The sequence below is a fragment of the Elgaria multicarinata genome, chromosome 8 (genome assembly GCF_023053635.1).
Source record: "Elgaria multicarinata webbii isolate HBS135686 ecotype San Diego chromosome 8, rElgMul1.1.pri, whole genome shotgun sequence".
NCBI lineage: Eukaryota > Metazoa > Chordata > Lepidosauria > Squamata > Anguidae > Elgaria > Elgaria multicarinata.
In genome coordinates this window covers 101,968,107-102,199,158 of record NC_086178.1, presented here as the reverse complement: position 1 = coordinate 102,199,158, position 231,052 = coordinate 101,968,107, and the positions used below count along the sequence as shown (strand labels likewise).

The window sequence follows — 231,052 nt, the reverse complement described above, 5'->3', positions numbered from 1 at the left end:
TTCTACCTCAGTGCCCCAAAAGTTGTCCAGCTTTAGGTATTATTCTCCTAGATTTGGAGGTGGGCATTTGCTGCTCCGCCTCAGGCTGGGAAATACTTTGAGGTAGGGTGACCCTGTGAAAAGGAAGACAGGGCTCCTGTATCTTTAACAGTTGCATGGAAAAGGGAATTTCAGCAGATGTCATTTGTATATATGGAGAACCTGGTGAAATTCCATCTTCATCACAACAGTTAAAGGTGCAGGAGCTATACTAGAGTGACCAGATTTAAAAGAGGGCAGGGCACCTGCAGCTTTAACTGTTGTGATGAAGAGGGAATTTCACCAGGTTCCCCATATATACAAATAACACCCATGAAATTCCCTTTTCAATACAACTGTTAAAGATACAGGAGCCCCGTCCTCCTTTTCATATGGTCACCCTATTTGAGGAGGCCCCAAGGCTGATGAAAACTATAAAAGCTGGCAAAGCAAGGCGAAGTAGGGTGACCAGCTGCAAAGGAGGATGGTATTCCTGTACCTTGCCTAGGCATGTAGAAGAGAGAGTTTCGGCTGGGCAACTTGTCATGCAAAGGGGTGAGAGAAAAGCTGCCCTGGGTGAAATTCCCTCTCATCTACAAGTCTGAAAGTTACAAAAGCCTTTTCCTCTTGTGTAGATGGTCAGCTTGAGAGGAAAGAGGGAGGATAAAAAAAAAAAGTTATAGTAGAGCAGAACTGAATTTAAGGTGGTGGTTTAGTTTAATTTAAACTAAATTAAATTTGTATTATTAATTTGAACTCTTTTCATCCTTTCCCAATTATGGTGCTGTTGGACTGAGCTGTTTGTTATTCTGAATTTCATCCCACAACAGAGGGGTTCTGTTACTTAATTACAAATATAACCCAAACTTTCCAAAATGTCACCTGAACCTGTGTGGCAGGAGTTATTTGAGGGTTAAACAAACTTTGCATAACTCTTCTTCTTTTTCTTTTTTTACTTATAGAGGGAATGTCTTTAAAATATTCCCATATAAAGACTTTCTTATGACCAGCACCTGTGACAGTTCAAAGTTAACAGCACAATCATAAACATGTCTACTTAGAAATAAGTTCCATTGAGTTCAATGGGGCTTACACCCAGGAAAGTGAGTATAGGATTGCAGCCTTAGTATGGGAATACAGGAAGATGCATGTTAGATAATTTCCTTTTCTTTTTTCTTTCCAGTGTTGCTCCTTTCTGCTTCACTCTGCCTCTTTGCTCAGCCTTGACCTCCTAAAGAACAAAGCAAACAAAAATGAAATAACCATGACTTGTAGGTCAAAGCAAGGTTTAATAGTTACTGGGTGGGTGGGGGAAAACAATTTAAATGTTTTAAAATAAGGTTTTTTTAAAAAAATAAAGAAAAGTATGAATTTTTATCCATCCTACTATATTATCTTTCTGTTTTAATTATGCCTTGCTTGGTGGAACATCATCACCACATAAGCATAGAACAACAATCCTTTCTAGCCTGTTTCTTTGCAGATGTGGTAGTCAGAGAAACTGACAGTCCAGAACTTTCAAGAAGGAAGAGCTGGTAGTTAGACTGGACAGAGTCACTTTCATGAGATGAAAAACTGAAATGAATGCCTACATTTGTCTTGTAGGCAGCTTCATTTTTATGACACTGTAAGTTTAGGTCTAGCATGTTTATGATGAGATTTAATTATAGCTATGTTATTTCTAACGTGAGAGAAATTAAGTATTTTTAAAAAATAAAATTGATTTAAATTTTTAAAATGTTTTTTAAATAATAAAAAATATCTGGCTGCTTTAAACACAGATTGTCTGTTTTAAACACAAAAAGTCAGTGTGTTTTAAACCCAAATTGATTTTCATCCACCCTGGTTAATATTGCAGTTGTGCGTGAAAACTTCTCAGCAACAAGCACACCAGGGCTGCCTGTACATGGGAAAAGCCCCGTGGTGGCTGCAAATCTGCGCTGCATCAGTTATATGATGCAGACGCAGCTTCACAGCCACAATGGGGCTTTCCTGCAAAGCTGCACATTGAAAAAGCTGGGGACTTATTCTGACCTGTTCATTGGGAGTGAGGTCACTACGGTTCTTCCACCGTCAGACATCGCTCCGGGGCCAATCCAGGGAGCAGTCCTGTTGGAAGGCAACCAGCGATTGGTCACCTTCCACCAGGAAGAGGGCAGGGAGCAACTCTGGTCCCTGGATGGCCTCCAGAAACCCCACACTCCCTCCTTGGCATCAGGATTACCTGCCACCGCTGTGGGTGAGTAAAACCGTGGTGCTTTGGAGGGAGGCAGTGCCAACTCAGCACCATGAAGACAGGGCCCAGAAGACCAGATAACAGCACTGGGCTACACTGCAGAGTTGTCAGATACTAACCGCTCATCCGGCAACAAGTAAAATGGGAATAACAATTCTGACACAATTCTGACAAAATTACACATTTTTTTAAAAAAGAAATAATATATAGGCATAGGTCCCCATGGCAATGTGTATGATTAACCTAATTTTAAAATAAGTTTTATCATATGTGTTGTTTCATTTGTATTTTATTATTAATGTTACAGACCCCTGAAGGCCTCAGAATAATAAACAGATGAATGAATGATTTTGCATCCTGAGAATGTGTTTTTCTGCTTTGTGAATGGGCATCGTAGTACATGAGCACTTTGCCTCAAATCTCCGGTTCTAGAAGTGCTAGAGGCTTGCTTTAACAAACAAACAAACAAAACATTAATGAAAGTTTGGTGATTATGGCTCATTCAGGGGGATGCATCTGCTCCCCCTTGACCTTTTCCTGCAGATGCCCTCATATATATCATTAAATCAACAACACCAATAAAGAAAATCTGAGTGGTCTTTTATAGTTCAAGGTTAGCCAACTCGATTGCATTTAGAACTGGGCTCCATTTTTCTATAAAGTCATAATTAAATTTGGGATTTGCTTTAGCCTTAAGGCAGCCTTCCCCAACCTGGTGCTGGACTAAAACTCTCAGAATTCCCTAGCTAGCAACAAATCTAGAGGGCACCAGGTTAGGGAAGGCTGCTTTAAGGTCTATCCAAGCATTGGCCTACACCTCATGTAGACCTAAGGTGCAGATGGGATACTCTGGGTTGTCGTTATTTATTTATTATATTTATTATGTTACATGGGAATCAGGTCACACTCCAATAAGCAAAAAGCTTACTCTTCAGTTACTCTTGGGAAGGTTACAGTGGTCACGGCCCTGGTTGGCTGTTGGCTCACCATGACTCTAGGCTGTGGTATCTGAAGAGCATTGGAAAGTTTCTTCTACCATTCATAGTAGAGCCCAAAGCCATTTAAGCTGTTAAATTGAACCTGCATTACTTAATGTTAGCCTGAAGGCAGCCTTATTCATGTGTTCTTAAAAAAAAATTAAAAATCTGATGAATGATGTGAAAATAATGCAGGCTTCCAGAAAAGAGATGCTATTTTGAGGTCAAAATTGCTTATTTGCTTGAATTCTGTATGTCACAATCAATTTGGATCAAGTTGAGGAGGCCCATATTGAAAGAGGAGGGCATTTTAATTGTATTATTGAAGTGTATGTTGTTGTTGTTGTTGTTGTTGTTGTTGTTGTTGTGTCTCTTGCCCAATTTGGAACATCTTGATAAAACTTAAAGCTGTTTCAAGACAAATGTGTCTTGAAACTGGCAGAAGAACTCTCAGAACCACTGTCTATTATCTTTGTGAAATCTTGGAGGATGGGTGAAGTGCCGGATAACTGGAGGAGGGCTAATGTTGTCCCTATCTTCAAAAAGGAGGAACCTGGGAACTACAGACTAGTCAGTCTAATACCAACCCCTGGGAATTTTTTGGAGCAGATTATAAAGAAGTCAACCTGTAAGCACCTTGAAAACAATGTAGTGATTACTAGAAGCCAACATGGATTTGTCAGGAACAAATCCTGTCAGACTAATTTGATCTCATTTTTTGATAGGATAACCTCCCTTGTGGACTGTGGGAATGCTGTGGACATAATATATCTTAAGTGGATCCACAGTTGGCTACAGAATTGGACTTGGAGTGCTTATCAATGGTACCTTCTCAAACTGAGGGGAGGTAACGAGTGGGATAGTGCAGGGCCCAGTGTTCTTCAACATTTTTATTAATGACTTGGACAAAGAGGTGCAGGGAATGTTTATCAAATGCTCATCAGAAAAAATGTCCTGACTTTTAGAGCAGTACAGCAATGGAACCAATTACACCTTGGGAGCTCATGGGCTCTCCCACACTAGAGGCATTCAAGAGGCAGCTGGACAACCATCTGTCAGGTATGTTTTAATGTGGATTCCTGCATTGAGCAGGGGGTTGGACTCAATAGCCTTATAGGCCCCTTCCAGTTCTACTATTCTATGATTCTAGCATCAACCACTTTGAATCACAACACCTGATCTCCACAAACTATGCTGATTCTCAGGCTGAACTTTTCAGTGCAAGTCGAACTGGCAGTCTAGGCCTTAAGTACAAATAGCATTGTACAAGACAACTGCATACAAATTCTGCCTGAAACATAAGACTGGTACCTTGAAATCCAGTGCTATTGTCTTTTGCAGCACTTATCTGGGTATTCACCCATATATTTTTGAATAGAATCTTCTATAAATATTTTGTAAGATGTCCAATTTGGGGGGGGGGTTTAGCTGTGGAGTTATCCATTATTAATATCTATTAACTGTAGAACATAACAATATATATATATATATAATTCCACACTCATATGTTGGAAAATTTCACAAGAAATAATTAGAAGACAAGGCAGCTGTGGCTCCTTCTGTGTGCCCCCTCATTTTATCTGCCCCCCCTTTCCTACCTATGTAATGTGCAGGATTGCAGGTATGCCTCAGTGCTTGCAGGGGAACAGTGGACAAACTAAGGGTGTGGGGAGAGAGCGAACTGTAGCTGCCCCATCCGATGGTTCAGTGTTCAATTGAAAGTCATAGAGGGAATGTTTGGGTTGCAGTCTGGCAACTCTAATTCCACATGACACATCCAACAGTAGCATTGCACCAAAAAAACCAGGCTTAGAATAAGCTGCCATCTAAACACACCTGAATGCAGGAAGTGAACACACTATTACAAAGCTGTACATGTCTAATACAAAAGGGTGACACACTGCAGTTATTCCAATATAGTTCCTTCAGTGTCTATTTCCCCTGAGTAAAATGTAAATACTGATTCACTTCTTCCCAGGAACATTGCAAAGATAGATGAAAACAGGAAGCGTGTTATATTGTAAAGGCTGCAATCCTATGCGTGTTTAGACAGAAAAAAGTACTGTAACTGACAACATTGGGAGGGTTCCCCACCCCACCCCGTCTAAACATGCACCCTAGAACTATTTAACAAACATCTTCCTAGACCACGAGAACAACATCTCCACCTAGTGGACATACAGGGCACTAGCCAGCAAATCTAGCCATAAATAAGACCTGCTAAACAGCAATGGGATTTCATTGTGATTAAGGGCCAAACTGCACATTACATTAAATGTGCAACTGCATTTGCTTAGCTGGTTTTTTAAAATAAATAAATAAATAAATAGGGGTGTGTGTGTGTGTGTGTGTGTGTGTGTGTGTGTGTGTGTGTGTGTTTAACCTCCCCCCTGCACTAGTCCCCATTAGGTGTTATTTTTCCCAGGGGGCAAAATTTTATTGGGACCACAGCATGGATGGAAGAGGGTTGATTCCATCTCTACTTCTGCTGGGGTCCTTAGATCTCCCTCCTGCTCTTTCTTCTTACCATAGTATGTAGTTTAGGTCTGGCTGGAAGGGATGGGCCATGGGCAGTATCCTACGATGACCCAGAAACCAGGAGCTATGGGACAAAGCCAGTACTGAGTAGGGGTGTGAACGGACCCCTCGCTCCGCTTCTCTTCCAGATCCGCGATTTGCAGATCGGGCCACTTCGCTCCACCCCCGCTCCGCCTATGTCCGCTCTGCTCCGCTGCGGAGCTCCGGATCCGGATTGGAGTTCCGTTCCCCCCCCCCATAGGCTTGCATTAAGCTAAAAATGTATACAACTTTTTTCTGTTAAAGTTAGAAACCTCAAGTTTGGCACCATGACACCTCATGGAGGTATACACACGCACGCCAAGATTCAAGGCAATCCCATCATCCCCTGATTTTTGGGGAATTTATGAAAATCGGGCACCCCATTCACACCCCTTTCGATAGCTCCGTCAATTTGCACGTTAGAAACATCAAACTCACCACCATGACAGCTTATCCAGGGATACACATGCACGCCAAGACTCAAGGCAGTCCCATCATCCCCTGATTTTTGGGGAATTTATGAAATCGGGCACCCCATTCACACCCCTTTTGATAGCTCCATCAATTTGCACATTAGAAACCTCAAACTCACCACCATGACAGCTTATCCAGGGATACACATGCACACCAAGACTCAAGGCAGTCCCATCATCCTCTGATTTTGGGGGAATTTATGAAAATCGGGCACCCCATTCACACCCCTTTCGATAGCTCCGTTATTGTGCATGTTAGAAACCTCAAACTCACCACCATGACAGCTTATCCAGGGATACACATGCATGCCAAGACTCAAGGCAGTCCCACCATCCCCTGATTTTGGGGGAATTTATGAAATCGGGCACCCCATTCACACCCCTTTCGATAGCTCCATCAATTTGCACGTTAGAAACCTCAAACTCACCACCATGACAGCTTATCCAGGGATACACATGCATGCCCAGACTCAAGGCAGTCCCATCATCCCCTGATTTTGGGGGAATTTATGAAATCGGGCACCCCATTTGCAGACGTGGACTGTTCTCTGACATTTGGACAGATAAAAAAAGGGAAGTGGGCATACTCACAGATGACATCTAGACCCACAATCATGCCAAGGTACAAGGCAATCCCATCATCCCCTGATTTTTGGGGAATTTATGAAAATCGGGCACCCCATTCACACCCCTTTCGATAGCTCCGTCAATTTGCACGTTAGAAACATCAAACTCACCACCATGACAGCTTATCCAGGGATACACATGCACGCCAAGACTCAAGGCAGTCCCATCATCCCCTGATTTTTGGGGAATTTATGAAATCGGGCACCCCATTCACACCCCTTTTGATAGCTCCATCAATTTGCACATTAGAAACCTCAAACTCACCACCATGACAGCTTATCCAGGGATACACATGCACACCAAGACTCAAGGCAGTCCCATCATCCTCTGATTTTGGGGGAATTTATGAAAATCGGGCACCCCATTCACACCCCTTTCGATAGCTCCGTTATTGTGCATGTTAGAAACCTCAAACTCACCACCATGACAGCTTATCCAGGGATACACATGCATGCCAAGACTCAAGGCAGTCCCACCATCCCCTGATTTTGGGGGAATTTATGAAATCGGGCACCCCATTCACACCCCTTTCGATAGCTCCATCAATTTGCACGTTAGAAACCTCAAACTCACCACCATGACAGCTTATCCAGGGATACACATGCATGCCCAGACTCAAGGCAGTCCCATCATCCCCTGATTTTTGGGGAATTTATGAAAATCAGGCACCCCATTCACACCCCTTTCGATAGCTCTGTCAATGTGCACGTTGGAAACCTCAAACTCTCCACCATGATAGCTTATCCAGGGATACACATGCACACCCAGACTCAAGGCAGTCCCATCATCCCCTGATTTTTGGGGAATTTATGAAATCGGGCACCCCATTTGCAGACGTGGACTGTTCTCTGACATTTGGACAGATAAAAAAAGGGAAGTGGGCATACTCACAGATGACATCTAGACCCACAATCATGCCAAGGTACAAGGCAATCCCATAATCCCCTGATTTTTGGCGGGGCTTAAACCTGCAGACAGCTCAATGGGGCCATTTCAAAGGAAATCCCAAGATGCCATGAATTGGGGAGTAGAGATAAACCTATGAATCTTCTTCCACACTTGAAAAATGGATTTGGAACTTCCAAAAGTCTAATTGAGCGCAGGAAGGACTTCTCCCCTGAATCAAAGCCAGACACACACAACATCCCTGCGAGGCGGGCAGGGGAGGAGGGAGGGAAGGCAGGTAGGCAGCAGACATTTCTGGGGGCATAAGGAAGTGAGCCAAGAATAAGCCAGTAATGCATATAAAATGGAATAAATAAATAAATAAATAAATAAATAAAGGAGGGGTGGAATTAAAAGCAGCAGTGTTGCTGAATAAACAACAAGAAGAACTTTTTTAAAAAGGCTATATCTGTCTTTTACCAGTAATAAGGGGGTGGTGGTGGACGTGCCCAGATGGGGAATCATCAGCCAATTTAACTGGTCCTGTCTAGGAACCAGTCTTTTAAGAAGCAAAGCTCTCACTTCAACTCATGATAGGCGTTGCTCCACCAGGTTACTCTCTTTGGAGGGCTCTGATGGCCCTCCAAGTACAGAAGAGAGTGAGGGCACGTCCACATGCCCTATTGGAGCTCATCCCCTTGCACCACATCTTTTCAGTTGTTCCCCAAAGTTAGGGTGGGTAGCAGTGCTGTGTTTCTATCTCTTATTATTGGCTTAGTATATGATTTCACAGGTTGTGTTTGTGCATTTGGTGGGGCTACTGTTTTAAAAAACACTGGGAAAAGTCCGTTCAGACTAAGAAAGAGAAGTTCCCAGAATCCCAAGTTACCCGTTTTGCCTATCCCCTCCTCCAACTTTGGGATCATGTGATCATGACCGGGAGTTGACTCTACCCCTCAGCAATCGAAAAGGTAATCTTTTTCCCGCCTTTACCCTACTTTTTTAAAAATTCTAGCACGCGAACCGCACCACGCAGAGAGCTGAGAGTAGGCTCAAAATGACCCCCAGCCATGACTCTCTAAGCACAAGAAGTTTCAGAAAGATAGCTTCAAAAACAACACAGTTATCCCCTTTTCTTTTCTGCAATGCAATCCTATGGGTGAAATGTTTCAAAATGGCGATCAGATCAGTCCGCGGAAAGAGAAGCGCTCCGAAAATGGCCGCTTCTCTTCTCCTTGCTTCTAGGGGTCCCCGGTCCGCTTCTACTCCACCTCTGGGCAAGGTGGAGCAGGCCAATTCGCTTCTGCTTCTCCGCTTCTAATCGGAGCGGAGCACATCCCTAGGACTGAGGACTAAAAGACAAACTAGGAGGCAAGATCAAGCAAGCCAGAACCAAAGGATACTGGAACACAGTAAAACATGTAGGAAGGCCTTGATGGTTGAATAAGGCTTAACTGGAACAGGATACACCAATTGTTAATTTTTAAAAGAAAATTTGACATACACATGTTAACAGGTGTTCACTCAAGCATAAATCCAATGCTTGCAGGGTACAGTGGGATCACACTTTCTATTCCCCAACATTGCAAACCTGCCCCACTGTCCCCACCCCCGTAGATTGAGCACAGCATTTGAAAAGGGAAGTGTATGCTCATAAAGCCCTCCAATACACACACACACACACACACACACACACACACACACACACACACACACACACCGTGCCAAGCAAGACTCCCAGGCGCAGGGCAGGGCACAACATATATTTCACCAAGGGAATACAGGGGATGCAGGTAAGCAAACTACATTAAGGTACCATATTAAGTACGATATTATCACACACAAACTGAAGCACTGGAATGGCAATCGTCAACGCGCAGAATACATTTGTTTTTAACAACCTAAGTCTGGAATGCCCATCTCTATTTTGCAGAGAATCCAAATAATCCATTGTCAGCCTGTGGCACTCCAGTTTTTTCCTGTGTTGTCTTCTCTCTTTATTCAGACTTGACTTGTGGCCACTTAAAAAAGCAAATGAAACAGAATTGTAGTTTCAGTCGGTCCAGTATAGATTAGCAAAAGAGCTACTGAGACTTTTCAGGGCTACTGTGGCTTAAATAGGCAGCTTTTTTTAATTGCAGCTTCCAATATCACCATCACCACCATCATCACCATCATCATCAACAACAACAACTATACAGAAACCCTTCAGCCCCTGGGCCTATCAAAATACATCCACACCAACATCCAGAAAGCAGTCATATTTAAAACATGTTCAATAATCAGGGAATTTCTGAATCACTAAAAGACAGCATGACTTCTCCAAGCCAATTGTGTCTATCTAGAAGAAACTCCATGAGTGAGAAAAGAGAGATAATAATAATTTCTATACTGCACCATAGCTAAAGTTCTCTAGGCGGTTTACAACAATTTATAAAAATACAACATAGTAATAGTCCTATCAGTTGTTGCTTTCTGTTCAGTATAGCAGCAGAATTACTGATTAATAAACACTCAATTGCTCCTTAATTAGTCAGTCCTTGTGACTCTCCCCGCCTTTCCCAAAGTAATTAGAAGATAAGGCAGCTGTGGCTTCTTGTGTGGGAAGGATGGGGCTACTGTTAATGAGTGGACATCACATCTGACCTATGATCGAAAGGAGAAGCAAGACATATGGACTACTTATCAAGGCTGGCCCAAGACATTTTGCTGTCTTAGGTGAAGGGCAAGATGGCTCATCTCCTCATTCCATGTGCAGAAGCCAATCAGATTAGCAGCTGAATCATACTCAGACACTGGAGGCATTCTCCACTATATCTGAAGGAAGCAGGCTAACTTCGTAGGAGCAGGGTGCAGGATAGGCCACATGGCAGACACAGCTCTGTGTTCCAACACCACCCCATGCCTCTCAGCATCTGAAGTGGCTGCTTCACTCTGCTAATGGCAGGGCTGGTCCAGAGGCAACTTAGTGGCTGGGTTCAGTTGACACGATAAGCAACGGTTGCTTAATTAGGCAACCGTCCATTGCATTGCTTATTGCGTCATCTGGGGGTGGGTGGGGGACACATCTCACGGTTGTCTATTTTAACAAAATAAGCAATGGAGAAAAACAATGGGCTGCTCCATTGCTTATCTGTAGAACCGCTGCTTTCTGTGTCATCTGGCAAGCTCCGTTGCTTAACTTCACACGTCAAGTGTGCTATTTCAGTAGCCCATAGAATCCTCCAGCAAGAGTGGCTGAAAGCGCCCTGGCCACTCCTCTACAGCTAGCCAAACTTGTAATTGGCTGCTGGGATAACATTGGGTGGAGGGAGGATGGAGCAATGGGTGACCAGAACGTCACTCAAACACCGCATTGACTATTAACTTACTTGACAGGACTTTCAGCTGTTCGATGGGGGCGGGGCAACATGTTGCCTGGGGAGTACCGGCAAAATAATGCACTGTGAGTTGCCTATTCCACCCTCCATTGACTAAAGTGTTGTCTGAACGCTCCCAGTAGCTCATTGGCAGCGGGGTAGCCCTGACAATCCATGGAGCACAGCTGGAAGGTCTTCAAGCTGACTGGGGGTTGGACTCGATGGCCTTGTAGGCCCCTTCCAACTCTGCTATTCTATGATCTGTGTCATAAAAAAGGTGCACGCTTAGGGTTGTTGCTGTTCTTTTTAACCCTGTTTTTGGAGGGATGGTGCAATCTTTCAGTCTGACAGGAGATGGTGCTCTTGGTACATCTCTTTTGTCTCTGAAGTGGAAACTGGATCTGTGTGTGTGTGAAGGAGGGAGGGACGGAGGGAAGACTCTCAGAGGATCAAATGTGGCCCATGGCCCACCAGTTGCTGATCCATAGACTAGGGCAATGCAGCAGAACCTCAAGTGAAATTTAGCCCACTTGGGGTCTTGGGGGTTCCCCAGGTGGTGATGCCCGCTCCACTGGGCCCACCTGCTTTCCCCCAACCACCGATCTTTGGGTGTTTTCCAAGCTTTTGCGTAGCCCTCCCCCCTCCCCCATTCTAGAGGTTGAAGTTCTTAAAGCTTAGATCCTGGCAGTTAAGAGTTTTCAGCTAGAATAGGCTGGAACTTTTGGCACTGCCTTTTTTTTTTTTTTAACCTTTGGTCCTGCCCACCACAGGAATGCAGCCTCCCAGAGCTTCTCCAAAATGGAATTTGGCCCTCCGACTGGGAGAAAGTTCTGCATGCCTGGTCTAGGGTCATTAGGCAGCTCACACATTTGACCCTGTGTAAACTGAAAAGGCATCCTAGCAGGGCTGGCTCCAGCAGCTGGTGTCCTTGGGCAGGTGCCAGGGCTTTTGTAGGGCCTACCTCTGATATTTGTCCTGCCCCCCTCCCTTCCCCCACCCCTGGCAGGTGGCTAGATTTAGCCACCTTACCTAGTATTGCTCAGGGGGTGGGCAGAGGGTGGAATTGTGGGAAATGAAAATGATTGCTAGAGCCAGCACTCCTTAGAACATTGCCTCCCTGGCCAGGAAAGCCCACTGGGGCCCATGGACAAAAAAAGGGGCCTGCCAGAGGACACTCTGCCTGGAAGGTGGGGCGGTGGGCTCAAATCTGGAGCCAGCCCTGCATTCTAGAACATACCAAACCCTCTCCAGAGGCTGCACAATGCAGGAGGTGATTGATAATAGAGGGCAATCTGTCTTTCAGGGAAGCTTGTTTACCAGTATTGATCTCCTCATGGTGGAACCACAGAGAAACTTCTAAGGAACCACTCACCACCAGCATGCAGTGGTAGCATCAGGGTAGGACTTTGGGGGCAGAGGTCCAGGGTCCCATTTCATCAGAATGAGCAGGAGAACTTCCAAACACAACAGAACTAGCTTTCCACATGTGGTAGTGAAGTAACTTTCAGGTAGTATGCTTAGGATTGCATTCTTCTTTTATTTTTCAGTTTGTGATCCAGTTATAATTTGTTTGTGCAAAGTGCTTTCCTTTCAGTAATGACCAGGGTCCAGAAATGGTGGCCGGGGTGAACTCGGGTGGGGGTTGCCCCCACCTCCCCTCTGCTGCTACCTAGGAGAAAAGGGCATGGGAAAAGGCTCTGCTTCCACTCACAAGCATCAGTTTGCACAACACGCCAAACTCATTAGGGTGTGTGTGTTTAACCCCAAATGAACTGCGGTGTGTGCTGGGTGCCATTTTGAATAGGGATGTGCTCCGCTCCGATTAGGAGCGTAGAAGCAGTAGCGGATTGGCTGCTCCGCCTTACCCAGAGGCGGAGTAGGAGCGGACCGTGGACCCCCTAGAAGCAAGGCGAAGAGAAGCGACCATTTTTCGGAGCTCCGAGTTCAGGCGGAGCGCTCCGGTCGCCATCTTGAAAACATTTCGCCATAGGATTGCATTGCGGCAAATAATCGCGCATAACTACGTTGTTTTTGAAGCTATCGCTCTGGAAATTCTTGTGCTCAGAGAGTCGTGGATGGGGGTCATTTTGAGACCACTCTCACCTCTCTGCGTTGTCCATGTCGCGTGCTATATTTTTTTGAAAATCGGGTCAACCGCGCGGCTCAAACTGCGTTTCGGCTTTTCGCCCATAGGATTGCATTGAGGGAAAGAATCGGGGATAACTGGGGGGGGGGTTTAAGCTATCATTCTGAAAATTCTTGTGCACAGAGAGTCATGGATGGGGGTCATTTTGAGACTACTCTCAACTTTCTGCGTGCTGTGGTTCACGTGCAATATTTTGTTAAAAATCGGGGTTTGGGTTTTTTTTATTTATTTTTTTATTTTTTTGGAAGCGATGACAGGCACATTCAACTCCCAATCCTGATGAGAATTGATCTCCTCAGAAAGCATCCTCCTCCAATCCCAGCGTTGGAGGGGGGACTAAGGCAGACCCACCCTGAGAACTTTCTGTTTTGTGTCTCTTTGTGGGTTGGCGTTCGTGGAGGGAACACTTAGTTAGTTAGTGCTCCTGCTTTGGACTTTGGAGATAGATTAGGATAGGTTTAGTTTGGCGCGTGTGTGTGTTTGTTTGCTTCTTTCTGACTTGTAGCTTAGTTTGCCCTTTGTTTTCCCCTTACTTTGATTTAATATAAACTTTATTTTTGAATTTTGGAGTGTGTGGTTGGGTTGGTTGCCCCCCCCTTCCCTGTATTAAAGCCTGACTGTTCTGCTTTTGTGAAAGCTTTCTTTTGAAAGCATACACACACTTTTTGTCCCATTTCCCTACATTTATATTCTTAAACATATTTTATTATATTCTTTCACATAGTCTATTAGTATATATTCTCATACATATTATATTAGTAGTATTCATATTTTGTTCTTCTTATAGTAGTGGTTGGTTCTTTCCCCCCCTCCCCTCTCTTAAATCCTGATTGTGTTTCCTTCTATCTTCTATATACCAAATATACCAAAAAAATTTGATTCTCTTTTTCTTCTCTGTGTAACTTGGACGGAGTGGGCTGCTTTTGTCAAGTTCAACAGGCAGCCACAGATTGAGCATTTTGGGGAAAGCATATGCACACCATTTCCCTATTCTTAAACATATTATATTATATTCTTTTACATAGTCTTAGTAGTCTATTAGTATACATTCTCATACATATTAGTAGTATTCATATTTTGTTCTTCTTATAGTAGTGGTTGGTTCTTTTCCCCCCTCCCCTCTCTTAAATCCTGATTGTGTTTCCTTCTATCTTCTATATACCAAAATATACCAAAAAAAATTGATTCTCTTTTTCTTCTCTGTGTAACTTGGACAGAGTGGGCTGCTTTTGTGCAGCCACAGATTGAGCATTTTGGGGAAAGCATACGCACACCATTTCCCTATTCTTAAACATATTATTATTATATTCTTTTACATAGTCTTAGTAGTCTATTAGTATACATTCTCATACATATTAGTAGTAGTATTCATATTTTGTTCTTCTTATAGTAGTGGTTGTCCCATTTCTTGCCCCATTTCCCTACATTTATTAGTAATATTCTTAAACATATTATTATATTCTTGTAGATATTCTTAGTAGTATATATATATTAGTATATTCTCATACATATTAGTAGTAGTATATTTTATTGTTCTTGTCCCATTTCCCTACATTTAAACATATTATATTCTTCTTATACATATTCTTAGTAGTACCTTATACATAGTATTAGTAGTATTAATATTTTGTTAGTCATCATGAAAAGAGGAAGCAGGCGTGCTGAAAGCAGCAAGGCTCAGGCTGCCAGCAGTAAGCAGGCTTCCTCTCCTCCTGTGAAACTCAAACGGGCAACTCCTTGGCTGACTGCTCCAAAACAGAAGCAGGACAAGCAGCAGGCAGAGCCACTCTCTTCTGCAACTTGTGCCCGGCGTTCTCTTTTTGAGGGTGGGAATGGGAAAAGTGCCCGTTTGCAAGAGGCACGTGGCAGCAGTGCCATTAGAGGAGGAGGAGTATCCCCAACTCCTTCATTCTCCTTTCAGCCCACGAGCCCGCTGATGGACCTAGACGAGGTCCTCAGCACAGTGGAGGGGGGGGAGGAGGAGGAGGCGGTGGGCCTCCAGGATGTGGGGGCTGAGGAGGAGCAGCAGCAGGCCGAGGCTCTCTCCCCAGTCTCATCCCACACCCCTGTTTCTGTGGCAACACCAGAGAGCTCAGGCGGGCAATTGGTGGTGTCACCACGGAAACGAAAGACAAGCATCGTGTGGGACCACTTTGAGTTGGGAGCGGATCCCCGCTTTGCTGTCTGTCGCCACTGCAAACTCAGCCTAAGCAGGGGTTCATCGACAGGGCATTATGGAACCAGCAGCATGAAGATGCATCTTAAGAGGCAGCACCAGTCGGTCTTGCTGGGGAAAGAGGCGGGCAAGGCGACTGGTTCCAGGGGAAAGCCGAAGGCGGCTGCTGCTGCTGCTGCTGCTGCTGCTGCTGGCACTTCCAGTCTCAGCTCTCCATCTCCCATCCCCACAAGGGTTAGGCAGGCAACCCTGCCGGAAATGGGGTGGGGGAAGTATGGAACCACAAGATGGCGTTTTCCAATGCCCTCCCAGATCACCACGTCAATCGGTGAGATGGTGGCGTTGGACGACCAGCCATTCAGCCTCGTCGACAACGCAGGCTTCAAGAGGCTGATGGCGCTTGTGGTGCCATACTATAAGCTGCCGTGTCGCACCACCCTGAGCAGGCGGGTGGTGCCTTCCCTGTACCGTTCCTGCAGGGAGTTAGTGCTGGGTCGTCTGTGCCAGGCAGAGGCACGGATGGTGCACTTCACCTCGGACATTTGGTCCAGCGAGGGCGGAGTGCACGCTTACCTGTCCCTGACGGCACACTGGTGGGCAGCCGTGGGGCAGGAAGGATCCAGCACTACAGGGACTGGCAAGGAGGGCTACTGCTGGGCCCTCCTCCACACGCAAGTGATGGACCAGTCCCACACGGCAGCAGAGATTACGGAGGCCATGAACCGCATGGTGGATGGGTGGCTAGCTGGGCAGAAGGTCACCCGCGGTTACATGGTCATGGACGGGGGAGCCAACATGGTGAAGGCGGTGCGCGACGGCGGATTCGAGGGCGTCCGCTGCATCGCGCACGTCTTGAACCTGGTGGTGAGGGATGGCCTTGGGATGGGCAGCAGCAAGCCCAACCTCGGTCCCCTGTCCGGGATCCGTAACCTCCTGGAGAGCTGCAGAAAGGTGGCAGGCCATTTCCACCACAGCGTCAAGGGCAGTCGCTTGCTGCGGGAGAAGCAGGAGGAGTTGAATCTCCCGCAGCACAGGCTAGTGCAGGATGTGGTGACACGCTGGAACTCCACCTACCTGATGCTGGAGCGGATGGTGGAGCAACAGCGTGCCATCCACGACTTGTTCAGGGTCAGGGACATGGGCGTCCACCACATGGGCAAGCAGCAGTGGGACGCCATGTCCCAGCTGGTGGCGGTCCTCAAGCCGTTCCTGAACGCCACCGAGACCCTGAGCAAAAGCTCTGCCCTCCTCAGCCAGGTGATCCCTGTATGCAGGCATCTCCAGAAACAGATGGGCGACTTTCTGGAGTACAGGGATCCCGTCACCGGCAGGCGCTTCGAGCCCGAGGTCCGCGAAGCGGTGACTAGGCTGAGGGACGGCGTGACGCGGAGGCTGGAGCCCATCCAAACCGACAGGGTCCACATGTTGGCAGCCATGTGCGACCCTCGTGTGAAGGATGGGCTTTGTGGGCCAAATAGCAGGCAGCACTGGGTGGAAACGCTGGTGGGCGAAGTGCGGGCGGCATGGGCCAAGAGGGTGGGGCAGAGTGAGGCAGAGGAGCAGGCCACCCCTCCCCGCAGCAGCACCAGCAGCACCAGCAGCAGCCTCACGTGCATCCCTCCCAGCAGCAGCACAGGCGAGGGGTATTGGGAAGAGGCTCTGCACACCGTGTTTGGGCAGAGACCCTCCCCAGCCACCAGCCAGGATGACGCTGCAACCACCGTGCAGCGTTACCTGTCAGAGCCCATCGAGGACTCCTCCATGGACCCCCTGGCCTACTGGTCATCCCATTTTCAGATTTGGCCGGACCTGGCGCGGGTGGCCATGGATCGACTCAGCTGCCCACCCACCAGTGTTCCAAGCGAGAGGGTGTTCTCTATGGCGGGCGACATAGTGACCCCTCACCGCTCTCGCTTGGAGCCGGACTTGGTGGAGCAGCTGGTCTTTCTGAAGGGCAATCTCCCCCTGCTGGGATACCCCACCCTCAAGCCCTCGTGGGAGTGACAGGCAGGCTCCCTTTAATTCCACCCCTCCTTGGGTTGGCAGGCACACTACAGTTCAGGCAGGCTGGTTTTTTCTTTTTATTATTATTTTTATTATATTTTTCTTATTCTTATTCTTATTCTTATTCTTATTATTTAGTGGCTGTGTTACAGTTCACAACATCAACTCTGAATCATTACATTCGTCTCTGTAGGCACTAGGCAGAGTTTGTCACCGTGCGTGTGTGTGACTGACTGTGAGGGCAAAGCACCGCACTTGAGTTCATTTCATTTCTGTGGCGTCCGGTACAGCTTAGTCAACTCATCCGGATAGTTTTCCACCCAGTTCCAAAAGACTCCATGATTGACTGCACGTGTTTAGGTGAGGTGCAAGCAGGGGGCAAGGCAATGCCTGGCACCACCACCACTAGCCAGGCTGCCTCTCTCCAGCAGTCCACGGGTCGCCCTTTGGAGTGCCCTGGGAGTGGAAGACGTACTCCCTGATCCAGAAGTATGGTTTTTTGAGAAGCAAGCTGTCACTTGAACTCATGAGCCTCTGTGCAAAAACTGTCCTTGTGTGTGTGGTTGTGAGTGTTACTGCAGCTGCCTGTCTCGCTGCGAAAATGAAACAGGCGAGTCCTCGCCTTTGAGAAGCAACCTTTCACTTGAACTCATGGAAGTCATTGACTTCAGCACAGCCACTACATAGAGGCTGTGGTCCTCCAGGATCTGAGTGACTCCATCAGTGTGCTGATTTTGAGAAGCAACCTTTCACTGAAACTCATTCACTTCCCCTATGTGCGGGAGGTACTCCAGCAGTCCACCGATCGCCCGTAGCACAGCCACTAGCAAAGCCACTACAGTGGATGCTCTCTTCTCTCTCTCTCCTCAGTCTCATCCTCTTCCTCTTCCCCTTCTGCTGTAACCCGTCTTTGAGAAGCAAGCTGTCACTTCAACTGACTGCATAGGGACAGTTTAAGTTTCCTCCTGAGAAGTGAGCACTCACTTCAACTCATGGACTTCCCCAATTGCGGCTGGTACTCCAACAGTCCACCGAATGCCCATAGCACAGCCACTTAGTGCATAGGGACAGTTTAAGTTTAATGAGAAGTGAGCACTCACTTCAACTCATGGACTTCCCCAATTGCGGCTGGTACTCCAACAGTCCACCGAACGCCCATAGCACAGCCACTTAGTGCATAGGGACAGTTTAAGTTTAATGAGAAGTGAGCACTCACTTCAACTCATGGACTTCCCCAATTGCGGCTGGTACTCCAACAGTCCACCGAACGCCCATAGCACAGCCACTTAGTGCATAGGGACAGTTTAAGTTTCCTCCTGAGAAGTGAGCTTTCACTTCGACTCATGACAGCCGTTGACTTTACCAGCCACTTTGTGTGGGATGCTGTGGTCCTCCAGGATGTGGGGATAAGTAGCAGTCGCTGGTCGAGCTTCTCTCCCCAGTCTCATATGGAGCAATTTTGAGCTCTCACTTCAACTTCAAGTTCAGACACTTGAGCACAGCCCCTACGGTGGAGGCACAGCTGGCCGTGCCTCTCTCCCCAACCACAGACTGCATAGGGACAGTTTAAGTTTCCTCCTGAGAAGTGAGCACTCACTTCGACTCATGACAGCCATTGACTTCACCACAGCCACTTCTTGGTGGATGCTTTGTTCCACCAGGATGTGGGTGAGGAGGATTAGTTGCAGCAGCTGGTCGAGCGTCTCTCCCCAGTCTCGCAATTCAAGTTATCTGAGAAGTGAGCTTTCACTTCGACTCATGACAGCCATTGACTTCACCACAGCCACTTGTCATTTTGTAGTGCGCCGAGTTGAGCACAGCCACTCCGGTGGATGCTCTGGTCCTCCAGGATGTGGGTGAGGAGGATTAGTTGCAGCAGCTGGTCGAGCGTCTCTCCCCAGTCTCGCAATTCAAGTTATCTGAGAAGTGAGCTCTCGCTTCGACTCCAAGTTCAGACACTTGAGCACAGCCCCTACGGTCGAGGCGCAGCTGGCCGTGCCTCTCTCCCCAACCACTGTCTGCATAGGGACAGTTTACGTTTCCTCCTGAGAAGTGAGCACTCACTTCAACTCATGACAGCCATTGACTTCACCACAGCCACTACTGTGGATGCTGTGGTCCTCCAGGATGTGGGTGAGGATTAGTAGCAGAAGCTGGTCCAGCTTCTCTCCCCGGTCTCGTCCCACCCCTCTTCCGCTGTAACCCTGTCTTTGAGAAGCAAGCTGTCACTTCAACTCATGGACTTCCCCTATGTGCGGGTGGTACTCCAGCAGTCGACCGATCGCCCATACCACAGCCACTTAGTGTGTACGGACAGTTTAATTTTCCTGAGAAGTGAGCACTCACTTCAACTCATGACAGCCATTGACTTCACCACAGCCACTTTGTGTGGGATGCTGTGGTCCTCCAGGATGTGGGGATTAGTAGCAGTCACTGGTCGAGCTTCTCTCCCCGGTCTCGTCCCACCCCTCTTCCGCTGTAACCCTGTCTTTGAGAAGCAAGCTGTCACTTCAACTCATGGACTTCCCCTCAGAGAAAAAGCTAAGCTCCAGCAGTCCACCGATCTCCCGTAGCACAGCCACTACGTTTCCTGAGAAGTGAGCTCTCACTTCAACTCGTCTTGTAGTGCGCCCGCTGAGTTGAGCACAGCCACTACAGTGGAGGCGCCTGCCCGCCTGCCTGGGAGCCGTCCTTGTGAGGTAGCTGGATCTGCTGGGACTGACTCCCCCGCAGATCTATGGCTTACTTGTGCAAGGTACCAGCTTTTCTGGGCCCGCCAACCCATGCCTGCCTGCCTGTCTGCCCGCCTCCCCCGGGGTGCTGCTGTGGTGGGGCATCTGCCAGGACTGACTCCTCGCCTGCTCTGCCCGCCTGGTGCCTGGGAGATGGGCTTTGCGGTTCGTGCCCAGCACCCTCCGGCACGCTTGCTCCCAGTCGTCCTCCTCTGTGCCCCTCAAGGCGTAACTGCTGGCTTAGAAAGAAACAACCAGCCATCTTTGCCTCACTTTGCGCCCACTTATGGGTTGGTTTGCTATGCGTTAGTGCTCAAGCCATCCTTGCGGCACTACAATGCATGCTGCCTGCCTGCTTTCCCTCCCTTCTCCCCTTCCCGCCTTGCAGCGATGGTGTATGTGTCTTGCTTTGACTCAGGGGAGAAGTCCTTCCTGCGCTCACTTAGACTTTATCAAGTTCAATAATCCCTTTTTCAAATGTGCCAGAAGATTTAGGGTTATCTCGTGGCATGTTGGGATTGCCTTGGAACTGGCCCCATTGAGCTGTCTGCAATTGCAACTTTAAATCCCTGACATACTGGAGTGTTCAAATTTCAAAAGTTCCCCTAACATCAGGGGATGATGGGATTGCCTTGAAACTTGGTGTCCATGGGGACACATGGGTAAGCTGTCATGGGACCAAAGGATAGGTTTCTAACGTGCAAATTGACGTAGTTGTAGAATGGGACTTGATTTGGGGTGAGTTAAAAAGTTTAAGCCGCGCCAAAAATCAGGGGATGATGGGATTTGCTTGCAACTTGGCGTGCATGTGGACACATGGATAAGCTCTCATGGTGCCGAGTTTGAGGGTTCTAACATGCAAATTGACGGAGCTATCCCAAGGGGTGTGAATGGGGTGCCCGATTTTCATAAATTCCCCAAAAATCAGGGGATGATGGGATTGCCTTGAAACTTGGCGTCCATGTGGACACGTGGATAAGCTATCATGGTGCCGACTTTGGGGTTTCAAACATGCAAATTGACGTAGTTGTAGAATGGGACAATTTGGGGTGAGTTAAGCCATGCCAAAAATCAGAGGATGATGGGATTTGCTTGCAACTTGGCATGCATGTGGACACATGGATAAGCTCTCATGGTGCCGAGTTTGAGGTTTCTAACATGCAAATTGACGGAGCTATCCCAAGGGGTGTGAATGGGGTGCCCGATTTTCAAAAATTCGCCAAAAATCAGGGGATGATGGGATTGCCTTGAAACTTGGCGTGCATGTGGACACATGGATAAGCTATCATGGTGCCGAGTTTGAGGTTTCTAACATGCAAATTGACGGAGCTATCCCAAGGGGTGTGAATGGGGTGCCCGATTTTCAAAAATTCGCCAAAAATCAGGGGATGATGGGATTGCCTTGAAACTTGGCGTGCATGTGGACACGTGGATAAGCTATCATGGTGCTGAGTTTGCAAATTAACGTGCAAATTGACGGAGCTATCTAAAGGGGTGTGAATTAGGGTTATGGGTGGTGCGTTAGAGGGTAGAGCCGCGCCAAAAATCAGGGGATGATGGGATTTGCTTGCAACTTGGCGTGCATGTGGACACATGGATAAGCTGCCCTGGTGCCGAGTTTGAGGTTTCTAACATGCAAATTGACGGAGCTATCCCAAGGGGTGTGAATGGGGTGCCCGATTTTCAAAAATTCGCCAAAAATCAGGGGATGATGGGATTGCCTTGAAACTTGGCGTGTGTGTGTATACGCCCATGAGGTGTCATGGTGCCAAACGTGAGGTTTCTAACTTCAACGGAAAAAAAGTTGTTTACTTTTTTAGCTTTCAATGCAACCCTATGGGGGGCAAAAACGGAGCTCCGGATCCGGATCCGGAGCTCCGAGCGGAGCGGAGCGGAAGTGGGCGGAGCGGGGGCAGAGCGGAGCGACCCGCTCCGGAAAATGGCGGATCTGCAAGTGAAGCGGAGCGGGGGGTCCGTGCACACCCCTAATTTTGAATATGCAACCCCCAATTGGGGATGTGGTATCCTGCAAACTGTCAGCTTGCCTTTGCAGAGCTGCTTTGCCACTAAACTCTGTGGTTTCGCTACTGCTGCGGGTGGGAGCAGATAATCCCCATTGCAGGAGGCAGCATAGGCTTTCCGGCGGCCATCCGGGTACTTGAGAACCACCCCATGCCCACCCCAATCAGTGGTTGCCATCCACCCCAGCAGAAGGGCCATAGTGACAGCCCTTCAAAGGAAAAAGTCAGGGTAAGTCCCCGACTTTTCAAAGGCACAACTTCGGGAGAAAGCCCCACGGTGGGTGCGAGTGGGCAGTTGTGTCATATAACTGACGCAGCACCACTGCACAGCCACCACGGGCAAAGAAGATACATAGGCAGCCCCTTGGGCACCGAAGGTTGTTTGAGGGTTAAGCAACCCTCTCATACCCCTACACCAAACCGAGGATTATGCAAAGGTTGCTTATTTAAGAAAAAGCAACAACTGTTGAGGCTTGATTCCGAAATACAAGGCAAGTACATTCCTGGTGCTTTGCCGCTCAGTGGCCAATATCCTAGCCTTGTGGCCAATGTCCTACCCACCCCCATCCCTCTGCTTTGTTTGTGTCAGAAGGATGCTCCGAGGCCTGCAAAGTCAGCCCTGCGCTTTTCAGGAAGGAAGGGGTGGCTAGCTGGCTACAGGCAGGGCCCACTTCCCCTGTTCCTTCCCTAGATTGCAGGAGCTGGCAGGTTCTCAGCAGGGCAGCCCTTGGAAGTCGTAAGGAGCTTGCCTGCAGCCAGGAGGAGGAGCTGCATGTTCAACATCCAGAAGGAGGCAAGGGGGAGAAGGCAGGCAGGCAGGAGCCATGCAGCTGCAGTCCTTGTTGCCTCCCTTGCTCTAATCTCAGGTGGACTCAGATCTACGTGGGAGAAAAGTTATCAGCCGGCACCTGAGGTTGACAGGGAAGGAGAAACGTTGGCTGCTGGTAGCTCAGATGCAAGAGCTCCAGAGAAGAGCGAGGAAATAACAGCTGCTTGGAGGGGGGGGCGAGGAGAGGCTGAGAGTTGAATCCTTCTTGGGTAGCGGGGCAGCAGGATGGGCTGAGGCTCTGAACTGCACAGCTGGAACGTCAGTGGCAACAGTGTTTCTGTAACCTCTAGGACCCATGTCTGGTAAGTGGAGATTCTTGGGATGGTTGCCCAGAGTTGGAGCTATTCTCCATTTGGAGACAGTGTTGGAGGTGTGAAGGAAGAGGCAAGTGCAGCTTTATCTTCCTTGGTTTGGACAACCGTTTCCCCGGTTTTGGACAATGATGTTCAGAGAGGAGGGAACAGGTGAAGTCTGTACTTGGTGAGGTCTGTACTCTCGTTTTCTGCCAGTTTAACGTCTTTGCTAGTGGAGAAGATGTTGGGGTTCACATTTTGCTGCCCTCCCCTTATACCTGGAAAGTCGCATGCCAGACAGCCAGCTTGGATCATCTTGTGTAATGATTAAGTCACTGATTAGCTCTTGTGGTTTATCACATTGCGATTTGAAATAAATAACTAAAACGTCTGGTTGTAAGATGGTTTGAGATCCCTTGCAGCAGAGAAATGACATTTAAATCCAAGCAATCTCTGTGTTGCAGTCTGAGCAAATGCAAGGAAATGCAAGAGTACAGTATCAATACAGGGACGGGGAAAATGTGATCCTCCAGATGTGGCTGGGTTCAAATTGTTACCATCTCTGGCCTTTGGCCATGAAGCCTGGGGAGGCTGGGAATTAGAATGCAACAGGACCTGGAGGGCCACAGATTCCCCACCTCTGCATTAACAGGTGTGCAGGTCAGGGATTTTGGGCACTGTAATCCAAAACATCTGGAGGGTACCTTGTTGCCGACCCATCATCCCAGGTAGATCTGCAGGATCGCGGAGAGGCTAGACAGATAGATTTCCACCTTGGCTTTTGTCGTCAAATCACTTTCCATGTCTGCCAAGGAAAACTTAGGTTAGAAGGAGGGAATGTCAGAAACACAGGTCCGGATTGCCTTTTTTTAGTCTGTCCGTTGCATTTAGGTTGTAGTTGCTTCTGATGTGAACTGCTCTAGGAACATAACTGGAGCAAGGTATAAAAGCTACCTGTAACAAAATAAAGCATACAAACACACCCGTGCAGCTTCTTCAGTTTACTGTACTGTTTGTCCTTCTCCTCTGCTTTGTGGTTTGCTCCTGCTTGATGCGAGCATCCACTCACACATTAGCTCATTCTTAATTTTTCAAAATTCCTGAGCTGCTATTGTGATCTTTACTGAGCAAATAAGGGTGGGATTTGGTATGACCCAAGGCAAAGGAGGACAGGGATAGAGAACTGTAAATACTTGAGTAAAAGGAGGAATTTTAGCAGGGGCAACTCCTCTCTTCCACTCTTCTCCACACGACAAGCAACACCTGACTATATTCCCTCACCTATATAACTCTTGAAGATATTGAAGCCATTTCCTTCTCTGCATCTGATCACCCTAGGAAGGTTTGTGCCCATTTCTTTGCAGATTGCTTGAAATTGACACACTTGGTCTAAGCTACCTAAAACTGATTGTTTGGGGATGTGGTCCAATGGAAGGGGTTTCAGAGTGGAACCTGGGAAAGCAGAGTTCAACTCGTCTAGTTTTGGCCAGCTAAATTCAGATCCAGTTTCCCCATCTTTAAAATGGGAGTATTGGTGGTTTAGCTCAAAGGGATGTGAAGCTTCGATAATAGAAATGCTTTACAATGGAAGAAAACGGCTGCAATCCTAAACAGACCTATTAGGAAGTAAGTCCTATTGAACTCAGTAGGGCTTACTTCTGAGTAAATATGCCTAGGAGCAGACTGCAGACTTTTAGGAGCTTTTGGAAACACACCTCAAATTCTTTCTACTTCTGGACTATCTGTGAAACTAATTGAGAATTCAGACATTCCAATAAGACTGGTTGCTACGAATGAGTTAATATTTTATCCTTTCGAGTACTTATCTTATTCTAGGAGGAGGCCCTTGCTTGTGTGTGTAGCCAGTGTTATTTGACTTGGATTGCCTTCATAATGCAAGATATATATCTTTAGAGCCATGTGTTAAATTATAAAATGAATCTAATTTGCAATGTTTGACTTAAGGACTGCAGAATATTTAAAATATACGAGCCTCTTCTTTACCATTAATGGGATTGGGAGGATGCAAACGAATGTCTATAAAGAGGTGCCTCTGGCATTTGGAGTAGACACACCTGCACTTATTTTGATTCACAGGTGTTTCACACTCAAACGTTTGGCCCTGTTTTCTCTCAATCATGTGAACAACAGATAGGTTTTCAAGGTTACTTACACTAGGGTGACCATATGAAAAGGAGGACAGGCTCCTGTATCTTTAACAGTTGCATAGAAAAGGGAATTTCAGCAGGTGTCATTTGTATACATGTGGCACCTGGTGAAATTCCCTGTTCATCACCACAGTTAAAGCTGCAGGAGCTATACTAGAGTGACCAGATTTAAAAGAGGGCAGCTTTAACTGTTGTGATGAAGAGGGAATTCCACCAGGTTCTCCATATATACAAATGGCACCTGCTGAAATTCCCTTTTCAATACAACTGTTAAAGATACAGGAGCCCTGTCCTCCTTTTCATAGGGTCACCCTACTTACACTGCAAGCTTAAATTGATCAGAGAGTTCAAAGTAGTCTGAGAGAGGCTTTACTTTCCAGGGCATGCACAAACACATTTCCTCTGTCCCATTGTTGCCTCTGATTAAGCAAGAGTTTGAAACACTACAAAACCTGCAAACCCTTTTTACTAGTGCAGAGGAAAAAGTGAGATGACTCCCTTCTTCAGGGAGGCCTGTGAATAGCAGATCTGGGAAGGGGGTTCAGGGTCTTTGGGGAAGCAATTTTGGCACCTATCTTTTACCCTTTAATATCTCACAGATTAAGAGAGGGACACACCTGTCTCACACCAATGATTATACCAAGAGTTTTATACCATCATTTGCTCTGCAATGGCCCATCTGTCACTGATGTAAAAGGTGATCCCTCCCATTTAGGTTAAATATTTGCTTTAAAATGCAATTGTTCTGTAATCTGTTATCAACAGCGTTAAAAACAACAACTAATAGCTGTAGAAATGGTAAGGACTTCTTAATGTCAAGGGCACTGCTAGGTACTTAAAAGATATGGGGCATAGGTCCATGGAAGGAAGACTGCATTCAGAGTGCATATGCTGATTTATATAGCTAGATGCAAATTTAGAAATTATTACTAGAGTTTAAATGTTACATGTCAACTAATTTCCCACCCAAATCATGCCAGCTTCCAGCACCCTCTACAACACACATACTGTCAAGCAGAGCACACACACACACACACACACCTCTACAATAAAAAGCTATTTGCATCTCTCCCTCTCTCCTGGCTACTGTCACCTTCCTCAATTTATCAACATCAGGTGTTGAAGCAATGCTCTGCAACATTTCGTAGCTCTCTGTCCAGTTGCCCCGCCCTCAATATGTCCATGAGAATCCTCATCATAGCTTTTTCAGTGGTGGAGAGGGTTTGCAGAAAATTGACACAGGTAGTCCCACAAATTTGGAGAAAGAAGATCATTTTAAGCTCCATCACACCGGGGGTTAACACACTCCCTACCTTCGATTGAGTCCGCTGCTCTAATGGCGCACAGCAGGAGAGAGCAGCGATTCCGAGTTTAAAAAAAATCAGACTTAACGGGGTTGGGTTTTTTTGTTGCGCAAGGAAGGCCAGAAGGGGCAGAAGGCACGCGGGAGGCAGATGACATCATGGGAGGGACCTAAGCAAACTCTGTGAATGCCCAGTAACGAACATGCAATAAAACACTCGTCAGATGGAGCTCTTTATAAGATTTTAAAAAGCCAACCAACAGTATCCACCAGCAGTGCAGTTGGAGTTGATTATTGTGACTTGCATGAGAAAAGAAACTTACTGCCCAGACTTTCAGCTGTAGCACTATTAACCAATTATCCTAGGCAGGGAAGAGATACATTCTTCCTCCTCTACCACCACAAGCTAAGGATTGAACTGGACAAATATCATCATTTGCAGTGGATTATGGGGCATTCACAGTATGTCATCATATGCCATGATTCCCAGGGGCAATCCAGCCCCATTTTGAAACATCTGGACACACAACCAAGTTTCAGTTTGGCTTTTTAGAGCATAAAAATGATGAAACAAATATAAGTCTTTGGTCACCTAGGGCACTGAGCAGTAGAACTGGGGCACAGGCCCACTCAGCCCTTGACAGTGACACCCTTGCATAATGCTTTAGCATCACTCCACATGTGTTTTACATGTATCTGCACCCCATCCAGAGATTTAAATATTACAAAATTGGAAGAGGGGGTTAGATCCTGAGGAATGATGATGATGATGATGATATAACTAGCAGCTCATGCTATTTTTTTTTAACAAGGGATTTTAGCAAAATGCAAAAATGGGGACAATGATTTACCAAGGATAGGAGACAGGGGACGGTCCTTGTAAACAGGAATATCTGGAGCTTATGCAAACTTCAGTTCCCAGGTTTCTCTGGGGGGAGCCACAGCAGATAAACTCATCTAAAATATATATTAAGTGTAGATAACACCAACATATATTTAAGAGTTATTACTACAGAATAAGCGAGTATATGGACAAAATGGACCATTAAACCCACACACACAGGGCTAGAGTGGAGCAGAAATGTCAGGGGAGAAATGCATCAGTGGAAAAACAACCATCACCGCCACAAATCAGCTATTAAGGCCCTTACAATAACAATCACTCAGAACCATGAAGCAAAATATTGTTAATGGCTGTGAAATGATAATTTATTTAAGTCGCTTGCTTGCTATTTCTTCCTGTTATCCAAACGGGTGTGTGTACATGGAAATGTTTTTTTTTTAAGAGCCCAAGGCTGAAAAGTCAGGAAATGTATGCCAGTCAGTTAAGTTTGAAACTAGAGGAATTGAGTTGTTTCCCTGGGGCTGTTGCGCTCCCTGGTTCTTGACGTGGCCAACCAGCCATCAGCCAGGGATGAACAAGCAGGATATGGTGCAACAGCACCTTCCCACCCATGTTCCCCAGCAACTGGTACACACAGGCTTACTGCCTCGAATGCTGGAGATAGCACTCAACTATCAGGGCTAGTAGCCATCGATAGCCTTCGCCTCCAACCCCCCGTTAAAGCCAAATTCCCGGAGAAGAAGGCTATCAATGGCAAGTTTGCCCCTTTCCTCGCTATGACATCTAATTCCACTTAACCATTCCATGATGCATTTAACTCCCCTGCTGCGAATACTTGGCTGCTGCAGAGAGAGCGCAGAAACACATTGTAATGGTGACAGGGCATGGGGTAAGTTGACCTAGACAATTATAAAGGCAGGGGTACAGCGAGCTGACCAGGGCTGCTGCCAGTGTGAATTTCCCAATAGTGATAATAGTATGATAAACTATTGCTGGCTCCTTACCCATGTTCACATGCCCTGCTTTTGCCATATTCTTTGAACAACGCAGATGTACCACATGTGGGAAGTGAAAGGGTCCTGCTGCTGCTGCTGCTGCTGCACATGCACTCAAGCTGGGATTGGGACCCTGCACATGAGAGGGTGGCCTGATTTAAACGTGACTTTTGTGGCACGGGCACTGCAGCAGCACTGTTGTAGAGCCATAGATATTTTTAGACCAGGAAACATATGTATCCTAAAGTTTGGAGCATATTCTGCTTGTTTGGTTTGGGGTATGTGTATTTCCCAGTTAGACTCCTTGTCTCAAACAGAGGAGGAAAGGAAATGAATCACAGTGATGGCATGGCTTGCTGCCCAATATCTGAGTTCCTGTGCACTGCCTCTTCCTCCCCTCCCACTGTCTGTGTGCACTAGTGGAGGCTAGTGGCTCCTATTTCACTGGGGCAGAGAATCCGCCCTGGGCTTCAGACAGAACCAGACAAAACTCTATAGGGGCTATCCAAAGTGGTGAACCCATTTTGGGAATAGGGTTCAGCACTTTGGATAGCTCTGGTGTGCACTTTGAGAGAAATATAAAGGCAGGGAACACATTTAATACTCCTACCCACGGTGTCCCCAAGTGTACTTCTTTACTCAGTGCAGTTAGGAGATTTAAGACTCTGCACTTAAAATGATCTTATGGCTGTGGGGAAATCTTTAGGTGGCCATGTGTGCTACTTTATTTACCTCAGCATTTTTAAGTGGCCATGTGTGCTACTTTATTTACCTCAGCATCTTTAGGTGGCCATGTGTGCTACTTTATTTACCTCAGCATCTTTAGGTGGCCATGTGTGCTACTTTATTTACCTCCTTAGGTGGCAATGTGTGCTACTTTATTTACCTCAGCATCTTTAGGTGGCCATGTGTGCTACTTTATTTACCTCAGCATCTTTAAGTGGCCATGTGTGCTACTTTATTTACATCCTTAGGTGGCAATGTGTGCTACTTTATTTACCTCAGCATCTTTAGGTGGCCATGTGTGCTTCTTCACTTACCTCAATATCTGATAAGAAGATAAGACGAGCCCTGCTGGATCAGACCAAGAGTCCATGTAAGTCCAGCGCTCTGTTCACATACTGGACAACCAACTGTTGATCAGGGACCCATAAGTAGAACATGGTGCAACAGCACCCTCCCACCCATGTTCCCCAGCCACTGATGTATTTAAGCTTACTGTGAGTTAGAGACCCCTTTTAAAGCTGTCCGAATTGGTTGCCATTACTACATCTTGTGGTAGAGAATTCCATAGCTTAACTGTGCACTGTGTGAAGAAGAACTTCATTTTATCTGTTCTGAATCTCCCACCAATCATCTTCATGGTATGACCCTGGGTTCTAGTATTATGGGAGAAGGAGAAAAATGTCTCCCTATCCACATTCTCCACACCATACATAATTTTGTACACCTCTATCAAGTCTCCCCTTAGCCTCCTTTTTCCTAAGCTATTGTAACCTTCCCTTCTGCATTTGGGGCCCCTCCTGCTCATTCTGTTGATAGGAGCTCTGGACTTCTGTCCAAAGTTATATCCTGATGGCACTACTGTCTTTACTTCTATATTCAGTGAGTGGCTGCTATTCACTCCTGTGATGGAAAGCCAAATGCTACGCTTGGGGACTCTGTTGTCATGAGGGAAAACCTGACCCTTCCTCCCTGGCAGGCGTTATCTTGACCTTTTGTAGACAGTTCCTCACTGTGTACCTTTTGGTGCAATAGAGTAGGTGTGCACATCCTGGGTTCCATGCAATATATAAGCACTGAGTGCCATTTCTTTGGTGGAAAGGCAGGGTACAAATCAAATAACTGAATAAGTCACACCACAACATCTATCTGTCATGACCCTAATTGTTTTACTAGTCCTACACAATGAAAGTGGTGTAGAATGTCTTGTCTCAGAGTCACTCTGAAGTACATTTCCCTAGAAGAGCACAGACACACTTGAAGATTCTGCATGACCAGGGGAACAGAGCAGTCACAGCAACCTCCCACAAATGGTGCCTGGGTTTGTCTGTCCCCAGGAGTAGAGAGGCAATCTCAGGGAGTCAGTCCCTGCAGCCACCACTTGATTGAGGGATGGGGAAGTAGGGAGGATGGCCTGACCCCACACCTGCCCCCAGCACTTCATGCAAGTGGTGATAATGGCTTCCGTCAGCAGGTCTCACTTGGGGGAGCTTGTTCCTAGGGCCACGACTGCTCTCCGAGAGAGCCACCAACTCCTAGCCATCCAGCAAGGCTGGCCCAAAACATTTTGCTGGCTGAGACAAAGAACAATATGGCGCACCCTCCTATTTCATGTAGAAAAGCCAACTGGACTGGGAGTTGAAATTTTCCTCAATACTGACAATGGTCAGGGCCAGCCCTACCATTAGGTTGAGTCTGGCAGCTGCTTCAGGCAACAGATGTTGGGAGGTGGCAGCACTTTGTTGGAGGAGAGAGTTGTGATGTGTCCCGCCCTGTCCTGCCCTGGTTTGCATGATCATGGAGGGGAACTAAACCACAGTGGCTTATTTCCCCTCCTTGGGTGGGCTGGCCGTGTGCGGTGCAGTCATGTTGTGCAAATCCAGCCAGGCTGGCTTGTTGCCATGGCCTGTTTTAGGGTTCTGGATAGCTTATTATCCACAGTAACAAGCTACCCTGGACAGATTCACGTGATACAACAAGCTGACTGGCATGCGTAGGGAGGGGAAATAATTGGCATCATGGTTTATTTTCCCTCCATGAGAGTGACAACCTAGCCCCTGTGTCCCCTATGCTAGCCTGCTACGTTCAGGTGTGGTGGATGCTGTTGCCCCATTGCCACTGTTAGAGATTCATCTACCTATCCAGTCAGCTTTTGTACATGGGATGGGAGAGGGTGCCTCTTGTCCTTCACCTCAGGCAGCAAAATGTCTTGGGCCAGCCCTGAAAATAGGGCAGCATTCTCCACCATGCCTGAAGGCAGCAGGCTAGCTTAGGGATCAGAGGACAGGCTGTGTAACTTGCAGCTCTTTCTGCCAGGACCTTGCTGCTACCCCCAACATCTGCCGCCTGAGGCGACCACCTTACTCTGCCTAATGGTAGGGCTGGCCCTGCCCTCCAGATAGAAAACAGCTAGAGGGCTGTTCATCCAGGCCCATTGCTAACAGGGAGGGAGGCCCCAGCCATTTGGTCCGAGGGCATGAGTTGCATGGTGCAGAGGAGGATTTAGGGCAGGAAGGGCAACAGAGGGAAGTAATTGGGTATTGGGGAAGAGGGGTAGAAATGAAGCTGCAGGTGTCTCTTCCCCCCAAATGTTGTAGGCATTAAATAAGGATCTACTTGACCAAACCAGAGGGCAAAGCTGCTTATGATCAGAAGGCCCTTAGGAGTATCCCCATGTTTTACATGTTAACAATTTCCTTATGTAAAATGAGCTTCTTTATCATTTGTTCGCTGATAGTTGGGGCATGCATGTGCTTTTGTGTAATCAGAACAGGCAGCTGCGGTAGCTGGAGGTGTGGTAGGAGGAATCCTTCTGCTAGTCCTGATTGGGATAGCAGTCTACCTCTTTTGGAAGAAAGTATACCTCAAGGCTTCTTATGAAGAACTTACTGATTCTGCGTCTGCAGTTCTGAAGGAACCAGATGCCATGCAGTCATCTTCTTTAGTTCATTCTCAAAATGCAAGGTGAGCAACTTTCTCTATGCCTGTTTGCTGCCTGTTAGTCATCTAAATCATGGGACAGAAAGTGAGACAGAGACCCAGAGGCATAACGGTCAATCACAGTGCGCCTGCATGCGTTGCAGATCTATGGTAACCAACCAAACATTTTTTATCAACCCATTCCAATAGCCCAATGTTTCCAAATGCCATTGCATGTCATAAACCAGTGATCTGGCCCCAAATCCCTGCCCTCAAAATATCCCCATGAATAATAATAAATAAACATTTATATAGCATGTTCCAGTGTTCAGAGTGTGTCATCCACTCTTACAAATCCTTAGAACAATGCTGAATCATTATCCTCACGTTGCAGATGGGGAAGCAAGGGCTGAAACTGAAAGGTGGTAGTTTGCTGAGTGGCTGAGGAGAGGCTGAACCAAGGATTACATGTTGAGTAACTTACTCCTAGCTGGATAGTAGCCATATATCCACTAGACGATGTGTTTTGCATAGTATGCTGTTGCAAATGCAACACGGCTGACCTAAGTTTTATATTTTGTTCCAGTTCTTAATGGGAATCAATATTTGTCTGGAAACTTATAAATGTCCTGGTTTTTTCTCCTCCTCCTTAAAAGAAATTCTCATTTTGGGGAAGGTGTAGAAGGGATGCATTATGTTTCCTTCTTACTGTTTTTAAACGTTGTTTCTTACTTTTCTTCATTTATCATGTGCTCTGCATTTTCACTGGTGTGGGGTGGTGGTAGTGGATGATCATATAGCCTTAGACCATTTCTAGAAAAGCATGGGCATGATCCGTCCAAAGTTAAGCACTTTTAAGTTCCATTGATTTCAGTGGGAGGGACTTAAGGACATGTTTTTAATCTCACTCATTTCGACCAGTAGGATTTAAAAGCGCTTAGCTTTGGATGGATTATTCCCAAAGCATTACTGTGGTTGATTGACACCTCTTTGTTTCCTTAATCCAACCGAATATGGTGGTTGTCTTTGGGCAGAACAAGAAGCGTCCCTTTTATTGTTCCACCGAAATTTCATAGACAAGCGTGGGCTGATATGATAAACGGAGAACAAATTCAGGAAGAGAGTGACCTCTATGTTACTCCTGACTCTGGGCCTCGATCCTCTTTCCATTCACTAGGTAGGTTGATGCTACTCAGGTGAGTAAAACCTGGGGAATTAGAGAATGCCATATATTGACAATGGGTTGGGTCCAGACTTACGCCAGATGTACACCAAGCAGGATGTAACACTTTGAAAGCAGTTTGAAAATAATGTATGGAATGTGTCATGAGCCTCAACAGTTGTCAATACTGTTATAAACCATTATAAAGCAGTAGTGTAGATCCTGCCTTAGTCATGCTTAGAATAGAGAAATTGAAATATATTATTATTATTTATTACATTTATATACTGCTCCATAGCCAAAGCTCTCGGGGCGGTTTACAAAGATTTAAAAGATTGGATTAAAAAGACTGAACATTAAAAATCAATATACAAAATTTTAAAACATAAAAACAAAAAACAGTTAACATTTAAAATGGTGCTTAAGTTAGTCCATTGATTTCACTAGGTTTACTATAAGCATGTCTAAGCCTGAATCCAACTCTACATAATATTTAATTCTGGGAGAATCTTAACTATATCATTGTAGATACAAAAGGAGACCATAGCTCTGAGGCAGGCAACCTGGTGCCCGCCAGATATTTTGGACTACAGAACCCATTGGTCCTTAACATTGGCCATGATGGCTGAGACTGATGGGAGTTTTAGTCAAAACATTTGCCCCTGCCAATTGTTAGAGCACATCCTTTGCATTCCCTGGAGTTTCCCAGGAAGAATTTCCTAGGAAGCAAGAAAGGCCTTTACCAGATAACTTGGAGAGCTTCTACCAATTCTGAGCTAGATGGACAAATAGTATGACTGGTAGAAGGCAATCTCCTATATTTCCCATCTAAAAGAATTATTATTTATTATTTATTATTATTTATTAATTACATTTCTATACCGCCCAATAGCTGGAGCTCTCTGGGTGGTTCACAAAAATTAAAAACATTAAAAATTAAAAATTAAATTAAAGAAGAGACCTGTGACACTTCCTCCTCTTGACCATGCCTAGCATCCAGAGTGCACATGCCCTGATGGGAAGATCTCCAAGTAGAAATAACAATCGTAATGGTGTGTCTGCATCAGGGGTGCATAACCCCTGGCCCATATCCCTAATCCAGCCCACTGGGTTTCCCAATCTGGCCCGCAGAGCCTCCTTGGGTTCCTCTAGCCCTTGGGGATTCCTCCTGGAGGAATCCTCACTGTGAACTCTGATCTGTGTTAAGGTCTGGAAAGGAAGGGCATATGGTCTGCAGTGCACTAGGGCGAAGGTCAGCTGTGGAAATCAGACCACTCCAGGCTGGATTTATACCATTGGCACAAGAATCGTGCTGGGGAGGGGGGACGGTACCAGCTTTCCCCAGAGAAATGCAGTATGCTGTTCCAGCCTGAATTTAAAGTGCTGTGCCAAAAGTGCGGCATGTTGCCTTGCCAATGGATCCTAAATTCAAGGTAGTTTCATGGCTTGCAGGGGTCAAGTTCATGCATCCATTACCTGATTACTACTTTCCAGCTCTGTGTATGAACAAACTCCATTGAACAGTATTTTGTTTGTGACCTGAAAGTTCTGTCTCAGGTCTTTGATCCATCACGGCTCATTCACACATGCTACTTGATTCTGCATTCACCGAGTGACCAACATGCATTTGTAAATCCGCTCAGAGTTCTTCCTGTAAAAGCAGCACCCTCGTGTTAAATACATCTTGTAGATTTGTTCTGCTTAATTCACTGGAATTGGGTGATTTCTTCCCCTTCTGTGAAGCTGGAGCATACCTTGTAGGAGCCATCAATCCAGAGCTGTACAGGTTCCCCGAAGACAAGAGCGAGACGGACTTCCCTGAGGGCAACATTGGTCGGCTTTGGTTCTCGGTGGAATACGAGCAGGAGTCGGAAAGGCTCCTTGTCTCCTTGATCAAAGCCCGAAAGCTGCAGCCTCCCTCTAGCTCCTGCAACCCCTTGGTGAAAATCTACCTGCTGCCTGATGAGAGGCGCTATTTGCAGTCCAAGACCAAGCGCAAAAACCTCAATCCTCAGTTTGATGAGAATTTTGTTTTCCAGGTAAGCTTTGCTGTCCATGGAATATCAAGAAGAGCCATGCTGGATCAGGCAAGGGTCCATCTAGTCCAGCATTCTGAACACACATTGGCCAACCAGCTTCCCAGGGGAAATCCACAAGCAGGACATGAGTACAGTAGCACCCTCCCACCTATGTTCCCCAGCAACTGGGGTACACAGGCATGGTAGGGAGTAGTGGTGAGGTACTGGAGGACAAAGCAGGGTGTGCTACATGGCCAGCATTATGCCTACTAAGCTAGCTTGCTGCCCTCAGGTGCAGTGGAGGATCCTGTCCTGTCACCAGTGCTGAAGTAAGATTCAACTGCCAGTGAGGGCTGGCTCTATCATAACGCAGAGTGAGCTGGTTGCCTCAGGCAGCAGATAATGGAGGGAGCAGCAATGGCAACCTCCTTGGTTGGAGGACAGAACTCCACGTGGTTTGGCTGCACCTCCTAAGCTGAACTGCTGCCCTCAGCAGAGGTGGAGGACACTGTCCCATCACCAGTATTGAAGTGAGATTCAACTGCTAGTCCCGGTTGGTCTCTGTAAGTGGAACAGAGGGTGGGGTTGGGGTGTTTCCATCTTTGCCTCAAAATATCTTGGGCAAGTCTTGTTGCCAGTTGACTTCTATACATGGAATAGCAAGGGTGACTTGGCCTTTACCTCAGTTAGCAAAAGGTCTGGAGCTGGCTATAAATCAGTGTCTCCCAGTGGAGGCTGGTGGGACTGTAAATCCCATCTGGGTTTCTGCCACAACCAGACAGAACTCTAAAGGAGCTATCCAAGGTGCTGAACTCTATCCACAAACTCGATTCAGCATCCTGGAAAGCTTCTTCAGAGTTCTGGCTGGAACCCAGAATGTATTCACAGCCCCACTGAAATCGGAGCCACTGGCCTCCGCTGGTGGGTTAAAAGTATCTGACAACTGAACTATCATGTGTCACATAAAATAGGCCTAATTGTATCCTGGTGGTTCTTCATTTTGAATGGAAGTCTTTTTGGGAGGGGGCAATTAGGAACAGCTAAGCAGAAGGCGAGAGATTGCTTTATCCTCCTCTGCAATGATCTGCTTGCTGCCCTCCAGATTTCCAGTAATTCCTTATGCCAAAGGACGCTGAAGTTCTGCATCTACCATGTTGACAAACAGAAGAAGCACATTCTCCTAGGCCAAGTAACATTCCCTTTGAAAAACGAAACCTTCACTGGTGATGGCAAAGTCATCGTTTGGAGAGATTTGGAAGCACATTCCTTAGAGGTAGGTGCTGAATTAGCTCATTAGATAAATGTCACGGTGATTATTATTTTTTAATTCAGAGCTATTCTATTGTGACAGTAGGGAGGTGAATTCTGGAGAACACTTTCTACATAGACAAGTGGAATGAGCTAAGGCGAAGCACATTCAAGCACTCTGTAGTTTGTTCTGTATAGTACTGAACATGTACCAATTAAGAGGTATCTGGAAAGGGTGACTGGGATAATTAATGCTCTTACAGAATCTTTGTGACTCCTTTATTTAAATAGAAATGGTAACATGAGCAGAAGCTTTTTTTTAAAAAAGCTACTTGAACCCAGTGGAAGCTGGTGATCTCAATGTTAGTGGGCTGGTGAATCTGCTCAAAGCAGAGAGCTAGGTACAATAAATGTTCTTGTGCTTTTGAGATGAGTGGAGAGAGATTGCTCTTTAATAATGTTGAATCACTGGGATGTTAGTTGAGAGGCTGGGTGAAGAGGCTGGAGTTAATGCACAATGTATGATTTTTGGGTGGGGCCCCCCAAAAACGAACAAACAAAAACACAACCCTCTCCCTCCCAGCATAAATCAAATTTACACACACAAGCTTCTGCATAGAAATTCCCTTGCTGGATTGGGAACCATGTGCACAGATTGAATGTAGACCTGAAATCAGATGCACATCCAGAGCTCATTCAGATCTGATATGTCACCATTCACACTGAAAGATGATGTAGGAGACTTACGAGGGGTGTTCTCAAAGGTGGCTAGAAGGGCTAGGGCCCTGTCCCCACTTTCAACGTTTCGGATCTGCTAGCAACCTCAGTTCCCCCTCCCTCCTGGGCATCCCTTGGATTTAGACTTTCTCCAAGTGCTTGAACTGCACATGTCCTTTGACATGAGAAGTGAGATGAGGCAATGAGTCAAAGTCTGGGTGATAGCTGGCCAGGGTTGCTGCATGTGCCCTTCCCCATCTGAAGTTGTGTGCTCTGATGGTGGAGTTCTCCTTCTCTTCCTAAGTCATCCTTAACCACTGTCTTCTGGGGTTGTTGCACATCATTATATCTGATATGGAGAAGAGGAGATTCGGGGAGAGAGAAGGTGTGGTTAATTGCTGCTTTGGAACTTCATTAGCTGTGCCTGACACAACCGTACGCTTAAATTAATGGGAGGGCAGAAAATGTGTGGTTTTAATGCTAAGTATTTGATGAAATAATGTTTTCACAATGTACCCAACTAATATTCTCCTTCTCCTTAAAGCCACCTTCTGAACATGGTGATCTCCAATTTTCTCTCAGCTATAATGACTATCTGGGACGTCTCACAGTTGTGGTGCTAAGAGCAAAGGGCTTGAAGTTCCAGAATGAAAGATGTGCTGTTGGTTAGTATTGTAAGAAATAGGAGGAGGAGGAGGAGGAGGAGGAGGAGGAGGAGGAGGAGGAGGAGGAGGAGGCGGATTAGCAACAGCATGGATAGGGTATTGAGAAATGAACCCTATTAACAATAAGTTAAAATTATCTAAAACTAATCTAAACTGGATAGTTTTGCAGGAACAAATACACCTTCTCTGTGCATCTATTTATTACAATACCACCAATAAAATATATTTGTTGATATTTGTTTGAGCTTAGGCCATAATTGTCAGCATCCAACTGGCAGGTTAGAACTGACAAGTTGGCTGTGCTGCGAGCAGCACATTTTTCTTTTATTTTCGGCTGTACGTTTTCGAAAAGATGAGATGGAGGAAAACAGAGAGAGAGAATGGGCAGTATCCAATACTGCTGCTGTGCCTCTATTCATTCCATTGCACCCAAGGGACCCACCAGCAGTGCAAAAGGAACTAGCGCTTCCTAAAGCAGCCCCTGAAATGAGTGGAAAAGCTTGTTTCTGGAATAGGTCAGGTCAGCAGAGAGCTCTGCTGACTTTCCCCATTCTAGGAGCTAGCGTTTCCACTCTTTCTGGCTGCTTCAGGAACTTCTAGTTCCCTGTTGTGCTAGTGGAGAGACCTAGTAGTCCATGGGTAGCTCTGGATACTGCCCTACATTTTTAAAATGCAGTTTCAGTTTGGCAGGATGGGAGTAATTATAGATTTCAGGTCTAAAAAGACAGGAAACTCTTATTTTAGTCACCACTATTCAAAATTCCTCTATCTAAAAATCTTTTGAAAAGCTGTCTTTAGTGCTATTTTTATCGTTAGAAAGCTGGAGTACAAATCAAATCAAACAACAAAACAATCCTATGTCCCCTAGACAGCATCTGGGATGACATAGAATTGTTCAAGTTTCCTGGCTCTGAGCTTGTTGACACTACTCTGAGCTGGGAGCCAGGAAAACCTGCTCCCCTTCCCCTCATAGCCGGTGCGGAGAGAACTGCATCTGCTACTTTTCCACAAAATTGAAAATGGAACATGGAGATGGGGGAAAGGAGGTGTTCCCAGGTATGGAGATGGGAGGAGACTGTGAACAAGGGGCTACAAAATATCTCCAGCCTCCTTCCCTCCTGCTCCCTGAAGCCTCTGCTAGATGGGCAAAATTGCCTGTCTAGCTAAAATGCAGAGCAGGAGGCATGAAATGCCTCCTGTTCTGCATTGAATACATGTAAGCCTCCAAGTTCAGAGGCTTATGAGTACCCAGAGCACATCCCATAGGATTGTATCTTAAATAAATAATTAAAAAATCTATCTATGCTTTCTGTTTTGAGAGCGGAAACAAAATTGGCTCCCCAAAATTCTCCTCCCAGTTCTCCTCTGTAACTACCTTGATATTTTTTGTATGTGACATTCTATTTATTTACTTTTATTTCTACAATTTATTACCTGCTTTTCATTATAAAATAACCCCCAAAACAGGATAATGAAATGTAATCCAAGGACATTACATTTCCGTATCTGACATTTGACACTTGCCAGTTGGCATGTAATGTTATTGACGATACTTGACACTTGACATAGAGTGACATAGAGTGATATCGAGGGCAATGTCAATAGCTCCCACATGTGGAGGCTTTCCTAGCAGACTCGCGAGAGTCCCATTTCTCCCCTCCCCCCATGACGCACATGTAACTGGATGGGAGGTCTGTGCACACTTCCTATATACCAGAAGTGGTGAACCTCTTTCTGCCCAAGAACTGAATTCAATTTTGAGGAAACTTTCAGGGACTGCATTCTAGTAATGGCTGGGGCTGAATGGCCAGTGGCCTTGAGGTTCAACAGTCCTGCCATATCCCTATCCAGTTCTTCCTCTCTGCACAATTCTAGTTACTCATGCTCTGGAGTGCTGACCCCCCCCTTTCCCTATCATAGCCAGGAAGGCTGCCAGTGTCCACTGAAGGGAAGGAGGCCTCTATCAAGTCCTATGGGATTTGTCTATATGTGGACATTGTTCCTGAGGCGAGACTGGATTATGCCCAGTGGCTTTATTTAAGACCAAAAGCTTTGGATGGATGACATTCAATGACAGTTATCAAACAGGATTTAATAGCTCACAGCTTATGAGATTTCATACTCGACATTTGGCAAAAGAGTCAAGAGATGACGAGAAGTCTTAAGCAGTTAATTTTGAGGTCAACTTACATTAGCAATTACTGCTGGTGCAGGTGCCCCCTTCACTCCATCCCGTTTAGCTGTCCTGTTTAATCAGAATGTCCAATTAAAAATTTGAGGAGCAAAATTGGGCAAATATTGAATATTTGCACATATTTGCTTCAAGGCATAACTGTCATCTGTACCAGCGTCAGAATGGCCAAGAGGACTCCCACTTATCCAGACTACTGGTTGGCTGAATATTTGGGATGTTGTCATAGTTCAATGAAATAACCGTGGTTGTACTATGAATTGTAGCTCCCCAAAATGTAAGCTTTGGAGATGGGATTGATGGAGAAAGGGATAGGACTCCCCCCCACCTTCAGAATGGTTCCAATCTCATCCTCTCCTTCCAGGTGTGTTCGTCAAAGTGTCACTAATGAACCATAATCAATTCATCAAGAGCAAAAGGACCACGGCTGTCGTAGGATCCTCTGCGCCGTCGTACAACGAGACTTTCAGCTTCAAGGTTGACCAGTTGGACCTGGATACAGCAAGCCTGAGCCTGTCTGTGCACCAGGATGCTGAGGGAGAGAGTAAGGAGCTGCTTATCATTTATGATGATTTCAAGTGTCCTGATCATGCATGTTAAGCCCTTTATCTTTCAGGATGACTTAGATTTTCAGGATGGCCACTACTGGAAAGTGGAGCCATGGAACCTTGTTATTTACTCCACAACATAATCTTGAATGTATCCAGGAGGTGATCTTTTGCACCTTGTTAATATCTGCCCTTCCACTGAAATGGTGCCCAAGGATCCTGGGAAATGGCGATATGGTCACATTTGGGGAACTTTTTGTATGAGGCAGCTCTGCCCCCAGCCACAGGTGTTTGCAGTAATTTTAAACATGCCAGTGCAACTGCTGCATCCTTGGGAAAAAATTGTTTGCTGTAGTCGTGTGGGGAGTTTCTAGAATTGCCACCCACCCACGCCTCTACTCCCACTGGCTGCATGTGTGCCTTTAACACAGCCTTCCTCAACCTGGGGCGCTCCAGATGTGTTGGACTACAACTCCCAGAATGCCCCAGCCAGGCTGGGGCATTCTGGGAGATGCAGTCCAACCCATCTGGAGCACCCCAGGTTGAGGAAGGCTGCTTTAACAGCATCCTGACACAGAGAGATTCACCAGGTGAAGCTTCGCCTGGCACAAAGACATATTTTGTGAAAAGCATCCCCTGATCTGTGTCAGGATACTGTGTGTTGAGTTCTGATGTAGCATCATGTGTGTTCTGAAATATAAAGGCCCAGCCCTTGCTAGGCAGGAGGAGTGATCAGCCCTCAGGCATCTGATTTGGGTGTCATGAAAGGGCAGCAAATGGTTATTTAATGTATTGTTGCATTTCTACTGTGAAGTGGGGAGAGAGGCACTTTTGAGATTTTCTACATCAGGTGCCAAAATTACCTGGCTGACCTTCAGTACAATGCAGTCTTGTGCTGGCCCTGGTAAGAGGTTGTGGGGCTTTCGATCCCCTGGCCTCCCTAATATAGTGCTATTTCTGGCAGCTACCATTCCTCAAATGGAGTATATATGAAACTTATTTACTCAGAATTATCCCATTTTAGGTAGACATGCACTGGTTTGGACAACACAATAGCTACCCATGGTGGGTTGTCGTATTGTGTGAACTCAGTCAGTGTCGACAATACTGGGCTAGATGGACCAAAGGCCTATTAAGCATGCAGCAAAAAGAGCAGCCTGATCATTTCCATATTGTCTCAGGAATTCCACAATGTTCAATGGATTCTCCCCACGACCAAGTAAAGTCCGAATTGGATTGCAGTCTTATGTCTCACTCATTCTAAAGAAACTACAGAACTAATATTGCCATTAACGTAAAAGCATTAATGGATGGTACATTTTCAACAACCATTTGCAATCTTGCTCATGTGTTTGCTTTTGGCATGTGTTTACCTTCTTATATCTGATTTTCACATGATATGATGAAGTTACACCCTAGTTATCTTTTACTTAATTTCCCCCCTCCCCCATCACATGATGAGATCTCACTTTAGTACATTGTGGCAAAGTTTAATTTTCTGTTATTCACCAGGAAAAGGTAAGTTGGAGACTGAGTGAATCAGGAGACCATTCCTAATAATCCTTGTGTACCATGATTGTCATGCTACATCAATCATGTTGGAAACAGGGACATCATGTGGGGCAGGACAGTAACCATGTCATCTGCCTGTCCCATGTGGCTCCCTATTTCAGATGTTAACCTGTGGAAATTGGGACTTTCTGAAGTGGGAACTATGGCAGGATCTACACTACAGCTTTATAGCACTATCAAAGTGCACTGACAACTGTTGGGGTCCACGACACATTCTACATACCACTTCCATATCATTATATACTGCTTGGTGTAGATCTGGTCTATATCTCAATGGTAATGTAAGTATTGGCCCTGTACAAAAGAAAGTTGAGAGCATCATGCTCTATGGGCTAAAGGAGGCAGCTGCACACTAGGGCAAGAATATGAGAGGTAGGGAGAGACTGTTAGAAGGGAGAAAAACTGTAATTTGGGGGCTGTTGACTTCACAGGGTTATAAATTTTGCCCATCCACTTTAAATGAAATCCTTCTATGTGCAACCTGGCAGCTACATAGATGCTGACTTCTTTTTTAATCACTCTATTTTTCTACTCCTATTTAGAAACCTACTCACTGGGCCGTGTAGTTGTTGGGCCCTTCATGTACACCAGGGGCAAGGAGCTAGAACACTGGAATGAAATGATCAGTAAGCCCAAGGAGCTGGTGAAGAGGTGGCACGTGCTTTCTCTTAGCAGCTGAAGGATGGAGAGCGCTCTTGCAAGAGTTCCTTTCTGCTTGTATCTATATACAGGAGTGAACAAATTTTAACTGTATCATGGCCCTTGATGTGTATCCTCTGGTTATGTCCATCACAGAAATTCTGTGGCTTGGTGATCAAAGACAGTTGGTAAGGTCTCTGAAAGCACTGGATCTGAAATCAAGGCAGGGGAACCTTGGGTCCACTTAGCTGCAGAGTGGAATATGATCCTTAAGATGAGGTTAGTGTCTAAATCAGTGAGAGGGGATGTGGGCCACGTTAGCACTTCTATCATAGATGGTTGAAATTTGATGTGTCCCCCCCCCCCCAACTCAGTAGGCCACATGAACTGGCAGACTAATGCACACTTAGTTATAATCAAATGCTGAATTCAGTGGGCTTAAGTGCACTTGTGGTTCGATTGTGACCGGTTTGTATGTTTAAAGCCACCCAATTTATCCTCTACTAAGCTAGAATCCTATGCCTTCAAAAGTATGTTCTCCCCTTTTAAGTAACTCTGCATTATTCCTGCTGAAAGTACAGACTACTGAACAAAACGGAATGAACACATGTGCATTAAATGTAGCAAACATGTTCAGTTCCGGATCACTAGTAGAATGCAATCCTCAAAATACTTTTGAGGAACGCTGCTGTTTAGGAAATCATCTCCAAAGTAATCCAGTCTTTTCGTTATGATGAGCTCAGATAAACTCTAGCTGTGACCCTTTACAAAGAATGTGCAAACTCTTTTTTAAAAAATCAGGAAAGGTAACTCAAGAGTTTAAAAAAAACCAAACCATGATCTTTTGTAATGGTTAAATTATACATTAGACAAACAGCCACTGAGTGAAGAAAGAAAATCAGGAAATTGTTTTAGTTGAAATAAGAAAGGCTTCCCTCTGAAACAGGATACAGTGTTAATTAACACACTGCTGCTTCCTTACAGAAGCAGACTTTTACTCTTGGATTTCTTCTTTAAAATACATTGCCAGTATCAAAAGGGTTTTGGAAAAAGCACCATGTATTTATTAGGTAGGTCAGTTTCACAGCTGGTAATGCTGACTCCTTATAATTCATGGTTCATAAATCAGGAGTCTCCCCTCTTCTCTCTGGTATTAAGCCCAGCTTTACATTACAGACAACCTATGGTTTGACAGGAGTTTGTAAACAATTATTACGAGGACATTTTGTTTGTATCAACGCACATGTACCACAAAACCATGGCTAATGGCAGGACAGGGAAAGTCAAGTGGAGGTGGATGGAGAGGGAATGCACATTTCTGTAAGATGCATAGCAACCTTCCCTAAGCTGGTACCCTTTACATGTTTTTTGACTACAACTCCCAGCATTCCTGTCTATAGTCTATGCTTGCTGGGGAATTAAAGTCTTCGATTGAGGATGGCTGATGGACAAGATCGCCACACAGTGTGACTCATACAGCTGATACAAAACTATCAATACTTAATATGGTTGTTACAAATTACAATAAATCTTCTTTTTCTTGCGGACGTATCCCACGAACAGAAATTGGGTGCAGAGGGAGCTTCCCATTAACTTCCATGGCTCAAGCTATTTTTATAAGCTTTTGCTGCATGGATATATTGTATAAAGTTACTGGCCTGCCCACTCATAGCTATTCAGGGCTTGAGCAGTGAGTAAGGCAGGCTCTATGCTACAAAAAACATTAGAATAGGTCCTGGAAAAGTGACTGGGGTCCTGCCTTGATGGTTCTGGGTTGTTGCTGTGTTTAAATGCCCCAACCTCCTGCGCATTTTCTGCTGCAGCCTGGTGGCTAATCCCGATGCACAGGGAGGGCGTGGGCTTTCCGGCAGCCATTCAGCTCACTGGGACTGCCCTCTGCCTGGGCAGATGGTGACCAATTAGGGGTCGCCATCTGCTGGGAATGCTTCTTATGCCGGAGTGAGGTAAGACGGCGGAAACGCCATATTTGCCTCACTCCAGTGAAAAAGTCAAGGAAGATCCCCAACTTTAACTCGCAGCTTCTCCGGAAAGCCCCATGAAGGCTGCGAGGTGGCTGCTGCATTGTATAAACGATGCCACCACACACCTTGGGGCTTTTGGAGCATCTAGGTAGCAGTCTCATGTTGCATAATCCATTTGAGGTAAAAAAAACCAGGTTGGCTGCAGTTCCATATACACTTTCCTTGAACTCATTGGGGCTTATGCCTGAGTAGACATGCATCGGATTGCATTACCAGTCTGTCTATGTGCTGTTCCCATTGACAAAGTAAAAGATCACGTACTTAGTTGTCACTTGAAAAGGAGCACCTGCCGTGTCTTTTGAGTCAGTTATGTTTTGTCTATAGTTTGTAATGTATTGTGTGTTATAATACATAATGTGAAGTCTGAAAAACAATTCATTTCCCTCATCCCTTTCTAGTTGACAGTATGTTTCTCTTACTTTGCACAAAAGTACATTTTGTGTCATTAAGCAAAATTAAACCACTTGCATTATTCTCTGACAATTGTGGTATGTTGTACATTAGACGGTGGTCAGTGAATTGGTACCAGTTCTTGGCCTGCTTTTGGCAAGCTCTTCCTCAAAATATTGAGTTTGGTTGAAAGTGTTGGCATGTTTCAAATGCAGCACAATAATAACTTTGAGAACCTCACCCAGCCCTTATAGGGTTTCAAAACGCTCAGTCGAGATGGGTATGAGGAACCAAATCACAAAAAAACCCTCCTTGCATACGCAGGAAGCCAGTCAGGTGGCAAAAATTGCAGGTGAAATACTTAAAGCAGCCAAGCCGTTACTTCTCTTCTGATTGCGGTGATAAGGCCTCTCAGACTCTTGCTTCACTTTTTTTTCTGTAGTTGCAACATACCACCCAGGGAAGTTCAGATACAGACCATTTCAAAAAGGCCCATTGTAAGCTATTACTTACGTCTAGCCACTTCAATCATCGGCACTATTACTGAATAAAAATTTGCATGGACCACTACAAGCCATCCCGATGTGGGACAGTTGTGGCATAGCACAGATGAATTCAGCAGGTAGCTGGCTAATTTTAGGCTCTGGACTTAACTGCCTTACTGAGGGAGGAGGCACTTTAGATGATAAGGTCTAAGAAACTTTACATGTGAGGCACACAATTAACATTCCACCACCACAATTAAGCAACTCTATTAACATACTTAGAAAATAAAATGTAAAATGAGCATCGTTAACCATGCATCTAGTTTCCTCATGGATTAGGCCTGGGGTTGGGAACACACAGACCATGGGGTGCATGCAACCCCTGCCTGCCCCCACATTTTTTTCTAAGCTGAAGGGGGAAATGGTGTACGGATTATGAAAAAGTTCAAATCTAGCTTATTTGCAAGCCAAATTTGACCCTTTTAGGGCTCAGCACCTGCTAAAGAGCCCTAGAAAGGTCAAATCTAGCTTGCAAACAAGCTAGATTTGATCTTTGGGAACACTGGGTGCCTTTTTTCCCTCCCCCTAAAGAAAATTCTTTAAAACATTCATTTTTGGATCACCTAAAAGACTGTGGCCCTAACTAGCAGCACCTCTGGAAGATACACATGGCAGCCTCTGCATGCACAAAATAATCTCTGGAACCTAGCATGGGCTAAATTTTCCTGGAGCTACTACACAATGGATTACTCACAAGGACCAAAAATGCAGAGCATCCCTTCTTAGCTATTCATGGAGGGCTGATCTACTTGACAGCTATTAGCCATTATAATTTAATAGAATTTCCTTGTGCAGAAGTAGTATGTATATGTTACTTGATACAAAACAGAGGACGTGTCCAGAGCATCTGGCTGACCACTGGTGGGAACAGCTTGATCCAGTAAGGCAATATTATTTAAAAGTATTTTATATACTACTTTTCATATTCCAGGGAGCACGTGATGCGAGAGACATCTGCTTAAGACCCTGGAGAGCTGCTGCCAATCAGGGTAGACCATACTGAGCTAGCTGGGCAACCGGTCTGAACTGGTATAAAGCACCTTCCTATGGCCCTTAAATCAAAAGATTACTTATTCCAAGTCTTGTTCTCTCTCAAGTATTATTTAGTTTTATACCACCTTGCAGCAGACATCCCCAAGGCGGTGTACAACAAATCAAAACAAGATAATACTATACAAACATAATAAATAAAACTATATTAAAATGTTAGTGATGCACCCTCAATAAGCATAAGCTCCTGAATTTGGAAGCTTATGAGCATCTAATGCAGGGTGAGAGAAGTGGCAGAGGCAATCTTCACCTCCCATCCTTCTGACCTCCATTTTGTGCTAGACAGGCTTTTTTGCCCATCTAACGGGCGCTTCAGAGGGGGAGGGAAAGAAGCTGGAGAGACCTCTGGATAACTCATATCCTGGCCACTCCAGTCTCCCCCTTTCCCCACCCACCAACATGCCCCCTTTTTCCCTTTCTCCGAAGTTGAGTTCCCAACCTCTAGGAGCAGCTAATGGGGTTCTTTCTGCACTGGCTGCGAGAAGTTAGATCTCAGAGTGCTGTCTCCGACCTCAGATTGAGGAATCCAAAATATCCCATGGCCCCTGAGATGCTGTTATGTATGCATAAGTACATACATAAGTTAGTCCCATTGGCTTGCATGTGATTAATTGTAAGCAACTTGTTCCAAACTTGCACTGTGCAGCTTTAGTAAGCTGCATCAGATGTTATTGACTATTCATTCAGGTTTTATCTACAAATGTACCTGTTTAAATATCATGGCTCCCCCCCACCGCAAATACCCGAGCAATGGTGCTGAAAATTCTGCTAGAGGTCTACAGAATTCCAGTTCCACAGGTTTTCTCAGGAGAGGAAAAGTTAAACTAATTTAAGGCTGTAGTTTAGATATACCCAAACAATTTCAACCCCCACATCCCAGAGACTATGGTCCTCTTGAAGTGTGTGCTTGTCCAAGTCCAGAATAAGCTCTAGCTGAATGCACTTTGGGGCTGACAAGGGAAGTGATGGGGCAAGGGGTGTGTGAGAGAAAGCTGGGGGTGGGGTGGGGTAATAATAAAACCTTCCTCTGTAGCCTCCTCACTTCTCCAAGTAACTCAGCAATGGGGCATCCTGGAGTAAGTATCCTGGCTTATGGGCTCCATTCTAAAAACATTTTTAATTCCGTGCCCTGTGTAAATTATGCACAAGTTCTTACTCTAAAGGACAAGGCTAATAAACAGATTTGCTGCTTTTTTGCATCGATCAGATTTCTGATTCTATTAAAGAAACCATTTAAACTGTTCTCTTCCTTTGTTTGAATGTTACTATAGTAACAAATGTTTGCTTTGGAACATGCCTGCAGTTCTGTAGTGACACTTAACTCTCATCCAGGAAATAAAAGGAGATTTCTAGTATGAATGCAAAAGCATTAGTCAATAGTCTTATTTGATTTGTTAATAACAAGGCCGAAGCCGGAGTCTGCAAGCTCAAGATGAAAAGCTTTTCGGGGAAAAGTGATCGGAATTGGAGTACTTGCATTTCACACGGCATTGAGGGCTTTGAAAAGTGGATTTTATTATAAATATCACATTATATCAAGACAAAAATTGGGGTCAACATAGAAGGGTGGGGCAAAGAAAAGTATTTCCTTAGACAAGACATTAAAAATGTTGGCAGTGTGTTTTCAGAATTCTTCAGCACTGATCCACTCTCAGGAAATTCCTGATCTTTAGAGGATGAAAGATAGACAAGAAAAACATTAGTTAGAAACTCAGTTTATTTATAGTTACTGGGAAGAACTATATAAATAATTAGCATTCATAATTCATAAATAATACAATGGGCATTTATAAAAATAAAACAAAATCTGAAAATTTTTATACATCTAATTAATTTAAAAAAAATAAATCACATTTTTTTCCAGTCACAGGGAGCACCAGGGGTGTGGAGGGTAGAACTGGCTAAGTAGAAGCTCCTGCTTCAGAGATCAAGATGAAAACCCAGCAGACGGAAATCCTTCTCCAAAGGATAGCTGTTTTCATCCAATACAAAATGGCTCCTAATTGTCAAAAGGTAGGATGCTTTTGTGTCTGTGAGCAGTGAATGGCACAGATCCGCTACAATCATGCCATATGTTGTGTCTAAGGACGGCTCTGTAAGAGACAAGAAACAGCACAGTTATAATAATAATACCTTTCCACCATGAACCCAGGCACACAAAAGCTGACTAAGCCCCCTAAACAACTCAGGATTGATGAATTACTTGTACCAAAGAAACTGAAAGTTAATTTAAACATCACTCCTAATATTCCCACCAAAAACAGATTTTCAGCACTGGACTCAGAGAAATCCCTTATATCAGAGATTTTATCTCCTTCTTTGGCCAAATTGGACTCTGGTCAAAGTGATTTATCCCTGGGAGAGAATGCGATCTTGCTGAAGAATTCTCCAATTCTGACAAGGAAAGAGCCCCTCCAAAATGGCAAGATTGCTCCCCAGACTTTGTTGCAAACCAGTGATAATTTTTGAATCATGAAACAAATACACCTGTTTAAACTTTCCTTTGAGGTATTTACTAGGAAATAATTCAGTGAAGACGAAGGTGACGGTTCAGATAAATCAACCTACTACTGTACACTCAAAATAAAGCAATTCTACCTGGACATAGGTTTTGACAGAGGTGCAGAGGTGCTTGAAGTTCCCAGAAGGTAAGGCTTCCTTGAAGAAACTCCTGTATAAGCCTCTCTCATTTTAAATTTGACAAGTTTAAACAAACGATTGAAGTATAGAAGAACACCCACTTCATTGAAATGGAAGCTGAGGTGCTCTGATCATTATGTTTTGTTGGCCTTATTGATTCAGTTACCCACATAATTCATAGTACATTACCTATGGCCTTATTTAGCCACGCTGCCGGAATATTGAGGAACATCTTCTCCATCAGTTCTGACACCACTTGAACAGAGATTTCATATCCTCCATCCTCTACAGTCATCAGTGCAGGTCTAGATGAGGAAACAGAAAGAATAATCTCAGCACTAGAGTTTAATGGCTTAATTTGTTTAGATTATTGCTAGACGTGTGTGTTTACATATTGCCTTGATTTAATGACTATGTGAGGTGCTTTGATCTGAACAAGCGGTCGAAATTTCTTCTGAACGATGGAATAAAGCGTATTATTTCCAATAGTTTTGCTTCAGTTTAAATGGGGAAAAGGGAATACCATACCTTACAAAAGATTTTTTTAAATCGAATAATCAATGCCACACTGACTACAATACTTGATTTTCATTGAAATGTATTGCTGCTTTTTTACAACCTACTTAATAGAGAGGATCTGTAATATTTACCCACGCCACTTTAACATTGCCTCTTCCCAGACTGCCAGGGATGCTCTATTGAGAGGGGAGTCCCTTCCCTTGTTTTTTCTTCATCAGTTCATCTCTCTGGTTATTATGAGTTCTAAAAGCTAACCACAACAAAATCCACTCCTTGTATTCTATTTAAATCCTGGATATATTCAAGACCAGGCCTTTGAAAGTGGTAGTTAATCTTATCATCCATTCTACAAATGAAACCTGAAATGACAATCCTGGAGACCACCCAGTATCAAGGAGGGGCATACCCAAAGGCAGTATTTTGTACTTTCCCACAGAAGTAAATAGCAGCCACTCATTTATTTATGTATACAGATATTTAGTTGAATACAGCAGGAAGTAAAGATATATACTGAAGAACTCGGTGTTCCATTTGTTGTTCACATGCTAGAGTGTCACACAGGTGGAACTGAGAAACGAGTGTTATATATTTAATTGTTGGCAACATGAGTAGGTAATTTATGTTCCAGTGCTAAGGCTTAGCACTGAAAATATTGTTTAACGTTTTAAAATGCATGTGTGTGCAGCTGGACCTTCAAGCCTATCATTTGATTCACAATAAATTCAAGGAAGAACAAAAAAATATCAATGTATACTCAAACATATCTAACCTTTGGCACTTCTCAAATCAAGGACATTCTCAGCTTTGAAGTTCAGAACTCTGGAATAATCGTGGAGCGTAATCAGATCACTCTCTGTATGCAAGCAATTAATGTGAGCAGAATCTGTTGGTAACCTAGCAGCCATTACAGTCCCCCCACTAATGATTTTAATCAACTACAGATAAATGGCAATTTCAAAGCGAAGTAGACTGATATGCTTAATTTCAGAACATACTAAATAATTAACACCCAACATTAGCTTCTAATTATACCCTTGTCAGTGACTGATAAGGTCACCAGGAAAGATTTCATCAAACGTCATGCTACTGTAAACTACCATATGGTAAACTACCATATGGTAAACTACCACACATGCAATGTACCCATTATTTGTTTTTTTACAATGGTTAAGTATTGTAACCCATGATTTAACATTCCACAATTCAATGACAACCCATATTAACCAATACTCAACTTGTATCCTGAGTTTCTGTTGTTATTATTATTATTATTATTTATTTATATATCACCATCCATGTACATGGTGCTGTACAGAGTAAAACAGTAAATAGCAAGACCCTGCCACATAGGCTTACATTCTAATAAAACCATAATAAAACAATAAGGAGGGAAAGAGAATGCAAACAGGCACAGGGTAGGGTAAACAGGCACTGGGTAGGGGCGAACCAGATCTCTGGGTTGTTCATGATTAACAAACCACAGGTTAATAGTGTGGCTGGTTTGACGCAACACAAGAACCCAGAATTCAACAACCCATATCATGGGTTGGTGTTATATACACACTCAGCCTAACCTCTAGGAGACATGCTGCAATGCTTAGGATCAAACAATGCAGTATGTGCAATTGTGATTCTACCTTCATACGTTTTTTTTAGAGCCCAAGGCAACTTGGTTGGACTGAAAGTCTGTGTGGAGGAAGTACACAGAGAGGCTGCTTAACCCTTCAAATCATTTTCTAGCTCAAAATCAACCCTCACAACCAGCTTTTTCCACCTGTTGGGATAAAGATATGGACTCCCAGTATCTACCTTGTGCCTTTCCTCTTTCACCAGAAGGAAATGACCTTTTTTTTTTTAAAAAAAAAAATGCAGATAAAGGTTTATGCAGCCTTTGTCCACATGCCCTTCGTCCACTCAGACTTGCAGCCTGCCCTGGTTTCTTGGGTTTAAAAAAAGGTGGTGGAAAGAGTAATGGAACTACCAAAGCCTAAGTTGTCTTTGATAACAGCTCCTTGATTACCTCCTAAAACTCTATAGCTAAGAAGTGACAAATACTTCACTTTAGATCTTATAAGGCAACAGGCTTTCTTGCACAGCTTGTTCTTTGAGCTATATAACAACATTCAAAGAATGTTCTCTGAGACCTTTCAAGTTATGTGGGTTAACAGATTTCAGTTCTTTCTTTCTTCAGATACCCTGAAGAAAGGAACACCTACAAGATATTTCAAAAGAGGGCTTTCAGAAGATAAAGAAGGCACGCAGAAAATGCAGGATTGGAAGCTATTTTACCATGTTGTTTTAGCTTTGAGATGTTAAAGGACTTCAGTATTAATTGTTCAAGTAGAAGGTCTTCAGGTCTATACATTGCCTTTACTCATGGTGGGATGCCTTTGCATGGGTACAGCTCCCTCCCTAGCAGTGGCTGGAATGTCTACTCTGGCGTGCCTTGTGGATCCTTCTGCCTCATATAAAGAGTTTTTATCCATCCCAGGTTCAGGTAGGATGGAACCTCCTCACACCATCTGAGAAACTATGTGACAAACTGCAGTAGGAGTTGGAGCTAGGGAAAACACCACTATTCATTAAAAATATGTATTAATTGTACTTCAGCCCTCAAGGTGTTGTACAATTTTAAAAATAATACATATCAAAACAATTAATAAAAACTGACACAGAACAACTTAAAAAAATCTAACCAGAAAGAGCAGCATTTAAAAACCAGAAGGAATATAATCTTTTTTTTTTACAGTCCTCTAGAACTAACCCACCTAGGGAGGTAGTTCCCCAATGGGAGTTCTGCTACAGAAAAATCACTGTCCCACCAAGTTAGGGCATGTCTACACCATAGGTTGTACGGGGGGGGGGGGGGAAGGATAGCGGACTTACCAGCTTCCGCAATCCTCCCCAAGGGACTTGACAGCTGAACAATGTCCAAGGACTACCCCGGGATATAGGCTGGTTTAGACATGCCCTTAGTCACTCTTGGTGTGAGACATATAGCATTGCCTCTGATAAAGATTGTAAATTTCATGTAGGTTCATATGGGAGGAGATCCTTCATATATCTTGGCAAAACCAAAGAGGTTCCTTACAGTTCAGGAGCTTGTAGCTCCGTTTGTTACCCAAAAAAAGTAAATTTCAATTTGTAATAATTGTTTGAATGTTCCTAAAGTAACAAAGTGACTTTCAATCTGTAAAAAGTGCTAATATTGCATTTTTTCAATCCCCACCCACCCCTCCAAAAAAAAAAAAAATTCAGAGAAAAAAACGGAAACCCCACCTCAGGTTTTTTCATGGCTTCATAATTTCCGGAAATTTTACACCTCTATCCTGGCCCTAAATTGTTCTAACATCTAATACAAGCAATGTATGGCCTGACACCATTGTGCTGTGCATCCCCCTGCACCACACTGTTGGCCGGAAGTAGTGATGGTGGTGATGTCATAATACACATTTGTTCGTAGGACATATAACAATAAAAAGAGAGGAAAAACATGAAAGACTGTAGCAGCTCCGTGCCTCTTGCACAAATCTAGTTTGGATCCCATTTTCTGCTTTCTGAGAACTGGTATCTATTTACACGAAAATATTCTCTGAAAAAATGCCCATTCTTCTTAATTTCTACTTAACTGACAATATACTTCTGGTCTGCAAAGCCATGAAAGAATGAATTCTTCTCATATAACATCCCTGAATCTTTATGTTAAAAAAAGCCATGGAAGATTTTCTTTAAAACCTTTTGATTGCCAAGAAGCAGAGAAATTATCTTTCAAATATTTATGGCGTATGCTAACACAGAAATGGAAATTCGACTTTAAACACACACACACACAATTTCACTTTCTGAATCAGCAATCCAGCTATTATTTTCAGTTGTTACAGACATTTGAAATAAGCTGCAGAAAGTCAAGTGACAATTAAATGAACGCAGAAAAGGAAATGTAATTTTAACTTAATTGTTGCATGCTGTTTCCTAAATGAGACAATAACCATTTTAAATGAAGGTCAAATCCAGTATTTTCCTTTCCACAAATCCAGGTAAGAGGCTTGTTGCCTCTTTATGTGATACATGCATTTAAATAAACTAACTTTTTAAAAATAGGATGTTACATGAGTATATTGAAGAGATTCAGGTTTCTATCTTTATCTTATAGATTACAAAACTATGTTGTACAGAAATTTGACATATTAGTCCAGTAATTAGTTTGACAGCCTGTGATTTGCCTATAGGAGTATCAAATCACAGGACATCCAGAGGAAACAGTAATTTTACCCAGGTGAATGCGAACTGCAGAACTGTTACAGAGCCTTTGACATCTTGCAGAGATGACCTACCACCAAAACCTTCTGAAATATAGCCAGTGTACAGATGGTATAAACCATACAGTCTGCCTCACAAGAAGGGAACTCTCCCGCTCTGGAAATTTACCAAAGGCCAAGAGCATTTTTCAGAAGCGCTGCTAGGCAATTTGGTTTGAAATGGTCAAGGCTAAACTGGAAGGTGAGATGTTTACCAGTTTTATATTATTTTTCTTTGAATTACTGAAACTTGCCCTGAGCCCTACGGCAGATCCTGCTCATTATGTACTTACTTCAGGTTTCTGCCCAGTTCTTGCCAAAGGTTATGATCCAGAAAGCAATACTTACGGAGTTCAGACTCTGTAACAGCTGCTGCTCTGAGATGCCAGAGCACTAATTCTCTCTGAGGAGGAGCTCCCCCACTTTTTTCTTTTCTTTTTTAAAAATCTAGTTTCTATCTATATACGCTGTAATCTATTTGCTCAGAAGACAGCATATTTTGCTTAATGTAAATTTTGGTGTGGGATCCAAAGAGCTGTTATGTGGTCTTTCATGAGCACACTGGGGTTTTTGAGGGTTCCGTTTACTCAGAGTCCCTCCTATGTCCTGAAAAGCCACTCCAGAGGACCCTGACGCGGGGCTGCAGCCAAGTGGGAAATTGGCATAGCCCCAAGTGTATAGGGGAGTTCTTTAGGAGCATGTACAGGGGCCTCTTTATAGCCCAGTTTTGTAAATAAGGCAAAGGCCAAAAGATAAGCAAAGCCTCAAATTGGCAAGTCCTTTCAAATATCAATTATTGCCATATATAATGTCAGATGCATTTGAGGAAAATGTGTTGTTGTTTTTTAAATAATGTGGATATGTGCACAACCCATCCCCTACTGCCACCTAGTGTTTGCTAACAGTCTTCTTTTCTAGCAGAAGTTGCTGAAATAATTTAGTGGGATATTGGTTTCTTAAAACGGGGTGCAATATGTAGCTTTTAACTAATTTCCAACTATTTTCTGGGGGTATCTATATTAGGTTAGTATCCAGAACTCTCTTGGAATTTAGTCTCTTTCTACTGACATGCACTCATATTGACACAGTTTCATTATACAGCAAATCACCAAAACACATTTGTAAAAATAGATTATGCCTTGTTTTTAAAATGTCTAGAACTCATCTTCATCCCCCCCCCAAAAAAAGGATACCAAGAAGGAATACATAAAACTCCCAAATCTCAATACAATAGTAAAATAATCATAATCATAATAAATAAACGTAATAAAATGGACAGTAAATAAAATCTATTCAGCCAATACAAGCATTTGCACTTCCAATTCTATAACACACTGTCCATCTAAAGTTCAATCAAACACATTTTCTATAAGACTGGGGCGCTCTTATCCAGGTATTACTAAAAAAAATTGGTTATGGGTTTTATAAAATAATAAATTGGGGAGAAATCTTCCAATACGACAAAAATATGGAGGGACATAACAATAAAACAAATAGATTGACATGACAATGGGGCAAACAAAGCTTATATGAATAGCTTATATTTAAAATAACAGCAATATAAATAAACATACGTTGAGGCTGCAGTCAGTTGTTTAGTCGGTTGTTTAAACTATTTAGACCTGGATCTAAAGACCTTCCTTGGGCATGTGATACCTAAACTACTTTTGAAAGCCCCCGGTTTCAAAATCAGGTGGGTGGGCAGGAGGGAGAGATGCTGTTAGAGAAACATGAGCCCCAAACTTCCTTGGGGCAAACAGAAATGTGTTGTTCTGTGAAATGACTAAGAACAAGATCCAAATGATAAATCATAACATGGCACAAGAACATAAAACTGGATATGGCTGCCCATCAATACATGAAAAAATCTATTAACAGAGAAAGCCCAGGCTAAGAGTGCCAATCAGTCTGAAAATATCAAGTCTGTGCATTGATAGGGATAATTGTGCACAGCAGTGGATTGCATGGAGTAAATCTTCGTGCACCTTCCTGCGATCAGGCGGAACAGCAGTAATGAATCAGTTACTTTGACAGTGCCGACTGCCTGTTCTAGGGCAGGGAAGGAAAAATCCTATAGCTCTTCCTCGGGATTAGAGATGGGCAAGCCCTAGAAGGCTGTCACTGAATTGGCTCAGGAATTTTTCAGAAAAAAAATTGGGTAAACATAGGAAAAACTCGAGGGCTCAAAAAGGAAACAGAGGTCTAAGGGACCTGTAGTTCTTTCATAGGCTCCTAAATCTGAGCCAGAAACAAATGGGGAGGGGTGTGTGTGAGCGGTTGAAAAGTTCACTTTCCTTTTTTTTTTAATGTGGGCTTTAATGACCCTGTCATTAATGACCCTGTCATTTAATGACCCTGACATCACTGGCATTCCTAGCGGCGTTTCTCAATCTGCATCCAGGCAATTTCTCAAAGTTCAGGAACCTACACAAGCACTTCATAGCGCCTCCGATGCACATTGAGCAATTACCAGAAAGGCCTGAGAGACAGTCCTTCCATAGGATCCCATTTGCTATGTGCAGCAATAGGGTCAGAGTGCTAAGGCACATTTATTTATTTATTTATTAAGACATTTGTATCTTGCCCTATATCACAAAGATCTCAGGGTGGCATGCAGATAAAATAATTTGTCCTTCCAGCTCACACATAGTCAGCTGGAACATGCCCAAAGACCTTCTCACCTATAAAAAGAACCCACTTATCCCTTAAGTCTCTGTGAAAAACTCACAACAGCCCAAAGTGTTCTTAATTTTCTATTGACCATTTATACAAGAGCAGAAAGAACAGGGTGACAGAAAACCCCCATCCTGACTGTAAATTACTTTAGTAAATTACTAAACATAATTTACGTAATCTGATTCTCAAAGTAGGAGTATTTCACTAGACAAGATTCCCTTTAAAAAATAACACCTGATTTAAATTAATTTAATCCACAAGAAGAATTTAGAAGCATGAATAAAAAGCATTCCTTTCCACAATAATGGATGCATTATTTTAAAGGGACTGCTATTAACTGATTTCTTTCTTTCTCTCTCTCTCTCTCACACGCACGCTCACACGCACACATTTTTTACCTGTAGAATAACTTCAATTTGTTAAAGGGTAAGCAGCTAATGCACTGTTTATAGATCTTGTTATTATCTGTCTGTAGTTCAACTCCACATTTTTCACAGCCTCCATACGTGATCAGACTGAGAGAAGCAAATATCTGTTGCAGTGTAGTACTAGCATCAAAAATAAGTCCATATGGAGAGGAAGGAACAGTAAATTTCAACTCCAAGATGCAGGCCTTCACTTGGATTATTCCTATGAAAACAGAAAGGAGTTGATCAAAATATTTTTCTAGTCTGCACCAAGTTAGAACAATAATGCCAGCCACACACTGTTGTTGTAGTGTTCCCTTCCCTTAATGTTCTGTATACTTTCTGAAAGAACTTTTAACATGTTTCCCTTTGGGCTGGCATTCAACCACCAGAATTATTTAAGTGTGGGGTGACTTTAATTTAATTAGATATTTGGTTTGCATTCTGTGTGCCTTGTTTTTTTTAACTGCTGTGATCTGCCCAAGTTCTTTGGAAGGGAAAACCATAGCAACTGAAATAAATAGGGACCCTTCCCCCAAATATAATGAGTAAGAATCTCACCAGAACACTTCTCCTCCAGGTGTGCAGCAAGAACGGTCACACTCAACAATGATTTGACACCCTTTTCAAACTTTTCCTTAAACTCAACAGCTCTTCTGTCATCATCAAAGAGACACTCCAGGTCTGACCATGGTGTTGTGTGCAATTCAAGTTCACCAGAAACAGGACTGTGTTTTGAAAATAGATATTTAAATTCCCATATATGATCTAATAAAAAAGAAGAAATAATACCACTTAGGATTTAACATTCCAATTCACAGTTAATATTTGCAGAAATTTTTTTCAGAGATGAAGAATCTTATAATAAAAAGGGGATGGGGAAGGATGCCTGGTGAGATTTGGGCTTTAAAAAAATCTTATATGTCTTAAAATGTGTAAAAATGAATACCTATGTAACATTTTGTATGTTCACGAACATTTTACATACACTGGCCTGGTTTGGACAAAGATCTTACTTGGGAAATACCATGAGAGGTGGAAGAAGTAAGATTATTGACACTTATCTTACCCACAAAACGTATCTGTCCCACCAGATTCCATGGTTTGCACAGGGTCTATGCACATTGAAGCCAATGCACATAGGCGCAAATCATATGGTCAATACTTACATAGGACATATATTACATGACGGGTCCTTTTGCTATTGGATTTTATATTAATAGTTGAGGCTGAGAAAGGAAGCCACTAAAGGCCACTTAGTAAATTTGCTGAGATTTGAATTCTCTAGATTATAGTTCGCAACCATAGCCACTACTGAAGGAATTTGCATAACACCCCCTAAAAGAAGGTGGTATATTAAGGATAGTGGTTTCTCTGTTTTTTATTTCTCCTGCACTAAAATATTCTAAATTTCAGTAAATAAGAAATAATTCTAGAAGTAAATTACTTTATATTCAGAAGGAATGCTACTATATCTTCTGAGGACACCCCCCCCACACACACACACTATGACACACTCACGTGTTAAAGAATGTCTTGTAAACACTTTGATTTCCAGCACAAATGACCATCACATGCTGAGCTATTTTTCTATGCTCAGTAACACGAATGGCCATCACATGCTGCTCCAGTGTGAGTCAGTCATAATGCTCAGTTGTCACGACCTACAGCCCTGGCTGGCACAAAGTGAACTCCTGATCCTGGTTGTCCTGATAGTATCAAATATTTAGACTTGCCTAACAGAGAGGGATATTTGGACAGTTGAGAACAAGTCTTATCTTAAATACTGGATATAGTCTTTTAATGATTAAACATGAATTGTTAAAAATTTCAAATTACTCACAAAGCACTAACCACAGAATACGTTGCAAATTTCTTGAGGGGAAGAAAGGGACAACAAATGTAAACTAGATTTTTGTTGTTCTTGTTTAAAACCCAACAACAAAGATTGAAATAAATGCTATAAAAGAGCCTTTTGATTGGATTACCTTTAGTTGTTTCAACAATAAGTAGAAATTTCAGTACTTTTCCACCTGCCTTTCTTAATAAATACTTGGTACTATATCCTCCACTGTTTCATAAAAGTTTATACCTCCTTCTTTAATATCTAAATGTACTTCATGGTTTGCCATTAATAATTCCTTTTTATTTACTCATCTAGAACTACTTAATATTGTATAACCTTGGGAAAGGGTTAGGATCATGAATTCAGAAAATAAAAAGACAAGAAGAGCCATGCTAGATCAGATCAAGGGTCCATCTACTCCAGCATTCTGTTCACACAGTGGCCAATCTGTTGTCAACCAGGACACAAGTACAACAGCACCCTCCACCATGTTATCCAGCAACTGGTTTACATTGGCATATTGCCTCTGATACTGGAGGAAGCACATAGCTATCACAACTAATGGCCATTGATACTCCTCCTCCAGCAATTTGTCTCACCCCTTAATTATACACTAATCAAAATGTGGTCGCACCATAGATTTGTATATAAAGGCAGTTTTATTCTCACTTCCCTTCCTAATTATGTTTTTTTTTTTTTACAGCAGCCTCACCTAGGTTGACATTTTCATTGAGCTGTCTACAACCCCAAGATCTCTTTCTTGGTCAGTCACCGCTAGCTCAGATCCCATCATGCTATATTTGAAGTTGGGGTGGTTTTTTTTGCCCCACTGTGCATCACTTTACACAATAGCTATTCAAGTGAAGTGGGAGGAGGGTAAAGAGTCAAATTATAGGCGTCCCATATTGTTTGCTCCCTTTTCTGCTGCAGAACTAATAATAATAGTTTAACAAATATTAAGTTAGCTGATTAGTTTTTACCTCTTTTCCTTTGAAGTTGAGGACAGTGGGACGTTATAGCTCCCCATAACACCAAGGCAAAATGCCGATCTTTGACTTGTTCCACTGTTAAAATAATTTTTCTTTGCGTTTCTCCTTTGAAACTATACGTAGATTCTAAAGTTGAAAAATTACAAACATAAGTATAATTTATATTAGAGTGCATTGAGGTTAACCTAAAGTAGCATTCTGAAATGTAACTGATATAGAAGAGTGAAAAACTAACATTTCTGCCTAATAAGTATCCAATGTAGCCAAGATTATTTGTGTTAACTGCTCCATGTTAAATGACAATTTTTCAAAAACTATTAAGAACCAGTTGGGACAGATAGAGAGCAAAAATGGATACTGAGAGCCCTTACAGAGACTTATACATCAAGTTTGGAAGGACAAACATCACTACTTATCATTCACTAGACTGATATCTTACTACTCTTGCTGAATTTGAACTTTTCTCCTATAGCCACCAATTTCATATAGATGCTTATTCAGATATATGGTCTGCTGTTAATGGAACTGTTAAGTTCTCCACAATTTTTTCTCCTCCACCACTTTTTACTTTTTGTTGCTGTTATTTTTATGTTTTTAAACAAAAAGTGGTTTTTTAAAACAAAACAAAACACAAAAACGTATCATAATCAGGAAACAGTACAAGCTAATGGATGAGTAGCATCTCCTAAAAATTTCTTCCCAAACAAGCTTGTTCAGACAACGCAACAGTACATCATGGGTTAATTAATGGACAAAAAGCTGTGGCACATGCCAGCCACCATTATGAATATGCAACCCACAACTGGGGGTTGTGTTGTGCACACCTGGCTGGTAGAGGTTATTTGAGGGCTAAACAAACCATGAGTTAAGCAAGGGCTGTTTAGCCATCAAATAGCCTCCACTGACAACGTCTCTTTATGCATGGTGCTAGATTAAATGCTTTCAGAATGTCCACATTTTAAAATTGGTATTAAAGAATATTTCTCATGAAGCCTTAATCTGTTTAAAATATAACCAATAACATTTCTTCCAGAATAGCAAAAATAACAACATATCCTGAGGATCACACCTTTGGACTGAGTTAAAAAGTTTAAAAAAGAAACTGCTACATGAGTAGAAAGAGATGTACAGGCAAAGGGAACGTGCTAGTTCTTTTGCTCTTTGAAAAAGCAGCCAGTAACTCTGGTCAGTAATTTCAGGAAATCAAAACCTCTCCCCATTTTTATCTATGAAGTTAATGATTAATGCTGAAGATTGCTTTTGAGCACATGCTCCATCATTAACCATGTGAGCCACTTCATCTATATCACTGAAAATACCTTGTAAAGTATTTTGTTGAATCAGATGGGCACTCAACACACAGGAGAATCAAAACATTTTTGTTGTTGCAAGGGAGAAACATCAGATGGCCTCATAAATCAACTCATGGCCTTTTTTCTTATCTACTAGAAGATTTCAGGTACCATGCCCTGAATCAACTACTCCCTTTTCCTCAACATAGATCTGGAGAGGATGTTCATGTGTTTAGTGGGCAGATAGCTTAGCTAGTGTTTCTGTCAGATAGGTGAAGCAGAAGGAAATACCTTAGGTGTTAAAAATCCATAGCTAGACATGCTTTGTTCATTCCTTTCAATCTAAACATATATTTGGGAACACAGTGAAGTACAGAATTAGAAAGTCAATTGACCTGTTAGCACAGTGATGTTGACAATTTTCACTATTGAATGCACCAACATATCCGGTTTGAGTTTATCTAGTAGAACATGTTGTATGTTGTTCAGAGTCTGTGTCTTCCTTTGAGGGATTGCTTGAAGATACGGATGCTTTGAAGATACATACACAAGCAAATCTTGGAGAATATTGACATCCACTATATGGGAACCTTGAAAACAATAGATAAATATCAAAATAATTGATTTAAACATTTAAATTCTACATTTTGATTATTTTTTCTTTCTTTTATCATTCGTGTCCCAGGAATCTTGTTAGATACAGAGCGGTAAGTTAAATCTTGTAAATAAATTAATAAAACTATCTTTTATTTTAAGCCAAAAGGGATGCATGTTTGTTCTATGGCAATTCTAGACCAAAATATCACTTGTAAGTATAACTTCAGAAGTCACACATTCAAGCAAAAATTCTAGGAAGGGAAGATCATCTTTGCTTCAACTGGATGTCAATGCTTCCTTATAGCTCACTATTCTTTTCTAGACTTGAAGAATGGGTCTTCCTCCTCTGCCTCTTCCCTCCATCCCCCTCCCCTTTTGTGTCTTGCCTTTTTCTACGCCTGATGGAGTGTCCTATGACCACATTTTTATCCATGTGAGCTGCTTTAGGAAACAATTGTCTGAAGAGAATAAAAATACAGTAAATAGGTCAAGACAGTGCTCCATAATTTAAAAGAAATAATTTATCTTAGGAGTATAGGATGTATCTAGTGAAGAAAATATTGTTTTATCACATTGGCTCCATTCAAGACCTTTTCTATCAGGTATGAGTGTGTCCTTGGCTCTTCCTACCAGTAGAAAGCTATTTACAGCTAATTACAGTACTCACTTTATCTGTACATTTGATTTCCTTGAGCCTAATTTCCATAACCTGGATTGAAAGAGTAGTATAGATACCAACTTCAGGAAGTTTTGGGGATATACCCGGGGGGAATCTGCACGTCGTTCCGAGATCGCTTCTAAGCGACCCCAGAGCGGCGTAAAAGTGATCGTGTACCTGGCCTTTGGAAGAGCCGACGAAGAGACGTCCTTCCCGCTGCCACCCGCAGACCTCCTCGCCGGCTGGGACGGAGAGCTCGGGGGAAGAAGGCGGGGTGGAGAGCTTCTTCCGCTCTCCACCCCGCCTTCTTCAGCCGAGCTCTCCTCACCGGTCGGGTGAGGAGGTCTGCGGGTGGTGGTGGCGGCGGGAAGAACGTCTCTTCATCGGCTCTTCCAAAGGCCAGGTACACGATCGCTTTCACGCCGCACTGGGGTCGCTTAGAAGCGATCTCGGAACGACGTGCGGATTCCCCCCTGGATAGAGTATTGTACTGGGACTTACATACTGTTTAGAGCAGGATAGGAAGATGGAGGTAAGTGAGACATATCATACAGAAATATGTTACTGAGTCATAGACATGTCTCACAGCTTACAAGAATTAGGTTAACAAGCTCATAACTTGTTCTACATTCAGGCAGTATTTCCACGTTAAAAGATTTTCATTCATTTGTTTGGAAGAATACGAACATTAGTGAGAGATGTGATATACAACTATTTTGATAAAGTTTGGAAAACGCTGAATTCAAATTTATTTAAATATTTATATACAGTCCTGATATTGTTTGTTTAAAAGTGGTTAATAAATATTCTAATAAATAAAATACTAAAGTGAACGTTAATTGGGACAAGTGTTCTCTCAATGCAACTGATTCTCACATTCATTCAGATTAATAGTTGAGCAGCTTCCAAGATTCATTAACTGACTAGTAAACGTTGATTGCAGCATCATTTCTCCAATCCAATGGTTTTCATATATAGTGACATCTGCAACAAAAAGAAACTTCATTCAAAGGAAAAATAGACATATTCTACTTCAGGTCTTCAAACTGGATTGATCTCAGTTCAAAAACTGAAAACCACCAACATGTTGGCCGAACTGTAGACAATTTGAGTTTTTAGGTTAGAAGTGAGCAAGTATGGGTGGTACGGGGGCCACAGGCTGCACTCCTGACACCCACCCTCACCACTGGGGTGGGGAGACAGCAAACAAAGAGGAGCAAGTCCCAGTCTGGCATCAAAATTCTGTGGAAAACTGTCTGTTTTAAGCCTCTGTAGTGGGACAGTTGGGGGAGGGGTTCCCACCAAAAATCTTCATCTCAGCATGTAATGTTCCTGAAACCAAAGCTCTGCGCAGCTGCAGACCTCCCATATGTGTGATACACAGACACCATGAAGAAGAAAGAGAACCAGCAGCTCCTGCTGCTGCTGTGGGGACCTATGTGTGCTGTATGGGGAAAAAGTAATTTCTCAAACAGGAATCTTAAAAGCAGAGATAGGCTCATGGGCAGCTTCACTTTCAGCATGTAGTTAATGTTAACTGTAGTTTGCCATCACATTTGTATTGGCAAATTTTGATTAGCACTTGCACTTAAAACTTAGTTCAAAGCATGGCTTCCAATTCTGGTCGGAGGGCAGACCCTAATCAGTGTTCACCAATTTGGAAGTCAAGACAAAATATAGTTAGCATTAAGCTGCAAACTTAAAGTGAAGCTAAGGGGAGGATGGGATGCGAGACCCCACAGGTTGTTTCCAATCCTCTAATTTATGGATTGCAGGACTCTCTGAACTGAGCAGATGGTTATTAAGAAACAGAAAGATCCCTGGATTAGTTGTGCTTCATGTCACTGCCCTGAATTAAGGCAGCATTAAAAACAAACTGAGAAAGGGTGTGAAGGGAAACAGAGTATGCAGTATGCTATAGCTCAGGGCTGCAGAACCTCAGGCCTGGAAGCCGAATCTGGCTCTCCAGGGATCTGAATTTGGTCCTCCAGTGTTCCCAGAAGGACACATGCACTTCTGCTGACCCCATCCCTTTCTCCCTCATCACCAATCATTCAATGGTTTCCCAGCTTTTGTGCAATTTTTCCTTATTCTATAGGTTGAAATGTCTGCCTTAAGAGCTTTAAGCTAAAACAAGCTGGTATTTGGAGTATTTTGGATCTCTCCACTTTCCTTTGGACCTGCCCACTGCTGCAATGTTGCCTCTGAGAACTTCTCCTGAATTGAATCTGGCCCTCAGGTTGAAAGAGGTTCTGCATTCCACTATAGTTTCTACAAAGAAAAAAATTAGAAACTATATCCTGATACTAAAGAACTTTGTATATATAGTTTGATAGATGGTTTCTCAATATTCTACATGGCTATAAAACTTTAAAATACACAGTGGGACAGGAGAATTGACTCTCCACCCCAATTAGATACAGTCCTCAGCATATTGTTATACTTGTGCTTACAAGAGAGGATACATCAAAAATCTGTTACACTAGATGGCACCTAACACTGTACCTGAGTGTCAACAGAAAGGTTTATACTACGGACCAGGACATATGGTCTAAATTCTCCATGCAGAGTAGTCCCATGGAAGATGCCATACATGAACTGGTTGATAGGCACAATTATGTCCACATGGATATCTCTGGCTCATATTCACACTTACATTCAGTTTTCTTGAAGATTGTGACCTGGTTTTATTAAATCAACATAACTGTGAAAACGAACCATATATGCAGTTCTTGTAGAGAAAATTTAACTGTTTTACTAATATATTTTGAAAGTAATATTTCACTCCTCACCTGTGAATAGTAAGATATCTCCAGGAAACACTGTAAGTGACCAGAATGCTGCTTCTCTCCATAACACAATCTTCCGTTGTATTTCCGATTGATCAAAAACTACAGTTGTGGCTAAGGGGACTTTTGAGGACAATTTAGTCCCTGACTTAGTTTGTATTTCTTTGATATGACATGGATGCCGTACTGTGACTAAGATAGTGTACTTCTGGCCTTTGAAGAGACAGTCTTTAAGCAACGATGGATGGTTCTGAACTTTCTTAAATCCTGAAATTCTCAATTCCTCAATTTGTGGAACTGGACAAACTGGAGAACAAACCAACTTGACTCTTTTTGATTGCTGCTGGTCTTCAACTATAATGTTAGCTACAGGTATGGTATTTTTAGATGTTTGGAATCTTTTGGCAGAGTGGTCTCCTTGAGAACACAGTATTCCTTTCTCCCATGGTTCAGTAAAACATAGCTCATTATTAGGTTTAGCATCAGGTGCATGAAAAATGCCTGTAGATACATTAGTATTTTCCTGAAAGCTTGCTCCTCTCAAAGATGAGTTATCTTTTACAGTACTATCAGAATCAAAAAGATCAAGAGAGCTGTCATAGTATTGTCTACAATTTATCTCCACACACATGCCACCATTTTCATTTAATTGAGTAAGCGGATTTGCAGCTGCTTCATTTTCCCTACAAGGCTCATTCAATTCCATGCTCTTCAACTTTGTAGGTTTCCCTTGTATTTCATTCTGTCCTACAGCATGCATTCCTGAAAGCAGAGCAACTTGGCTTGACATCAGAATACTAAGGAATTCAGTATCTGTTGATACTACAAGGCTTGAACACACATCTAGTGGTTTTTCGGCTTTTGAGTCTTCAATTTTTACTGGACAACGTATCTCCAGATATTGATTCAGTAGCTGGTAATGATCACATTGAATGTCTGATGGCTTATCATTCGGTTGGATAGACATCATTCCTCTGCTGATCTTTTTGGTATTAGAAACCAAGGGAGAAATATCGAGCTGATTATGGACCATGAAACTAGCACCTCCTTCAGCACCTTCAGATTGTTTGCTTTGTTGTTTATGCATTTTTGCATCATTGGGAAACTGCTGATATATAAAATGATTCATGTAGTTCTCTGTGCTGCCATCTCCATAGACATAAAAACCGTTGCCAGTCGAGTCACCTGAAGTTTTATTGTTGAAGGATTTTACACTTTCTGCATCAGCTGCACAATCTGTCAAAATAGCATCAGTCAACCCACATTTTTCTCCAAAGTTTGCTATGAAGTGATCTTTGGATTGGGTAGCCAATACTATGTTGTTAGGTGTCTGATGTTCTTCATGGTCAGGGCGCTTGCATTTTCTAGTACAAAGGTTAGAAGTGTCTTTGGAAAATGAAAGGGAGAGTTTTCTCCATGTTTCAGCAGTAGCTATTGCAAATGGCTCATCTTTAGATTCCTTTAATGAAGTTGGAAGGATGGGTGCACCAAAGAAAATATGGATCTGAGGTGCTTTAGACATGTTTTTCTTGCAGGTGTTTGATTATGGAAAAATATAGATTCATATAATAAATACAATAGTTCATTTTACACATGCCTAAAGTGCTATTTTTAATAATCCATTACTTTTTGAATAAGTAATTCAAGGCAAAGAGTCTTTCATAAAGTAGTGAAAGAAACAAATTCAGTCCCAGTGATCTTTGGGAAAAACACAGTATTAAAAAATCATAATAAAAACTCTTGATAGGTATTATAGTTCATAAGAAACCTCATCACAAATTGTGAGTTATACTTCTTGTGAATGAATATTTGAAATTTCATTTACTCAATAGCTAAGAGTTAATTTTATACTGTAATTTATGTTTTAAAGAACTTATCATACTATGGAGTTCCGGCAGCCATTTCTTTTATGTGAATGCAATAATGGAAACATGACTATTACAGGAAATTCTTCATTACATTTTTTGTATTCCATAAATAGTCAGCATCAGACTTCATCACATTAGCCTTTTAAAAGTATACAGTACACTTGTCTCCAAAATGTAGCTGTGTCTGTTCATAAAATATCAATTTTCATTAAATAGTATCAACACAATGAAAACAGTCATTGATGAATTTTTCAAATGGTATTTCTGTGTTGACAATAATTTATTTTTCACATCTTGATGCTTAATATCCAAAAGTGCCAAGTACCATCTGCTCCCATCAGGAGGTGTTTTTTTTGGTGTGTTTTTTATGTGGTGGCATAACATCTATTGGTGGAACTGTAAAGTCATTAATTTCAAATCAGAAGTCCAAGGTTTCCAATAAGAATTTCAGATGTTTGGTCTTCTGCAAAAGAAGTTTCAAAACAGGAACTCAAAGTAGGCTACAACAGGAAACACAGTTTTCTCCCATTTTATTAGACAATACTGCAGATTCTCAGCTGCCCATTAGAGGTCACCATATCCTCAAAAACGACCTGAAGAGTAACAATATGGGGCATATGTTTTAGAATTAATCCAGTTATGGGAACCACCAAATTAGGGCATGATCCATCCAATTAAGAATTTGGTCTATTGATCTCCGTGTGTGTGTGTGTGTGTGTGTGTGTGTGTGTGTGTGTTAACAGTCTATCTGAGAACCCTATTCTATATTGAGTTCTATATTGGAACATAAATGAAACAAACAAAGCTTAGCTTTCACACTTGTATCAACAGGATGACATGTACTTAACTTTCGCTGAATCATGCCCTCAGGTTCCCCCTTAAAGCAGTATTTCCCACTTCTGATAGCTGAAACACAGTTTTCTTTCTTTCTAACTGCTTTTATATAGCACACAAAGTGTAAAAAACATAGTAAAAACAAGGAATATAGAAATAAGTACTATATATTATGTATGTCAATAAGCAAGCAGTTAAACATGTGTTACCTAGAAAGCACTATAATATTTGGGACCAGGCTATCAAAGGCCAACATCAAAGGCACATTTTTTTTGGGGGGGGCATGTGTGAGAGGGCCTTCTCTATGGCTGTTCCAAGGCTCTGGAAATCCCTGCTGAGGGAGTCTAGGTCAGTCCCCATTCCAAAACAAAATCAACAGAGAGAAAGAGAATAAATGATTCAAAAAAAGAAATAAATCAATAAAAAGAAATACACTTAATTTAAATTGAATTATTGACAGGGTAGCACTCTTAAGTGCTATTCAGACTTCTTCACTATTACTTTACAGTCCAAGACATATATGGAATCCATGGGCTGCTTAGAAAAAAAAAATATTTTGTATGTCAAGTTTATGTTTAATCTCTTTTCCATAATCTGAGAAAAGTTTTTGATAAATACTGCAGTGTATATCCATTATCTGTGCCCCACCCTCTCTATTGTACTTCTGTTGGCAGGCAAAGACTTTTTATTCAGATAGGCCTTTGACATGTAAAATAATCTGTTGCTGGAGGAGTTTTTAATTGGTTGGGTATGGTTTGCTTCCTTTATTGTTGTGCTGTTAAACTTTTGTTTTTAAATGGATACTGTTGTTTTTATGTTTTTGATGGTTTTAAATTTTGTATACTTTTTTAATGTTTACTGTTTTTAACTTTTGTAAACCACCCAGAGAGCTTTGGCTACGGGGAGGTATATAAATGCAATAAATAAATAAATAAATAAATAAATTGTTTTTATGTTATATTTTAATCTGTATTTTATTGTTAACAATCATGAGCACCATAATTTGGGCATGAAATAAATAAATAAATAAATAAAATGTGTTTATATTCATTGTTATGGTAAGAAATAAAAGGATCCCAAGGATAATTTTTCATTTGGAAAATAATTACTATTTCTGAATTAGCATTAGCTGGACACTTCACTCTTGCATCCCTAGAGGTTAACATTTGAGGGTGTATAAGAATTACCCATTCTCAGAGACCATTCCCTGAAGTTCTGAATGAGTTTCTCAGTATATTTGCATTCTAAATAATCATCTTGAATCAGGGAAATGTGCATGCGTCCAGATTAGGTGAAAAGTACACAGCAGCGAATAATGCAGAGATGCGTTGGCCAATCTCCTCTGAAGGACAGTAATTCTGTGCCTATGCCTCGGATGTGACTGAATGATTCAAATCCGAAGACACTGCAGAATTACCTGCCCCTAGAGAGTGTGACTGGAATGCGAGAGCACTGACTCAAACAGAGTTACAATGGACAGTATCAACCGTCTCCTTAACCAGTGATACATTGATGACATCTTTATCATCTGGACTCATGAACAAGAGACACTTGAGAAGTTCCACCAGGACTTCAATAACTCTTATCTTGCCATCAACCTGAGCCTAGATCAGCCCATTCAATAGATTAACTTTCTGGATACTGCGATGGACGTATAAACAAGACCTTTTTCAGAAACCCTCTTACACATACTTACATCTTTCCAGTTTTTTTTTTAGAACACACCACTACATCTTGCCTACAGCCAAGCTCTATGATACAACCATATCTGTTCAGACACCTTGAACAGAGATTCACAATTTACAAATTGATATCAGGCATCACTCAAACTACAACATTCACCCAATGATGGGGAAAAAACAGATCAACAAAGACTGAAATAATGTACTACAGGAAAAACCTAGAAGAGAAAACAGAACACCACTTATTGTCACGTACAGGTCTCAACTAAAACCACTCAAACATATCGTCATCAATTATTCTGTCCATAAGCAATTATGGGTGGTAGGCCTGTAATTGCTTATGGACAGCATCCCTAGCCTAAAACGACTACTTGCTGATAACAGGACACGTAACAAAACTACACAGGAACCAGACCCTGCAGCAAACCAACTCTGTACCTATATTTACTCTGGCAATAGTATTACAGGACCTAATAATGTCATCCACATGGACTGTATTCCACGCAAGCTATGTCATAAGAAATGTTTTAGTCTTAAAGATGCCACAAGACTCTGTTTTGGCTACAACAGACTAACATGGCTACCCCTCAGGAAAATTTGTAGCACAGTAGTGGGCTTCATGGATGGTATGGATGAGTAACTGTCTACATTTCAGTTTAAGACAGTCTCAGTTCTATAGCATAAAGCATATGACCATGACCAGTTGAAACAAAAGAACAAACCAGTACTTAAAGTAATTTATAGCTACCATATACTGAGTTAGACCTTTGGTCCATTTAGGCCAGTATAATCAATACTGACTGGCAGCAGCTTTCCCAGGTTTCAGGCAAGAATCTTTCCTAGGCTTTCCTGGAGATGCCAGGGATTAAACCTGTAATCTTTTACATGCAAACCACATGTTCTACCAGCTCTATAGAGAATAAAACCAGCAGTAAAATTAATATATGGGGTGATAGGGACCAAGAAAAGGAAAAATTGCCCAACTATTCCGAAGTTAAGGCATTGAAATAAAATATGAGTGCATCTGTTGAAAGAGAAAGATCAGTCAAGGGCACATTGAATCACACACTTTGGGAAAGATGAAATACTATTTGAAACAACAGTTCCAGAACAGAGATTAAAGGTTATGCAGTATTTGACAAAAGACATGATGAAATTTTAGGCACTGACCTACTATCAAGGGGATGGAATTTGCTGCCTCTGAGTTGCAGAGTTCAGGAGTGACAGAGGACTGACAAGAGTAAATAATTTGCTTATGTTCAGCACACAGAATGTAAGAATTTCCCCTATCCCTATTTGTTCATGCGTGTACTTCATTTAATACTGACAAAGGGACTCATTTATTTATTAACAGTATAAGTGCATTAATTGAGAGATTCAACGAATAGAAAACAGGCTTCAGTTCAGTTCTTAAGGAACTCATAAAGGGTGAAACTAAAAAGTGGCCAAAAAACAACTGTGTCATCAGGCTGTGGTCCTGTAGTACTAAAAAGCTCTGTTTTAGCAGAGTAAGTTCTCTACTCTCTAGGAGCTCTCCGTGGTCCTGCAGACCCTGCCTCTAACTAACCCTGCCTAATGGATCAGCTAAAATTAATTGTTCAGATGCTAGTAACAACTTAAACTGGTTTCATTATTCTGCCTATATTTGTTTTTTTAAAATTGTAGACATACATAAGCATCTGGGATAACAAGTTGAAAATTAAGAAAAATAATGTTATAATTAAGACTTTAGGCCTTTAGTAGATTCCCATCGATCTGGTGAATTTTAAATTAAATTTTGACCCTATATATATATTTTTTTTTAAAAAAAAAAAGAATTAACATTACTAAAGATAAAACCTGCAACTGAGATATTCTGGCTGGAACTCAAAAGGTACATTTCCATTACCTTTGTTAATTATTACACCATTTCTCAATATGTTCTAATGTGAGTGGCCAATAGAAAATTAGCTTTTTATCTCCAAAGCGGTCAGAGTCTTACAGATGAGTCAATGATCTATTAAAATGCAACTATGTGCATCAGCAGGTTTTGAGCTTTGCTACAGGCTGCAACTGATTGTTGTAATGGCTCTTACCACACCATTAGAACACATGAAAGAAAGAAAAAAGGCTTGCACAAGCAAGACAAGAAGATAAGTATTTTTACACACAGCAATTGAGCATCTACTACACTAATTCTTTTTCATTCTAAGTCATCTAAGCTACAATCATCATTTGAGCCTTATTGCTGATATTTCATACAACCCAACTGTTAATACATACATTGTTTCTACAGCTTTTACCCTTGGCTGTTGCCATATGGCCCAATGTTATATAGAGGAAGAATTCAGTTATGTTTGGAGTATTTTCACCTATGTCTAGCAAGTTACCTCTAGCTATTGCTTAAGGACAAACTTGCAGCTCCCTAGAAATTAATATATTAATTACTTCTCAGCAGAGCAACTAGCAGCACTGTTAGCCAGAAGACATAAGGAATTATTTTTAAACAAGCAATGTGCGGAAGTGGAAGAAGACAATAGAATAGGAAGGACAAGAGACCTCTTCCAGAAAATTAGAAACATCGGAGGTAAATTCCAGGCAAAAATGGGTATGATCAAAAACAGAGATGGCAAGGACCTAACAGAAACAGAAGAGATCAAGAAAAGGTGGCAAGAATATACAGAAGATCTGTATAGAAAGGATAATAAAATCGGGGATAGCTCAGACAGTGTGGTCAGTGAGTTAGAGCCAGACATCCTGAAGAGTCAGGTTGAATGGGCCTTAAGAAGCATTGCTAATAACAAGGCAGCAGGAGACGACGGTATCCCAGCTGAACTGTTTAAAATATTGCAAGATGATGCTGTCAAGGTGATGCATGCAATATGCCAGCAAATTTGGAAAACACAAGAATGGCCATCAGACTGGAAAAAATCAACTTATATCCCCATACCAAAAAAGGGAAATACTAAAAAATGTTCAAACTATCGGACAGTGGCACTTATTTCACATGCCAGCAAGGTAATGCTCAAGATCCTGCAAGGTAGACTCCAGCAATTCATGGAGCGAGAATTGCCAGATGTACAAGCTGGGTTTAGAAAAGGCAGAGGAACTAGAGACCAAATTGCCAATATCCACTGGATAATGGAGAAAGCCAGGGAGTTCCAGAAAAACATCTATTTCTGTTTTATTGACTATTCTAAAGCCTTTGACTGTGTGGATCATAACAAACTGTGGCAAGTTCTTGGTGGTATGGGGATACCAAGTCATCTTGTCTGCCTCCTGAGGAATCTGTATAACGAACAAGTAGCAACGGTAAGAACAGACCACGGAACAACGGACTGGTTTAAGATTGGGAAAGGAGTACGGCAGGGTTGTATACTCTCACCTTATCTATTCAACTTGTATGCAGAACACATCATGCGACGTGCTGGGCTTGACGAATCCAAGGCTGGAGTTAAAATCTTAGGAAGAAACATTAACAATCTCAGATATGCAGATGACATCACTTTGATGGCTGAAAGCGAGGAGGAGCTGAGGAGCCTTATGACAAAGGTGAAAGAAGAAAGTGCAAAAGCTGGGCTGCAGTTAAACCTCAAAAAAACCAAGATTATGGCAACCAGCTTGATTGATAACTGGCAAATAGAGGGAGAAAACGTGGAGGCAGTGACAGACTTTGTATTTCTGGGCGCAAAGATTACTGCAGACGCTGACTGCAGCCAGGAAATCAGAAGACGTTGACTTCTTGGGAGGAGAGCAATGACAAATCTTGATAAAATAGTTAAGAGCAGAGACACCACACTGACAACAAAGGTCCGCATAGTTAAAGCAATGGTATTCCCCGTAGTAACCTATGGCTGCGAGAGCTGGACCATAAGGAAAGCTGAGCGAAGGAAGATAGATGCTTTTGAACTGTGGTGTTGGAGGAAAATTCTGAGAGTGCCTTGGACTGCAAGATCAAACCAGTCCATACTCCAGGAAATAAAGCCAGACTGCTCACTTGAGGGAATGGTATTAAAGGCAAAACTGAAGTACTTTGGCCACATAATGAGAAGACAGGATACCCTGGAGAAGAGGCTGATGCTCGGGAAAGTAGAAGGTAAAAGGAAGAGGGGCCGACCAAGGGCAAGATGGATGGATGATATTCTGGAGGTGACAGACTTGACCTTGGGGGAGCTGGGGGTGGCGTCAGCCGACAGAAAGCTCTGGCGTGGGCTGGTCCATGAAGTCACAAAGAGTCGGAAACGACTGAACGAATAAACAACAACAAATACCTAAGCCAGGTTCAATAGAGTTAAGCATCCTTAACTGCACATAATGGGGCTGTTGGGGAGCAAACAATAATGTTTATTTTTATATAGCTCCTGCAATTATGCACAGTATACTAATGATGAGCTGTAATGAAAATGTAGTATGTGCTCAAGACACAAGTTTTTAATCACATTTTGAGGACAATCTCAATACTTAGGAATTCAAGCTAAAATCTACTCATGCTGCAATTTAAATTTGTATTTCACAAAAAGAGCTGGTGGAGTGGAAAGGGTGCACTTGATCCAGCCACCAAAATGAACCAGTTTCTCCCAACCTCCTATTTGTATTCCCAACCCCCAGTAACACACATCTGAGACAAAAAGAAATTTCCCTCTTCTTTGTCCAGGATGCTTGGAGAGGGAAAGAATTGCAGATCACTAAAAAGCATAATCGTGGTATGCCTTCCCTTGTTCAGATTATATGGGGTTTGCTTTCTGTCTAAAATTCCTCCTCTTCCAAAGGAGCCTTCTCCTTACTAGCTATGTGAATAGGGAACACAATAGTATTAGGAGACCCAATGCATCAGTTATCAGACTGTTGTTCTGAAGTACAATGCTTGAATGCCCTATAAGCAACAGGCCACCCTGAATGACAAATATGCAGACGGGACTGGAATGCCCAAGCGAACTTCAGTCTGTACCTGCACATTTGACATTCAAGGGAAATGGTGGCAAGGTGCCCTATTCTTAAGTGATATTTTAACAGATAAGACAGGCAATTTTGTATTATTTTGTACACTTTTTCTTTTACAAACATTGGGCAGCACACCTTGACCTAGATGACATGTAATGACAACCTATTGCTTTAGCACTCAACCTATGATCAGGCTGTGTAGCGGGACATGCAATCCAAAACTGCTAGGATGTTTAGGGGCTAAACAACCCAACGATTATGTGCTATTATTTAACCAATGGGTTGTCCTTACATTTGAATAGCCCCATTGCCTAAAATTAACAGGCAAAAACATGGAGTGATTATTATAACTTGAATGTTTCTTCAACTTAACTTTCAGCTTGAAGTTGCACTCAAACTAATCAAAGCACTGTAAAATTAATCTAATACAACTATGGCTGCAATCCCATATCCACTTATCTGTGAGTAAGCCCCATTGAAGCAAATGGGACTTAATTCTGACTGGGATTGCGCTGCAATTAAATTTTGGCTATTATCATCCACTGACAGGGGAGGAGATCCGTCCGTCGGGGAAGGACACAGCAACGCGTAGCAATCTCATCTCCTGTCAGGGGATGAGATTACTCTGCACCACACCCTCCTTCACCAGTGGGCCATAGAAACAAGGAAGAGGGCAGCTCTTCCTTGTTTCTATGGCCCCACTGGCAAAGGAGGCAGTGGCACAGAGCGATCTTAACTCCTGACAGGTGATGATATTGCTCCACCCCACTGCCTCCTTCCCCATTTGTTGCGTGGCTCAGGGCAGAGAGAGAGGCTGACAGCTCTCTCCCTCCTGGCCTCGCAACAGGAGGCGTTGCAGGGGGATACCATCCTGGACAGGCGATGGTATCCCTCTGCAATGTCTGCTTCCCTATTTGTTGCTCTGCTGAAGGCGGAGAAAAACTATGTCAGGAGAGTCTCTCCTGATATTGTGCCTTGCTGCCCTTGACAGAGTAACAAATTGCCTTTGCGGCAAAGTGGTGGTGGCTGGTGATGGGGGCAGCAGCGGCAGGAGTTCCTAGCACCCCCCATCCCCAGCACTTTCCCTCTGTGGCAGGGGTGGGGGGAAAGGGACATGCACATCCCTAGGACCACATGGGGTGTTGTGATTGGTTGCGCCCCACCCAGGGACGGCATGTGCCTGTCCTGGGAAGTGCATGGAGAGCTGCGCTCCCCAAACACTTCCTGGGACAGGATTATTTCCCCAATCTGTAGAGCCCCACCGGGCAAGAGCAGCAGGGGGTTCTGGCGCTCTTGCCTCACAACTCTGCAGGCAGGGGAAATAATCAACGGAGCCCAATACATAACACAATAATCAACAGTTGTGCAGATAATCAACTCTGCACAGGGTTATTTGTGTTGGTTATTTCTGTGAAATAACCAACCATGGAGTGTCCCCCCCCCCCCCACAGATGACACAATAGTCAACTGTGGACTATTTAGTCACTTTCTCCACACAGTGGATAATTTTATACATTTCTATCAGTTCTCCCCTTATTCACCATTTTTCTAAGCTATCCCTTTGTTTCTTTACTATTTCTTTTGACAACCTCGTCATATAACACAGGTCTGCTGCCTGTTTAACTAGTTTCCTGATTCTAATATATTAAATATTTATTGTTAGTTTTTATTTTGTTAGGAATTCTTGTTATTTATCTATGCTAGCACAATTTTGGACTTTTTGGTGCCTTTTTAAATCTGTAGGATATATTTTGTTTGAGCCTCCAGGTTTTGTGAAAGACTTGATCCTTCTAAGTATTTTTCAGTTCCCCTTTATTTAATCCTTTCATTTTTAAGAAACTTCCACTGCTGAAATTATAAATCACTATAGTGGGTTTTCTAGACACTTTCCCATTTCCATTAAGAATTTGATTGTGGTAGGACCACGGACTCCATATGGTCTAACAAATCTTACATATTATACCAAAGCATTAGTACTATTTAGGATTAAATGAGAAGTTGCCTCTCCTCTTGCTAAGACCTAACAATGTACCATATCTAAAATTGCATTCGTTGTCAGATGATTACCAGATGAAGACACTCAACATTACTACATTTTCTTTTTTTCACTTTCTATAAAGCTGTATTAGTGACTCACAGACAACTGGTCAGGAAGAAGCAATTTTGTGTTTCCTATACAAGCACAGTGTGGAACACTTGGTCCAAAATGTAAATAGACATCTTTGGTACAATGATGAAGGTGTACAGTAATAGTGTTGAGTGTTCCCCATTAAAGTGTAACTAATCTTAAAATTGAATGCACAGGTAGCAAAAAAACACCCCACGCATTAAGCAATGAATCAGTTCTACATTCACAACAGTTTTAGGACTGAATTGGGCCCAAATATAATATTATTTTAGAAGCAATCCCATGAATGGGGCTTACAGTATTTTTCAATGTCAAATTGATCACTCTATATTTGGGCTCATGAAAGATTTTTTTTTCTTAAGATCCCCTGTTTTACCATTAGACAGAGTGATCTGGCTTATCTCAGGTAGGTGGTTTTGGAATACTAGTAAAAGGAGAGGAGACTGCAATTTGCTTGGCCTTATTTTACCACCCAAGGTGGTGGCCACCACTTGGTTTTCCAACACATAAAAGTGTCTTGTACTATTTCTGTATTTTATGTTAGATGTGCTAATGGTCATCTAGGTTGTAAGATGTGTATCTGCCTTTAGACACTATCTACTTGGGCCCTTAGAAGCTATCTGCAGGAATTTCCTGTTTGCTCTTTTGTGCATGGTACATTTTAGACCGGGTTAACATGAGTGGATGGCAAAGGCTTGGTTGGTCCTGCTTTGGGGCACCAAGGTTGTCTTCACTATCTTTTGGTTTATTTCAGCTCAAAATATATCATCAATCAAGCGTTAGGCATCACATAAAGCGTTAGGCATCACATAAAGTAACAGTGCTGGTCTCCACAAACAAGATTGGATTTTTAATGTAATGTAACACTAAAAGCATTCAAGAGGCAGCTGGACAACCATCTGTCAGGAATGCTTTAATGTGGATTTCTAGGGGGTTGGACTCGATGGCCTTGTTGGACTCTACTATTCTATGTATATATTTCGTTGGTTGAAAAAGCTGCAATATTTTATATACTCATTAATTCTATTGAAAATATGTGATTTAAAACTCAATAAAAATATTTAAAAAAAAAACTACCATCACAACTAATCACAGATCCTAGTAGCTTCAGGTATAGTTGGATTGCATCTGACACTTGGATTATAGACTGTCTTCAAAACCTTAAATTATTTATTTAATTATCTATGGCAGTATATACCACTAAATATAATAAAATCTCCCAGTGGTTCACAATGTTACATGAGTCAATGGATCAATTCACACATAATTCTTTTAATGAGAGAACATGTGGAATCAAACCTCCCTCTGCCTTTACTGGCCTGCCAGTGGAAGGGAACCTGCTCCTTTCTTTTAGAAGCCAGTACAAGTGGGTTTGGGCTTGCTTTCATTTGTTACTTCATTGACAATGTGTGAATCAGCCACACTTCACCCCCCACCTTACTTTATTTGAGTGATACATATGAGATGTTGCCTTCCTCTGCAATGTGCAACTTTGTTAGATTGCAAGATTCATTTTCAAGATTTGCAAGCGTATATCTGGACTGGATTGCAAGGCAGGATCTCTCTATAAAGTCTGAATAAACAGGGGTTCCATTTAGAGATTTGCAATTAGAGAGGGTTTGATAGGAGCAGACTGTAATACAAAGACAGATAATAAAGAATTCTGAATAATTTCTGTTCAAACAGAAGTTCCACAATATATCTGCATTGTTCCACATGTTCCTTGCCACTTTTAAAATGAGATTCTATCTGAAGTTCTCTGGATACCTACTGGTTGAATAATAATAATAATAATAATAATAATAATAATAATAATAATAATAATTTTATTTCTTACCCGCCTCTCCCTTTGGATTGAGGCGGGGAACAACATTAGTACAGGAATCAACACACCTTAAAAATTCTTGATTTTACATTGATCTGGGTAGGCCTGCTGGAAAAGGCTAGTTTTCAAAGCTGCCTTAAAATCACAGAGAGAGTTAATGTTACGAATCTCCTCCGGCAGTCCGTTCCACAATCCGGGGGCGACAGAAGAAAAGGTTCTCCAGGAAACTGATGTCAGCCTAGTCTTGGCTGACTGAAGTAAGTTCTCCCCAGAGGACCTGAGTGTGCGGGGTGGACTGTACGGGAGAAGGCAATCCCGTAGGTAACCTGGACCCAAACCATTTAGGGCTTTAAAGATAATGACCAACCCTTTGTACTTTGTCCGGAAACTAATTGGCAGCCAGTGGAATGATTTTAATATTGGGGTAATATGCTCACCCCTAGATGTACTGGTGACCAACCTGGCTGCCATATTTTGAACTAGTTGAAGTTTCCAAACTAAGTACAATGGTAGCCCTATGTACAGCGCATAGATATGGACGACTGGCGGCCCATGACCAGATCCAGCACCTGAGGTGATTTTCTCTAGCTCTTGGCCACCCTACTCATTTTTAAATCAAGAAATGGCAAAAACATTTGCCCACAGTTTCACTCACAAGGAAAAGAAAAATGTTTAAGTTCTAATAAAGATGTTATATCTTTCTAAATTTCCCATGCAGTATGTATACAATGGCTAATATCAGTACATACTGCTATGCCTGTGTGCATGTGCTCCTGAAACAGACAAGCATTTACTGTTTACTAGCACCAGCTTTATTACAGAGACTGATACATATGAGGATATCATTTTTGTGCCACAAAATATACCGGAACCAAGACCACTATCTGGAGAACAGCGTGGGCCCCGAGAATACATAACTGGGCTAAACGTTCTCTGAGGCAAGAACTTCCCTAACAGATTTTGCAACATTGTAACCTACCTTTATTTGTTTAGACTCTCCAGCTGAATTCCAACTATGGGTAGAAGGCCTCACTATCTTTGACCTCTGCTATATTTCATTACCTCATTTTTTCAGGGATCATGTATGCCATGTATATAAATTTTGTTCACATGATCAAACAAGGGATAATGAATGAAGGGGAATGAAGGTTCATAGTTTCAGGCCATGGCCCAACCTCTACACCAAGGGTGGGCAACCTGGTGACTTCTAGATATTTTAGACTACAATCCCAATAATCTGACCATTGGCCAAGCTGGCTGGGGTTTATGGGAGTTGTAGTCCAAAATATCTGGAGCATACCAGATTGCCTACCCTTGCTCTATGGTCACTGGTTCTTGTGTGCAGAGCATACAATTGGACTGCAGGAGCATCTACTCAGCATTATACTATGCCTGGTCACACTATGATTATCTCTACAATAGGGATGGGCAGAAATAGATCTCCAGGTGTTTTGGGCTTCAACTCCCAGCATACCTGACCATCAGCCATGTGGACCGGTCTTCTGGGAATTGAAGTCCAAAACATCCGGAGATCTACCTTTTACCCATTCCTGCTCTTCAAAAAAGGCTTAAAGCAGGAGAGTAATCCAAAAACCCAATTTAAAGGCTTCTTGAAAATAGTCAGATTAAAATAGTCAAAAAGATTTAAAAGGCTTGTTGAAACAGTCAAAGTTCAAAGAGAAGCTAATTGGAGAGAATTCAAAAGGACTGTTGACCAAAGTACCTAATGTGTTAGCCAAGAGCTTTTCTGAAAATGCATGTTCATGTTATTTCAATCTATTTGCTACAATTGATTAATGACAGAAGAAAATCCATGAAAAAAATCCATGCAGAATATAACTGCGTTTTCCCTATAATGTTAGTTTAAAATACTCAGCCACACTTAAATTCGAAGCAAATACATGGAACAAAAGTAATTAAGTTAATGTCATCTCCATTAATAATTACAAACAATCCCAAAACACTGCTCGCTTGATAAGAAGGCTAACCTTCCACAACTACAGCTGCAATCTTACGAAAACTTAACTGGCAATGAGCCCCACCGAACACGGTGAAACTTCTTCCCAAGTACTGAATGTATTTATAATTGGATAGTATAATTTACTCTATTTATAGCCTGACTTTCACTGCAAGGTGGAACTAAGATAGGTTACAACTTCACATTAAAAAATAAATAAAAAGCATCCTAAACTGATTTTTTTTTTTTAAAACACACACACATCCTTTTATACTGTTGCAAAGGCTTTTTTGAGCATTTGGGAACCAACCTGATCTTTCAGGAAGAGTAATACAGTTATGTCAATGCAGCTGAAGTCAATCTACAAAACCAGACTGTTAAAATGTTTACAAAAATATATTTTAACTATAAACAAAAAATAAAGAACATGACTACCTGCTTGATTAACATCAGAACGTTATTGTTAGCAGTTTAAACAAAACATTCTCAGTTTATATAAACAGTTCTACTGATTGTTCATTTAAACAAGAAGGAAACCAGTCTGCTGCTTTTGGTGAGAAAAAGTGTGCTTGTTTTTTGTTTTTTTAAGAAACAGAATAAGTTTTGTGACATAACCCCACCACCCCAGTGTCTGTCTCATTAAAAACTACACATTTTTCTCCTGATTATGTTTTATCAGACTGGGCTGTAGCTGCAGTTATATGTGGTAGGTTTTGTTGTTATGCTTGTGTTTGTTGTGAGACTTGAGATCTATTGGAGAAGCAGCCATCTTCTGCATCCAACCAACATGAGACATACACGATGGTGGGACATGGGAGAGGGCTTTCTCTGTCATGGCACCCCCTTGGAGGCCCGACTGCTGCCAGTGCTGGCCTCATTTCAGCGCCAAGTTAAAATATGGCTTTTCCACAAAGCCTTTGATGGTTAAGTCAGCAAGGTTGCATATAATTTTAATTGTTTTTAAATTTTACACTGGTTTTAGCTTTATCAATGGTTTAATTTGTTTTTAGCTATGTATACTTATTGTTTTATACTGTTATAGGTATATAGGGTGGGATATAAATGTTTTAATAAATAAATTAATAAAATAAATATTTGCACTTAAGTTGCCCATGCTATTTTCTCACACTGCAGAAAAAACAGCATTCAAAGCAGCTGACACTTTATGGGGAGGAAGTAGCAGATTTGTGCTGTTTGAAGGCCATAGCAATCAGTAGCACATTTTCCAAATCCCAATATGGATAATTTAAACAAACTGAAAAATAAAAGTTCATTTTTTTCGTTCAGGGACACCATATTTCTAGAATATAGTTTTAATATTTTAACAGGACAATTCTATACAAGTCTGCTCAGAAATAAGACCCATTCAGTTCCCTGGTGGTAAGTGCATATAGTAGGGGTGGGGAACTTGTGGGCCCTCCAGTTATTGTTGGGCTCCATCTCATGTCACCCCCAGCCAGCATGGCCAATGGTCAGGAATGAAGTCCAATAACATACGGAGGGCCAGAAGTTCCCCATCCCTGATGTATAGGATTGCAGCCTAAATCTTACATATTCAGGTTCAGAAAACAAATAATGTTTTAAACCCAAATACAACTTCCTTCAGTTTCTGTTGAGAATGGTATTTTGTGCAAATACAAAACATAGCAACACTGCAAAACCCTATGATATGAAGCATGGTACTGAACCAAAGAATATGCCTAAACACTACAAAACGGCGCTGAACAAAACATCACAAGATTAAATTTGTCAGCTAATCCAGCAATAAATGATGATGCATTTCTCTCCCATACAGAAGTTTAATTGGCAACATATATTATATCCCATATATTATGTGTCCCATCACTAAATATCTAAAAGAACCTGCAAATAGAGTCAGACAGAAAATTGGGGAGGGGGGAGCGCAGGGGAAAACCTCAAAAGCCATCAGCATACTTAGTGATGAAAACACTAAGCGGTCTGATCTAAAATATAGACAGCATTACAGATGATAGGAAATGAATTCTAGAGGCTTATGGAGCTTAGCAGCTACTCATACAACCAGCTGTACCAATAAGCAAGTAAACAACTTGCTTTTTTAAATCTTGGTTTATAGATAACTCCACCTTGGCAGCAGTTCAAAAGTTGAAGAACTGATGCTAGCAAGTGGTGCCCCAATATTCTGATATTCCATTAAATTGCAAATATTTATCTAGAATTCCTAAGTCTGCATTTGTTTCTGCACAGAATACCCTATTTCTTCGATTGTAAGATGCACTTTTCCCCCCATATAAACATCTCTAAAAATGGGGTGTGTTTTAGAATCACGGGTGTGTCTTAGGGTTTTTTTTTCTGTTGGTGGTACTGAAAATAAGGTGTGTCTTACAATCGATGGTGTCTTACAATCGAAGAAATACGGTAGCTGCTGGTTTAACTGGAATTCATTCAACATGCATCTCAAATAACAGTGCTTAATAGTGATACAAGCTTGAAGATACTACATGCACTTTGAACAAGTACAGTTTACGGTGAATTTGCAAAGTATTGTCATGGCAACTGAAGGCTAAACCATGGTTAAAACAAGCCATAGAAGAAAGTGGATAATTCATACTTGCAAACCATGGTTGGGACAAGTTGTTCCAATACACTTGCACTCATCCCTAGATTTGGGAGAAGAGACAATTTAGCCAGGCAAACATTGCTACAGCAGCTAATTCCTTTAATCTCAATTTCCAGTGGAAATCCGTGTTTTAGAAAAGTATTCCTTGCTCAGGTTTTGTGAGATAATCAATGTCCTGAGGCATACAAGTCCTAGAGAGTTGATGACTCAAATGCTTCAGTCAAACTGGCCAATGGTACATTATGAATTTGGTACCAGTGCTACCCAGCCCAGCTCAAGCCTGCCTGAAAAGCATTACGTTGGAAGGTCTACTCTCCCCATACCCCACATAGTCTGTGAGGAAAAAGAAATAAGTGCTAAACTTTTCAAACAGTTCAAGTCTGTGGCTCCTCATGATAAACCTTGCAGGGGACTACAAGTCTCTGCTAAAGATACAAGGGTCACACAAAGTAAACTTACTCTTGAGTATCGGACACTTGGTTTTAAAGAACAGTAGAGGCTTACAGTAGAGAAAAAAAGAAGGCTTCCTTCTTCCTTCTATCATATACAAAGGCTTGATGTGAACCAGCTTCCTCAGAAGAAGTATCCCTATGTCTTTTAGACTTCACCTCTGATCATGGAAAACTCAGGACCGTAAAAATGTACAATACACATGAAGACAATATACATAATAATAATAATAATAAATTTATTTCTTACCCGCCTCTCCCTTTAGATCGAGGCGGGGAACAACATTAGAACAGGAATCAATACATCTTAAAAAATCATGATTCAACATTGATCTGGATAGGCCTGCCGGAAAAGGCTAGTCTTTAAAGCTGCCTTAAAATCACACATAGTGTTAATTTTACGAATCTCCTCCGGTAGGCCATTCCACAATCTGGGGGCGACAGAAGAAAAGGTCCTTTGGGAAACTGATGTCAGCCTAGTTTTAGCTGACTGAAGTAAGTTCACCCCAGAGGACCTGAGTGTGCGGGGCGGACTATATGGGAGAAGGCGATCCCGCAGGTAACCTGGACCCAAACCATTTAGGGCTTTAAAGGTGATGACCAACACTTTGTACTTTGCCCGGAAACTAATTGGCAGCCAGTGGAGTGATTTTAATGTTGGTGTAATGTGGTCACCCCTAGGTGTACCGGTGTACATCTAAAAACTTTGAACAGTCAGCTGTTTTGTGTAATGCTGACCTTATTCTGATGTTTCTGTAATTTATATCTTGCATAGAAATACAAAATAACCCACACTGAAAGCCACAGTCTGAAGTAGGGATTATTTAACCTACTGTCATGTTGTCCGTTGGGCACCATAGGTTAATTTGCTTACCTATAGTTGTGCTGCCAGAAGGGGTCATATACCTGCTGCCACTCTATAAACCCTTGAAGGTTTGCATATCGGGACCACACTTCATAGGCACCCTCCCCTGGTCAGGAAGCATCTGATCCACCTTCAAAATCCTGTGTAATTTCACCTAGGGGAAGGAAAATCCCAGACTTACCAAAATTTGTGTGTGTGTGTTAGAAATAAACCTGGGAAATAAACAAAAATAGCCAAAAAATGGCTTATTGCCCACATAGCCTAAAGTGCACAATTGCACAGGTGTGAATCCATGCAAATGCTCTGTGTGAAGTGTTGCCACCTCCCTCTTTTGGGTGCACTCAGGATTTTTGCTCCTCTGGGGAAATTGCACAGGGTTTTCTTGTCCGACCATGTGCCTCCTGATTAGGAGAGGCTGTGTGTGCCCTGACCCTGCAAAGCCCCAAGATTTTATAGTGATCACCCCCTTTTTGGGCACTTGGGAATTTTGCTCTTTAGTGAGTAGTTGTGCAGGGGGTTGTTGCTGGATTGGGTGCCTCCTGATTCCAAAAGGTTAATGTGTGAAGTTTTGTCCTGATCCTGCAAAGCCGCAAGGTTCTATAGCCATCACACCCTTTTTTGGAGCTCTCAGGATTTTCTCTCCTCGGTGAGTAGTCACATGGGTTTTGATGTTGGGTCAGGTACTTCCCAACTGCAAACTTACAACCCTTTAGAGGTGAAATATTGCCACTGATCGGGCAGGACTGCAAAAGGAACAGGGGTTGAGCCAAATTACACATGGTAGCTTAATAAGTTGCCCACAGTAGTATAGCTAATTAGCCCATTTGTGTGGCCAATCATCATGGACTATTTAAAAAATTGCTTATTAACCTATCATGGGCTATCGTGAGGTCCGAACATAGCCAATATAAGAGAAGGTTAATAACACATACCACAACACTAATATCCTGGACCAAGGTGTTAAATTACCCAGGAATAATAATAATAATATTTATTTCTTACCCGCCTCTCCCTTTGGATATACCAAATATGTATTAGTAGTTCTTAGTTCTGTCACAACCTTAGACATATTTGCATGGAAACACACTTCCAAGCAAATGTGGTTGGAGTCATGGTGCTCAAAGAGAACTTAATAAACTTAAGTGAAATTAAATATGGGATATTCCTAAACTAAAGAATTTCTACTTAACTGTTGTAGTGCTGTGGCTCAGTGGGAATTGCGAGTGTGGACATCCCCAGTTCAAATCCTACCTCACCTACTCAAACCCTACTCCCCCAGCACACACCCACAATAGAGAAAGCCTCACCTAAGCTGAGGAAGAGGAATACAGGTGTGGTGTAATGGCTAAGATGTCGGAGTGAGAGTCGGGAAATCCGGGTTCTAGTCTCCACTCGGCCATGGAAACCCACTGGGTGACTTTGGGCCAGTCACAGACTCTCAGCCCAACCTACCTCACAGGGTTGTTGTGAGGATAAAATGGAGAGGAGGATTATTATGTACGCCGCCTTGGGTTCCTTGGAGGAAAAAAGGCGGGATATAAATGCAATAACATAAACCAATAATACAGGAGCCCCTGCACTGTGTACCAGAGATTTTCAGTAGGGAAACGTGGGCGGAGGCGCAGAAGGCCTTATAGTTTAGGCTCAGGCCCTCAACGGGCTCCCCAAGAAGCAGCCAACCTCCCGTTCCCTGCAACTTACCCACAACTGGCACGGCGGGGGGCGGGCGGGCAACGGTCACTGCGCGCGTTCTGGCACAGACAGAAAGGCGGGCCTTACTCACGGGAACTACCCAATTAGAAAGCGCGCTGTCTCCTCTTTCTTTCCCCACCCCCCCGCTCGCCTTCCCTTTTTGGTGCGCATGCGTACTTCCAAAGGTGTCCCCGCGAAGAAAACACGGCCGTGAGATTCATCGCGCTCCTCACATAAGCAGGGTGGGCGGGGACGGCGCCTGCGCAAGGAGAGGGGGCGTTACGGCCAGCTCCTGGCTTGGCCTCGCCCGATGCTTCCTTCCCTGCCTCCCTCCCCGAGGGGCCCATTTAAAGGCAGCGGCGGGGGGCAGGCTGCCCCCGTTACTGTGCCATTGGGCCGCCCGGGCATCGGCCTCCCTCCTCTTCTCCCTCCTTCTCCTCCTCCTCCCGCCTCGGCTTTTTTCTTCCCCGCCCTGCCGCGTCGACGCCCTTCAGCTTTCCCTCAGAGCGGCGCGCGCCCAGCCCAGCTTCGCTCTGTCCCGTTACAGCTGAGGTAACCGCCGCCGCCGCCGCCGCCATGTACCGTTGCTTGGGGGAGCTCCTGTCGCCCGCCCGCGCCGCTGGCGCCGCCGCCGCCGCCGCCTCGTCGGTGCTGTCCGGCGCGGAGCCTTGCGCGGCGGCCCTGCTGGCGGGGAGCGGCCCGGGCCGGAGGAGCGGCAGCGCCAGCAGCCGGCGCCGCTACAGCCAAGCCGTGGAGCAGGAGGATGACCCCAACTTCTTCAAGATGGTGGAAGGCTTCTTCGACCGCGGCGCTGGCATCGTGGAGGACAAGCTGGTGGAAGGGCTGCGCACCCGCGAGAGCCCCGAGCAGAAGCGGCACCGCGTCCGCGGCATCCTGCGCATCATCAAGCCCTGCAACCACGTGCTCAGCGTCTCCTTCCCCATCAAGCGCGACAACGGCGAGTGGGAAGTGATCGAGGGCTACCGGGCGCAGCACAGCCAGCACCGCACCCCTTGCAAGGGAGGTGAGAAGCGGCAGGCAGGCAGGCGCGGCGGCGGCCAGGGATTGCCCCACCCCACCCGCCTCTCCCCCCCCCCCAAAAAAAACCCCTCTCGCCACAACCTCTCCCTTGCGCTGCGTGAGATTGCTTGGCTAAGCGGCTTTCCTTCCTCCCCCTTCTCCAAAGTCAAGTCAGGGTGTGCTGCTTTGCCCCGCTCACCTCTCAAGCAGCTCCTGCGAAATTAGCGATGTGTCACGAGGCACCTAAACAGCTAAGGCACATGGGGGTTGTATGCAGTGTTAGCCTTAAGTTAGACTAGCATTGCTATTCACACAAACTTAGGACCCTGCGAATGAGCCACAGTGCAATCCTATCTCTGTTTATTCCATTTACACTACTGTCTCTAGGAAAGTGTGCCTACAGTTAGTCTTGAACATATCCCAGGATTATTTTTCTTGGTTCTGTTGCAATGGCCTGCCACAGCTATCTGGAATGTTCCCACCAGTAACTTCAGCAGTAAATGTCTGTGCTGTCTACTGCTTGCACCACCGAACACAGGGAAGTAAATCACTTCTGTTTGCTTTGGTGAAAGACAAAGTATGTGCTTCGTTACTGCTGAAGTAAACTACTCAGTGTGTGGGGTGACTCCCTTGGGAAATATTGTGGCTAAAGGGATGTAATATTGTTCGTTATATTTGTCCTACCTCTCATTGTGTGTTTGCATGTTAGTTGAGGGTTCCCCGTATTTTTAGCCTTGCAACAATAAGGTGAGGTTGGTTCCGCTGTGAGAGAATGACTGGCCTGAGATCACTCTGGAGTTTCATGTTTCCTGGTTTGGTCCGACACTCTGTTACCTACTTCAGTAAAGTTCTGTCATTCTTGATATGCAATGTTTCGCATCTCAGGACAAATAATGACTTGCATTAACTGTTGAAACATGCATGTGTGAACTATCCATTAACTGCTGGAGCTATCAGAAAGATAAGATATGAAAGGCTTCACCTACTAAATTTCTACCTGCCAGGCAGCTCTTAAAAACACAAGCAAACAGCTCTGTTCCCGAATTGTGCACCAAGCCATTATCCTGCCATGTGAAATGGGTACATTTTCCACCCTGCACTCTACAAGACACTCTGGGGTGAAACTCAGTTGCTATTTCTCTAAGGCAAGTTTACCTCTCCTTTTCACAGTGTCTGCAGTGGGCATGTGCTGTAGCCATTTGACTCATCTTACACAGGATATGCACAAACAACTTTTATACTGTGAAGTTAATGTGTGTTGTTTCACTGATCATTTGCTCCCTACATAAAGGATAGAATTTAATGATGTTCTTTTCTGATGTCCTTTTCCATAATTCTTTTCAAGCCATTTACATAATGGAAATAACTGCTAGACATAATTGTGGTCACCTTTTTTCTACACAAGGTTTCTCTGGAGGTTATCTAGTAGTATGCCCCCTTAAAATATGCATACCCACCACCCTCCTCTCTCAGTCTATGAGATGAGAATAGAAGTTAATGTGCCTTCAGAATGTATGAAATGGAAGTAATTGTTTGTCATAGGAGGCAAGGCTTCCATTCCTTTGTGAAAGGAGAAGGAAATATAAGGATTACGGGATTAGCTGCCTTATTGTTCTATAGCTCACAATGGCCACATGCACTCATCAGTAGATACAGAGGTAGGGCTTTGATATTTATCATTAAATTAAACTGTGTCTCTGACTTGCTATGTGAACAAAGCTGAATTGCAGTATAATCATGTATATTTACTCAGAAGTAAGTCTTGCTGACTTTAATAGGACCAATTCCCAACTAACCTCAGACTGTAGCCAGAGGTTAATAGTTGTACTACACTTCCAGTCATTTTCCCACATGAGTTATGAGAACTATACCTATACACATCTCATAGAAGGAAGAAAAATCATTCAAAAGAGATCTGGAAGACTGCATATCCTTTTCTTGCATTTCTAGAGATACTTTTTAAAAAAATAGATGCAAAGGAGTGTAGTGTGTATTTTTATGGTGTCATGGACTGTGATTTATGCAATGCATCTGGCAGTCAACAGTTGCTTAAGGGCAAAACTTGCAAGAACAGTAGGAACTGTAAAAACATCCCTTCCAAGGTATTGCCTGTCTTAGTGATAAGATTACACAGCTACAAAGAATGGTAAGGTGCATCTCTGCAATCACGTAGTACAAACATTCGTACTATATGATCGCTCCCACCTTTCTCTCATCTTCGTGCCAGCTTTGACAAACAAGCTTTTCTGCATGCTTTTGCAGCAACTCATTGCAACCTCCACAGAGTTTTGACCTGTCTTGGTTGTACTATAAAAAAATGGTCCCTTGAGTTTGGAGAAACTTGGTGTACAAAATGTTTCAAAACTTTTGAAGGAAACAAGAATGACGAAAGCCAGTTAATTGCTGGGAAGTAAAATAACTATTTAGTATTCCAAGGCTTTGTTCTATGTATGCTTATCTGTGGATGTGCTATCTGCAGGATATTGTTCTTTGGACAGTGGCATTAACCAAAGAAATAGAGCCTAGAGAAGTGGTAGCTTAAACTCAATAACACGGAAAGAAAATTCTGCAGAATGTGTGTAGCTTGCTGGATGCTTAGGATGTAATAGGTCTGCCACAGAAATTTGAGTACCTAGTTTGTTGGCAGATACAGAGATTAAGAAGGGCAGTTGCTGTCTATTCATCCTGTCTCCACACCATCATTGGTTTAACTGCTTTTAAAGATCAGTTAAAGGCCAGTGATTATCTATAGAATATTGAGAAAAATAACAATGCTCTTATGGAATGGGGGCTGACTTGTTCTTTAGCAACCAACATATTATGAACTTCCTTGGAGATGAACAAGACAAATGCTTTCTGCTTGTAGTTTCTGCTGTGTAGGTTGACTTCTTCCTGCGTCTTTCTAACACAGTAACCTTTTTCCAGTGTTTTAATATGTAGCATCTATTCAGTTATCAATAGAACACTTTGTTCTAATGCCAGTTGGCTGAAGAAAACCCATGGCTTATTCCCAACCTAGAAGTGGAGAATTTTAATACATTTAATATGAATCCATGAGCAATCATAGAAAGAGAAAGTGGTCTTGCTTAATGAGCTCAGTTAAGTTGGATTAACTTCTGTGTGTCCTCCGATTCTAGGAAATGTCACCAGGTGCTGAGATCCCCATTCACTTACTATACTTTTAGTTTAGTGACCTGCTGCATCCCCAGATAACAATAATAATAAATATTTATTTCTTACCTGCCTCTCCCTCTGGATCGAGGCGGGGAACAACACAGAATACAAAAATATTATAAAATACTGAAAACTGATTAAAACACATAAAACCAATACATCGTTAAAATAACAGCCAAACTTCTTAAAATTAGACTGGATTTTGTTTCCTTCCCCAGAGTTACCAGAGCATCTTCAGACCACAGCAATCTTTTGGCTTTGAGTTACTTGTTGGTAAACAGTGATTGTGGTAAAGGATTAGCTATAAAAAGAGTGTACCTTGTATAGATTTTTCTTTGCAGTGATTGCTAGAGATGTTAATCATATTTGTATTATGCCTCAAAGAACTTGAAATAGCACAGATAGAAGTCTTATTCTCATCCTTGTTTGACTGAGAATTATGGTCAACTGGAGATTTGAATCCAGGGTTTCCTCTTCCAAGTCCAATATTATCCATTACACCACACTAACTTATATGTAATATTGGATTTGCTATGCACCAAGTAGATAAAGGATATTTAGAAGAGCTAACAAATCCAGTTAAAAATGGGTTCCTTTGCTCCCCCTGGATTGATAACACTTCCCCCTTATTCTCTCATCTTTCTTCTAGCTCTTTGCCTCTCCTTTTTGCCATTTATCTATATTATTTGTAATTGTTCAAAATCTAAGTTTAAATTTTTTAAAAAACTGTAGATGGAAGGAGTAGGATATCCTTGCATAGTCTTCCCTTCCCCTCCCTATATACATAATTTCCTGTGCTCTTGCTTTAACATGACCTTGTGAACTTAACTTTATTGCCACCTTTTATTTCATGGGTGAGTGCCTGAAAAAGCAGAGCCAGTAAGGATTTATGGCATTTCTGCAGTGCAGTAGGAGGATCCATAGGTTCAACAATTGCATAGTGAGAGAGCTAAGCACCTATCCGCCTCTTGATCTGTGTGGAGCATACCCAACTCAGTAGACTACAGGCCAAACTCAAGGCATTGTGTACCTCTAATGTACAATAGAGTGGGAATAACTCATACTTTGGACTTTTGGCATGATTGCCAAAAGGGTTGATTGCTGTTGGGAATTACCTGCATCCCAGAACTTATTTTTTATAGTAAAGGTTAAAGCTGGGATCCAGGGAGGTTTGTGACATAAGGGACATCCCATTGGATTTTGGACAAACAGTTGGGCACTATGCCATAGAGCTGGCTAATTTTGAAGTACAAAGTGTGGTGGTCTGTTGGTAGAGAAAAGGTGTCCAAAGCCTCCCTGGCTGTGCTGACCTATAAATGCTGCTCAGATTCTGGCTGATGTACTCACTTTAGGAGGGCTGTCTTCTCAATTACACCCAGAAACAGGAATCTCTTATTCTTGGCAGTTCGGATAACACGTTAGTCAACGCAATGTGGAAAGTCCACTCAGTGGTTGAGTTTTTAGTGGGTACTTGCCACACATCATGTTCTAACTCCGCCATTGTGTGAATGCATGCTACCGTGAAGTTGAGTAAAATTCAACACGGCGCTTGATTGACAGTTCCTCTGCCCTCTCTCCTCCCCTGGTCCTCCTGATGGTATCCCATCAGCCCGTGCTGCAAAAAACAATCCCGGCGGCTCTCCTAGTGTGGCACTCACTCTTTTCACCACTCTTGCCAGGGAACTCTATACCCAGTGGGAAAAGTCAACTCGATTGGAAAACTCCGCGGAGCTCACCACGCAACACAACAGTTGTGCAGGAACTATCCTCTGCACAATGTGGATATTCTGTGTGGTATGTTTTCCAAAAAAACTCCACCGTTGCATGGAGTTTTCCCGCCAGACAACACGTTCCTTAATGGTGGTGTAAAATCTCCATGGTGGAGTTCTAAAAGCACCATTGAGAAACGTGTTGTTTGAACTGAGCCTCTGGCTTTCCCAAGCACTAGCATAATTCATTTTTTTATGGCTTCACTGTTGTGTCCAGATAGATGAAGATGTGCAAATTCTGAATTGTTACTAACTAGTACTGATACTTGATAAATTATTGGGAATGTAAGGAAAATTTATAACACCCATATTGGAGCTTACTTATGCAATTGGTTTTTAAAACATGCCACCAGCCTTTGGGTAAGATAAGGTAAACATATGAGCTGCAAGTCAATGCATAGATAGTAAAAAAAAAAAGTTTTTCCTTGTTTGCATTCAGCATAGATGGAAGAAATGATTAATCTAGGACGGAACAACTACTAAGCTGAAAGATAAGACCTGCTGTTTACCCGGATCAGTGTTAAATTCTCTGAAGATTAAAGTCAAAAGGTCGAAGTAGTGGATTTTTTTAAAGGCTCACATGGATTAAAATGTTCATCAGTTCAAAGTTTTTTAATTCTTATTTCTTTCATCAACATGTATGACCTGTCAGAATTTCTGCATAATATTGGGTGCTTTGTACCCAATATTTTTCCAAGAAGGCAGAGAGGTCTTTCTCAGCCCTGCTGCCTAAGGACCTTTAATTAGATGCTGTGGGACTGAATCTGAGACCTTTTTCATGAAAAGTTTGTGATCTATCATAAATCAGTGCCCTTCCCCCCAGTATTGAGCATCTATGTAGAATTTTTGGGGTGCTCAAAACACTTTAAACACTATCTTAAACCTTGCAATCCTGTAAAGTAGATAGTATGCCCATATTGTAGATGACGAGGCTGAGAGATAGTTAATTGTAAGGCAGCCTTTCCCAACCTGGTGTCATCCAGTTGTGTTCAACTGCAACTCCTATCATTGCCTTTCTGGCTGGGAACAATGGAGTTACAGACCAGCATGCAGAAACCACAAGGTTGATAAAGGCTGGTCTAAAGTCTTGCTTCAATTGTGGACTTCCTGTCTTGCAGTTCACACACAATGTTCCAGGTATATGCATTGGGAAGCTAGTAGACAATCCTTGAGTTAAGCAAAAGTCTGCTTTTTTTAAAAAAAATCTGTTATAAGGGATGTGTATTTTCTGATATGGAGATTAATCTCTGTTGGAAGAAACAATTTGTGAGGCCATCCTTGCACTGTTCCAAAGTGTGAGAAGCGTAGTTAACCAATAACTGCATTGGCTGAGAATGGTATGTTTAAAAGTAGAAATCTATTTTCTCAGGCGTAATCCCTGAGGTCTTGCATGAATACCCTTACATTAGTAGATCACTTTTACAAACTGCTAAATGTGCAAGTTAGATCCATAACATAGCTTGGTTTTAATTTAGACTTTATTAGAAATCAGTTTGTGTTACTATAAAACTCAAAGCTACATTAAACTATATAAGAAATGTTTTCAGCACTATAACTGAAGCATTTAATTAGATGGATATAGCAACACTAGATTAGAAAGTGGAGCTATTTTTCATTAACCAAACGAAAGCAGTCAAAAGAAGGAATTGCATTACTGTAAAGGAAAAAAAACAAGTTGCATCACAGAGTAGTAGCTTAGGAGGGACAAGTTGTGCATCTACTAGGGAGCGCAAAAAGATGGATCAAAGGCATTCAGCAGCAGATCTCTAGTCATGGTGGAAGGGTTCTGCCTCCTTTGCTGAATTTTCAGTGTTCTTTTTTATTATTATTTTAAAGCAAGCCTCTAGCTTTTGGGGAGAGGGAAAGCTTGTGGGAAGTAGTTGACACAATTACTCAATAAAAAGTAAGATTGCTCCCATCTTCCAATGTTCTGGGTATCACCGGCAGGCAGTATGCACTAATTTAATTTTAAAGAGTTAAAGTATTTGTTCTGGCTTCTCTGCATAGATTTCGTTTTGACTGCTGGTGTACTCTCAAGGCCTACACATCACAATTTTTGGCTACCGTCCTGCCCAGTATTGGTAGCAGCAAGAGAGAATGCTCCTTATGCCAAGAGAGATGTTGTAATCTTGATTAGGTTTCAAAGTTGTCTGATAATTTCCAGTGTTGATGAATAGAGCTAAATGACAGAAATGGAGTAGAGGTGCAAATCTGGGTCCTGAGTATACCTCTCACACATCTCTGTTCCTGAAAAGCATCCCTTTTTGGCAAGATACCACCTACTCTCCTAGAGCTGAAGGACTTTATTAATGTGGAAAAGCAAGGCAGTTTTTAAAAACGAAAGCAAATGTCAAATGCCTTGTGCTCTTGTCAGCTATTGGAAAAAGGGTAGTATTGGATTACAAACCCAAAATAATCTAAAGAGGCAATAAAGGGAATTTGGAATAGCAAAACCTTGTGTCTCTTTTAAATATGGCCTCTGTCTCTTAACGATGCACCATTTGTTTGTTAATGACAAACAAGTGATATGGCTATCATAAATTAACCTTTCAGAAGTTTTTGTATGTGAAGACCTGCAAAACCTACAGACGTTAATCAGGAAATTAGAATTCCTTGTGACTGCAAGTTCAGTATTAAATTTGTTTGATAGCATGCTGCTTTTCTTGGTGAGTTTCATCAAGCAGAAGAACAGTGTGTCTGCTTCTTAATGCCTACTTCTGGAAATAACTAGGTTTGGGGAAGAAAAGTACTCAGTTTCTGATTTTCTTTAAAGACAATAGTTCTTGGACACAAAGTACCCATTACCCTAAAAATAATGTGGTAGCTGTTTTAGTCTGTTAACTTAAATTGATCAGCAGGATTTAAGGTGTCTGGTGCAATGCGTTTTGCTAAATCGAGAACCACAGTTTTGCTAATCACATAGCCTGAAGTGTAAGCCTAAACCTATATGTCCTGTTTAGTTCAATGAGATTTACTCCCCAATAAGTGTTTTTTCTGATCCCAGTCTAAATCACTGGCTTTGCAGTTTATAGGAATTAGCCTCTTTTTAAAATACACGACTATGAAGTAGGATGAAGGAATTGCAAATTGTCTATAGGGCAACAAATAAAATAAAGAATCCAATTTGATGTTATTCTTGGCTCTTAAGTCTTCATTTGCATATGAAAAGCCATCGTTTATATAATTATTGGAAATGATTTTCTAAGATCCCACTTTGCCTGTTTGATTGCGTGCTTAGAGATGGCACTTAACAGGAAACCACAGCTGCTCTTGTTCATCATATGGACAGCTGCCTAGAGAACTAAATGTATCCAAATAGGGTACAGGAAATAGGGGTTAGCACTGTGCAACAAACTTTGATGGAAGTTGTCTGTATTTCTCTTAGCAAAAATCTGATAGAAGTACAGGACCTAACAGTAAACAGTAGATCCTATAATAATGAACAAATCTGAGCTGATTACTTTGTCATTGAGAGTAGATGATTGTTTTGAAAACTTTGTTCAAACAGGGAATCTTAAAGCTATTTACAATCTGTGTTTTTTGCCATCTTAATCGTGCATATTGCAAGCATGTTTAACATATTTTAAGATCACAGCTGTTTTAAAAGATTTAGCTTTTATCTTTTAAAATTTTTGAATTACATATCATAAAATACAAAAATAGCTTGATAAATTTTGTAAATCCAGTAACTATTAAGAATGGTGAATATTTCAGTATAAACAATTGATAAATTGACTAGTATTTCTACATAATGCTTTAAAAACCCAACCTATTCATGCTCTATAATTACTGTCAATACATAATGTTAATCATACTGTAACAATGCATCTAATTTTAAAGTATCTCCATTACTTAATTTGTCTTGTATTTACCAATATCTGTTTTGAGAAGCCTTCCTCAACTGACTAGACACTGTTTTTCTGGTTCCTTTGTTTTTAAATTGAACAATTTTAATTTGCTTTTTTAATCTTTTACTGTTTATACCTGTGTTCACCACTCTGGAATTTGTGTTAGATAATTTAGCAATATATAAAGATTGTAAATAATTAATAATAATATCCAACTTAATATATGTTGCACCATGTCCTGCTTTGTTGGTCCCTGGTTGGCCACTGTGTGAACAGAGTGCTGGACTAGATGGACCCTTGGTCTGATCCAGCATGGCACTTCTTATTTATTTATTTATTTATTACATTTATAACCCACCTTTTTTCCTTTAAGGAACCCAAATCTGTGCACATAGTCCTCATCTCATTTTATCCTCACAATAACAATCCTGTGAGGTAGGTTGGGCTGAGAGTCTGTGACTGGCCCAAAGTCACCCAGTGAGTTTCCATGGCCAAGTGGGAACTAGAACCTGGATCCCCCAACTCCCAGTCCAACACTCTAGCAACTACACCACACTGGAGAAAGGATAGTTTCTGTCTCAAAACTGTTTTAGTTTTAATTATTGAAAAAAATACTTTCTCCTTCTCATATTTGTACACATGCTGTTAATTTTACCATTTTGATATTTCCCATACTTTCAATATCCAGCTTTTAACAGAGGGTACTTCATTATTTCTCAGTTTGGGTACCAAAATAGATTTTAAGTTAACGTCTGGTGTCTACTTAACACTGTCTCTTTCACATGTTGTAATACTAATAATTGGGTCTGTGACTCCAGGCAGCAGAGTTTGTTTGAGGGTTAGACAACCCTTAAATAACCCTAAAACAAGCCATGGGTTATTTGAGGATTGTTGAACACCCAAACAACCCCTGCCGCTGGGTATGTACAACATGGCAAGCTGGGTGCCATGCAAAAATGTCAACAAACATGACAGTCCCAGCTGGTAAATTAACCCAAGGTATGAACCAGGGCACTGTTTTCAGACAGCTGGGGTAGAACTACCAGTGTGGTTTCACAATTTTTTATTTTTTTTAAGAACGGCTTAAGTGTTTAGATATTGCAGCACTGAGGCTGCAGTTCAAAGGGGAAGACTGGAGCCTCTTTAACTCTTCCCCCACCATGGCTGACTTTCTGCTGCAAATTGCACTCTCAATCTGATTTAATTCACAAGGGAACAGAAGAATAGCTCAAGGGGTTAAGAAGCCCCTTTCCTCTTGTGCCAGTCTCCTTCAGATTACAGTCTAAGTGGCTGCATTTTGTAAAAAAGAAAAGAAAAAGACTTATCCCAAAAATAACAACTATACACAATTTACAGTTCTGCCCTTAGCAAGCCCATGGAGCCTTCAGGGGAAACCATTTTCCTTCTTCAAAAAGAAGAATTCTTATTCTAGGGGTTTGGATTTTAACAAGCAGGGAGCTGCATAGTACATGATTCCTAAGTTCAAGCAGATAATTTAAGAAAAAAACACACTGGTGACTTTTTTTAAAAAAAAATGGTTGTAAATCCTGGAGTATTCCTTCAATGTGTTTCACCCTCCTCCCCCTTTATTTGGGGCAATCTTTTGGCTCAATCTTAAATACTGGTAGTAAGTCCTTTAATAATTTTATGTTTTTAACTTGATCTCTAGTAGTGTCTAGAATTGTGTAAACCTTTTTATATGAATCATGAACTTGAACTGACAAATTATGGGGTTGGCTGACCCCTGGAGACTTCAATATTTTTTCTAAAAACGGTGAATAAAATAAAGCTGCAGTCAATCATCCAAGCTAAACTAATGCTAAATTCCAAAATTCAGTTGGGGGTGAGGTAGAGAGTGTTCTAACTGGTTAAGCAGCTGGAGAAAATGGCCAAAACCTTGCCTAAGTGCTTATATTTAGGGAAGAAGCTAATTACTTGGTATTCACATTCAAACTTACTGCTGTCTTCCTGGATTATTGGTTTGTTAGTATCAGTAGAAAGTATGTTTGCTTTGTGGTGTTGCTGTGGTAACAAGCAAACTTGTTTGTTTCATCCCATATATAAACTGAATTTTGAGAGTAGTTATATAAACTGAATTTTGAGAGTAGTTAATCTCTTATTGGCTTCATTCAGACAACACACTAAACCATGCTGCTTAACCACAAAATGGTTAATGGACTGCATTAAGGTTAACCATTTTGTGATTAAGCAGCATGGTTTAGCATGTTGTCTAAATGGGGCCACTGCGTTGATATGGAGACAAGCAGCTATAAGAAAAATGTGCCAATCTAGTTTTAACCTTAGTCTTCCTCTCAAAGGGAAGTTATAGGCTTCCTCCCATAAGTTTGCTGAAGATTATAAAATTTTCACTATTTATTTATTTATTGCATTTTATACCGCCCAATAGCCAAAGCTCTCTGGGCGGTTCACAAAAATTAAAGCCAATCAAAGTGTAAAACAACAGTATAAAAACATGATATAAAATACAATATAAAAGCACAAGCAGGATAAAATCAGCAGCAGTGCAGAAATACAAACTTAAAATACAAATTTAAAACAGCAAAGTTAAAATTAATTTATAGACTGATAAAATACTGAGAGAATAAAAAGGTCTTCACCTGGCATCTGAAAGACTATAGTGTAGGTGCCAGGTGAACCTCCTTAGGGAGCTCATTCCACAACCGGGGTGCCACAGCAGAGAAGGCCCTCCTCATGGTAGCCACCTGCCTCACTTCCTTTGGCAGGGGCTCACGGAGAAGGACCCCTTTGGCAGGTACTTATGGGAGGAGGCGTTCCTTCAGATAGCCCGGCCCCAAGCCATTTAGGGCTTTAAATGTTAATACCAGCACTTTGAATTGGGCCCAGACCTGGACTGGCAGCCAATGAAGCTGGAAGAGGACTGGCGTGATGTGGTCTCATTGGCCAGTCCTGTTAGTAAACGTGCTGTCCTGTTTTGTACCAGTTGAAATTTCCGGACCATTTTCAAAGGCAGCCCCACTCTCCCAGTGGTTTCATGTAGATGTTAAACAGCATAGGGGATAAAACAGAGCCTTGGCCTAAATGCCATGGCACAGAGCAATAATCCCCCAGCACCACCTTCTGGAATCGGCCATCCAAGTAGGAGCAGAACCACTGCAACACAGTGCCTCCAACTCCCAGCCCAGACAACATATTCAAAAGGATACCATGGTTGATGGTATCAAAAGCCGCTGAGAGGTCCAAGATTATCAACAGGGTCGCACTCCCCCTGTCCCTCTCCCAGCAAAGGTCATCCCACAGGGCAACCACGGCAGTTTCCGTTCCAAAACCAGGCCTGAAGCCCGATTGAAATGGATCTAGATAACCGTTTCATTCCAGAGTGCCTGGAGTTGTCCGGCAACCACCCGCTTAAACACCTTGCCCAGGAAGGGCCTGTAATTGTTAAGATATTCTCCGGGTCCAGGTTAGGCTTTTTCAGGAGTGGTCTCCTTACTGCCGGCACCACTCCCTCTCTCAGGGAGGCATTTACAACCTCCTGGACCCAGCTGGCAATCCCCTCCTTATTTGATGTAATGAGCCATGAGGGGCAAGGGGCAAGCACACAGGTGACTACTGTTCCATTGCAAAGGAGGTGAATCAATTGTTAATAAACCATGATGTCCTACTAAATTAACGTACTTCTTGGGTGTGCCGGTGAAGAAAAAATCCTCAACTTAACAAACAAGATTCTCTGCTGGTTCCAGTGGAAAGTATTTTGCATGGTTATGAGTCATGTTGTAATTTCACCCTTTTGTAATAGAAAAGCGTTTGTCTCCTAGTCTAAGGGTTTTAGAGAGAGAATCATAGCTGCTCTGTACACAACTGAAAAGGAAATGTTAACCTTACTGTGTAACTTTCATGTAACTTTTTCAGTGCTTTTTTAATGGAACTGTTTGTTTCAGCTTCATAAAATGGTGGGTAGTTTCCATAGTGTGTTTGATTGAAAACATAAAATAGCAGTGAACAGAACTAGGATCTTCCTGCCATATAGCACTTGGAAGTCTGCTCTGTTTGTAAATGGCATACGATTTGTCAAATGATCTGCCAAGTATATTAATTTTGCATATATGCCAAAGTGAGAGATTGGGCACTTCTGAAGGTGTGCCCCACATTGATAAACCTAGATGTATTGTTAAACATATAGTGTTGGATCTAGACTTAAGTCATACTCTGGGTGCATTCTCATGACACGCTAGCCCATGATGGGTGACTAGCTATGCATTTTGGGTTATTTTGCTAACACCCCACAGTGTGTAGCTTTTTTGCCCCCTTGTCCTCCCTCTCTCCCCCTCAGTTCTCCATCTGGCATCCCAGGGATCTTGGTGACAGATCTGTTGTGTCTGTTGCCAAACCCCCTTTCTGGCTCTGATTGCGATCTTCATTGTGAATGTTGCCCTTTCCCTACCCACTCCAGTCCTGTTTATTTACAAAAACAGGACCGGGGTGGGTGGGGATTTTTGCACTTCCCTCCCTGTGCTTTGGGAATGTGTGTATGTGTGTGCTTTAATTTAAAAATTGTGTACATTCTCCAGTCATGGGGAAATGCAAAAAAAAAAAAAAAAACTGGTAGAGAGGAGAGAAATAGTGAGGCTAGAGGATGGGAGGGAGGGGGAAATAGCAAGGTAAAGAAGTAGAAGGGAGAGAAAGGGCAAGGCTAGAGGCTAGAAAGGGAGAAAAAGAAGACCCCTGCAGTATCTGGTTAAAGAACAGGAAGCAGCATAGCAATGGAGGAACAGATGTAAAAAATGGGGTCACCCAGGGTTCTCCATTCGAACTAGTGCTTTTAAACTTCTTTGTAAATTCTCTAATGTAGGGGTAAGCATGAGGTGACCAATTTTGTGGATGACACCACATTATTCAGATAGTTAAAGCAAAAAGGTATAGCAAAGAGCTCCAAAAAGAGCTCTTCAAATTTGGCATTAAAATGGAAAATGCATTTCAGTGTAAATAAGTGTGAGGTCATTCACATTGTGGCAAAAATAAATCTAATTTCACATATATGTTGATGAGGGGGGGCGTCTGTGCTGGGAGTGACTGACTACCGGAGTTGTGATGGATAGTTAAAATGTTGACTCAGTGCGCACCAGCTGTGATAAGACACCCACTGACAGCTGACATAGTGTACCTGTGCATAAGTGCTTGAACTTGAGTAAGCAAACTGTTTGGCCTGAAGCATTAGAAAACAAATGCCAGAATTACAGACATGTTAACCAAGGTATTGTGGGTAACACAATCAGTTGGGGTTGATTGTGTTAGTAAGCTTCTTGCCATACTTATTAATTGCTACTAATCAAGGAGAGGAATTCAGTTCTTGTACTTGAGTAACTATTATGCATACAAATTTGGGGTCTCTTTTGTCTGTCTCCAGAGAACTGTACAAAATTGGTTGCATGGAGCTTTTCCCAGAGACTGTTTTGTGGTGCCTCCTGCACAAATAACAAACTTGTTCTAAGTCTTTGTGGCATATCTCTATTTGACATATGAAAAGCCTAAGTTATAGTGGCTTACTATGTAACAGTGGCTAATGTTGTTCATTGTTTTCTGAACAGGTATTCGTTACAGCACAGAAGTGAGTGTTGATGAAGTGAAAGCATTAGCTTCTCTAATGACATACAAATGTGCGGTGGTTGGTAAGTAATACTTACAAAGGAACATACTTCTTTTGTCATTGTTGATAATAAACTTAAGATCTCAGATGATAGCATTAAAATACAAGTGGTTTATGAGGGTCCAGAGATGCACTTATATACAACTTACTTAAATTCTCTCAGTTCTCTTGCTTCATTTGCTCTTTTCAGTGAAGCAGTGTTCTGCTTACGATAAAAATAATTTCAGGTTTAGCACTGAGTTAGTGGTCTAGCAAGATTTGTAAGAGACAGATTTAAATAGATCTTGGATTTGATGAATGAGCAAATATTTTCTAAACTGAGACTTAGGGTTTTTCAGTTTGTAAAAGAAATAGAACATAAATTCCTGAAACTCCTCTGTTAAGGCTTAGACGTAACAACGTTCGGCTTGAATACAAAGGGTTTTTTGGGAGGTGAGGGGGTGAGTCAGCTTATTCAAATGAAATTCCATCTCTCTCATTATCACTTGAGGAAATTTGGTGCTTCAGGGACTAACACATGTTTTTGGACCGTAACAAATCAATCTACAACTTTAGGATAACAAAGTTGGATCTAAGTCCAAAGTATTTTAATCCCATTCATTTTTTCAGGCCTACTTCAACAGTTAACGTGCGCTAACATGATAAAATATAAAAATCAAACCTCTAGATTGTGTTTAAACCTTCTTGACCTATATAAGTGTATTCTTCTTAGAGATTAGGAGTGGGCTTCATACTCCTTCAGTGTTTCTGCTGCTCTCTCCACCATTGGAGGGAAATGAATTATCAAACTGAAAAGTAGGTTTGAGCTATGTGGAGACTGGCTTTGGCTTAGCAGAATTCCATATTTCACTTTCATTTCCATATCTTTCTGATTAATGCCAATGAAAAAAACACCAAATATCAATTTTTATAGAGACTAGTTATGTGTATTTCTATTTGCCATCAGTTATTCTTATTCTGTATTCTTGTCAATAGTTTTTTAACATGAACTTCTGTCTTCAGATGTGCCGTTTGGTGGGGCAAAGGCTGGTGTTAAGATCAATCCTAGGAATTATACAGTAAGTCCAATCTCTAGAAATATGTTTTTAACAAGCATGTTTAGATTAGCAAATTTGAAAAGTTACTCTGCTGTAGGAGGACAGTAGTGATTGTTGGGCAGAATTCTTTACTCTACTTTCTTGAAATGAAGAGGGGAAAAAAGAGCACGGAATGCAAAACCTAAGGTTTGGCACAAGTTAGGTGGCTCAGTCTCCTTTTTGAAAGTTTCTGTTTCTCAATATTATTTATTTATTTCCAGTGATCCACAAATTTTGGGTGGCTTAAATTTCTCTGACCTTCCTCTGTTCCTCAAACTCATTGCAAGGTTAGGGGCAATCCCATCTTCCCCTCCCTGCTCCAAGCTTGAAGCTGGGGAGAGGGGTGGGAGATCATTCCTGCAATTGAACTGGATAGGCAAATGGGATAGAAACGCACAAGTATTGCGAAATCATAATACTTTTCTTGGTAAAATAATAATAAATAATATTTTGTTATAGTTGATGGCTAGTGACCTGGACCTTAACTGTTTTTTGCTTTTTGTTTTTGTTTTTATGTTATAGGATAATGAATTGGAAAAAATCACGAGGCGTTTTACCATGGAACTAGCAAAGAAGGGCTTTATTGGTATGTAATGTGGAACTGTACTACCAATTGCTGTGGGAAAGATGGTCCGACTAAATCTTCTGCTTTTTGACCTGCCAAACAGATTGTGGCAGTTAATTTGGCATTCCCTTTTTATTCTCTCAGTATTTTAACACTTAATTTTAAGTTAAATTTAAATTTTACTGTTCTAATTCTGTATTTTAATCTTATATCAATTTCTGCTACGTGGTTTTATCCTGGTTGTGCTTTTTATACTGTATTTTGTATTTGTGTTTTTAGATTGTTGGTTGTTTTATTATGGTTTAAATTTTTGTGAACCGCCCAGACAGCTTTGGCTATTGGGCAGTATAAAAATGTAATAAATAAATAATAAATAAATACATAAATTTAGGGGCATAGTCGAACCACTGCATTTATCATCTCTAGGTACGTGCAGTCATGCCAGAGTGCTTTATTTTCTTTATTCCAAGAAATTGTTAAAATTAGAAGTCTGTGTCTAGGTTGTGTAAATTTTAGTAGTATCGCTTTTCTAAAACTGGTCAGTTTGATATTCAGAGCAGTTTTACTACACTGTTAGCTTTTCATCCTAGTCAAAGTTGTGGCGATATCAAAGGAAATTGAGGAAGGAAATGGAAGCTCCACCTCATAGCAACCCAAAACCAAAGTTTTATAATAGTGCTCAAAAATAAACGTTGGATGCTAGGGACAACTATCTTATACTGTGTTTTCCAGCCTTGGTAATGCCCCTTAGAACATGCAGTAATGCTTGAATTACTTTGTTTCCCTTTCGTGATACATCTCCTAGAACATTTAGAGCAGTTTCTCATAAGCAGAAAGCACGCTGTGGAAAGAAATTCCCCTTATCTCCCTATATAGAGAACTGAACTGCTTCTGATGTCTAAAAAGGAAATACTTTGGCTGTTTAAAGAGTGTTTTTTCAAGAACAGTCTATATAGTGATTTTTAAACCATAAAACTTGAGTGCACTTTCATGCAGCAACCATGATTGAAGTTAGAGGAAAGTGCTTAAGGCCTTTTCCCAGAGCAAAACTTGGTCCTGAGTATTTGTGAAACATAGTATGCACAAACCTAGGAATGCTTCCACTTTCCCTTCACTTACTCCGCTATTGTTGCTTCATGATACAGTCCAGGAGGTGTTCTAATTCAGAAGCCTTTCAAATAACCTCCAAAATGTGGCTGCATTGTAAGAAATTTTGATGGTGCAAAAAGAACAAACCAGCATAGTAGTTTGCAGAACAGTTTAAGAGGCATCATGTTATTTGATCACTAAGTTCTCCTGATCTCACTTAAGCAGCTATAAATGGAAATAATCATTACTGGCATTCAGATTGTTTTATTGGTCTTAATCTTGCCAACAGGGCCTGGTGTTGATGTGCCAGCTCCCGACATGAGTACAGGTGAGAGGGAGATGTCCTGGATTGCAGACACCTATGCCAATACCATAGGACACTATGTAAGTTCTGAGTGAAGGTGCATGCTTGGCAATGGCGAAATTAGCCAACAGAATCTACAAGTTGTGCAAAATCTACTATTTCCATAAAGTGTTAGCACCATTGTAATAATTACTCTGACATGGGGCACAATACAAAGACTTGCCTTGCATTATGAAAAGTATACAGCCCAATCCTGGCTATGTCTGCTTGTAAGTAAGTTGCACTGTTCAGTAAATCTTATTCCCAAGTAAGTATGGATAGGATTGCAACTTTAATTTGGAATGGGCAAAACAGGCAAAATCTGCTATAGTGGCTGCTCTATATATTGCATCATAAAACAGTTATAATCCCCCCCCCCACTTCAGTAAATCGTTGGGCTGTTCCTTAATTCTAAGGTCGTGAGGTTTTTAAAAATAAGGGTTGCTTCACACATTTCATAAGTTAGCAGATATACTTTCTATAAACACAATGTTTCTAGAATATGCAAGCCATACTTCAGTTTGACTGCATGTACACACAAGGACTGGGGCCAGTTGCAGCTCCCAACAGCATGTACACGTGGTGGAACACACACACCCCAACATGACTGTTGCATTGCAAAATACACTGGGGGTACATGGAGCATACAATCGTATACCTGCTATTCCTTTAATGTAGGGGTAAGTTAACGTGATGCCCATGGGCACCAATGTGGAACTAGACACCTTTCTTGGTGCCTACCAAGGTCCCCTACCCTTCCCACTTTTTTAAAATTAAGATTTTCTTATGGGCAGCTGGGATTGCTGTGAAATACGTTTCTTTTGGTGCTGAAAACTGTGGATTCAGAGGAGTTTAGTATATTGGGGCTCAGACCCCACCTCTGACTTGTAGAAACAGTGTTTTGGGGGGCAATTTACTTGTCCTTTGCCTCACCTCACCTCCCATTGCAGCCATTTTATCTAATTGCAAAGTTTATCAAATTGCAAAGTGTGCCCATGGACCAAAAGGCTTGCCCACCTCTGCTGTAATGTATCTGCTAAAAGTAGCATGTTAAGGAGGAAGCTACGTGAAACTCTGTTACGTACATAGCACAATTGGTGTTAGACTTAATATCTTTGAATAGGAAAAAATATTTATGTTTATGAGATGCCATGCAGGACTGCTGTCCTTGCCAATTTCGTTTTAACGATTGCTCATCTCTAAATAACAAGACATGCGAGAAAGCAAGACTATGCATCTTGGCAAAGGACGTTCAAGCTCCCTTTCAGGATTTACCACAACTGTGAGCAGTGTTTTCTTCAAGATACATCATGCTAGCCTTTGAGAGCTCTCTATTATTCATGAATGGGGAAGCTGTTGAATAATTCCACAGCTCCTTTGGCTAGATTGCTCTGAGTTAGTGTTTTGCTTGTTCAGGGTCACTATGGAAACCATTTCCTAAATATCTTCTTCACTGAGGCTACACACTTCTCTCTTATATTAAATTCATTTTTGGGGGGTCAGAGTTATCTTGGGTGGCAAAGCGATGAAGATTCAGCTAAGTTCATATCTAAAGTACAAAGCAATTTAATGTGTCAAACTTTCAATCTTTCTTGGCCCACAAGCATGTTCCAATGAAGAGTAAATTCTAGTGCAGCGAACTATTTAGTATTCGTGTCAGTAAGCCAATGCTTCTGTACAGCTTTTCTTTCTCTCTTTGTTTGCAACTCAAAACACTGCCTTTTAAGAGTTGTGTTTTTCCAGGATGTGTTTGCAGTTATCAGATAAATCTCAATTTTGTTCAGAATTCAAGCTCTCAGATTTTAAACTGTCAGCTGAAAATTCTTTAGCTCGGTTGTTATTGTTTGGTGCTGTATATTATCCTGAAAGAATTAATCTGCGTGGTGTGCTGGTGCAGCCTTAATTGAATTGTAAATCCAGATAATTATTTGCTCAAGCGTTGCTTAAGTTTATGGAGCAACTGTGTGATAATGAACTTTGTGTAATTAAGGTGAGAAATCTTAGCTTTGTAGCTTTGCATGAACTTTATTGCACTTTGTTTGCATGGCTATGTCCTTGTGGAAGTTTTTTGTGGTGTGCAAACTTGCAACAAATAAGACTTGGTGCAACTGATGATTACATATTCAAGCAGAATTTTGTGACATTCTGGTAGGAAGTAAGTTATATCAAGATTTGTTTAACAGTTTGCTGTTTAATTTCCCTTTCCCCCCAAATATGAGATCTTAGTTGCAAGATACTGGATTTGTAATCCCAGATACAGTTTCTATGAGAGAGGGAGATGAAAGGAAAAACTCAAAAATGCTGATTTCTCATTCTACCAAAAAAGGAGTATGAGTCATCAGCAAAAGAAAATAGTTTAAAGCTGTGAATCAGATGTCCCAAGGATAAGGCATAGCAGGAGGAAGGATGCATTAAAATTTCTTAAGAGTTTTCTTTAAAAAGTAAATAAAGGTGAAGCAAAATGAAAAGAAAGTCAAGTTTATTGATGGGGAAGTTCTGAATTCTCCAGAGTCTTCGTAAGAATGGGAATAGACTACCCTTCTGGCATTATCATACCATGCTTCCCCATCAGAGACAGCCATTTATTGTAATGCTGTCTGGTCACAAAACAATTTGAACTAGAGGTGGACAGGGAACTTGACACCACACTGCCATTTTTTTACTATAGTTTCATTTTTCTGATAATGTGTAATTAATTCACCCTTTGTTTAAAGGATACAGATGTGTGCAAAACTAGAAACTAGCCAGCCCACTTCTCTGTTTTGCTTTTAATGAGGGAGCAGTGAAACATGGTTCAACTGTTTCAAAGGAATGAGGGAAGCAGAAGCTGGGTGGGTGGGAGAAATGAAACAAGAAGTGAAAAGTGTATAACTAATGTATAAAAAGTGTATAACTTGCTATTTATAGGCTTGGCGATCTACCCATCCTTTTAACAAGTTGAAGGACTCTACTGATTGTTTCCAAATAATTGTATTAGTTTCACATTTGTTTCCAGAGTATTTTAAAAGTGATTAAACAATTTTAGCTGTGAACTGCTTATAGGGGCTTCAAATCCTCTTATGTGCTAGTGCAAAGCATTCAAAGTCTATCCAGAGTGGATAATATTTTAAGCAGAGTTAATTGAGATTTCTTAAATTCTCATATAAAATGGTTTTAAACTAAACTGAGAGCAGTTAGTTAATCTAGGGTTGACACGGTATTTAAAATACTTGAATCAATAAGTGAACTGTTGCCAAGCTGTTTCATTGTGACTGTGAACTACACAAGGCACATTCTATGCAGTTCCCATAAATTTAAGGAGTGGGAAGCCGGGTGATATGCCACAGCTGCTTCCAGGATGGAGTGGTGCAGTATCCCATTTATATAGTCCTCTTTATTGGCCTCTGTATTTCAAATGCTACTGGAACGATATAGGATTATAAATATACAACATTCAGCCGAGGTAACTTAAGAACTTGCTCTAAAATATAAGAACATGAGAATTGCCTTACTGAATCAGATCAAGATCTATACACTCCAGTGTTTGTTTTCTGATGTCCATCAGCCAAAACAGGGTCCGAAGGATGTGACTATTCTCTGTGGAGTATCAGATGCTAGTATTCAGAGGTATGCTACCTCTGTACATGGGTTTTTTTCTTGAGCAAATAACCATAAATAAGCTTATCCTTTGTAACTGCTTTTCAAAGCCATCTAGACCAGAAGTTATCATCACCTCTTATATCCTAAGGCATGCTAATTAGTTCCATGAACAAAAATATTTCTGACTTGAGGCTGTGATGTAAATATGGCAGTTGATGGCATAATATGGCAATTTATGAACCATTCAACACTTTCGGTGTACCTAATCCTGGAAATCATTGGTGGAAGTCATTCCTTGTCAGGGAAATCATGTTGTGAACTTGTATACACTTTGGCATAAAATGTATTTAAAATCTGTTTTAAAATAAGTCAAGGTGAATTTAAGATTAAAGTCATTCCATAACTCTCCTGACTGGTAGTATTTCTATTAATCATACCACATGCCTTCTGGCTTGACAGCAGGTCCTTGTGACATTCTGTGTTATGCAAATGCCTAGAATTTAGTGGATGCACTTTGGCAAATTGAGCTACCGTATTTCTTCGATTGTAAGACGCCATCGATTGTAAGACGCACACTAATTTCAGTACCACCAACAGAAAAAAAACACTAAGACAAACCCGCAATTCTAGGACGCACCCCATTTTTAGAGATGTTTATATGGGGAAAAAAGTGTGTCTTAGAATCGAAGAAATAGGATAGTTTGGATGTTTTAACTCCAGTAGCTCGATGTCTTAATTCCAGTGAAGCTATAACTCATTCGAAGGAGTCATTAACTCATTATAATTCAGATGTTTTGTTAGGCACTTTCCATAGAAAAACCTAACTAAACTTTCTTAATTATCTTACAGGACATTAATGCTCATGCCTGTGTCACGGGAAAGCCAATCAGCCAAGGTGGTATTCATGGTCGTATATCTGCCACAGGCCGTGGTGTCTTCCATGGAATTGAGAACTTCATTAATGAAGCATCATATATGAGCCTCTTGGGAATGACTCCAGGATTTGGGGATAAGACGTTTGCTATCCAGGTACTTTGTTTAGAACAGTAATCAAGTTGGGGCAGAAGGTTGGAAATTTAGTTCTCTTCTAAACTTTTATCAGTTAAAGGTAACAAGGACTCTTCATTCTTTAATAACTCTTCCAGCAAGAAACGTCTCTTATACTTTAGTCAACTTAAGTCTGTGCTTTATGTTGTGATTTGGTCTTCCGTTTTTAGACATACGTGCCAACCGGGCAGTTTTAGGGACTTCCACAAAGCTTTACGCACATTTCCTAGTGCATTAATAGGATTTCACCAAAACAGGAATGGCTAGAGTTGGTTAAAGCTCTATAGTCTACAGAAATTCTAGGTGCTTTATAAAGAAAAAAATAATAGGCCAAATCCGCACAATCCCTACATCCCAATTTTAAGGCATCTTAACTCTGCAAGTTGGTACCATGTGGATTGGCCTCTCTATATAAATAGGCCTCGACATGGGGTTGTTACTTTAGGTTTGGTGAGCAAGCAGTAAGGCTGGCAGGCCCAATTTTCTCACTCCGTTGATACTACTGTTGTCTGCACAGGCTGAAAGTAGACAACCATAACAAATGTACTTCTGATTAGGGATGCCAGAGAAATTTGCATTGGGTTTCTTTGAACCCAACCTGCAGATTTCACAGCAGACTGACTTTTTTTTTTTAATCAGGCCGATTATATGGACTTTCAGATTGGATTTCATTTTGGGGTAGTATTTGTGCTAATTTGCATTAGCGCTGTGGCATATTAGCACAATTAGAATGAAATTCTGGTAAATAACTCCATCAATGAGTGGATGACAGAACAAAAAACGCCTGTTAACATGGTTGTTGGTCTGAAGAGGTTTTAATCTTCTCCATATACTTAGACTAGAGGTCTTAACCCAGAATTTGGATTGTTTGTTGGAATGCTATCTTTTGAACAGTATAGTGTCAAAATTTATAGTGTTATTAATATTGACAGTTGCTGCTGCTAAAATTGTACTAATGAGGGGCTGCCTGTTAATCCGGGAGCTGAGAGAGGAATGCTAATTTGAGTGAAAACAAAAGGGTGCTCACACTGCCATTCTCTGGACTGCTTGTGTTGGCAGTGCTGAAATAGGGTGGGCTTGTGCCCAACCAAACTTGACACAGCAAATTCAAACCTTGGCAAAAAACAAAACAAAAATAATAAAGGGAAAATAGAGATCTAAGGTACCTCTGTCCTCAAGAGGTTTTGTTGTTCTTTCAGTTTCCTCAGAAGTAACTGACTTGAAGATTTGTTGAAACAGCACCTAGTTCTTTAGAACAGGAAGTACTGACCGCTGTACTAATGCAATTTTACTTGAAGCACAAATAGATATTTTGATACAAACAGCTAGGGTAGTATCCAATGTTAGACCTACATAGAGTAGACCCAGCGAAAGGAATGAGACGTAAGTTAGTTGTGACTAACTTAAGTCTCATTCACTTCAGTGGGTCTACTCTGTGTAGGACTAACATTGGATACTACCCCTAGAATTGGGCTTCAAAACTATATAAACGTTCCACGGGGAGAATTCAGCCCCACTTTCCTCTTGCTTAAGGAATTGAGTGTCAATGTCCCAAACCATTGGGTAGATGGGTAGACATAAATTCTTTATATTTAATAACTTTTATGAAAACCAAATGTTAAAATATGAGAGTGTGATAGTGCAATCTTGCATCGTTCCCTTTAAGTAATGAACTTTGAGCCAATTGAGATTCTTATGCCACTACTACTGCAGGTCCTGCCATATGCGTCGTGTGCAGGTTGCCAGCTAACCAGCAAGGGTATTGATCTCTCCAGTTTGTGGACTGGTTTTGAGCTGAGCTAAATCTAATTTCCTTGTTCTTTTTAACAGGGATTTGGCAATGTAGGTTTACACTCTATGAGGTACCTTCATCGTTACGGTGCAAAATGTGTTGCCATTGGAGAAAAGGATGGTGCTATCTGGAACCCTGATGGGCTTGACCCAAAGGAGCTGGAAGATTACAAATTGGTATGAAAAATTTAATATGGAAGATAGTATATTGGACATTTGCCAGCTATTTTAATATTGTATTGGTTTTATATGCTCTTTTAACTAATTTTACGTATTATATTTTATTTAGTGTTGTTCCCCGCCTCGATCCAGAGGGAGAGGCGGGTAATAAATATTATTATTATTATTATTATTATTATTATTATTATTATTATTATTATTATTATTATTATTGTGACCAGTTGAAACAGCACTAGGCTAGGTTTCCTGATTTGTAGAGCCATTAAATGGTTCTATGCATAAGTTAGGAATACTTTGCACATACAGACATTCTGTTTTAAGAGGTTTGCTTGTATTTCACAACTGTTCAGGCAAGAAATAAGCATTAGCTTGCCTGTTAGAATTTTGTCTTCATAGTAGAGTACAGTCTTAGAGTTGGAAAATGACATTCAGTAGCAAAAGTTACCCATATATTGAATGGCAGTGTAAGAACACTTCCTGCTTAAAAAAATGTCCAGTTAACACTTCAGCCTGTGCAATGCTGCTAGAAAATGCTAGGAGGAAACATAAAGAAACTGAGGCTACTTGGGATTCATAGCATGCTTGTCAATTTATAATCCAGTGGGCTGCATTCAGATTTAGACATGTACAATTTGGGTGGCAGGGGTAGATTTCCTGTCCCCTCCTCCGACTTCAGCACCCTGAAAATAATACACAGGGGGGCCTGCTGAATGGGGTGAGCTGTGGTGCAGTGGGAAGGGGGATCCCTGAAAATTGGACAGTGGTACTTTCTGGGAGCCTTCTGCCCACTAAAGGCAGATCCTAGACCCAAACCCATGTTTTTCATCCTATATAGTGTTCCATTCTCTGAGTGTGGATCCCTGTCTAGCTAAATCAGGACCATCCACACATAAGAGGGTGATATCAGCAGACTTGATGGATTGCCAAGGTTTGCATAAGTACAAAAAACTTGAAGAAAAAAGTGAAGAATCCCAAAACAGAATAGTGAGATTGAGTGTACTCTGTGTGCTTGGAATGCTGAGTGTTGGGAGTGGAAAGTAGAGTGGAGTAGAATGGAGTATCCTGAAAGAGGGTATAGCTGGCTGACTAAGAATATTTTTGTTGCATATATACTAATAGGAAACACAAGATGCTAAACTGTGACTGCTGTGTAGCCAAAATAGGGCTACTGAGAAACTAGTAGGAGTTAGCATGGTTTTCCAAGGTTTTCAAAAGTTGAAAAATTCCTCAGAAAAAGCCTGGGTGGGGGGTGAACCAATCCAATGAAGGCCTGAATGTACCCAGTGACAACAGAATGTCTAAAATAGAAGACTGGAGTCAGGGGGCAAGAAGAAGGGGAACTGAATGGAGTATCCTGGGAGAGGGCATCGCTAGCTAGAACCGGAGCACTTAATTCTGAACATTTTGTTGTGGGTTCTGCTTCTAGGCTTGCATTTGGAAAACTACTGTAGTAATTATAGCTCTGTGGATAATATTCAAAGAATACAAAATCTTTTTATAGGATTTGTTCTTTAAATTGAAGCTTTTATACATTGTGACAAGGCATTAACTTCCCTATGTGTCTAACCAGCAACATGGATCAATTCTCACCTACCCGAAGGCACAGCCCCTGGACTGCCACATCCTTGAAGCTGACTGTGATATCCTCATTCCAGCTGCCAGTGAAAAACAGCTAACAAAGGCCAATGCCTCAAAAGTCAAAGCAAAAGTAAGAGGAACACATGAACTCAACGCTTGATCCAGAAGTCGTGTATTCTCTCCTGTCTAGCGGCTAATTGTGCCATTTTAATGTAAGCTTTTCTATGCTAACATGATATTTTGATTTTGATTTCCAGATTATTGCTGAAGGTGCAAACGGACCCACAACTCCTGAAGCCGATAAAATTTTCTTGGAACGGAATATCATGGTTATTCCTGTAAGGTTCTTTTACATTCACTACAAGAGCTTGCAAAAGCATTTGCTTCCTTCACGTGTTCGTATCATGCCAATATTTTCAGTAAACACATATGTTCAAAACAACACTTGTTTTTTAGGCCAAACATGCTTCTGGAAACATGAAAATCAACAGCAAAAACACTAGTAGCCATTCTGAGCGATTGAACTTGATGGCAAATCTGATTGATTTAATGGAGCTGGATTGTACCTACTGAATTTTCATTTTTATTCCGTGGCAGTAGTAGAAAGGAATGTTCATTTGTTTTAGGGATGCATGCACAACTGCCATAGCTGTAAATAGATTGCAAATCTTTCGGAATATATAATAATTCAGAACTTTATATTAAAAACGAATTAAATAATATTTATATCTCATAAAAATAACTTACATATGTACAGATCAGATTTACTCCTGATTTAACTTTCCTTTCCCTTCAGGAGCAAACTTGGTCAGCATACATGTGTACAGGTGTTAAACTCTAGACCAGTAGCAGCAAATGAGCTACGGAAGATGGTTGCGGATGGCTGAGAAGGGCAGGGAATGTAGGGGATGCGTCCCTTAGCACAATACCCCACTTCACTCACAGTTGCATGCCTTTGAGACTAAGGAAGCCCTTCACCTCGGTTTAGAGAACATGGCTGCCTTCCTGTCCTCCTCACTATGGCTTCTCTTGGGGAGCAGTGAGAGGGAGTCCTTGGCCACTGCCAGCTCACTCTAAATCACCACACATAAGCATAGTAGCTCTCTCGCTCCTCCCTCAACCTTGTGAGACATTCAAGTCCTGACAGCCTAGTTGCCTTGGTCAGAGGTGAGCAGAAGGGAGGTCTCCAGATGTTTTGGACCATAGTCAAGGGTCAGGAATGCTGGGAGGTGGTCTAACTTCTGCCCACCTTGGCCTAGGTAACACAGTCATGCCTCTATGTTAACTCCTCTTCAACTATTTATTTATTTATTGTGTTTCTATACCGCCCAATAGCCAGAGTTATCCCAGTTGTTAGTGCAACCCAATAGCTTGGCTTGCATCCTCATGGCTCCACCACTGTTTTTAGCAGCTGTCAGGGATCTTTTCAGCCTGTTTTGGAACACACATTGCACAGCTTGTGAGGGGATACCCAGACAATGGTATAGGGACATTGCTCTTGTTTTTTCAGCGGTGAGAGGGTGAGTGGAATGCCCACAAAGGAGCGACAAAGGTGGAAATTTGATTAGAAGTGAATTTAGAAGTAGTTCACACCTTATGTGGTTTAACACAGTTGCATTTACTACTTGATAATATGAATTGTTGAAATGACTATAAGAGGGCTGCAAAATTCCCCCAAAGCCACTGATAGCTAAAATTTAGCCTGGTGACTGGTTCCTGGGTTGCTGAATAGAACATGGAGGTGGTTTCTTCTCCTGCTATGTCTGCTACTGTTTGTAGGACCTGGCGGCTGCCTCCTTAACTCCCACTTCATTCCTTCTCTGCTCAGTCAGCTCCCTCAGCCTCATTCCCACTCCACTCTAAGTGCAGTTTGGCTTACAAGCTGTCAAATGAGGTGGAGATAGCCATGAAGATCCTTACCTGTCGTTACCCAGCAACTGGATCCAAACTGAAGTGTGATATACCTATCAAGTGTTGGTTGACATTTATTAGTTGTAATAGCTGTCACTGAAATTGCATTTTTCAACAGCTTAATCTTTCATTTTAGAAACACTATCCACTTCAAGAGTTAGTGATTTCTCTTTTGTCAGTTAAACATACTTTTCCAAATTACTGGTTTTGCAATTTTGAAGTGAGATTAATTTGTCTGTTATGTCCTTTTCAGTTCCTAACAAACTCTCAATTTTGTCCTGTGCAGGATCTTTATTTAAATGCTGGTGGTGTAACCGTGTCTTATTTTGAGTGGTTGAAGAACCTGAACCATGTCAGCTATGGTCGCTTGACTTTTAAATATGAAAGGGACTCGAACTACCACTTGCTAAGTAAGTTTAACAAGTCCTATACATTTTGCAAAGAGTTAGCTAGGAATCAAATTCAACTAAATTAGATTTTTTTACATTACACAGGCCAAGGTAAAGCAAAGAGATCTTGTGGGTATGCACATTCAGAACCTTGAAAAATGAAACTTTCTACTCTGTAATGGAAAGTTTATAGGTCTGATCCTGGCAATACTAAAAAAGCAAATTTCAGCCTAAAAGTAGAAGTAGATGATTTTGTGTTAGGGCTTGGCAGTGACTTGAACAAAACATAGCTGTCAACCCTTCAGTCACTTCAGAATTTAGTTATAGCTTGAGTATTATAGCAATAATGCCAGCTAAGGTGGTAATTCGAGCATAGTATAGAAACTTATTTATCATTAGATGTAGGAAAGTAGGTGCTTCTGAGAGAGAGAGAGTGCTGAAATCTGCTTTAAGGCTTCAGTCCTATGCATACTTACCAAAGAATAGTAATTCCCATTGAGCACAGTGGGATTTGCTTCTGAATAAACATGCATAAAAGGATTGGGCTATAAATGTCAAAACGGAAACTTTGTCTTCAAGGATCCAGACTTGGTCATACTCAATGTAGTTCCATTTAAATCATTGATACTTAAGTTAATCATACTCTATGACTTGAGTTTGCATCCAACCCAATATTTTGCACAGGAAAGGTGCTTAAGTGGCTATTTCTTCCCTCCCAGTGTCTGTCCAGGAGAGCTTGGAAAGAAAGTTTGGGAAACATGGTGGAAGTATTCCAGTTGTGCCCACTGCAGAATTCCAGGATAGGATATCTGTAAGTTCCTGCTGAAAGATTTTCTCTGCCAGTGTCCACTATAAAAAAAATTCAATTCTGCTCAAGACTTTTCTCTTCTCCCAGGCATTTTAAGGAGCATTTAACAACGTTAAGTTTGTTTTTAATGGACCCCAGAATTGTTGTTTTTCAATGGATCCTGTTGTTGTTTTTATACTGTTTTTATGTGTTTTAAAATTTTTGTGTACTTTTAATGTTTACTATTTTTAATTGTTGTAAACCGCCCAGAGAGCTTCGGCTGGGGGGCGGTATATAAATGTAATAAAATAAATAAATAAATAAATAAATAAATAATAAATATTTACAACAGACAAAAGAAACTAGTTTTGGGGAGCAAGTTGTCACTATCAGGCTGAACTAAATGTACCTCTGTACTTATAGTAACAAGGACATAATGACAGGTGTTTAGCTTCTTTCAGTATATTACAGTTAGAGCTGATATTTTAAAACCATGTCATAAAATTAGATGCATTTTTTGTTGATGTGGATCTAATTTTCATATTAATTCCAGTAACATTTTCTAGTCTGCTATATGAAAAAAGAATTTCATTCCCTTAGAGAATTACATTAAAATACAAACTTTAACCAATGGCTCACTTCAGATTGACCACTAATGGCAATTCCTTTCGATACAGGGTGCATCTGAAAAAGACATTGTCCATTCTGGCTTGGCTTACACCATGGAGCGTTCTGCTAGGGTATGTATTGCATAAACATGAAGTAGTAAGATGGTATGAACACTTATCCCAGAGGCAAACCACAGAAGCACATGATGTCGTATGTCATTCCTCCACTCCTCCTACTATTCCCTGTTTATGAGTTATTTTGGCATCAGTGCCTTATCACAGAAAGATAGGCTGAGCAGATTGTGGGAATGAGCATTGATTTTCTAACTTACCCTTCAGCAGAAGAGTAAATTATTCTTTCTATAAATTCAACTAGTAGTGAGAGGGTGTTCTGTCATGCACCCACCGTGGAGAAAGCCCTATTAAACACAGTGGAAGTTAGTGTAAATATGCATATGATTGCACTGTCAAAGTGCAGTTTAACCAGGCTGGATAAATCGAGGCCTCTTGTGGCTGCTGCCATCTTGACAGGATAGCTTTGTGGAATGGCAGCTGACTGAAGATGGTCTGCTCTGTCATCAGTTGTGTGGTGTGAATTTCTCAGCTTCTTCAAGAATTTGAATAGCTAAATTTGAGGTCTCAAAAGTAAAGATGTTTGGTTCAAGGAAGAATAGCCCCCTGAGCTTAACAGGGTAGAACTATTTATTTACAACTTTGTTATCTACCTCAAGCAATCTGGAAAATGAATATGATGCCCAAGGTTATTCCAATTTTTCAGTAGTTTTTCCAACTCTACTTCATTGCAGTATGTTGTGTATATATTTAATAGGAGCTTCGTAAATATGCTTTACACTCACATTAACATTTTTGTGTTCTCTAGCAAATTATGCGTACTGCCATGAAGTACAACCTAGGTCTGGATCTGAGAACAGCTGCCTATGTCAATGCAATTGAGAAGGTCTTCAAGGTATACAACGAAGCTGGTCTGACCTTCACATAAACTGATAGTCCATCTCAGCCTGGCATCCTGTTATGAACCCTCTTCAGAAAGCTTATTACAAGTTTACATATATGATATAACCACAGAAATCCCTCTTTTCTCACTTAACTATAGTGGATATGATTCTCAATTACCTTCCATTCAAACTAGTCCTCTTTTATAATAAAAGACAAAAATTCCATGGATTTAGGGCTTCATGCCAAGAGATAACATCTGCACTTGTGGGGGTGTTCTCAGCGTTTTTCACCTTGAAATTTAAAAAGGTACCTTTTATTGTATGAACCTGTGGCCTGGCCACAATAAGCAATCTAGCAAAGCTTCAGATCACACATACTGTGTTTTATTGGAGCAATTGGCTAACTGTCCATGCACTTTGGTTTCAAACAATGTAACTTTCTTAGCTTTGGCACTTTGAGTAAAAAGGCCTTGGATGATCAATGCAGTGGCATTATCAGAGATAGAATGGGCCTTTTGCAGGGAATAACTTTGATAGGATTCTCATTTTTACACTTAGCAGAGCCATAGGCCTGGTTCTCTTTAGGCAATGTGTGTTTCTTTTTATAATCTGTGCTCCTGTTACAAGGCTGCCTTTAAATCATGTACTCATCTTCAACTTGACTAAAGCACTACAACGTGCACCTAGAAAGATGAGTTCCAGGAGTTAGTATTTTTATAAGCTGAAGCAGAATCATCGTTGTACAGACATCCAATGGAATAAACTTGTGTGTTTAATCTCATCACTGCATATCCATTTTGCTTGTTTTTTTAAAGAACAGATACGTACTTGAGCATAATCTTAGATAGTCCAAAGAACTTGTGTAGCTTCTTACTCTCCTCGGTCGTGTTTTATTTTCTGAGGTGCTTTTAGCATTAGCTTATTGCCTCAATGAGCAATTAACACAGAAATAATTGGCAACAAGGAGGCAAGCTGCTGCTATGAACCTTATGTAGGATCTTAACACACTTTCTGTTCCTTTCATTTTGGGTATTTTGCATATTCTCACCATAAAGAATTGAATAAAGAGGGCCTCAAAGCAGGATTGGATCATACAGTTGTTTGAGGATTTTTTACAAGGTCCTTTGTCCAGAGGAGTCCTATAAAGTGCCAGATGTATTTATGTAACGAAATATGAATGTTTTTTAAAACAAACCTAAGCCCTCCCAGGAACTCATGCTTTTTTTCTAGCTACTTTGTTACTCATGACATAACTTGGCAACAAAAGCAATTATTAAAAGTTGATCTTTCCAAACATATGCTGGTTTGTATTTTTTTATAGTTTTCCCCACAACGTAGGAGAGAGCTGAAAAAATAAGTTTAAATAAAATGAATTTGGATATGGAATTAAGCTGAGAAACTCCAAACCCAATTCCATGATACTTAGGCTGAGAACATTTTAGCCAGCGATCACAGTAATATTGGGCTTGGAATAAAGGAAGAACAGAAGTTTTAAAGCTTAAACACTTCCTAGCATTGGTTCACAAATGGAGGATATCTCATTCTCTTAAAGGGGTGTGTACACAAACATCCCAATTCCTGTAATGGTGGCAACTCAACTGCTGCTATCATGAGAATTGCATTCTTTGATGCAGGTGAACTAGGAATACTTGGGGTGGTATTCAGAACGTAAGGATTGCTCTGCTGTCTAGGTCCTTCTAGTGCAGGAATGGGCAGCACATCACCCAGTGGACACATGTGGCCCCTGATTTTGTTTCAAAAGAATTGGGGTGTGGGATGCCATCTATAGCAGCTACATCTCACAAAATGGTCAAAAGTAGCTTGGAAGCAAACACATTTTGATTCTGGGCATTCCAGAGCTGCTACAGATGCATTTTCCCATTAGTGTCTTGTGGGGTGGGGTAGGGAGAGCATTGGCCCCCAAGGGGAGGGTCTGGTAGATAAAAATGCCCCCTGGCCTTTCTGCAGTGGACCACCCTGATCTAGCAGCTAGGAAAAGCGAGGGAGGATCAAAATTGAGCCAGTTTATCCCCTTTACTGCTCTTCAGTTGCTCTCCTTGCCCCCCTCTCCCTTCTGTGGGGCAGATTTTCTGGGAGTGTCCCTCTCCTGATCTAACTAGACATTAGCCAGCCAGGTGCCCTGGAGAGGAATACAAGCAGGGAGTCCAAGAGTTAGTGCCTGTTGTCCCAGTACAAATCTGCTTATATTTAAAAACAACAATCTGTTAGCAACAAATTCTATACATTGTGCATTTGGTAAAGTGTGGGACGATACAAAGGAGCTGATTATGATATTTAATCCATGATGTCCATTCAACACATGTGGGTTACTGCTTGATGTTATAGTTATTAAGTGGGGCATATAGATGTGTGAATACTGTTCAATCTTCTAAACTCTCCCTTTTCTTAAATCCTGGGTTTCTTCAATTCTAGTTCCCTTTCCACTTCAGACTGACACCTATTCTGTCAATGACTCTCAGTTCTCTAGTTCGTCTGTAAGGTGTTGAAACGCAACTAAGCGAGTGATAATGTAAAGCTTTCCTCAAAGCTTGGCAGTGCTTCTAACTGGTTTTTGTGAAATGGAGTTTCTAATGAGCTTTTCACACACGCTCGCCACAGTGGGGTAGTTGAATGTTGCATGTTACCTGAGGCATATGCTCATATATGCTTTTATAGTTGCAGGTGGGGCATAGATCAAGTCACGCATGACATTTTAGATGTGGTAGGGTGTGTGCACATTCATACTCAGATGTGTACCTGAGAGGAACACACATGTATCTGCACTCATGCACAACTGTGTACATTAGGGGCCTCTGTGAAACAAGCCCCATGCATGTTTATTGAAGTGATGTGTATGTTCTAAGCAGTAATGTAGTAGTTATCCTGAAACTGAGTTTTGAGGTTTTAAGATATTGCAACAAAATAAACTTAGGATTTATAGCTTCACATTTAATGAAAGTGTACAGAATATATAACATGTCAAATATTTGAGAAGAATTTAAGTAAAATCTTGAGCATGGTTCTGCCCTTCTAATGCATGCATGGGAAATAGAAGGGAGCATGAGAGCAGTTAGGTAGAAACATTCTTCTTTTCTTCACTCTGGCCGAAGCTTTTACCCCAGGCATTTACCTGGGTTGTTAGACCTTGCGTAGCCTTTTCACCTGTATCTTGTGCAGTTTTGCAGACGTCATCTACCACTTAAAAACAAAATGAGAAATCATTTGGGAGTTGAGATGGTTGCCTGCTTCCATGTGTGGTTTCTGGGGGCCTATAAAATATGGAACAGTACTGGAAGTGCAGCTGTGCATACAGAAAAACAATCTTTTGTGAACAAAGAATAAGGAACATGGGAAGCCGCCTTATACCAGGTCAGACTATTTATTCATACAGCTCAGTATCGTCTATTCTGGCTGGCATCGTTTCTACAATATCTCCGCTAGAGGTCTTTTCCATTGCTTTGCCAGCTGATCCTTCTTGTAACTGGAGTTTGTCGGGGATTGAGCCTGGTGCATGTGGTCTTCTGACAACTGATCTCCCCCAGCGTAGGAGCTAGAGAATACAGTGGCTTGTCTATCCGCCCTGTATACCTCAGTGTGGCTGTGCAGTGGCACTGTGTTGTTTCTATGATGTAGCTGCCAACTCACAGCCACCTCGGGCTCCCCCCCCCCCAAAAAACCTGCTTTTTCATGGTGTCATTTTACTGCTACCTTTTCGGTTGTTTCGAGATCACCATGTTGTTTCCTCATTTGTCAATGGTGGCTTCAGATTGGGTTAAGCAAGTGGGTGTTGCTAAGGGTGGATCCAAGTGCAGGGAACCCAGGGCTGGGGGTGGTCTTGACCGACCGAATGGCTGCTGGTGCTGTGGTTTTTAGCCTTGCAAGAGTGATCCTGTGGAGTTTTAAGGGAATCAGCTATCAAAGTGGTGGTGTATAGATGCCCACCCCAACCAGTTCACGACATATGCAGTGCATACTGAAGGTTGCCAATTTTTTATTTCAAAAACACTGCTGCCTCTCGGCAGGCTCGGGATGAGATTTGGCAGTTCAATAACAGAGCCAAAGTGGATTATGGAGTTTTCTGTCCCCTGATACTTTTTTTATCTGAACACAGGTTTACTACTTGGAGCAGTCAAACTGGTTTCCCCAGTTACAAGTCTGTATTGGAGGAGAAACTATCTTGGGTTTGCAAGGAATGCACTGTCACTTCTACATGCATAACTGTCTAGATTCCACATATTTTGGCAATTGCCCAGGTTATTAGAAGGATGTCTCACCTTTCTGACCAGCTTCTGTCACCTCCTCCACCACTTGCTGTACAGCCTGACCTGCCGAGTTAACTGCAATTGCAAATAAAATAAAATAAATTGCACACACAAAAATAGTAGTTCTCTGATCCAAAATCCTGAGTAACTGATTATAGGGACATTAAAAAAGAAAAGAAGAAAGCCGGGCATAAAGAGTAACTTTTTGGAGTGCAGGAGACCATTTAAAATGAAACTTAGTGCTCTGTGTTTTGTATTGTCTGATTTCATTAAAATTCTGGAAGTAAGCAATCAAAATTCTGTGCAAAGGATACCAATTCTGCAGCCATTATCAATATTGCAGATATATCAATTGCTAAACATTTTATATAATTCTGCATTTTTACTATCATTTCTCCTGGTTTTACCATTCACTGAGGGAGGCTATTTAAAAACCACTTCTATCCTACTTTATATGCCTGGAAGGCTTTCTAAAGTGGCTTTAAAAAGATTCCTCAAAATCACACTCTGGGCATGTCTAGACAGGGCGATATCCCGGGGATTGTCCCTGTGCATCCACATGATGCACAGGGAATCCCGGGAGTAGGGAGGGATGATTCCTCCCTTTGCCCGGGATATAGCCCTACACTTTAATCCCAGTTTTTCCTGCAGCCTTGGGATGATCCCAAGACTGCGGGAGGTGTGGGCTGCCTTCCTGGTTTGTCCCGGCTCCTCACGAGTAAACAAGGAGGGCGGAGCGGGTTTTTTTAAAAAACACCTTACCTTTTGCATTCTAGCGCTCATGCACTCTTTTTCGATTAAAAAAACACCCAACAAAATAGCGGGCTTGACGTCCTCTTCCTCCCGGGACGTTGCGCTCTGTGTGTAGACACAGGGTGATGATCCCGGAAGAAGGTAAGTCTGGAATCACCTCCTCTCCAGCCCTCTACACCCATATGTGTAGACATGCCCTCAAATTGAGTACAGGAACAAAAATTACATGTTTTCCACACGGAACCAAAGCATTTCCTAGCTTTGTCCTTCCCTGCTCTCATCCCAGGCAATAGCTCCCACCAAAATCCTCTGAGGCAAAGGAGTGGGACTGAACAACTGGATCTCGCTCAACACATTTGTTGGAGAAGACGATCCCACATTCTGCTCTATGCTGCATATTTGTAGAGGAAGAAAATTATCCCAAACACACTATGAAGAATACTATCTTAGCAAGAGAAGCAGCATTCTCCAACCTGGTGCCCTCCAGAAGTTTTTTACTTCAACTTTCATCAGCCCCAGCCCACATGGCTATCGGTCAGGAATACTGGGAGTTATAGCCCAAAATATCTGGAGGTCACAAGGTTGGAGAAAGCAAGAAAGTGAAGACCACTCTGCATTCTTGGCCCACATCAAGCCACAGAGTAGCCACTTTAGTGCATCATAGCTGACTGAGGATGGTTCATTTGTAGTTCTGAACAACGGTTTCGTGTCTACCTGGCAAACTAAGCAAGTCAGAGGCTTGGTTGCTCAAGGGTGATCGTTCTGCCCTTAGCAGCGTCTGGCCAAGCAACAAAATAGCTGGCAAATGTACATTGCTCCTTTCATCCCCTAGGAAAGAGAGAGGCTTCCTGACCAAGTTGCTGGAGATGGAGACTGTCCCTCTTTGCTCACCTTATGACTATTCTTTGTCACAGCTACCTTTTCTCCACTGGGGATGGGGACTGTGTGTGTATGTGTATTGAAAGTGTGTTATGTTGATGAGTGTGAATTGGGGTGTACTGATGTATGGATGTGTGTGAATGAAGGAGGTTGTGGGTGGATGTGAATGAATGTGCCTTTGGCCCTGGCCACATTTGGCATGCTGGCCAAGAACGTTATCCACAAGGGAATATGGCACTCAGAATGAAAGTGGTTCCCCATCCTTGCAATGGAGTGAAGATATCCTGCTGAAGTAGCTGGCCCTCAACCACCAGAGCTGTTGCTACCATCCTCTTTGGGCTCAATGAGAACTGGATACAGCTTAGTGGATACGGACTGCTGACTGCCAAGAGAGAAGAGGTAGGGTGGGGAGAGAGAAAATGGAATCAAGTATCCTGAAAAAGGGCATGGCTCCCAGATGGCCTCATGCCACTGGTTTTGCTAAATTCTCTTTTCTGATTGGGCTCCTCTGCCCTTTATTGCTACGTGACTGCTAGGTGAGCAAAAAGAAATCCTTCAGGTGAAGCTCTGCCATTGTTTCTACATGTTGGGGAAATCCTCCTTTACTGAATTTCTCTTGGGAGAACAGATCTTTAAAGCCCAGAAGCCCAGTTCAAAAAGAATAGAAAAGGGAAGTCCTTTCAATAGTAGCTTGATTTCTGAACAATAACTGGTGATGATGTTTCTTTGCATATTATGAAAGATGTCACGTGCCAATCTCTACAGGCCAGGGTGTTTTCTGGCCATTTGGCAACCATATTATCTATAACAGATTTGATATACTGAGTATTATTTTGGAGCTCTAATGTAGCATTTTGCATCTTGATTGGAAGGCCAGTATAAGCACTTCAGTGAAAAACACCTAAAAACTACAAAACAGAGCTTTTTCTTTAGCTTTCGGCCAACGTCCTTCCATAACTTTTCCTTAAAGGTCAAAATAATTATGGTGCGTGGTGCATTTCTTCTGACAGGAAGAAAATAGCATGATTTTCCATTTCCATAAACGATTCCATTTAAGGTGATTCTTGTTTCAAAGACCAGAGGTTTCTATTAAGTTCACATTTTTCTGCACTGTTTTTATTTTAATGGTAAAATAAATATGGGGAACACATGACAGAATTATGTTTTTTAAACAACATCAGGAAAGGAAACAACAACCGTATAATAAAGTACTGTGTGAAGAATACCAGCATTCCTATTTTTTGTGCCACATGTGTTTTCAGAAAGTCCAGCTCTAAAGTACCCGTCCCTTGATACCAATTCTTATTTAGGCGTATTTTCCACCTCTCCCCATTCCAAAGGGCCGTAATAAGGGGAAAAACAGACATAGATAGTGAAAAATCTTAAAATAGATCCCAAGGATGTTTGCTAGTTTATCAGGAGAAGAAAAAAGACGATCTGCTCTGTTAACATCAGCGTGGTCTGTAGAAATAAGGTTAGACACATAGGAAGCTGCCTTCTATAAGGTCAGACTATTTGTCCATCAAACCCAGCCATTGTCTACTCCATCCTTACCCAATTTTCTGCTCTCTGGATGTTTCTGGCTACAACTGCCAGCATTCCTGATCACTGGCCAGGCTGGCTAGGTCAAATGGGAACATCTGGAGGCCACCAAATTGGGTGAGGCTGGATTACTCTGGTACTGATTCCCAGGATTCCCAGGTAGATACGATTCCCTATCACTTCTCAGTTCCTTCAAAGTGGAGAATCCAGGGACTGATCCTAGGATTTTCTGCATGCAAAGCAGGTGCTGTTTCACTGGGCAATATATCCTTCCCCAGAATATAGATAAACTCTTTTCTCCTGCAAATCCTATACATACATCAAGCTGTTATTAAGGGGCAGCTATGGAGGCTGGTTAAAAGAAGTTTGCAATCTCAAGTCCCATGTCAGGGTGGATCCTGTGTCTGCAAAGTCTGGATTTATAGACAAAAAAATGAGAAGAAGAACATAGAGCCCAAATGTCCCTTACCTTTATCCTGGGCAGTGGATCCTGCCAGTTTTGTGGCTTCCTCGGCAAGATTCAGTTTAAACATGTTTGTTGATGAGCTTCTGATCTCCCCAACTCAGCAGATGGATGGTTGTCAGTTCCTTAAATGGATCTCAGCCCTGTTTCACTCTATGTGGGCTTTTATAGATTGGAAAACCCCTCCCAGCTGGGACCCAGAGAAGCCAGCAGGGCTGTGCTTGGTGACTAACTCCTGACTTCAAAGGCAGCAGAGGGATGTTTGGAATGATCGTTTTCTCCTCCCGAAGGGGAGGGTGTGGTTTGGCGTTATTTATTTTTTTGTAAGATCCAACGTAATTTTCCATAGCTGCAAAATGAGAGCCCTTGTTTTGGGTGGAGTGGCTGGTGAACAGGCTGACGTTTCCACTGCTGTTATGGAACTTTTCCATCAGGAAGGCTGTTGGAAGAGCCGGAGGCTATGAGGGCACAATAGAATAACAGTACTACATTTCAGCGTATGAGGCAGCAGGTGGTGGTGGTGGGAATGGATGGCTGCATGGTTACTAATTTAGGGTGACCATATGGAAAGGAGGACAGGGCTCCTGTGCTATTAACAGTTGTCTAGAAAGGGGAATTTAAGCAGGTGTCTGGTCATGCTAGACAAGGCTCCTGCAGCTTTAGCTGTTGTGATGAAGAGGGAATTTCACCAGGTGCTGCATGCATACAAATGACACCTGCTGAAATGCCCTTTTCTAGACAACTGTTAAAGGTACAGGAGCCCTGCCCTCCTTTCCATACGGTCACTTTATAAATTGCTCAGCTTGGCACTTGCTTCAACTTTAAATCAGGCTTGCAAGACTCGTGACCCAACTGAATGCAGCCTATGTGGGGCGCTTGGTAAATATTGTGTTTGGGCTGGCTGGCTGAGATTGCAAAAAAGAGGATGGGGTGATTTGCAGGGCTGGTGTCATAGGTAGGCATGGTTGGGCACCTACTCAGGACCCATATCTCAGCAGGGGCCCACTGAATTGCTCCTCCTCTTCACCATTGCAACCTGCTTGTTCACCTGACCCTGGCCCAGATAACGGTGGTGAGGAGGAGATGCCACTGCCTGCTTGCTCACTGGTCCTTTCCCTGTTGAGCAAGCAAATGATAGCAATGATGAGAAAGAGGAGGAGTGATAGCAGTTAGTGACAATGGTTGTGAAAAGGTAGCATTATTGTGCTGGAGGAAGTCTACTGAGGATGCTTTGCCCAAGGGGATGGCTGCACTGGTGTTCCCAACACATTTCAACATGGGTCTTTATCAATGGGAAAGCTCCTAAAGACTTTAGATAAAGAAAGGGAGAGAGACTCCTCCTGCAAAGCCTTTAAGAGTTTCAACCTTGGTAAAGACCTGTGTCAAAATGCATGGGGCACACAACCATTGGACTCGATGGCCTTTTAGGCCCCTTCCAACTCTACTATTCTATGATTCTATGGGGGAGTCTACACCAGCTGTTTATTGCAGGGTTGTATAATTGTCATCGTCACTAACAGCCACATGACGTTCACCTACTCCTGCGGTGATCTTGGCTCCACCTCTCAGTTTCACCAGAATATGCCTGACAGCTTTTGTCACATTTTTTCCGGCTTTCTGGCGTCCATTGCAAGGAACGTGTGCGGTGTGGCTTCCCCTTTGGGAGGTCATTGCTGTTCGCCATGAATTCCAGGCTCAGCAAACAGCCAATTAGCTTTGAGGGGCATGTGCATGGGTATCGCCGTGTTTCACTGCAGAGTCTGTGTGTGTGCGTGTGTTGAAAAGTATCTCTACACAGGAATGAATATTCGTCAGAGTTCCTATCCCCCCATGTGTTGCTGTGTATCTGTGCTGGTGCACATCCCTCAGGAGCCATTTTTTAAAAATCCTGTGCCCCGTATCCACCTGCCTAGCCCCACCCACATCTACCGATACACATGTGGAATTGCCATAACGGGACACACATGCTCCCGCAACGGCACTCCTGTCATTGTGGGAAACTTTGCTCACGTGTGCCCCGTGCGTGCCCATCGCGGAAGCAGCAAAAGCCGCAATCACTCCTCCTCCGTTGCGAAAGGGCTGTAGGTGTAGAAAGGGCCTTTGTTGATCTTAAAGCTATTTTTTTCTGATCCCTACTGGATTCATCCAACAAGCCCACGTGACAATCTTCATGTGCTGGTGAAGGGTACCACTTGTGTGGTGACAGTCTGCTGGCCCCCACATTTTAGACAAGAATTAAAATCATATTTGTTCGCCTTGGACTTTGAGAGGTAGCTTGGCCCTTGGACGTTATAGCTATTTGCTTTAAGGTTCTGCATGTTTTGCTAACTTCTTAGGTTATTTTAAGGTTGATGTTTTTAATTATGGGCTTGTTTGGGAGGAATAAAATAAAATAAACCACCTCTACCACTACCACCACCGCCACCATCTATGGAAGGCAATACCTATTGGAAGATCAAAAACAACAAAGACTTTTGTGGCACTTTAATGTCTAACAAATTTATTACAGAATCAGCTTTTGTGGACTAGTCTACTTCATTAGATGCATAAAGTGTTGTCTTAGGGGTAGTATCCAAAGTGGGCCTTGCGAGGGCAGCCCGCTGTGGTGTAGGCATGGGTGACCTCACCAGTGGCAGCTCACGTGCAGCCCCTAACACTGGTGTCTGTGATGTAGTGCTTCCAGGGGGGAGTGTCGCAATGAGCAGAAATGCTTGTTTCCAGAACGGGTGCAACAAGCCCCTTCCAGAAACAAGCATTTCTGCTTGTTACAACACTACCTCATGGCTGCCAGTGGTAGGGGGTCGCACACATGCCACCACTAGCGAGGACACCCCTGCACACACCCCGCCGCCAGCAGCCCTGCTCAAGGCCTGCGTTGGAGACTACCCCTATGCTGAAGCTATATATACAGATGGTGGGGGAATAAACAGTGAATCCAGAAGGAAATGAAATGCAGAACGTACAGTGGCAATTATATTATTCATTGTGGCCATTCACAAGGCTGTTATTGGTGAGAACCCAGACATCCTGGCATTGGTAAGCTTAGTAACACATATATAATTGTTTTTTAAAAATGATACAATAACTTTATACTGATTAAATTCACAGGAGATAGAACTGAACCTCTTGATATAGTGTAATTCAGTGTTTTCACATCGTAGTCTCCCTTTGAAGTCCCTTTGCTCAAGAAGAACCATATTAAGGTCAGTCACCGTATGTTCCAGGAGGTTGCAACATTAACCCACTGGATTTTCAGTATTGTCATTTCTGATGTCAGTTTTCTGTCGTTTGCATGGAAATTGGCCTGTTGTTGCTGGTGAGTAGCTGTTTTAGGTCAGGGATGCTGTCCATAAGCAATTACAGGCCTACCATTTGCAATTGCTTACGAACAGCATAACTGATGATGATACATTTGAGTTGTTTTAGCTGAGAGCTATAGGTGACAGTGGTGTTTTCTTTTCTCTTCTGGATATGTTCTGCAGTACTTTATTCCAGTCTGACCTTGCTGATCTGTTTTTCTCTCACACTTCTTTGGGTGAATATTGTAGTCTGAGAAATGTAAAATCCTGATGTAAATCCTTAAGCTGCAAGACTCTGCCTGATGAGTCTGAACAGATGCATTTGTATTATAGGGCTTTGAGATAGACAATGGATTTATTGATGTGTTCCGGCTAAAAGCTGGAAGCATGTAAATATGTGTAGCAGTCTGTAGGTTTTAAATATAAGATGATGGTTATGTCTATTGTGTAGTTGCACAGCAGTGTCCAGAAAGCAAAACTGTTGGCCTGATGATCTAAGCTAAGGTTGATGGTGGGGTAAAAGTTATTCAAGTCCTGGTGGAACTTCCCAGGTGCCTCCTGTCCGTGAGTCCTGATGATAGATGTCATCAGTGTACCTTCGGTAGAAGAGGGTTTGCGAAGCAGTCACTAAGAAAGTGTTCTTCTCCTGCAGGAGAAGGCTTTCAATGGCTACTAGTCCTGATAGCTATGTGCTACCACCAGTAGCAGAGGCAGTAAGCCTGTGTACACCTGTTGCTGGGTAACATGGGTGGAAGGGTGCTATTGCACCATGTCCTGCTTGTGTGTTCCTGGTCAATAGCTGGTTGGCCACTGTGTGAACAGAATGCTGTACTAGATGGACCCTTAATCCAATGCAGCATGGCTCCTCTTATGTTGTCATGTTCTACTGTGGAGCCATGTGCCATTGATGTGATTATATTTCTTCTCTCTAAAACTACTCATGGGTATGTTCAAAGTAGCCAGGTTTGGTAGCTAGATATGGGGGGTAGCCCTGTCTGGAATGATAGCAGGGATGTTGGGGGATGTAGGACTATCTGGGGGATGTTAGTGAAAAGGACCACCATATCTATGGTAGCTTGGATAGTATTCTCTGGGAGATTGGCAATGGATTGATATTTCCTCCAGAAGTCAGTGGTATGTAGCTTGGAGTATTGGTGGCATATGATCTGAGAATAGAGTGCATATACCCCCCACAACTGTGGTAGTGCCCATTCCTGAAACAATGGAATATCCTGGGTTGCCTGATTTGTGTATTAAACCAAGGAGATGGTTTCAACCTAGAAGCCCTAGGCTGGGTTCTCATGATCACAGAAGGAAAATTAGCCACAGTAGCTTATTTCCCCTACCTATACATGTCAGTTGCAACCCACCTAAGTAGCATAATTACCTTTGCCAGGCACGGTTGTGGTGATGTCCAGACTTGGTAAGGTTGACTGGCTGGACTAGTTTATGAACCACCCAGAAGCACATGGCTTGTTCTAGGGTTTCAGGATGGTTTGCAAACCACCCCAGTTGCTCACACTCGCTGGGTTCGGATGTCAAAACAACCCGTGTTCAGAGAAGCCGCTCATAAACGGCACATGTGGGGATGGAAAGTGAGCTATTGTGGCTTGTTTCGTCTCCATGTTTCTGTGAACCTGCCCATATTGTTTAATGTACCTCTCTTTAAAATGGATTATTCCAGAAACACCAGTTTTGTTTCCTTTCTTTCTTTCTTTCTTTCTTTCTTTCTTTCTTTCTTTCTTTCATTTTCAAATGTAAACAATCCCTTTTTGTTTCATTTTTTTAAAAAAGGAGAAGGAGGGTAAAAAAAGAAAAATGGAGGGGGAGAGACAGAGAAGGAAAAAGAGTGGCGAGATGCAGACATACATGGCAAAAATAAACTCCAGGGGGCTGTCTATAGATTGACTTTGTCCTCCATGCTGCATCGGTTAAATGATGCAGCTGCCAATTCAAAGTCACTCCGGGGCAAAGAGTCGAAGATCCGCAGCTGAAAAGTCGGGGACTTACCCGAGCGAGGTCAACACGGCTCTTCTGCCATCTGTCCATGCTTTGGTGCTGCCCGGGGGGGCGGGTGTTCCTGGGTGGAAGGCGACCTCTCATTGGCCAACAGAAGCTGAGGGAGGGGGAAAGGGCGGGCCCAGCGAGCCTGATGGCCACTGGAAAGCTTGCACTGTGTCATCCAGTGGGGATTATTTGCCACGGGGTTTGGCAGTGTAGTGGTGCCAACTAGCGTCGTGAAGGCAGCCTCCAGCAGGCCTTATGCTTCACATTAGAGCTATAGGTGAGTCCTAATGACACTTCATATTTCTGGAAATGTCCGACGTTTTAATCACATCTTCAGTGGAATCTTTTGTATTAGGACAGCCTTCCTCAACCTGGGGTGCTCCAGATGTGTTGGACTGCTGGCTGGGGCATTCTGGGAGTTGTAGTCCAACACATCTGGAGCGCCCCAGGTTGAGGAAGGCTGTATTAGGAGAAGGCCAGAAAACTCAAGAACATAACAAGGACACCTAACAATTCTCTGAACACCCATAGAAAGGGGGGTATTTTGCTCTTTGCATGCAGTTCCCTCATTGTTTTTAGTGGCGCTCACTTTCCAGATAGGTGAGTGTCCAAAGTACACTTTTAAATTATGTGAGGAACGTGTACTAGCCAGACAGACAACATGCCATTCTCTTAGACAACAGATCAATCCTTTCAGAGTCATAGCAGTTTGCAGGGCAGGAGGGCCTCTTTCTCTTTTCAATTGCTTAATTTCTAAGGTGGAATCCTTCCAGTTACCACTAAGTTGCTCTGGGGTGAAATACATGCTTTCGAAATGAAATGAGGAAGGGGGAATATTTGTTGAATGCCACATTTTAAAAATTCCACCTACATTGACAGCACAATCCTGGCCATGTCTACTCAGAAGTATATCCCATTGAGTTCAACTGGGCTTACTCCCCAGTAATTGTGTTTGTAGGATTGCTGGTAAATTTTGAAACGGGGATTTGTTGCAGTTCTAGTTTTCTTCTGCTTGAGATAGCATGTTTTTAAAAAGTGTACACTGCAGACCATAGGATACTATTGTTCTGAAAACATCTGGAATGAATGTAATCAGCCGTCTCCCAGCAAGTTGCCATCGTGACCCATGTTTATTGAGTTTACGTCATGAAATCGGAAGCCTCAGTGTTAGGCCAATCTGATGACAGTTCTGAGATCTGAAAGTAAACAACTGTACAGCTACTTTCATGCCTGCAGAGAGTGGTTAAAAGTGGCCCAATCTGCAGCCTGGCAGAGCAAAACATGCATTTAAAGTAAAAGAAGGAAACACATACACATACACATGAAAGTGGGTACCAGGCTTCAGGTATGAGATGATAGGATGGCCAGCCACACATCACCAAGAAGGGGGTGACTGATTTGCATAACATTTGTATACAGTAACTTATATGTATAAATGCTATTTTGCAATTTAAATAGAAATATACTACATTTTGCCATAGCAGGGAAGGTTGTGACCAGGTGCCTGCTTATTTAACCTGCTGTCCAGTTGTTGGCTGATGATGGGCTTTCCCTTCTTGTTTTTCTTTATCTTTAACCTGGACTTGGATTGGACAGCCCTCCCAACAGAGGATATCTTCAAACAAAGGACAGTCCTCTGATAGCCCTGCAAATAGAGGACCGTTATCTGTAATGTAGAGCCTCGTGTGGTGCAGAGCAGTAAAGCAGCAGTTTCTGCAGCCGAAACTCTCCCCACTGCCTGAGTTCGATCCCAGTGGAAGCTGGTTTCAGGCAGCCAGCTCAGGTCAACTCAGCCTTCCATCCTCCGGAGGTTGGTAAAATGTGTACCCAGTTAGCTGGGGGAAAGGTAATAATGGCTGGGGAAGGCAACGGCAAACCACCCCACTATAAGGCCTGCCAAGAAAACATCAGCAAAAGCTGGCGTCCCTCCAAGAATCAGTAATGACTCAGTGCTTGCACGAGAGGTTCCTTTCCTTTCCTATCTGTAATGTAGGACACATAGCCACCCTAACCCTGGGTGTGTGAAGTCAGTGGTGCATTCATTGAACACTTGCATCTTGAGAAGGAGGAAAGATGGAGACAGCAGCAACAGATAAAAATGGTGAGCAGGCAAGAATAGGGTGACCATATGAAAAGGAGGACAGGGCTCCTGTATCTTTAACAGTTGTATTGAAAAGGGAATTTCAGCAGGTGTCATTTTTATATATAGGGAACCTGGTGAAATTCCGTCTTCATCACAATAGTTAAAGCTGCAGGTGCCCTGCCCTGTTTTAAAACTGGTCACTCTAGTATGGCTCCTGCAGCTTTAACTGTTGTGATGAAGATGGAATTTCACCAGGTTCTCCATATATACAAATGACGTCTGCTGAAATTTCATTTTCTATGCAACTGTTAAAGATACAGGAGCCCGGTCTTCCTTTTCATATGGTCACCCTATGCGGCAAGAACCAGTTTTAACAGCACTGCAGTGTCACTGGAAAATTAGGCATTCTTGCCAGATTTGGTTTGTGATGTTAGACATTAAAAAGAATTTTGGCTTGGATGGCTTCTCTGATCTTGGTGTGCTTGCCACTATAATGAACGATGCACATCAGCTGCCATAGCCTCTCCTACCCGAAAGCTGACAAGGACTGGGCAGGATTGATTCTGAGAAATCAGAGGAAAGGGAGCTGTAGAGATGGCCACCACCCCCACAGGTGGAAATTAGTATGGGTTAAGGTGATGTCATGTGGAAGTGGGATGTGAGGCCCTGTAATGTTTGCAAGCCAACTCCAAAAGACTTGCTTCCATGTTTTGCGGTAGTTTTAGTTTGCCAGAATCTGGACTCCTTGTTCCAATTGCTCAGGGCCAAGATACACATGATATGAGCTGTGTGTAAGCAATTAAATGTGCTCTTTAAATATATTAAAGGGCACACAATAGCATGTCTTTTGTTAATAAAGGGCACATGACAGCATGTCCTTTATTAAGGCTATGAGGAAAACACACATTCTACAATATAAAACAGTAATGGGGGTGCGTGGGTCATTTTAACCACTATAAAATCAGAAGGGTTTCACCAATATTTCTGAAATTTGCACACACCAGAAAGAAGTGTTGGTTTTACATAACCTAAAAATATCAGGAGGATTGGTGAAAGTTTGTGGGAGAAAGAGCAGTTTAAAGAGTAAAACAACAACAACGGGGCAGGGGGAACCTTGCTCAGTCAAAACGAATGTTGAAAAACTGACTGGTGACGTTATTTGAGCACTGTTTCTGAAGAAATTATAAGCTACTCACTTTAAACATTAATGGTGACCTATTGCCATTTTATTGTAGTTGGTGGAATGCCATTTCTTCTTTTTTTAAAAAAAGGTGCTGAAGTGGTGGGAAGGAAGGGCCTTGCTCAATGCCTCCTCCTTTCCGCCCCCCCCCCCCCCCCGTAAATGCATATGTCAACTCACTGGGAGATTCCTCTTAGCAATTCACTAAGGCTCATATATGCTTCATAAGGTAAGACAGGACCAAGGCAATGTGAGCCATCTTTGCTGGTCCCAGGCACTTCATCCTCCCCATCTAGATTTGGGCCTGAAAGACCCAAGAAAAGTGTGGGGTGCATGGAAGGTAAGTTGTATGCAAGCACAATTTGCGACATTGCACAACATGACTGATCACGGGGAACGTTTGCTAGCTTCCAATTTCCTGGCTTTGTGGAGGTTCAATCGATATGACATATAGCTTTTACTATGGTCTTTTAAATTGGCAGGTTTTTTGATAATTGAATACACACAAACACATACACTGAGGCAACGAGTGAACATGATCATAATCACGGTGAATAGGCTGGAGGTTAATACTCCCTCATCTATCTGATGAAAATTATCCCCATCCATGAAGCTGCCATCAGACCCAGAAGGGAAGCTTGGCGCTAGACTCTTCATCCATAGGTGGACATGGATGGCTAGCAAAGAATGGTTCTGGGAGGGAATTCTATCAATCAAACCTACCTGTTTGGACAGATTGTGAGCTCCATCACACCTACTTTCCCCCCCCCCCCACCCGGTATGCACCTGCAATTTTGACCTCTGTTTCTTCAATGCAGCAAGTGCTGGTCTCTTCACGATTGTAGCTATACCGGGGACTCTCTTTTCACTTGTTTGCTCTCCAGTTATTGCGCCCGCCCCACCCCACCCCACCCCATCCCTTCTCCTTCCCCCTCCACTTCACTGGTTCTTGTCGGTTGATGGACGTGGGAACCTCTTCCCCTTACCTTGCTCTGGCTTTGTTGTCTAGCATGTTACCGATTCAAATTTTAACTCGGCTGGGCGCCATTTCTGCAAGCAAGTAGGCAAGGAGGGTGGGGCTGGAGCAGCAAAGCCCCTTCAACCGGCCCAGTTCATTGGACACAGTGTGCTGGAGGAGGAGAACCATCCCACCCGCCTCTTTCATCAGCAAGCACAAGGGAGGGGAAGAGGCGGGGTGACTGCAGGACAGTGACAACGTCATGTGAGTACCGCATTGCAAAGCCACAAACCCGGCATGACGAAGAGTGCGATAAAATGCTGGTGTGATGGAACTCCGCGGCCAGATCTACACCAAGCAGGGTATAACACGTTGAAAGTGGTTTGAAACCGGTGTATGGAATGCGTCATGGGCCCCAACAGTTGTCAATGCTGTTATAAACCATTATAAAGCAGTAGTGAAGATCCTGTCTGTATCTCCCTGAACAAGCCCCAGAGGGTAAAAGCACCTTAGCAAAGTTATTCTGTACGGCACCATGTATACTGATGGTGCAATAATAATAATAATAATAATAATAATAATAATAATAATAATAATAATAATAATAATGAGGCAAGGAATAGAATCCAGAATTTGATCCTTCTGGCTAGAACAGCCTTTCACCACCTGGTGCCCCCTCTGCATGCTTTCATAGAATCAAAAAATCATAGAGTTGGAAGGGGCCTACAAGGCCATCAAGTCCAACCCCCTGCTCAATGCAGGAATCAATGTTAATGGGGTTCCCTGGTAGTCACCCTTCCAGAAACTGTCCTGAAGAATCAAAACAACAAGTAATCTCTCTTGTTTCTAAGATTTGGGGTGGGGAGCTGCATTCTGCACATTCTTTTAAAGACACTGGGGAATGCAGGCAGAAACTGGTCTAAAGCAGAAAGATAGTTGGGACAAACTGAAATGAAGCCTGAGCACTTGAGATGGAGTTTTGCTAGAGAGTTATTTTGACAAGGAAGTAGATGGCAGTCGACCAACACTGTTTGGGCCTTGCAGTGGCCTACTGCCAAGTTTTGTGGTTGCACGTGCTGCTCATCCATGCCCTTCTTTTCTCTTGGGCCATTGTGGACGGGGTTGTGGGGTAGATTCAGCCTAGGAAATCCCAGTCATTGACATCTACTTTGGGCAGAAAACACTATCGGAGCCCAACAGGGAGCCATTGTGCTGTAGTGGCTGGAGTGCTGGACTGGGAGTTGGGAGATCCAGGTTCTAGTCCCCACTTGGCCATGGAAGCTCACTGGGTGAGTTTGGGCCCGTCACAGACTCTCAGCCCCCAGCCTTCCTCATAGGGTTACTGTTGTGAGGATAAAAATGGAGAGGAGGATTAGGTATGCGAACTTGGGTTCCTTGGAGGAAAAAAGGTGGCACATATATGTAATTAATTAATACATAAAACAGGCTGGGGTACACTTTAGTGGTGCTTGGCCCAGGCTGCAAAAAAGGAAAAAGGTGAGGTGAAATGGTAGATCATGCTCGAAGATATTTATGCAAACATATCTCCTCATATCTGAATGGTATGTCCAGACTTTGTAAGATCTTGTGAAGTTTCTTGGAGCCAATCAGAAGCAATGCCATTAGAACAGAAAAAGCAGTATTTCAAATCTAGCATATCTAGGGCAGAGAGAGGGAGGGAGGAGAGAGATTTGGGAGATTTCTCTTGAATGGTGGGAGAAGTGGTGGCATCAGAGCCACCAGCCTCTGCTGGGTGGGTAGCAATTTCCACCCTTGCTGTACACAAGTTCATGAGCACATTTGCTTATGCATTTTTTCAGACATACCATCAGATGCACGTTTAACTGAACGCACAGAGCCTGAACTCCTGTATAGGGCTTGAAATATGTTCTACAAGGAACTCTAGTCTTTGTAGTTTGAGAGACAGAGAGGAGTACACTGACACATGCAACATGTGCTCTCAAAATACGAGCATCTCCACTTTCTTACAGCTCTGAGCATATGGGTGCATTCTTCAGTTCCGATTGTGAACATGAGAATTGCTAGGGTGCAGCATGTAATTCAGTAGCATATCACCATGTTCAGAGTCTTCTCACATATTAACTAATAACAATACTTGTGTCTAGTTGAAACCTTCAGGACTAGTATGGTAGGAATCAGCATCTGCTGCCATTCAGGTATAACATTAAATAAAGGACGTATCTATAAGGGAGAGCAACTGTGGTTATGACATTGGCCAACAATCCCTTTGCCTGGTGCATAATGCAATGCAGAACCATGTATGTTTAATTGGCCTATGTGCCTACGAGTGCACAGAACTGCAACCTTTATCTCTATCCTCGACATGCACGGCTTCTTTTCATGTTACAGAAGGGAAACGCAGCAAAACCTAGAATGAATAAGTTTATTACGGTATAACAACCAGCACTCCAATCAAACACCATACAATTTAACACATTACATTACGTTACAGATGTAAAAACGTGCATATGTTATTAATGTTTCGCACAAATTCTGGCCACTTTCACAGTAACTTGGGCATTCATGCCTGACAGAAGGTAATCTAAACAAAATTTGTCCATTCTGCCTGGGAATTTTTTTGTGAGTGGTGTTATTAAGGAAACTCTGAGGTCTTTATACAGGTGGCAGTAAAGTAAAACATGGACTATTGTCCCAACATCCCCCGACCCACATGGACATTGCCGTTCACTGTAAGGGATTTTTTAAAATCTGCCCTCCAGCAATGCTGAAGGTAAAACATTAAACCTGGCTAACGTAAAAGCTCTTCTGAGCCTCGGAACGGTCAAGTTTATCAGGTACATGGCAAGTGCTGGAGGACCACTATTTCCCCTGAACCCCAAGTTTAGGCTAGCTCGACTCAGTTGATCTTGTAGATCGATGTCTTGAATCCTTTGAGCAATATCCATTTTTGCTTTCTCGTATCCCAGGTTCAGGACCACAGTCATGGAGTAGCCTAGGGATTGCAACTTCCTATTCAAAGTATCTTTCCACCTTGAATTGAAAGTGTCCGTTAGAGTAAGCGGAGCTAAACCCACAGGGACAAACAGTAATTTTAACCAGAGATGAAACTTACGTATCCATATACGGGCCTCTAGTGAGATCTGGCCTGCCTCCAGCCTTACAATTGTATTTTGAAGGCAGGACGGGACCGCAAGTATTGCCCTCAGAAATTTAGTTTGTACAGCTTCCAGAGGGGCCAAGTTTTCATAGACACAAATCTCTGAGCCATACAGCATTTGAGCTAAAACCTTAGCAGCAAAGACTTGGAGAACAGAGGGAATATGCTGCCCACCTTTATTGTAGAAAAAGGAGAGGAGTGCCTTAATGCTCCTCTGCACATCGGCGATGGCAGTTTTAGACTGAACCCTCCACGTTCCTGATGAATGAAATATTATTCCTAGATATTTATACAAAACCACCTGTTCGATTTAGTGTTCATTTAGTTGCCATTTATATTTTAGTCGTCTTCTGGAAAAAACTACAACCTTTGTTTTGTCATAATTGATCTGCAGTAGTTCACTTTCACAGTAACCCTTCAAGGCCCTCAGCAATCTCCTCAAACCTGATTTGGTCAATGGCAACAGCACCGCATCGTCCGCATAGAGCAAAATCGATAACGGTCTATTTGAAATACTAGGTGGTTGTGCTGTTTGCTCTGCTAACCTAGAATGATATATTCTTAAACTTCTACTCCACACTGTGGCCGAAAGGAGAAACTGCAACAAATGATTATTTTGTTTTTTAATACTGTTACTGGCTGCGTTATTGATTCTTTTATTGGAATATTTACTTTTAATCCGTGTATTTTGTATGACACCCAGAGAATTATTATTGACTAGCTGGCAAATGGAACAAACAAATAAATAATAAAATAGCACACGTTTCTGATTGTGTTTGAGATGGGGCATTGATGTGAAAACTCTTGTCAGTGGCGTTTTATCTTGGTTTACTCTTGTTCATGAAACATTTATTTATTTATTATTGCATTTCTATCCCGCCTTTTTTCCTCCAAGAAACCCAAGGCAACATACATAATCCTCCACCTTCTCTCCACTTTATCCTCACAACAACAACCCTGTGAGGTGGGTTGGGCTGAGAGTCTGTGACTGGCCCAAAGTCACCTAGTGGGTTTCCAGGGTTCCATATAACCCGGATCTCCCGACACCCAGTCCAACACTTTAGCCACTACACCACACATGCTGGGCTAGGGTGGCCCTTACGCAAACCCCCCAAAGAGGAAAAGAAACAGAATAAAAGAGGACACAGATCTGCATAAAATTTACATTGGCTAATTTACAAGTAGGGTTGCAAATTTCAAAATATTTCATTTAAATGGAAATACAGGACATTTCCAGGTAGCCTGTGTGCGTTTTCAGCCTGCTTGAATAGTCTAACTGTTCAAGGCCTCTGCTCTCTCCCTACTTAGGGATCTTTATCTTTAAACCAGACTTGGACAGACAGAATAGTTCTTCAAACAGACAGAGCCTTCAAACAGACGATTGTCTTCTGCAAAGTAAGACTCATGGCCGCTCTACACTGGGCATTTCACCACCACAAATCTGTTTCCATCAGTTGTTGGCTATGAAGAGAAGTATATGATATGGAGGGGCAGGAAGGGGAGAAATATCCTTATGCCTCCTACATATAGCACACAGTCAGTGTTTTTTCATCCAGTCTAAGCAGGGCCATTTGTGCTACGCATTTTTTTTAATATATATAAATCTGCCCTGAGCACCATTTATTTTATTTTTTCAGTGGAAAGGTGGGCTAGAAATTAAACAGATAAAACCCTGTCCCCAAATATCTCAAATTTTACTCATAGAATTTTCTATTTTGGTGCATATGTCTCTCTCTGGTCTTCACACCTCAGTCCTTTTACTTCTAACCAAAGCCCCACTGAGAAATCTCCATGTCATTCAGAACCTTCCTCAAATCATTCCACTTGGGTCCTTACACATCCCATGCAGACGCTGTGTCCTTGGCTTTACAGCTCTGCCCAACCTCACACCATTTTTCTGCCCTTATTTCCCATGTCCATGGCCTTTACATTTGTGACTATTAATAGCCAAAGCTGCCCCAAATATCTCCTGCTCTTCTGGGTAACTCTGCCCTCTCAGTTCCATATGCCTAGAATTCCTTCACCGGACAGAGACATTGAGCTTTATCACACCAGCATTATACTGTGCAATCACTGTGAATTGCATGCAAAGGACTCAGAAGTTTTCCACCTTATAATCTGCTTTGATTGTGAAGTACTCCCATGCATCCTGCCTTAATTGTGCAATAAAGCAAAAAGATTCACTGTATTTAGCCCCTACTTTTTGAGCATATCTTCCGAGCTGCTGCTGGGGCACAGGAGCAGGATTTTAAAAGAAATGCTTACATCTGCGTAAGCTTTAAAGGTAAGGACACCAAAAATTGGCACAATAATAGATATTAGGGAGAGCTTTAAGCATACCAAATTTGAATTGAATTGGGTCATCCGTTGATTTTTTAATGTTTTTTTTTTACATTTCCCCCCTTAAACTCACTTCCTGGTATGCAAAGGATCGCTGTTGCCCAGTAGCAAAAACAACAACTGTGAAAACTTAGCGCTATGGGGATAATCCAAGGGAAGCAGGTACGTGGGATGAAGCTCATTGAGGGTGCAAATTTATGCATGTTTAGACAGAAAAAAAGACTTAAAACGCCCAGGATGCTGGAAATCGTAGGACCTTTTTCTGTCTAAACATACATAAGATTGCGCTCTGAACCACCTTTCTCTCTTCCTTAATATCTCTTTTCTCATCTTTGGCCTAAAATGACTGAAAAGTCCATACAAAAAACAAAAAACCCTCTACACAGGCAGGATCTACACTATTGCTTTAAAATAGTTTAGAACAGTAGTGACAACTGTTGGGGCCCAGGACACACCTCATTTAGAGTTTTCAAAACGTCTTCAAAGTGTCATATCCTGCTTAGTGTAGATCCTGGCCCCTATGTCATTGAAAAGGGTTCCAGCCTGTCCTATTTTTCTACACATACAGTGTGTTGTTTTGTTTGTTTTATGGAAGAACAATCAACAGTATGAGCCCCGGTTTACACTGTGAAGTGGTACAGCCCTGGTGCAGCTTTCGCACCCCAGTGAAGGCCAAACAAGTGATGTGTGATTGACTCCCCCCATGTTTTCTGCTACTATGCTCCCTCCTCTAAACTGGACCAGGACTGCAGTGCTGGGAGAGGGGAGACTGTTTCCCTAATCTTAATTGCTCCAGGAAGTTCCTATTTGCATCTCTGTGTTTTGCCCGGCAGGGGTGGGGGTGGCAAATAGCAGCTCAGGGAGGGATTCAATTGGGAAAAGGGGTAAGGCTAATTCCCCCTGCCTCCAGTGCGATTTCTCTAATCCAATTAGCAGCTCCCTGGATCTGCTTGGAGGAGGAAGAGGAAGAAGAAGAAGAAGAAGAAGAAGAAGAAGAAGGTGGAGAGGTTTGTGAGTCATAGAATTGGCATAAGCACATGCATTACATGCAGAATATCCCAAGTTTAATTCCTCACATCTCCGATTGAATGTTGGTTGGTAGGGGATGGGAAAAACCTCTGTCAGTTCCATAGATAGCTAGAAGTAGATATATGATCACTGCTGTCCTGAATCACGCTTAGTTTACCCCTAAGGCCATTTGTTAAACTCATGGCTGAAATGGATTTAACTCAGGCGGATTTTCTAGCTCATGCTCTCAGCTTTCATATGACACTCGTTCTCAGCGTGCCTCTACCTTGTGTCTGAGCCACTCTAGCCTCCTTTCTTCACCACTTCCACTGTTTCGAAAGAGGTTAAAATACTGGAGTGGAGGCTAGGTAGGGCGGTCCAGACAGTTGTTCATTCATAGTAGCACCATTGATACTTTGCTTACAAGCTATTGCCAACTCTTGTGAAAAATGCAGGATAGTAACTGAGTGCCATGCATCTTTTATTTGGTAGTATATTCAAATCAACAAAAGGAAAGACATGCAAACTAAAGACATCGCAGCCTATTTCTGCCGTAACCGTGATGCACTTTGCAGATTGCTGTGGCTTATCCATTGCAGCGGATCCTATTTGGCTGGAAGAGAGCGAACAGTGCCGTGTTGCATGGCCATCCCGCACACTTCTCAACCAACTCTGTCATTTTGAAATGGTCGTGCTGGGACTGCATGCCACCTGCACTAACAGAATTTTAAAAATAAATCACCAGACAGTTCCATTCAACACAACTATCTGTTCAAACTACAACACAACCCCTCTAATGCTTGGGATTGAATAATGAGCACAATTTGCACTCAAACAGTGCGGCCAGCAATGCAGAGTATTTAATTATTTATTTTATTACATTTATATACCGGCCCATAGCCAAAGCTCTCTGGGTGAATTACAGAAGTTAAAAACAGTGAACATTAAAAACAAGTATACAAAATTTAAAACCATCAAGAACATAAAAAGAACAATATCCTTTTAAAACAACTATTCTGGGGTCAAGTAAGGGCAAACGAACTCAGCTTATGTTGTTAACTGCCTGGGAAAAGAGAAAAGTCTTGACCTGGCGCCGAAAAGATAACAATGTTGGTGCCAGGCGAGCCTCATCGGGGAGATCATTTCATAATTGGGGGGGGCACCACTGAGAAGGCCCTCTACCTTGTTGCCATCCTCCGAGCTTCCCTTGGAGGAGGACCTTAGATGTTGAGCTTCAGATCTCAAAAACTGACTTAATTAGTGTGGGTGGGTGGGTGGATATTTTAGAGGATAATTGTTTTAGCTGCTTTAAATTATGACTGTTAAATTGTGCATCTCCTTGTAAGATGCCTTGAGACTTTGTTTCGAGAAAGGGGTCTAAGAAATCTAACAACAACAATTATTATTATTATTATTATTATTATTATTATTATTATTATTATTATTATTATCATCATCTCTTTTCTCACTTGTGGCTGCTTTTCTAGATGGACGTGACAGGCTTTGCCAAGTCATGCTGTCTTTTACTGACTCAGGAATTTCCTCACTATTGAACATGTTTTAAATATGACTGCTTTCTGGATGTTGGTGTGGATGTATTTTGATAGGCCCAGTTTCTGAAGGTTTTCTGTATAGTTTTTTGATGTGATGCTCGTGACTGATGTGACTAACGGAATAAGTGTGACCTTTTCTGTTGCCATAGTTCTTTAACTTCGATAGCCAGTGGTGTATATTTTTTTTCTCTTTTCATCCTCATCCTCATCCTCATTGATGGTGAATTTTGGAAATGGCTGTGGTCCCTCTATTGGTTGATCCTTTTAGTATGACACTGACTGGATTTGCACGATCACCACAGCCCACTGTGTCTTATTTAAACCATGGTGGGTTACGGTGTGTGCAGGGCACCTTTTGGACTTTTCAAGCCAGGCCAGGCCAGTCACCATGACTCATTTATGCGAACCCGGCAAGGGTGGCTTCTGCAAGGGCCTTCAGTCACAGCTGCTGATGCCTTAAAACTAAGCAGTTTGGTAATGTACAATTCTGTCATCCAAATCTTTTCTTTTCTTTTCTTTGTGGAATGCAAATTCACCAAATGGCGTTAGGGGGGAATGAACGTCATCCCTGTTTTCTGCAAAGAGAGCTATTAGGATAGAACTGAAAATCTAGCAATGCCTGACGTTCCTTCCCTACTTAAATATCACTACGGTCGTCATTTCTTAAGTCCAATTTTTTTCTCCAGGTCACACATGGTATTGGCTGCTTGCCCAGTTGCTTTGTCAACGCCATCTTGAGCCATCTTGCAGACCTGATCCACAGCTGTAAAAGGTAAAGAAGATTATGATCCATCATCCCCACGTCCCGAACCACTGCAGCTTAGAACAACTGAATAGCCACGGCATCTTCCCCTGCCGTTTCCCCAGTCGACTGTTCAGGGATGGAACTGTGTTTCTGGGCATTGATCATGCTTCTGCAATTCCTCTGTACTCCCTCGCTTGATATTAAGAACATAAGAACATAAGAAGTGCCCTGATGCTGGATCAGACCAAGGGTCCATCTAGTCCAGCACTCTGTTCACACAGTGGCCAACCAGCCATCGGCCAGGGATGAACAAGCAGGACATGGTGCAACAGCACCTTCCAACCCATGTTCCCCAGCAACTGGTGCACACAGGCTTACTGCTTCGAATACTGGAGATAGCACACAACCATCAGGGCTGGTAGCCATTGATAGCCTTCGCCTCCAGGAATTTATCCAACCCCCTTTTAAAGTCATTCAGATTGGTGGCCACCACTACATCTTGTGGTAGTGAGTTCCATAATTTAACTCTGCGCTGTGCGAAGAAGTCCTTCCTTTCATTTGTCCTGGATCTCCCACCAATGAGCTTCATGGGATGACCCCGGGTTCTAGTATTTTGAGAGAGGGAGAAAAATGTCTCCCTAACCACATTCTCCACACCATGCGTATTGCGGAGAATGGGGAAGGAGGGATCACTGCTGTAGAGCCTCTCCTCTAAAACGCACGCCTCAGTGCACAGTTCAGGGGAATCACTGGTATAAATATATGCAGGCTATGTTTTAAATGACTGCACATTTTATTTCGAGACATTTCTGTTTGTGCAGTAACAAATGCATCACCTGCTTTCTCGGGATGATAAGAGGCACAACAGAAGGACAACTCTCTCTTTCCCTGCTGTCAACCTGCCCTCTCCCAAAGCTCCTGGGGATGATGAGGTTTGTAGTCTAACACATCTGGAAGGTGTCAGGTTGGGCAAGCCCCGGTCAGGTCATTTGGCTTTTAATGCTTTGCGATTGTGCCTGAATTCAGAGAGCAGGACGGGTTCACTTCGCAAGCCTCTGGCGGGGACATGCCCATAGTCTTGCTTCTCTCTTACCTTTCTGACCCGCATCTGCAGCTTGGTTCACCGCTTGCTGTGTGGCCTTTCCCAGGCTGTTTGCTACAATCAGTAAAAACAAGATTTGTTAGTCTCAGGGTATGCGGGAAGTCAGAAGGATAGCAAATGATGACGTCAGCAGGAGAACAAACCTAGTTTTGCAGTCCCTTGCATCTAGGCCGAAAAGCCAGGAGGCTTATTAAATCCCTGGCATGCCATCATTCAGGGTGAACAGGTGTCCAGCTTTACAGAGGACAGTTCTTTATTTGAAGAGTTGTCAGAGGATAGTCCTTTGTATGAAAGCATCCTCTATTGGCCCTCCAAATCCCATCATCCCTGAACAATTGGCTATGATGGATGGGGCTGATGGGAGTTGAAGTCCAACAAAACCTGGAGGGTTACAGGTTCTCCACCTCCGCTCTGTTTGATGGGCTAGTTGAAGAACCATAAGGAGGGAGAGCTCCAAGGAGCTTCAAAGTTGGCTATCAGGCCACCTATCCTGCCTGCACCACAGACTGAGCAGGTACACAGGCCACCCAGTCAATGTTCCTCTCTATGATGAGCTGTATGGCATTTTTATTTGAATTATAATTATCTCTACATTTGCCTTGTGCATATAAATTAGCATATGCAAATTGGTGTCCTCTCTTGTCTTCTTTTATGGCGAGGCGTAAGTGGCCTCCCGTTCACAGCTGATGGTGGGTCATGCACGGTCAGGAAGGTGGGATGTGTGCTTCTCTAAAGTACACAGAGAAATCATTTTCTTTCTTTCTTTTACAAAAGGGCAACGTATCAGCCACACTGTCAGCAGAGTCAGCAGACATCAACAAGATGTTCTTTGAGCGTGTGCTGATCATACAAAAAACAAGATCTTCCTTATCACAGTACTTGAGTGAGTGTTTGTGACCTGGCAGATTAGTGGCATTTAAGGACATGGATTGGAATGGGTGGGTATGTTTTTTAAAAATGAAGTGGGGGGTGTTGGAGGGGGGGACAGTGACTTCACAAGCAATGGGGTGAGCACAAAAGGCTGTTGTTTAACTTAGGTGTGGAAAAAAAATCTCACCACAGCATCTGAACAAGTTACGGCAATGCCTCTTTCTGCTCCCTGCCATGCCACATAGTTTGGGCATCCGAAATAGGGCCCGCCCAAGATATTTTGCTGCCTGAGGCAGTTCAGCTCATGGCACCCTCCCCTGTGGATAACATTTTATTTTAGGTCAGTAGATTGAGCAATCAAAATCTACACAATATGATGCCACCTGCCTCCTCTTCCCATAAGTCCAAAGATATGGGCCCCCTAAGACCCCAAAAACTGACATGGCGCCAGAGATAAATATTCGCTGCAGGATGTGTTTCCCATTATTTAAACATTTTACCATCCTAGTCTTTTAACCTGCTGTTTTGAATCTGTATTTTAAATCTCTGCTTTGCTGCTCGGTTTTATTCTGGATGAATTTTTATATTGTGGTTTAAGTTTTATACTTAAGTTGTACTTTATGGTTTTAATTTTTGTGAACAGCCCAGAGAGCTTCGACGGTATAGAAATGCAGTAAATAAATACATAAAGTCAAGTGGCTATGCTCTTCCTGGACCATTCTACTTCAGACTACAATGGAGGAAATCACAAACTTCAGTATTCTCTCACATATTATAAAACAGAAAAACCTTCCTGAATATAAAAACCTTATTCACGGTGTTGTGGTGTCCAGACTAGCCTGGTCATGACATGCAGGTTTTTTTTTTGTGAGGGTACATTCCAATTTACAATGTCACCCTCTGCAGCCTCGACTGGTACAGGCCTGGGAAAAACTTGGTTCTGCTGAATGTATCTATGAAACCTGAGAAACTTCAGTGGGCTTTCAAACTGAAACTAAAAGAAAAAGCAACTTATGCATTTCTTACCAGCATCCTGCACCGTCCCTTGTGCTTGTTGCGTAAACCCTGGAATGCCCTTCCCAGACATGGTTGCTTCCAACAGCTTCAGTTCTTAAATAAATGGAGATAAAAGCCGCTTCTGAAACATTCTGTGGCAGGGTCTTTAGCTTTTTGGTGCTTTTATACTGTACCAGGGCCCCTCCCCAGGGCTCACCTGGCACATATTTTCAATAGGTGGAGCTCCCAGATGGCTTAGTATTATGAGCACCAAAGGCATGCATCGAAACGTTGTATTCTTGACCCTCCCAGATAGAGGGTGTGCCTCAGCTAGCGTTTTCTTTCCACATCAATGGCATTCATTCTCATCACTTCTAAATCATGTCTGAATGGGAAAATAACAACTAGCATAACAACGAACAACTGGGCAACAAAAAGGCAATTGTGTGAGAGGCAGAATTGATATCTGAGCCTAAGCGTTCTTAGTAGAAGGGACACAATAGATTGTTTTCTCATTTATTTACCTTTCCTATGGATTTCATTTTTAATGGAAGAACAGAGAGTGAAAGCCTTGAATTGCCCATGAATGGTCACCATGTGGGCAGCAGGTGCACGGACCACCTGCACATAGTCTTCCCTGCTTTGGAAAGATATAATTGGATTTCCATTTAAATTATAGAACTGTACTCAATGGTAGTCTAGCACAAGTACCATTCATTTCAATGGGTCTACTCTAAGTAGGACTACCATGCGATACAGTTGTAATAATTTCAAAGTTTGCACCTATGTACATTTTATGCAAATCACCCTTTGACCTCTTTTTTGGCTAACACAATTCCTCTCGTTAAGTAGCCAACCTAGGTATAACAAGTCAAAGCCCTGTTCTTTTTGGTCTCAGACCTCCAGGAATACAATGATATCCTGGTGTTCAGTTGTGCACAGGCTCCATATCCTCCTTTGAGCACAAATCAAGGATTAGATAGAAGACTCTAAATGGCTTAGGCCCAATAAATCTAAGAGAGCACCTCCTCCCTTGTGTCTTGTTAGGAGTTTTGAGATCCACTGAAGGGACCCTCGTAATTACTATTTGTAAGTCAGGTTCAGTCAGCAAGGACTGAGCTTTGGGGAGGTATTTGGAGGTAGCATTTCAGGATTTGCTGGCCGTAGACACTTACGCAGTGACAAAAAAGAGGACACCAATTTGCATTATATTTGCATATGCTAATTTATGTGTACAATGCAAATTCAGAGATAATAAGTATAATTTTAAATAAAAATATTTTATTTATTATTTATTTAAAACATTTGTATCCCACCCTATATCACTGGGCTCTCAGGGCGTACAGATAAAATCATGCAATATAAAACAATAAATATACACAGCTAAAAACAAATTAAACCATGAATCAAGTTAAAACTAATATATAATTTAAAAGCAGTAAAAAGCATTAAAACAGTTAAAACAATGTGCGAGCCAGGTGAATTTAACCATTAAAAGCTTTGTTAAAAAGCCATGTTTTTACTTGGTGCCAGAATAAAGTCAGCGTTGGTGCCAGTCGGGCCTCCAAAGGGAGGGCATTCCACTGTCGGGGTGCCACAACAGAGAAAGCCCTCTCTCATGTCCCACCATAGCCTATGGTTGCATTGGCGGGATGCGGAGGAGGGCTCCTCCAACAGATGTCAAGTCTCCGGCAGACATATATACGGAGAGGCGCTCCCTCAAGTATCAAGGTCCCAAGCCATTTAGGGCTTTAAATGTAATTACCAACATCTTGAATTCTGACCGGAAGATTGGTGACCTGTGTACCTTCTTAGTCTGCAGTCCAGCTGCTAACTCTTGGTGGACTTCAAGCTTCCCTCCCTTCTTGTGATTCTTCAGCTGATCTCTGTAAGCTCTTCTAATAAAGAACTGTCTTCTGTAAAGTAGGCAGTTCTGTAAAGTAGACAGCCCTATCCTGAAAGGGTCTTGTTTTTACCAGATCAATTTCTGGATGATTATGAATAAGGATATGAAAACAGGAAGTCCAATATGGGCTTCTGTTCAGGCATTTTGGAATTATTTGAAGATCTTCAGAACATTGCACTGAGCTGCAGATGCCTGCTCTTATTTACCATTGAGAAGATCACAGATGAAAAGCACAGGTCCGTTTCATGCTGGGGCAAGAAAAAAAGAAACTTTGAAGAACTTCATCTACACAGTTTGTATCTCCCTACTTTCATTTTTGGTGCCACACAAGAGACTGCAACAGGTGTTTAAGCTGTCACTTTTTAGTCTAACTGTAGTGGTCAAGTGCCCTTCACAGGATGGGAGTTGTAGGTGAACAGATCTGGTGGGTACCAGATTGCAGAAGGCTGATAGAAAGCTTGCTGGGGGATGATGGGATCTTGGTCGATCACTCACCCTCCCTCTCTCTGTCTCTCTCTCTCTCTAAACTACCTCACAGGGTTGTTGTAAGGATCAAAGAAGTGGAGGAGAAGCTTTGGATTTGTTAGCTATCCTGAGACGCTTGTGCTGAAGAGTGGGATACAAAAAAGAAGCTTAAGTAAATAAATAAAATAATCAAATCAGAATTTCCCAATCCAGATGTTTTGGTCCATGAATCCCATTATCCCCAGCCATAAAATAAAATGTTTTTGTAGAATGAATAACTGCATAATGACTTCGAGATATGTATGTTCAATGCATATAATAGTTTTTAGGTTCTTCTTGGACTCGTCCACTTCTGATAGGGTGGTGAGTTGACATAAACCAGTCCTGCAGGGTTTATGTCAATACTTTATCTGAACTTCCGTTAGCAGCCTTGGTGGTATTGGCTCTAGTGATCGTATTTCTGAACTAGTGTATTTTAGTAAATGAGGCATGTAGTGCTTGCCATTTAATGCAACATTGGACAGCCCATTAATGTCTCTTGCTTGTTGACTTGGATTTTTAAAGAGCCAAGAGAGCAAACAGCCACCTGAAACTAGCAAATAAATATTAATTCTGGTCCAGATGTGGAATCTGCTGCTGCTGCTAATAAAAGAACCCACAAGGCAACACAATTAATTTATAGGAAGAGACAAACAAGAAAAAGCTTTCTCCACTGGCTTGATAAACATGATCATGAACAGAGGCAAAAAATATTTCATTGATTTTAGGTTGATCTTGGCCACAGAAGTTTCAGCCTTGCAAGAGAAACCAGGGCCTGGATTTGTGACTTTGGAACATAAGAGACATGCTGGATCAGACCAAGGGCCCAGCTAGTTTAGAACTCTTTTCACACAGAGGGCAACCAGCTGTTGACCATGAACCCACAAGCAGAACATGGTGCAACAGCACCCTCCCACCCATGTTCCTCAGCAACTGGTGTACATAGGTTTACTACCTCTGGTACTGGAGGTAGCACATAGCCATCAGCACTACTAGCCACAAATAGCCTTCTCCTCCAGGAATTTATCTAACCCCCTTTTAAAGCCATCCAAATTGGTGGCCGTTACTAAATCTTATGGTAGCGAATTTCACAGTTTAACTACCTGCTCTGTGAAGAAGTACTTCATTTTATCTGTCCTAAATCTCCCACCACTCAGCTTCATGGGATGACCCCAGATTCTAGTATTATGGGGGGGGGGGGAGAGAGAGAGAGAGAGAGAGAGAGAGAGAGAAATCTCTCTCTGTCCATATCTTCTACACCATGCATAATTTCATACACATAATTTTGAACTTGGGCAATGCAGTTTGTAGCCACAAATGAGACTAAACGTTATATGAGAGGGACACAGGAGGATGAAACAGGGCGGCATATCTTGGATCTGTGTAGAACTGGTCTGTTCAGCACTGTATAATACCTGGGAGTTAGGGTGGCCACTTATGCATCCCCCCTCCGCAAAAAGAAACGCATCACCAAAAAAGAGGACGCCATTTTGCATTACACTTGCAAATATCAAGGGAATAGACCTAGTGAGGAAGACTGTGACCAGGAGATCTGTGAGCCTGCTCAGTCAGCTGCCCAAGTGCTAACCATTGATGGGCAACTTCAAAGCCTTGTCTGCTCCCCCTTCTTAGGGTCCTTCATCTTCAAACCAGAGGTCCAGGCAGCCCATCAACCTACGGTCCTCATTCTCCTGGATAAAGACAGTGGGGCAGCGTGTGCGGAGCTCTAAATCTGTGAACCTCACCAAGGAAATGCTTGGTAGGTTGTGTAATTTATCTTGGCACAACCTCCGGAGGCTTTTCTTGGGCAATATACACCCAGCACACATACCTAGCTCAAGGAGTATGTAAATAGTATGCTTGTTTTGAGGGGGGAATGTATGATTCACTCCGATCTATTCATGATGTCTTGGTTTCAGATTTTCACTCCGCCCGAGGGCTCCTGAACCAGTCACATCAAATCAGGCCCTGTCAACTGAGGTGAATGCTGTTGAAAGAACCACATGGGGCTTGCTGTGGTTGATTTAACTTCATTCAAAGGGAGAGGACATTTCACAGAAACCTCTACCAGGAAAAGGCAGCTTCTGTTTAGCTGAAGAATGCAAAGAGATGACAGTTGACCCGGACTAGTATAGGCAGTTTCTGTATGCATAGGTACATTCATGGATGCCACTAGAAATCCCTTCAGTACTGAAATGTATGAAAGAGGCCCCTCCCCTGAATTAGAAGTGTGCCTTGTGAGATGCTCAGGTTTATGGTTCCTGACTGCTCCTGCAAACGCCCCCCTCCTTCAGTCTGAATCCGGTTCAAGCATGTGAACGAAGTCCTACAAGATACGTTCCTTCCAAATGTGGGTTGGCATGCTCTGTGCTGGACTCTTAGATTTTTTTTTAAAAGACCATCTTTCAGTCATACCTTTTAATCAGTGTTAAACCTGGTGGGGGGATCTACACTACTGCTTTTAAAGTGCTTTAAAGCACTTTGAAAACGTTTTGAAACCTGTATATGCAGTGTGTCCTGGGCCCCAACAGTTGTCAAAACTGTTATAAAGCGCTTTAAAGCAGTAGTGTAGATCCCCCCCCAGGTGACAGCGTTCTAGAGGGTGGTGGCTATAAATATGACAATAGTAAGAGAAATGGAAATGGTTGCAAGTCTCACCTTTATTGAGTGGCTTTGGAAGCTTATTTGTCAAGGGGATGTTCAAAGTTATTTTCTTGGCTATTGATTGTGTGTGTGTGATGGATTTTATTGTTCTTTGTGTCTCATTATAGTTTGACCTTGTTTTCATGTTGTTTTATGGGGAGGGACCACAGCTCAGTGGTAGGGCACCCGCTTTGTATGTAAAAAGCCCTGCGTTGGGGGAAGGAGGGAAGGTACCTGAAGGAGAAGCAGCCAAGTCCCCTTTGCTTCTTCAGTGGAGGAGCAAAGGGGACTCAGCAGCTTGACGCACCCCATCTCGGTGTGCGAAGGAGAAGCTGCACCATTCATCCATGCTGTTAACTCTTCAGATCAGAGACTGCAGCAAGGAGAAGCCCTCTGAGATGATTCCCCCAGGGGGAGGGGCTTGGAGCCTAAGCCACCCCCTGGAGGAACCCCAAGAGGCTGTGTGGGCTGGATTTGGGTGCCTTATGGATTGGAGGTTCTGCACCTCTGATCTATAATGAGAATTGAATTTAGATGGGAGAAATCTGCCTTGGCAGAGGTGTACCCCACACCCTCCTTTAGCCACGATTGGGACAGACCAGTGTTTGAAGACACAGGTCTGTCCCTATCATGTGTAGTCTGGGCCTTCCAACATAAAACAGCTGTAACAGACATACAGTTAAAGCTTCTTTTGTATCTGGTCAGAGGGCAGGGCTCCTGCAACTTTGACTATTGTGATGAATTTTGCCAGGTGCTTCATGACACCTGCTGATATTCACCTTTTCAATCCAACTGTTAAAGGCACAGAAGCCCTGTCCTCTTTTTCATATGGTCACCCAGCACTAAATGCCAATGGTAAATAAAACAGTAGTCCTTATTCAGCAAAAGCACTGTTGTCTTGTGTCTTCATTTCAGGATCTGGGCGCATCGCCGCCGGCTTACTTTCCTCTATTCAGAGATCTCTATCCCAAACTCAACAGAGCGATACTCCTGGGAGTGGGGTGACGCCGTGGGCTTTAAAACACTTAAGACGCGACCCGATGCATGTTTAGAGCGAGAGAACGTTTTTCAACTCCCAGCATGTCCCAGGCAGTACAGTTGTCTGGGGCATGCTGGGAATTGTAGGACTCTTGTCTGTCTAAACATGCATAGGATTGCGCCCCTAAATGGAATAGTGTACCCGCTTGGGGTACAATATGGTGGGCCAGAGAAATCAGAGAAATCTTTCGACTTTGTGTGTGGGGAGCTCAGAGCAAAAATCCAAATGAATGGTAAACATCAGCCTGTGCCTAAAGCTCTGCAGAACAACAGTGGGGGACGTTGACTGAGCAATTCCTCAAGTGGGAGCTGAAGGAGGGTGAAGCAACGTGATTCACATGGCATCGTGCGGAGGGGACTGATGGAGCCACGACTTGAATGGTCCAGCGCTTGTGTTTTGTAAGTGTTGTTGGCCCACCATTGGCATTTGGCCCCTGAGAGCTTCCCTAAATTTGCATTTCTCCCTTGGGCAAAGAGGTTGGACACTCCTGGCTTAAAGGCTAGTAGCTCTTCTACCCTGACTAGTGCACAGTGTGATCTTTTAGTGGAGCTGAATTGTACATTGGACTGATTGAGCAGAGCACAACCCTGGACAGAGGATTGTTTCCCTGGACATTATGAATAAAAACCAGCCGAATCAGAGAACTGAAAGAAAAGAGGCAGCACCTATTCTGCCATCAAGAATTAAAATTGCTCCCTGCTTTTGGCTGTGAATGGTTTGTGAAACAGGACGTTTGTGTAGCTAATGGCAGACATTTGCTAGTTAGTATCCTGATGAATAATAGTATCCAGGCTGAACAAGATTTTCTTGCAGTAGATTAGAACCACCCGAGAATCCATTTGTCCACTCCTCGCAAGCAGAATAATAATAATAATAATAATAATAATAATAATAATAATAATAATAATAATTTTATTTCTTACCCGCCTCTGCCTCTGGATCGAGGTGGGGAACAACATCAAATATAAAAATACTATAAAATATATAAAACTGATTAAAAACATCAAACTACTACATTATTAAAATAACAGCCAGCTTTTTAAAAATTTGACTGGGTAGGCCTGCCGGAAGAGATCAGTCTTTATAGCTTTTTAAATTCAGGAAGACTGTTGAGTTGGCGGATCTCTCCCAGCTGGCCATTCCACAGTCTGGGAGCGGCAGAAGAGAAGGTCCTCTGGGTAATGGTTGTCAGCCTAGTTTTCACGGACTGAAGTAAATTCTTCCTAGAAGACCTGAGTGTGCAGGGTGGATTGTATGGGAGAAGGTGATCCCGCTGGTAATCTGGACCCAGAGCTGTAAAGGAGTTAAAAATTTCCAGTTCCATCAATCCCCAGTCCAGAATCGATCCAGGAGGATACCACGATCAATGGTATCAGAAGCTGCTGAGAGAAGTGAGAAAGAATAATGGAGTTGCCTCAGTAAAAAAATAAAAACAGGTGGAGGGAGGAGAGGAACGGGACCATTCCTCCCCCATTTTTCAATTTTATTGTCTGTATCTGCACAGCTGCGCAGATACAGATAATAATTTAAAAAAGTGGGGGAGGAAGTGGCAGCCAGAGGAGGGTGTGAGGAGAGGGACTGGGTGAACCATGTGTCTTTTTTCTGGCTGCCCATTCCTCCCCACCCACTCCATTTCTTTTTATTATCCGTACCTGAGCATAATGAAATGTTCTGCACACACCTATGCTTGCAAATGAGGCAAGAAGAGAGGAAAGGTGCAAAACCAACAACCCCCAGGGTTGTGCAATATCTAAGTCGAGTCCTTGAAATGTGCTTGTTTGCTAAAACGGGGGGGGGGGGGGAAGAGTCCCCTACGTGTCATGGTTTCAAAACAGAACAAGCTCGCTAACTCAGTCTGAGGGACAAAAACAGAAGTGGTTGGATTGTCCAGTTTGTCAGCTTGTTCAGGCAGAATCTCTCCCGTTGCCCATGGATGTAGCCAGCCCTAATTTTCTTCAGGTCTTTCAAAAATCTGGGGAGGAAAGAACAATGGAACTCCATGTGCCCTGTAGTTTGAGCCTAAGGAAGCCTTGGGATCAGCCCCCCCCCTCTCAAACTCACTCTCACACCTACAGACCCACCCTGCTGTTGTGGTGTCAAGAGTGGCCCTGAGGCGGCAGAGGGATAAGTGACAAGAGGCCACGGACAAACGTCACTGTGTGGAGTAATAGCAGCAATGTACATATGCGATCTCCTCTTTCCTGCAGGCTGAGTTCCCAGTGAAAACTCCCCCACTACAGCCTCTACTAAGTGCTCATTTAAAAGTAAAGATTCTACACCTAGTGACATATTCAGCCTCAGGTCTAGTTTGGCTCAAAGCAGGTTGGAGTGAACAGGAACGGAACGGAACAGGCTGGAACGACCCCATTATATTAAAGAACCATACCAAAAACAGTGGCATGTGTTAGCAACACTTGGGAACAATATTTTAGGACTAAAACCATTGCAATATTATATCACTATTAACCCCAGAACTCCCAAAACAACATCCGGAACAGAATGGGATGGCCGGAATGGCCACTTCTGAATGAGCGATATCAACAAAACTCACCAGTTATGCATAACTCCATGGCAGGGATGCAAGAAGCCACAAAAAGTGCAAAGAAACTGCGTTCTGATACCTGTTCCGCGCATATTGCATATTGCGCAAAACAGGCTGGGACAGCAACTTCCAAGTGAGGTAAGTCAACCAAACTCACCAGACGCACATAACTAGGTGGGACAGATGTAGAAACCTCCAAAAGTTGACCCGAAACCACGTTCCGATACCCGTTCCGGGCAAAAGTCCCTGTTGCGCAAAATGGGCCATAACAGCAGCTTCCCAATGTGGTAACTCAACCAAACTCACCAGACGCCCATTACTAGGTGGGACAAATACAGAAAGCTCCAAAAGTTGCCCCAAAACCACGTTCAGGTACTCGTTCCGGGCAAAAGTCTGTATTGTGCAAAACGGGCCTTAACTGCAGCTTCCAAGTGAGGTAAGTCAACCAAACTCACCAGACACATATGACAAGGTGGGACAAACATAGAAGGCTCCAAAAGTTGCCCCGAAACCACGTTCCAAGCAAAAGTCCATATTGCGCAAAATGGGCTGTAACGGCAGCTTCCAAGTGAGGTAAATCAACCAAACTCACGAGACAGATATGACAAGGTGGAATATAGAAAGCTTCAAAAGTTGCCCCGAAACCACGTTCCGATCCCAGTTCCGGGCAAAAGTCTGTATTGTGCAAAATGGGCCGGAACGGCAGCTTCCCAATGAGGTAAATCAAACAAACTCACCAGACGCACATTACTAGGTGGGACAGATATAGAAAGCTCCAAAAGTTGCCCCGAAACCACGTTCCGTTACCTGTTCCGGGCAAAAGTCTGTATTGTGCAAATCGGGCAGTAACGGCAGCTTCCAAGTGAGGTAAGTCAACCAAACTCACCAAACACATATAACACTCACCAAAAGGTATCGGAACATGGTTTTGGGGCAACTTTTGGAGCTTTCTATATTTGTCCCACCTTGTCATATGTGTCTGGTGAGTTTGGTTGACTTACCTCGTTGGGAAGCTGCTGTTACGGCCCATTTTGCGCAGTATGGGCTTTTGCCCGGAACGAGTAACGGAACGTGGTTTCGGGGCAACTTTTGGAGCTTTCTATATTCCACCTTGTCAAATGTGTCTGGTGAGTTTGGTTGACTTATCTCATCGGGAAGCTGCCATTATGGCCCGTTTTGCGCAATACGCTCTTTTGCCCGGAACGGATATCTGAACGTAGTTTGGGGGCAATTTTTGGAGCTTATTATATCGGGCTCACCTAGTAATGTGTGTCTGGTGAGTTTGGTTAACATACCTCACTTGGAAGTTGCTGTCCCGGCCCGTTTTGCGCAATATGCACTATGTGCGGAACGGGTATCGGAACGCAGTTTCTTTGCACTTTTTGTGGCTTCTTGCATCCCTGCCATGGAGTTATGCATAACTGGTGAGTTTGGTTGATATCGCTCATTCAGAAGTGGCCATTTCGTCCATCCCATTCTGTTCCGGATGTCGTTTTGGGAGTTCTGGGGTTAATAGTGATATAATATTGCAATGGTTTTAGTCCTAAATTATTGTTCCCAAGTGTTGCTAACACATGCCACTGTTTTCAGTATGGTTTTTTAATATAATGGGGTCATTCCGGCCTGTTCCGTTCCGTTCTGTCTTTTACACCGTCCCCACCTGGTGTGCTCTGTAGCTAAGAGCGTCTATTATGGGCTTAGGCTGGTATGACAACTGTGCCTGTTCCTGGCCTGGGATAACCTGGCCACTCTATATGGGGCTGCCCTTACGATTGGTTCAGAAGCTGCAACTAGGGCAGAACACAGCAGATAAGTTACTGACTGGGCTGCCTTACCGTGCACATATTATGCCTGTGCTAAAGGATCTACACTGGCTGCCAGTCAGCTACCAAGCTAGGTTTAAGGTGTTGATACTAGTATACAAAGCCTTACACAGCTCAGGAATAGCTTAGCACAAGAAACGTTTCCTGACCTCTCAGGCCATGACAATCTTCAGGAGAGGCTCTGTTGTCCGTGGCACAGCCTATGAAATTCCATTTGGCGGTGATGCAGAGACACGCCTTTTCTGCAGCGGTGTTCACCCTGTGGAATGGTCCTGCCTCTGAGGGATGTCTGTCCTCAACCCTTGTGAGTTTTAGGCATGTATTGCAAACTTATCTGTTTGCTTTGGCTTCCCCCCAGCTGTTAGCTATCTTTGTATCAGCCTCATAATACCAGTGTGTGCGTGAGCGTACAGTCTTTTTCATTTGTTTTGTTTTGCTTCTATTCTTTTGTAAGCCACTTCAAGATTTGTTTCAAATGAGAAGCGATACAGAAATATTACCAAACATATATAGGACTAAATAAAGAGGAAACAAAGGTGTAGTTGAAACAAGTTGTTTTATTTTGTCCCTTTAGAAAAAAAAAAACCATGTCCGCCATTTCTAGGGATCTCGGGTGCTGATGCTAACGGGCAAAAGACATTAATCAGCGATTCCAACCACGACTGTGCTAAATTACGGCAATCAAACCACACGCTCAGAAGGCTTGACGATGGACAAGGAAGAAAGCCACAAAGGGGATGGTAAAGGAGACACAAGATGTGTTGCACACACAGTTGCCCTAAAACATACGATCAAGAGTCTGCCAAACTTCTATGATATGTTGGTATGAGGCAAGTGAAAAGACTGTAGTGCTGAATGAAGTTAGCCTAAGATATGAGTGATTTCCCTGCTCTGATGTCAGCTAACATTTCTGTATTTACTCCTGGGATTCTCACTTTCCACACTAGAAGACCCGAGTAGGGTTAATATCCTTCATTTTCTCCCTGGGAAGAAGAAAGACAAGAAAACAGGTTCATGTTTAATGTTAACTCTACATCAGGGACTCCAAAGCTAGAGGTGAACACAATCTCCAGGTCCTTGCTGAAATTTCCAGAAGAGGCTAAGCAAGGCATCATGGTGTGATCTGAATTTCCATTTTTCTCCAAGGATCATGTATGTTGATACTAGGGATGTCGAAGGAATCCACAACAGACCCAAATGAGTTTGGATTTTTATGAATCCAACCTGCAGATTCTGCAGTGGACCATCTTTTCCCTTGTCAGGTCTAGTCCAAAAACTTGCAGACTCTTGCTTAACCTTCAAGAATTTTGCACAGATTTCATTCTAGAAAAATATGCAAAAAAAAAAATTAAAAAGCCAAAAATATGGATTTCCCCCACAGGCTAAAGCGTGGACATCTGCATTTTGAGAGAACTTGTGCAAATTTGCATTTGTGCATTCAGAAACTAAAAAAACAAAACAAATTCTGATGACAGAACAAAGGGTGCAAAACACAGACAGAAATTTTTTTTGCACAATCCGTACATCCATAGTTGACACTTGGAAGCAGGCAAGTATGTGGTCATTTTACTGCTCATTTTAGCAATGCCATAAAAACAACTGATGAATATCCAGTGTCACCCTCCCGCAATAAAAGTGTTAACATTAGAAAATGCATCTTCAATGTACTGCATTAATGGAAAACAGCTATGCTTTTACATCACAGGAAAATAAAAATTGAGAATAACCCTAAGAATACTGAAGGTATATATGTTGTGAAGTGTGAAATTTAGTGAATGCTGGCATTTACATATCAGTGCTGACAGTCCCAGATGCATTTTATGAATGCCCCGAGAATAGGCAGAAAGTCAGGATAGACAGGGATAAACAATAACACAAATGTTTGGGTGATTTCAAGACTCACCGGTGAATCTCAAGAGTTTTCAGAGTTTCACAAAATTTATCTGGGGAGTGTCAGTCTTCATACACTGACATATGAATGGCAAATGTGGACATTTGCAACAAGAATGGTAGAAAAGAAGGCCTAGCATTTGTATTGGATAAGGAAGTAGATATAGGACAGGGACATAACATAATGGCTTTTAAGATGGAATAATGCTATCATGGAAAGCAATCATGAAGCTATCTCTGCCTAGGGTGGCCAGGTGAGAAAGAGGAAGGACAGCACTCCTGAACCTTTAATAATAGAATAGAAGAGTGAATTTTGGCAGGTGTAGCTCAGCATGCAAGTTGCACCTGCTGAAATTCCCTTTCTACACAACTATTAAAGGTGTAGAGCCCTATCCTCCCTTGCAACCAGCTACCCTAGCTCAATATCATTAGTTCTTCAAGCATTACCAGAAGCAATGTGGGTGCAGCCATGTCACAATAACCCCCATGTTGCTGCAGATAACATATTTACCAGGCCCCAGAAGGTACTGAAGGTATCTCCTGAGGGATGCGCAGGTATCAGCAGCTAAGGTTCTCCTGACATAGTTTGAGATCTAGCTATTCCCCCCACCCTAGGATTTATTGTTTTACAGATGCAAGACAATAATGTAGACCCATAATACTGAACTGGCATCCCTAGATTTTCTTGACCTGGATTTCAGAAATATCTAAGTAACTTATTGTCACCTAAATACAACACAGCGTTAGGCATGCATTAGTCAAGCCCATTGAAATAATGACAAACTCTGCATTGGAATTAGGCCATGATGTCCCTCAGAATGTGATTGGAAGAATTAAGCTATAATGAACTCAGTTGTAAATGTCCTTCCATGCAGTGTCTTCTAACACCCTTTTTGCTGTAAATGATTTATTTGGTTTATTTGCAGAGGATTAAGAGGCAGAACTTCTTTTCTGCTTGCTCATGCATGAATGACTTATATTGTCTATTTTGTCTCTGAAATACCTGCAATTTAAAACTGAAAATATTTGTTAAAATAAATGAAATCATAAAGAATCACAATATAAACTGAGGTTAATATCCATATACACAAATATACCCATTGCATTGTCAAGTGGTCTCTTTATATAGAAAAAATATTCCATACAAAGTCAACTCTGGAACTGTAAACTGCTTAATCCAAAATAGTCCCATTAAGTAGTCTGAGGATAGTAAACCAAGGGTAAAAACAGAAAATAGTTGTTTGTTTCCAGAGCTGAAGGCAATTTGTACACTTATCCACTTTCACCTTTGGTAAACAGGTTTTTCAGGTTTTTACCTATTTGACTAGAGGCAGCAATGGGACGAAAAATACGTTTACACAATGAGAAACGAAACTTCTCTTAATCTAATTTCAGCTCTCTTAAAAACTACTGTCTGTTTCTAGACAAATGGAATGTCAAAATAGACCCGGAGTGGGCCTACAGTTGGAAAAATAAAATGGAGGGGGGGGGGAGATAATGAGCAGCAGAGTAAAGATCTGAAATCACCTGTATGCAGAAAAGAAATGGAAACCAGTTCAGCACAGAGAAAGTAAGGAAAGAACAATAGATGGCGAGAAAAAGTCCAGACCAGCCAAGGATTCTGGGGTTAGCTGGGCTGTGATTGTGCTTTACCTCTACACTGATTTCTGTGGCTTCCACTGGGGCGTCTTCTTCTGCAGCAGCAGTAGGTAGCTCTTCAGGCTGCTCTGGGTTCTGTAAATCCTCCTGCAGAACGTATAGAGAAAGGTGCATCCTTAAAACGTATTAAGGAGCTTTTGTAGAAGTGCCAAAATTATCTGGGACTGCAGCAATTTCCCTATGAGAAACTGCTACCAGTTACAATTTTGGGAGCTCTTTAGTTTTCAAAACAGGTGGGAGACATGCTAGAAGTTCATAAAATTATGCATTGTGTGGAGAAGGTAGATGGGGAGAAGTATTTCATCATAGTTGTCTCACAGTACTAGAACCTGGGCTCATTCGATGAAGCTGAATGGTGGAAGATTTGGAACAGACAAAAGGAAGTCAAAGGACGGAATTCACTATCCCAGGATGTGGCGATGGCCACCAACTCAGACAGCTTTCAAAGGGGACCAGCCAGTTCATGGGAAACAAAAGCGATACTTGGCTACTGGTCTTGATTCCAGGACCAGAGTCAGCATGTCACTGAATTATCAGTCACTCCAAAGAACAGCAGGAGGGATCTATTGCCCTCAGGTGGGTGGTTTGGGAAATAATAATGTCCTTATGTCCTGCTTGTAAGCATGTGGATGAAAGAAAATATGCTTGGCAACTTTTCAGTTAGCTATTGTAGCTAACAGTAGCTGGGTGGGAATTGGCTAGGTGATATAACGTTGTGAAAGGCTTCAGTTTTGATTTCTGAATATCAAGCTGCAGTTGAAGGTTCAAGAGCAGGCTAGGCCAATTTTTTTGAGAAGTGGTAATCAGTTGGCAACCTTAAAGAAAAATCACCGTGGTGATGAAACGCTTCGAACCAACTCACTGGGAGCACATCCTGGGGGCAGCAGTATGTTGGGTTGGTTGGGCAATGCATCCATTCCCTTTTCCTAATTGGATGCATATTCATTGTTTTGTTGTGTACACACAGGGACATGTTGGTCTTTTAACAACAATGGATACTTTATTCAGCTTGGTCAGAAAGAGGTCATAATATAACAGCATTCTGAACTGTTCTAGGAGAACTCTGCAGGAACCAAGGAAGGGCAAAATTATATTTGTAAATCAGAAACATACCCTTAGTGACTACTCTTATACATCACAACACTCAGATTGCAATCCCATATATACTATTGACTGTAATTTGTGAAGGTTGTCGTGTCATCTGAACCTGGCACACAGTGAGATGGGATTGGCCTTGTACCCACCCTAAAATCCCTACCGTACATGGATAATTATGTAAATTATGGTCATGCACGCACAGGGCTTCTTTTACCATCACGATCTTCTGAACCTGGACATAGTATATGCACTTACCTGGGAATAAATCCCATTGAACTGAATGGGGCTTATTTCTAAGTATACATGTATTGGGTTATACTGTCAAGGGTGCAGCCTCAAAGGATTGGTTCCACAGTAGCCACAACCACTATAAATAACATTCATGTCCACTACGTTTCCCCTTCCCTGAATTAGCAGACAGTCAATGTGTTTATTGTTTTGAATGTAGGTCATCACAAAGCTCTACACAAAGAGGGAGAAGCTTCGCTATTGTGCCTGCTTCCGTCTTGCTCCCTTGCTGCTATTTCCCAGAACTTCCTCCCTGTCCTCCTCTGTTCCAGCAACCATTTCCCCACAATGAGAGCAATGTGTACTCTGTGCTTTACATTTAAATGAATAAATGTCACACACAAACACATTTATTTTATAAGTGTCCTATAACTTAAACCCAAAATCAATTTTGCATATCTTTTCCTTACTTGTTCTATTTATTCTCTCTCTCTCTCTCTCTCTCTCCCTCATAATCATGGTGAGGGTCAAGAAGCCCACTGGAAATTATATTTAGATGCCAACTTGGTTCTTAAAATTTGCTAAACATTGGCCATATGCTATCAAGCCATAAGAGCTAGAAACCTAGTTTCCAAATGACTCTCAGGAAGCTGAATTCTGTTCCCTGCATCACACTTTTTGTTTTTCCCTTGTGCATGGTATCCTGTACCACACACAGCCCTGCCGTTGATAATCTTTCTGGAAGAAGACCACAGTCTACCAGTGCTTTGAGGTTTTTATTGTGGCAAAAATAATCAGTATTGCTTTTGCCCAGACTTAACTTGACACTGTATTTTAGTCATGTGTTCTGCCTCATACCTTAGCGGGTTGAATTCTTGAAATATTTTGGTGGGGTTTGTGAGTGATGGTGGTATTTGGTGGTGGTAATATGCATTCCATATCAAGAAACAAATATCCGAATGCCCAAGTTTAGAAATAAAACATGCACACTGAGAAAAGTTAATAAACATACATAGATGCAACAGAGATGTTAGCTGGGTAATTTATTTGGAATTCCAAATTTGAATTGCAATGCAAATTTGAATTTTGATGGAGACGAAAAGCTTTTGAAATGGAGTTGATAATCATTCCTTCCCCGCTGCATTCTTTTTTGTGTAATGAATAACCCCCCATTGCTGGTTTATAAATGAACAGGGCAAGCACACGTTGAAGATACACACAATTGGCCATCAAAAAACCTATAAGCCAGGCTTTGCCAACCTGCTGCCCTCCAGTTGTGTTAGACTACAGCTCCCATAATTCCCAATGGCCGTTCTGGGTGGGAATCATGGGAGTTGTCAGCCAACACAAGCTGGAGGGCTCCAGGTTGGGGAAGACTGAGCTAGGCTCTAATTACAAGTGGGGGCGGGGCTTGAGAACCTTCTTCTACTTGCTTTTCATGTCTCTTTCAGAATGTATTCCTCACCACGACCGCACATCTCTGACTCACCAATCTATTTTTAATCAGGCAGGAAACGAGCATCTTGAGAATGTTTCTCTCTGAACTGGAACAGCAGGAACCAACACAATTGCAGGATGAAAAAGTGTCAGCTTGAATTAAGTCCTCCACCCCAATTAATCCCCCTCTTACATAACCTGTCACACATTTGGCCTCTCTTGAAACATGAACCCTGGACCTACTGGGGTGCCCGGGCCTACATTTGTATTAAAGAGTAACTTTCCCATCAGGGCTTGCTTCTCCACTTACACTCCAACGTTTCACACATTCACATGTTCCTGATGTTTGTTCCACCTGCTACATCTGCTGTATTGTGCACTATCCTGTCCTTGTTGGCTTCTGGAGCTAGTGTTTTAACAAAGTGACTGGAATGATCTCCTAAAAATTTAAGAAGATCTCATTCCATAATGCCTTTAGTCATTACAGAACGCTGGCTTAGCATCAGGATGGGGCCCATATTGGGGCCCACAGATCAAGGACGAACCACTGCTGCTGACAATGGCCTCCTTTTTTAAATTAAAAATCAACTTACTTTAATGGCCCAGTGCTCTGAAGGAAGTGTGGGGCAAGGCAGGTGCAGTAGCTTAGTTTCCCCAGAATTACCCAGAGTTGGGTCCAGAGGCATTCTGCGGAAATTAAGGTAGCGGTGGCTGCTGCAGCTGGGCTACCCAGTGCGGACTCTGCCCACAGCACCAGTCCCTGGTAAACTCATGGGGGCAGGGGCACTAGGACAGTACTGGGAGGGGGTGGAGTGTGCTTTTTTCTGGGCTCCCTCAAACCTGGTGCTGGCCCTGACAGAACAACTGCAACTCAAATACCTTCAAAATAATTTACTCTTTGGGCAGGTGGCTAAGGGGTAATGTAAGTAAAGGGATACTAAAGAATGACAATTTGAACACAACTTCATGTAGATGCCCTATAAAAAGTGGATGGAGAAAGTGTAGCAATTTCAGAGTACCACCTAGTCTGGTAGCCTCGTAATAAAAAATATATGCAGAAACTGCCTGGATTGGGTCACATGATTTAGAAACCAATAATGTCTTTGCCCGTTGGGGACAAAGCTATACAAAGTATTATATGGTGTCATTCCACTGATCTTTGATCTGGTAGTGTCTTACATCAGCAGGCCCTTCAGACCAGGTAGCACTGGGGGAGGGGGGATTGCCTAAAATAACTTCCCTCTCCATTCTGCTCATGGAAGTCTCTGCTGGATTAAAAACTATTCTGTTACCAGAGTGACACCCACTGGATACAAAATAAGGAAAGATTTGTCCTATGGGATGGTATCACAATGATGACTCTCACAGTTGCACATGTCACATAGCAAGCTATGCAGCACTTGATATTCATGCCTTTACTTTTACATGTATCTGCACTATGGTCAAGTTAGAGATTTAACTACAGGGGATCCAGGAGAGGGAGTTGAAACCTAAAGAACTAGCACATGGGTATGCATACAGACACCCATCTCCAAAGGCACTGCAGAATCTCTTCTTAAGTCAAAAGAGAGCCAGTGTCTTATGTAGGATATGAGGCTTGTCTATACGGCTTGTTTACCCTGACTTAAATATGCATATTTGCGTTTCCGGACACATGATGCAGCCATCTATTCGCCGTAGCGCCAGGTTTTTAACGCGATAATGCGCATATTTGCATTCACAATGCGAATATGCACATTATCACGTTAAAAACCTGGCGCTATGGCAAATGGATCGCTACTGCGACTTTTTGATCACGTCTGAGTTTGCATCGCGTTATGGTTATGTGTCTTTGGAGGAGTTAAATCACATTTTGACATTTGGGTAGAGCTTTGAGGGTAGGACAACATGATTGACCGATTTCCCACCAATCAGCTGCCTCATTCCTTCACACCGTTTTTATTTTGAATTCTCTGATCCTGCGGAGCTCTGCAGAGAAAGCTTAATAAAACAGAGAGGGAACAGGCATCCTTCTCTGCTGCCTCATTCCTTTCTGTCCCCCTACTCCCGGTTTCTCTGTTCTATGAATCTGTGGAGCTCCGCATATACAATTTATAGTTTCCATCATCTCTACTCCATAGCATCGTATATGTGCATGTGCACATTTATAACTGCACTACAAAAAAAATTCAGGAAATAAATTGCCATTGCTGCTGCAGTGTGACACTCTTTACCTAGATTTGAATAAATGAAAATTCAGGTTTATACTATACAATCCCATTGTTGTATAGATGGGGGCCTGGTACCAGAAAATTAGCATTGCCCTAATTCAAGTAGGATGTGTGAAACAAAAATAATGAAGGCTCATTGGATGCTCGATTCATGTTCTGGAATGACTGGCATTAGGCCACGCTTCTTGGTGATCATTAATTTACCATTTCTTGGATGCTATCCTACTGAAGACAATATGAATACTCAAGGCCAATGCCATGATTAGGGCTGCATGCACAAGAGCTGAAGAACAGTCATGCACACACAGTGAGACAAAATGCTTTGACAGTGCAAGGACCCCACATTTCTTTAGACTTCTCTGAACAATATAGAGGGCTTGTGGTGGGTGGTGGGTGCGGGGGGAGGGGAATCATGACCTTTCAGTTTGCGCCAGGCAGCCAAGGAAGGTGGAGCAACCTTATCAATGGTCTCATGATTTTTACTACATGCCAATTCATTTTAATAGCATCCAAAAGTGCCTGCAAAATTTGGAATGAAGTTGGAACTACAAAACTAAATTATTATTATTATTATTATTATTATTATTATTATTATTATTATTATTATTTCTTACCCGCCTCTCCCTCTGGATCGAGGCAGGGTACAACACAAATACAAAACATGTGTGATCTGTACTTCTTTAGAAACAACTGCAATACACACAACACATACAAAAACACATGATGAAAATGAAAACGGGGTGAGTTACCAATAGGAAAAATAGACTGATAGTGCAACCCTATACATATCTACTCAGAAGTAAGTACCACTGAGTTCAATGGAGCTTACTCCTAAGTAAGTGGTATAGGATTAAAGCCTTAGAGTGCAATCCTATGCATATTTAGACCAAAAAAATAATAATCCTACAAGTCTCAGCATTTCCCAGGCAGCATGTTGTCTGGGAGTTGTAGGACTTTTTTTGTGTCTAAACATGTGTAGGATTACACCCTTAAAGTGTTTAAAACTTATTACTCCCTTCAAAATGCTTGGATGCTACTCAATAACAATAATAGAAGCTCAACTAAAAATGTATACCACAGGTTAGGAAAGGTTGTACCAAGTCCAAGAGCTCACTGGCAAGATTAGTGAACAGTGTCAATGAAGCTATTAGAAGAAAGAGGGCGTTCTTCGGAAAATGCAAGTCTTGCCCAAATGAGGAAAACAAAAGGAAGCACAAGTTTGCGCAAACAAGATGCAAGCAGACAATAAAAACTGCAAAAACAGCATTTTACAAAGCATATCACTAACAACCTCAAGGCCAACAATAAAGAACTCTTTAAATATATCAGAAGCAGGAAACCAGCTTGGGAGGCCATTGAACCATTGGATAACAATGGAGTTAAGGGAGTACTAAGGGAGAGGCTGAATGAATTCTTCTCATCAGTCTTCACTGCAGAAGACAAAGGACAGATACTTGTGCCTGAACAGATGTTTTCAGAAAGGGAGTTTGAGGAACTGAGGCAAATAGTGATGACAAAAGATGAATTTCTCAACCCTATTGACAAATTGAAAGTAAAGAAATCACTGGGCCCAAATGGTATCCATCCTAGCATTCTTAAAGAACTCAAATATGAAATTGCTGACTTTCTAACAAAAATCTGCAATAAATTCAGCCTCTGTACCAGAGGACTGGAAGATGCCCAATGTAACACCATTTTTTAAAACAAGGATCCAGGAGGGGTCTGGGAAAGTATAGTCCGTTTAGTTTAATGTCTGTTCTGGGTAAATTGGTTGAAAGCATGATTAAAGATAAAATTACTAAGCCTATAGAAGGACAAGCCCTAAATGATCTGGAATTAGGAGTGACCAGTGAAGTGGCCTAGTTTGTTGATGACATTCAATTATTTCGGGTGAAAGCAAAAAGGGATTGTGAGGAGCTCCAAAAGGATCTCTCCAAGCTGGGATAGTGAGCATTCAAATGGTAAATACAGTCCAGTATAAGCAAGTGTAAAGTGATGCACGTTGGGGCAAAAAAACCGACTTCAAGCATATCATGATGGGATCTGAGCTAACAGTGACCAACCAAGAAAGAAATCTTGGGGTTTTAGTGGACAGCTCGATGAAAATGTTGACCCAGTGTGTGGCTGCTGTAAAGAAAGCAAACTCCATATTAGGCATAATTAGGAAAGGAATTGAAAATAAAACAGCCAATATCATCCTGCCCTTATATAACTCTATGATGCGACCACACATAGAATACTGTGTACAGTTCTGGTCATCTAAAAAAGATATTATATAGCTGGGAAAAGTGCAGAAAAGGGCAACTTAAGGATCAACTTCCCGCTGAGGAAAGGTCACAACAGCTGGGGTTGTTGAGGTGGGAAAAATGGGGAGTAAAAGTACACATGATAGAGGTGTACAAAATGGTGTAATGTGTGGAGAAAGTGGATAGGGAGGCATTTTTCTCCCTCTCTCCTAATACTAGAACCAGGGGTCATCCCATGAAACTGGTGGGGAATTCCGGGCAGATAAAAGGAAGTACTTCTTCACACAACACATAGTCAAACTATGGAATTTGCTATCACAAGATGTATTGATGGCCACCAATTCTGATGACTTTAAAAGGGGTTTAGACAAATTTCTGGAGGAGAAGGTTATCAATGACTATTAGTACTGATGCCTCTATGCTGCCTCCAGTATCAGAGGCAATAAGCCTATGTACTACCTCCAGTATCAGAAGCAGTATATCAGTTGCTGGAGAACATGGTCAGGCGCTTGCTGTTGCACTCATGACCTGTTTGTGGGCTCCTGTTCGACAGGAGGTCAGCCACCGTGTGAATAGAATGATGGACCACTGGACCATCCAGCATGGCTCTTCTTATGTTCTTATGTGCCTATCATTAAAAAAGTCCCTGGATGTTGTTTCTGTATTTGTGGTTCTGGAGATGATGAATATTTCCGCTTTCTCTCTTATCCTGCACTCCTAATTTGAATATTAGAATGAGATTCTGTTTGGCTCCATGTCTAACCATAGCCCAAACCATGTAACTAAATGAAATTATCTGGAGCTTACCCAATTTGTAGGTTTATTTGCTCTGGCTGAAAGAAAAGCCTGAGCCAATTTTAAGTTAGGGCTATGACATAGCAAATCTACTGTACTGATTATTATTATTTTCATGGTATATGCATTGCATGTGGTGTCCTTATATTTCATTTCTGAGATGTCCTGGCCTTTGCTTGAACCTTAATAAATCTGAATGGAATTGAAGTGAGAAAGAAGGCAAAGCATTAGCTGCCTGGGTAATTTGTCCAAACTCTGTGGCTCATTTACAAATTTAGTGGGTATTGGCCTGCGATCACATGGTCAGTGCCTGCAATGCAGCAAGCTTTGTGCTGTGTCATCCAGATGAAAAAGTTGATACCTGTTTGGAGTCAAGAATGTTGAAATGGAGGTCAGATGAAATGCACTCAAGAAAGAGCAGAGAAGATGTATGTATTGCCTGGTGCAGCCTCTGTCAGGGGGAGGGGTGGAAGGGCTACTCTGAAAAATGAGTGTGGACAGCGATGGCTCTACTGAAGGTGTTATGATAGAGTCATCCTTGTCCTGAGAACACATACTTATTTTATGTACATTTCCAAAGTACACTTCCCAGGAAGCTTACGATCCATACCATGGCCAAACTAGATGTTCCCAGGAAGGTGAGGCTGCCACCATGATCAGCACCTCTGTGTCTTCTCCCTGCATCTTCCTGATAACATCTAGTAGTAACTGAAGACACAACATGACATAATCATGCAACCCCGTGCCCTCAAGATGTTTTGGATTACAACCCCAGCCAGTACACCAGCAGTCAAGAATGCTGGGAGTTATAGTCTGAAATGTTTGGAGAGCACCAGGTTGGGAAAGACTGATATAGATGCTAAGTGATCTGGGAAAGAAAAAGCCACTTAGGGCACAATCCTCTGCATGTTTAGAAATAAGGAAGTCCTGCCATGGTTGGCTGGGGCATGCTGGGAGTTATAGGACTTCTTTCTGTCTAAATATGCATAGGATTGCACCCTTCTACAGAAAATGAGAAGGTGTACCCTGGCCAAGGATGGTTCTGTCATATCACCTATGAAAATCTATTAAGCTGGTATGGGAGAGCCATCAGTGCCTAAGGGACTCATTTCTTTTCTTCCCTGCTGTGGTCTCTGATGAAAAAGGTTTTCAGTTTGTACTGTAGCTGTCAGCTGCTCTTTAAGCTACTAAACCTTCCATTTGTATGTGAGAAGATGCTTCTTACCACACACCTGACTTGTGTTAATTTGAAGCCTTTGTCAAAAGATGCACACTCACACACAACCCACAATCTTGTGGGTCAACCAACTACAAATGCATAATTTAAAATGAACCCTGACTAATAATGATTATGGATACAAGCACAAGGGCGTGTAAACAAGGTCACTAGGAAGGTACTTTTTCTTAATACACGTATTAAAACTATGGAATTCACTACTGTAAGATGTGATAATGGTCACCATTTAGATGGTTTTAAATAGGGATTACAAAAATGTATAGAAGATAAGGCTATTAGTGGCTACTAGGCACAGCTTTGTGCCACCTCTGGGATCAGGGAGAGCATTGCCTCTGAATATCTGTTGCAGCGAGAGAGGGCTATTGATTCTATGTCCTGCTTGTGGTCTTCCCAGGGGAATTAGTTTGGCTGCTATGAGAGACAGGATCCTGACTACACAGGTCTTTGGTCTGATCCAGCAGGGCTCTTCTTATGTTCATAAGGTAACCTAATATTCCATTGTTTCCATAGGTAAAAAGAAAATCTCCCACCAGTAGGCTGAACATTGGGTGCTTTCTGATATGCAACCAACCCACTATTGCATTGTTCAGCAGATTGGATGAAGGTGGCCTGCATACCAATAAACTACTAACACAGAACGTACACTGAAAAACAGTGCAAAACTGGAATAATCTTCTGGAATAATCACTTTCAGGAATGGCATCTTTGATGGATTGCTCCGTCACATAGTCCTTAATTTTAAAGGTAGAAGTGGTACCATACTTCTCGTTCTGTTACATCAGAACTACAGCTCTTAACAGTTTAGATAAAACTTCTGATGGTGGTATATTTGAGAAGGGCAGAAGAATGTTTTATATGGGCTTCTTCACAGTTGTTCTACCAGGAGGAGAAGGTCATAGCAGCGCAACAGCAGTTGTGCAATGCTTTATATCCAAAATGAAGAGCAGATTTGAACAAGCATTTCATAATAAACTCCAGATATGTTCACTAGTTTTACATAGTAAAGGGATCCACAGGATGAAGGAGTAAGTTTAATGTTCCTATAAGAACTAACAGGTTCATCAGATGAGCATTTTACTGCATGCTCACTACTGCACACTTACGATGTGTGTGTGTCCTTTAGACAACGCCCACCTCCTGCATGCCCCCAGTCTTTCCACTCATTTTTCCATCAAAGAGAGACCCCTTTTAATCTGACTTTTCTTTTTAAATGGAATGTGCTGTGATCTCCTGCTGTGTGCAGGAAAAGTGGTGTGATAAAAACAGCTCCCAAATGGGCCACATGGTCTTTGTTTACTTCCTCTTTCCCTTCTGGACAGAAAGAAGAAGTAAGGAGGGACAAAAGTGGGGGTGGAGAAGTGACGGTAGGGAAACGTGATTTCCCCCCATGTGATGACACTCTTAGTGTCTCATAGACTGGAGCAGTAGTGTCCTGTGCTGTACAGGTGGGAATGGGGAACCACACACTTGAGCCCATTTTGTGAACATTTTTCTGAACTTGGATCTGATTTAGACTGGCATGGGTCCAATTTATGGAACATAGGCATCAGATGTATTGCTGAACAGACCTAGCAGTAACAAAACAGCAGAAAAGACTGACAAGTCAAAAAGGAAGGGGTGTTATTTTCTACAGCTATCACACTGGTTTTCCAACCTGTTTTCCTAGGAACCCTGAGACTCCCCGAATGTTTATTAGGAGCTCCTTGATGAGAAAATCATTAACAGGAGTCAACTCACCTGAAAGCAGCTTGCCTGATTTTACTGATCTTCCTTGCAATGGAACACTTTCTTAGGACATACTGGTGGTTGGGGCGAGACAACATCTTGGCCCAACGACCAGGGCAGTGTCCTGCATGAACCTGCCTAGAAACCAATGAAGTGTACAGAGGCTTGGTGCCAGGCATGTACAGATTTGTCACCAGGCAAACTGAAGTGGAAAGGATTCCTCTGAAGGTAGGGAGTTGGAAACGCTGTGCTACAGGATCTAGTTAATGAAAAATATAAACAACTCTGGCTTTTTCCAACGCAACAAGTAAGCGTTGGAAATTATCACAGGATTTCTTGATTACTGAGGTGCAGATCATGGGGGTTTCCAGATGAAGCTTTTATTCTGCAATCACAATGGGTTAGCCCATCAAGGGTGACAAGCTACGCACTCTAGATTCTTCAGCAAACAATCCATAGTGCATAGTTTGTGTGCCCAACAGACAACTGGGCTTGCCACGCCTTGTTTCTACCTCCTTCCATCTCAGTCCTCCACCAAGTGTCCCAGAGTCCTACATAACAGAACCCATCTTGTTTGCCCATCCCAATCCCTTTCCCACTCCAATCACTGTCTTCCTTCCTTCCTGGTCTTTTTAAATAGCGCTACAGCAGAATAGCTCGATAACACCATAAAGAAAGGAAAAATGGGGAAAGCAACCAAGGAGAACAGAACTGAAACTGACCAAGGCATTGATAGAAAGTGGTGAAAACATCAAGTACAAGCAGTAGGTGGTGGTGGTGGGGATTGAATAGGAACACAACATCCCTGACAGCTGTCACTCACTCCATTGGAATAGAGCTATAGCATCATGAAGATTTTGTTTTAAGGGAAAACAGCTTCACATTATTGACTTCACAAGGAAATGCCCAGAATTTAAAGGGTGGATCCAACCCAGGGGCAGGGGTTCTCCTTGTAGTCCACACCTCCCCAAATTGGCATCCCCTCTTTTTCATAGAAAAGTGTGTCCCATCACACTTTTCACTCCCAATCAGAGCGAAAAGGAAAGGGCGCTTAATGCTTTCCCACCTGGAGCCCCATCCCGGCCATTTCCCCACCAGCTGCACTCTGAGAGCACAGATTAAACTGACCTGATGAAAAAAAATGGCCTGAGGAGGTTGCAGGAGGGAAGTTAAGCACCTGTCCTACCTGTTGATTTTCCCCTGGAAATGCCCCATTCCCTGCATTAGCATTAACAAGGAAGGTTTTGGCAACATGAGGTAAAGTATAGTTCTGGGCTAAACTTAGGGAACAATGAATGACTACACCTACCTTTTTTACAACCCCAGTGTTGGTTACAATGGTTTCTGCTCCTTCTACGGTCTGCTTTGCCACTGTGTTCACACTGGCCACTACAGATTCACCCACCAAGTTGGCCTGTTCTTTGGTCTTTTCGGCAACTAGAAATCGAATAGAAATATGTTACACAGAAGAGCTGTGGTATATGCGTGTATGTGTGTGTGTGTGTGTGTGTGAGAGAGAGAGAGAGAGAGAGAGAGAGAGAGAGGTAAAACAAAGTTACCATCATAAGTGTGTAGAGTTTCAATTGATGCCAGTACAATTGAATTCAGGGCCTAGTTATCACTGAAGTGATAAGCCCATCTCTGAACTGCACCACTGCAGGTAGGGACACATGTGATGGAATAGCTCTGCACATAGAAAAGTATATGCTGAGGATAAAGCTAGTCTAAAACTCTTCCCCTGACATGCATTTTGTATGTTCAGGGGTTTCTTTCTTTCTCTTTAATGGCGACCACATTCAAAAATGTAACACCCCCACCCACCCTTGTATTCTAAGGTGGTACAGCTTAGGCTTGTGTTTATCAGGCATTATTTAATTTGAAATGTTCAAGTTCTGAATCCCACAGTTTCATTTTACCATTTAAGTAGCATGAACTTATCAGTGACCCCCACCCCTGAAACACCTCACCAGGCAGCCATCAGTTTAGTTCTGCTGGTCCAGATGCCAAAGTAGCTCTGCTGCTTGGGATTAAGTGAACCAACTTTCCCCAACCTGGTGTTTTAGACAACCGCTTCCACAAGCCCCAGCCAGCATGGCCAAATGGTCATGGATGATGGGAGTCCTGATCCAAATCATCTGGCAGGCACCAAGTTGGGGAAGCTGGTGACCAGTGGCAACACTTCTCCTTGCCTGAAGGTCGAAGCAAAGATATGGCTAGGGGGATTCTGAGGTAAAGTTAGCTGTAGCTGCCTTGGGAACTAAGGTATTTTGTTCCTATGTGTAAACTCTCTGAGAGCCAAACCAATGAATGAAGGCACGGCTTCCCCATTCCCTCAGTGTGTTAAATTCTCCCTGGAGCATTTTTGGTACCAGTACATCATATTCCAGGAACCACTTGCAATGAATTATCCTTATTAAAATTATTGGCTTTGCAGTTGAAGCAAAAATGAAGTACAGGTGTACAAATATGCACTCTGGAGCACAGATGTTGCCCAAAGTAAAAACTGGCTCAAAAACACCATGGCAATACTTTCTGTCAGAATTGGTGGAGCTTTGTGGGTTTTTTTGGAGGGGGGGGAATAAGTTTAGTCACATGTACACATTCATGTCTCCACAGGTCCAGGAAGGCTTATGAGGTGTCATTCATAGACGTGAACCCAAGGCCTAAAATGAATCCTGTTAACTAATACATGACACAAAAATTCATTATGCTCTTACCTGAAGTGACACTCTGCACTACACCCTCTTTGGTTTTGGTCCCTGTGAAAATAAAAAATAAAAAGCCTATCAGCCTTGTTTTCATAGATGCTTGTTAAAAACAACAACCAGCACTTTACATTCACTGTAGCATGACAGTGTAGCAGACACACAGGGAAGAGTCATCAAACAAAAGCAACTGAGTTTCTTACATCCAAGACAAGGCGGCACTTCAGACAAGTGGTATGTTTGAGGGGCCATTCAAATACACAAAACAAAAAAGATGGCGTTTTAGCTTTCATCTTTCTCTTGACCTGAAGGGTGGGAGCTTGATGGTACGGCTACAGCATAAAGCAGCCTTTTTCAAGTCATGTTATGAAGAAGTCTAGCTTCAACAGTAGGGGCAGACAAATTTCCATTCAAACAGCTTCCCTTCCAATACCTACATTATCTTCCCTTGCAGGGGAGGTGTGTATGTGTGTGTGTATGTTCTTCAAGGGCTCCTCAATTCACACAGCATCAAAATCATCCTGAGCAGGATGGCTCAGTACCCTGCATATGTTTCTGATGTGCGTGTTTTTAATTTTGTATACTTTTTTGTGAACCGCCCAGAGAGCTCCGGCTATTGGGCGGTATAGAAATGTAATAAAATAAATAAATAACTAATGTTTTCTGTTTTTAACTGCTTTTTAACAGAGCTTCGGCTGCGGGGCGGTATATGAATGTAATAAATAAATAAATAAACAGAACAGACTTCCCCAACCCGTGGGCTTCCAGATATGTTCCTGATTAGTTTTGGCTCAGCTTATAAGTGGGTATTGCAGCATACTCTTATTTGTGACTGAAGCTGGGTTTTTATACCAAGACATTCCACATTTTAAAATCTGTTTTATATATTAAAATTTAAAATATTTAAATATATAGATTAGTCAAATAAATCTTTGGATTCTAACCCCCCAATTTTTGTTTTCATATTTCCAATTTTTCAGAATTCCAAATACCCATGGACCTGATAGACAGATTCCTGCATTGAGCAGGGGGTTGGACTCGATGGCCTTCTAGGCCCCTTCCAACTCTACTATTCTATGATTCTATGAATGTACCTTGAAAATACTGTGTGTGTGTGTTGTCTGGAGGGGCAAGGAGCTGAAATGGTGGACCTTTATCACATATTATATAAAAGGAGTTTTCATACTGTATAGAAGTGATATAACACTACTTTAACAAAGAAGAAAAATCATCATACTGCTGATTATACTAGCCACAGAGTGGCCCATTACTGACAAGCAACTTTCCAAGCTGTGACTTTTTCTACCACAGATAGGCTTGTTTGCCTGTTTTAACAAAAGCTTGGTGTGATCTTTTTTACCCCCACTGATTCTAATGCTAGTTTCCCCAATCCAGATGCATTTCACTACAACTCCCATCATCCCCAACCAGCATAGAGGGGGCACCACATTGGGGAATAAGGTGTGTCAGGGCTGGATGCCTTATCAAATGGAAAGTTTTCCCATACGTTGACGAGAAGGCTGCACTGAAGCTGTCAGCTGTGAAGGAACCAATGTGGCAAAATTGCTCTATGTGCATCCAGCTGGCTGAGTCAAGGAGAAATCATGCACTCACCGCACCCACAGCTTATTATAGGCCTGAAAAGTAAAAGGAAGCACACTGCAAGGATAACAAAGAAGCAAACAAACCAAGTCCGTGCCTGTCAGATGGGAGGACTTGAAAACTGTATTGTGAAGTTAAATCATCTGATCCTGTTTGAAGGCACCAAAAGGTTAATTCAGGCACACACCACGCTCTTAATCTACTGCCACGGCAGGGAATTAAACCCTTGATTACAGCGAGATAAACAGTGGTGTAACCTTTTAAAGTGCCTGGACCAAGGGCTTATTTTACTATGGCTGTAACAATACACTGATCCATCACAGAGTCACTGTGTAAGCAGCACAAGTGAAGTCAGAGGCCTGGTATATGAAACCAGCAATTGACTGCCAGATCCTGTTATTTGCCCTGTCTTGAATCACAATTATTCTAAATAATACTAAGCCTTACTTTTTAAACAGAAACCTCTTTTTAAGCTCCATTTGACATCATACCTGCTCATGAATTATTATTTTTTTGGTTTCCTTTTAAAACTATGTTCTGTATTTTTCTAAATCACTGGCCATTTACCACCTTTTTTTCTGGCCTGTGCCTTTAGCAGCACTGAAATTAAGCATGTGAAGATTCTCTATGCCAGGAAGAGTTTACCTGTCAGAGGTGCTGTTAAAAACACAGGAGCTGGGCCAGTGAAGAAAGGTGACAACTATACTAAAGAGCAAACTAATTTAAGTAACATTTTAATTTAATTGTGATGTTGCCAGAGCAAATATCAGAGAGAGGGTGAGAAATGTGATTAATTTGGACTAATCCCTTGTACATTCTTTAAACAGGGTTGCCACTTTTTTTTTTTAAAAAAAAAAAAACTGGCTCTGTTTCTGTGTCCTTAGCAGCTACCTGACACAGTCACACCTGACATAACTTAGAGCTTCTCTACATGAGTAATCAGCCACTAACAGAAGTCTGTGATTCCTCAACCTCCAGGACATCCTCTCGTGCTTTACCCCAGTAATCTCACTTTTAAAAAGATCAGAAATAATGCACTATTTAAAATTAATGCAGGATATCCCCAGTGTATGAAGTCGGCATTGCACTATAATTTAACCACTAGATGATGCTGCTTCATTGAACGTTATGGAGCATTGCGGAGAGGGGAAGTTTTGAATTACAAATCATATGGTCGCCGTCTAAAGGAGGAGCAGTAAATGCATAAAAAAAACCAGAAGAAGAAAGCCTGGTAAGAGTGCTGTTTTTTTCCTTAATGTACAGACACTCTTAGAGATAATTTAAAGTATGGTCAGTGGTATATAAAACTATTAAATAATAGTCACAATAGAAATTTAACAACTGAAGCTTTTCCTGTAATGAATATCGCTGTTGCCAAAACCTTCAATGGCTTAATTTCTTTGTCAGACTAGGGTTGCCAACTTTTTTGTTCTTGCTGAGTTCCTGTGCCTTTAATAACCTCATGGTAGGTGGAGCTTTTTTCTGACATTCAATAATAATAATAATAATAATAATAATAATAATAATAATAATAATAATAATAATAAAAAAATATTTATTTCCTACCTTTGGATCGAGGTGGGGAACAACATTAGAACAGGAATCAATACATCTTAAAAAGTCTTGATTTTACATTGATCTGGATAGGCCTGCCGGAAAAGGCTAGTCTTCAAAGCTGCCTTAAAATCACACAGAGAGTTAATTTTACGAATCTCCTCCGGCAGGCCATTCCACAATCTGGGGGCGACAGAAGAAAAGGTCCTCTGGGAAACTGATGTCAGCCTAGTTTTAGCTGACTGAAGTAAGTTAACCCCAGAGGACCTGAGTGTGCGAGGTGGCCTGTATGGGAGAAGGCAATCCCGCAGGTTACCTGGACCCAAACCATGTAGGGCTTTAAAGGTAATGACCAACACTTTGTACTTTGCCCAGAAACTAACTGGCAGACAGTGGAATGATTTTAATGTTGGGGTAATATGCTCACTCCTAGATGTACTGAACAGGGCACAGAAGACTTGCCAGAAGAAAATAAAAATAAAAATGGCAACTCTTGCTGCTGTTAGACACAGTGGCATGGGGGTAGGTGGGGCTTTTTTTTGCCAAGACAGCAGGAAGAATTAACAAAGCACGCACAAATAATTTCTGAGTTGACACGCAGAGAACAGCAGAAGCAAACATCAGGAGAAAGCTGTTTGGGCATTGCTATTCCAGTCTTGTCTAGTCTTCTGCATTCTTTAAGGACCACACCCAGTGACTCAGACTTCATGTTTGCCTTATGCATAGCATGAAATTTGACCTGCCAGCACAAGGCCTTGCTATGAAAGGGCAGCTTTTGCAAACAAAAAACTGGAGATTGTGGCAGGTTAAATTTTGCTTGTTGCTCGGGTGTGTAAGGTTACAAGTTCAACCTGCTCCCGATGCAACTGGCAGTCAAAAGCATGCTCACCTTTCTGTCCTTTTGTAAAAATACCTCCACTGGGAAAGGAAATTCTGGGTGAGAATGCAAGAAACAACTGGCGAAGCCGGGCTGCACATTCCGGTATAAAAGAATCTGGGCTCTTCAGGCCCTCAGGCCTATGCTGGAACTCATGAGGCAGGCAGGTCTGAGAGTTGACTATCATTTTCATTTCCCACCATGCACTTGAACTAGCATCACTCTGGAGAACTGTGGGGAATTTAAATAGAATCTCCAAGGCGTTCATCGCTGCCACCATCAGGTAAGCCCATTGGGTTCACTGATGTAGGAGTTGGCCCATGAAAGGACACTTTGCTGAGGACTTCCCACCACCCCTGAAAAAACCCCTGGTGCCAACCAAGAAAGAGATCCTTGGACTGTATTATTTGAATTCTCAGATTTATGGTTCCCCACCCATCAACCTGACATTTCTCTTCATATTCATGCAGGGGTCAGAAATTCAGCACCGAGCACTGTCCACTGTAGAGCTATTATGTTCCGCCTCCATATTGCTGCCCCTTAGAGACATTTTTACACCTTTGGGGCCTTGCTCTGGACAGGAGTTCATGCCCTAAAGCAAGAGTAGGCAACCCATGGGCTCAGAGCTACGGGAGGCCTTTGGCTTAATATTATTTATTTTATTGATTTACAATATTTATATACCGCTCCCCATCCAAAATTTTGGGCAGTGTACAAGATAAAATACAATAAAAACAGAATGAAACACCTTAAAATAGATTTTTTAAAAAAGTAAAATGAAAGGTGAACTGTGAATTGCAGCTGGTCATTAAGGAAAGGCTTCCTGGAACAATGATGTTTTCAGGAGGCACCGAAAGGAATACAAAGTTGGCGTCTGGCTGACCTCCATAGGCAGGGAATTCCATAGGAGGGGGGCCACCACACTGAAGGCTCTTCCCCTGGTGGACTCCAATTGGAGGATGGGTCTATGTGGAACCACCAGGAGCATGCCCTCAGTTGACCTCAGTGACCAGGCAGGTTGGTAGGGGAGGGAGGGAGGCCAGAGGGGGAAAGCACAAAGGGAAAGGCTGAAAGGATGGAGTGGTGGAAGAAGTCTGCAAGTGGTGAGTTCTTACTTCTGGCAAGGAGAGAAAAAATGTGGCAATGCTGGGCCTAAAGGCAGCAATAATAATAATAATAATAATAATAATAATAATAATAATAATAATAATAATAATAAGTTTATTTATTTATTTCCCGCCTCTCTCTCTCTGGATCGAGGTGGGGAACAACATCAAATATAAAAATACTATAAAATATATAAAACTGATTACAAAATTTAAAACATATACATTTAAAACCTATATATAGAAATATACAAAGATAAAAATATTTTATTATTATTATTATTATTATTATTATTTATTTATTTATATAACACCATCAGTGTACATGGTGCTGTACAGATTAAATATATTCCAATATTAAAACATTTAAAATGACAGTTAAGCTACCTCCCCACCGCCAATAAAAGCAGCATAAAATAATATCAAAATAATCAAAGGGAAACTGATCAACAAAAGTTAAAGAAAGCAGTGGAGAACTTGCTGTTGAAGATGTTTTGGTGTTTTCAACTTGCTTTCCTGGGGGTTCGCAACTTCTGACTTCTATTTGTATTTAAGTTGCATACAATCATTTTTAGCATTTATACAGTGCTCTGGAGTGTTTATTATTTCAGGTAGTCTTACAACAACCCTGTAAGGTTGGTCAGTATTGTTATCATATCCAGGGCCGGCGCTACCATTAGGCCAACTAGGCAGCCGCCTAGGCTGCAGACCTCAGAGGGGCGCAGTACTGCCCTTTAAATGTCACAGCTTTATACAAATTAGCTGTTTTAAGAAAAAACAGAATAAAAGGAAAATATAATAGTTCAGAAACTCTTTTTGAACAGCTGAATCGAAGTTGGCAATTTTTGGGGTGTGTGTGTGTGTGTGTGTGTGTGTGTGTGTGTGTGCAAGTAGCTCTCGCATTGCCTAGGGCGCAAAATAGTCTGGCACCGGCCCTGATCATATCGCCGGTGAGGGTTGGGGCAAAGACGGAGTTGCTTGTGGGTTGGCCAGGAAGAGAACATTCCTCTACTTGTATGCATACTCAGTTTGAAAGGCTGTCCAGTCCCATACCCAGTGAAAATATCAAGAACCCTAACAAAGGAGACCAACACGGGCCGTGAAGTTGCCCATCAGTGGTTATGACTTGGGAAGCAGACTGAGCAGGCAGACACACTGGTCATTATGGAGAAATGCCCTATATTTCTTTGGCATTTTTAAAATTTGCATCTATGCATAGTGGATGCAAATCTCCCTTTGTCCTCTTTTTTGGTGATGTGTTTCTTGGGGTGGGGAGTGCAATGATGCATAAGTGGCCACCCATAGTGGCTTGCCTTAAGGCTGCCTAATGAATTCACGGCTGAGGTGAAATTAGAACCAGGGCTACAGCTTGTCACGGCTATTAGCCACTGTGCAACCACCTCCTACAACAGCGATCAAGGTTATGGGTCTTGCTTCTTCCTTTCTTAAGTGTTCACAGTGGGTAATTGTCTCTCATCCGATGCCTTAGGCTCCATTTTCTATTTCCCGGCTAGGAATGCTCTCTGCCTAATTTGTCACCGATCGTTAAGCAACAGTGCGTGACAGCGATGGCACGTTGCTGCCGGCTGAGCAGAGACGTTGGACTTTCCTTCTTGAAAACTGAGGTGGATCCTTTTTCCTCTCTGCTTGGCTGGCTGCTTATCACAGTTTGGTGGGAATGACTCAGCAGAAAGAGTCAAGGCCTTCTCAATAGCACCACACACCAAAGCCAAGCTGCAGTGCAGTCAAATTTGTGTTTAACGGCGGGAAGTGAAAGCAATTCATATTACCCGGGCAGAGAGAGAGAGAGAGTCAGTGAGTTTGGGATCTACTGGTAGATCTTCAGGGTGGTTTGCAACTCCCAATTGTTTAACAATAGCCACCACAAAATCTCTCCCCCCAACACCTGAATTAAGTGACTGAAAATGACCAAAGCTTGCGGCAGGCAGGAGTGGGCGTTTGTGTGAAAGGACTGTATGAGCTGAGTTTAGTACTGAAAACAGATACCCAGACTCAGAATGTGCTTGAAAGCACCCTGTGCTTTAATTCTGTGACTTTTGCATGTGACTATGGATGGTGGTTTGTTTGGGTTGTGGTAAAAACAAAATGAAAGACTAGATCCAACAAGCCTGAGATCTGTCGAGCTCTCGATTAGACAGAGAAAGCTGTCATGTCTTGCAGTAGCCCTTCCAGAATCTAGCAGCTGCTCTCTAATCTCTGCAGTGACTCAGCAGTATTGCAGCGTGGGCCTAACCAATGGGAGGAGCGTTGAGGAGTAGTCAAGCAATCTCACCAACGCAGTGATAAGCTGCTAATGAACTGCATAACTCAGTGCTAAATCTGAAGATATCGTTTGTTAACATCCCAAAGGGAGGAGAGATTCTGACATCGAATGGGATCAGGCCAGGCTGCAAAACTTTCACCATTTGAATTCCTTCCGCCTATAGTTTCTGTGTGTGGAATCTTTGTTGTGTGCGGGCACACCTGTGCGGGGAAGTTACATGGCTAATTTCAAAGGCCAACACTTTGTTATTCAAGATTGAACTGGAAAGAAACTGGTAAAAAGCACTTGTTCTGTGGCTTTAAAAAACACATCAAGTAATGTAATCAACACAAGTTAAACATTGCTTTTTTATGCAAAGGGATTTTCACCTTTGATATGCATAGCTATACATGTTCTCAGTGGTGGCTCAGTGAGCTGGCTAGTAGGGTTAGCACCCCACAACCTGAACACCATATATCTCCCTTTATATCTCCCACAAAATCAGCCAGAGAGGCCATGACTGCATTTTCTCCTTCTTTGGTAGGAGCTTTAGGAAAGGATCCAATAGTGCCCATGTGCTAGTGCTACTGACATCATGACAGTGGAAAGCAACACTTGGCAGCATGATGGGTTTCCAGGAAACCTGTCACATGAGCAAGTGCTATTGAAAATGCCAAGCATTGGTGTCTACTAATGCAATGAGTTCTGTTGGATCCTTCCTTTAAAGGGCTACAGCTGGGCACCCTTACTGGGTAGTTATATATGTGCCCATGGTCTGATACACAATGGAAGGTCACCCCTTCCTTCCCTAAAAGATGCCCCCTGATCCAAATGCAGGGCTTTGCCATGATTATAAAAAGATACAAGGGCAGAAGAGAGGACTCTGGGTAATATCCAATGTTAGTCCTACTGAGAGTAAATCCACTGACATGGACGGGTCTACTCTAGGCAGGATTAACATTGGATACTACCCTTTGTCATGACTGGATCCACAAGTGGCCGAGATGGAGGTGCTTTCAAGCATTGCACAGAAGAGGGCATTGAGGCAGATGCCGTTTTTCAAGCAGGAGAGAGCTGAACACCCCCTCTTTATACAGCAAAATACAGGGCAGTTCTTTGTCCAAAGGTCATGCATTTGGGTTAACCACCTTCCCAGACACACACAGCTAAGGAGAAAGCGAATGCAGGCAAACAGGATGGCGACCACCGCAGTTCTAAGAAGACAGCGGCAGTCACAGAAACAGAATTTGTATTCATTTCAAACACATTGCGGGGCAAGAGGTCTGCTGCTCAAATGTTATGCTTTGCTCAAAGGGATGCAGTCGTCATGGCCGAGCAGAAAGGATGCAGACTCAGACCTGGTGCCTGTAATCAGAAAAGCAAACTACTGGAAATAAGCGAGAGCAACTGGAAAATGTTTGATAGCCTGGCCTGAGATACCAGTACTGCTGATCTGGTTTAAACTTCCTGGTGTATTTCTTCAACATCTCTGAAAGCCCTCCAAACCTTCTCCTCTATATTATCCCCATTCTGATAGTTTTGGTCCTGAAACGTTTCATTTATTCATTGTTGCTTGATTTAAAAGGAGACACCCCTCACACACACACACACCACCTCCACAGTGCATTGCCCAAAAGCATTTTACAAAATCTGCTGCAGAGGTTGAAGTTCTCAAGGCACATCAGATCAGGAATGCAAAACTTCAGACACAAAGATGGAATGGAAGAGACCATTTTCTTTCCTCCTGGATTCTCCAGCCTGGTGCTGCACAGCCAAACAGATTGGGACCCACAACATAGCGATCCCTTTGACACCATCACCACCAGCATTTTCTCATTTTTAAAAAAAATGTTCACAATTGAGAGCAGAAGTATTGTGTGATAAACACAGGGGGACCAAAGCCATGTTTGCAGGTTCATGACAATGCAGATGTAGGGGAACATTTGCAGGCACGCTTATCCATTTCTTCACTCACTAATTAATTCCCCTCCCTGCTACTATCCCTCCTCCAAGCCACATCAGCTCCCTAATCAGAGGAAAAATAAATCCAGTGGCAATTATAAAGGCATACGGGGTGGGGGAGGGTGGAGCACCTGCCTGCCTGCCCACTGATCCTACCTTGTAAATGCCTCCTCTCTCCCTGCATGGCTGTTAACCAGCTAATGTGCTTGCCAGGGTAAGATATAGTTCCACCTTTTGTGGGAGAGAGGAGAGGAAGACAGATGGATAGATGGTAAAAAATTAAATAAATTGAAGTGGATCTTGTAGATCACTTGATCCAGTTGATCACTCTCAAGGGTGGCTCATGAGCCAGGTGATCGCAATGTGGAAGGAAACTGCCCTTCTCTGTTGCTGACTGGCTTTCCCATTCTGGCAGCCAAAGATCCTGGTAAATCTGCTGTGAACATGGTTCCCACTGGCTCCAGCACTTTCAAAATACGGGTTGTGTGAGCTTTCAGACACTGAAGTTGTGTGGATAACAGAGTACTAATGACACTCACGTGTGAATACTTCTATTGAAAAATCACAGTTCATTTGCTTTTTTAAAATGCAAGGTAATAACTTCCCTTCGAAGTAGGACACCATAAAGGAGCCTTCCCCAAACTGGTGCCCTCCAGATGTTTTAGGCTACAGCTTCCTGCATTCCATGCTGGCTGGGGCTGAGAGGAGTTGAAGTTCAAAACATCTGGAAGGCACCAGGTTGGGGAAGACTGCCATAAAGGAACCTAACAGCAGCACAATCATAGCATGTCTACTCAGAAGTAAGTTCCATTGAGGTCAATGAGGCTTAGTCCCAGGTAAGCAAGTGAAGGATTGCAGCCATAAGCAGTTACAAATAAACAAGCAAAAGTTCTACTTGTCTTAGACTAGGCTGTTGTTCATAAATGCTTCTCTACCAGATATTCAGCTTCAAGGTCAACTTTGCCATTTTCCTGGCAGGGCCCATGGAAACCGACTCCATTGCGCTTTCAGAAAGAGCAGAGCTAGACCCCTTCAGCGGCTTTTAATTGAGAACACAAGCCAATACTTAGTTGCCAGCCAATAGAGATTTTGTATCAGAGGGTGCTGCTGTCTTCCTGAAACTCCTTTGGCAGAGAAAGTGAGGAACATCTGAATGCAAAAACCAGGTAAGGCTGAAAAGCTCAATGAAAAACGGCATCACCACCACCACCTGGGGAAACATTTTATCCCCTGATCTGTGCATTTGCCCTTCCTGAAAATCTCTGCGTGGACAGCTCTGTGAGAGCAAAAGCAAGAACGATCATTATTAAGATGTAAAAGTCCTAGCAATCCACATCAAAACTGAACCAACAGCAATCCAACTCGGGTTTGCCACCTGTTTTCTACCTCTGTCCCTTCAGTTGAAATGGAGCAGGCAAAGCTTATTTCCCCCCAGGCATGGAAACCAGAGACAAAAGCTTCATTTATGCTGTAAGCCTTACATGCACCCCAATCCTGTACATGCTCACTCAGAAAGAGGGCCTGCAGAGTCCAATGGGCCATACTACGTACAGAGATGTATATAGGACTGAATCCTGTTCTTCCATCTAAAGAAAACAACTGTAATCTACCTATCCACCTATCTATAATTTGCCATGCGTAGGATACCCACTCCGCGCTTGTCTCTTTGCAAAGAGTCACCGCATCTGCCTCCAGGGCTTGGAAACTGTGCATCATTCCCCAAGGTCGCAGGGCAAACATGGATTCGTTTTGTGGCTGTATTGCAGGGGCCATTGCCCCCTTGGGAAGAGATCTCTTACCTACCGACATACATCACCCCTTCCTTGGTCTTCTCTGCAGCCTCCGTCACTCCCTGCTTGGTCTTTTCTGCAGCAGCCACCACACCCTCTTTAGCAATGGAAAACCCTTTCTTAAAGACATCCATGCTGGCTCGCTCTTGCTGTGGTATCTGTGCAGAGAGGGGCTCTTGGCTGGAAGCCTCGGGGGGGGGGGGGGATGCTGTGCGTGCTCTCTGCAGTCCCACCCTGCCGCTCACTTTCTCTCCCTGAGCTTCTTTGCTCTTATTCCTCTCTGCTCGATGAAAGCAGCAGCGTCTGGTGGACGGTACCCTCCTTGCCAGCTCTTATTGATGAGCTGCGATTGCAGCGTAGCCAATGCCTGCGAGTGGCTGGTGCATGTGCTGAAATATTAATGATATGGATTTGCCTGGTAAGGTTTTAGAGAAAAGAGGAGGGGGGGATGCCGAGGTAAGTGGGATACTTTTTGGAAAACATCCAGATCGTAGCCTTTAAAGATCTGCTGCAGTGCTCACTCAAGGACGCTCTGTGGATGCTTTCAGCTGGAGAGGGAGATTTTCACAGCACTGCTCCAGGGAACTGTTGTTGTTGTTTTAAAGCAAAGATTTCAGAGGCTGTGGTGTAGGCAGCAAAGGAAAGATACAGTGAGTGCCGGGAACATGGCAAGTAATCTCATCTTGCAATCAGGATTTAATGGGAGCCAGGGCTAGGCAGGGTTTTTAAAGGGCAGAGACGGCCTTCGTGCCAGCCACAAGGCTTGTGCAGTAGTGTAGTGGCACGTGCGAGAAAGGTCTTGCTGTCACCACTTAAGGACTAGGGCTCTGCACAGCCCCTCCCTGCCAGTTCAACTCAGAGGCTGATATTGGAGCATCCAAATCAGGCCTGATTTGATTTGGGGCACCTCAGTACTGCCCCGGCCCACCTTGGATTCAGTTTCGAATCCGAAGCAGGCTGGCTGTTACGGTTTCCTGGGTGCAAGGCCGACCAGGAGTCCAGAGGACTGCCCTCCCCTCTTTCTCGCCCCCTCCCCTCCGGCTCACCTACTGAACTGGTGCGCTGCTACCTCTTGCCCATGGGAATTACTTGAAGCTTCTGTGCATGCCGGCATGCTGCCCATCCTCTGACCTGCCGTAGATCTACTGTTCTAAACTACAGTGGCTAGAAATGGCCTTTTCTGGCCACTGCAGCTTACAACAGTAGAATCATAGAATCATAGAATAGCAGAGTTGGAAGGGGCCTACAAGGCCATCGAGTCCAACCCCCTGCTCAATGCAGGAATCCACCCTAAAGCATCCCTGACGGATGGTTGTCCAGCTGCCTCTTGAAGGCCTCTAGTGTGGGAGAGCCCACAACCTCCCTAGGTAACTGATTCCATTGTCATACTGCTCTAACAGTCAGGAAGTTTTTCCTGATGTCCAGCTGGAATCTGTTTTCCTTGATCATTCTGGGAGGCGATGGCAGGATCAGGGCACCCATAGGGGGCCACAGCTATGACATTAGGGGCCAGCTGTTTGTGCACACTAATCGTAAACAGTCTTCCCCAACCAGGCATTATTCAGATGAGATATTGGACTACAACTTCCACCATTCCCAGCCATCTGAATCAGCTGCATAGCTAGGCGCTGGTTAGGGTGAGTGAAAATGGTACTGCAAGCTTGAAAAACAAGCATACGTCTAAATTAATTTAAATTAATTAACGTGATTTACCAACCAAACAACCCCAAGGTGCATATTTCTAGGGGGCCCTTAGTATGCATGCCATGTTTCAGGTGTCTAGGTTTCATGGTCTTGGAGCTATGGCACTGCCAGACAGACACACATCCTTCTTTTCTCATTATAGATTTATTCATTTGTACCCTGCCTTTTCTCTATGGAGCTCAAGGCAGCATTCATAGATCATAGAATGTTAGAGTTGGAAGAGGCCTACAAGGCCATTGAGTCCAACCCCCTGCTCAATGCAGGAATCAATGTACATGGGGTTCCCAAGTAGTCACCCTTCCAGAAACTGACCAGGCCTAGACCTGCTTAGCTTCATCAAGGTTGCAGCATCCCATGCCTTCACACCAGATAAGATCTCCCATGTTTCTTCACCATAATTTTAGCTTCATAAAAACACAACGTGGGGAATTATGGTTAGAATTAGGGACTGGACACAGATCAACCAATAAGTTTCATAGTCAAGTGAGGATTTGAACCTGGGTCTCCCTAGTCCAGTCTTCCCCCAACCTGATGCTCTCCAATTGTGTTGGACTGCAACTGGAAGTAATGGGAGTTACAGTCCATCACATCTGTAGATCACCAGGTCAGGGAAGGCTGCCACAGTCTCATACTTTAAGCTGGGGTAGGCAGTATGAGGCCTGTGGGCTGTCCCCCAGTTCTTTGGTGTGCTCCCCCTCTGCTGCCACAATTTGGCAGTGCAGTGGCTTCAAAATATTTCCCAAAGTTGCTGCCTCCTGCTTTAACTACTGCACCATTGTGGATCTGCTGTTGTTCAAAATTTGCAAGAGGCCTTGTAATCCAGAGAATATTTACACTTCTTGATATTATAAATGTATGTGTGTTTATACACACATGCTGCAATTACCTCTAGGTCTGCTTCAACATTCATTTCTCCAACTTTGACCCTAGCACGAGAGATGGTTACGCATGCATTGTTCTTCAAATAGATGTATGACAGTAAAGGAATGCTGGCTCATTAACATGACTGGACTGGACACAAATCATTTAAACTGCACACTTATTAATTTGGTGTGTGAATATTCTGCCTTTGGAATGCAAGTCATTGTACATGGGATGGAGCTCCCAAGCGGTCCCCTATCCAGGCACCGATCCAGACGTGCTTAGCTTTGGCAAGGAGGCTGCATCATCTGCCCTCAGACCACTTGCCTGTGAGCTGGGCCTGGTATTAGTGCACAGCACTCTTGTACAGCTGCCAGAGCCCCGGGGGGGGGGGCATGGCTGATGCCTGCCCTGTTCCCTCCTTTGAAAACCATGGGATCCTCGAGCTGCCATTTTAATTCTCCACCATGCCTGCAGTTTTCCCCAACCTGGCACCCACCAGATGTGTTGGACTGGTCCCGTCATCCCCAACTACTGAGTGATTGGGGTTGTAGCTCACCACAGCTGGATGCCAAGAGGTTGGGGGAAGGCTGCCCTGGAGTGATACTATGTTGGGGGAGCATTGTGGGAAATGAAAACAGTGGTTTCAGCATCCAGCTGCCTGGTGCTGCCCCCAGGTAAGTCAGAAAAGGTACACCAGGGGGCAGCTTGTCCCTGCCCTCCTTAGACCTGGAGCCAGCCCTGTTCTGAGTTCCACCTCTCACGTAGCTCACCCATTAGAGTTGCTGTATCAAATAAAAAAGAAGCTGAAAAGCTGGTTCCCAGAACAAGGAAAAGCATCAAGCAATGGGTGGATGGGAATGGTGGTGGTGCAGTATTAGAAAGAATTGATCTCTTTTATTATAACCCCCTTTAATGACAAATAAATAACTGGACCTTGAAAATACAGAGTTTCTGGCTGGCAGCTTTTCAGAATTGAACAAACTGGAAGTGTTAGTGGCTAGGCCTAAATGTTAAGGAAACGGGAATAGGCTGCAGCATCACGAAGAATAATGGCCCATAAATCACTTGTGCAATAAACACACGATAGGAGTTTTACTTACTGGATAGCTGCGAATTCAATCTTTTGCAGTATCTCGTCAGGAGTCCAAATGAAAAATGACATACACATATATACAGATAATTTTTTCTTATGGCGACAGTGCATTCGAGACCCCCTCCCTCCACTTTTATGAAGAGGTTGAGGATGATAACAGGAAGGAAAGTTACAGTGATGGATAGCTCACCACTCTCTCCTTCTCTTGTGACCTTAAGCAGTTAGAAAGCAAAGTCCTGAAAGAGGAGTTATGCAGAAAGGGTTGTTTCTAAAGGAGCCAAGCTTTTTGCATAACCTTGGCCAGTTCATATGCATATTAAGCAAGCAATTCTCTTTGGTTGCTTAGTTGAGCATGCTCTACTCCATCTACATAACATAATGTATGAGGTGGCTCCACACAGAAGCCTGGTTTGTGTGTTTTTTCCCTCCCCAAAGGGTGAGAACATGACTATTTGGGCCTTCCCAACTCAGGCCCACATAGAATACCCAGTTCACACATTACATATGGGCTGGTTTGCACATAACCCTAAGCCACCATGGGCTAATTAACCTGTGGGGCTTTGTGGTGTCCTCAGGCCACCATTTTGAATCTGCAAGCATGGGCGTGCCACGGCTTGTCATGGTATTTGACCTTGGGAAGCGTGGGTTATGCAAAGTTTAAACAACCCTTAGATAACTCTAGCACAAGCTGGTAGCTTAGTGTTACATGCAAACCCACTCATTATGTTGCTTGTGGAGGGAAGGGCCAAAAAAGAGGGGGAAAGAGGACAGCAATTTGCACGTACTGATTTATAGGGATAGATGCAAATTCTAGAACAAATTGTTATAATTTAAATAGAAATACAGGACATCTCATCATAGTGTGGAAGACTGTGACCAGGTGTCTGTGCACCTGCCCCGTACAGTCTCACGCTCAGGTGGTAACTGGTGAAGGGCAGCAGTCCTTATGGTTTTTTATCTTTAAACTGGAATTGAACAGAGGGCAGCCCATCAAATATTGGACAGCTTCAAATAGAGGACTATCCTCTGGAGGGGGGAAAGACACATGGCCACCCTGGGTCATGCTGGAATATATCTAGTATTGGACTGAATGCTCATAATGCTCAATGCTCATCGAAAATTGATATTTTGATGGAACTGGTGTTATTGTTGTTTTGCCAAACCAATGCTGTTGGTTTTTTTAAAAAATGTGTACATTTTTGCAACACAACAAGCCCCCATTAGGCGGTGATTCCAGACTAAGGCCTAATCTACACCAAGCAGGATATTGCACTATGAAAGTGGCATGAAAGCGGCATATAAAAGGCAGGAGCCACACTACTGCTTTATAGTGGTATTGAAGTGCACTGACAACTGTTGGGGCCCATTGACATATTCCATATACCGCTTTCAAAGTGCTGTATCCTGCTTGGTGTGGCTCCTGCCTTTTATATACTGCTTTCATAGTGCAATATCCTGCTTGGTGTAGATTATGCCCTAGTAACATCACATGATGATATTACTTCCTCTCCTGAGAATGTGTCTGAGAATATGTCCAGGTATCCAGGTACTTTCCTTCTTTTCTGCTCGTCAAAGTTTGTTGCTTCTAGCTCCAATATGACAGGGTCTTTTGTAGGCCGATAGGATTTCACAGCTTGCACATTAAAATGAGAATATGTTGCATGCTGAAGAATGAAGTGCTGATGTAACTGAGCGCCACCAAATAAAGTTACAAGGGGCAACACAGAAAATCACTTGGTGCGGACGCTGATATGCCATTTCTTAAATGCAGTAGTTTTGTCACTGGGCTTCAGCAAAAGCGTGCAGAATTAAAAATGAGCATGGACAAATATTTCAAGAATGAAGCTGAATTCAGGCTGAAAGAAGAAAGTGGGTTTCCACAAAAGATGAAAATAGCAAAAACACATCAGGGAAAAACAGCTAGGGATGGGGATAGAAGGAATGAAGTGATGGGCAGAGTTGGGTTAAGCACCACAATTCCCATCCACCATTGTTGCCTGGCAAATCATGATCTTCTCCAGTCTCAGTGGAGACTTCAGTCTAGCTGTCTGGGTCTTCCATGTCTACTTTGGCCCTAACTTGGTTATTTGTAATGCAAGGTCATGCAAAATGATGGGAACGTTTCAGTGGAGTAGGATCACTGCAACTTCTAAATTGTGGACGAATTATTGAAACTTGGTCAAATTGAGGTTACCTAAGCATAAAATAAAACATTAAGATTTGGACATCAGTCTATGCATTTTACCTTTGAAAATCCAGAACTTTTGACTCACTATGGAGGAGATGTGCTGAGCCATATACTCTGTTTATGGATTTAGGGCAAGGAGTCCTCTGTGATAAGCACTGCGATGAATAAATAAAACATTGATCCATGCTGACATTAGAGCAGCAAGCCAGTAATCGACATATTGCTATTGACTGGATCTCAATTAGTGTAAGAGGATTTTCCTTTTCTTATGCTCTTTTCTCCAATTGACCTTTGCTTCCACCCCAGAAAAGCCAGCTGAGTTTTCCAGCATGGTACAGTTCGCCACAGCAATGATTTCTTGAGAGCCAAATTTGGGTTTACGAGGAAAGTGAGGATCAATCACTTCTGGAAGCCAGTCCTGAATTCTCAGTATTTATGTTATGTCCACAGCAGAGACTCGCACAGAGTGATTCAAAGGAACTAGTGTGGTACGACTGTCGCTCCTGTCCTGTTGGGTTTGCACAATACAACAATACCGTCTAGACTTGGGGTGCAAAACCTCAGAGACAAGGGCAAAATCCAGCCCATCTGAAGTCCCAGTCTGGCCTTCCTTGGTTCCCCCAGAATTCTAAGCGCCCTTCCCCTGGCTGCATCCCCATTCCCACAACCACCAATCATTGTTTTCCCAGCTTTTGTGGAGTTTCTCCCCCTTCTAAAAAGTTGAAATGCATCTCCTAAAGCTTAGTTACCGGCAATAAGAGCTTTAAGGTGCAATAGGCTGGTATTTTTGGCTCCTCCCCTTTTGCCTTCAACACCTATTTTGGGGTGGGGTTCAGCACCTTGGATAGCTCCTTCAGTGGTCTGGCTGGTTCTGACTGAAACCCAGAATGGATTCACAACCCTACCAAAATGGAATCCACCAGCCTCTACACCTGCAGCAGAAGTAAGTGGTGAAAGAATCCATTCCGCGGGGTAGAATGGACTGTACCACTGGACTGCAAATGGGAGATGCCATTTCCCAACACTTGTCTTCTGCCCCTTCTCTGCTTTTATTTACGCTAGAGTACTAGCTCTTTTTCTCTTGACTTTCCCTTAAGCCTTCTTTTATTTGAATTGCTTAAAGGAGATCTATTGAAGTCAATGGAACATAAATTAGTCATTATTACTTAATCCCATTTATTTCAATGGGGCTATTCTAAAGTATGACTTCTAGACTCATCTGATTATCTAGGAATCTAAACCCTTCATTATAGTCTTTTGTCTATGGTATATTAGTAATGTAGGCTACAATCCTGTATATTCATTTACTTGGGAGTAACCCCCATTGTATTTAATAGGAGTGGACAGCATAATACTGCACTGCTAGCTGGGAAAACCCATCCGTATATATTCCTTTATCTTGGGATTATTTTGTCGTTGTCCTGAATTTCCTCCCATTTTAATAGTTCTAGGTGTGCTTTGATGGACAGTGTTGAAATCTACTCACCTAATTTTGAAAATATCTGGGTTTTGTAACAGAATTGCTATTTTAGAATTTAACCTTTTCAAGACTGCAAATAAATTCATATTCTCAAAACTTTCATTTAAATCCGAGTTTCCCCAGAGTTTTTTCTGTGACCTCTTCCCTATGTAACTTTAATCTCCTCTATTGGCATTTTCACCTTTTCTTGAATGTTAACACATTCTTATTTTTGTTCTTCAAGTGCTTGCTTAATTTTCTGTATATTATCCTAAAAATGATTTATTTTCTTTTTCAGTTCCCCTGTCTTATTTTCTACTCTTTGCTCGCCACCCCTTTCCTCCCCTAAACGTTCACATATCTCATTCTTTTAAAACGCCAGCTCTTCTCTGAGAATTAGTTTACAGTCCTTCGATCTCTTTCTTTCTGTTTCCATTTTATTTATACATTGAGTTATGTCTTTTGACTTTATTATATTACCGTATTACAGAGGTGAGGATGAGGGGAGAAATAGTGTGTTGCCTAAAGCATCCTGGCTGTGGATGGTGGAGGCTGCAGTCCAACACATCCGGAGGAAGGCTGATCTACTCTACAACTAAGCTAAGGTATTCTGCTTTCTTGTCTAGCAAAGCTTCCTAAGAATATCATGAGCTCAGAGAGAGCCTCAACCTTCATTTTCTTTGCCCCCCTGCAAACAACATGAAGAAGTGCAGAGATTCCCAAGAGCCGTCTCACCAAGAGTGCAAGATGGGAATACAGTACACATATGAAAGGGGCAGAATGAGACAGCACTTTCTATGTGCGTGAAAAAGAAGAAGAAAAGAATCCATACCAGGTTGATATTTATTCCCTTGGAGTAGCAGAATCATTACTCCAGTTCAATGGACATAAAATCCTTTTACATTATTCAAACTATGGATTAGATCCAGACTCAGTCATATTGGGCTGGATCCAATGTTAGTTCTACCTGCAGTAGATCCATTGAAATGAATGGGATTTAAATCAGACTAGCATTGGATAAAATCCATTCAGAGCAAAGTAATTGAAATCAATGGAACATATGTTAGTTGCAATTAACTTGATGCACAGGGAACTTGTGATCCTAAGGCAATTACCATGAAAAAAAATACTAAGAAGATTCTGGTGGGTAGTTTTGACAATTTTCTCTGACCTTAGCAGCAAAAACAGCAACAACGTGTTCATTACAACAACCCTGCAAGGTAAGCCAGTATTATTATTCTCCATATTGCAGATTGGGGGAGGGGGTCGAGGCTGAGAGAAAGCAACTTTCCACCCAGAGTGTTTCATTTCCTACAACCTCATTCCAGAAGATGGTATATGCTCCAATCCTTAAGCTTTGGTGAAATGGCCACCAAAATTTTACCTTGAAATAGCCTGTTTCAGTTTGTTGATGTTTTTGGCAAAAAGGTCATGAGATCCCTGCTGAGTGTTTGTGCTTGACTCTGCACGCAGTCCCTGGTACTTGTGTTTGGTTTAAAATACACTGTTGCTTTTGGTTAAAAATGTGCTAGTTTTGATTCAGCTCTACCAGACAGACAGCAGCCTGTCATCTGGAACACGGCACGACTTGTGCTACAGTTGTGCTTCTTTTGATTCATCACTACCAGACAGGCAGCAGCCTGATATCTAGAACAGAGCTAGATTGGCAGTGGGAAACAGCATTCCCTAGTTCAAGGTTTGAGCTAAATTTCCCTGAATTGATTGAGTTCCTAAAGGCCTGATATTCTTGTCTTTTGTGGGATACCTTAAAAAAAAAAAAAAGAAAGTCTGATTTGCCACTTTCCAGGGATGTACATCATTTATGCAGGTTGCAGAATCCAGCTTTTTTGGAGGGCAGAATTTGGATTGCTTAGGTACAATATTTTTATATTTTTTTTAGAATGGAATACTCAGACTTTAAGGTACAGTATTTAAGTGCCAGCATATTCTGTGGAGTTATAGGGCTGCTTAGCTTGTTACATATAGCTTGGGAATCTGCTTCACTCAATATTTTCTTTTCCTTGCCTCCTCAATAAAACTAACATCCTTTTCCTGTACCCCAGCAAGAAGGCAGCTGATAAAAGACGGTTTTCTTTTCTTCGTTGATAAGTTCAGAAGCCAGTTAAAACTCAGACGTTTCCCCCCGTCTTGAATAAACCATGACCCTATCACCAATGTGTGTGTGTGTGTGTATGTGTGTGTGTTGGTATATATATATTTATAATCTCCATCACTGAGATCTTTTTAGACCCCCAACACAGGAACCCGCTCCACATTGTCATCTGACCCCTGACATTTCCATTGATTGCTGGGAGGGTTGACTGCTTAGCTTCCGCTCTTTGTTGATGGTGTCATTCCTCCTTCCAGGTTTTAACTGAAGGAATGGTGCAAGGAGAATTGTAGGAACCATTTGATTTTCAGTCCAGAGAGGCGTAAGCAGTTGAAAGGAACCCACAATGATAGCAAAGATTTTACTCCTTTGCAGTACAATAGGATTGGCACACTCAGAGAGACACTCAAGATATCCTGGGTATCACCATCATAAGCAACGGGAGCAAAATCACAGGACACCAACAAACCCACAACCATCTTCTATGCCTGAGGGATACTGGCAAACAGAGCTTGTTGGAGAGGAAACCCTGAATCAAGCTTCTACCATTGTGATAGAGACGGACGATTATGACATTGGAAACCATCAATCCAGAAAGTAAGTATCAGCCAAAAAGACACTTACCTTGCACCAATGGCTAAGTACTTGAATGGCACTCAGTTCCATCCGGACATTAATCTGGAAGTACACAAGGACAGCTGGGGATTTTAGATCTGCCTTCTTGATGTTTACTTCAGAACATTACTGTGTGCTGCCTCCATAGAAAGAGCCCAACAGTATTGCAGTATCCCTTGCTTTTCAAAAATTATTATTTTCATTTTGGGACTCTATTCAGAAACTGAAAGCAAACCCATGGGCATTAATGTTGAAATGGATCTAGAATGGCAGTTCTCAAACTTTTTTCTTTCTTTCCCTGTGGACTACTTAAAAATTGCTGGGTGGATTGGTGGGCCACTCAAGCCATAATCTTATGCATGGTTAGGCTGAAAAAAGTCCTACAACTTCCCGCATGGCCAGCAGTGCTGGCCAGGGAATGCTGGGAGTTGTAGGACATTTTTTACTGCCTAAACATGCATAGGGTTGTGCCCTTAATTAACTCTTTTTCTCTACTAATCAAAGTACACACATAAGTTGTATTTTAATAACCACAGTCTAGTGCCTAAATAAGGGATAGTGCATGAGAGTTGTAGTCCAATAAATAGCCCTAATTTGTACAAATACATTAAGCATTTACAGATTTTTGACTACCTAAAAAAAGCTGTGGTTTTAGAGATATTATTTGTAATATTAGTGACTTTGGAAATGTATTTATTTTCAGTTGATACAGTCATTTGTATCTTGCCTTTTACTCAAAGCAGCTTCCAATTTAAAAAGAAAAGCACCAAACATGCAAATAAAACAAATGATAAATGATTGCACAGCAGCAGGTGTAAAACAGTATAGAAGAGGCAATGTTTGAATGAAGAGCGTGCTGTGATATGGGGCAGGATCCAACCAGAATCAAGCAGTTCTATGTCCCTTTGATTTCAGTGTGGGCTATTAAAGTGCATATTAACATTTCCATTAAAACCAGTGGGACTTAAACACTCTTTAACTGCAGCTCGGTTGTGCCCTTTGCGTGCTTGATGACTTAAAATCTGATGGTGGTAAAGAAACTTGGTAGATAGGAAAATTGTCAATGATAAATTTTGTGTTTTTTATTATACTTGTGGTGCATTGTTGTCATTGTTGTTGTCTTACATAGCATTTTACAGTCCTAGAATTCCAGCTATGCTCTTAAATGAACAGGTTTCCCCATTCATTCTAATGGAGGACATTGCTCCATCTGGGCATCCTTTCCATGTACTCTGTTGCCTCTGCCACTTCAGGCAATAGGGACAGTCAACACATTATACTGCAGCAGTGCAGGCTCTGCATTTGGGGGGTGGGGTGGATTAGATGTGCACCTTCTCCTCCTTCCTGACACCCCCCACTTCCTTTCTCTCTGCCTCTGGGCTCAATCCCCCACACATCACAACCCAGAGAAGAAGGGCAGATGAGTGAGCTGGCATGAGAAAATAAGAAGTGCCTGCTGGATCCGACCAAGGGTCCATCTAGTCCAGCACTCTGTTCACACAGTGGCAGGGATGAACAAGCAGGACATGGTGCAACAGCACCCTCCCACCCGTGTTCCCCAGCTACTGGTGCACACAGGCTTGCTGCCTTGAATACTGGAGATAGCACACAACCATCAGGGCTAGTAGCCATTGATAGCCTTTGCCTCCAGGAATTTATCTAACCCCCTTTTAAAGCCATTCAAATTGTGATAGCGAATTCCATAATTTAACTATGTGCTATGTGAAGAAGGACTTCCTTTTATTTGTCCTGAATCTCTCACCAATCTGCTTCATGGGATGACCCCGAGTTCTAGTATTTTGGCAGTGGCAGTTAAGGTTCCTTCTGCTCCTCCCCCATTGTTTTCTGGTATTCTCCCCTTGGGCCAAAGAATGCATGAGCAGTGAGTCATGGCAAGAAGAGCAGCAACAGAGCAGTGGTGAGGTATGGAGCCTGAGCTGGTGCCTGACCATGCTAACCCCTGGCGCTGGCCCTGCCAGAAATCTCTTGATCAGGCCACTTACCGTCATAACAAACTTGAGAAAGCAGCCATCTCGTTCCATTATGAAGAGAAAATAAAGCTGCACAAGGAAGGAAGTATTGCTGTTTCTACATATGTTGAAGGTTTCCCTAAACTATGTATTTCAGAGATGTTCAGGGTGTGCAAGTAGGTCCTTAACTGATGAAATATAAAAATCTTGGTGGAAGGTTTAATGATTTCTTTTTAATAGCAGTATCTTTTCCTGCATGGTATAGCAACAGCAGCATAACCCAGTTTTTTAGACTTACACAGTGTAAATTTTTCTTTTCTTTCAAAATCTCAGTTCTGTTCCCCATTACTCCTCAGTGAGAAGTGGGGAAAAGGGGGTCTCTTGTCATACTGGATTGCTGACCCTCCCCATCAAACACTGATAATTATTGTCTCCCTATTGCAACTTTCCCTAAACTCAGTGCCCTCCACATGTGTTGGGTTATTCCTCCCATCATCCTTGGCCAGCTTGACCCAGATATGATGATAATTGTGGCTTGTTTGGAGGGGGGCCGCAATCCTCAAACAACCCCACAACAACCCATGGGTTATTTGAATGTTGCTGCCCCCTCAAACGAGCCATGCCAATGAGGGCAATTAGGCAAATGTGGCCACATTCAACCAGCACGGGCAATTACTTGCTGCTGATGGAGCAAGATAATGTAGCCCTGTCCTCCATATGAAAAGGAGGACAGGGCTCCTGTATCTTTAACAGTGGCATATAGCAAATTTCAGCAGGTGTCATTTGTATGCATGCAGCACCTAGTGAAATTCCCTCTTCATCACAACAATTAAAGCTGCAGGAGCCCTTCCCTCTTTTGTATCTGTTCACTCTACAAAAGAGGGCAGGGCTCCTGCTGGGGTTTAAAATCTGGACTGTTCAGTATGCAAAGCATGTGCTCTAGCACAGAGCTATGGTGTCTGCCCTGGAATTGAAGCAAACAGGCATAAACCATTTGGGACCAAGTTACTTGAAGGACCGCCTTCACCCATATCAGCCTGCCGGCACTTCAAGGTCAGAAGGAGAGGCCCTTCTCATTTGCCCATTTGTGAGAGAAATTAGGTGGGTGTCCACACGGGAGAGGGTCTTCTTCGCAGGGCCCCCACACCTTTGGAACAAATTCCCATTGGAGGTCTGCCATGCTCCACTCTTGCAGGTTTCTAAGGTGGCCTTGAAATATTCTATTTTATTGTAGGCTTCTCATGATGAGTACTGTTATTGCTGCTTTTGCCATAATTGTTCTTGCTGATTTTCTTATTGGTTGCTATCATTTTTAATTGCTGTTTCATTGTGTTTTGTTTTTATTGCTTTTAATGTTTAAACTGTTTAATGTATTTTATTGTTGTAAGCCGCCTTGTGAGGGCTTCTGCCCTGAAAGGCAGCCAAGAAATGTTTTAAATAAATAATAAAAATATGGTAACATCCATGGCACAAAGAGGAGTTATATTGGTGATATTTTACCTGTCCATGAATATGATGAGTTGTAAATCATAGTGGTTGGTGATTCTTGCTTCTCTTCACTGCATGATGAATGAGGTAGTTAGCAGTGTTGACATCTAAATTACCCTGACTATTTGAGGTAATCCCTTTGGAAGTGGCTTTGATTGGCCACTGACACACCGGAGTGCTATGACTGCAAGCTCACATGGAGAGATCAGAATCGGTTAACGTCAAAAATATGAATTGAGCTACCTTCAGCCAGCTCCCATCTATGGCAGTGAAGGCATATGCCCAAAGGGCTGCTGGTCTTCCATGTCACAGGACTAGGACAGAGCCAATCCTGAATGTGTATTTGTTCATGTAGGCCAATGGAAGTCAAACCCTTGCTCAAGTGAACCCGCCCCAGTTTCAGTCAGAGTGGATTCAATGCCCCACTGACATCAGAGCTACCAGCCTCCACTGCAACAGAAAAAGTATGTGTGCGGTCATCACATGTGATTATCTAAGGGTGGCACGCACATGTTTTCTAGCACGTTGGAAATGCATGCATATCCGAAATGGCCCCAAGTGTAGGCGTGAGAGACAAATCAGAGGAAACAATTCAGTCACCAGGTGGAGACATCAGTCGGCTGTATCTAAATAAATCCCAATCTTTTGACATTTTCCCATACAAGGTCATAGACAGTGTCATGCTGGTTGCCATAATCTCACAACAGGTGGTTCAATGTATGTCTGGAGGAGCAGGAGGAGGGGAGTCTGTTATTTCAATCAGTTTTCCTGTATTTCATGATGGCTTAGTCTAGCTATAAGCAAGATTTTTAAAAAGGCAGCTTGGTGACGTGACCGGACACAAGAAAGTTCTAAGAGCAGGAAATCTTGGAAGCCACCATACCCCCCCCCATCACCCCCCACACAGTGCATTTAATTCTTTACTAAGGTTATTTTCACACGTGTGCGTATTCTGAATCTTGAAGTGTTTCTTGCTTGTTCATTTAGCTTGTCATGCAGATGAAAGATCTCCATGACAAGAGGTCTCATAATTTTTCACAAATACCTCTTCTCGCATCCTGATGAGCAAAGATCCAATTTGCAAGATGAAACAACCCACGGTTGTTTGGGAGTACACAAAGATGCTTAGTCCCAATCTCTCATCCGCTTCTGGTATGCTAAACAACGCAGGGAAGCACCATCCATGGGTTATTCTCTTTGATGTGCAAACCCAGTACTCTGGGTTGTTGAGATAAAAGCAACCCAGAATTATAAGCTAAGACAAACCATTGGTTATAACCCTGTGCCATTTGTCCCTCAACAATGGAGTTTACATTTCACACATTACAGAGAACAACCTATGGGGCATCCCTGGTTGTTTAGCACACCCAACTAATTGTCTGTGGTTTTGACTTATCTAGGGCATGAGTCTTATTGGGCAAGTTTTTTTTCTTGTAATGTTCTCTTTTCCCCAGGTCAAGCTTCCTGCCAATAATAGGTGAAAAGCAAACTTTGATTCAGACAGCCTTTTATGCTAGTCCTCTTTGATATGCCTGATGTGACCATTGCCTTAAAATTGCCTACAATGTGCATTTTAATGCATTTAATCCTAGAACATTTTATAAATAATTTCACATAAAATATGCATTTGTATATGCATGTTAGTACATTTTTTATATATAGATGCATATCCCCACACTAAACATGATGCTCACTTAGGCCCCATTGACTGGCTGAATGCATTGAACGATGTGAATGAGAATGCATATCCAGAGTTACAATGCAGATTTACCAGTTGTTACTTGCATCTAAATTGTGCTTGGTGGGCCATGGTTACTGTTTAACTTTAAAAATTGATATCCTCACTTAGAGCTTCTCTAAATGAGAGATTTATTACACATTCATGATTGGCCACTCACAGAAGTTTGTGGGTCCATTACACGACATCATCAACCTCCAGGATGTCTCTCGTGCTATCCCCAGGGAATCTCACTTTGAAAACAACAACAATAATGTGGTATTATCTGGGATATCTCTCCGCCACTAGATGGTGTTGTCTCATTAAACTCAATGGAGTCTTTCAGAGAAGGGACATTTTAAATTCAAAATCACATGGTTGTGTGTAAAGGATTGTATCATCATACTGAGAGGACTGCAAGGATGAAAGCCCCAGTAAAGCTGCAGGATTTTTCCTGTGTGCAGCGAAGCTCTTAGTCTGGGAAGTACAAATCATGTTAGTTTGCTTCAAAAGTGCAGAAATCCTTGAGAATCCCTAAAGGGTATATTGTTTGCTTTGGGGGAACTGATGGTGCTTTATAAACTAGTCATGCTTTATTTTAGGTATGATGTTTTATCATACCACAGCACCCAGGCCTCCCTGCTTTTGTAAGGCCAGTCCAATCAGTAATATAAGCAGCCTCACATTGCTGACTATCTTGCTTAGCTGATAAAGGAGGGCTGCAGGAACTCTCCAAAGTGTTGGAAGTAGATAAAAGCAATACAGAAAAATCCCCATCGCTCTTACTGTAGGGGAAGTCAGAACAATGCTCCCTCATAATGGCTTGTTTGCCTTGCTTGATTATACCGGAAAACACTCAGGAGTTCCAATCAAGCCCTTTTTTCACACAGTGGAGTTGGTGGCAAAAATGCTAAAAACACTCTAGAAGGGAAAAAGAAGAAGAAGAAGCCCATGGATACTGTCACTGGCCTACGTGAAACATTTTATTTGCACTCAGTAATCTCTTGATTTTCTTGTTGTTATTACTAAACATTGTAGCAGTTATCGAAAAGAAACAGAGAAATGATTGGGCAGCATGTCTGCCTAAAATTGGGTGACCATATGAAAAGGAGAGCAGAGCTCCTGTATATTTAACAGTTGCATAGAAAAAGGAATTTCAGCAGGTGTCATTTGTATATATGGAGAACCTGGTGAAATTCCCTCTTCATCACAACAGTTAAAACTGCAGAAGCTATACCAGAGTGCCTAGATTTAAAGGAGGGCAGGGCACCTGCAGCTTTAACTGTTGTGATGAAGAGGGAATTTCACCAGGTTCTCCCTATATACAAATGACACCTGCTGAAATTCCCTTTTCTATGCAACTGTTAAAGATACAGGAGCCCTGTCCTCCTTTTCATATGGTCACCTTACCTAAAACGAGATGGGAATAGAGATGTGAAGACCCGGAAAAAAATTCAAAAATTCGGGGGGAAAACAGGTTTTTTCTGTTTTCCCCCCAAAGCCTTTTTTGGTTTTTTTCTGAAAAATTGGAAAAATTGAAAAAAAATGAAGAAAAAATTGATTACGGGATGTTTTATTTTAGCATGATGAATCAAATGTTTAAGATAAGGTGTTCAGATATTTACTTCTCCAAATGATTTCTAAAAACTGTACAGTATCAGATTATTACAATGTCTGTGCACCAAGGACAAGCAAGTCCTAGGTTGCAAATTGAGACTACAACTCTCAAATGCAAGAGGAAGATGCATTTCTGCCTCTAGGGGGCAGTGCCATAGAAGCAGAGACTTCAACTGATAGTGATAACTATAGCTCAGAAAATGAGTCTGATTAAATTTCATGCATATTCATTGTATCTTGGTCCCATCCCCCCATTTTTCTCAGTTCTTTTTATGGGAATGGGGGCTTTATGTCTTGACACTGAAGGACTAACAGAGACATAAATAATTTTCTTTGTTACTAATGTTGGTGGTTTCTTCAGTTGTTGTTTTTTAAAATTGTTCTTTTGCCTGCTCCTCATAAACTGGCAGAACCAAAGAGGTTCCTTACAGTTTATTTATTTATTTATTATTTATTACATTTCTATACCGCCCAATAGCCGGAGCTCTCTGGGCAGTTCACAAAAATTAAAAACATTCAAAGTATAAAACCACAGTATAAAACCATAGTATAAAATACAATATAAAATCTCAACCAGATAAAAACAGCAGCAATGCAAAATTACAAATTTAAAACACCAAGTTAAAATTTATTTATAGACTGTTAAAATGCTGGGAGAATAAAAAGGTCTTCACCTGGCATCTAAAAGCATATAATGTAGGTGCCAAGCGAACCTCCTTAGGGAGCTCATTCCACAGCTGGGGTGCCACAGCAGAGAAGGCCCTCCTGGTAGCCACCTGCCTCACTTCCTTTGGCAGGGGCTCGCGGAGAAGGACCCCTGAGGATGACCTTAGGGTCCAGGCAGGTACATATGGGAGGAGGCATTCAGGTGTTCCTAACAGTTCAGAAGCTGGTGGCTCCATTTGTTACCAAAAAAAGTTTTTTTAAAAAAGTAAATTAAATTTGTCATAGTTGTTTGAATACACTACTTTTAATATACCAAATGTAATAATTTTATGCCAAACCAACTTGGACATAATTACATTTTATGTTCCTAAAGTAACAAAGTGACTTTCAATCTGTAAAAAGTGCTAATATTGCATTATTTCAATTTTTCCAAAAAATTCTATTTTTTTCCAAAAAAATTGGAAAAACCTCCGGGTTTTTTCCATGGCTTCAAAATTTCCGGAAATTTTAACTTCTCTAGATGGGAATGACTACAAGTTGTGAAGAAAAAGCCCAAATCACTTCCAGCCATTATGAAGGCTGAAAACAATGATGGCCCTACATAAACTAAGCCCATTCATGTCAATGGGTCTACTCTGTGAAGTTGTATCAATGGATACTGAACAATGTCTCTTTTTCCTTTTTTTTTTTTTTTAAAAAAAGAGAATCAAAGGTAATTTGAGAAAAGCATCTAATTGTATATACTTTTAGGGGCCACTGTTGTCTGTCATTCAATAGGTTTTGTTTTGTTTTTAAACAATTCAAAAACCTGCCTGAGCTGTTTGCATTTCTTACAACATTTTGTAGTTCCGCCCTCAAATTATTGCCTTCAGCTTTTTCAAAAAGCCATTATCTGTCTCCTGGCAAATCTTATCCTTTCTAGTTACTCAGATTGGCTAAACTTTATTATTTTCTGCCTACTTCTTCTTTTAAAACGTTCTACCCTTTTTCTTTCTGGTACTTGTCTTAGGGTGCAATCCTATGCTGGTTGGGGAATGGTGGAAGCTGGAGAATGGTGGAAACTGTAGGACTTTTTTCCTACATGCATAGCATCTTTAACCTTCTTCCTGGGTTAGGAGAATTTCCCTAACATTCCCTTCTCTTCATTGGTTTCTTTTCCCCCAGTGTATCCGGTATAAACCCCTTCATTTTAGGAGCTCCATCAGATGAGCGTTTTACTGGGCACTCACAGATTTTTACGGGTCCCTCTCGTGACGTCAGTTGCCTCCCACTTGCGTCTCGCCCCTTCTTGCCATCTTCACACCACAAAAAAAAAAAACACCCCAGCAAGTCCGATTTAAAGACAGAAGTTACTGCTATCTCTGCTGTGTGCAGGAGAAGCAGCGCGATCAAAACGGCCCACTGCATGGGCCACGTGCACATTGTTTACTTGCTCTTTCAAAAGAGGAAGTAATGAGGGACAAATGCATGGGTGGAGAAGCGACAGTAAGCAAATGCAATTTCCCCATGTGATGAGGCTCTATGTGACCACACTCATTGGTCCCTTTTTCTCTCTGTTCAGACTAAATCTGCACGCTCTTCCATCATTTGGTGTTCTCCTCTTCTACAAATACCTTTTTAAATCTATTGCTTGGCTTTGTTATTTTTCTCTTTCTGCTTCCTTCCTGTAAAATACCCTTTCTTTTTCACTGTGCAGATTCTACTTCTCCCTATCATTAAGCAATACCTGAAAATCCTCCTTTTTTGAAATTTCCTTCCAAAGTTAAGATTATTTGGCCTCCCTGCCTGCCTATGAGCCCTGGACTGATTTGGCACCACTAGTGTAGTTTCTCTAGAATTGGTCTCACCCAAGTCACTCAGAGAACAAGTTATGATGCACGTCACTTGATTTAAAAGAAAATGTGAACACATTTGGTACATCCAAACAGTGGCTTCAAACTTGCCTGCACACACTGAAGGTATTTTCATACAAGTCTTTAATTGTACAACCAGACTGTCTCATTCACAGAATTTTAACTGGGGTGGGGGTGGGGTGACCAGATGACATTATCTCCAATTTTTAGCTCTCCCATGTTTCCATGCTTATTCCACCATTTTTCTTGCCATAAAAAAACCCATTAAGGGAGAAAAGATGGGAATGCTTTCTGACTGTTAACGTTAGCAGCCCTCTACTTGGAAGCACTCTCCATGTAAAGGAGAATCTGAAATATAAGCTGTAGAATTATTCCAGTGGGCTGTCCCACTCTGTAAAGATGAAAGCAAAATGTAAACCACCTTCTGAATTGTCTAGAGCTCTTCCATTGTGGTGGTGATAATGTGAATTAAGTAGGAATCAAAGATGCTTTCAGAAGAGAGAAAACCTTTTTATCATTGCATTAATCTAGCACAGGGAAAGCCTTGGACTCATCTCGGAAATCAAAAATCCATTTCGGTCTGCCATTTTGTGGGCTCTGCTTCCCGCAATGCTTCTGAATTGGAGCCTTTTGATTTGAGTCTAAAGAGAAATTTTCCCATAAGGAGATGGTTTTACAAATACAGCGGGGAAGGGCCATAGCTGAGTGGCAGAGCACATGCTTTCAATGTAGAAGGCCCCAGAATCAATCCCTGGCATCTCCAGGTAGGACTGGGAAAGAGGCCTGTCTGGAACCCTGGTCAGTGTAGACCAGGAGTGATGGACCATATTAGGGTGGGGGGCCAAATTGCCTCCCACTGGGCTGGATCATAATCAGTGGGCATGGCCAAATCCAGTGACATCACCCTGCCCCCTACCCAATTTGCCTTTCTCCATGCTGGGAGAGGCACGGCTCAGCCCCTCCTCCCAGCTCCAGCCAAGTCCCAGCCTTTGTGTGGCATCCATCATCCCCATGGGGGGCAGTGTGTGCTGTGTGAAAGGAACTGGCTGGCACTGTGAAGAGCAGGAGGGGATCTACATTAGTCAAGTTAGAATGTGTCTTAGCGTTTTTAAGTGTGCGTTTGGTAGTATTTCGCCACAGAACGTATAGTTTGTGACTTTTTATTGTTGTCTCTTCTCCGGTTTTTATTTTGAACTTCTCTGAAATAAGTCATTCTATTTAGTATGATGTGGCTGATTTCATCGTATTAAATGGGTTTCCTGTAGTTCTTAATTAGCCAATCGCATTCCTGGGGGGCATGTTTATGTAATTTCCGTGCCCAAAGTTGGAGCGGTTTTTTTTTCTTTCAAGCCTCTCTTTTGCAGCCACTTTCAGTTTCACCTTTGGGAGGCTGCTAGCTGGATTGTTTGTAGGTGGAGGATTGTCTCAGAGAGAAGAGGAAGTGGGAGGGGAAATTACAAATGGATTTCTTTTCTTAGTGTGGCCAAAAGGAATGCATTCCCATGGAAAGAGAAAAGTAAGTAAACGTTTTAAAAACTGCTACATTTTAAATCGTTCAAAAACAAAATGTTCAATGACTGTAAAAACAACGTTTCATATACTAGTGTAGATCCCCTCCAGCTGTTCCTCCCAGAGCCAGCTAAATCCCCTGCCACCCGCACCCCTCCTGGTATAGCTGATCTCAGGGGGACTTCCTGGATTGAGAACCTCTATGGCTGGATGCAGAAGCCACACAGGCCAGATTAGATCTGTAGGACAGGGTTCTGCATCCTTGGTGTAGACAATATTGAGCTAGATGGATCAGTGGTCTGACTTGGGCCCAGTCTACACAGGGATTTTATTATGGTGCTACTGTGCCTTGCATACAGCGTGACACATGACATTACCCACAATCTGCATCAGTCTCAGGTTTACTTGCCATAAAAAAACTCAGTGGCAGGGTGACCATATGGAAAGGAGGACAGGGCTCCTGTATCTTTAACAGTTGTGATGAAGAAGGAATTTCAGCAGGTGTCATTTGTACACATGCAGCACCTGGTGAAATCCCTTCTTCATCACAACAATTAAAGCTGCAGAGCCCTGCTGTCTTGGCCAGATGCAAAAGAGGGCAGGGCTGCTGCAGCTTTAACTGTTGTGATGAAGAGGGGATTTTACCAGGTGCTGCATGCATGCAGAGGACACCTGCTGAAATTCCCTTTTCAATACAACTGTGAAAGATACAGGAGCCCTGTCCTCCTTTCCATATGGCCACCCTATTCATTGGGTCCTAAAGTTGTGGTACTACCCCAGTGGGAGGAGGGGTTTCTTCAACACCAACTGGGGTGGAGAATGGTGCTGTCAGGAGGAATAGAAAGTTGTCTCAGCAAAAGGATGGATTGACAGGAAGAGGTTAACTCTTTTAACCTGTGTGTTTTAATAGTGTTTGCTAATGTCCTGAGGTGTGAAGTGAATCTGTGAATAACCCACACGCACACATACATACACATTTCTGCTGGCTTCTCTCCTGCCCTGTCTCTCTGCCCTGCCCAGTGAACTGAAGAGTGAATGCAATGCTGCTTCCCCCTCTACACACACACTCCTCCTCCTGCGTTTGAAAAAAAAAATAGAGTTGGGAATGTCTTTTTCAAGCCTTCCTTATTCTCTCCTTTGTCCCTTTTATTTCTTTTTCTCAAGGACCAACTAGCTGAAAACTAGTTCAATGAGGCTTACTCCTGAGAAAGTCAGCATATTGCTTTGGGGATGATTTTTAGGGATGTGCTCCGCTTCTAATCGGACCTGCGAATTAGAAGCGGAGCGGGGTGCTTCACCTCCCCTTAAGGCGGAGGCGAAGAGGATTGGGGGGCCGGTGGAGCGTGGCGAAGAGGATCAAGGTGAAGGCGGATCCTTCGCCTCGATCCAGAGCTCCGCCGGAAAAGTAAGTGGGGTTTACCGGGCCCTGCCGCTGTCATTGTCATCCATGCGGTGACAGCGACAGGGCCCGGTAAAACCCCCCTCCTCTCCCTTACCTGCCTCCGTCCACGGTCCCTCAGCTTCTTCAATTGAGCCCGCGGTTCAACCAGGAAGTCTAGGCCGCACTAGGCCCAGACTTCCTGGCTGAACCGCGGGCTCAATTGAAGAAGCCGACGGACCACGGATGGAGGTAGGTAAGGCCCCCCTCCCCCTTGGTCCCTTACTGGGCTCTGCCACCATCGCCGCACGGGCGGCGACGGCGGCAGGGCCCGGTAACCCCCCCGCCTTCCTCTCCCAGCCTTACCTGGCACCACTCCCCTCCACTGCGGAGCTCCGATTCGGAGCCGGAGCTCCGCGGCAAAGAGGAGTGGAGTATGGGCAGAGCGGCGCGGAGTGGCGCGGAGTGGAGCGGGCTGATCCGAAATTTTCGGATTGGTCCGCGGGGCGGAGCGGGGGGTCCGTGCACACCCCTAATGATTTTTTCCTTCAATCTCCATTCCTTCGCACCTGTGCATAAATGTAATGGATCTTAATTTTTTTTTTTTTTAATGAAAACTGACACTGCCTACATAGGCAAATTAATTGTATTTGCCTCACAAAAGCGAGATTTGTATCAAGTCTACACTGCATTTACTGGCGCTATGTGTGCCACAGAAGGAGTAGATGCCCACCTCCTCCCCAATTCCTGGCAAGGGTGGAGCTTCTAGAGGGGGTGGAGTTTGAGTGCCAAGGGGCCAGGGGGCACCAGGCCTTCCTTGATGTATATTTTAGTCTGGAACACTGATAGTTCTCTGCTTGTTTCATCCGTTGGACTACAGCTCCTATCACGCTCTGGCTGGGGATGACTGGGGTTGTAGTCCAACACATCTGATGGGCCCCAGGTTGGGCAAGGCTGTACTAGTCCATGGATTGTGAAAAGAAGGCAAGATACGGGGAGCTAATTTCTTTGGGGAGAAGAAGACAATCAAAGGAAGAGAGGCCTTTTTGGAAAAAGGATTTTTCCCTTCCAGAAAACAGACCTATGCCTGAGGCTGGCAGACTTCCCAAAAAACAAAATATAACCATGAGAGCCCAAAGCTGGCAATCCAATGTGTTTTCATTTGCAGGAGAAAGCAGTAAATGGGTAAAAGCTGCAAGGGGGAAGTTTGAGAGCACTGCTTTGTAAAGTTCACAGAGTGTGCAAGTGTTGCCTTTCTCTGTGTTACCTCACTTGAGCTAAAAGTTTCAGAGCATCTGTTCACTAGTTCCCCCTCCCACAGGAGAGATCCCCAGAAAAACTGCCGCACTTTTTCACCAAATCACAGACTAATACTGCTCTATTTCCATGTTTAGAATATGAGGGTTCTCTGGGGTGGGGTGGGGATGAGATGGCAGAGTCCTGAAATGGTAGAATGGACTGTGTGCCATTTCATATGTTAAAAACCAAAACCACCCCTGCATGTAGAAAACTAACACATTATGGAGAGAAGTCACTTTGCTACTTTTCTTCCTGCAGGGACATTTACAAAAACACACACGGAGGAACGTTATGATTCTTTGTTTGTTCACTATTATAAAAATGTAAACCCTGCCCTTCAAAAAGTTTCGTTTCCTATTGTAGCTTATAAATATCAATAAAACATAAGCCATAAAATACAATAGTTTTAAAATTACATAATACATAAATAAAAGCACGAGATTGATTCCAAGGGGAGTAAAACTATTTAAAGTCTTGGGAAAATAAAACTCCCCCTTTTTTTGCCTGATGCCAAAAAGAGAGCCAGTTGATGCCAGGAGAACCTCCCTGGGGAAAGCATTGTACTACTGGAACACCACCACTGAGAGGTACACACACACACACACACACACACACACACACACTTGTGTTGCCACCCACAAACTCCAGCAATGGAGTTTCAAAAACACTTAACTTGGGCTGGATTACACCTCTTGTTCTTCAGTGGTTTCCTCCTGTAGTATGCTATGCTTCCCCCTCTCTCCTCACCCACATCGCCTCTGCAGGGCTGACCTCAGCTTTATGTATTTTCCCATTGTTTCTGCCACTCAGGCCCCCAAAGCAAAAACTTTCCCATGTATGGAGTTTATCAGAGCTTGAGTTCCTCTGGTCCAGTTCCAAGATATAAGACTGCAGCGGAGTCCCATGCATTCTTTGGAGGCTGCAAGTGTACTCCACCCCTGGAAAGCCACCACCCTCGTTCAATGCAAATCTTCTTAAAACAGCCCAGGCGGAAAGGTCTTCTGACCTTTCCAAATTCCCCGCATGACGCTGGTGGCATTGTGTTAACATTTTATGGTTTGTTCTGTTGCTTACCCCACCTGCCTTTTTACAAGAGGGGAGTATTTATATCAGCACAATGCGACGGGAACAGTGTTCCCACCCCCTGGCTCGAGAGAACTTGCCTGCCATAGTTGGTGACTTCTAACACAATTCGGTATAGAACTAGATTAAGGGCTCCTTACCACATAGCAATGACCCAGTTCATATGTAAAAGCTAACTGTGGGTTGTTTAACCTATGATTAGCTATAGCCACAGGCAGTGAGTGAGTGCACTGTCTCCCACGTGCTTATCACTTCTGCTTTCAAGCCACAACCCAGGAACAGGGTTGACATCCAAACCCAGAACTCTGGGTTGTTTAGGGATTAAACTATCCAGAGTTAACCCAGCAATAAACTATGGGCAATTGTTGAATCTGGGTTGCTTAACCTCTAAACAACCCAGAGTTCCAGGTTCAGATATAATGATAACAACCCAGGAATGGGGCACTCCTGGGGTGTTGATTGAAAGCATAAGTGAGAAGCATGTGGATTCAGGCTAGGGGTGTGCACGGACCCCCCCCGCTCCGCTTCACTTGCAGATCCGCCATTTTCCAGATCGGGCCACTCCGCCCCGCCCCCGCTCCGCCCACTTCCGCTCCGCTCCGCTCGGAGCTCCGGATCCGGATCCGGAGCTCCGTTTCCCCCCCCCATAGGCTTGCATTGAAAGCTAAAAAATTATACAACTTTTTTTCTGTTCAAGTTAGAAACCTCACGTTTGGCACAATGACACCTCATGGGGGTATACACACGCACGCCAAGTTTCAAAGCAATCCCATCATCCCCTGATTTTTGGGGAAATTTTGAAAATCGGGCACCCCATTCACACCCCTTTCCATAGCTCCGTCAATTTGCACGTTAGAAACCTCAAACACGCCACCATGAAAGCTTATCCAGGGATACAAACGCACGCCGAGACTCAAGGCAGTCCCATCATCCCCTGATTTTTGGGGAATTTATGAAAATTCAACACCCCTTTCCATAGCTCCGTCAATTTTGCACGTTAAAAAAACCCCTCAAACTCACCACCATGACAGCTTATCCAGGGATACATGCGCACGCCGAGACTCAAGGCAGTCCCATCATCCCCTGTTTTTTGGCGGGGCTTAAACCTGCAAAATTTGGAACTTCCAAAACTCCAAGTGAGCGCAGGAAGGACTTCTCCCCTGAGTCAAAGCCACACACACACAACATCCCTGCGAGGTGGGCAGGGGAGGAGGGAGGGAAGGCAGGCAGGCATGCAGCTGGCATTTCTGGGGGCATAAGGAAGTGAGCCAAGGATAAGCCAGTAATGCATATAAAATGGAATAAATCAATAAATAAACAAAGGAGGGGTGGAGTTAAAAGCAGCAGTGTTGCTCAATAAACAGCAAGAAGATTTTTTTAAAAAAGGCTATATCTGTCTTTTACCAGCAATAGGGGGACGTGCCCGGGGGAGGGGGAAGCAGCTGCCAGTTCAACTCAAGACAGCCACCAACAGCTCTGAGATTAAGAAGTAAACGCTCACTTCAACTCATAACAGGCATCGCTCCACCACTAAGAAGTAAACGCTCACTTCGACTCATAATAGGCATCGCTCCACCACTAAGAAATGAACGCTCACTTCGACTCATGATAGGCATTGCTCCACCGTTTTACTCTCTTTGGAAGGCTCTAATGGCCTTCCAGTGCAGGAGAGAGTGGGGGCACATCCACGATGAGATGCCCTAGGGGAGCTCATCCCCTTGCACCACATCTTTTCAGTTGTTCCCCAAAGTTAGGGTGGGGAGCAGTGCTGTGTTTCTATCTCTTATTCTTGGCTTAGTATATGATTTCAGGTTGTGTTTGTGCATTTGGTGGGGCTACTGTGTTAAAAAACACGGGGAAAAGCCTGTTCAGATGAAGAAAGAGAAGTTTCCCAGAATCCCAAGTTACCCGTTTTGCCTATGCCCTCCTCTAACTTTGGGATCATGTGATCATGACCGGGAGCTGACTCTGCCCCTCAGCCCTTTGAAAAAGGTATTTTTCCCGCCGATTTTTTAAAAACTTCTAGCGCGCGACCCGCACGACGCAGAAAGTTGAGAGTAGTCTCAAAATGACCCCCATCCACGACTCTCTGTGCACAAGAATTTTCAGAACGATAGCTTAAAAACCAACCCAGTTATGCCCGAGTCTTTCCCTCAATGCAATCCTATGGGCGAAAAGCCGAAAACGCTGTTTGAGCCACGCGGTTGACCCGATTTTCAAAAAAATATAGCACGCGACCCGCACAACGCAGAGAGGTGAGAGTGGTCTCAAAATGACCCCCATCCACGACTCTCTGAGCACAAGAATTTCCAGAATGATAGCTTCAAAAAGAACGTAGTTATCCGCGATTATTTGCCGCAATGCAATCCTATGGCGAAATGTTTTCAAGATGGCGACCGGAGCGCTCCGCCTGAACTAGGAGCTCCGAAAAATGGTCGCTTCTCTTCGCCTTGCTTCTAGGGGTCCGCGGTCGGCTCCTACTCCGCCTCTGGGTAAGGCAGAGCAGGCCAATCCGCTACTGCTTCTACTCTCCTAATCGGAGCGGATCACACCCCTAATTCAGGCCATGGCTAGACCAGGCCTATATCCCGGGATTGTCCCAGGATCATCCCTGTGCATCCAAATGACACACAGGGGATCCTGGGAGCAGGCAGGGACGACCCCTCCATTTGCCTGGGATAATACTTAGGTCTAGCTAGGGCCTCAGTGAGCTTTTTCACTGCTGCTTGGCTCCAACAATTCCTTGGTTAAGAAATCCACATCCGTGTGTGTGTGTGTGTGTGTGTGTGTGTGTGAGAACCAGAAAATTTTGTAATGTCACAAAGGCATGGAACTACCTTTCTTTTATTTGCACCAAAGTATATAGTGACCCTGTTCAGACAACACACTAAGCAGGGTGGTTAAGTATTTTGAGATAAACATAATGGCTGAGCAAGTTGTGTGAACCATAACTTAGCATGTTGTGTGAACCATTCCTAACCATGGCACCTACATTACCATGGTTTAAACACACTCACTAATAATTTGCTGCAAAAGGGTTAGGGGCCTAACCATGGCTTAGCATTTCAACTGAACAGGGTCAGCAAGTAGAGTACAGTGGTGTACTAGAACCAGGGTCAAAGTGCTGAGACTTTTTTATTAGCAGGGGCACTGAAATATATATATATATATATATATATATATATATATATATATATATATATATACACACACATAGTGTGGAGAATGTAAATAGGGAGGCATTTTTCTCCCTTTCCTATAATACTAGAACCTGGGGTCCTCCTGTGAGGGAGAGTCAGGACAGATAAAAGGAAGTCCTTTTTCACATAGCACATAGTTAAACTATGGAATTCACTACCACAATCTGTAGTAATGACCCCCAATTTGGATGCTTTTAAAAAGGGGTTGGATAAATTCCTGGAGAAGGCTATCCTAATGGCTATATCCTACCTCCAGTATCAGAGGCAGTAAGCCTATATATACCAATTGCTGGGGAACATGGGTGGGATGGCGCTATTGCACCTGTGTAATGCTTGTGGGTCTCTGGTCGACAGTTGGTTGGCTACTGTGTAAGCAGAGTGCTGGACTAGACGGACCCTTGGTCTGATCTCTTCCTATCTTCTTCTGTTTTTATTCCTTCTAAGCTTAGAAGGAATAAGCTGGTAAAAATGATGATGCTTTGCCCGATTTATAGAGTGGATAGTTTTGATATTTCTTTCCTGCATTTCCTTCTTCTTGCCTAGGAACTGGTGCTCCTTCATTCAGTCCCGGCTGGTCACATATGCAGCTGCTTGTAAGACAGAGAAGTATGTCATTAAGTCACAGCAACCGTGTCCAAATGGGACTCCAGAATGCCAGAAGATCATGTAAGTTTCATGATAGCTTTATGGCAGAGGTGCAGAACTTGTGGCCCTTCACATGTTTTGGCATACAACTTCCATCAGCCTTAGTGAGCACAGCCAGTGTGGAGGGATGATGGGAGTTATAGGCCAAACTATCAGGAGAGCCACAAGTTGCCCACCTGTACTTTAAGGCCTTGCCTACCATATGAATATACAGGTTTATATATCAGCTTAGATGTCATGGCTTCCCTACAGAATACCGAGGGGTTGTAGTCTGTCGAGTGCCTTTAGGCCAGGGGATGCCTACTAAATCAGTTTAAGTGTTATGCAGAAGTGCCCCAGCCTGCCTCTTTTGCGAATGACACTGCTGCCTGCGACATTATTAATGCATGGGCGAAATAAACATGAACAGAAGTTCATTGAATGTCACAAACTGGAAAGCCAAGTTTGAGAAGTTCAGTTGTGAACCGCCCAGAGAGCTTCGGCTATTGGGCGGTATAAAAATGTAATAAATAAATAAATAAAAAAATAAAAATAAATAAATTATTTGCCAGATCAGATCAGATTATCAGGTCAAGACCATTCTCTTCTCCCAGGCATTTTAACAGCATTTAACAATGTGAAGTTTGTTTTTAATGGACCCCAGAATTGTTTTTTTTAAATGGATACTGTTGTTGTTTTTATACTGTTTTTATGTTTTTAAAAATTTTGTATACTTTTAATGTTTACTATTTTTAATTGTTGTAAACCGCCCAGAGAGCTTCGGCTGGGGGGCGGTATATAAATGTAATAAAATAAATAAATAAATAAATATGTAAGATGTTCAAATCTGATTGTTTAATTGTAACCAGAAGCAGAAGCTCAACCAGTGCTAAATGAGCTGGACTGGCAATATAGATGGTTTGATCTTTTGCCCAAAGAAGAATTCAGCAGTAGAGTTGAAGTTCTATCAGCAAGAGTTTCCATTTTTCTTAAATTTATCAGGGAATTCAGATACTGTAATGTTTCTCAGCCTACTTGATAATGGCAGACTCAAGGAAGCTCCCCAACCTTGGGCAAAAAGAACCATGCAGTCTGGTGACCTGCCTTTAAAAAAACACAACCCACTCCCCTGAACTCGAGTAAAGCTGCCAGTATTTGGCTCCAAGGAACTGTACAGTCTGTGAGGGAGAATCTGCACATCGTTCCGAGATCGCTTCTAAGCGACCCCAGTGTGGCGTGAAAGCGAGCATGTAACTTGCCTTTTGAAGAGCCGACGAAGAGACGTCCTGCCGCTGCCGCCGGCACCCGCAGACCTCCTCGCCAAGCGGCGAGGAGAGCTCGGCTGAAGAAGGCGGGGTTGAGAGCGGAAGAAGCTCTCCATCCCGCCTTCTTCCCCCGAGCTCTCCGTCCCAGCCGGCGAGGAGGGAGTTGGGTGGCGGCGGCGGCGGCGGGAAGGACGTCTCTTCGTCGGCTCTTCAAAAGGCAAGTTACACGCTCGCTTTCACGCCGCACTGGGGTCGCTTAGAAGCGATTTCGGAACGATGTGCGGATTCCCCCCTAGGTTCAAGTAAGCTTACAAATGAATCCAACAAACCCAGCCTGCTACGTGATCAAGTGTTGTCTGAGAGCTTTGTCATTTTGGACACCGAATGGAGTAATCAAATGCTTAATTAGCACACAGAAATTCAATATCGTTAAGGCCAGTTACTGATCCTGTGACTTATTCAAAAGTGTACATGCAATGAAAAAGGAGAGTGCAGCTTGATATTCCCCACCCCTAAATTAAAAAAAAAAAAAGCTTTCCTGATTCATAGCCTCTTGGCGTAAACAGTGGGTCCCACCTATTACCTGTCAAGTGTGTTGCCCACCTGTTACCTGTCAAGCATTTCTTTTCTCCCCCACCCATCTAGGTACAGAGTGGCTTTGAAACCAGTCTACCAGATAAAACAAAAAGTCATCACCTCTTTGCACTGGAAGTGCTGCTCTGGCTACATTGGCAAGAACTGTGAATACCACGGTAAGGAAGGTCACGAGGCAAAGAAATGTTGACATAGCAGGAACGACATTCTCTATAATATTCTGGGTCATATTATAGGATGTACATAATTTGTGGAGGGTGCTGGCCACGTTTGTTCAGTCCACCTCTTACCCCAAGCTTCCTTCTGACAGCAAGCGCTGGGGTGTGGGAATATTTGCCACTCAGCAACTTCTCCTGCTGCAGAGCTAACCACAGAAAAACTTGTCCACATGGAAGGAGTCCACCACATGGCTCCATCCCATGCCAGAGATTGTCCCAGACTCCAGAAAGGGTGTAGGAAGGAGCAGTTTCTGATACTTCACTAGAAGCACAGGAAGTAAGCATGTCATTAAGTAAACATGTCCCAACCCAGAAGGGTCCCATAGATTAGCCTTCTTCAACCTGATGTTCTCTGGAGGATTTGGACTATATAAACCCCATTCTTCCTGACCATTAGTAGTACTGGCTGAGGCTGATGGAGAATTGTCTGGAGGAATCCAGGTTGCAAAAGAGGTAAGAAGAAGTGGGGACGGTGGCACACCAAGAGCGAATGTAGCAGTTGCTAAAAAACTGAGCAGTGAAGCAGGAAGTCCCCAGTTCAAATCTTGCCTCTGCCATGAGCAGACTAGGTAATGTGCCTTACTCAACTTCCATGGCTTGCATCCTGAGAACCATAACTGGGAGAAGGATCACAGGAAGGGACTTTGCCATTCTCCACTCCCCTCTGCAGCTGCCTGTGCTCCTGAAAAGCCCCTCAGGGGGATTTGGGGACCTTCTTGAACAGCTTGCGATGGGGTGCTAGGTACTGCTAGGGGAGGGGAATAGGCCAAAACTGAGAGAGGGTGCCTTGTATGAGGGGTGTTCCACCCAGTTTTTGGATGCTCCTCTTCTTATGCTGCACCCCTACCCCCCCACACACACTCTGCAACATAGTCCACACTGTTCAGGAGGGCCATCCAATCCTCTGGAGAAGCTTTTTGGGGCACAGACAATTGCAGAGGGGAGGGGAGGATAGCAGAGTCCCTTTCCGTGAATGTCCTTCCCTTTGGTATCCTCAGGATCCGGACCTCTCTCTCTCTCAACCTCAATCTGTCCCATCTGCAAAATGGGGACAATTCTGGCCTATTTTACGGAGCTTTTGTAGGGATGTTAAAAGATATATGTAAAATACTTTGAACTAAAGGGTATTATTATTATTATTATTATTATTATTATTATTATTATTATTAATAATAATAATAATAATAATAATAATAATAATAATAATAAGTTAGGTGCTATAATATGCATGCCAATACATCAACATGTCTGGCAGAAATAGATTAAAGTTTAGGATGCCTTATGAATGAAGTACTCTACCTAAATACATATTTTTCACCAACCCACTGAACTGTGAAAAGCCAAGATGGCACAAGGAAAACCACTGATATATCAAACTTCATTTGCAGAGCCTAATTTTCTTCAAGAGCCCACCAAACAGCCGGGAGGCTGGGAGGAAAAAAGAGAAGCATTCTCAAGCCAAAGTATGTTTTCAGCACATTGTTTCACAATTAGAATACTGTGTCTCTTACCCTGTTGTAATGAAACCCAAAGCTTAAGTCCTTTTGTATGGCATTTCTTTATACTGTTACTAGATGATGATGATGATGATGATGATGATGATGATGATGATGATGATGATGATATGGAGAAGGCCTGTTCATGGTAAAAGGAGGTCCCTCGATAATAAGTAACAATTGATAATGATTCATAATTGTCATTATCCTTTATTTATATACTACTTTTTGCATGAGATAGACTTATGCAAAAAGATGGTGCCAATGGGAGGATTCCCCTACCCCCGTTTGCTGCATGATGGGATTCTTTACTGAGATTGTAGCTGTGGGAGGTGGGAGTAGGGGAGCCTTAAATCTCCCTGACTCCCTGTGTGCTGTGGTGACCTGCCTTGCTTCCATTTGCAGGAGAAAATCAGAGAGCTTGACATAGTGGTGGAATGGCTGGACTGGCATTTCTCCTGGGCCTCTGGATCACAGGGATTGATTGATTGATTGATTGATTGCATTTATATCCTGCCTTTTTCCTCCAAGGAACCCAAGGCAGCATACATAACCCTCCTCTTCATTTTAGCCTTACAACAACCACCCTGTGAGGTAGGCTGGGCTGAGAGTCTGTGACTGGCCCAAAGTCACCCAGTGAGTTTCCATGGCTGAGTGGGGACTAGAACCCGGATCTCCCGACCTAGTCCAACACTTTAGCCACTACACCACCCTGACCCTTTTGAGGCTGAGCTGGCCCTACCAATATTCAGAGTGAGTTGGTCACCTCAGGCAGCTGATTTTGAACGTCATGAAAGGGCAGCAAACTGTTAATTATTTAATCTGTCTAATCTATTAGTCTTGCATTTTTATGGCCAGGCAGAGGGAGAGGAATTTCCAGGTGCCAGAATAACTCCCCTGGCCTTGACTTGGGGGTGGAGGTGCAGCACATGTTGTTCAGCCATCGCTGTGGTGGCAGGCAGAGTGGGGCAGGCAACTGGAGCAGGAAGTGGGTGATCATCCCTTCATTAACCATGTATAAAGTTGCTCCGCAATGGTTTCAAATGCTTTCCTCATTTGGGGGACCACCTTCCATATGGAGGTCGCCACAAAAGGGTTTATCTGTTGTCGTTTCTTTTCATCCAATATCATTCAGGAGAAGCTCTAGAAGTCCATCAGAGCCACGAAGCTGTGTTGGCGGACCTGCAGAATGATATTCATCAGGCAACAAGCAACTTGGGAAGCTTACAGAACGCGCTTCAGCCTAACATCAATAGCACAAGTGGAGAAGAGAACCACAAACAATCAGGTGTGTGAGAGAGGGGAGCAGCCTCAGAAGCCACAGGGGTAGAGGGAAGCACAAGTCAAGGACATGCAACCCAATGGACATGCAACCCAATTCAGTATGGCTGGTCCACTGAAGGTCTCTCTCTCTATGATCATGTTCAGACAACACTAGGGCACTAACCCTTTTGCAGCAAATGGCTAGTGAGCATGTTTAAACTGTGGTTATGTAACCACCATGGATACATCACATGACACACTAAGTCATGATTCACATGACATGCTAAACCATAATGTTTAGCTTAAAATGCTTAACCACTGTGGCAAAGCATGTCGTCTGAACAGGGTCTCTATATATTCTAATTCTACCTTTCCTCCCTTCCTGCAAGATGCTCAGGGTGTGGGTCTTCCCTCTCCGCTGCCTCCATTTTATCCTCATAGCAATCCCTGTGAGGTAGGTGTAGTTAGGCTGAGAAATAGTGGCTGGTTTCAGATCACACAGAAGTTCATGACTAAATTGGAGAAGGAGTTGAAGAATTAGATTTTTATGGTCAGTAACTGTGTGTGCAAGTGAGACATCAGGACTTACAAATACATGGACATGTGTGTGTATGTGTCATAGATATTTAGCAGCTTTTTCACGGTTTCTCATCCTAACCACAACTACCTGTTGTTAAGTGGTAGGATGGGGTGAGGGATTGACCATGAATGCCACCCTGAGCTCCTTGGAGGAAGGGTGGAATTAGAATGTAATAAATTATAATTTTGTCCTGCTTGCCTTGCCCAATGGTTGTCCTCTGCTGGAGGCAGGATGCTGGATTAAACTGACACACCTTTAATTTGATCCATCAGGGCTCCTTTTATGTTCCTATATTGTCACAGTGTGTGAATTCTTGTTTCTGCGTTGAATTTTAGATGCCCAGGAACAATTCCTCCAGCGAGCACTTTTGCCCCACATGGAGAGTTTCTTAAAGGAGCATTTGAATCCTGTCTGGACAAGCTTCAATAAAAGTCTGCAGGATCTTTCTATTGCCCTGAAAAACCTTTCGCAGAATGTTGCGGCCAATCGGAAAAGCATAGAGAGATTCCAAGAAAGCACTGTGCCCAGGAAAGATTTCCAAGAGCTGGGAACCAAGTTCGAATCCAAAGTCCAAGCCAACGTCCTGAAGGTGGACCAGATGAAGAGAGAGATAGAGAGTCATTTACACCTACACCAGGCGGCTATCCACTACAACCTCACCATGATCAAAGCAGACACCGACATGAAGCTCAAGAGACACCACAAAATACAACACATTTATTGGTTGGCTTTAAACAGCAGCGTAACAGACATTAGACAAGAGCAGAACAAGCGGCAAGATGAGCTGGAGACCCTGAACAGAAACCTAGCGGGGCTGCTGATACGATTTGGAAGCCAAAAGGAGGTACTGGCTGAGACAGACGTTCAGTTCCTGAATCGGACTCTGGCAGGCCACACTCAACAGCTAAAGTATCTCTTTGAGGAATTTGATGATTACAAAGAACTAACTGACAGAATAGAGAGCTTAAGAATCAGTTCACTGCAAGACATAGGTGAGCTGAGAGTAGCTTTAATGGAGAAGAGTCTTATCATAGAGGAATACAGAGTAGATCTGGAAAGGAAGATTCTGGCTCTCAACAATACTCTGGGAAACGTTCAAGAAAGCTACTGGGAACTGCAGAGTTCTATGAAAGCATGCCACTGTGAAAATCTCCCTTCAGGCATTGGCATGGAAGACGAAGCGAACGCCACCAAGGTCAACAGAGAAGAAATGAAGCAACTGGAGGCCCATTTAAAAGATCTTGCTGCGGCTTTCCCCCTTATACATCAGTCTCTAGATTTCCAACAGGAACAGAGTAGGAAGCTGGAAGGCGGCATGTCTCTGCTTAAGTCTCACACCGAGTCTTTGTCTGAAAATATTGGCATCCTGAAAAGAAATGATGAGAAGATGCATGGGCACATCAAGTATCTCAACAGCTCCTTCAGCTCCCTGCTGGTAGATGCAATGAGACACGAGAGAGCGCTTGAGGCCTTGCTTGGAGAGGAAATTATGGAAGCCTTGTCTGAAGATGACCCCGGGACTTCATTGTCATCGCTTCAGGTGATGACTGTTGGATTAATCTCAGACAGCCTCCAGGAGCAAAATTCGAAACTGGAATCTCTGATGAAGAGAATTCGCTATTTGGAGATGGTTTACCAGAACAACCCCAACACTCATAAGTCTCCAGAGCATCCTGTCCCTGAGAAACAAGCAGAGGACACTGTGCAAGAGATCAGCACCCAACATGGTAGAGTGGAAGACATGGAGCCAAACCATGAAGCTGCTGTGGGGGATGCTCTGGACAATCCTGCATATCATGATCTCATGACCTTAAAAAAAGATATTGGGAACCTCAGCAGGGAAATGAAGAAATACTCATTGCAATGGGACCACATCTATTCGTGCTGTAATCAGACTAAGATCGACCTAGTAGAAACACTCAGCATTTCCATGGGGAATTTGAAAGAAGACCTTGAGTCAACCCAGCAAAGCTTTGAAGAACACCTTCAGATCTTCCAAAAGCTCTTTGGAAGTCACAAAGAATTAGCTGCTGCAAATGTAACTTTGAATGTTGCAAAGATTCAGTCACTGATGGGCAGAATGATGAGGAAGCAGCTGAAAGGTCAAAAATTGAGAGACACAAAAGATCCCAGTGACCATAGAGAAGGTACCTTAAATGGAAGAAACAAGATACATACAGAGATCCTGGAGACAGGTATGTCCCCCCCCCCCAGCAGTGCTCTTTAATGACCTCATTGTGGTTTTCATGGCCTATGTCCATTGTATCGTTTATGCAGGGACCTGAGAGGACCTCAACAGATGTGTTTTTATTCACATACTGTAATTAGTAACTGTGCTATAGAACAACAACAACAAGAAGATTGAGACTGTGGAGGGGGAAGGAGGATTTAAATCCTCTGCCCCCACCTTGGCTCTGATCTCAATCTCACCCTCCATGCAACTGCTATCTGCATTGGGAGAGAAGCTCCTTTTGGTAATAGCAGCAGGTTCCCTCCCATTGTAAATCATAGAATCATAGCATCATAGAATCAAAGAATAGTAGAGTTGGAAGGGGCCTACAAAGCCATCGAGTCCAACCCCCTGCTCAATGCAGGAATCCACCCTAAAGCATCCCTGACAGATGGTTATCCAGCTGCCTCTTGAATGCCTCTAGAGTGAGAGAGCCCACAACCTCCCTAGGTAACTGATTCCATTGTTGTACTGCTCTAACAGTCAGGAAGTTTTTCCTGATGTCCAGCTGGAATCTGGCTTCCTTTAACTTGAGCCTGTTATTCCGTGTCCTGCACTCTGGGAGGATCGAGAAGAGATCCTGGGCCTCCTGGGCCTCCTCCCCTTTTAAGTATTTGAAGAGTGCTCTCATGTCTCCCCTCAATCTTCTCTTCTCCAGGCTAAACATGCCCAGTTCTTTCAGTCTCTCTTCATAGGGCTTTGTTTCCAGACCCCAGACCTCCTCAAATGCAAGCTTTGAAGAGGCCATCTGATTCTGGATCTCAGAAGGCACAAAGGGTTAGGTCCTTCCATACCATAGTCCTAATTTGGATTAGGGGTCTCCATGAGTTGTTGTTTCTAAGTCACACAATTACTAACTGGGTAAACAGCATCATGCCTGTTTTGACCCATGAAACGTGTATTGATGTACTGTCTGGACTGTTGATAAAGTTGCAACTCCATGTTAATTTGAGTGGGACCAGTTTGTTTACTAGGTCAGAAGCTTCCTTTAGATGCTTGAAGGACCATTTAGTGAGACAGGTGCTCTGAAGTGCCCCAGGGCATAGTGTGAGAGTCTATGGCCAGTGGGAGATTGCATGATGGAAGAAAGATGGGATATACATGTACTAAGTAAATAAGGAATCATTGCTGGTTCTCTGTTCTGGAGAATTGTCACAGTCATCGGACCTCTTTAGGTGCCTTACTGTCAATTTAAAGATCCTGACTGTTGCTTTAAGGAGAGAATAAGGTGGGGGACAGCCATGGGAGGCAGCACAGGCAGCCTGTAAGGGGTGCATATGGCCCATGGGCCGTGAGTTGCTAACCCTTACTTCAAGAGCTCCAAAGCAGCCAGAGAGCTACAGCCACAGTGACTCCCACCTTATTTGGGGAGAGCTAAAGCCTTGCTCAATGCAGCTAGTGGGGTGGAGGGTTGGCGATGCTAGCTTAGGGGCTCCATGCACACACATATAGATACACGTACACACTCATCCGAGCCATGCTGATACAGATTGCTCTCTTCTTGCTGCTTGCAGTAGTGGGAGAAGAGTGATGTGTATGATCTCTGGGGGAGGGAGTAGAGAGCAGGGAAATCACTGGGGCACTGTGTGTGCATGTGCATGTGCATGTGCGTGTGCCACAGCACCCATGAGGAAGAACACAGAAGTCTTGTGGGTTGTGCGCGTCTAATCTAAAGGGTGCCCTTTCCCCACAGTATAGAGATCAGTCTCTTGGATTTTCTCCGCTGCCTTCTAATAAGCTCCTTCTTGGTGTAAACCCTACTTTCTGTTGCTAGGCAAGGCTGGCTCCAGGCTTTTGCGGGCTCTTAGGTAAGGAGGCACACAAGGCGTGGCTGATTTGAGGTGGAGAGGTAGCAGTTTGCCCAGAGAAATCCAGAGTCCTCCTTGTGTGCCCCCTTTTTGTGTTGTGTGTGATCACGGCAGAAGCAGCATGTTGCTTCTGGCCCTGCACAGGGATGTGGGAGTTTGCAGGAGTTTTTAAACCAGTCCAGCCCTCAGCATATGCCCTACGTCATCAACCTCTGGCACCAGCCTTGATAGTATGGTTGCTCTTTCCCTCTAGCTGAATTCTGCACGGCAGGCAGAATTTCAGCAGGCAAGCCTTTCCACGACATTGCATTACCTTGCAGTGGAAAGTTGCACCCGTTGAATTTCTGATTGCCATGAAGATGTTAAGCTAAAGCCGCAGGGCTAGGGCACATTATGTTTGCCACAGAGAGGTGCCCCGGCCTCTCCTTAGCGATACAATTCCCTCCACCCAGTTAACACGTGGAAGACACACTATGTGCATTGGGGCAGCTCCCCTTTGAGTTCCCATGTTCTCCTCCCCAGAGCTTAAGATATGGAATATTAGCAGGCACATGGAAACCCAACAGGATGGCCCTGATGACTGTGTAGTCCTTTGTGCATAGAGAGTGTGAAGATCTGAAGAAGGGTCTGCAAGTGTGTTCAGCTGAAGATGCTTACGGAGCTCCTGTGATCGGAAACCCCAATAAAGCAGGGTCCATGACCACTGGAACTCTGTAAGCTGCTTTAGCTGAATGCGCGTTCAGAGCTCTTTTCAGACCTTCATGCTCAACACGCAAAGCCAGCCATGTGGCGATGCTGGGGGCAGGGCTTATGTGTGCAGCCTACCCAGTTTAGCTCTACCTGAGGGCAGGTGCACACCTGAGTAGGCCTAATGACTCCATAGTTCAGAAGTTCAGTGCTTTCCATGCTGAATTCCCCAGGTTCAATCCCGAGTCGAAAGGTTCAGGTAACATGTGATGGGAGAGACCTCTGCTTCAGGATACTGAAGAGCTACTGCCAGTCAGAGTAATCAGTATTGGGTTAGAAAAACAAATGCCTGACCTGTATGAAGTAGCTCCCTATATTCCAATTATATTAAGGTAGGGGTGGAGAACGTCAGGCCCAGAGGCCAAAACCCAGCCAAATCAGGCGTGGCCTTCTAGGGAACCCTGCCCCAGGGTTCCCTAGAAGGCCACGCCCTCTTCCCTGGCTCCACCCCTTCCTGCAATCACCAATCATTTGGTAGTTTTCCCAGCTTCTGTGCTATTTCCCCTCATTCTGAGAGGTTGAAATTCTTCTCCTAAGGCCTAGTGACTGCCAGTAAGAGCTTTTAGCTAAAACACCCTCACATTTTTGTCCTGGTCTTTTTGCCTCTGGCCCCGCCCGCCACTAGAACACAGGCCACAAAAGCTTCTCCGGGCTCAATACCCCTGCATCAATGCATATTACAATGTTGTCATGGCAAGATAAGGGTTCCCTGCATTACTCCCTACTTTGCAGCTAGGCAAAAGGTGCTGTAGGTGTCTACACTGAATGAGCTAAAGGTTAAAAGGGCTCAGTCAGTTTCAGGTAGACTTCGTGCCGGTAGGACTATCAGCACAGCAGTTTCCATATCTGACTCATAATTCTATCAAATTATCCTAAACGATAGACTAGGAAGCATCTGGACCCAGGCAAGCCACTTCTTTGTGAATGAGCACAAAGAGAGCACTTTGTTCATTATGCTCTAAAAAGGGTGCATCATTACAAAGGCACAGTGCTATTTTAATGCCAGCACTTCAAGCTAGGTCTAATGGCCACCAGTGAACCTTTTCCATTTAAATCAGAGTTTGCCTGGAGAGTGACAAGTCAGATGATTGCTGTTCTAGCAGGACAGCAATCCTAGTTGGGGGTCACTGGGGTGGGGGAGAAGGGGAAGGACACTTTAACCTCCCCCCACCTTCAGCCACCGCAAAGCAGTTGGGGTCACTAGGGTGGGTGAGTGGAAGGTTTTAGCCTGGACGTTTTGGAACTTTTCGCTGAGAGAGGGGCAGCGGTGAGGAGGGTCTTATGATGCAATACAGATTAGAGGGCTAAAAAAGAAGTTGGGGAGATTGTCCTAATGAGGCGTGATGAATTCCAAAGTGGTTTTGAGAATTGTTTCACTTCGTTGTATTGCACTGCAGCGCCATCTCCTGTCAGGAGAGTGGTTTTCAGTTGTTTTTGTTCCTGAGCTGTAGCTTAGAAGTGTTTTCAAGAAGCTGGGGCTTTAGGGCTTTGGATTTTAGGGACTGCTGTGTGTACTGTATTTGAAAGCACACGTCATTTAGCCATTTTCTTGTTTAGCTAAAAAAAAAAAAAAAAAAACCTAGCAGAAAACCCTCTCGTAACTGCAGGATAGGAAAATTCAATGTTGCTGTGGCGTCACCAGCCTCTGTGACGTCTATTATTAAACTTCTCCTTCGCTGCCACCAGCCTATTCTTTATCTTCTAAAAGAATGACGGGCATAAGAAACCTTTGTGTGTGAGGGTGCGTGTGTATTGTCTATCTGAAGTAACGTACTTGACTGAGCAGACGGGGTTGTTCAACAAAATAAGAATAAAGTTTATTCATATAAAGATTTTAAAAGACACTTTTAAGATTATTCTACTTTATCCACATACATCTACCTCCCTCCACCTTCCAGGGAATACTAACCACCTCCAAATCCCAGAACCCCACTTTCTTAATACTATCCTGAAATAAGACTCTACTAAACCTCACTCACTCCTCCCCTCACTAACACCCTAACCCTGACTGACTCTTCTCACTGCCCCCAAACTCCTTAACTGCCTTTCACTCACCCTCCTCTCTCACCATTCAAATCCACCAACCAATCAGATGACACCACTCACACTGCTGACCATTCTAAAACACCCCCTACCCACTTACTTACCATTTCCTAAAAATAAAAGAACTGGCCACAGCAAATCCAAACCTGAACCAAACACTTAAACATGCACATATAAACAATAACATAAATTATCATTTTGTCACAGTTGCCTTCTGCCGTTCTGCCATCCCACTTGCCCAGACAGCCACAGTTCAAGGATGCGACTGTACATTCTATACAAGGGTGACGTTTCAGGACCTTCCCTGCACCTGGCAATTGTAGTGCACCAGATGGGGATAACCAAAGCCCCCTACTTCCAAAAGCCCTTCCCTGCAGCACATAAGAACATAAGTAGTGCCATGCTGGATCAGACCCAGGGTCCATCTAGTCCAGCACTCTGTTCACACAGTGGCCAACCAGCCATCGGCCAGGGATGAACAAGCAGGACACGGTGTAACATCACCCTTCCACCCATGTTCCCCAGCAACTGGTGCACACAGGCTTACTGCCTTGAATACTGGAGATAGCACACAACCATCAGGGCTAGTAGCCATTGATAGCCTTCGTGTCCAGGGATTTATCCAACACTTGATAGGTCATTCTAAAATCTGGGGGAAACATACAAAATGGTCTCCATGTCATGTAGAGTTGCTGATTAGGATGATGGCACCTGTGCCAATGTATTAGCAAATCTGTCTTTGAGATCTCTGCCTAAGAGGTAAGTGGAGATAGGAGAGCTATTGGATACTCATTGGACTGGCCCATGACTTTTTTGGGTTTTACAGAAAATGTATAAATTTTACACTGGGAGGAGAGCAGCAGTCTTCTTGTTCTGTTGTATTTGCCAATGATATGAAAGAAAGCTGGGCACTATAGAAGACTTCGTTCTTCCAGTTGCAGGAGTCCTTTGAAAAACCATTCCCATAGTCCCCAGTGCCTATAAATGATGGGGTGGGGTGGGGAAAAAACTCCCCATTGCTCTCTTCACACACCTTAGTAAGGAGGGGGGAGTGTTTGTGGTGAGTGGGACGAGATGAGCTGGGAATTGTATAGCTTGGATCAAAATCCCAGAGTAGAATTTGCAGGTTTGTCTCACCTGGTTTTCAGAGTGGACCAAGCCAGGCTTGGGAGACCTTTGCCAGCATCTCTACCATTAACACAGAAACATTACAGGTATTTATCAAATCCCATTTGCTGTATAAGAACTTTTCTTTCCCCATGTAGGCACAGCTGTGGCATTTTATGTGAGATATCCAGACGAAAGAGAACAAGAGCCGAGCCCCAATGGAACACATCTTAACTATGGTGACGGTTACTCTCCTGAACAAGGCTACTTCAAGACCCCTCATAGTGGTGTTTACATGGTGGCCATCAGTGTGGAGCTCCCTCCAGGGCCCGCCCTGGGGCAATTGGCTTTTAGCAATGGACGCAGAATGGCACTAACAGGCCATAAGAAGAGAAAGGCAAATGGAAGCTCCGTCACTACTTTTGCACTAGTGGAACTCAAGAAAGGGGAGCGAATGTGGTTTGAACTGGTGCAGGGGGGTGCAGTGACACAGAACCCAGCTGGATCAAGCATGGCTGGATTTTTGATAGTCAAAACTTGAAAAGGGGCCACAATAAATGCAATAAATTATACTTCCTGTAAGCACAGCAAATTTACTAGTCTGATTGAAGACACTGACGGTGAGTTTTTGTTGTGTGTGTAGTTCTGTCCTTGATTTAGCTCAGTGCTGCTTTCTAGAAATATTTTGTTAGTTGCTTAGTAGTGTCACAACCACGAAGGTGAAATGGAATTCACTGTATTTCTTCCACATGCTGAAAAGAGTTGATGAATTGGATTGTAGTGACTGGTCACATCTTTGGTTCTGTTCTCCTTCCTCAGCCTCAAAAATAGTCCCACCTCTCTAATCCACAATTGCCCAGCCAGGCTGTAGTTGAAGTGTTGTGTAATGATGACTGTACATTAAAGCATGCTAAAATATATCACTTTAGGCTGCAGTACTATACACTTTTATCTTTAAGTCTCATTGACCTCAATAAGATTTGCTTCTGAATAGACATGTATGGCATGACACCTTTGATAAATCTTCTCCTTTTACCCTAGGTTGTAGTTTGCTTGGCCAATTTTAACATTTCACTCAAGCACAGGAATCATAAATACTTCCACTAATGAGTGTTTACCCCCCCCCAAAAAAACTCAGCATAGACATCAAATGGTAATTTCTAGACCAGACAACTATACATGATGAAATGTATAGGGCATGATTTGTAACTCATTTCCAACAACGCATAAGGAGAAATCTTCGGTCTTGTGAATATACATTTTGAAATGATCGACATGTACTTTGATAAAAATTAAACTTTTAAAATGCTACTGAGCTTTACATTCATTCTTCAGGTCTCTCTATTCCCAACACTTGCTTTAGAACTCTTCTTTACACATTTGTTGAAGCTAATATGCATTATCCAAACAAAGCTACATGCAGTGAAAAACACATTGACCTGGTTTGGATGACATGACAGCCCACCTTGGTTTAATTAACTCTTGGGGTCCCACACTATGTGCTCTCTACTATTATGAATATGCAAGCCCTAGCTGAAGGTTGCTGTGACTTGTCAGGTCTGAACCCGGGCTGCAGGGGCTATGAAGGTTAAAAAAACCACCTCTCTTTTAGGGCTATGTGACGGTTGTTTAATACTCAAATAACCCTTCCCCTGCCAAGGTTCTGGCAACATAAGCTACAGCAACCCCAGGATGACACTTGCATATTCATAATGATGGCCAGCATGTGCTGTGTTGTGGGAACTGGCCCACTGATTTCACTGGTCTAAGCAGTACTAATTCTGAGTTAGATTATGACTAACTCACCTCAACCTCTCCTGTGGACCATATATTGCAAAATATCTGTACATAAAAACCTGAGCTTTTGGGCAAAGGAAACTGACTTCAATATATCAAACACATACACACACACACACACACACACACACACACACTTTAACTTATATATTTGAGCAAAAGCTGTATTTTGGGCTGAGAAGAGTTTTGAACCTGAATGTGTTTCTTTGTATTTTAAACAGCAATTTTATATATTTTAGAAAGGCAAGAGGACGGAATCTTCTAGCATGCCCTTACAGCATGCTCCTATGCATGTTTACCCAGAAGTAAGTCTCACTGAGGTCAAAGAACCCAACTTGAGAATAAAGTACTTAAGTACTTAAGATTGCAGCTGTCATTTTAAAAATAATAAAATAATAATAATCCAGTTTTCAATGTATATTCATGATATGGGGCAGCAGTTAAAAAGAAACAAAAAACACAAAAGACAATGAAGTCTCACGAATAGTGCTTACCAAATTAGGGAAAAGAAAAGAAGCCACAGATTGGTACTGTCCAGCTAAAGTTAGGTATGTTTAAATTGCACTGAAACAAATATACCCACACCATTACTTAGTGTTTGCAGCAAGTATACTGTATTTCTGTGAAATAATTTAGTTTCTGTTTGTGCTGGAATGCATAATGCTGTGCACAAGATACATGACTGCAGAACAATAATAGGGTATTTTTAGCTCAGCCACTTATTCTACAACAGAAAACTCAGCATTCCTGGTTAAGGAACAATTCCAACTTTAGCTTCCCTGATGTGATATCCAGGTTGTGGTATTTGCACTGCCACACGTTGCATCTCTGCTACATCCCTTACTCACTTTGAAAGTGTAAACCATCTCAGGGATGTTGTAGTGCTATGATTTTAAGGAAGATTTTGGGTAACCTTACAGCAGTGGCTCTCAAACAGTTCCGTGGCACCATGATGTTACACTCATCATTTATGGAGAGCAACAGTGGATCCTTATGTAACCAAAAATAGCACCATTCACATACATGAGGAAGGTATCAGCTGGCTCTGGAAAGCTTCAAGGTTTGCAGAAGTAGAAAAATGCTTCAGGGGAAAAAATTAAGAGGGCTCCTCCCCCAGAACAACCAAACAAGGATTGACCACCGTGCTGGGTGGCCACAAAATGCTGATTGACTGTTGAGAAGAATCCCGCCTCCTGGGTGTGGAATATCCTGAAAAAGACCATGGCTAGGCAGCATCCTGAACTGAAGTACTTCACACTGAAACATCTGTTCTATGCCTCACACGTCCCACAATTCTTTGCTATACATAGGGGCCCTTCAGAAGACACCTTAAACCATGTCAGTGGTTAAAGACATGGTTTAAGGTGTCTTCTGAATGGGGCCATAGGGTTTCCATGGCAGATGGACTCCTGAACAACAAAATCAATGGTAAAAGGGTTGTCTGAAGGCAGAAAGTTTGAAATTGTTTGCATTGCACCATCAAGGTGTGATGAACTTCCAGCTACAC

General features: G+C 42.8%; 7 protein-coding genes across 10 annotated transcripts; 3 read left to right on the top strand and 4 right to left on the bottom strand.

Annotated features, from left to right (window-relative positions):
• Positions 1-23,337: 23,337 nt before the first annotated feature.
• On the top strand, positions 23,338-43,716 carry LOC134403187 (synaptotagmin-15-like). Its single transcript, XM_063133294.1, has 8 exons — positions 23,338-23,344; positions 32,137-32,332; positions 33,322-33,464; positions 35,193-35,488; positions 36,570-36,740; positions 37,977-38,097; positions 40,653-40,832; positions 42,951-43,716. Exons 1-8 carry the CDS (start codon positions 23,338-23,340, stop codon positions 43,085-43,087), a joined length of 1,251 nt encoding a protein of 416 aa, XP_062989364.1. The 3' UTR covers positions 43,088-43,716.
• A 5,057-nt stretch (positions 43,717-48,773) lies between these two features.
• On the bottom strand, positions 48,774-86,832 carry SHLD2 (shieldin complex subunit 2). Of its 3 annotated transcripts, XM_063133118.1 has the most exons (9): positions 86,782-86,832; positions 65,789-68,116; positions 63,873-63,980; positions 62,137-62,331; positions 60,441-60,575; positions 58,176-58,382; positions 57,606-57,837; positions 49,904-50,019; positions 48,774-49,167 (listed from the first exon to the last, which is right to left on the bottom strand). In XM_063133118.1, the coding sequence occupies exons 2-9, from the start codon at positions 67,305-67,307 to the stop codon at positions 48,995-48,997; spliced, it is 2,685 nt and encodes an 894-aa protein (XP_062989188.1). In that variant the 5' UTR covers positions 67,308-68,116; positions 86,782-86,832; the 3' UTR covers positions 48,774-48,994. The 3 variants fall into 3 exon arrangements, with proteins under 3 accessions (XP_062989188.1, XP_062989187.1, XP_062989189.1); XM_063133117.1 differs by lacking the exon at positions 86,782-86,832 and having other exon boundaries at positions 65,789-68,133; XM_063133119.1 differs by lacking the exon at positions 86,782-86,832 and having other exon boundaries at positions 63,921-63,980; positions 65,789-68,133.
• Positions 86,833-86,987: 155 nt separating this feature from the next.
• Positions 86,988-119,236, top strand: GLUD1 (glutamate dehydrogenase 1). Its single transcript, XM_063133114.1, has 13 exons — positions 86,988-87,628; positions 101,983-102,063; positions 103,044-103,099; positions 103,640-103,703; positions 105,061-105,155; positions 109,543-109,722; positions 111,571-111,708; positions 113,282-113,419; positions 113,547-113,627; positions 115,487-115,610; positions 116,309-116,400; positions 117,054-117,116; positions 117,865-119,236. The coding sequence occupies exons 1-13, from the start codon at positions 87,181-87,183 to the stop codon at positions 117,982-117,984; spliced, it is 1,680 nt and encodes a 559-aa protein (XP_062989184.1). The 5' UTR covers positions 86,988-87,180; the 3' UTR covers positions 117,985-119,236.
• A 1,638-nt stretch (positions 119,237-120,874) lies between these two features.
• On the bottom strand, positions 120,875-154,403 carry LOC134402276 (adipogenesis regulatory factor-like). Its single transcript, XM_063131644.1, has 4 exons — positions 154,393-154,403; positions 125,846-125,954; positions 122,215-122,277; positions 120,875-121,138 (listed from the first exon to the last, which is right to left on the bottom strand). The coding sequence occupies exons 2-4, from the start codon at positions 125,907-125,909 to the stop codon at positions 121,011-121,013; spliced, it is 255 nt and encodes an 84-aa protein (XP_062987714.1). The 5' UTR covers positions 125,910-125,954; positions 154,393-154,403; the 3' UTR covers positions 120,875-121,010.
• LOC134402275 (adipogenesis regulatory factor-like) lies at positions 144,063-147,210 on the bottom strand. Its single transcript, XM_063131643.1, has 3 exons — positions 147,150-147,210; positions 145,245-145,307; positions 144,063-144,169 (listed from the first exon to the last, which is right to left on the bottom strand). The coding sequence occupies exons 1-3, from the start codon at positions 147,208-147,210 to the stop codon at positions 144,063-144,065; spliced, it is 231 nt and encodes a 76-aa protein (XP_062987713.1).
• A 3,727-nt stretch (positions 154,404-158,130) lies between the features above and the next one.
• SNCG (synuclein gamma) lies at positions 158,131-186,144 on the bottom strand. Of its 2 annotated transcripts, XM_063133130.1 has the most exons (5): positions 185,974-186,144; positions 174,819-174,860; positions 173,411-173,538; positions 161,120-161,212; positions 158,131-158,559 (listed from the first exon to the last, which is right to left on the bottom strand). In XM_063133130.1, the coding sequence occupies exons 1-5, from the start codon at positions 186,092-186,094 to the stop codon at positions 158,539-158,541; spliced, it is 405 nt and encodes a 134-aa protein (XP_062989200.1). In that variant the 5' UTR covers positions 186,095-186,144; the 3' UTR covers positions 158,131-158,538. The 2 variants fall into 2 exon arrangements, with proteins under 2 accessions (XP_062989200.1, XP_062989201.1); XM_063133131.1 differs by lacking the exons at positions 158,131-158,559; positions 161,120-161,212 and adding an exon at positions 169,471-169,500.
• Positions 186,145-195,576: 9,432 nt separating this feature from the next.
• Positions 195,577-229,035, top strand: MMRN2 (multimerin 2). The gene is made up of 7 exons (XM_063133115.1): positions 195,577-195,975; positions 214,317-214,439; positions 216,308-216,414; positions 217,863-217,937; positions 219,106-219,258; positions 220,149-222,008; positions 227,907-229,035. The coding sequence occupies exons 1-7, from the start codon at positions 195,725-195,727 to the stop codon at positions 228,287-228,289; spliced, it is 2,952 nt and encodes a 983-aa protein (XP_062989185.1). The 5' UTR covers positions 195,577-195,724; the 3' UTR covers positions 228,290-229,035.
• The last annotated feature ends 2,017 nt before the right edge of the window (positions 229,036-231,052 follow it).

What these genes read in the sequence shown, in the direction of transcription:
- LOC134403187 (XM_063133294.1), top strand. An exon ending in ATGAGAATTTTGTTTTCCAG is followed by an intron (nt 35,489 to 36,569) that starts GTAAGCTTTGCT and finishes GCTGCCCTCCAG; the next exon opens with ATTTCCAGTAATTCCTTATG. An exon ending in TGGAAGCACATTCCTTAGAG is followed by an intron (nt 36,741 to 37,976) that starts GTAGGTGCTGAA and finishes TTCTCCTTAAAG; the next exon opens with CCACCTTCTGAACATGGTGA.
- SHLD2 (XM_063133118.1), bottom strand. Translation starts at nt 67,307, where the DNA reads ATGTCTAAAGCACCTCAGATCCATATTTTCTTTGGTGCACCCATCCTT. An exon ending in CAACATCACTGTGCTAACAG is followed by an intron (nt 60,576 to 62,136) that starts GTCAATTGACTT and finishes TTTCAACTTTAG; the next exon opens with AATCTACGTATAGTTTCAAA. An exon ending in CCTGGAGGAGAAGTGTTCTG is followed by an intron (nt 57,838 to 58,175) that starts GTGAGATTCTTA and finishes CTGTTTTCATAG; the next exon opens with GAATAATCCAAGTGAAGGCC.
- GLUD1 (XM_063133114.1), top strand. Translation starts at nt 87,181, where the DNA reads ATGTACCGTTGCTTGGGGGAGCTCCTGTCGCCCGCCCGCGCCGCTGGC. An exon ending in CCTCAAAAGTCAAAGCAAAA is followed by an intron (nt 113,420 to 113,546) that starts GTAAGAGGAACA and finishes TTTGATTTCCAG; the next exon opens with ATTATTGCTGAAGGTGCAAA. An exon ending in CTCGAACTACCACTTGCTAA is followed by an intron (nt 115,611 to 116,308) that starts GTAAGTTTAACA and finishes CTTCCCTCCCAG; the next exon opens with TGTCTGTCCAGGAGAGCTTG.
- LOC134402276 (XM_063131644.1), bottom strand. Translation starts at nt 125,909, where the DNA reads ATGTTTAAACTGAATCTTGCCGAGGAAGCCACAAAACTGGCAGGATCC. An exon ending in ATCCACTGCCCAGGATAAAG is followed by an intron (nt 122,278 to 125,845) that starts GTAAGGGACATT and finishes TTGCAATTGCAG; the next exon opens with TTAACTCGGCAGGTCAGGCT. An exon ending in GACAGAAGCTGGTCAGAAAG is followed by an intron (nt 121,139 to 122,214) that starts GTGAGACATCCT and finishes TTTGTTTTTAAG; the next exon opens with TGGTAGATGACGTCTGCAAA.
- LOC134402275 (XM_063131643.1), bottom strand. Translation starts at nt 147,210, where the DNA reads ATGTCTGGGAAGGGCATTCCAGGGTTTACGCAACAAGCACAAGGGACG. An exon ending in AGGGACGGTGCAGGATGCTG is followed by an intron (nt 145,308 to 147,149) that starts GTAAGAAATGCA and finishes TACTGATTGTAG; the next exon opens with CAAACAGCCTGGGAAAGGCC. An exon ending in TGCAGATGCGGGTCAGAAAG is followed by an intron (nt 144,170 to 145,244) that starts GTAAGAGAGAAG and finishes TACCTTTTACAG; the next exon opens with CTGTGGATCAGGTCTGCAAG.
- SNCG (XM_063133130.1), bottom strand. Translation starts at nt 186,094, where the DNA reads ATGGATGTCTTTAAGAAAGGGTTTTCCATTGCTAAAGAGGGTGTGGTG. An exon ending in AGTGCAGAGTGTCACTTCAG is followed by an intron (nt 173,539 to 174,818) that starts GTAAGAGCATAA and finishes TTCGATTTCTAG; the next exon opens with TTGCCGAAAAGACCAAAGAA. An exon ending in ACACTGGGGTTGTAAAAAAG is followed by an intron (nt 161,213 to 173,410) that starts GTAGGTGTAGTC and finishes TACGTTCTGCAG; the next exon opens with GAGGATTTACAGAACCCAGA.
- MMRN2 (XM_063133115.1), top strand. Translation starts at nt 195,725, where the DNA reads ATGATAGCAAAGATTTTACTCCTTTGCAGTACAATAGGATTGGCACAC. An exon ending in CCAGAATGCCAGAAGATCAT is followed by an intron (nt 214,440 to 216,307) that starts GTAAGTTTCATG and finishes CCACCCATCTAG; the next exon opens with GTACAGAGTGGCTTTGAAAC. An exon ending in TACAGAGATCCTGGAGACAG is followed by an intron (nt 222,009 to 227,906) that starts GTATGTCCCCCC and finishes TTCCCCATGTAG; the next exon opens with GCACAGCTGTGGCATTTTAT.